Source organism: Zootoca vivipara, chromosome 5 (assembly GCF_963506605.1).
Source record: "Zootoca vivipara chromosome 5, rZooViv1.1, whole genome shotgun sequence".
NCBI classification, from domain to species: Eukaryota; Metazoa; Chordata; class Lepidosauria; order Squamata; family Lacertidae; genus Zootoca; species Zootoca vivipara.
The window spans coordinates 28,075,181-28,290,748 of record NC_083280.1 but is presented as its reverse complement, the minus strand read 5'-3'; the positions used below and the strand labels follow the sequence as shown (position 1 = coordinate 28,290,748).

At 41.8% G+C, this 215,568-nt stretch overlaps 5 protein-coding genes across 35 annotated transcripts; 3 read left to right on the top strand and 2 right to left on the bottom strand.

Moving 5' to 3' along the window:
- Positions 1 to 9,617: 9,617 nt before the first annotated feature.
- On the bottom strand, positions 9,618 to 86,188 carry TRIP12 (thyroid hormone receptor interactor 12). 9 transcript variants are annotated; one of them, XM_060274511.1, is made up of 43 exons: positions 85,715 to 86,188; positions 62,583 to 62,671; positions 58,445 to 58,591; positions 55,859 to 55,984; positions 54,024 to 54,832; positions 51,830 to 51,935; positions 50,670 to 50,806; positions 49,042 to 49,125; positions 47,496 to 47,591; positions 43,937 to 44,085; positions 42,815 to 42,850; positions 42,130 to 42,225; positions 40,595 to 40,687; positions 40,274 to 40,435; positions 39,866 to 39,934; positions 39,613 to 39,778; positions 36,999 to 37,116; positions 36,699 to 36,855; positions 36,028 to 36,181; positions 34,528 to 34,756; positions 33,758 to 33,876; positions 33,214 to 33,421; positions 32,831 to 32,931; positions 31,453 to 31,627; positions 30,515 to 30,656; positions 28,561 to 28,752; positions 27,927 to 28,078; positions 26,125 to 26,297; positions 24,768 to 24,841; positions 24,488 to 24,687; positions 22,802 to 22,929; positions 22,491 to 22,642; positions 21,461 to 21,603; positions 20,587 to 20,743; positions 19,055 to 19,153; positions 17,916 to 18,030; positions 17,391 to 17,545; positions 16,778 to 16,942; positions 15,394 to 15,558; positions 14,449 to 14,562; positions 13,482 to 13,576; positions 13,209 to 13,312; positions 9,618 to 12,104 (listed from the first exon to the last, which is right to left on the bottom strand). In XM_060274511.1, exons 3-43 carry the CDS (start codon positions 58,540 to 58,542, stop codon positions 11,908 to 11,910), a joined length of 6,210 nt encoding a protein of 2,069 aa, XP_060130494.1. In that variant the 5' UTR covers positions 58,543 to 58,591; positions 62,583 to 62,671; positions 85,715 to 86,188; the 3' UTR covers positions 9,618 to 11,907. The 9 variants fall into 9 exon arrangements, with proteins under 9 accessions (XP_060130494.1, XP_034989850.1, XP_060130495.1 ...); XM_035133959.2 differs by lacking the exon at positions 62,583 to 62,671; XM_060274512.1 differs by lacking the exon at positions 62,583 to 62,671 and having other exon boundaries at positions 26,125 to 26,282.
- An 8-nt stretch (positions 86,189 to 86,196) lies between these two features.
- On the top strand, positions 86,197 to 122,834 carry FBXO36 (F-box protein 36). Its single transcript, XM_035133972.2, has 4 exons — positions 86,197 to 86,480; positions 104,321 to 104,429; positions 119,264 to 119,436; positions 121,088 to 122,834. The coding sequence occupies exons 1-4, from the start codon at positions 86,385 to 86,387 to the stop codon at positions 121,277 to 121,279; spliced, it is 570 nt and encodes a 189-aa protein (XP_034989863.2). The 5' UTR covers positions 86,197 to 86,384; the 3' UTR covers positions 121,280 to 122,834.
- A 1,391-nt stretch (positions 122,835 to 124,225) lies between these two features.
- SLC16A14 (solute carrier family 16 member 14) lies at positions 124,226 to 141,206 on the bottom strand. 11 transcript variants are annotated; one of them, XM_035133755.2, is made up of 7 exons: positions 140,638 to 141,205; positions 140,206 to 140,298; positions 139,684 to 139,828; positions 135,669 to 135,945; positions 135,161 to 135,304; positions 129,467 to 130,462; positions 124,226 to 128,426 (listed from the first exon to the last, which is right to left on the bottom strand). In XM_035133755.2, exons 4-7 carry the CDS (start codon positions 135,928 to 135,930, stop codon positions 128,275 to 128,277), a joined length of 1,554 nt encoding a protein of 517 aa, XP_034989646.2. In that variant the 5' UTR covers positions 135,931 to 135,945; positions 139,684 to 139,828; positions 140,206 to 140,298; positions 140,638 to 141,205; the 3' UTR covers positions 124,226 to 128,274. The 11 variants fall into 11 exon arrangements, with proteins under 11 accessions (XP_034989646.2, XP_034989649.2, XP_034989650.2 ...); XM_035133758.2 differs by lacking the exon at positions 140,206 to 140,298 and having other exon boundaries at positions 140,617 to 141,205; XM_035133759.2 differs by lacking the exon at positions 140,206 to 140,298 and having other exon boundaries at positions 139,684 to 139,824; positions 140,617 to 141,205.
- Positions 141,207 to 151,577: 10,371 nt separating this feature from the next.
- Positions 151,578 to 163,801, top strand: LOC118094070 (uncharacterized). 4 transcript variants are annotated; one of them, XM_035134062.2, is made up of 4 exons: positions 151,578 to 152,384; positions 159,424 to 159,533; positions 160,122 to 160,392; positions 161,678 to 163,801. In XM_035134062.2, the coding sequence occupies exon 4, from the start codon at positions 161,701 to 161,703 to the stop codon at positions 162,688 to 162,690; it is 990 nt and encodes a 329-aa protein (XP_034989953.1). In that variant the 5' UTR covers positions 151,578 to 152,384; positions 159,424 to 159,533; positions 160,122 to 160,392; positions 161,678 to 161,700; the 3' UTR covers positions 162,691 to 163,801. The 4 variants fall into 4 exon arrangements, with proteins under 4 accessions (XP_034989953.1, XP_034989949.1, XP_034989947.1 ...); XM_035134058.2 differs by having other exon boundaries at positions 151,578 to 153,327; XM_035134056.2 differs by having other exon boundaries at positions 151,578 to 153,327; positions 159,424 to 159,563.
- An 11,904-nt stretch (positions 163,802 to 175,705) lies between these two features.
- Positions 175,706 to 208,986, top strand: ZBTB38 (zinc finger and BTB domain containing 38). 10 transcript variants are annotated; one of them, XM_060274504.1, is made up of 8 exons: positions 175,709 to 175,898; positions 176,549 to 176,640; positions 179,591 to 179,844; positions 182,792 to 182,859; positions 183,710 to 183,799; positions 190,314 to 190,368; positions 195,882 to 200,642; positions 201,220 to 208,986. In XM_060274504.1, the coding sequence occupies exon 8, from the start codon at positions 201,220 to 201,222 to the stop codon at positions 204,790 to 204,792; it is 3,573 nt and encodes a 1,190-aa protein (XP_060130487.1). In that variant the 5' UTR covers positions 175,709 to 175,898; positions 176,549 to 176,640; positions 179,591 to 179,844; positions 182,792 to 182,859; positions 183,710 to 183,799; positions 190,314 to 190,368; positions 195,882 to 200,642; the 3' UTR covers positions 204,793 to 208,986. The 10 variants fall into 10 exon arrangements, 9 of the variants coding, with proteins under 9 accessions (XP_060130487.1, XP_060130489.1, XP_060130488.1 ...); XM_060274506.1 differs by having other exon boundaries at positions 182,792 to 183,799; positions 195,882 to 198,217; positions 200,599 to 200,642; XM_060274505.1 differs by lacking the exon at positions 183,710 to 183,799.
- Positions 208,987 to 215,568: the final 6,582 nt, after the last annotated feature.

Sequence of the window (215,568 nt, the reverse complement as noted above, 5' to 3'; positions counted from 1 at the left end):
AAAATTAAGTTGATCCGCCCAGTCTCCCTCTGCAGCAGTGTCAGGCAGACTTCAGGCTTGCCTGATCTACTTTATTTTTTTAGTGGGAGATAAATGAACTCAACAAAACCCTCAGGGGAACAAATCCTCTATTTGTCATGAATTGCTATTATTGCACAGCCCTCAGCAGGCCAGTGTGATGCATTGCAGACTAAGAGTCCACATGAAACTATGCCAGGCATAGGCAAACTCCAGCTCTCCAGATGTTTAAGACTACAATTCCCATCATCCCTGACCACTGGTCCTGTTAGCTAGGGATAATGGGAATTGTAGTCCCAAACATCGGAGGGCCAGAGTTTGCCTATGCCTGAACTATGCCTTCACAACTATTACAGAGTTACTGGTTTAAAAAGGCATACTGAGAACAGTACACCAGTCATCTTCTCAAACTTTTTTATTGAGTCTCCTTGAAAGCTATATGGCAGCCGTAACCTTGAAACATGGTTACGTCTCCCTGCAAGGAAAGTATGTATTGAATTTCTGCCTGCATTGTTTATCAAGAAGTAAATATGATCTGAACATACCGCCAACCTGTAATATTACAGGTGAGCATCCATGGGCCATTTCGAGATGTGAAGGAGCACTTCACAGAGAGCCCATGTGATGTAGTGGTTAAAGTGTTGGACCTAGGACCTGGGTTGAAAACACTCCCTGGGTGACCTTGGACTATTGATCCACATAACAAACATGACAGGGTCATTGTGAAGATAAATTTGGGGAGAATAACCCTGTATGACACATGACCTCCTAGGAGAAAAAATGGGATGTAATATAGCTGTAACTTCCAGTCCCAGAAAACAATTTCAGCTGTGTCCCTTCACTTCCTATAATTGTTTCATCTTTCTTTGAAAGGCAGACACTAGAAGTTATCTAGTGAGTCTGGTTGTGGCTTGAATGCCTCAATTCTCTTAAGAAAAGGGGCTTTGAAAAAATGTTCTGCATCGCTTGAACAGCAACCTTATGCCCACTTACTAGCATGTAAGCCCCATTGGACTTAGTGGAACTTACTTCTGAGTAAACATGAATATAACTGCAATGCATGAAGTAACCATTCGGCTGTTTCACAAAGAAAACACACACACACACACACACACACACACACGTAACATGAATTAACATCTACCCTGGCTAGAATGTACAGTCAGTTTACAACTATCTGCTGTTTTCTGTCCTGCATTAACAGCATTCACAAACAATTCCTATCAGGCTAAGGTCTGGATTCAAAAGTTTGCATGATGAACCTCCTGCACAAGCACCAGGCCTTTTCAGCCCCAGCCCCATCCCACAACCAACAGAAATGTTGAATGTTGAGGAGGGCTCTGGGGGCAGAGTGGGATGGGGTAACTAGAGAGAGAGGCACAGAAATGTGAGTAGCCATAACACCTTGCTCAGCCGGCTTGGGAAGGGCGAAAGAGCCTCACCTCCCCACCCTCAGTCATGTCCAGCTGAGCAACAGCCTCTCCCAGGCAGGCCATAGCTTTAAGAACAGCAAAAGCCTCTGGGAAGAGAGAAGAGGACTCGAGGAGGCGGAATCTTTTAATAATTTCACAAGTTATGTGGTCTTGTTGCTCAATTCAATCTTCCCACTTTTTTAAAATGTGTTGTGGTATTTTATGGTATGAACTGTAAGTTTGCTGCTATTTTTATTGATTATAATTTCTGTTTAGTTATTATCTGCTGATATTCTGAGAGTTTAATAATTATATTCTAATGCATTATTGACTGTTATATTAACTCTCTTTTTTATTAGGACTTATCAAAAAAGGACTCACTGGACCTTCTCCCCATTCATGTGGGTGGAAGTGCCATTGGCTTCAACAGATCTTACACACAGTGTAAAAAGATGCACAGGACAAAGCCACATAAAGCACTCTTGGAATCACTTGTAACAAAGCCACGGCCAATCTGTCTCCTGGCAAGAAAGGCTATTGGCTTTCCAAGCTGCATCACATCCTATCAACAATACTGTTCTGATTGACAAGGTCACATGACAAAGAGGCAACGTACCTTTTCTGGATACTAAGATAAAATTATACATTGAGTGCTTTGTTTTTATTTCCCAGAGTTCTCATTACTTGAGCAAAAGATGCATACACACACAAACACACATTACCCTCACCTCAGGGAACAATTTGGCTGCATTTTCTGCTGTTGTTTTCATAGACCCGCAAACATTTTAAATCAGCACATAAAGCGGAAATAAGGAACCAGATGCAAGTGAGTGGTTTTGCATTCTTTTGCTGTAATCAGTTAATTTGTTAGCAACACACACAGCCCAATACTGGCAGCTATTAAGGAAAATAAACACTGAGGAAAACATGGCTTAATTGTTCTGATTGTGCTGGAGCAGTCCCTTTAATCATGTATCTTGTGCCTGACCAATATTATTGATAATTTTGATTTAGAAATGGCACTAACAGTAAAGCTGTCATATTTGCAGTGAGCACATTCTGCGATTCCCCAGGAGCCCAGAGTTATGCTTTGCTGTGCATATTTGGAATCCATATTTAAATCACAGAGTTCTCTCAAAAGAGTTCTGTATGCCTTGCACAACTCTTTATATCCCAGTGTGGAGTTATTATGGGAATCAATCTGTGACTAGGTATGCGCGTGTGCATGTTTCGTGAACAGGGAAATCCGGGGGATTTTGAAATATCTTTATTTGCTATTTATCCAAAACAGAATGATCTCCTCTAATTCTTTCAGCTACTTGGATACGGATAATCCTCAGATATAAGGTTGAGTAAGACTGTCAGTGATTCAAGCTGCACTAATAAGCTATTAGGCTAACGATACATTTCAAACCCAAGCAGGGGTAAATAAAGGAAAAAACTTGACTCTCTGTTGCATATAGGATGAATAATATGTTCACGGGTAATTGGCTAAAATATCATTTATGTATACACACTATTAAATAGATATTCTACTTAAGACTCAATCTTGCAAGTGGAAATTCAGTTAAATACTGCTGAGGATACGAAGTAAAAGGAAGGAACCATAGAAGCTATTGACAAGTTGGCATTTAATACATTTTACTTTATTTGTCACCTTATAGCAGGGATGGGGAACCTAAAACCTCCCAGTTGTTGCTGGGTTACAACTCCCATCATTGCTGACCTTGGGCCACGATGCCTGAGATTTATGGGAGCTGGAGTCCAACAATGGATGGATGGCCAGAGGCTCTCCATCCCTCCCTGGCCTAGAATGGTCTCTGATAAATGTTGACTTGCCCCCAAACAGGTGCCTGTGCACATGTGGAACTGTTGACTTTGTAAGATTTGTTTCACACTGTTCAGCAGGCAGCAGCTTAAACAAAACTTCTGTGTTCCTATAGTCAACTGAAGCTATCAACAGTTTCATGGTAATTTTTAATAGACCAAATAAAAGTTCACTAGTATGCATGAACACTTATACATCACAGTATTTATTTTCTGTCAAATGCTTAAAGTCTTCTCTTTCCACATTGCTTCCCCCCACTTTCTGTAGGAAAGATCCCAAATGTTCTCAGTTCACAGAAACAACAAAGCATTCTGTTCTGATAGACTTACAGTAATCATCTCAGACCCATAGCTGCCAAGTTTTCCCTTTTCTCACGAGGAAGCCTATTCAGCATAAGGGAATTTCCCTTAAAAAAGGGATAACTTGGCAGCTATGCTCAGACCTTATAGCCCCGTTTCCAGTAAAACACAGAATGACACATCCTTCACACACAAATGAGTGGTACGTTGTATGTGTGTTGAATGACAAACAAAGGGTTATAAATTCAGGCCTATAGTGTAGCAAAGTGGAACTAAGTGTCAGTAAGAGTTAACAAGCAGTCTGGGCCAAGTAGGAAACAATGGGTTGCACTTCGTGCTAATGGAACAACTTCCACTGCCCAACAGTTAAGTTCCACTGAACTCAATAGGATTTGCTTATGAGTAGACATGCAGAGGATTGCACTGTTCATCATGAACATGAAAGAGCTATCACCTTGTAAAGTGGATTTCATTGTTTAAAAATTGCTTTACAACTTTTGGGCTGTATCTGATGGTCTCTTGCAGCTAGAATTAGGGCTCTTGCAGTGTCAGGAGCAAGGCAGCAGTAAATCACACCGTGCAGTTGGAGTTAACTCTTTATTAGCAAAAACATGATCAGCACAGGAGTGTCAGGCCTAATGAGCACAGCAACTCATCTCTGCTAGGTCTTTCCCCCATTAAACAGTTGCTGAGACTGAAGGTTCCTGCCTCCACACAGCTGCCAGTGTGGTGTAGTGGTTAAGAGCGGTAGACTCGTAATCTGGTGAACCGGGTTCACTTCCCCGCTCCTCCACATGCAGCTGCTGGGTGACCTTGGGCTAGTCACACTTCTCTGAAGTCTCTCAGCCTCACTCACCTCACAGAGTGTTTGTTGTGGGGGAGGAAGGGAGAGGAGATTGTTAGCGGCTTTGAGAGTCCTTAGGGAAGTGATAAAGCGGGATATCAAATCCAAACTCTTCTTAAGTCCCTTCCTCTCTGGAGGGTTTCCCAAGCAATGAACTTCAACTGTGTGGTGCCCATCTCTCCTCTGCCCTCTTAATGCCTCTTCTTGTTCTGAGAGACCAGAGGGAAGAGGAGCTTGTCACAACAGGAGGGGTGGGGTGGACACCTGTGCCTCTTCACCAGCCCGACTCATCTCTGCCTTTTGATCTCCCTCATTACGCTTTCCTGCTTCAGCTTCTGCCTCTGATTTTGGACTTATCTCTGCCACAGCCCTGTTACCTCTTTGGCTTCAGACACCTCTACCTTTCTGTCTTATCTCTCTATGTTGTCTCACCACCATTCCCCTGGCTTTGAGCCTTCTTCCCCTGGGGGGCTCCCCAACTGGTTCCTCCCACCATTCCTCTGTGCCCAACCAGTCCATGACATGTACTAGCAGACAGATGAATTTTAATGTTGCACAACGGAGGAATCCACTGAAACATTTGTGCTCGTTGTGCAACAGATTGTAGGTTTCTGGTAACTCTTGCACACCAGATTTGTGCAATCTCTTACACAGTAAGGTTCTGCTGCTGTATTTTGCCAGTGAAACAAGATTACCACTGAGCATCTCTAATTTAGCACTATATTAGATACAACTGAGATTCCTGCATTGCAGGGGGTTGGACTAGATGGCCCTTGGGTCCCTTCCGACTCCAAGATTCTATGAACTTCTGAAATTAAAAAAATAGTGCTTTCCCTTCTGTGCTGCTATCATTCCATTTCAGAATTATTTTACAAACTAAGTGTCTCTCATGTTTCTGTCATGTAAGTTAGAAAAGACAGTACACTCTAAAATTAAAGGATTCGCTGAGAAGAAAGAGGCCTTAGAAATGTGGATCGTTGATTGAAGGAACACACAGCAGCTGTTCAGAAAGCCCACTGGCAATTAATAAAAGAACATGGACATATTATATAAAGCACCATTTCTCAATGTGTCCTCAAGGTCACCTCGATTCCAAAGCATTAGGGAAGAAAGGAAGTATTATGAGAAAGGCTGCAGTGCACAGTAATTAAAACCTCAAAAAAGTTTGAACACAGGAAGTAATGTTATGCAGCTTGCAAAATAAACAAATCTTCAATGGAAAAACAGCAGGACAACAGAAAACTGTTTTTCTTACCTATGAGGCCCATTCTCCTGGCTGTTACTGAGCACTGCTATACGATAAGAACTCACTTTCATTAGGATATGGGCAGCATCAAGATTTCCAAATCCTCTTCTTCAAACCACGTGGGCATTGACTGGCCCTAATACTTTCAGCTGCAGGTAGTTCTTGACGGTCTAACCCAGGCACCCCCAAACTGCGGCCCTCCAGATGTTTTGGCCTACAAATCCCATGATCCCTAGCTAACAGGACCGTGGTCGGGGAAGATGGGAATTGTAGTCCAAAACATCTGGAGGGCTGAAGTTTGGGGGTGTCTGGTAACCCATGGGTAGGCAAACTAAGGCCCGGGGGCCGGATCCGGCCCAATCGCCTTCTAAATTCGGCCCACGGACGGTCCGGGAATCAGCGTGTTTTTACATGCGTAGAATGTGTGCTTTTATTTAAAATGCATCTCTGGGTTATTTGTGGGGCATAGGAATTCGTTCCCTTCCCCCCCCCTCCAAAATATAGTCCAGCCCCCCACAAGGTCTGAGGGACAGTGTTGCTGACCCCTGGTCTAATCTGTGGGCCATGGGCTGCATATGCTCTAGATTTTTTTTCCAAAATATTAAAAATAAAGCAAAACATTTTGCTCCATGTTGGGCAAAAGATTCCTGCATTGCAGGAAGTTGGACTTAGATCAGTGTTTCTCAACCAGTGTGCCTCCAGATGTTTTGGGACTACAACTCCCATCATTCCTGACCACTGGTCTTGCTAGCTAGGGATGATGGGAGTTGTAGTCCCAAAACATCTGGAGGCACACTGGTTGAGAAACACTGACTTAGATGACCCTTGTGGTCCCTTCCAATTCTATGAATATATGATTGTTAAAAATGATGACTGCTGCAATTCTGTGATGACAAGAGGTTTATGTGACCCCCTCCAAATGTGTCCTCAAAAACAAATGTGTCCTCTTTAAGGTGCTGCTGGAAGGAATTTTTTAAAAAGGATGGTAACACCCACTTTAAACAATTCATCCATACTCATGTTGACATATGGACCCCAGGTGGTTGACCATGGATCAGGGCAGCCCTTGGCTGGAAAAAGGTTTGCCACCCCTGGAGTAATCAAAAGTGGGTAGCCTAGGAGATTTTTATGGATTTGTCCACTTTGATGTTTGAAAGGTGGTACAATGTAAACTACTTATGCTGCCGAAGACAAAAACAATGTGTCTAGATGCAAAACCAGGATGAGAATTCTTCCCTCTGCATGAACGAAGGGTTGCCTTTCCTTTGATAGCTTTTAATATTATCTTAAAATGCCCTAATTCTCAAAACAGGACCACACATTTAGGAACACCAACTCAACGATCTGGGATTCTTTTGGGGAAAGACCCAAGGAAGGAGAGGTCACAAATGACTAAAACAGTAGCTTAGATAAGACTATTTTCATGGTTAATGCTAAGGGACACACAGACAAGGATTATGTATGGAAGCTTAGTTTCAAGTACTTATTCAACACTGTTACATGTGTTTGACAAAAAGGGAAGGAGGAAATACTTATTGCTGCCACAAACTCAAAGGGCAGAAGCAACAGCTATTTGTTCAGTAAAAATGGATGAATGATTGCAGATACAAAAGTATATCCATACAGGAATGTTTATTTCAGCATAAGAACCCTACTATCTGATCAGATTAAAAGGTTGGTACAACCCAACTCTGGTTTTCGAAAGTTGGAAATGAGCTGTGTCTGGAAAACCTACAAACATGGCATCATGGAAGTTAATTTCCACCCCAGCCAAGATGTATTAATGAAGTTATGTCACATGAAGTAGGGATGATCTTCAGCTGTAGAAGTAGCATGAATCATGCAGCTGTATTATACAGAGATATACTGGACACAGTTCAGCTTTTGTAGAGAGCCAGTTCTTTAAAAAAGTAACAAACCTCTGTTCCTACCACTGCAGTTTCACAGATATGCTTTAAAGCAGGGGTCCCCAAACTAAGCAAACTAAGGCCTGGGGGCCGGGTGCAGCCCAATCACCTTCTAAATCCAGCCCTCTTACAGTCCAGGAATCAGCATGTTTTTACATGAGTAGAATGTGTCCTTTTATTTAAAATGCATCTCTGGGTTATTTGTGAGGCCTGCCTGGTGTTTTTACATGAGTAGAATGTGTGCTTTTATTTAAAATGTATCTCTGGGTTATTTGTGGGGTATAGGAATTTGTTAATTTTTTCCCCAAAATATAGTCTGCCCCCCCCCACAAGGTCTGAGGGACAGTGGACCGGCCTCCTGCTGAAAGTTTGCTGACCCCTGCTTTAAAGTGTACTGTCAAAGTCTGAAACTTTGCGGGGATTCGAACCGCCGATCTTCTGATCGGCAAGCCCTAGACTCGTGGTATAGACCACAGTGCCACCCATGTTCCGGGGTAGGCTAAAATTATTTAAAGTTCAGAATTAAAAAGTTAGATTGTTGCAGGAATAGGGCTGCTCCTGAAAGCATACACCCCAAGTGTCAAGAGGCCAGGGTGAAGAGATTTGTCTTCAGCAGACCCAGAAACCTGTACAGTGAAGTTGAATCTGGCAACTTCAGGGAGGGAATTCCATAAGTTGGAGGCTGCACAGATAAAGCCCTCTTCCAGGTTGCTGCCCCCAAAATCCTGATAACAGTAGAACTACCAAGCCCTTCCCTTCCATTATTATTATTGAATTTCTATACCATCCTTCATCCAGTGATCACAGGGCAGTTTACAATATAACACGAGATGCAGTGATAGGCACTACCAAACTCCATTCTGGGCACAGATTCAGGACAGATAAAAATAAGTACTTCTCAACATACATGGTCCGTTTCATTGGATGGCTTCCAGTTCTAGTATTATGTAGGAAGACAACTCTTGTCTTCTTTCAGTACTGTGTATAATTTTATGCATTTTTATCCTATCTACCCTTATCTCCCTTTCCCTTCCAAACTAGTCATCTCAAATGTTGCAGGCTATCCGCAAAAGGAGGTACCGTGACCAGAACTGTGCATCAGACTTCTATAAAGGTATGATGGGCAGCTATTACTGGCCATTTTATTTTTGACCTCTCCCAATGTTCCAACATTGTGTTGTCACTTTTATTGAGATACCCATCACAACCCCAAGATCCCTTTCCTGCTCACTAACTGCTAGCTCAGGCCCCATTTGAGTCTAAAAGTTAGGAATCTTGCCACATTGTACATCATTTTACACTTGCTTCCATTAAATTGAATTTGCCATTATACTGCCTATTTGCCTAGTTTGGAAATATCCTTTTGGAGCTCTTCATCAGCTATTTTTTGTTTTTACCACTCTAAATAACTTGGTATTATCATCAAACAGTGCTACTCCCTGCTCACCAGATCATTGATGAGCAGGTCACAGACCCAATACAGAACACTGGGGGACACAACTTCTTAGGTTATTCCATTTTGAGAACTGCCCATTCACTGCTTCCTCTTCTTTAACCAGAATTGTGTGTTGCAACATGTTAGTGCATCAACTGCAGTGTCACGCGAATGCTACCCACATTCCTCTTGGGGTTGGAAAGGGGCTTGTTTAACCTCTGGTTCTCTAGTAAAACTGTGTCACAAAATGATGCCTGTCTAAAGAGTGTGTCACCAACATGAAGAGTTTGGAAAGCTCTGCTTTCACCAGTTACCAATTCATAAATCTGCTTGATTTGCATACCGGTGGTAGTTATTGCTAAATTCATTTTGGTTAGGCAGAATTTCAGTTATTTCTTTAGATTACACACAGCTTTGCACACAAAGAGAACGCTGAAGTAGGAGTCAAGGAATCCATCTTCACTGAACTTCAGTAGTTGCTTTCGAGCACTACAGTTCCTCAATTAATCTAGTTTGAAAAGAGTATTTTATTCCTGGTAACAGTGATAACCTACAGAAAACTGGCAATATAGCAACCCATAAAAGACTGTTTCTGTAGCATTACTGATCTCTTCAAAGCGGTTATTGTCAATCCTTTTATTAACTGCAGAGATATGTCATTCAGGACACCAATCAGTGCCCCACATTATGCTCTGGGAAACCAGAGTTTGCAAGCATTTTCTACAAACATCCAGAATGCCAGAGTTAGGCTTCGTCATGAGCCATTCTGTTAGATACATGTGTTTGTTGCATCTAATACAATCTTTAGCTACCACCAGCCCCATATCTAAGTGTACAGACATGTTTTTCTCAAATGGCAGCCCCCCAAGCGACATGGACTTTCAGGCACTGGATCGCTAGTATAAACTATTTAAATTTAAGAACTACAAGTCAATGAAAGCCAGGTTCTGTAGGGAGACAACATGGGTAAAAAAATATCAATACAGATGATATTTTAATACAAAATATTTTTACATAAGTCAGTCTTTTTAAAATATAGAACCTTAAAAAAAAGAACAAGTTGCTATCAACACACTATAAACACGAGTCTTTTGTGCCAAGTTTTGATAGCGTTATCAGAACAGTTTTTAAATACCAGTCCATACTTTTTAACACTGCCTTTCGGTTTCTACGAAATGCTAGCCATGTTCTGCATGACCAATTTTTATGTCCACTGTGACGCACTTCCATTCAGTTCTAATCTGACAGACTGCTCAGAGTCTTTGCACAAGGATTTCACATTCAGCTTCCCATCACAGTTCAGTGGTGCACAGTATGGCCAGTCCCATTTAATTCTGTGAACATTAACTTAAAAGAGAATGACAGTTACATGTACTGAAGTACATTGTGTGGTTACAGGTTCTTCGTCTGAAAAGGAAACTTGCTGATGTTTCATAGATATTCTACCCTGATCATCCAACCAAATTAACAGCACTCAAGTGTTTTATTTTGATTTCTCAAAGTTGAATAAAGTAATCTCTGTCAGATTTTCATTTAAGAGATGAACTATACAGGATGTACATCTCGGGAATGTTTTGGAATAGTCTTGTTTTTGAACTCATATAAAAATAAAAGAATACCAGATCTTGCAAACTCTTGTTTTAATGGTAAATCATCCATGACAAGGTGGCTAGCTAGCCAAGGAGAATTAAGATGATTTACTTGCATTGGAATAATTTACACAATTGAACTTATGCATACAGTACAGAACTATGAACAAAAAGGTGAAGCAAACTTTATTTATATTCAGGTAAAAACATTAACCTGATGAAGTAAATTATTGCAGATTTGAGAAATCAGCACAGAAAACAATCGGAAAGAGCATTGCTTACATGTGTTTTATCTGTGTCAAAAGAAATGCTGAACTGTTTTGATCCACACCAGTGCTGGGGGGGGGGAGATGCTAGGAGAGGACTTAGGGTACGGAGGAGGACGTACAGGGGGGGGGGCTTAAATCAAGGGGAAAGGATTGAACAGGGAAGGAAAATACTAATTCGACTTTATAAAAAACTTTACATCAATTCAAAATGCTCTGGCCACACCATAAATATTGGCCAGACCAATCGGTTGTTGAGTTTTTCAACTACGCAAGAAAAATCAATTTCATCCTAGCCCACCAGTAGGAGGCTGTTGCCTAAATCACTGTGTGAATGGTTCTAGAGTATTTTCTGGTAAAGATTGTAGCCAATATATCCTACTACTACATTAAACTAAGCTATAAGAAAGATTCTACCTACTTACAAAGGCGGAATTATTGACAATATATTTAATAAAATTAAATTATTTCTTAATTTGAGAAAACATGGACCAGTAAAAGCCCATGTCCAAAATGTAACAATTGTTGCGAGTGGAGTACACAGAGAGCCATGTGGATTGCACATCAGACAATACATGAGGGAGGGAAATCAGGGACATGTGATGGTACACAGAACTAGTCTACTTAACTAGATGTGCCAATACATGTTTTTCAATTTCTGTACTTATGTACAAAGTTGTCTTTGGGAGGAAAAAACTGCAGACTTGGCTAGATGGATACACACAGCCCAGTATTAAACTGCACAGCAACATTTATTGTTCCAGCCTGAAAAAACATCCCTTTTTAAATTTCACACAGCAAAGCAAGTTAAACTTCACTCATCGATAAATGATAATTTAAAACAAGAACTTGCTAAAGAAACCTTGTCACAACAACTTTAGGGCCTGATCACTTTTAAGTCCATGGGGCCTTTAATGAGTATCAACCTAGTGTCTTTGTTTATAATCTGCAAGCCGTTTTCTACAAGGAGGCGTTACGTTTCCTCGACTCAGATGATACATTTAGAAAAGAATCATGATTCTCTTTTTGCTGTAACAGGCAGACATTGCATTTTTCATTGTGATCAGGAAAGATGGAATGACTGCTGCCCTTCTCTTGCAGCTATCAAGAGTTTTTCACGCATTATCTCAATACTTGAATAGTCTGGCAACTTGAGATAGTTTACACAAGTCATTACTGAGGGTAAGAAGTCATCTGGATTTTCTGTAGACTCAAATGTCTTGCGTACAATTGTAAGTGGAGGATTCAAACTCCGAAAGCCTAAGAAGAAAAAACAACGAAGTTCACGACAGATTTAATATTAAGAAAGTTTAAGAGCATTAAGCTATTGGTCTCAGAAAAAGACTGCATTCCTCGTGCTGCTTTCTGTATTACTTAGGTGGATTAACTCAGCCATGTGAAAACGGAATCCCTCGCCCCTGCAAAATCACCTGCTCACCCACTCTTCTAGCATTAAAAGGCTTATGGGCTCCAATGTGTGAAAAGGTTCTTATGTAGCCTGCCTCTGTAGCACTGCAATGTCAGTTGTGTATAAGGTACGCTCAGACAATATAAAGAATCCTGACTGTGGTCTTCATAGCTTTTCTTTCACAGAGCAATTATATGGAAGCTGCACACAGATGGCCTCTAACATTAAAGAGGAAGCAGATGTTTTAACAACAGAAAGGGACAGGCAGCAACCATGGTGGAGATCCAACCAAGTTTGCGTGTGCATCATTTCTGCTCCTCTCCCAGCAGCCAATAACTTTAGGCTCTAACGAAGCGAATGCCACAATTAGTCATATATCATACTGGTACAGTCATTCCATATGAAATTCTACCAGTGCGACAAATTGAGTCTTTGCCTAGAGACATAAGCAACTCATCCTAGATAAGAAGAACAAAATGTTAACACTCACCTTCATGTCTATTAGCAAAACACAGGGTTGCTTAGCTTTTATTATAGGTTTCTATGCACTGGGCTAAGTGAGGCTGCAATCCAATGCATACTGAACGGGGAGTTAAGTCCTATTGAACTCAGTAGGCTGTGTACAGGTGGAAATTGACTATCAATGACAATTTTGAAATCAGGGAAGGGAAACCAGTGGCACCGACAAAATGTTTTTGGACTCCAACTACCATCAGCCCTGGCCAGCACAGCCCACAGACAGAATGGTGGGAGTCGGAAGGTCGCAGGTTCCCCATCCCTCTTTAAATCAAAACCGTTGTATTTGTGCACAGTTCAAAAGGATAGACTTCTACTAGCTTATAGCACAACAGAGTTTTTACTTTGGAGCATTCAACATAGTAAATATGGTTTTCAACATATGAATATAGCTATTGCATTTGCACTTGTTTTTAGCCAATATTATAAAAAACACTCACCTCCTACTGGCAGTCTAGGGCTACCAGTCACAAATTGGAGAAATAATCTTTGCTGCTCACTATCAAAACTACTGAGAATTTCAAACAGGAACTTCACAGCACGACTAGAATTAAAAAAAAAAAGGGAAGGGAATAGAGATTGTTAAACAGAACATCCACTGAGGAATCAACAAGTGGCTATCTTAATAGAGCTACAACACAAAAAGCTGTTTGAGACATTCCACACATTAGATCACCGCCAACTAGCAACAAATTTTATTACTTTGCGATTACCTGTCATGTGTATAACCATGATCTGGCCTGCAACATTCCATCAATGTCTTTGCATCCCAAGTATCTGTTTTGCTACCACACAGAAGCTGATCCAGCTATAGAATGCCAGAGTGGAACCGAGGGGTGGGGGAGAGGGAGAGAGAGAGAAGAAAGAACATCAGTTTGTTGTTGAATTTTCACATGATTAATACAATTCCCTGCACACAGGCTAAAAGTACTACCACCTAATCAAACTTCAGAGATGAAGCTTCATGCCGATTCTGATTCTCTAACTCAGAATCCAAATTTTTGAAGGTGTCCTTCCTCTCCCCTCCTTTCAGTTCTTCCAAAACTTAAATTCAACTTTGTTTCAAACACAGTAATCTCAGCCAGATCTCTTTGGATAATTATTGAATTTTGAATATAAAATATTCAGGACCGAACTATGATATATAGAATTAAGTATTTTGTGATAGTTACAGTCCTTTTATGTACTTCTTTTCTACATACATTTGAGTATTTAAGTACACCATGCTAGAAAAGTTAGAAATGATTTGAATTTCATGACTACCACATTAAGTCTGGAAACAGTATACATTCGTACCTTGGTTTTCAAACAGCTTAGTTCTTAAACATTTTGGCTCCTGAACGCCACAAACCCGGAAGTGACTCTTCCGGTTTGCAAACTATTTTTGGAAGTCGAACATCCGATGGGGCTTCAGCGGCTTCTGATTGGCTGCAGGAGCTTCCTGCAGCCAATCAGAAGCAGCACTTTGGTTTCTGAACGTTTTGGAAGTTGAACAGACCTTTGGAACGGATTCCATTCAAATTCACAGGTACGACTGTATTCATGAGGGTGCTGAAAAATTTGTATTAAGAGACTCCTGGACCCTCCTACAAAACTCCAGCTCCTCACATGCACACCTTCAAAAGCAGAACAAGCAGGTCAGATGAACCAAGTTATTGCACCTGGCATAAGGGTACTAACCTCCTCAGGATAAAAGTACTGAAGGTGACTGAGGGGGAAGACCGATTCAAATCCGTCTCTGAAGGAGTCAAATTGTCTGGAAACGCCTTCATTTAGTGCCCAGAAGATAACCAGCTGCAAAAACACACAGAGAGAAACACACAACTGTAAAACTACAGCAATTTTAAATAATGTATTAGTATTAAGTAAGGTGATGACCTGGGGAGAGGAAACAAAAGTATAGCCATGTACCTAAATTGTAGCATGGAAAAAGAAAGAGAACTGTCCTTCAAATCAACAAAACCCTTTATTTTACAGTTACTGAAAATAGTAAAGTAAGAGGCCAGCAATGTTTTCAGGACTGGCTAGTCACTGAGAGAGCAAAGCTGGTCTAGTGAAAAGCAATAACAATAATTCTAATTGTGGCTAAGTTGGTACATTCATCTTACTGGGTGTCATATTAAAATTAAGCTTGTACTAGAGAGCTAGGTAGACAGCACTTCAACTATAGGTAGCTCTCTCAAAGAATGTATTAACTCATTGTACTAGCACACATATCTACACAGTTACTAGTTAGGGGGAAAAACTGCTAATTATTTGTGTCTGCATTTACACTGTTCAAATAGTCACATCTCTTGGGGAGCCCTGACCTGTTCAGAGCTATGGGACTTTGGTTACCAACTTCAACACAATGTGAATCAATACTTAGGGCAGGTATCCCCAAACTGCGGCCCTCCAGATGTTTTGGCCTACAACTTCCATGATCCCTAGCTAACAGGACCAGTGGTCAGGGATGATGGGAATTGTAGTCCAAAACATCTGGAGGACCAAAGTTTGGGGATGCCTGCCTTAGGGTAATGCATATAGACCAGTCATTGTTGTTTGCAGTTAATACTCTGGTAAAAAGGTGGGGGGGGAGGAAGACTTCTGGACCCAGCAGACCCTTCCAACATTCTTTTTACTTACTCTGAGATATTCTTCTAAATTGTGGATGGTGACAGGTATATCTTTCCCTCCTTTTTTCAGCTCTATGTTTGGAAAGCCTGGGAGGGTGAAGTCCAACCCTAGATCTTCTACTGAGCAGCCATTCATGGTCAGTGTTTCCAACGCATACTGTAGACTTTCTTTGGTCTAAAGATAAAATGTAAGTGACAACTTAAGAAATTTTAGGCATAGCCTTTTATAGTGTAATATTCATAAAGTGGCTAACATTCACATAACGCCACATGATCATGGAAGCCAGCAGAAGGGCTCCTGCTGGCACAACAGACCCTTCCCCCCATTGCATGCCCCTGCATCTCCCTGAAATCAGCTGGGGGAGGGGTGTCAGAAGAACCCCAGAACAGTGCATGGGGGAAGGAGAGGGGGGAGAATTTCATCAAGAAAGAAAAAAGGTGTGTTCTGATGGAACGATTGGATAAGCACAACACTGAATTAATTGCACTTTTATTAAAATTTGTTTACGTGGTATCAGCAGGCCCAAGTGCTTCAACACATGTAAAGTAAAAATCCAAGAAAATAAGATGTCATTAACATTCAACTTAGCCTTAGCTATGCATAGAGGTCACAAAACTACCAGGAAACTGACCAACAGCATTCACAGAATATAAGTATGGCCAAGTACAATAAAACATGCTGCACCCTTGTGCAAAGGCCATTTGAAACTTAGCACAGTTCTCCAAGACATTAAAGCTTGGGAATTGTGGTTTGTTAAAACCATATTTTTCAAGTAGAGTTTAAACTCTGCTTGTTCTCAACCAGTTCCTGAGGTCACGTGTCAGAGGTAACTATGGCTGGATATTTGAAAGCACTCTTTTCATTACTTGAAAGCACTTCTTTGCTTTTAAATACTCACACAAAAGAAAGGGGTGTGGCATGAATCCAAGATTTGTGAAGGCACGTTTATGTAAAACATTGATTATGTTGGATAAAATGTTAAATGCTAAACCACAATTTGAACTTATGAAAACAAGCTGCAGAGAGCCTCAGGTTTACATGCTCTCTGCTGAAGCCACAAGGAGAAACTTGGAAATGTCATCCAAACCCTGAACACGCTGTGGTTAATCTTAACTATGGTTAGCTGAAACAAGTCAGCTTCAAATGATACCTTATGAAGCTGGTTTGATTCAACTAACTGTAGTTTAGATTAACCATGTTACAATTTTGAATATAGAAGTAAACTATGAAAATACAGTACGGAAACCACTTCTTGCCAGTCTGCAATCTGTTTACCACTTAAGCCATGGCCAAGGCATCCATCAACTGGACTACTATTTGCCACAGTTCTAGCTACCAAGTAAAACAGACCGATGGATAAATTTGGCATCTTCTGTTCTATAATTATACCTACTTGCGATTTATCCTGTTCAAGTCTTTTCTTTTGCCGCACAATTTCTTCAAGATGGTATACTGATCTGGCTACTACAGGATCAATGTTAAACAAGTCATGAGATGTTAGCGACGTCTCCTGTCGCAGCATCCATTTGTAAAAAGGAAGGCCAAGGGGAAGGTCCACCTAGAAGGAAAAAACAGTTTCCCTTTATCTGAAAACAAAACTTAAAGAGACATGTAAACCTCTACGTACCCGCACGCCACCAAAGTAACAACTGAAAAAGGCTAAATTGCACTTTGCCTGCTATTAATCTAGTAAATGCCATTTGTATAAATGCCATGGATGATGTTTAAGTATTAAGTTTCCAATTACTCTGTTACTGCACTACAGGTACTTAACATACTTAAGCTGAAGACTACTTTAATACACAGGAGAGCCATTGCTATATGTAGCTAATCATTTGGGGATCATTAATATGTATTAGCTGTCTAAATTCAGAAGCTGCTACTTCCAACAGTATGTTTTTCACAACTAGAACCTTGAAGCCAGGCTTTTAGAATTGCAATTTCAGCTTGAAGGCTATATTGTATAGCAGAGGCTACTTTAAATTTAAAACCAGTTCCACTCTTACCAATCTAAAATCCATGATTGCTTTTGCCATCAGTTTTCCCAGAAAACGGAACTTCATTTTAACTTTAGCAATATGAGCAGGTTTAGCTGTTCTGCCAAAGGGAAGTGCAAACAGACCTTGAAGATTATGAATATATTTGGTCCCTTCTTGGCTTCCTGTTTAAAGAAAGGAACACAAACAGTAGAATTATACACAAGTCAAAATTTTTAAAATGTTGCTCAAACTAATGGTCTAGTTTTAAAACACTAACTCAAGCAGATGAAATGCATTTAGATATATAGTCAGCTTTCAACATAGGGTTACAACAACAACTCCAAAATAGAGCAAAAGGTTAGTAGTATGTCAAAGCAAGTATAATCCACATACTGTACAATATTTATGTTTCTGTTTAAAGTACAGTTTATGGATCTCCTTTCAATACTTTAAAGCTACACATAAAGGATACAATTTTATCTCCTGCAACAGTGCAGTATAAACTTGGAAAATTCCACCCTCTGAAAATATCAAGATTATCATTATAGTTACCTTTAGGATTAGCAAGAGTAACTTCTTCACCCCTCCACAAGCCCAAGTCTGCTCTCTGTAGTTCCTGAGATACAAGTGCATAAAACTCCAGTGTAGGTCCAAGACCAGTGCCAACCTTTTGAGAAAAGAATGGCAATTTAGAGATGTCTGTAAAAAAGGTCCAAACATGTTTTCTGCAACAAAAAATGCTAATTGCAGGAATGAAGGTAGAGGAGGAATTGTTAGCAGAAATGTGCAACAGAAGCTGCTTAATTATGTTAAACTCAGACTTTTTTTTAGACAAATTTGTACTGGAAAAAGCATTATCGTATCACAACTGAACACCTGATTTTGGTTTCAGAGTTGCATGCTACAACTATAGTATGATAGTACCAAGGTAGTGCTGGGATCTTGATTTGCTTCAAAAGAACCAAGGGCGAACTGCAAGTAATCCTTTCAGAAATCTTTTGGCACCATATTCTACCCTATCAAAGGCTAGTTTGTATACAGAAAACCTCATGCTTCTAACACTCTGAACAGAACCCTTTAAGGGTTTAGAGAGCCCTTACACTCAAGCCATATACCCCTAAACCAAAGAAATAAACCACAAATTGTTTCTCCAAACCTTGGTTTGCTTTTTAGCTGCTATGTAGCTTGACAAACATCTGAGGTGGCCTAATAAAATGTTGAACTCGCATGTTATACCAAACCATAGTTAAAACATGCTATGGTTCAACAACCCGGACAAAAATGTGACTAAGACCCCTGATTACCAAGCCTACACTGCAAGGGATTGGACCAGATGACCTTCAGGGTCTCTTTCAACTCTACAATTCTATGGCACCATCTTCAGGCCAATCTGCAGCAAAAACCAGGTTGAGGAAATGATCTGCAGCATGTGTCAGGTCCACAATGTACTGAGACAGCACCATAGTTGTCAAGGTGGCTATGGTGTTGTGAGCTTGCCATACTAACAGAAAGCAAAATATGATCTGTTAGCTGACTTCAGATGTTCAGAAAAACCACGACAAGCTATGCAAACCATGACTTAGACTCATGTACCAACGAGATCACTCTAGACTACTGTTGAACTTCCTTGTAACTGGAAAATAAACAATTACCAGTGCATGCGGGGACGGGCAGCTATAGTCATTACTTACTTCATTCTCATACTGGATTTCCAACATTGCTCTTGAACTGCCCAGATCCTGCATCACCGATTCAGCTTGTTTCAACAGTTCCTCTCTGTTCACAGTGCGCTGTGTGTCAACCAAAGGCAGGTATTATTTTTAGTCTTCACAAGCCAATTGTAGTATTGAAAGCAAAGATCACAGATAACAGCCCAAGTCAAAATGCCCTCTAAATTGTCTATTTAGAGAGCATTTTATGTAGTGTAGCACTTGCATTAGATACTGAAGTATTTCCCCAAAACTAGTAAAAATCCATTTCTCATTGCATTAATTACAGTTTGCATTAAATTGTGTTATTCTGTTGATGGAAGACTTTTTCATCCAGGTGGAGAGAGGTGTGTAGGGTTTTTTCTCATTTGTTTGTATTTGTTTGCTGTTGTTATTTAATTTCTATACTACTTTATATTTTTAAGAAAAAAACCTCAAAGCAGTTTACAACCTACATTAAAACATCAAATAAAACAATCCAGAATAAGGTCAAATATGAAGTATAAATTTAAAGCAACATAATCAACAGGAAACTAAAATGTTATCTTAAAGATTTCAAAATAAAACATTACAAAAGAAGATCAAGTACAGGATGCACATTTAACAAAAAAGGTTATCTTAAACATTTCAAAAGGAAACATTACGGAAGGAAGCCCAATATACAATGCACATTTAAAGCTGCCAATTCTGCCAATGGTGGTTTGGGGTGAGTGGCGGCTGCAGAAGCTCAGGCTTAATGACCTGGGGCTGCACTAAGAGACAACCCAAATGCAGTCCTCTGACCACCACCACCTCCCACATTGTTCCAAAGAGTCCTAGAGCGTATTTTGGGAGGGGGCACTACAGAAGGAATGGGGAATCAGTAAAAATCCCACCCCCATATTCATTGTCCTCACCTGACCAATTACACATTCATCCCACTCACAAGCCACCAAACTTCCTAACAGTAAAACAAACCCACAAGAGCACAAGCAAGACATAAGCTCTCTTCAAGCAAGGCAGCAAAATGAACTTCCACTGCAAGGGAAGGGTGACTCAAAGATTCCTTTGGAAAGCTGACATTTTCCTGCCTTCAAGCAACAGGATTGCTTGTTATTGTCCTAGTGCCCACTTGCCCAAGCCAAGTGCACCCTCCATAACTATTCCGCTGTATCTGATATTGGATCTCCCCACACCTTGTATCTGCAATTGTATTTGAAGAAAAAAATAATCATTCTTGAAGCAAGAATTCATTTCAGGTTAGAGATCAGAGGATTTAGGTGTTCTAGAATACATAAAAATTAGTAAGCGAGCACCATTTATAAACCATGACAACAATCATATTTACTGCCTCACAGTAGCTTTGAAAAGGCCTCACTGTGATCATTTGGAAGAACTGCAGACTTCCCCAACTTCTCCCTATAACTAATGTACAGTAATTCAGTTATAGAAAAGAAGCTTATACTAAACCTCTGACAGGGTTCAATGAGGGCATTTCTTTCCTGCCATGCCCCCACCCCCAATAATAAAGTTACCTTCTTCCTGTCCAGTCTTGGTGCCACTCTGCTATCCTGAGAATCGGACTGGTTGATTTCTGGATTGGTGTCCAGCAGTCTCTGCATGGCTCGATCTCGGTCAAAGGCAGTTACATAAAATAGCATTTGCCGTGTGTCAAATGGAAAGAAAAAAGGACTGTAAAAAGAGAGATGAGTTTTACACTGCAACTTTATTATTTGGAAGTTAAGCAAGGCTATATAGGAAAACAGTTATTTAAAACATTTTATTTATTTAAAAATATTTTACTTAAAATATTTATCTCTCTATATAAATTCAAGGCAGCTTACAATACCAATTAAAACAATGCATTATTTTTAAAAACCTTGAGAAAAAGCCTACAAAAAAGACCAGCTTGATAACAAGTTAGTCTATGTTTCCATGCTGGATGCAGAGGAAGAAGCCTCTTAAGGGGGGGGGGAGGGGAGACCTGCCATGTGGGCAGTACCTGGATCTTGTTAACATTCTTTACTTAGTCCTTGAAGTTTGTGATTATTATTTTTGGAACAAAGATAAAGGCCTTAAAGTTGGTTTCAACTAAGCCTTCCTCAAGCTTAAATAAACCATTGCACAGGGAAAAAGCATATGGCAACCTGACTCCACTCAAGAAATTTAGATATCTGAAATATATATTCATGTTTAAAACTTGATGCCTCTTCTTAAAAGCCCTATTTAAATGGTTGTTTTGTTGCAGGCCTTTAAACTTCAGAATTCCTCCTGACCTGCTCAATATGAAATTTCAAAGTTCTGCATCATCTCCCTCACTCCTTCATTCCTTTATAAACACTCTAGTGTTGGGAAGAGTCTGCTTAAAATCTCCACAGTACAATAATGGTTCATAGTCAAATTCCATACCATGATTTCCCAAGCTCTGTCAGCCATGTTGGTATGTTTCCTGTCATTATCACCAAAGGATCTTGAAGCTGTCTGTTTGCCTTTGCTGTGAGTTTACTGTTGATAAATTCTGATGTTGGAATAATCTCTTTACAGCTTGCATTCTACAATATCAAAAAGAAAGTTGCTTCTGTTTAGAAAAACTCATTCACTACCAAGACTGTTCATTTTTACAAAACATGGGAAAGCAGCGGCTGTGCCTTTAGCCTAACATGGGCTCCCTGCAAACCACACCTTGAAAGTCAAAAACTAGCCAAATGAACACATGCTCCCTCACTTTCTCCTCAACTTTGGATTACATTTCCCCGCTTTTCAGCATTAACCACGATGCACATGTAATCTGGTGTTGCCACATACCATGGTCAACCCAAACAATAGCTAAAGCCAGGAACTGAAACTGTGACTTGAAGTGTGTTTGCACACTAGGGTTACAAGAGAGGCACAGCTTGCTTTGTACTACAGTGGTACCTCGGGTTACAGACGCTTCAGCTTACAGACTCCACTAATCCAGAAATAGTACCTTGGGTTAAGAACTTCACTTCAGGATGAGAACGGAAATTGCGCGGCGGCAGCAGGAGGCCCCATTAGCTAAAGTGGTACCTCAGGTTAAGAACAGTTTCAGGTTAAGAATGGACCTGCAGAATGAATTAAGTTCTTAACCCGAGATGCCAATATATTGTGGAGACAGGTGACATTAACAGGACAATTGCTGGCTGTGCGATGGGTGGTAGTTTTAGCCTTGTGAGCCCTTTTCTGTTGAACCTGAACCTGGAGAGTTGCAATCTGTTTTGAGAAGCCAGAATGCTTGGCCAGCTAGCCTCACCTATCAAGAGCAATAACTATTTTATTTATATAAACAATTCATATACTGCTTACTACAAGAGTCTCTAAAGCTGTTTACAAAGATACAACACAGTCAGAAGTTCCTAAGCAGACAAATCTAACCAAAGATCAGAAAAAATTCAAACACAACAGCAACATGTGTACTCACATCATACAGGTAATACCAATAACGACTGATAGCATGTAAAACTCTCAGAAGAATAACAACATCTAATGAAGGATCTTCAAAAGTTATATTTTCCGGTGGCGAAGATATAAGATAAACTTCCAAAGGATTTGAGACCAAAGGACATACCCCATCTGAAAAAGGGACAGATTCTGTTATTCAGTGGAGAAATGTTTTCATATATTTGTACTTTCTTTATGTAATATTCAGCAACAGGATCTTAATTAAACTGTGCTTCAAATAAAACATTATGAAACCTTCCCTCTATGCTTGCAGGTGATCCAAATGCTTACCATGCCACAATTCATCATGCTTCTTTGCATTTCTAGGGGATGTTTTCGTAGGAGCAGTTTGTGCCCTTCCTCTTTTACCACCAACACAGTCTTTATTACTATCATCATCTTCTCGCACTGGCTTGTACCTAAAAAGAAGCATCATGTTATTGACTGACCCGATAATGAAATCTAGTACAGGAACAGTAATTTCCTCTGCGAAAAGAGCATGTCAATCCAATACTATATACCTATAAAATTAGAATTATTAGAAGTCTATCTTTTAGTGCCAGACTGAGGACCAATCTACTCATTACACAAGTGATTCATAATTGCTCTCCCAATATTTCCCCACATGGAAGTGCAGCTATGGAGGACTGTCAATTTACTTGGAGCAGCAGCAGAAGAGTTAACCATATCTCCTTCAAAACTGCTCCAAGCCCTATGGAAGTGGAGTATGTTCCTATATTCTCCACTGCCATGGGTGAGCAGCAGCGGGAGATAACAATTTTCATCAGCAAGCTGGCAAAGCGGGGAATGGGCAGGCCATAACAGGTACAATTAATTAAAGAAAACAACCTGAATATCAATCGCAGATCTCCTAAATATTGGGCTGCTTACCAGTAAATCATTGCGTGCTATGTGGACAAGCCTCAGAGCGCATGAGCAAAACACTGGGCTCACACACTCCACACTCCTACTCCCACACCTAAGGATGGCAACTTCTGCAAATATTACTTTCCATTTCAAAATAATCCTGGTTTAGCATTACATACAAACCAGGAATCCTGGTTTAAAATAGTGGTTAATTAAAAATGGGTTATAATCTGGTTTATCTTTGCCTTCTTAGCAGCTAGCCTTTGTTTGAAACTAGGAATGTTTGAAACTGCTTTGTACCGAACACCAAGTCAATATTCTTTTAAACTTGAAGTAAACTCAGAAGAAGGCCTCCTCCTCACCATAAAGGAAGGAGAAGGGGAAGGGGAAGAAGAGGAAGAGAAGGAGAAGGAGAAGGAGAAGGAGAAGGAGAAGGAGAAGGAGAAGGAGAAGGAGAAGGAGAAGGAGAAGGAGAAGGAGAAGGAGAAGGAGAAGGAGAAGGAGAAGGAGAAGGAGAAGGAGAAGAAGAAGAAGAAGAAGAAGAAGAAGAAGAAGAAGAAGAAGAAGAAGAAGAAGAAGAAGAAGAAGAAGAAGAGGAGGAGGAAGAAGAAGAAGAAAAGAAGAAGGGCCTAACGTTGTGGTTCAGGCTTGTCTGCATAGTGCTTCCATGGGTTAGCATTATGTGCAAATCATTGCTAAGTAAGTCTGGTTCATGCAATATTTTGGGCCTTGGGATTTTACCTCCCCTGCTCCCCTCAACCTATGGAGAAAAACAGAGAGATCCTATATTTACTTGATTACAAGCACTCTGCAACCAGATATCAGCACATGTAAAAAGAAAAATAGAGATAGCAAAAGTGGAACCTCTTTGGAATCTGCTGCTTGAACAGGATGTTTTACTTCACTTCACAGTAAAGCAATCCAGATTAATTTATGCTGACCATAATCTTACTGTCCTAACAGATTCTTACTTCATATTAATATAATGAAGAGTGAAAATGATATTTTACACAATTCTTCAATAAGCTTAACACATGAGGGCTACAAACACAAATATGCATCTGTAACTCAGTGACAACAGTGACTGTTCCCTTCTTCTGATTGACTTACCAAATGGTATGAGTCTTTGTCCATATGCCAGCTCTTCCTAAAGGGTTGCTTTCATCATCTGTCGATTCCCTTTCCTCTTCAGCTTGCAAACTGAACTGTCTAACTGCTTGATAAACTGTCATGTTATATGGCAGGAGATGATCTCCAATGTAGAACTGAAGCCTGTGCCTCACATTCCCTGAATTTAAGAACTGAGCAGCCTATGTGGAGGAAAGGATAGAAGTTAAAAATCAACCTTCCAACTGTGAACAAAGGAGATCAAAACTGAACAAAGCCTTACCAGAGATTCATCTATTTCCTCATCTGATCCATCATCATCACTATCTTCATCATCTTCTCTCACTCTGCCATAACCTAAAAAACGACCAACAATAGTGACTTTATTTCCAGACACAAATAAGTCACTATCTAAGAAACATTAAAAATGGATCACAACAGTACAGCTTGCCAATATGCAGCTTTAGCAGCATCCTATGTGCAGAACTGCAGAGTAACCAGACCTCTGCACTGAGGACATAAACTATGGAATTTGCTACCACAAGACACAATGGTCACCAACTCTGACAGTTTTATTAAAAGGGAATTAGAAGAATACATGGATAATTAGACTGGCAATAGCTTAGTCATGGCAGCAGCACACTATCTCTAGCATCAGAAGCATAATTCCTATGGACATCAGTTGCAGAGGAACAACTGAGGAGAACTATTGCTCTCATCCCTGCTTGTGGGCTTCCCAAAAGACATCTTGCTGGTTGCTGTGGAGTAGACTTGAGATGTGAACTAGATTAGACTGGGCTAGATTAGAGAAGTGAAGACCCTCCCTCTTTTATTCAAATAGAATTCGTATTTTGAAAACACTTTCAAAGAACTAACTTTGAGAAAAAATATACAGAAAGTTCCATTGCTGCTTGGTCTGCTACTGACCTTTGGCTTAGTTAGGAGATACGAGAAGCAATCTACTGTCCTTTTGACCTGGCCCCTCAAACAACAAAGATCAGCTGCTTCAAAATTTGCAATAATTATGATTGTTATGTAGCTTTATAAACTAGGGTAAAAGTCCACTTTTGAATAATCCACACCTATGTGCCATCTGTTTCTCCCTATTCTTGCCCCAGGGGAAATAATATAGATGTCTAGCATCTGTGGAAGCATGTTTGAGCAGTCCATGGTGACTGAGAATGAAGCATTTTGGTATTAGCTCTCCAAAATACTATCTTGTAAAGATCTTCCACTAGCAATAATAATTTTTAGCTAGTGGTATGAAACTTTTAACATGTGGGATCTTGAAGTTTCCCCAGGTTATTTAGTGATACCTATCTGCTATTTACATACAAGCAAACACAGCAATTCTGATGCAACAAGCGATAAAGTGAACCAGAGAGCCCATTTGGGCTGGGCAGATTGCTTTCTTGAATACACAAAAGGGGGGGGCATTTTAATTGGAGATTGACAGGCAGTCTCAATCAACCTGAAAATCTATACAATGATTATTGAACTATAATCAGGCAATAAAAAGGTTCAGAATTTCCTGTAAATTTACAAGCTGTACAATGAGGCCCTTTATGACACATACAGCAATAACTGACACACAAGACAACCACCATACTTTTACAGTGTATCATAAGGAAAAGAGGTACCTCTAACTACAAGATATCTTTCAATGGCTTGTACCAACGCCAGGGGATCTATCTTCACAGGTCCACCTTTCCACTGTTTCACATTAGCACAGTCTGGATGTCTTTGCAACTGGCATTTTAACTGATGGGTGTTGAAAAATTTTAAAGCTTGCGATCCTCTGTTAAGAGAAAAACTCAAGATAATTTATGAAAAACGTTGCTACAGTTATTCTATTTTCACTTGTGGACATTTAATACATTACAGCAATTAAAATAGTTTCTGCTTTGGCTTTACAATTAAATTATTAAAACTGCATGCATTTTTATTTGCCATCACCTATAAACTGAAACCTAATCAAAACCATTACAGAAGATGTGCCTCAGGCCGGTTTAAGCTGAGCAAGGTGGCAATCCTATGCACACTTATCTGGGATGTGTTCAGTGGGACTTACTTCTGAGTAAACATGCAGAGGATTGCACTTCAGGTGTTGATAAGAAAACAGTAATTAGATATTGGACTGTTATTTCAGTGTAACTTGCTCCTTTAGATGTTTATGTATATCAATTTGTAAGAGATTTAGATTCGTTTTTGTTTGCTTGTTCAGGTTATAGAACAGTTCTAGTTCTGCAGTGATTATATTCACAAAATTTTCTGTCACTATAGTGTGGAAACAGTCATCAAATATCTCCCAGTTCAACAAATCCAATGAGAAACAGAAAAAACAGGGTGATATCCCGCTAAGTCATACTCAGAACAGACCTGCGAAAATCAATTTACTTGTCCACTAATTTCAGTGGGTATTATACTAACAATGGATATCACCCACAGGATCTAACATTTTAATGAAACTGATACCCACAAACTTATTTAAAAATTAGCAGTTCTTGTAGTTATTGCTGTACATTTTTTACTTGCTAAACTACTGATAAAAACAGAAATGCATACAATAGCAAATATTACAACCACACATGCACACACAAAAGGTGTTGGCTGTATTGCTTAGACTAAAAGTACTTAATTCATTTAAGACATGGACAGCAAAAAGTGGTTATAAGGAACAAAAAAACACAGATTTGTTTGACTTGCACATGGATTTGGAATATGCCTTCAACTATTCTCTCATTCTAGAGTTTTGGTCAAATATCTGAAAGAGGTACTTCAATGTGTTTTCCTTATATCCAATATGGAATTTCATAAATCAGCTGAGCAAAAAGACTCATTTGGAAAACTAACCAAGGAAAGTGCTCATCTTGAAACCAGAAAAATCTTGAGTCTCTTTAACTACAGTACTTCTAAATCTGAACTCCCTATTCAAAAAGTATCCAATGGGAATACTGTTTCAATTATAGCTTTTGAATGGTGTGTAGGGAGCAATGAATTTAGCCGTAGTACTGTATTCTCCTGAAATGGATTAATATAGTTTTGGTCATACTAGTTGTATGCCATGTCCCCACTACCACTATTCAGCAAAGACGTGAGTCATACTCTCCCCTTCTAGTTCCAAACAAAATTTGGAAGCTGGAATTTTATATTAAAACGTTAAGAACAACCTTTACGGAAGTCCATTAAAGATGCTTATGCTAATGATGTTGAAGCTGTAAATATGGTTTTTAGGAGTTTGAAAATACCTACTCATTATTTTGAATTTAGCACTATCATTAGAAGCAAAGCACTGTTTTTCTACAGGTTTTTGAACTGCTATGACCATAAATGGTAAAATGGGCAGCAAACACAACACAATGGGCCACTTAGCCATGCATAATTCATGGTTCCAGGAACATTCTGGAAATGTGACAGGTTTTACCTGAGAATTAATCCTTACCTGCTCCCTGTTCCATTTCCGCTTGGAAAGTCATGGACTTTAACTGGAAATTGCTCCATCTGACTAAGACAGTTGTTCATTTTGTGGACCAAAGCCAACAAAGGTGCATTTTCTAATGGCTCTAATCTTCCAAGGGGTTCTTCTCCAGGAAGCTGAAATTAAAGTTTTGCTTAATTTTTTAATTTTTTTATAGTTTTTGCCAAGTGGTCACTGAGTAACTCTATGACCAAATACTGACAAAGCAGGCAGGCACAGGCAAATGCGAGCTTATATTCTACATGCTATGGGCAACCCAAACCCAATGATTATATTTCACCAGGAACATAGGCAAGCATTTGACTTCCACAAAACAAAATCCGCCTGTTTATCCAAAACTAAGGTTTAACCCAATTAAGAAAAAAAGTACATAAAAACACATGGCAGTCAATTTTTGTGTGTGAGATAAAATGTTATCTTCAAAGCATGTTTTAGCCATTTGCCTATCAAGTTCTCTCTGGGGCAAGAGGAAAGCCATATATGGCTACCTGTCAGTTATGTATTTTAATACCACCTCCCCTAGATTATTGACAGAGTAAATAATGAACGAAAGAATGAATGAAGTGACCCCTTTAATACTGGAGCTGTAAGTACTTACTGGAGAAGAGAAAAACACATGAAGGAACCTTTTCAATCTCACATCCCTGCTTACAGCATCTTTTTCACTCTTAGACGTCAAGTAAAGCAGCAGCTGTTTCATAAACCCACTATGCTGGATCTCAAATGAAGATACATCAGACTCAGAGACTATACTACGGATTTCTACAAGGCACTCAACTCCACCATCCACCTGAAATAAACAGTCTCTGTATGAGAATGAGGCTTAGTAATCCAGGAACTATTCCACAAATGGAACAAGAACCAGCATATTTAAAAATAAAAACTGAAATCCAGAGGAATACATATCCCAAGTTTTTTTACATATACTCTGCACTGCCTTACTTACTTTATACAACTTAAGTGAGCATGTGCAGAAAAGTTCATGCCAATACACCACTAAAAGGCAGCACATATGTAGCGGCCTTATGAGAACATAACAATTCAGCATATTAGACTGAAACTGGGTACCTAAGTAATGTCATCCAGGATGTTTTCCCCTCACAAAGCACTCCTGGAGAAGCTTCAATGGAAAATCTATTCAGAAATATTTTCTACAAGTTGGTTCAAGGTTTACTGAGCTAAGAATAAATGTGCCCACATGTTCACCCGTCCCTTCGTGTGCCAACTTCAGCACTTCTTTCATGGTTTATGTCACAATTTCCCCAATACTGTACGTTTATATCACAAAACTGTGGCTTGATACCTGCTTACCAAACAGGATATGATCCTCACTAAATGAGCGCCAAAGAACTTTTAAAACTAGTTGTTTGAAAATATTAGTTGTATGCCAATACCACCATGCAGGAACACTGACTATGTAGCTGTGTGAGAAAATTATGAAAGCAGGGCCTTTTAAAACAGTGAAATACTGACTCTGCACATAATGCTAAGCCAGGATTCCCCCCAAAAAACTTGAATTATGATATGATCAAGCAGTGAGCTACTGCATGAAGCCCACTCTGTCTTCTCTTCACATAAGCAGGCAGAACAAAAATCATGTTGTGATAGCTTAGCGTAATGTCTACATGCAGGATTCTATCTGTTGCTCCTAAACTTGTTGGGACGACAAATCATGGTTTGTTTGGGAGTCAAACCAACCAACCAGAATTCCACATTTGAGCATCATGCTGAACAATTCCTTCTTCATTTGTTGTAACTGCTGCACCTGAAGGGAGGAGAGAGCAAGCTGCATGCACTAGCACACTGCTTGATCATATTGTACAACTTGCTGGCTGCACATTAACCACCTTTTAAAATTCCATCAATCTTTAAGATTTAGGACATGATCCATCCTAAAAGCAGAGCTGGGCACACTTTTAAGAGTCCCCTTGCTCACTGCTCACATGCACATGGCAGCATGCTAGATCACCACCAGGAATTTACCACAGGGTAGCCGAAGTGGTGCCCTTCAGATGCTGCTCAACTCCCACCAGCCCCAGACAGCGTGGCTATACAGGATAATGGGAGTTGTAATCCACAGTATTAGATGTCCCAATCTATTATATCCTCTCCCCTCCCCACTACTTGGCCAAGTTACATAAACATGTATTAAGTCCTCTGTGTGTAAAACTGCATCTATCACTCACTCTAAGGATTGTGTCCAAATTTTCATATAGTTATAATGTTCAGGGAGCATTATTTGAAGATTACTGGCTTACTTCAGTTATGAAATTGTTTTTGTAACAAAAATGTAGTGGTTTTTATTGTATCATAAGGCACTGGACATCCATAAATTGGCAGTGACAACATACCAATATACCCTACAACATAGAAGAACTGCAAAATGGAAAAGTTAGTGACCCCAATGGCTTTTAAACAGACAGCTTCTGAAGCTTAGTACTTGAAGCTGGATGCAATAAGCACCGATGACCTCACTATTTTAATAAACTATTTGCTCTTCCTGTGAAAAGTTCTTCCTCTCATTCCAATACAGATTAAAAAGATATTCTAACCTGAAGGTTGAGTTGTTCAGTTGCAGTGCAAAGTCTCTGTAACACATTTAGTGCAGGGTTGCTTCCATCCATGTTCTCAGAGCTAAAATAACGCTCCACAAATTTGTGGGCTTGCTCTTTAATCCAACCCTTAATTTTCTCTCTACAAGAAATGTACAGTTTAATATATTGAACACTTAACATTGGCATACTAAGCACAACTGCCCTGCACAATTTGATTACATTTTCATAGTGCAAAGAAGTCTCGGAGGTAGGAAAAGCTGCAAGGCCAAAAATTTTGTTCCCACCACAAAAAACTCCCATTGCACTTCAATCCAGGTTTGTTAAATATAGACAGTTGCTTTATCCAGATCGCTCATGAGGATAAAGTCGTTGTCCCTGCAAACTCATCTCCCTCTGCCCTGCTTGTCGTATGATTTTAGGAATTTATCCTCTGCCTTCCATACATATACTTTTGCTCCCCATTATGTAAACTTCATTCTGGCACATTCTATCCCAGCTTGAAGTTCTTCATCATCCTCTCCTACCAAAATTTTCTATTAAAACCAAAACTAAGCTGCCACAGACAACACGGGTAATCTATATAAAACTTTTTTTGCACGTCATAGTAAACTATAGTTAACAGTTTACTGTGAACATGCTGATCTGGGTCACTTTGCTCCTCCCCACCAGCAAGCTGGAGAAACAAGTCATTATCCCTGGGCTTACTGTGGATATTTGATCTGTTGCCAAGAACAAACCTTGGTTACAAGATTGCAGTTTGATTAAAAACAAGCATTGGTTTGAACACAATGCTAAGCCAGGAATCATGGTCTGTTCTGCAGGAGAATGTGATCAATGTTCATAGTAAACCATTAACTCTGGTTTACCATGGCATGTGAACTGGGCCACTACAGGCTTCACTAAATTGAGTTTTGTGTAGTGAAGTATGGTTATACCTGTTATTGGATATTGTGTCCTTTGAGGCAGCTCTTGCCAGACCACTCACACCTGCTGTACGTGCTGGTTCAATGTTGTTGCTATTGGACTGTGTGCTTAATCTTCCCCAGGTTTTAGGATTCAAACTTGCCAAGAAGGAAGATTTAGGAGATTGAGTAGCTGTAGGGCTTTTAGCTTTTTGAAAAAGAGAATGGGAGAGTAAGTTTCAAGTTTAAGCTTTAAAAAGTCTTAAGCTTTACCAATTGGCATTCAAAGTCACCAACATTCAGAGTTCTGTCCCCTTTTAATGCATATCTTGTTTTCCTCCTAAGCAAAGCTATGAGATAAGCAATTACAGCTCCCAATTGTGGAATAAAATATTATCAGGTGCATCTTCAAAGTGATTTAAAGACACTTAAATGTTTACAGATCAAATGTGAACACATACATACATCAATTCTAAAGCTGTTATGTGCATCTATTTTATTATGTGTCCACCTACTGCTAAAAAGTCACCAGCACTGTGTACAATGGATTCATCTCAAATTTTAAAAAAGCTTAGAACTCTCCACCTTTCTTTTTACAGAAAGAATGGTCACAGCAGTAGCAGAAAAAGAACATTACACACAAAGACACAGCTAAAGGAAGCAAGTAAAATCAAGTAACAGAATTTCAGTGATAGCCAGGAGGTATCATCACCTAACTATAAAGGGGGGGGGTTTGCTAGGAGGGTGGGAATCAGCAGCAGCCTTAACTCTAAGCTTTGTATGGAGCAGATAGCTTCTGCATTTAATGAACACTTTGATTTCCAGAAACAAAAATTTACAGTGGTGCCTCGCTTAACGAACACCCTGCTTAACGAAATTTCCGCTTAACGAAAGGATTTTTCGAGCAGAGGTTGCCTCGCTAGACGAATTCGTTTTATGAAAAATTCGTTTAGCGAATCGCGGTTTCCCATAGCAATGCATTGAAATTCAATTAATGTGTTCCTATGGGCAAAAAAAAAATTCAAAAAAAATTCAATGCATTCCTATGGGATTCGCTAGACGAATTTTTCGTTATAAGAAAAGACCCGTGGAACGAATTAAATTCGTCTAGCGAGGCACCACTGTACTTCCATTTGCATATTTTAATAATCTAATCCAAAGCCACTTCAAACATTTGTGCCAAAACAAGAAGTTTCTGGTCAAAAATATATCAGTTCATTCAGTCACTCAAAATGTAATGTCATTGCTTTGATTTGGAAATATTTATTTTACAGGTCTGCCAACATCTAGACATTTAGGGCATATTCAGAACTAGAAAGCTTTCTTTTCTGAGGACTGTACAGCACTGCTTCTTAAGTAGCCACAATATTTGATTTACTATACCCGTTATGCAATTTCAACAGAAGCTTACCTTGATTGTCTACTTTGTCATCATCTCTGGGAGGTGAATACTTTGGCCGCCGGGGCCCACGTTTTGGCAATCTTTTTCTCTTCAGAACATCACTTAATCGGCTAGCAAATGTTAGAAAATGCACATGTCATACATACATCAGGCCAGATACATTACATTTGAACCAAACTGTAATGTATTTGAACCAACATGGATTTTAAATTATAGCTAATAATTTCAATTAATAAACTGGTATGTTAGCATTTTTCTTCCGATTTAGCAGATAGCTCAGATTATTTTAATGCATGTCCAAGAAAGCATTCTGATGTGGGACCTTAACTTATTTCTCAGCAATGCCATTCATTAGTAGCGCTTTGTTCACAGACCAAGTCAAACACACTCACCCCTGTGGACTCAGGTCCAGAGAGTCTTCCCTGCTGTGCTGTAAGCTTGGAGAGCCTAAGTCTGCGGCTGCATTGCTAGCAGCAGTGGCTGTTCCAGTGCTTATTGTTGTAGTAGCACCCAGCGTTCCTGAGCCATTAGTGCATGCTTTGGGGGGACTTGTCAGCAAAGCCTCCGATTCTGCAAGATTTTTCACCTGGTGCATCACACCTTTTTTTAAAAAAAAAGAGAAATATTCAGTGACAAAGAGACACATATTTTTCAAAACACATGATCAGGGGTGCCAACTTGAGTGAAATGGGGGGGGGGGATGTTAGCCCCGCCTTGCATAATCTATCACAAGACCTTGCACACGCACACCATTTGAATAGCAACACTCATTAACTTTTTTGGGGGGGCTGCCCACTCCAATATTTTATTGGGGAGGGGTGAAGGGTCCACGGTCCCTAGGAGTTGGCTCCTATCCACATATTTTTAACAATACAACATGATCCAGCCCATGTCTACACAAACTGCAAGGCACATGAATCTAACTTCTGCCATTACCTTCTCTTCTGAAGTAAACACTGAAAATATCAGGTAACTTTTGCATTAAGATCTCTGCCATTTGAAGGGCTCCAACTACTATCTTAAGGTCTTGACTTGACAGCATAGAGGCTATATGACTGCAAGAGAAAATTAAGACAAACAAAATTCAGCAAGATGAAAGCAGCTTCATTTACATTTTGAATACACAAATGAGGCCATTTTCAGTACTGGGCAGGTTGCTGAAAGTGGGAAGGAATGCTATATTCCTGGTACCGTGAGATCCATTTCACACATTGCATGGCAACATGCCTGACTTGTTGCTTTCACACAGACAACAATGATGTGCAACCAATCCTGGGGTTTAAGTTTTGTGTTTACAAATAGGTTTTTCTAATTATTTTTCTCATATCTACATTTTCTCCTTGGTCAACAAGCAATCCGGTCAATAGGCCATTTGAAGACCAACTGCCATATAATGAGCATCTTGGGATTTTGTCACCGTAAAAAAAAAAAAAAAAGCACATCCATTGCATATATGCAATTTAGAAAGCAGTTATAGTTAATGAACAATGGATATTCACTAATTAAAAAGGCAGTGCCTTTCATTTCTAAGAACACAATGGCAATCATAGCTAAACACAGAAGGCTCAAGTGGTAACCAGATATCTTAAGTGGCAGTTTGCATTTTGAGACTCTCGTTTAAGTCAAATGAACTGCTAGATTAAGAATCTGACTCATCACAATATCATTCAGAATAGGTTTTGCATCAAAGTGCGCATAACAATTACCTTGATACTGCATGATTTTTCAGCACATCCTTCAGAAGTTCAGCATCAGCAAAATAAATTATCCTAAGAATTGCTCTAAGGCACTTGTGTCTTACTGCAGGTCCAGCTGAAGAACTGTACACTTCATAGAGAACGCCAAATAAGGTTTTAATGAAAGATTTAGCCAGTTCTGGGTCTTCTTTCATTAACTGTGCTCGAGCATCATCCTTCTTTGATTCTGGATGTCCACCTACAGGAGAATAACTTGACCACTAAATATCAAGGAATGGCACGTTGTTTAAAGCAAATTTTATCCTGCCTAAACCCCTCAAGGTAACATACTAGCATAAAATTTGCACAAAAAAAAAAATGTACCAGGAAGTACTATTTATTTCATAAAGTTTATACACAGCACTTGGTTGTATATAAACCTCAAAGTGGTTTAGAAAAAGATGAAACAATACAATCAAGGGGAAAAAATCACTACCATGTTTTAAAACAGCTGGGTAGGCTTGTCTAAACAAGAAAGTTTTTAGCAGGCACTGAAAATAGTACAGAGAAGGAGCCTGCTTTGATCTCAATAGGCAAGGAGTTCTGAAGTGCACATGCTGCCACACCAAATGATCAAGTTCTTATAAATGCAGAACAGATATTATTTCGGACCTGTAGTAGTGCCAATTCCACAGATTGAAATGGTTGAGTGGGCACATGTAGGGCAAAGCCTTCTCGTAGGTAAACCAGTCCCAAGTTGTTAAGGGCATTATTATGACAACAGTAACAGCTTGAACTTGGCCCAACAAGCAAGTTGACAACCAGTACAGATCTCTAAGCAGAGGCGCTATGTTGACAAGGACTCACTCCTGTCAGCAGTCACGCTGCAGCATTCTGCGCTAACTGCAGCTTCCGGATCAAGCACAAGGGAAACCACACAAAGGGTGTATTGCATGAACACCAACCCACTGTGGGCTCCATTTTATTAGCATTCAAATTTCAGTTTATTGACCTATATCCAGCACCAGTCCAGCACTGGCATAGCCTGATTCAGATGCTATGTGGAGAGAAAGCTGGGTGTCATCCTCAAAATCCCCTGGTGACAGTTCCCTGCAGCTTCATATAGCAGGAGGGACAGTATAAATCCCACAAAGTGCAACAAAAATTGCCCATTGCTACTGTCTGATAGCAGGCTTGCGGGGAGAAGTGGAACCACTGCAAAACAGTACCTCCCACTAACAACCCACAAAGTCACTTCAAAGGAATACCATTATCGATGGTACTGAAAGGTGCAGAGAAATCAACAAGAATTAGAATTTAAATTCATTTACCTAATTTTCACACTCTAAAAGGGGCAGAGTGGAAATTGGGCCCACATTAAATTCTCATCAATACATATTAGAAAGCATGTGGCCCTAAATAGGATCGTGTTCCTTATGATAGGTATCTGAACGACACCAAACTTTATACAGGAGACATGCCTTAATTAGAAAAGCAAAATGTGGGAACTATTTTTAAAATAGTACTTACTAGTGTTGGTATTGGCTAGAGGGTTAGGTTTTCTCTGAATGGCACGTGCTGTTCCAGTATCCTCATTGATCTGCTGCATAGAATTAAAGTCAATTGTATAAACACGCCCCAGCGTAGACAGACTTATTTCATCTTCACCAACCTGATGAGCTGCCTGAAGACAAATATGTAAGTTTAAACTCTGTATGAGTTTTGAGTTTACATAAATGAAGATACCGTGTTCCCCACTGCTGAGGGATATAACGGGCACAAAATGAAAGTTTTGGTAACAGCCTCATATATGGGCCATGCCACAAGTAAGATTTTTTAAAATTATTTTTTGCCTGCTTTATGGTTTAATTGTCCTGATTTCATATTGCGAGCTACCCTAAGCACTTGCTTAAATTTATTTTTTGTGGACTACAAGTTTAAAATTAACATTCCAAAGTTTTTACCCAGTACTACACAGTATCAGCAAGGAAACCATTTTAATGGCTATATTCAGCTAAGTCAGACAATAATTTCCAAAATTTCATGAAACTGACTATACATAAGCTTCAAAATTAACCTAGCCTGAGATGATTTCCATTTCATAGCTGAAATTTTATTAATAATTGTTAACCAATGTATACATTTACAAGACTGAACAGTAAGCAATGTCTTTCCTTAAACAGGTATATGTGGGTTACTACCTCAATTATCCGGCTATCAATTCTGTTATAGGGATGCCAAAGACCTCTGTCATCTCGCCATTGCCATATTGCACCATCTGTGTTCTGTGCGTTTCCTTTCTTTAGCATAGTGTCAACAGCAAAAATTCCTTCTTTCGGTAAGCAAGGCATCAATTCACTGAAAAGAGCAAAAACAAACAAACAAAATTAACAGCAAATTTTTGTTTAATGCTAGACTTCATGACAGTGTATTACGAAATCGGATCTCAAGTAAAACCTGAAAGAAAAACTCACCAAAAAAAAGGAAGAAAAGAACCTTACCAAATAAGTGATGTAAGCTCGTACAGTTCTTGAGGGCTTCTTGGAACAAGGTCAATTTGTTCCTGACAACTTCCATTGGAGGCTCCACAAAGAAGAAAGTGAAGAGTTTCTGCAATATCTTTAAGCATAAACAATCAATCACAATGTTACTCTGCCATGTCTGTAGTAAGCATTAAAGAACACTCTCAGAATGGAGCAATTCAAAGAAGAGTGCACTTAGTGTATGTTTCTACTGCAAGAATTAAGTGTACACAGTAACAGTAACTGAAAGCAACCTCAAAACATACTGTACACATGATAATCTCTAAAGCATAAGCCTTCAAGTGTGTGTGCCTGGGGAGGTATATTTCACTCTGGGGGGAAATGGAAAAATCTTCTGACTTTTTATACCATAGGCTGATTCTGGCAACTTTACACAAAATAAAACCGATATTGGGTCATTATCAATGACTTTGGGGGTCACCAGGAGGCCAGGATCCCTAGTGAACATTATAAGTATTTGTTAGGGTGAGGGAAAGAGAAACCAGTGCATTAATTAGCACAAAGGAATTGATTGGCTGTAATTGGAGCCTACAGCTCATTCCCTCTCCCCACCCCACTGTTGACTAGGATTGCAAATAGTATAGAAAATATAGTTCTGTGCAGTGTGAAATCTGTCGGATCTACTGTCAAGATAGAGTTGCATCTAAATTAGTATGAGATGGGGCAGGGGGGGAGACCGTACCTGCCCATCTTTGGGCAGTATAGTTAGTGCTGCTAACCATGAAGGAGGTTGGCATTGTGCAAATGCACCAACAGAAGCAGCTCTACCAGTGTGTTCTCACAGCAGCAACCTCCCTCCTGCTTTGCCCCTCCTATTCTCCATTCAGGTAAGCAACCGCAACTCTGCTGCTAGGAAGTCATGTAAGTGCCACCTCCTGACTACGCCATCTGCTGCTGATCTGCGCCAGAGCTCCACATTTCTCTAAGCATGCTTCTTTGTCTCTATGTGCTCGTTTTACCCTTTTCATATGGTGAAGACACACACTCTCTCTCTCTCATATCTAAGTGATGCATCTCAGTTTACTGTGTCAAGAGTACACCAAGGATAGTCACAAGCATCAGGTTTGGAAAGCAACATGTAATTTAACTAAATGACAAGTTAAGAGACAAAATTCTGAAATTCTGGTTCAGCTATCTTGTTTAAGCCTTCAACTACAAATGTATGTTGTCACGTTGCAGACTTGAAAACATGTTTTCTTACTAAAAGGTTAGAGCTGAAATGAAAATCTGAGAAATATTTGCTGCACAAGCAGAACAGAAGCTGCTCATTGCAGTATCCCACTATCACTATTAATCTATTTTTTTAAAAAATCTAGTGGCTTGCTATCTTTTGAGTTTTGTAGAATTACTAGAAAAATATACACCCAGTGGATATATACATCCAGTGGCAGTTGCTAGCCAAGGGAAAAGCTTCAATCAATTTTGTGTTCTCAATTAACCTCACTCAGCATTCATGTCTAGGTTTTTGCAATGAAACAGCTTTGGTTGCCCTATGGAATGACATTTTCTTGGAGAGAAATGGAGAGTGTGCTCTACCGGTACCTCTCTTTTAAATCGGAACCAGTGAAGGTCCTGTGTGAGTGCCTGGAGGTGGTTGGAGGATGGATGGTGGCTAATGGATTGAGGCTGAATTCTGACAAGACAGAAGTACTGTTCCTGGGGGACAGGGGGTGGGCTGGTGTGGAGGACTCCCTGGTCCTGAATGGGGTAACTGTGCCCCTGAAGGGCCAGGTGTGCAGCCTGGGAGTCATTTTGGACTCACAGCTGTCCATGGAGGCGCAAGTCAATTCTGTGTCCAGGGCAGCAGTCTACCAGTTCCATCTGGTACGCAGGCTGAGACCCTACCTGCCCATGGACTGTCTCGCCAGAGTGGTGCATGCTCTTGTTATCTCCCACTTGGACTACTGCAATGCACTCTAAGCACTTTGAAGGTGACCCAGAAACTACAACTAATCCAGAATGTGGCAGCTAGACTGGTGACTTGGTGACTGGGGGCGGCTGCCAAGACCATATAACACCGGTCCTGAAAGACCTACATTGGCTCCCAGTACGTTTCTGGGCACAATTCAAAGTGTTGGTGCTGACCTTTAGAGCCCTAAACGGCCTCGGTCCAGTATACCTGAAGGAGCGTCTCCACCCCCATCGTTCTGCCTGGACACCGAGGTCCAGCGTCGAGAGCCTTCTGGCGGTTCCCTCACTGCAAGAAGCAAAACTACAGGGAACCAGGCAGAGGGGCCTTCTCGGTAGTGGTGCCCGCCTGGTGGAATGCCCTCCCATCAGATGTCAAAGAGATAAACAACTACCTGACATTTAGAAGACATCTGAAAGCAGCCCTATTTAGGGAAGTTTTTAATGTGTGACATTTTAATGTATTTTTAATCTTTGTTGGAAGCTGCCCAGAGTGGCTGGGGAAACCCAGCCAGATGGGCGGGGTAACAACAACAACAACAACAACAATTTTAATGAAGCAGCAGCAAGCATTTAACTATTTGCTATCATTTCACTTGCCAGTCCTACGGACATTGTAACATCTGGTAAACCGGCCACCAAAAGAGCATACACATGCACTTACTTTGCTTCATAAGTTGAACTGCTAGTGTAGGACAGTTGGAGCACATAAGGGAAAACATGCGCACCACCATGATGAACATCCCTGAGCTCAGAATTGGAGGAGTCACTACTAGGAGCTGCTGAATATTTGTGAGCAAATCCTTAGAGGCAACTTGCTGGAGGAGATTCTTCAAAGGAAAGAAAGAGTGTTTTAAGTATCATTTGGTAAAAACCATTTTGCAACATTATGCTGGAGACAAAAAAATAGATGCTACCTCCTCGTGTTGGAAGTTGTCCACTAGGCGTGCAAAACAGAGGCAAGTGCTTTCTACTGACTTTTTGTCCTAAGAAATTGAAAACAAGTATTACATTTCAATATACAAGATTTGGCATACAGGTACATCAAGAATTACAATCCTGGAATTGTCCTATTACAGTGTTCGGCAGAGTTAACTGAGAAAGCATAAAAAGGACCTAGTCAAACTAATACACAACCAAGAATCACAACCCAAAAACTGGGACAAACTACTTAATTTTGGCTATGGAAATATATTGATATTATCTCCTTTAGGGGGCTGCACTACCATTAAGGTCTGGTGAAATTTCTCCACAGCACATGTAGATCAATCTAAGATTCACATATCAGAACACTTAGAAGATAGCTGACCCAGACAGTTTCTGACCTGGTGGGTTAGTCTTTGTGTAAGCAATGGCAGAGAATCTGCAACAAAGTGAAACTCATCAGGAGTGATGCTCTGGCAGCAGTTGGCAGCAATAGCTAGTGCATTCCTCTGGGCATTTATGCTGAAAAATTCCAGATACAGCAGACAGTCTGCTAAGCCTCCCTATAATACAAAACACACAAAACCAGTTCAGGCAAAGAAAGGACTTTAGATCATCAGGAGAGATACAGAAGTTTCTTGGAGCAAGTGCTCTTTGAGAAAGAAAACTGGTAACAGTCAAGATTAAAAATAGCCCTTTTTTACATCAGAAGAAATACTTACTGCCTGCAGAATAGCTTTACTATGTCTGCGTGATAACATCTCCAAGGCAGTGAGTGCCTGCTCTGCCACATCAATACACTGAATAACTTGCAGCTAGAACAAATAAAAGCAATTTATTTAGTTTTTAAACAAGATTAGAAATTGATCTATGCTGTCAATCATTTTCCAGTGTTCAAATTTTGAACTGTATTTTAATAGTTTCCATTACCTTTAAACATGCACACTTTATAATATAACTTTATATTCACTCAAAAGCTTATTATATAACAGTAATTAAATTGCTCTTCAGTTATGTACCCTATACTATATATATTTATTTTATACAACATTAGTGTCCTTCATTCTGATTCCTTACTTAATCACATGGAAAGAAAATGGGATTGTCCAGCATTTGTGTACAGTATTATACAAACCATTTCCAAATTGTAAAATTTTCCCCACACTACTACTACAACCTATCATCATCATCATCATCAAATCTGATTTAACTCAACCACAGCACTGAAATTTACAGTGTTCTCCTTGAATCCTCCAGAACAGACTGAACAGAAAATTCAGGATTACTGGAATTGGCCGAGTCTTTAAGTTTACACTTTGCCAAATGCATTTGACTACTCAAATGAACGTTCTGTAAAATCAGCCATAACTTCTGGCTTCGATGTATTCAGCTTACAGGGCTGTGGGTGGGAGAGAAGCAAACACTTTATCCAGGCCCGTTAGTCCAGGCTTGCAAGCCTGTTACCAAGAAGAAACCTATGTTCTCTATACAGTGTCCAGATATTGCTAGAGCCAACCAGAAACATGAACAGAAGCAACATCCTAAACAGTGAGGTGCTTCTGGCCTAGGCCCCCTAGAAGAGTGAGTGAGTGTGTGTGTGTGGACTTTGTTCTAAGTGACAATGTACCACGCTACATTACATGCTCTGTCAAGAACTACAAGTCCCAGTTCTTTAAGTTTCTGCTGTCAAATTATATGCAAAGGCAAGAGCTGCCAGAAGGGTGTGGCAGCCAACCAGCAACTGGGACAGGGAAGAGAACAAGTCCCATAATCATGGACTTTAGAGACCCCAGGGACAGGAGACACCAGTGCTGCCAATAGGATTTACAGGCCCCAGAACATGCATAAACAATATAAAGCTAGGCCTCTCATCTCTAGAATGGTTTTAGAACTGGCACTAGATTCCAGGGACAGGGAACGATATCTGAAGGTTATGCATCACTCATGTATAACATATATACATACCTGCTATGCTATCATGTTTGTTCATAAATACAATCAGACGGCTAGAAATGTAAGGGAACTAAAAGCAGCTAAAAAGAAACAAGTAAATCCTCCTTTTTTCAGGTTTTGGAGATCCATCTTAAAACTTCATACCAGGTCGAGAAAAATTACTCTTTGTACTACTTCATAAGACATTGTTGTTGTTGTTTAGTCGTTTAGTCGTGCCCGACTCTTCGTGACCCCATGGACCATAGCACATAAGACATTATGTTACAACAAATGTTAAGTTTATAAAGTTAGTGAACAGTATTACCTTTTCCAAAAAAACAGGAATTGCATCTACTACAACAGCAGATGATCTGGGAAGTGCTTCCATCATATAGGTTAAGGCTCGACAAGCATGATTCATCTATTAAAAGATATAAGAACATAAGAGCCCTGCTAGAACAGTCCGAAACCTATCTAGTCTAGAATTTTGTTTCCCACCATGGCCAACCAGATGCGTATAAGAAGCCTACAAAAGTAGAGCATAAAGGTAATAGGTCTTCCCTACTGTTGTTCCCTCTCCTGCCCACCTAGCAGTTCGAAAGCACGTCAAAGTGCAAGTAGATAAATAGGTACCGCTTCGTGCACTGCTCTGGTTCACCAGAAGCGGCTTAGTCATGCTAGCCACATGACCCGGAAGCTGTCTGCAGACAAACTCCGGCTCCCTTGGCCTATAGAGCGAGATGAGCGCCGCAACCCCAGAGTTGTTCGTGACTGGACCTAACAGTCAGGGGTACCTTTACCTTACTGTTGTTCCCTAGGAAGTGGTTATCACGAGACATTCTGCCTCTTATACTAGACATAGCATATAGCCACCATGACCAGCAGCCATTGATAATGATAGGGGACCAGTCTAACAATGCTATACTGCTATCTAGAATGTGCAAACTAGCAAAGCCTGCTTTGAGATTTACCTGAAGCTGCATTTAACAAAGTGTGCATGAAATACTTACAATGTCAAAATTGTGCTCCATCTGCAGCAATGTTATCTGCAAACAATACGAAAGGATGAGTCAGCTTGCAAGAACAATTTCTCTAAATTCTAGTAATTTATAGGTGTGTTGAATCTTGTGTTTTTAACTTTGTTGTTTTTTAGCTTCTTTTTAACTTTTTATGCTTTTATTGTATGCTTTTATTTTTACTGCAGTAAACCACTTTGATTCATTTTTGCTATGCTGTATTGTGGAAAATAAATATTTTTATAAACTGTTAAAAACAATTAGCTGCTGGATTTTGAGATGTCATTTTGAGCATTCATGTTGGTTGGAAGTTTTCTACTATGTGTGCAAAACATAGGCAAGTTTATGCAGCAAATAAATTCCAAGTTATGTTGATGGCTCACTGCAACAATTTAGTGTTGCATCTCTTTCTAAAAAATTAATAAAGTGTCACTGCTAGCCAAATTTTATTCTCAAGCCTGGATTAATGCAGTATTCCTCTACAAGTGATCAAGGAATGACAGTGTCAGTGAAAGCATGACATATGAACGTGTATTATGATATTGCTCTGACAAAATGTTCCAGCTTCTAGTGCCGATACAATGGTCTCTCCCAATTTGCACTTACAATCATCTTATGACAGGCATAGGCAAACTCTGGCCCTCCAGATGTTTGGGACTACAATTCCCATGATCCCTAGCTAACAGGACCAGTGGTCAGGGATGATGGGAATTGTAGTTCCAAACATCTGGAGGGCCGGAGGTTGCCTATGCCTGCCTTATACGATAGGTTAGGCTGAGAGAGACTTGCCCAAGGCCACCCACTCAGCTTCATGCCTGAGCAAAAATTTGAACCCATGTCTATCCAGTTCAAATCCAAACCCCTACCCGCTACACTGGATCTCAAAATGGTTACACAAGATGCACATTTATTCCCTAGTTGTTTGAAACACAATCAGTAATTTGCTGTTTCTTTTAAAAAAAAAGTCACTTTTTGGCAAGGCCATTGGTGAAACATACTGCTCTAAAACATTTAGAGAGAATGCAATTATTGAAGCATTTACGGTACTTCGTCATGAAAACACAGTGGATAATGCACATTACATGTTCAAATGGATGAGTGAAGACTGGTCCTTACCAGAGCTGGCACAACACTTTTGACTGGAAATCCTCCCAAAGTTTCTTCATTCCCCATGACCAACAACTGACACATTTCAATCACAGACTGTAATTGCTGGCTTTCATCAGTAGCCTGGAGCCCCTGTAGAAGTTGCTGAGCTTTAGAACCTAGAAAAATTGGGGATTTTAAAAGCTTAAATCTTCCACTTCCATAATATATTATCATAGTTGATTAAGAGAGAGAAGGCATTTTCATTAGCTGCCTATCATAAATATGAATGCAGGGAGCCAGTAATGCTGCATTTATATGCATCTTTGTTGATATTCAAATGTTATTCGATTACAGCTACCAAATAAACCAACAGTATGTGCTTTAAGCTACCGAAATGCACTATAATATTCAACAGATATTGCAAACTGAATCCATCCTGATAAGATAGGAAGAGAAATAGAAACACAATTTAAATACATTTTTTTAGCTAACAGAGTTCTCAACCTGATCAAACCCTGGTAGATCTATGGGCACATAGTTCTGAATCACTATTCAAAAGGAAGTTCCAAATTTACACACAGTTAAGACACACACAGTACAGCCTCTTCTCACTCCTGCTAATACTGCACTTGTAGCTTTCTGTACTTCAGGCTTTCTAGTGATGAACTGGTGCCAAAAGACAGATGTCTCCCTGGAGGACATTAAGCTGAATTGTATATTGTCTTCCTATGCAAAGTATGGTTGCCCAACTGTAGAGAATTAGGCTGTTATGCTGAACTGTAGTGTCATTATACTGGAATAATTACACTGGCAAAACTTTGAGAGGATCCCAATTCTGTTTTAAACATTCAAAAACTTTTCTTCTTCATGGTACACCCTGCACAGTGAAGTACCAACAACAAAAAACCTTTAGTCAAAATATGCAGTTTTAATCAATCATGAGAGATTAGAGACCAATGTGTTTCTGAACAGCATCTCACCAGGCAAAGTTTCACAATGTCAAAAGACTGGGTGTACATCTAAGTCTAGATAGGTCATAGGCTAGTGCTTCTGTTAACATATGCATCATTTACTTAAAATACAAAGCTACTACTGATGAAACTTCTAAGAGTAGATACATCTTCCTAATTTAGGAAAGCTTAGAAAATTTAAACCACCTTGCTCAATGGACTGAATCACTGTAGGAATATTTGATTACCTATGCAGAGGCTGTGGTTGGACAATGTTGGTTTATTAAATGGGGATTTACCACTGCACTGTGAACCACTATTAAACCAGAAAGCCTCTAATTAACCATCAAGTACAATAAAAATAGTGAAAAACACATTTAAACTTTAGGATTCCTGCAAAAGCAATTATTTGAGAGAACAACCAGATAAGCATAAAAAAACAACATACTAAAGCAGGCATCCCCAAACTGCGGCCCTCCAGATGTTCTGGCCTACAACTCCCATGATCCCTAGCTAACAGGACCAGTGGTCAGGGATGATGGGAATTGTAGTCCAAAACATCTGGAGGGCCGAAGTTTGGGGATGCCTGTACTAAAGGTTGAAGATGGGTACTTTTCATTCCCAGCTGTCAGGGCTGACCTTACTACAGGACAGATGGGGACAACTGTTTCTAGCATTGCAGGCCCTCCTGTGGGTCCATGTGGTTGTTCAGACTTCCTGCACTTCTTAGAAGGGGCCATGGTCCAACCAAATAGGAAGTGACTCTTGGACACTGTCAAACATGGTACCCCCTAGTCAACAATAGCCAGTGTATATAGAAAAGAAATTGCGAATGTGCATCTATGTCTCCAATCACCCACCCACAACTCCAGGAGAGAGTTTCCTAGAAGACAGTACTGAATTAGGTACATCCCAATGATTCTTTCTGACACAAGAAAGTGTCAAGCATGGCACTCCAATGCCAATAATAGCCAAAGTGCTAATTTCTCCTCCCATTCTAAAATAGTCGGGATTCTCTCTCCTTTCCAATGCTTTCCAATTAGGAGAAATTAGTAGAATTTATGAATCTCTCAAAAATGACAGCAGCAATTAGGAATACCCCCCAGACAAATTTGTAAAAAAGAATGGAAGTATGTTGAGGATTTTTTGGAAAAAAGAAGGAATGAATATAGATTTGGTGATTTGCTTAGACTGAAAGATATAAAGGGAAAATTGGAGAACATGTGTAAAAATTAACTGAGGTAAAGCAAGATAAAAGAAATTATGTAAAGAAAAACGGTATTCAAACAACAGGAAGTAATTTTCTTCCTTTTCTTTTCTTTTCTTTTTCCCTTTTCTTTCTCCCTCTTTTCTGCCTTACTATCCTTTCACCATGATATAGAATTGATATATTATTAATGTATATTTAATATAAAATTGATTATCTGAAATATTCGCCGCATAATATCCCTTATGTAGGTTTTTTTTTCTCCCTTTCTTTTCCCCCCTTCTTTTTAATTTCAACTATTTGATAAGTTTGATGCTTATTTTCTGACTATATTTCCATAGTCTGTCTATTTTTGTATCATTTATCCATTTATCTGTTTATAGTTTTATGTAATCTTTTTAAAGAATTGAAATAAAGTTCCTTTTTAAAATAATAATAATAGCCAAAGTGCTTAGAAATTAAGAACTGGGAATATACACCCCAAGCTCTGAGCCACCACGAATCATATACCTTAAAAAAGCCTTGTACAATCAAAGACAAGCTTCCATATAAGATGGCACACAACTGGCATCCAATCCAGAGAAATAATTGTGTGCAATACACCATCCCATGCCAATTATAGCCAATGTATGCAGAATGAACAAAGTATCAGGTGTGTGTGTCTGTGTGTCACAATAGGTTTTCAGCCACTCTAAATCATACGACACCACAGCATTGTGTCCACCTCAGTGCTTAGTTTGAGCACAAGACACGGTCAAGCATGGTGCCCCCATGCAAATAGCAGCCAAAATGTTAGCCAAAAGCTAATTTGGAGATGGGGCACGGAGTGTGTCCATTGGACCCCTCGTAAGCAGTGATTATTACTTTTCAATCCAACTACTTGGGATTATAAAACATTATTTGGCAAGAATGTTAAAGTTCAACCTTGTTTTTACTGCACTAAAGTTTCCCTTTTGTCCAAATCATAAAATGATGCTCACCACATATGGAACAAGTCAGAATCCTAAGTCACATTGTGAAGCTGGAAAAGGATTAATGGTTGAATCATGGTGAAAGGGCTGTGCATGTAGGCAAAAACCCCAGATTTAACTCGGCTTAAGAGACAGAAAAAGGATCATCCAAACCATGTGATTCAAGTGTAGAAAGCAGTAGTTGTTTAAACAGGTTGCTTTAAATATGTTTCCTGTCTGCTGCAACAAATATAATTCAAGTGATTAAGAAGAAATCCACAAATGTGGAGGTTTGACAAAAGCAAATTAATAGGAGGTTGTGTTTTTTTTACTTGTTAATAAAAGTTACAATACAAGATCCAAGTATTCTGAGAATTTAGTCTTAGATGTAGTCCTTCAAGAAGCTATGAGGCTGAGGTGGGACAAACTTCCCAAGAGTAGTAATTCCAGAAACTTCCTGGATGAAGCAGCTTACTTACTAGCTCCACTTCCAATTGTCCGATGAAAAAGTTGCGACATTCGAGGACCAAGAGGACCAAACAGATGTGGAGGAAGACCTCTAGCTTCCAACAGAGCTAGAGACAAAAATATACATATAACTTATTTGTATGAAACTCATGCACAGCACCAGAATATATAATTCACATCACAGACTTTCATTGTTGTAGGACAGATTATTCTGGGGGACCCAGGTGGCGCTGTGGTTAAATCACTGAGCCTAGGGCTTGCTGATCAGAAGGTCGGCGGTTCGAATCCCTGTGACGGGGTGAGCTCCCGTTGCTTGGTCCCAGCTCCTGCCAACCTAGCAGTTCGAAAGCATGTCAAAATGCAAGTAGATAAATAGGAACCGCTACAGCGGGAAGGTAAACGGCGTTTCCATGTGCTGCTCTGGTTTGCCAGAAGCAGCTTTGTCATGCTGGCCACATGACCTGGAAGCTGTATGCCGGCTCCCTTGGCCAATAATGCGAGATGAGCGCGCAACCCCAGAGTCGGTCACAACTGGAGCTAATGGTCAGGGGTCCCTTTACCTTTACCTTTAGGACAGATTATTAATATGATTAAACCCTATACCATAACAATAACGAGCCAATTCTAATCAAGATCTGAGTGCAGTGGTTTTTTTTGGGTGTTCTTGTTTACTTTTGCAGAACTCAAATCTTATAGCAATTTTCATTTGAATGTCTCAACTATTTTAACTCATTTTCTCTGTGAAGAATTTTAATGTTATGGGCCAAGCTAGAACTGCTAACTTAGAAGCAATATTTTACATTCATTTATCTAGTCAACGGCCCCAAGCCTTGAAAGCAGTACAAGTTTAAAATAATTACTAGCATACATCCCACTTGGACACCTACCTAAAACAAGGAAAACTTAGAAAACCTATTCTTTATTCTGATTGAAAATGAAAGTTCCAATACCTATTAATGGTACTACTTAGGACAGCTAAAGGTATCTATTAAGGACAAAAAGCAATTGAATCCTCTTTGCTCTTCTAAAAAATAATAATAAGAGCAAGGACTGCCAACTACCTCCTAGAAGATAAGGAAGCCAGCCTTTAGAGGACGCAATGCTAGACCAAACAAAAAGATAAAACGTTTTCTAATCACCATAAAAGTCATTCCTTCCAATAATGAAACTTTGACTTTACAGTGTATGACGGCAAATGCAGTTCCAGAAATCAGAATGGGCAAAATCCAGTGATAAGCAGACCCATTGTAATCTCTGTACATTTATTTCAATCAATCTATTCTAACTTAGTTCTATCTACTCCAAAGAACAATTTAGCTGGATATCACCCAATGCCATTTCCAACCTTCTCACATAAAAAGTTTTAATTTTTATTTTAACCATGAAGATTTCACTTAAGTGATATGCCATCAATAATCAGCAACTGGAGTAGAAAGAGTGGGAAAATACATTACAAGTCCTGGAAAATTAATGCTGACTGATCTATATTTCCTCCCAAAGAATATAAAAGTGCAGCATTAAAAATCCTTAACATAACATAAGCCTCTTAGTTTGTACCTTGCAATCTCCCCATCTCAGAATCATCCGATTCACTTTCACCAGAGGTAGTCATGCCCACAGCCCCAGCAACAGAACTAGAAGCTACAGGAGGGGGAAAAAATAGTGGCACTATATTAATAAGTCACACAGTATACATACTTGTTAACTCTTCCTGAAATCCTCCTTCCAAAGTAGTCAAAGAAAACCTTTAATGACTCCAGTAGGAATAGGAATGGGCATACAAAAAAAGCAGGTTTATTTTTAGTCTTGACCCACATAGTATGGAATGACTGCACTTGAACACACAAGGTCAGTTTAAGCTTTCAGCCATGCAATATGGTTGAAACTTTGGGGCTTCTTTTTCTTTAGTAAATAAGCAATTTAAAACAGAGGGCAATGGCATTATACCATATAAAATAATAACAGTTCAAACATTTTTGCTTAAACAGAAAACTGACAGGAACATTCAGAATTAGGAGTTATAATTAGAACTTGGTGTGCTTCGCACCCTGCAACAAGGCTGTCAAGCAGATATGCACTAACAAGTTTGTAGGGTTAGACTAGTGTAGTACTGTAGCTTTGTAGCTTTCACAAAACCACAGAGGTGAAAAAGGCAGAGGAAACACTTCCCACAGACTTGTAGAACAGAAAAACATTTGTTCAGGGTAATACTAGTTTGCTTGCTTGCAAGGTAAGTTGCTAACAGCAAAAATCTATGCATGTTTACTCAGAACTAAATTCCATAGATTTCAGTGGGATTTACTCCCTACAAAGGGTGCTTATGTCTGCAGCTGTAACAATGAAAGTGCAGGGTATTAAGATGCTTCTATTACCTGTTAATAGAAGTATAAACAAAACTAAGCAAATTAAAACTAACGTGCAAAAACAGCCAGTGAGCAAATGGCTTTACTTATATTCAGCAGCGCAGTCAGTAGATCTATGATCCTATCAAGCACCTGGTATATTGGACAGGAGCCAAGGCAAATGAATGCTCACTCCTTTTTAACCACAGTAGAGGTATCAGGAGTCACATACACACACCCTGCCCTCATTGCCCCTTGACAAATATATTTAAAGGAAAACATCAACATTAACATTAAACCACAGTTAATACTAGCTAGGATTCCTGTTTTAACAAGAATATCAGCCAAACTTGAAACCTCAGTAAGAGACTACATATTTTTAGAAGGTGAGATCTAAATGCATCGTCAACTGACTTGAATAGAAACATAGGTATCACTAAGTGTAATTGGTGCAAGAAAAAACAGAAATGCAGTCCCATCCACAGGGTCTTAAGAGGAAAGTGTTGGCAGAGTATGCTTTGAAGCTAAAGAACTACTTTAGGTACATGGTTTGGGAATGTTAAATGGGTCCTCTTTGAACAAGCCTCTTTGCTATATTATAAAGTCTCAAATGGAGTATAACAGATCACAAAGCAGAAACATTTCAAGTAACTCAAGTCCAAAGACCCTTTGAGCATTTTCTCCTTTTTTAAATCAGGCCAAAACAGAGCACCAAATAAAGCACGTAACCTCAGATACTTAAGTGTACTAGTATTGACATTTCTAGGCAGAGCAAATACAAACAATTTCTGGACAATAACTGCTTTTTCTGTGCCAGTGTTGAGTGACACTAGTTAACCATACCTGCTGCTCCTTGTGGAGCCTCATCAGCTCGTGCAGCTGAAGAATTAACTCCATCCTGGTTGTTATCAGGATCAGCCATTTTCTCCTGTCGGCGAGCTTCAGCTGCTCCTCTTTTGCCCAGGCCAGAGCCTCGCCGACTGAAAACAGAGTTATCATCAGAAGCCATCCAGATTACCCTATGTGGTCTACAGTACTGGTACTATCAGCACTCAAAATTAAACCATGCAGACATGGAGTCATAACAGAACAGTTAAAACTATATGCAAAATGTTTTAAAGGGGAAGTTCAAACAGTCACATCTGCAGATGAAGCAGATGAGAGGCATGTTGAGAAGAGATGCACTATCAACATTATCACATCCATGCTTCACTGACGTCAATAACTACTTGTTCAGATATGCCTACAAAGAAATTTCCTTCTATTTTCCTAATTTCTATAGAAAACAGAATTTCTGTATTGTTCAAAAGAGCTGATGAATAATAACACATCTTCAAGACCTCACAATAGGCTAGTTAACAGCACTGTAATTAGATTATCTGAACTGGGCTGTAGTTCTCTTGTAACAAGTTAGGTTATTTTGTAGTGTCTATTTCAGCGCTGAGAAATTGGGCCGATGTATTAAATTATCCTGTCTCTTGGGTGGTTTATTGCATATTATCCTGTAGTCATCACGACACAAATATAGGTTGTCAATAAGAATGTGCTTTCTAAACCCTTCAGGGAGATTCCCTCAAACACGAATTCATCTTCACAATATTTTATTATTATTTATTATTTATACCCCGCCCATCTGGCCGGGTTTCCCCCACCACTCTGGGCGGCTTCCAACAAGTACTAAAATACATTAAAATATCACAGATTAAAAACTTCCCTAAATAGGGCTGCCTTTAGGTGTTTTCTAAATGTCAGGTAGTTGTTTATCTCCTTGACCTCCGATGGGAGGCGTTCCACAGGGTGGGCGCCACTACCGAAAAGGCCCTCTGCCTGGTTCCCTGTAGCTTTGCTTCGCGCAGTGAGGGAACCGCCAGAAGGCCCTCGGCGCTGGATCTCAGTATCCGGGCTAAACGATGGTGGTGGAGACGCTCCTTCAGGTATACAGGACCGAGGCCGTTTCTGTATCTTAACATACAGTACATGTAATTTTTAAAGTTCAAAAATACCTGGTACTAGCACAGGAGCCCGTGGTCTTTTGCCGTGTGCTCCGCCTTAAACTGGGGAGCTCCGCAGGTGGTGATTCACTGCGCTTTTTTGTTGATTTTCTTAAGCCTTAAGAGAGAAAAAGACAGCTGAAACAAAGACAATACTCGTTTCTTTACAAAGACTGCTTCAGAGAATGAAATGAAGCTGCACATTCTTCCTCCTCTTGACCAAATAATGGATTCAAGGGAAAACACAAATTGTATTTATTCTCTATCAGATACAATGCCTCCTGTGTTGCATGTATTTATGTGGTTAACAACAACATCACATTATATGCAATAACCTTGCCCGGCTATACTAATAAAAAGATGGGGGAAAGGTCCACATTGTACGGTGGTGGACTTGTATTCCAATATTTGAACTGGGACCATAAAATACATAAAAAATTTCAAGGTTTTCTTCCACCCTTAATTGCAAAACCTTATTAAAGAAAGAAAGCTGATTGAAACATGCATCAGAATCCATTTGAAGTCTCTGGGCTAATTTGCATGTCAGAGTAAACCACGGCTTACCACAAACAGTTTGTTGGAGCGTACTGAAGAATTTTCTACCTTTACTCTGTTTGGCTTAGTGTTACATGTGAACCAGTCTTTGCTGCCTGAGTCTCCCCAAAATCAATCACAAGCAGTAAGCCAAGGTTACCAGAACTAAGCCAAGTCAGAACTTGTTCGTATTATTAGCTGAAGGACGGGTGTTCAAAGAGTATGCATGGATGCAAAAATCTCAAATGTGGATTTCCATCCAATCAAGCTCAGCAACTGCACCTGAACAAGTTCATTTCTCCTTAAAGCTAGGGTAGTCTTAACAGGGCAGTCACTTAAAAAAAATCATATAAAATAATGGGAAATGTGAGACAAAATCCTTGTTAGTCCTGTGAAGGAAGTATAAGCAACATTGTGAAAGATCCACTTGTAGAAGGCCAAAGTCCTAGATTTCATTATATTAATTTCATTAATTATATTGGCACTGTGGATCACACACATATTACGGTACTTCTTGGAGAAGTTTGACTGAGCTAGTGGTCACCAGGGCTTTTTATCCCAATTCTACACTCAAGCTCAGTCTTATGCAATGAATGTAACTGTACTTCGGACTTGCCCTCCTCTGTGAGCAATCACAACCAGAAATCATACAGATGGAAGAGAGATTTCAGCATCTAGAATGACATACATATATGTGTCTGCTCTCATTTTATGGAATTCTTGTGTTTAACACTGGTTTAGCCACTCTGGTCAGATCCCAACAAAAAAATAGTAAAAACACAATACGTCAAACGCTAAAATCTTCCGTGCTGTCTTCAGGGCTGCCCTGAGATTGCTTGTAAGGAAGAGGCAAGTTAGAAATATTTTAAATAAATTTTAAAATTAAAAGGGCACCATGACCCCTCTTTATTTAAGAAATTAAGTACTATGCATAAATTTTTGTATCGCTTTCCTCTGAATCAATGAACAGAGTGATGTCCTTGGTCTACATCTCAAGAGGACCTCAAGGCCTCACAAGGCACAATCTGAACTAAAGCTAGAAATACAGGCATTGCCACTGGGGTCATTTCAAGTGCTGTGCATTTTTCCTTAAGCTTCTTTTGAAGGAAACTAGCAGTTGCATATTTCAAAGTTGTATTTAGGAGTACCAGTTTGTGAAATAACTTTGAACACAGATTTCAAGCAGTACTCTGGGGTGAATTTCCATTTTAGAGGGAAGTTGAACCTACAGAAGAGCTATGAAATGTGACTGACCAGTAAATTTTTATTTTTAAAATATTTCAGGGTCCATTTTAAAAAGCATACCCAATTTTAAGTTATTGTACAATAAGACAAGCAACTTGGAATAGAGACTAAGGACCAGTTCCTATTTTGGATTAACTCTTTGCATCCAGAAAACTAGCATGCTAAACAGGTTAGGTTGAACCCTCTCTTCTTCAACATGGAGTTGTCCCCCTATGGGGAAGTATTCAAATATACACCTCTGCATCTATAGCTGAAGTATTACAATAGCTTCTCCTTGGCTATAACAGTTGTATGGACTTCCCCTCCTCACGGTTCTCACCTGCAAATTACTTTTTATACTATTTAATGCAAATCCTGAACAATAAACATGTTACATAAGGTGGTCAAATTTCAAGCCCTCACATAAGTAAAAACATTTTCAACTCACTTGCTAGTTTAGCCTGCAATCCTGAAGGCCCGGGTTTTGATGCCTCTGGCTTAGAAGAGCCTGGCAGAGTCAGTTTTGTTTTAGGCAGGCTAACCTTGGGGCTGAAACGAGCAGCCCAATCAAACTTTGAAGAGCCACTTATTTTATTCTGTTCTTTATCACGGCTACTTCTCCGTGGGCTGGGGCTGGAGGCAGATCTGGAACGCCTGGCCTTAGTCTGGTCTTTCCCCTGTTTTACTCTGGCACCCTGAGGAACAGCAGAAGAGGCAGAAGCAACAACAGAAGAAGAGGAGGATGTGGAAGCTGAAGAGGAGGAATCAGTGATGGTGCTACACCCAGCTTTGGCTGAGCTCGCTGATTTTGAAGCCAGCTTGGTGGGTTTTGCTGGTCTCTCTTCACTGCCAGTCGATTCAGCTGGTGGACGACTCTTTACAATGGATGAGGTCTCTGTCCTTTTCCGTTTCTGGCTTCGGGAGCCACTGGCAGCTCCACCCTTTCTGGTATGAGCCTTGCTTGTGGATGGCAATTGTGAAGACTTTGACTCCTGCTCTTGATGCAAGTGTCTTTTCTTCGACTTAGTCTGTGGCTTGTTAGTTTCCAAATCTGAGGAAGAATCAGCGTGCTGAAGTGCCTTGGGTTTTTTGGCAGGGCTAGGAGAATTTGTCTGGTTGTAATCTGGGCTAGCACTGCGTTTCACTCCTCGAGGACTGTCCTTTTTAGGCACCTGCCCTGGTTTTTGCCGCTCCAAAGTATTGTCTGTGTCCAGAGCCTCTTGTTGTGGAATTATAATAGCAGATGAGGTACAGCCTCTGTTGAGGGGGAAAAAACCAGTATCATCAGTGTCATCATCATCATCATCTACAGTCACCCAGCTATTTAATTTGTGGTATTCCAAGGAAAGGAAATTATAATTAGTTACTTTTTTTTACTATCTAAAGAGGAAAAAATCAACATTAAACTTTTAATTCTGATTTTAGTAAGCAACTTTGAGTGAAGCAGTAGTGCTGAAAGTTTTACAGAAACCTGTATTGTCAACATGTGTCTCTCTAACATACTAAACAATTAATACCGAAAAGTGACCACTTCAGTACAGTGGTACCTCTACTTACGAATTTAATGCGTTCCGAACACACATTTGTAAGTCGAAAAAAATTGTATGTCGAATCCCATAGAAATGCATTGGGAGAAAAAAATTGTATGTCAAAGCAACCCTATCTAAAAATTCGTAAGTAGAAAAAATCCTATCTAAACCGCATCCAAGATGGCGGACGGAGCTCTATTTGTAAGTAGAAAAATTCGTAAGTAGAGTTATTTGTAAGTAGAGGTACCACTGTATTACGTTCTTTTTTTTTCTTTTTCCATTTTAGAAATTTCACCAAAAAAGTAACGGATATTCAAAAATGCAGTATAGCTGGGTAAAGTATCCAGGCTGCAGTTCAAGAAATAACACATACAGTACTGTATAACAAACTGGGGTAATCAAATGAAGTGGAGGTGGTTCAGGGTAGACAAAAGGAAGTACTTCTTTACATAGCACATAGCATCCATAAATAAATTTGTTATTGCTTACAACAGATACAACAATTACAATGTTACATATCAATCAAGTGAGCAAAGTTAATTTTGCTGAAAAACAGGTTAGGTCACAGACTTCTGTCACGGAACACTAATGCTTCTAGTCTGAGTGCCTAAGACATAATACAATAGTTTTTTCACAAAGATGTTGGCTTAGCCAGACCGAGATAAATATTTAGATATTTTCTAGTAACAAGCAATGAAGATTACAATATATACTGTTGAAGATATATTTGTAAATTCAGAAAAATAAAAGTTACCTTTTAGAAACTTGTCCCTTGGACTGTTCAGAAGTAGTATTGGGCTGCACTTTGGGTGCCTTTGATACTGATTTTCTACTTTCAGAAGGGCTATGTGCCTTATGTTTTGCCTGCCCTAAATGTGACCTGTCAGCAAATAATTAAGAACAGAAAGCTATCAGGAAAACTGGCATACAAACACAAATGTATACATGGAGTATATTTGCAATAAAGTTTTCCATTAAGCTTATACAAAGATGTTCTAGGGGGGAAAGTTAGGTATATCAAGACATCAATTCTCTCAAATGAAATTATATCTCAAATTGGTATTCTTTGATATTTCCTGTCCTTTTCAGTCTTTCAATCATTGACATTAAGCAGAGATTTGGAATAATGAACCTATTTGGAAGTTTGGAGTTTCCTATATTCATTTGCATTTCCTCTTACTAGCAATATGCATTCGGGCAACTAAGAAATGCTCCAAATTTCTCAGCTTTCCCTCTACACAAATGATAAACATTTGCACAATGATTCTGTAGTTGATAAATCCTGCAGCTCCATAAAATTATTTGTAACTTGCGCAATTATTCACCAGATATACATTTGGCATTTTTATTCACCAAAATAAAATAGATGTCAATGGAATGAACAACTATCTGACGTTTAGAAGACATCTGAAGGCAGCCCTGTTTAGGGAAGTTTTTTAATGACTGATGTTTTAATGTATTTTTAATCTCCTGTTGCAAGCTGCCCAGAGTGGCTGGGGAAACCCAGCCAGATGGGCGGGGTATTATTATTATTATTATTATTATTATTATCATCAATTTAGCATATAGTGTTATAATTAGAAAAAGAGGACTACAAATATCTCCACTTCCTTATTGTTAACACTCGTAACTCATTATCATTCAACAGTAATAGGCACTACTGGACTTTTACTTCCAGGTAGAAAGTTCTTTTTTACAAAAAGCTTTTAAAAAAGCAAAGAAGTAGCTATGGGTGGATGTGTTTTGGCAGCGGTGGGGGTTGCTATCTTAGAATTGACACAATAATCAGAAGGAAGAGTCAGCACTAGGCAATGCCATCTATGAATAAAGAAATGCTTGTGGTTGGCAACAGTTTACCATTACCCTTTGAAATAGGGGGTGTGGGGGGAAAGAAGGGAAAGAAGAATCACTGTTCCTGGGTTATACAGAAATTAGAAATAAGTGAAGAGAAGGTAAAGCACAAGCTGCCACATGCACTACTGACGTAATGCTGAGGGAGATGTGCCCAGGCACGGTTAAGTAATATGATCAGCCACCAGAGTCCATCTCCTTCTTAATTATGCAGACCAAGTGCTTGATCTATGCTGGCCACCTGAGAGTTCAGTTACTCAATATTTCTAAAGTTAATAGCATTTGAATTAAATATCTGAAAATTAAGCTGCATCTGTTTAAACATAAATCTAGTCAGTCATACCACATCCTGTCAAGTCAGATTCACCAACTTCTGTGTGGAGAATACAGTAATTATTATAAAGATGCTGTTGTATCTCTGGATTTAGAGTAATTTATTTAAAATTTATTATGCATCCCTAAATGTCAAAATATGTTTCTAAATGGTTTACAAAGCATAAAAACCAGTTAAACTATTGAAAGATAAATATCCAGATCAAGAATCCAAGGACATACCTGCGTAAACAAGTGCTTCAAAAGCCAGTGGAAAGCTTCATATAGATGACACTGCCCCCAGTATTTTGGTTGGAAGTACATTCCATAAAACCAGTGCTACCACTGAGAAATCCTATATCCGTGTTACTACAACGCAGCAATGATTAGGCCATGGAAGTCTAACCAGGTTCCATTTGTTTATCTTAATGATGCTACTGGGCAGTGAAGGGGAATTTGGTCTTTCAAGACATTAAAGACTTCAATTTACTTAGTTTAAAAAACCGTCAACTTCGGTTTTGAAGCTGGCCATATTTATTGTCCAACCATGACCCCTGGTTTCAGACATGAGAGGAAGCCATGATCAGCTTTAACTGAAATTAAAACTTCCAAAGTCCTGCTCCTGGACACATAGAAGGAAAGGAGAGGTCACTACAGTGCTGCTAATGCAGCCGTTTGACTTTACCCCTGGAGGCACACTCCATTGTCCTTGAAGACAGATGGATGCCAGCAACGATATGCATATGTTATGTCTGCTGCATCAAGGTAAAGTCATGCTGAGAGGCTGGTGCATAAATCAACACTCAGCTGTAAAATTGTTTTTATACTCTTGCTGCAAGATAAAGCCAAATGTACAATAGGCCATTTTAGTCTCTGGTCCAAAGAAATTTGTACTAAAAACATGAACCAAAAGATTGTATGTGAGCGTCAGTCCATAGAACCTAAATCTGCTTAAACCCTATGAACTAGGCATTCTAGTTCAACGCTTAGAAGGAGGTTGTGCATTTTATATTTATATTCACAATTTTAGCTGTTAAGACCAAAGAAGACATTTCAGAGATACTAATAAATGCAAGGGAAGTACAGTTATCTGGCCTAAATAAAGAAAAAGATTTATTGGGTCCCCCCCAACTGTTAAACCTCTGATGATCAGAAGCTTATAGATAAGGAGTCATACCTTCCTCCTACTGCGTCGTCTTGTGGTTGGGCCCCGACAGTGTTCCTTTGTGAACGTCGCAGTGAGCCCCCTGGACTGTTACTAGGCCGGTTGGACATTGGCACCTCTCTCCTGAAGGGACATACCCTTTCTAGACACTACCATTCACTGAAAGACAAAAAAAGTGCCCCAATGAGAATATCTGGCCTCTGTTGCAATGTTTACATCTTATGATAAAGGTTACTTAATACTCCCAATATTTTAGAGAAAACAGAATTATATACCAATGAACATTTCAAACAATGACCAAATATCACTTATTAAAGCCTCTAAAGCATTGCTTGCTAGGATACATTAGCAGATAGAAAGAAAAAGAGAACACATTCAGTGATTTAAAAAAAAATAATCACAGATTTTAACCAAATCAGAAAGGGCTTATGTACACAATCCCTTAGCCATCACCAGGTTGCAGAAGCATAGTATTCTCTTTCTTAGAAAAAACCCAGCTTCAACCACCATTGATGCCAACTACAGTCATTACTAGACAGTTGGAACTAGTTTCAAATCCTGGCTAAAACCCTAGTTAGTGTCAAGAATAGCTGGTTCCAATATAAGCCTTAATCAGTAATAGGCTGATTAATTCATGCAGAAAAATGAGAGTTGTTGAGTAATCCTTCATAGTTAAGGGAATGGGAGAATTGTGAGAGCATCACATATACAGTGGTACCTCGACTTACGAATGATTCGACTTACGAATGTTTCAAGTTAGGAACAGAGTTCCGCCCGCCATTTTGGATGCAGTTTTTCGACTTATGAATTATTTTCCCCATTGGCTGCGACTTACAAATTTTTCGACTTACGAAGGTCCGTTTGGAACGGATTAAATTCGTAAGTCGAGGTACCACTGTATCAGTTCTTACATGTGTTGCTCTCCAATGCACAAACATCACTACTTTAATTTTGTGACAGTTCCTTCAACAAGATTCCTCAACAAATGCTTGTATAAACCAGCACAGATTGCTGCTTCTTTTTAAAGACACCTCAGACTGAAATATTAGTTTCTGGTAATTATTTCTATACTACCTTCATCCCAAAGCAGTTTACATTATAAAAACTAAAAATACATAACATAGAAGCAAACAAAAGCAATACCACTAGTCTCCACCCCCCCACCCCTGGGTTTAAAAGGCCATAGATGAATATGCCACTCTTAGCCAGGGAGAAGCTTGAAAAGGGCTAATCTGCAAGGAAGGAAGACCTTACCAAAGGCATGATTTCAACATGCACTGTCAATAAATAGCATTTAAAATTGTCCAATGTTTAAAGATAAATAATGACTTTGGAACTGTTATAGCAACTACATTGTGGCACTGCGTTTTAAGGGTACATGAAGAGCAAAAATACATACGATGGCTGTGAGGCTTGAAAACATATAATATTACTTTGGTAATAACCTCAGAAGTAAAGCTCCACACTGCTATGCCAATGTCCTTGGTGATAAAAACCTAACATTTGCACCATTTCCAAGTACAGCAGCTATTCCCAGAAGTGTGTTGACCATGACATTTTATACTTAAACCATTCACAGTATTTCAGCCTCCACCCATTCTTTAGACTTAGCATGGAAACAATTCTCTAGAAAACAGGCAGGAAAATACAACCTTTTGCTTATGCTGCAGTCGTTTACACACTCAGAAGTAGCCCCAATTGAATTCAGTGGAAATTACTTCCAGGTAAGCAATCTTGCTGAGAATATACCTTCCATCAGCCCCAGCTGACATGGCCAATTGCCAGGAATGGCCTTTTTTGTAATCCAACATTTAGAGGGCCACAGATTTGCCACCCCAAAATACAAGATCATAGTGCTTTACAATAATTTCACGGAAGCACAGAGACAGAGCAGAGGATCCTGCCAGCTTGGTTTCAACAGTACAGGAGGGCAGATGAATAAGATGAATGGGGGCAATTGCTATTCTACATATACAGTACAGGCTTTGTTTCAGTTGCTAATGAGAGGTGAGTGTGTTAAATGTGAGATAGTTTTCGAAAGACAAGGTACTGTATTGCCAAAAGTTCTGGAAGAGAAGACAAAATTATCAATTCAGTGTCGCAGGCCCAAGCCTTTGAATTCACTCCCAACCATTCTACAGGCACCATCCTTGCTGAACTTCAGGTGCATGACAAGGACTTCCTTATTCCAGTACACAATTTGTAGTACATGGGTTTATGCTCAGTTTTATATAAAACCATGCTTCATTTACTGATTTCAAAAATATTTGTACTTATAAAAGCACAAACTTCCACAGATATGACACAGTAAGGCGAACTATGGCTTATGGGAACATGCAAATGTGTGGGCTTTCAGAAAAAGGCTTAAGGCAGCATGGTGTAGTGGTTAAGAGCGGTGGACTCGTAATCTGGTGAACCGGGTTCGCATCCCCACTCCTCCACATGCAGCTGCTGGGGGACCTTGGGCTAGTCACACTTCCCTGAAGTCTCTCAGCCTCACTCACCTCACAGAACTAGTTACAGGTAGGTAGCAGTGTTGGTCTGACGTAGACAAAAAAAAATAAAATAAAATTCTTCCAGTAGCACCTTAGAGACCAACTAAGTTTGTCATACGCTTCAGGTTACAAACTCCAGAAATAGTACCTCAGGTTAAGAACTTTGCTTCAGGATGAGAACAGAAACCATGCTCCGGCAGCAGCAGGAGGCCCCATTAGCTAAAGTGGTGCTTCAGGTTAAGAACAGTTTCAGGTTAAGAACGGACCTCCAGAACGAATTCAGTTCTTAACCAGAGGTACCACTGTATTATATCCGTCAATTTGGCCAATTCTAAATATTCACATAATTTACATAACCATTTCCTCTTTGGTCAGTACCTGGTTACCCTTCCATGATTTGCGCCGCAGATGTCGCGTACAGGAAGAATTTAATAATTTCTCAAGAAATATCATTATTCAACATTCCCAAAAGGTATGTTTCTGGTATTTTGCTATGTGAAGTTCTTAGTAACTTTATTTCTTCATGGATCATGTCCCAGAGCTTTCTGATCTCTGGACATGTCCACCACATATGGTAGAAGGTTCCAATCTGCTTTGTGCATCTCCAACGCATATTACTAAGTGATTTGTTCATTTTAGCCAATCTCTCCGGTGTTAAATACCACCTATGGCACATTTTCAAGTAGTTTTCTCTTATTAAATAACATGCTGTAAAATTAATATTTTTTGTCCAGTTTTTTCTACTCTTTATATTCAATTACATAACCTAAGTCGTGCTCCCATCTTATTATGGCCTTTCCCTTTTCCTCTTTTTCTATTTAAGCATTCTGTAACAGCTTGTACATTTTGAAGAGTGTCTTTGGGTTGTTCTGTAAAACCTCATTCTCTAAGATCGATGCTTTATTATCAAACCCTTTTAACATCTTATCTTTTTCAAAGGTCGTCCTAAGCTGGTAATATTCTAGCCAATTTACCCCTAGTTGTTTGAGTTCTTCAAACCTTTTCAGTTTGGGATAATAATTTATCTCATCCACCAAATCTCTGTAAGTTGGCCAGTTATTGTTCATGTTATTCTTATGAATGGCAGTTGACTCTATGGGTGATATCCACCAAGGAGTTTTTTTTATAACTTTGGATTTATTCCTCTCCCATACTTCAAATAAGGCCTTTCTCACTGGGTGGTTCGTGAAGCCTTTATGTGCTTTTATTTTATCATGGCATAAGTAGCCATGCCACCCGAAAACCTTGTCCCAGCCCTCTAAATCCAAGACTTCAGTATTCCTAAGCAACATCCAGTCTTTCAACCAAGTCCAGCATGTGTCCTCAAAGTACATTCTGATGCCTGGGACCGCAAACCCTCCTCTTTCTCTGGGTTCCGTCAACAATTTAAATTTCATTCTTGCTTTTTTGCCCTGCCAAATAAAATTGGCCAGGTCCCTCTGCCAATCTTTAAAACAATAATTATTGGGATTATCTGAAGGAGAAAGAGGATTTTGGGAGTTTGGCCTATCATGCTATGCAAGCAATACCAATATATTGGTTTGTAATATGGAATACCACGATTCTTACTTAACCCTTTACTGCAGTTTCATGTAATTTCACCTTTCAGTTCACAACTACAAGGTTAGCTTTAAGATTTATTCCTCTTAACTCACCTTTTAGTATTTTTCTAATGTTTAGTAAATGCCAGTTTTGCTGATGAATCAGATTGTGTCATTTCTTTACAGTCAGTTATATACAGACTCTGTGCAAAGACAAAACTATTTCAGCTCTGAAGTTTAAATAATAGGGAGGAAGTTAACCATGTGTGTGTATGAGAGAGAGAGAGAGAGAGAGAGAGACAGAGAGAGAGAGAGAGAGAGAGAGAGAGAGAGAGAGAGAGAGAGAGAGAGAGAGAGACAGAGACCTCGTGGCTAGGTGTTACAACTCATCAATATTTAGCATCATTATTACAAATATAGGAGCATTCTGAGCCAAAACAGCTGTTATATCAATACTAGTCCTCAGCAACAGATTTAAATATTGTGAGATACAACAGCAAAGTATAGGGTGTAACAAGTTTGAACAGAAGTTAGTGCCTTATTTTAAGAATGTTCTGTCCAAAACACTCCAACAGTTATCTGAATGATTTGTGCTTATTTATCCTCTCTTACAGGAGCAAGATGCCATCTGAACAAGATTCTTCTTCCTTTCTTCCAGTTTCTTTCACGTTTCCTCAGTTCAACCCTATTTTGAGTACACCATACTCACGTCAGTTTGGTCACATTTCATTAAGTGTAGCAGTAATGCAGTTCAAGTATTTAACGTGTACACAAAAGGTTCTGTTTCGTTCGTTCATAAGCTTGCCAAATATTATAAAACATGTATGGATTTGGGGTGGTTTGACACAGAAGCTTTATTGTACTAAATAGGTTCCGCTTAAGCCTTCTTTTGTAGAGCTCTTAATATTTTTGGATAGGACAGAACTATAGGATCCATCCGTCACCTGGCATGAATGCTTAAGGCATTAAAATGTATACAAATCCATTCACATTTGTCCCAAATTTTCAGTATAATGGCAAGAGAACCAACCAAAAATGAATTTTTAAAATTCATACCGTGTTTCTCACAAAATAAGACGGGCCTAAAAAATAAGACATGGCAGGCTTTTCATGGGTTGATTAAATATAAGACATACCCCAAAAATAAGCCGTAGTGGGGGGGCAGGTCTGGCAAGGAAAGGAAGGCGTTTAAACACCTTCGGAAGAGCCAGCAAGAAGCAACAGCTTTGGCGCTTGGCGTGTGCCCACAGCCACCTCCGCAGCCGCTGGGATCACTGTCGCTGCAGCCACGCTCCTGGGCGCTCTTGGCGCTTCCCCTGCGGCCGCCTCACTGTGTTTTGCGGAGGCGGGGCCGAGGGACTCAGCGCGAGCGGGCAGAGCAGAAGGAGGGCGGCGGAGATGGAGCGGCCGTGAAGTGAGGGAAAGCGCGCACGCGCCTACCCACCCTCGCCATCCCGGTCAGGCGGTGGCGGCTGTAGTCAGGCGGCCATGGAGACTGTGCAGCTGCGCCACCCGCGCCGGTGAGAAGCCAGAGGGGAAGAGATGCGCGGTGATGGTCAGGGTGGGAGGAGGCGACCTGGGTGCATGTAGGTTACGGAGGCTCTCACCAGGCTCTTTGCGCTGCGCTGCCCGAAGCGGCTCCCGTGCAGCCGCCTCTTGCCAAGCCCTCCGCCGCCACTTCTCTCACAGCCGCCTCCGCGGCTGCTTCCTGCTCTGCCAACGTGGCTGTGCTCCTTGGATCACGGCGTTTCTTCTGCTCCCCAGCAGCACGCAAATGGGAGGGCAGCCTTGCTGTTTTTATTTTCTGCTCCCCGGGTCTCGCGCGGCGCGTGCTGCCAACTCTCACCCGGTCCCGCTGGGTTGGGGCTCGGCGCAGCGCACTGTTGCCGGCTCCCACTTAAAAAAATAAGACATCCCCCGAAAATAAGCCACCGTGGGGTTTTTTAAGGAAAAAATAAATATAAGACGTGTCTTATAATATGAGAAACACGGTAAATAAATGTGGTGGACCTAAATCCAGATTTGTCTGTTCAGTTGAAAAGACACATGGAATCTATGCAACTGACCTTACTCTTCCACATTACAAGTACCCAACTGGCAACCAATACCACCCACACAGAATGATGGAGTTAGGTGGAACCTTAGAAATCATCTAGTCCAACCCCTACAAAATATTTTCAGTTGCATGAACTCCATGTGTCTGTTCCAGTGAACAAATGCATTTGGGATTTTGCTCCACTTCTCTGTCACCAACATAGATCCTGCTACAAGTTAGCAATGAAGCTTGAACCAAACACAATATAGCACATCACAATACACCATACAGTACATACACGTATATTGCCTAAATAAAGTTTCCTGGCATTTTGTGTTTCCGTGAACATGGAAAGCCTTTAACAAAACATGTTAAACTCACAGTGGAGGTTTTTTTTTTGTTAATTTGTACTTGCTTTATAATCTGAACTTTCTAAAAAGGTCTGAACCATTCTTAAAAAGAGAACCATGTTTAGGCCACAAGCTATTTAATTATAATGTGAGCACCTATTATTGTCTTAGCTAGGTAAACTGACTTCAGTTTTAAAAGTTACTGCCAAGTCCTGCAGAATCGCTATTTGAAACTCAAGCTAGATTTCTGCTCTTATACAATGTCTACCTGTTTAATTTGTTTAATTTATTGTGTTTGCATGGTTTGTGCATATGCAACTCATTAGATACACAATGCTAGTTCGAATGTTTTTTGTCAGTGCCAAGAACACAGTCATCTTTTAGTCCCCTGCAGTACAGAAGCCTTTTGCAAACACTACTATTAATTTAATGTCTCTATGGAATAACAGCCAGAAACTTGATTTTTAGAAGAATCTGAAATGCTAGTTATTACATTCTGCAACTGTTACTGGATTCCAAGCATGCTGAAACAAAAAAAATGTAGATGAGTACATATCTTAACATAAGGAAAGGAGGAATTTCAACAATTTTGGGTACTGTACTTTTATACTCTACTGCAAGGGTGAAATTGTGACTATCTTTCTAACCAGTAATTTTCTTTTTTCATAGCTCTGGCTACCAACACTTTAATGATTTATGTCCCATCAAAACTAACAAGTAGTTCATAACCTGGGAATTCACAAACTTCATTTCTCACCATCAATTTCTAGTACAGCTCCTGCGGGAGGCAGATCTAAGTCACTTCTGCAAAGCAGGAAACATTATCATGCCTTCTTTCGTTCATGAATAAGTATGATACTGCAATTAAAACTCAACAGTACATGCAATACTTATGAACATATGCACATGTCTGATATCTCAACTAAGGTTTTTTGAGGCAAAAGGCAGAAATGACAAGGTCTATTTTTGGACAAGAACTGCTTGTCAAGATTAACGTGGATTCCCACATGACCAACTTGTCAAGATCACATGATGTTACACCCTTTAATAAAATATATATTTCTAGGTAAGTATACCTAAGGTCAGGCTACACAACTCAGTTTGACTAGAAACATTTTCTGGTCTTTGGGAGGAAGGAAAAGCACCTATTTATTTGAAGTTACTTCAAGATTGAAATACTAGTAACTCCCCCCACTTCATTATCTTCCATCTATTCAGGATCCTTTATAAACAAACAGCAGCAATCCTTATTCTATTGCTTCTAAACAATCCAAGTGCCACATCAACCTTAGAGGGCAAATTAAAAAAATTAAGGGTTTGAGAATAATTTGATTTTTAAATGGCTTAATAAAATAATGCATGTTAAAAAATAGAGTTAGAAAAAAGTGGGCTATTGGACTTTGTGGACTTATTTGCAAGGCTACATTGCCACCCTGTAATTTCACACTATGTCACCATTTGCCTACTTAATTCTTAATTTACCGGTATCTCATTTAAAGTGTTCAAACTGTTTCCTATATTCTATTTCAGCTATTTTTAATAATATTTACAACTACAAAGTTCTGCTCACACAGTACACTAAACCAAACTACTGTATGGCTTACCATGAATGAGCAAGCATACTGGGGCACATTTAGAAAACGGCAGCCACTTTGCTCCCCCACATAGTTCAGCTGCTATTGTGCTGCTGGGAGCTAAGCCATGTTCGGCTTAGAGTTACAAAGCAAAGCAAACACGATTGCTTGTTCATAGTTTGGGCTTAGAATTACATATGAACCAGGACAACAGGTCAGATAGCCGAGCTGAAAGAATTATGACTTGCCTAAGGCACCCACTGAATTTTCGGGGAAAGTCAGTTTGCAGCAGAAGAGATTTGCATCAGGGATGCTACAGTTGATCAATCCTATGCTTCGTTACTATGCTAAGCAAGTTGTAGTTTTTGTTTTAATTCTGATTTCAGTTACAGAAATTATAACAGAGGCCAGAGTTACCAAAACATGAGGCAAGAGAAGAAAGGGGGGGGACTGGAAGTGTAGTAAACAAATGATCAACTGCTGAGATCAGAAGTACAGTACAAATTAAAAATTCCTTAGAAATATACTTTGGAGGTAATATAAGTTAGCAATATGGGCAGTTAACTGTAGACCTCTCTATTTTAGCAGAAAGGACACCTCAGAGTTCCCCTTCCTATGAGCAATATTAGTACTCGTTATCTAAGGCACTACCTACCATGCTGAAGGTAAATCATCTACCCATATTAAAACAGCAATTCAATTTTACATACTTTAGGTGTCAGTTCCATTGAGTTCAGTTTGACTCCCTTCTGAGTCAATTGTGCATGAAAGCACAAGATAGAACCAGGACCCAAATTATTAGACAGGACACTAATTTATTTCAATTAAAAATATGAATCAAGGGAAGATTGTACAAAGAGTTGAAAAAAAGAATAATGTTGCTAAAATCCATTTTTATCTTATAGTTTCATTTTCACATCAGGTAACTCCAGAGGAAGAAAGATTTTGGGCCAGATTCAACTGAACAGTTGCTCTGGCAGGGCCAACTCAACAAGTCCCGCTAACACAATGGGGCTTTCCACCACTCTCCTCCGCACCTCCTCCTGCCAAAACAGTTCGGTTCTGTTTTAGTTAGATGAAAATTACTGCAGCTTTCAGTTAATTGAACAGAGAAACACAGAGTAGAATCTCTAGGTATTTATTCTCTAAGAAATTAAGGAAGAAACTGCTTCTTTTACAGTATTAGTAAAATAACATATGTGCTCAGAACAACAAAATATTTCTAAATATAATTGTGTTATTCTATTACTATATCCAATATGTCACTTCTTCCGAGACATATGTAACTACCCCACTTTTTTATTTTTGACTTGTATTTGTTGTTGTTGTTTAGTCGTGTCCGACTCTTCATGATCCCATGGATCAGCACATGACAGGCCCTCCTGTCTTCTACTGCCTCCCACAGATTGGTCAGACTCATGTTGGCAGCTTAGAGAACACTGTCCAACCATCTCGTCCTCTGTTGTCCCCTTCTCCTTGTGCCCTCAGTCTTTCCCAACATCAGGGTCTTTTCCAGGGAGTCTTCTCTTCTCATGAGGTGGCCAAAGTATTGGAGCCTCAGCTTCAGGATCTGTCCTTCCAGCGAGCACTCAGGAAGGACAGATCCTGAAGCTGAGGCTCCAATACCTTGGCCACCTCATCATGAATGTTAACATTTATGCAATTTATGCATTTTTGAGGCAGCCAAGATTTAATCAGCTGGCTAGTTGTTTTTAAAAAGCAAACAAACCAAAAAATGCCCCCATTAATGAGTCAGATTAAACTTTTGCCCTTACTGCCGACAGCAGCGTTCATGACATCATGCCAGTGCTCGTGTTTGTCATGGATCCAATTCAGACGCCAAAAGCTCAGTTGGTAAGGCATGAGACTCTCAGGGACGTGGGTGTCAAGCCCCATGTTGGGCAAAAGATTCCAGCGTTGCAGGGGGCTGGGCCAGATAATCTTCGTGGTCCCTTCCAACTCTACAGTTCTATGATTCAATCTATGTGCACTTCATACCAGTGCTAACCCTTTCTCCCTATTCTATAAGCCACCACTCAAGCTCACCACTGAAGGATAAGAAAAAGGGCTGCCTTTGTTCACTACAGATCACATAAACAATGAGATTATTCAGGATTTTGAGATAAAGCATGCCCAAGCTCACTGAAAGCAATATTCAAATGTATATAAATACATGCTTCTACATATCAATTCAGTCTGGACACACCATCAATTGTGGCTTCAATATATAATCAGCTCTGATAATTCACATTAACATTTTGATTGTACAATATTTACTCATGTTCTTTTTCGAATTAGGATGTTCATGGTAAAAGGTAAAGGTAAAGGGACCCCTGACCATTAGGTCCAGTCGTGACCGACTCTGGGGTTGCGCGCTCATCTCGCATTATTGGCCAAGGGAGCCGGCGTATAGCTTCCAGGTCATGTGGCCAGCATGACAAAGCTGCTTCTGGCGAACCAGAGCAGCACATGGAAACGCCGTTTACCTTCCCGCTGTAGCGGTTCCTATTTATCTACTTGCATTTTGACATGCTTTCGAACTGCTAGGTTGGCAGGAGCTGGGACCAAGCAACGGGAGCTCACCCCGTCACAGGGATTCAAACCGCTGACCTTCTGATCAGCAAGCCCTAGGCTTAGTGGTTTAACCACAGCGCCACCTGGGTCCCTTAGGATGTTCAGGTAGTAGGATATATAAGATTTTTTTGTGATGAGCATTTATCTGCTTTTGAGTTTCCTTTTCCTGTTTTAGAGGGTTGGGGGGGGGGTTGGGGGTAGCCTAGTTGGCATCTTCTGGTCTCCTCAAAGCCTAAGGTTGGGATCCCATCTATGCAAGATGGGATTCTGTAGAAAGACAAACTGCTAAAGTGGCCAAACAAGTTTCTTTGTTAAGTTAATAGTTCCAGCTATGTGTTAAGTATTTCTCTGCATGACTTAAGAATTCAGCTGACTGGTTGCCACAGAAACTACTAACTGATGCTAGTAGCTGATGCTAGTTTAGGAGGAAAACTGGGCTGGAAAGAGACTCAGAGGCTTGACCTGGTCTGTGTTCTGAATCCAAAGTTACAGCTTGCAGGGCAGGGGGATGATGAGAGATCCAATAGGGTAGCAGTATTATTTGTGTGTAAATAAAAATTATCACACAAAAACCACACAGAATGTCCTTCATCTAAGCCCGAGATGTACGCTGGCACTCTTGAAATGTATCACTACTTAGACTGGCATGTGCACAACATACCTATCTCATTATTTATACCCCAGTCCATAACTACATTTGATTAAACTTTCCCTTATTACAGTAAATGGAAACAACAGACATTAATCAATAGCTGCTTCAATAGACAGAGACTTGAACAGTCCATGATCATCTAGTAAGTATCGTGTCTATACATGTGTTCATATACATTCATCCCCTTCCTGTTAGTAAATTGGAGTAGCATCGGAACTACTATAAAGTCAAAAGACATAATCAAAGGAAATTTTTCATTTGTAAAACTGAAGTTTTATGAAACAAAACATGCTCAGAAAAGAGAGTTTCAAAAGAATGAACCAACAGTGGTAATTTTTCCACTTGTTATGTAGTGAACTTCCCTTCTGTTGGAATCAGCAAGGGATACCCACACGACCTGAAGGTGTTGCTGTGCAATGCCAGGTCAATGATCCATAAGACCACTGCTATCCATGACTTGATCGTGGATGGAGGACCTGACCTGGCATGTGTAACAGAGACTTGGTTGCATAAAGCAGATGGGCCTGTTCTTGCTGCTGCTTGTCCACCAGGTTTCTCTTACGCACAGCAACCCAGGCCTTGTGGGCGGGGAGGGGGGGTTGCAGTGATTTTTAGGAAGTCATTAGTTTATACCAGGCGTCCTATTGGGAAGACCCAGTTCTCTGAGTGCATTTTCTGGAAGTTGGGCAATAGGGGCAGTACAGGATTCCTTCTGGTGTACCGACCTCCCCGCTGCACCAAGGATTCCCTACCCGAGCTGCTTCAGGTTGTGGCGGATGTTCTCCTGGAGACACCTAGTTTGGTTGTCCTAGGGGATTTTAACATCCATGCTGACACAACCTTACAAGGGGCCGCCCGGGACTTCGTGGAAAGCATGGCCTCCATGGGGCTGTCCCTGAATAAGTCTGGCCCAACCCATAGCCGCGGACATGCCTTGGACCTGGTGTTCACCTCTATGGATGTTTAGTGATCTGACATTAAGCAACAGCAAAACTAAAGAAGTGCCATGGTCAGATCACTACCTGGTGCAACTGGACTTCTCTGCGACCCTTTCCCTCTGCAGGGAGGGGGGACCAATTCTGATGCCCCGCCCCGCCAACCTAATGGATCCAAATGGTTTCCAGAGAGTGGTAGGGGATGCTTTATCCCATGTTGATGACCTTTCAGCCGATTCCCTGGTGGCCCGCTGGAATGTGGAGTTAACCACATAGCTGCCAAGTTATCCCTTTTTTTAAGGGAAATTCCCTTATGCTGAATAGGTTTCCTCATGAGAAAAGGGAAAACTTGGCAGCTATGTAACCAGGGGTATTGACTGTTTGGCTCCGAAGCACCCTCTCTGATTGCATGGAGCCCGGACAGCCCCATGGTTCTCCACGGATCTGAGGGCAATGAAACAATCGCTGAGACGGCTAGAGCGCCGGTGGCGGATAACTCATTCTGAAGCTGACCGGACACGGGTTAGAGCTCAATGTCGAGCCTACCAAGAGGCGGTAGCGACGGCGAAGAAGACTTTCTTCACCGCCTCTATTGCATCTGCGGAGAACAGCAGCAGGAGACTCTTTCAGATGGTTCGCAATTTAGCAGAACCACCTGCTCCATCGGGGCCCAGTACGGGCCACATGATCTCCTGCAATGATTTTGCAGTTTTTTGCAGATAAAGTCGCTCAGATTCGGGAAGAGGTAGACTCCACCGTGGGAGCAGGGCCAGGGCAGGGGAGTGCTAGAGTCCTGTCTAGTCAAGTTGTGTGGGATCAATTCCAATCTGTTACCTCCGAGGATGTGGACAGGCTGCTTGGACGAGTGAAACCAACCACCTGTCTCTTTGATCCTTGCCCATTGTGGCTTGTAAAAGCTAGCTAGGAAGGGCTAGGCGATGGGCTTCGCGGGTTGGTGAATGCTTCTCTCTGTGAGGGAGCCTTCCCAGACCCGCTGAAAGAGGCAGTTATTAAACCGCTTCTTTAAAAAACCGTCTTTAGATGCGGCCAATATGGCCAACTATCGCCCAGTCTCAAATCTTTCATTCCCAGGCAAGGTGATTGAGCGAGTGGTTGCTGAACAACTCCAAGCACGCCTGAAAGAAGCGGACCATTTGGATTCCTTCCAGTCGGGATTCAGGCCTCATCATGGGACTGAAACTGCCTTGGTCGCACTGGTCGATGATCTCCGGAGGGCTAGGGACAAAGGTGAGAGCTATTTCTTAGTTCTGTTGGATCTCTCCATCGACCATAACATCCTTCTGGACCGTCTAGAGGGCTTGGGAGCTGGGGGCACTGTAATACAGTGTTTCCGCTCCTTCCTCCTGGGCCGTGTTCAGAAAGTGGTGGTGGGGGATGAGTGTTCAGACCCCTGGGCTCACTTGTGGGGTGTCTCAGGGTTCTGTCCTCTCCCCCATGCTTTTTAACATCTACATGCAGCTGCTGGGAGAGATCATCAGGGGGTTTGGGCTGGGTGTCCATCAGTATGCGGATGACACCCAGCTCTACCTCTGGCGGACTGTCTCGCCAGAGTGGTGCATGCTCTAGTTATCTCTCGCTTGGACTACTGCAATGCACTCTATGTGGGGCTACCTTTGAAGGTGACCCGGAAACTACAACTAACCAAGAATGCGGCAGCTAGACTGGTGACTGGGAGCGGCCGCCAAGACCACATAACACCGGTCCTGAAAGACCTACATTGGCTCCCAGTACGTTTCCGAGCACAATTCAAAGTGTTGGTGCTGACCTTTAAAGCCCTAAACGGCCTCGGTCCAGTATACCTGAAGGAGCGTCTCCACCCCCATCGTTCTGTCTGGACACTGAGGTCCACCGCCGAGGGCCTTCTGGCGGTTCCCTCGCTACGAGAAGCCAAGTTACAGGAAACCAGGCAGAGGGCCTTCTCGGTAGTGGTGCCCGTCCAGTGGAACGCCCTCCCACCAGAGGTCAAAGAGAACAACAATTACCAGACCTTTAGAAGGCATCCCAAGGCAGCCCTGTTTAGGGAAGCTTTTAATGTTTGATGAATTTCTGTATTTTAGTGTTTTGTTGGAAGCCGCCCAGAGTGGCTGGGGGAACCCAGCCAGATGGGCGGAGTATAAATAATAAATTATTGTTATTATTATTATTCTCTTCCCAATCAATGCTCTTGGCCGAGTTGGGTTATGAGAAGAGACACAATTGGAAGGTATTTAGTCTGCCACATCCCTAGAGGGAAGAAACATGGTCAGTGACTAAAGCAGCAACCTGCCCCTACTGACTCCTAGAGCTGGAGTAAGAGGCTTCTTTTGCCCCTTATCAACTGTATTTGAGATCACAACCAGTTTACTTTAACCAGTGTTTTTTTTTCTAGAAATTTTTAAGGGGTACTCTCATATTCCTACTCATATTGAAATACTGCCCCTCAATGAGGCCAAACTTAGATTCACAAAATGTTTAGGGGTATGCATACCGCTGCATCCCCCCCCCCCAGAAAAAAAACACTGACTGCCACATAAAACTTACTGACAACAGCAGCCAGTGCTGTCTTCATAGTCTGTGTAAGTACTGTTTTTTAAGAAGAGTGTTGCTAATTAATTTTCTTAAACACGACTAACAAACTGCCTGCCATTATAACAGGAAGGATGTGTTGAAGGACAGTCTGTATATTGCAGAAACATCATAGGAAGGGAAGTTGCAAAGCTTCTGTTCCCAACAGTGCCGTCCTACCTTCCATGGATGGCAGCCAACCCCATTGGCAGGTATGTGGGCTGGCCAATTAACCCATTTGAGCACATCATTTGTCCTACAGAATTCTGTAGCAGATACTAAGAACCATGGCACCCTATCTGCATTACCCTTCATGGGCTCCACTGCTTGGAGAGAAGCTGGTGCTGTGAAAAGTTAATCTTATTTTATTATTTGTCTTGTTAGTTTATAAGCCTGCCCTGTTCCTACTGCTGCCATACTGCCGAGGAACAAGTCAGAGTCTGACTTGTGAGGATGCTTGAACCAAAGTTCATGATTTGTTCCTCTCCAAACAAGCCATTGGTAACCAAGGCTTGCTCTTGGGCGAAACAAACCATGAACCTGGAGCAATATGACAAGTCCTACTGTAGTTTGATTTGTCTGCAGTGCAGCAGCAGCAAGAGTGAGAAAGGAGTGCAGCATTAACTTTTCAGCAGTAGGCAGCAATACACTCCTACATGTTAATGTGAAACTGACATTTATGGTTTAAATTTTACATGCATACTTGACCATTTTCAACAGGAAGTCTGGCTGGCACACCACCTCTTTCTTCCTCTAACCTGCTGTTATGTCATTATTAAAATGTAGACTGTGACACCACTCAATTTATTGGTCAAATATTAAATTGAGGATTAAAAAAAAATCATTTTCTAAGTGGTAGTCTACTTTATTATATCTTATCTTCCAGTATCAATAACAGGAATGAGGGCCTATCCTGCTGTTAGACACAGTCCCAAACTAATATAAGCACATACTCCCTCTACCCCAGAACTCTCTAAAGAAAATAGCTGCTCTCCATTATGTCACACAGCCTATCCAACATATCCAACTGTTATCTCTGTTCACAAGCACTCAATTGCAAGCAGGATGCACCTGCACTTTTCACAATGACACAGGCATAGAATTGGCAGCTGGTTAGGATTTTACATTAGGTTGGTCACTGCATTGGTAGAATGAACATGCGTACAGTATAAGACTTTATACTAAGAAAGTGAAAGCACAAAGTCTGCATGTCTATACAGCTCTGCCCTTTAAAGATATTGCATCACAATACTTGGAGAAGGGGGGAAAATGGTGGATTGCTCAGTTCTGATGCGGACAATAGTCTGAATGATTCAGGTCACTTTGCACAGGAATTCACAAAGATCTAATTCCTAAAGGATTCCATGCTAATATTGACCTTCTGCTCATGAAAGCCGTCAAAGTGAGATGAAGCTAAGTTGAATAAGTTGGCTCTTCTACATATATACACCAAGGTTGATCTGCCAACATTCTAAGACTGAAATCAGAAAAACTTGTCTTGGTAACCAGCCTCAACGAGTAATATCTATACACACAAACAAACAAACACAAACATACTTTAGGCCAAGATTGGGCATATGTGATCAAACATCAGCTTCTGCTACCTTCATAAAGCAGTACGGTTCAACAATTGATAATATTCCTAAAGTCAACATGACTTTAAGGATACATGTTATAACACTGCATTTGTTTTTAACTATTATGTAATTGAAATTCCAGGACCACTGACTATTAGAAGCAGCTTCATTTTTTGCAGCCTGATGATGCTACCAAGGTGTTTGTGAACATGCATTCAACTATTTCCCCCTCTCAACCCTTGTCCATCATGGCTAATCAAAGCCTGCGTGGGTTCAGGGTGTGGTGAATGTGTCTTTGTATAAGAGGGGTGTGCCTGGCACCTGGAAGGAGGTAGCTGTGTGGCCACTATTAAACCTCACCTTGGACCTGATGGCATTTAACAGCTGAGTTATTACAGTACTGAGCCATTTAAGACTTCATAAGTCAAAACCAGCACTTTAAATTGGGCCCAGAAACTAATTGGCAGTCCGTGCAGTTAGATCAAGATTGGCATTATATGCTCAAACCACCTTGAACTGGATGGTTGTTTCTTGGCTCTTGAACTCTGGGGAGCCACAGAGCACCATGTAGTCTCTACTGCTATTTAATATCCATGCTAAGCCTTTGGTTGCCACAATTACCAGTAGGAAATATGGAGCAAGGTTTCAACAATACACTGATAATACCCATCTCTATGTCTCTGCAGCAAATGAATCTGGAATGCAGCAAATGAATCTGGCATGGTTAAGAAGGCCCTGGACTGATGTCTGTATGCAGTGTTAGCTCGGATGAAACCTAATAAACTGAGTCTCAATCCTGGCAAGATGGAGGCTCCATTGGTGAGTGGTTCCCAGGTCTGGGAAGTCAATATGTTGCCCACCTGAAGGAGGACGTGCAAGTGTCCTCAGTGCCTAGGACTGCCTTTTATCAGTTTCAGCAGGTAAGACTATTATGGCCATTCCTGGATTGGGACACCGTGAGCCCTATTAACCTCAAGGCTGGATTACTGTAACATGCTGAGGTTGGTCCAGAAAACTGCTGCTAGTTGCAGAACATGGTGACTAGGATTCTTGTGGTGGCAAACAACCATCAGCATCATGCTTGGGAGATTTGGTTTTTTTACAGGCTGTCAGTCTGCTAGTGGTCCAAATTCCATGTTTAGGTACTAACATATAAGGTCACATGAAGTTCAGGACCAGGTTACTTGAGAAGACTGACTTTTATGTACCCAGTAGGTTACACTGCATTCTGTAGGACTGTTTATCATCCAAGTCCCAAATATATCAGAAGACCACTTCATAGTGGCCAGAGCAGGGCTTTCAGTGTGGCTGCCCCTGTTCTGTGGAACAGCATTCTTGTCAGGATAAGACATCGACGCCCATTATCAGTACTTTCCAGAATCAACTGAATACCTTCTTGTTTTGACAAGCTTTTCCAACTGGATGAAAAGTTCTCTGCCTTAGGTTTAAAAACAAGACAAAATTATCACCCCTCTTCAGTTATTTCTGTACTGTTTTAAAAACTATTTCAGCTGTGTTTATGATATTTCTGAATCACTCTAACACATATGTAAGAGGTGATTCACAAATTAAAAAATAATAATAGGTAACAAATCTCACGTTTAATGGATAAGCAGCACATCTCTCTAACTAAAATAATCTTGTTAGCAAATACCTTAAGAGAAATTCCTTTGGCATGGCTTGGTTTGCACATAATGCTAAGATTTCTTTGGGCAGTCTACACCGGTGTGCAGGCTCCCAGAGAGGAGATTACCGGTATATTGTTCCTCTTCTAGTCCTACTGTACCCACTGGGAGCCAAGTCACCCAAATTCAACCTATGTCTCACCCCTGACAACCCACAAGCTGTAATCCAGGGATCAACAACCTTTTTCAGACGTGGGCCGGTCCATCATCCTTCAGACCACATGGTGGGCCAGACTATTGGGGGGGGGGAATGAATTCCTATGCCCCACAAATAACCCAGAGATGCATTTTAAATAAAAGCACACATTCTACTCATATAAAAACAAGCTGGTTCCCGGACCGTCTGCGGGCTGAATTGAGGTGGTGATTGGGCCGCATCCGGCCCATGGGCCTTACCCCTGCCTACCCCTGCTGTAATCCAAGGTTTGTTCAAATACACAGTCAGTGTTTTCAGTCCTATATTCCTAGACCAAAACACACATTTATTTCTCTACCTCAAGGATTCCCAAACTGTGGTCCCTGGACCACTAGTTGTACACATGTTTCATGAAGGTGGTCTGTAGTATATATACATTAAATATTCAAATTGATTTTAATTGTGGCTTTTGTTCTTGATTGTATTAGAATTCAAATTGGAATGCAATAAAATACAATCAGAGGGGGGGAAAGAACCACAAAAATAAAATTAAAAATCATACAGCACAGTGCATTACAACTTCTACAATGGACGGAAAAATCATTAGGTGGTCCACTAACACCCTGAGCAATTTTCAAGTGGCCATGAGAAAAAAGTTTCGGAATAACTGCTCTACTTTATTTCCCAACTTCTGAATACTTAACATCTGCAGCTCTCAGAGGGCATTGTACCACAGTTCTACTTTGCACATACTGAAGCAAATATGCTAAAGTTGAACAAGCTGACCTATTCCAGTATTTACCTCACGTCTGTATTCCTTCCAATCAAGTCCCCTTCTGCTCAGCAAAGCTGCTTAATCTAGATTCAGCAGTGATAAGATCTATGATTGGCAGATACACCATGTCTCAAGATTGGATGGGAGAGAAACCTTGGACTTTGTAAGCACAGTTAGAGCACCAAACTTCATCTGACACCAATGCTACAGAGTATATGGTAGCCATGCCATATATAGCATTTCAAATATTTGAAGCCAAAGTCATTTAGGGCTAGAAACACTAACACAAGTACTTTGAATGGGACCCAGAAACAAACTGGCAACCAACACAGCTGTATTAAAGCAGGCATTAGATTAGCTGCACATTTGTTGCCGTTTAAATTTCCAAATAGTCTTCAAGGGCAATCTCATGAAGAGCAAATGGCAATAATTCAATCTGGATGTTACCACAGCATAGAATATGGTGGCCAGGTCATCCCTGCCCAAGAGGCTAGTGAACCAGCCAGAGCTAGAAAAAGACAGCACTGGATCCATGAACATTCCCAAGCTAAAGGACAGCAACCCTGTTCAGAACTTGCTATCTCCCCAGCTCCCAGACTCCCAAACTGAACCACATGTGAAAGGCTCGATATTACAGTATTTAATACAAAAGTAAATGCAATGGAGGTCCAAGGATTCACACCAGCCCCAAGAAGCTAGCCTTGCTGTACTGATAGAAATAGCCAATAATAAGCCTGGTTCATCTCAACATAATGTCCAAAAACAGTATCACCCAGAAAGCCAGCAGTTGGGTGGACAGTGCACTTTTAGAGCCTTTAGCTGATCTCTGGTCTTGGTCTAATACATGAGACAAGTTAAGCAAGATACACCTTTCAAGAACCAAGATATACCTGTTTCTCCAAAAATAAGACAAAGTCTTATATTTATTTTTCCTCAAAAAAAAACACTATGGCTTATTTTCAGGGGATGTCTTATTTTTACCCTCCTCCTCCTCCTGCCGTGGCCGGCATTGCTGCTGCGCCTATCACTATGTCTTATTTTCAGGGTATGGCTTATATTCCTTGAATGCTTAAAAATCCTGCTATGGCTTATTTTATGGCTACGTCTTATTTTCGGAGAAACAGGGTATGTGCATCACCATCAGTCTCATAATCATTTACTGGAATCCTATCAATAGCTCATCTGATTCTATCGGAGTTAAAAGGTACATATACAGTTGTGCTCCTCATATCTCATCCAGAATTATATATAATTAAAGTTGTACTACCATTTCAGGTTGCTTGGGTTCAGAGGCCCAGCTACCTTGGTTTGTGTCCATAGCTGTATTTTTTTCCACTACATTTTCTCCTGACCATCACAACTGCAAGCTTCCCACTGCTCCTTACCCAGCTTCCACTCCCACTCTAACCTGTAGCACAGGGGTTGTCAACCTGGTCCCTACCACCCACTAGTGGGTGTTTCAGGATTCTAGGTGGGCGGTAGGGGGTTCTACGGCGGTAGGGGGTTCTTCTGAATCCTCCTTCCATCGAGCACTGGTGGGCGGTAAGGAAATATTACCATCAAGAAAGAGGCATTAGTGGGCGGTAGGTATAAAAAGGTTGACTACCCCTGCTGTAGCACATCCCTTTGAACCAATAACTACCAGGTGATTGAGCAGGCAAACAGAAAGATTGACAAAATCTACAGCCATTAGGGCATAAACTTAACAATAAACTTCTTATCCTAGATACACCCCTGTTTAATGTTGGAGTGCCACTTCATATCCCAGGATGTTTGCTACTTTGTAGCTGGAGGTGCTTGGAGTTCAAGCAACCCCACACCAGAAAAGCTGAAGACCAAATACAGTGGAACCTCGAGCTGCGGACGTAATCCGTGACAGAGGCACAGCGGTGTGTCTGTGCATGCATGTGATGTGATTTGGTGCTTCTGCGCATAGGGCAATTTAGTGCTTCTGCGCAAGCAGCAAAACCCGGAAGTAACCCTTTCTGGTACTTCCGGGTTTCCCGCAGTACGCAACCTGAAAACGCGTAACCCGAAGCGTCTGTAACCCGAGGTACCACTGTATTAGTTAAACTTGATTTATACTTTGTTTTATTCACCAAGACAGTACACTAGGTTAACTGAAAACTAGCTATGAGCCCAGCAGATGAAGAAATAAATATTGATTAGAAATGCACACCTTTTTTTCCAAACTATATACACAACAGCTCCAGTAAACAACCTAGGGCCTCAATGTATTGGTATTATCAAGTCTAAATGGGTTCTAAAACTTCAGCAGGTGCAAAATTCAATGGCCAAATTGCTTACCAGTTTGAGAATATACAGTGGTACCTCTACTTACGAATGGAGCTCCATCCGCCATCTTGGATGCGGTTTAGATAGGATTTTTTTCTACTTACGAATTTTTAGATAGGGTTGCTTCTACTTACGAATTTTTTCTCCCAATGGTTTCCTATGGGATTTGACTTACAATTTTTTTTGACTTACAAATGTGCGTTCAGAGCGCATTAAATTTGTAAGTAGAGGTACCACTGTAATGCCAATCCTGGGCCCAATTCAAAATGCCCAACAGGGCTCAGGACCACAATACCTTAAGAACCACCTCTCCCTATATGAACTGACCTGGACACTGCTTGTCATCCGAGACTCTTCCCTATGTTCCTCCTCTCTGAGAGGTTCAGAGGGTGAAAACAAGAGGACAGGCCTTTTCTGTGGTGGCTCCCCATCTGTGGATTCCCTCCCCAGAGAGGCTCACCTGGCACTGTCATTACATATCTTTAGGCACCAGGCAAAAACATTCCTCTTTACCCAGGCCTTCAGCCATTAAATAATCTATGGATTGTTCAAGGTGGGGTGTGTGTGTAATGATGATTATTTTTATTACTGTGCTGTCTATGATTATACTTTATGTTTTTATTATTATGCTCTGTAAAATATGTTTTTAATGTTGTCCATCAACCTTTGATCAAGGGCAATATATAAACTGAATAAATAATTATTATTACTAAAGTAAACATTCCTAGGCAGACCAAACAGTAGATGTAACAGTACTGTTGGAGTAGAAAAGGCCAACTAGGTGATACAAGGAAGCTCAGGGAAACTCACGTTCAGCCAAACGGAAGACTAGCTCCAAATACCTCTGCCAAGCAGTTTGCCTTTTGCAGCAAAAACAAAAGTCTTATGGCACCTTAAAACAAGAACAAAAATCATTAAACCTTAATTATTGGAGTCGACTTCATAAGAAGTGCTTTCAGTAGAACTTCCAGCAACAGAAATTCTGCAAGTGAAGAACTTACTGAGCCCCAATTAAAATATATGCCAGATGATTTATTTTCAGGAGCTATTCTGTTCTCCAGATCCTTGCTCAGGGGCTCAAACAATCCAACCACTTACAGATGATCAGAATAAGTGGCATTAAGAGAGGCATGCAAGTTCTGAAACAGGTTAACTGACTGCCTATTTACTCATTGTCAAATATTCCAAGCATGCCACTGGGTAGATGCCAGCCTACCATTTTTATTTAATTACAGAATCATTTATCAGCAAGAGGAAAAACAGGTTGTCCCTTCCTCTGCAGTAGCCAGGGGGCTAATTCTAGTATTAGTTACCCATTTATAGCTGCAGTCATCTCCGAATAAAAGTAGGCAGTGAAAAAAGTCTTTGCCTTGTTATGTAGAGTGTTACACTAGATAAGGAAAACTCTGGTTCTAATTCCCATTCATTCATGATCACTTCAACATTAGACCACTCCTACTCAGCCTAACCTACTTCCCAGGGTTGTGGCGAGGGTAATGGAGGAGATACTGTACACCACCCTGAGGTTCTTGGGAAAGAGGTGCATAAACACAGAATAAAAACGATGGCGATTTTTGAAAGCTAGTCATAGGATCACAAAACAACTTTACTCTTATTCTATTGAACCTGCTGATTATCTTTTTTGTTGTCATAATATTAAAGGATCGACAATATTGACAGTGTTTTTGATTGGACAGGTATTGAATCCTAATTGGCATCATTTTGTATTAATGGCCTCACAGGTATGCAGCATATACTTAATTAGCAGGAAGTCAGTGATTAAGTGACTGAGGAATCAAATAGCAGCTAATTGTCCAGCAACAGTTCTTCATTATTTCTTGCCTACTATGGAAAGGCAATCTTAACATATATAAGGAATTCTCATTCAAGTGGAAAGCTCAGTAAAAATTATGAGCTTAATGAGCCATGATTAGAAGTTGGTAGGGCTAACTAAGGATTGGATCAGGCATCCCCAAACTGCGGCCCTCCAGATGTTTTGGCCTACAACTCCCATGATCCCTAGCTAATAGGACCAGTGGTTGGGGAAGATGGTAATTGTAGTCCAAAACATCTGGAGGACTGAAGTTTGGGGATGCCTGGACTAGATAATGCTGCTCTGGAATTCAGATCCAACTCACAGGCACCAGCCTGTTTTCCTTTGCACAGAGCATTAATTCTAAGCCAGGTTAACTTCTTCTAGAAATGTGGTATTTGAGGTTTACACTTTATTCACATTTAGAGGTCCTTGCATCCAGCGCAGGTGGCGCTGTGGGTTAAACCACAGAGCCTAGGGCTTGCCGATCAGAAGGTCGGCGGTTCCAATCCCCGCAACGGGGTGAGCTCCCATTGCTCGGTCCCAGCTCCTGCTCACCTAGCAAGTTCGAAAGCACGTCAAAGTGCAAGTAGATAAATAGGTACCACTACAACGGAAAGGTAAACGGCGTTTCTGTCTGCTGTTCTAGTTTGCCAGAAGCGGCTTTGTCGTGCTGGCCACATGACCTGGAAGCTGTACGCCGGCTCTCTCAGCCAATAACGCGAGATGAGCGCCACAACCCCCGAGTCGGTCACAACTGGACCTAATGGTCAGGGGTCCCTTTACCTTGCATCCAGGCTTATCTGAGCCTATTGAATTATTAATTCCACATCACTTGCAGGCAACTCAGCTACTCACTTGAATGTCAATAATGACCAATATGTAAAATAAGTCCAAATTATGTTAACTGGAGACATTGGTTTTTATAGCAATTTTAAGTGCCATACCTTTTTCCAATGAATTCTTTAGCATGGAAAGGGCATAAGGAATTCTGTGTGATATCCCAACCCCCACAAACAGAATCATTGTACCAGAGTTTTGTAGGGGGATGAAATAGTTATGAAACTTGTTCAGGTGTGTGGAATAGGGATCCTTTTATTCTCATAACTCAATTGTTGCCTGCCCTACAACATTTTAAATAGTTTCAGAGTTCCTGCTCTACCACAGCTGTCCCGATATATTCAACAGTTCCTGAAGGTTAGATATCTTGAAATTTGCCAATTCTAATTTAAAACAGCTTCTTCTAAGCTAAAGAAACCAAATTTATGAAAATTGTCTTTTTAAAAATGTCTTTGATATTTAACAGCTTTATCAGAAGTTATCAATTTCAGGGTGTCTTTTTATATCAATTACAGGTGCGTGCAAGTCATTTGGGCCTTTTTACAACCTCCTCCTGGCTCTATGTTACAATCTGGTTTTTGTTAGATGTAGCTCCCAACCAGTCCAAAGCATAGGGTAGATAAATATTCATTCTGAATTGAACTATTGTTTAGTTCCTGGGTGCCAGCATCACTTACACACCAAGGTAACAAGACCCTCAGGAGTATCAGAGCTGCAAATCTATAGCAGATAACATTGACCCCATTGATTAGATTCCACATTATTAAAATTGTTTAAATGAACAACATAACTTTGGTACACTTCCCATGTTTTTCACACCACCCCATATCTACCTAACTTCTTATTTAATATTATCTTTCTCTTGTATTATCTTGTAATACAACCCCAGGGCCTTGATCTTCTACAGCTTCCTTCACAGGCTTTCATATCTCTTACAGAAGAAAGGATGTAACTCCTAGCAATCAATATAAAGTGGCATCAAACACAGCCTTCTATCTGGTGGCCACTCTTACTTTGTATAGTATTTAACTGTATGCATGTGTGCAATACAAATATAAAGTCAGGGGTACCTGAAAGAAAGGCATAAAAAAACCTATCAAAACATTGAAACAGAAGCAACACAACACCTGATGATACATAAGTGATGGTGCTGGAGATTAGTTTATATTCATGCATCACCTTTTATCTTATAGACCACTTCCAATGCATCAGGTTTCTTAAATTTTAAAGAAAGGCAAGCAGTAATTTAAAAGCTACACTTACAAGATTCTGGGGGACTGAATTATAACTGTGGACAAATCTTTAAATTTAAAAGAGCTTTATTTTATATCAGTATTTTTAAACAGTCTCAAAGTTACCGTATTGGTTGCCTTTCTTCAGAATAAGTTGAAAGCAATAAAAGCAATAAAAACCATCCCACCCACCCCCAAAATGGCAATATTTCTGTTAACATTTATGTACACACGTTTTGAAGAAAACTTCATTTTGGGTTGCTATGAAATGTTTCTCCTTTTCACTGAAAAGAATCTTTCCCCATTTTCCTTGAATTCCCCCCTTTATTATTATTATTATGGACAGGCCTAACAGTACCAAGGGAGTCAATATTTCCATTAAGTCACAGTTAGGGAAATCACTGTGTTTTAAAAAAAATGGGATCTTGCCTTAAATCTGTATCAAATCAATCCTCCTGCTGATGAAAAGGGTTATGAAAACAACTAGTACTTACAGTAAGAAAATCCACAGCAGAACTATTAGATCTTGGTTGCAGTATGAAAACAATCCTGAAATCCAGCTAAACTAATTCTAGAAACATTTCTCAAATGCATGGCAGGCACTGAATCCATTTAGACCAATGCCAAGATCTCATTTCTTTCGTCTGTGTAAATGCGACATTGTCAGGCCTAGTATGTAGGCCTCTGATACAGGCAGGACCTTTGTTCCATACATCGTTGTTTTTCCCTAAAGTCTCCGATAAAACTTTCCACTCACCCCGCCCTAATGTTTCCTTGTTCCTAATCTAAACTTTTTCGAATTCCTGATGCCTTTAAAAACCCTACTGCGAAGAACACCCCACCCCGACAGGACTGGCCATTAGGAGGAACAATAAAAGTTGTACAGCAGGCAGCTGGGCCTGTACGGCTGGCAAAAGCCCCGGTATCAGTTTGAATGCTAGCACGGTAGTAGTCGGCAGATACGCAAAAGCGAGGCGTGGAGGAGGAGAGAGGGAGGGGGGTGGGAAAGAATGTAAATAACCAAATACGACGCGTTATGCAAACAAGCCTCACGCTAGTTTCTTCTCGAAGGCGTCAGGAACACAAACTACGGTAAAATTATAGGGGCGAAAGGAATCTGCTCCGGTAATGGGACCAAGTGCCGAAAGGGACTGGGTAAACAAACACCCTTTTCCGCTTAGCAGAGTACGATTTCCCCCTTCCCCAGCCCCCAAAGCCAGGCCAATATGGAGTCAGCAGATCATTTAGCATTTCTTTTTTTATTGTCGACGCCGACGCCGCCGTTGGGCTAAAAGGGGGCTGCTTTCCGCCCTCTGCTACGACTAATTCAGTGGGACCCAGCAGCTCACTTCAAGAAAACAAAATTAAAAGGGGCCCCTGTGGAGGACAGGGGCTAGCAAAGAGGTTTGGGGGAGTTTGCGAAGCGGGGCCGAATACAAACCGGGCGCAGTGTCAACACTGACATTGTCCTTTTGTATTTAATCACACACAAGCCAGAACGCCAATCTTAACCGTGGCGGGGGGGGGAGGCGGGGGGAGGTTTAAAGGTAGGCCCGCAAAGAGAAGAACGGCTGCGATATGGGGCATCCTGCGCTCCTGTGAACCCAGGCATAAAAGGTGGGGTCCAGATTCATCCCATTAACAGAGAGCCGCTTACACGGGAGCGTGGAAGGCGAAGAAAAGAAGGGAAGGGCTGAATCACGATAAAGCTTCAGGCAGCCGTTTGGCCATTTTGTCAGCTCCCATTTCTGCCACCCTGGCTTCTCCTCTTCACTATTCCTTTTCTTAAGAACGGGGCGAGGGGGTGGGGGAGAAAGAAGCCAGCCTTTTACGTTCAGTATTTCCTCCTCCTCCGCCCCCCGCCCCAACACCTTGTATATTAGGTGCATATTAGGAGACCTCTTTATGGCGAGGACTTCCTGAAACCCTATTCAAGGCCTCAAGCCACCACCACACACACATACCACTAACCTTCCCCTTTCTTTCTTTCTCTCTCACCCGCCCCCGTCGGGTCCGGGACTACCTCACCACCAATCTCCCCCTGTCATGTTCTAACCCAACGCCGCCTCCCTCCCACCCCACATTCCCCGACTCCGGCCCCCCGGCGAAGAACGGGCGGAGGGGAGGGGGGAGGCCGAAGAGTCGCTTTCCCTCCCACAGAAACCCCAACGTTAAAAAACAGGCCTCGTCCGCCTCGACCCACAGTACCTAGTTTATCCCGACGCGGCCTCTGCAAAAGCGCTCTGTGGCTCCGGCTCCTTTTCTGTCCTGCCCGGCGCCTCTTCCCTTCAATTATCAGCTGAAGCCGCAGCACCGATCAGTGCGCCGTCTGCCTCCGCACCGTACCCCCCCCCTCCAGCGGCGTAGGGGGAGGCCGGGGACTACTTTACCCCCAAAGGGGCCCGGGGGCCCCCGTTCTCCCCCCCCCACTCGCCAGCAGCGGGTGTTCTCCTCCTGCCCGCCTTGGCGCTCCCTGCCGCGGGGCCGGCAGCCCCCCCCTCCTCCTCCCACACGTCAAGGATCGGCGGCGGTTCTATCCTTGCCGTCCCCCTCCGCTCGTCTCAGACGTTCCTTGGCTGAAAAAGAGGTATCCCTCCGCTGGGGTCGTCACCCCCGGGGTGCGCGCAAGCGTTTATCCCCCACAGGGTCAGCGAAGCCGCTGGCGGCGGCGGCCTCCCCGTTGGCGGTTTCGCCCCGATTTAGAGACCTCCCCCCCCCCTTTCTTTCCCGTACGTTCGCGGGTAGTGTAAGACCCGCCGACTTCCAGCACGGAGGAGCTTGCCCGTCTCCTTTAAGAGGGGAGGCTGGGCTTCCCGTGACCTCTCCGTGTGCCCGCCCCTTCCTGGTTGCCATAGCGATTGGCCGCTGGCGTCCCAAAATGGCGTCGCTCCTCACAGACACTTTGTTCGAGGCGCGAGGGCAGGCCCCGGCGCCCAGCAAAGACTTCTACCAGCTCCTTGTCACCAAGAAGGAGGTGAGTGAATTACCTCCCCTCTCAGGGGGTCCTCCACAGATTTCTCCTCCTCCTCCTTCTTCGCTGTTGTGAGCGGCGGCGGCCTGACTTGATAGTGAAAAAAGTAATGGAGGTTCCTCAGTTGAATTTAGGGCTATTCATTACTTCTTCCTAGGACTGAACAGGTGCATCCTAGAAAAGTGCAGAGAAAATTCTCCGGGCGCTCGACTTGCTTCTCATTCAGGAAAGGAAATGGGGTCCACTAGAACTTAAGCAAAACATTTCACTGATAATTAAATGCCAAACCTCCCTACTAGAACATTCCTGGGTTCATTCTCTAAATCTCCGATTTGGTAGTCCTGTCCCCTAATCCTAGATGCTGCCTTTATTTAAGGCACATTGTACCTGGTTAAATGCACACCTTTCTGTATGTGTGTCCCCATTTTGAGCTTTTTCATTTACAGGGGATCCTATAGTCCCAGGCATCTCCCATAGAGGTGGGTTTTCCAACAGGAGTTATATTGGGTGAATTCTAAATACAGTACTGTAGACGAAAATTATAATTTCTATTTACAGGTAGGTAGCCGTGTTGGTCTGAGTCGAAGCAAAATAAAAAAATTCCTTCAGTAGCACCTTAAAGACCAACTAAGTTTATATTTTGGTATGAGCTTTCGTGTGCATGCACACTTCTTCAGATACGTGTATCTGAAGAAGTGTGCATGCACACGAAAGCTCATACCAAAATATAAACTTAGTTGGTCTTTAAGGTGCTACTGAAGGAATTTTTTTATAATTTCTATGTTACACATCCTGCTCCATCAATGACAGGGATGGGGAGCCTTGGGCCCAAGGGCCAAATGTAGCCCTCCACAACTCTGGCCCTCAGTGCTCTCCTCAGGCAACACATTCTCAGCCCCTCGTTAGACCACTTTGCACCATCTTTGAGTCTTTCATTTCTGCTTGGATGGAGAATAGAGAGGGATGCAATTGTGAAAAAACCTACCCTATAAGATACAGTGACAAATTTCACATTTATTGCTTACTTTTGCCTCTGATCATGATTTTGACTGTGTGTGTGTTTGTGTTTCAAACATTCCTCAATTCTTTCACCTGAAAAATATAAGGCAATTGGACTCCAACATGTTGCAGGGCTGTGTATACTTGGCAAATTCCCAGATTGCATTTCTGCACCAAATACCCGAAGGTGCTCTACATTCTGCAACATTTGCGAATACTTTTTCCAACATCAAATCCTAATAGTGTTACTTACTCAGTAATTCAGTAAAATGTTGTCACGATGCTATTATAGCGAACAATATTACCTTTGAAATTCGGATCCTTTCTCTTTTTGGAACTTTCGTGCACAATCCAAGCATCTTTTGCTCATTCCCAGGTGGGTTTGACCCACAGTTTAAGAAGTAAGGTTTAATCCAGTGGTGGCGAACCTATAACACGCGTGTCAGCACTGACACACATAGCCATTTCCGGTGACATGCGGCCACATGCCAAGACCTCATTTCCGGCCGGCAGCGGAATGCCGCAGGTGACGCATCTCTGTGGGCCTTGTGGACTTCCGGCGAGGCAAGATGGCGGGCAGCACGGAGCCGCGGAGCTCCTGAAAGTGACCAGCACTGACAGAGCTGACGGACAGGCTTCCAAGCCACCGAAACCGCCACTGCCCGGACACTGGGGGCCACCAGTGCAGCAACCGGGGAGCTGCCAGACCCCACCCCCACCCCACGAACCTGACAGACGGCCTTGAGGCACTCCGGAGCCCGGAGGAGGAAAAAGGAAGCCCCGGACTCGCTTCCGCTGCCACTGCAGAAAAGAGGGAGAAAAGAAGGAAAAATAAGGCAGGGGTCCGCTCGCTCCGTTGCCGTCCCCATCGCCCCTGCCTCAAGGGAGAGGAGGGGGCCCTTGGAGGAGGGAGAAGAACCCCGACCTCGGTGCTGCCACCGCCGCCACCTCGCCACCATCCCGGGAAGAGAGAAGAGACACCCAATTAAGCTGAAACCCCTTCTCTGTTGCCCCGCCACCACGCAAGCATAGCCGAGTGAGGGGAGAGGTGGGCTGGAGAGGGCCACGAGGAGGCACAGGCCCAACCAGAGCCCACCTCCCCAGTGGCAGACCCATTGGAGGAAGGCCTGAGCTCAGAGTCCCATTGGGAAAGACCTCTGGGTTTTGTCTTATTTTTTCCCCTTTTTAATATTTTTTTTTAAAAAAAACTTTATTTTTTTCCACCCCTTTTCATTTTTTTTAAGGGGAAACAAATATACATTGTTGTTATTTAAACTATAAATATTGTGAAATTATGGTTTTTTTCTCGAAGTGACACACCACCCGAGTTATGCTTCATTTTTTGGCCAATTTTGACACACCAAGCTCAAAAGGTTGCCCATCACTGGTTTAATCTCTAGTCAAAGTAATATCTCTCCTCCAGAGGGAGTGTTATGGCAAGTTACAATATTTTGATTTTAGGCTCTCAGCATTTGTGAGAGAGCTGTATGCAGAAATCCTATACCTGGTACTGCAAAATTATTTTTAGTGGGTGTATATGTAAATCAAAGTGGCCGTCTGTTCAGGGGGAGACAGTATCTCATATACAGATCCTGAAGGATAATGTTTCTCATTGCCCTTCTTTGACCTGATACTGCTGTAACATCACTCTAGAATCCAAAGAATTGAGAATACTGTCACTACTGTATGCTTTTAATATAGTGGTTTACCTACTAGTGCTGTTTTTCATGTTGTTGTTTTCTGTAATATAACTGACACATCTCCTAACTGCTTTGATTCCACGGGATCCAGAATCATGAAGGTTCTGTCTCTAGTTGGTGACCTGTTCTGGCAGCTCAGAAGGGGAAATTGAGCTTGATTTAGCTTTTCTCCTTTATCCCTTAAGTTGCTTTTCTGCCACGTTGATCTCTCTGGCACAGTGACCGTTACAGCTGCATCAAAGCAACTGCTTCTGCGGAAGCATTAAGTGAGCGAAACTTTCAGTGTTAAGAAGCCATGTGAATTCCTGGAACAACTTCCTCAAAAATTAAAAGTTTCTGGAAGTACGGAAGGGGAAGCAAAGAACAACATTTTGATTTTTCTTACTGTAAACTCTCAACAATTTCAGAGAAGAAATACATTTCCACTCTGTGAATGTGAGATACAGTATATCCCCAAACTGATGCATATACGTAATATACAGGGATTGAGATTCTCCTTCAGTTACACCAAATCTGGTGCCTGCATACAATTTGCGACCTTTCTGTTTAGGAAAGAACTTTCCTGAGGGTGCATAGAAAAGGAAGAGTACCCAGTTAACATTCCAGCTGCAGGTTATTGTAATGTAATAAAAAGATTCTAAATGTAGAATACAGTATAACTTCTTTGTTTAGATTATGAAAAGAAGTGGAAATCAGTAAGACCAATATTCTAGTCATAGATATACAACCTAAATAACTGTAAAATAAATGTTTTTCGGTTAGTTGTGAGGGAAAGAATCTTTTAGGAGTTTCTCTCCCCCATAACAGCAGGATGAAATAAAGAATGATGATAATCATGATGATGATGTTGATAAATAAAGTGCTATCTATGTGTATTGCACTTTGCAAAGTATGACAGAACCTCGTCCCAGGAGATTTACAATCTATAAAGCAATGCAAGCAAGACAACAAAGGAAGGAGAATTTTTTCATTTGAGAATTAATCTTCATGTGAGGGGGGATATTCTCTGGATTTTATCTCTATAGTCAAATAATTGCCAAACCCTGGTTGCATGTTGGCATTTCTTTTTAAAATTTATTGGAGATGGGGTGGTGAAGGGAGACTAACAGCAGATCATATGAGGGTACACAGAAGGACATAATGACCAGCAATCCAGAAACACTAATAAAAGCAAGGTAACAGTTGAACTTCTAAGATTTGGGTGGGTTTTTTTAAAAAAAAAGTTTAATGGGCAGTAGTGAGTCATGAATCAAAGAGACTAGGTGGGTAAAAGATGGAAGTTGTTAATGCAAGGAAGTTGTTCCAGATGGTAAAGTTAAAAGAGTAGGATCATTATGGGTTAGATAAGAAAGAGACAAAGAAATCTGGCATTTAAGCTTCTTAAGCAGTGGACTCGTTATAAGATAGGATTGATAACAATAGAAATGTAACTAGTGAATATTCTGAATGTGTAATTAATATTACATCTGTCATCAACTTGATTTGACCAGGCTGGTTAATTACTGTAATGTAAAATTATCTAAGACAAATGCATTAATTTCTATGGAACACCTTATTTCTTTCCATAAAGGTCCAAGTTGTATTTTCCTATATATTTTAATGAGTCTATTTTTCTAGAAAAATAAGTGTCAGAGCTGAACATGAACTCCTCATTTGTTCCCTTAGAATGGCAGTTGTGCCTACCTGAGAGGTGCCAGAACTGAGCTCCAGTGAGCTCTGGCTGGGGGGGGGGAGCCCTGATTTTAACATAAATACTTGTGTATAAGATTTCATTTCAAGTCATTACTCTTACAGAAAAAAAGCACTTCATAAGTTCCACTGATAAAAACAGCTACCGTAGTTTTAACAGTTTGGTTGCAAATAAGTGAATTTGTTCACCTGCTGCTTTCTTTTATTGTTCCTTTGTCTTCCCTTCAGACTAGATTTCACTGTGGTTGTACATGGACAAGCTAGAGATAAAATGGTGGGAGGGGCAAAATAGATTAATGATCTTTGAGAGATCTACAGGGCTACTTCTGAGGGAAAATTTTCATCTAGAGAATAGATGAGCTTATACTTTGTAGCAAAATTCTGAAGTGCTCAAAAACCTGGTTATCTACATCAGTGTTTCTCAACCTTTTTTGGGCCACGGCACACTTGTTTCGTGAAAAAAATCACGAGGCACACCACCATTAAAAAAGTTTAAAAAATTAACTCTGTGCCGCCCTATATTATAATTATGACTGTAAGAAACACTTGCCAAATATTGCTTTCCGGCGGGTTAGTGTTGTGTATTGGCGGCCGCCAGGCTCGTTTGCACTGAGCTTTGGGAAAGAGGAGGAGAAATATTGCTTTCTGGCGGGTTAGTGTTTATTATTGGCGGCCGCCAGGCACGTGACAATGCAAATCACCCTTCTCATCGCCGCACGTCGCGGCACACCAGCCAGCGTCTCGCGGCACACTAGTGTGCCGCGGAACAGTGGTTGAGAAACGCTGATCTACATCATTAATTTTGTTCAGAACTTTTTTCCCCATTTGCAAAAAAATTTATTTTTATGATAGCTCAAGCATTCAGACCTAGTTAACCAAAGTGTTTCTAAACGGCCCACTTCTTCCAACAGAAAACTATACCATTGAAGCTATTTCTTTTAATCTATCCAGACTCAAATGTCCTTGAAAAGTGCAGGCAGATGAGTGATTCATGGACACTTCCCAAAACATTCTTAAGAAAGACTCTAAATGGAGATACAACTTTGAGAATAACTGTGTAGTTTAGTATTATATCAAGAAGTGTACGAACAGTAGGTATTTTATAAGAATGCAGACAGCTGGAAAGATTAGATTAAACCAAAAATGGGTAAGATAAAATTGCAGGAAAAGGCACTGCTGTTAATGTGGGAGGTGTGGACATGAAACCGTTTCAGAGAGGATTAATGATATGACAGGAATGTAGGCATCTGTGTCTCCTTCCCCCCACCCTCCAGAGTTTTTTTTTTCTCTACAGCAAGGATGAGAGTTACAGCTGATTTTAAGTATACAGTATTAACAACACTGAAATCCACAAGTTCTATCATCTGAACACCTACCGTAGTTTTCGCAGAGTTTGCATTCATATCTACCTCCTCCATTAAATTAATCATTTTAACAGTATGTATTGTGCTTGGCCTTCTTTTCCACAATCTACATTAGATTTCATTGGGGCCAGCCCACTACTTGCTCAGGAGCAGGGCCAGATTTAGGTTTGATGAGGCCCTAAGCTACTGAAGGTAATGGGGCCCGTTTTTTGTCCAGCTGTCCTTTGTCAACAACAAATTGGCACTGTTTTTTGTGTTGAATATATGCTATATGGTAATTTATGGACCTGATAGATATCTAAAGCCATTTGCAAATAACAAAATATGTATTTTATCAATGTAATTGATATAGAAATGAGCAAACAAGTGATATTTTAGGGAGCAGGCTAGCAAGTGGGGCCCATTACTTGCATCATAGGAGCCTACACAACACAAAACACTGTTGCTGTATGTAAGTTTTATTTTATTTGTTTTTCATCTTATATTTTGGAAATGTACATCCAGATTTTTAAATTTTGTACATCTTTAAATTTTTTGGGGGTCCCCAAGAGAGTGGGGCCCTAAGCTATAGCTTGTTTAGCTTATATGTAAATCACTGCTCAGAAGTAATGCTTTCACTTATTGGAGGGTTTTTTTTAAAAAAAAAAAGTTGCTTCAGTAGAACTTGCTATTTAGTACATTTATATCCTTCCTTTCTTGCATCCCAGAAGTTAAAATGTGTTACATGGGATTCCTAGGTGGTTTACTATCCCAGCATTGTCCTGGTTAGCTTCAACAAGGTGGCTTCATCACATGCATTGTAATCTGTTAATTCTATTGTGGGAAGGATAGATAAATGTAAGCATATATGAAGACCTATGTCTTATAGACTAGGGTTTTCTACACTCCAGATGTTGGACTATAACTCTCATCAGCCCCAGCCAGCTTTCCCAGTGGTCAGGGATCATGGGATTTGGAGTCTACTAACACCTGGAGTTTCCCCACCCTGCTACGGATATTCACAATGATGTAGCGCATTCACCCTACTCCTTAAAAAAGAATGGGCATAAGCCCTCCAAAGTTGTGCATTTCAAAGTTTTGTTTATTTCAGTAGAATAAATACCTGTGCCATTGACGTCCACATGACAGAGGTGCTAACTTTGGAGGATTAATCCTACTATATCTTATATATAACAGGTTTACAAATAATAAAGGGATAGCTCATATTTTGGATGTGGCTCATAGATAACAACATTCACAGAGCTTATGATGTGCCAAAACTCGTACACTGTTCATCTTAAATACTGCATAAGCCCAGCCCTGTCTCCCTAAGTCTTAAAAACTAGATCAAAATTTCATAAGAGTTTCCCTTCCCTTCTTACAAAAGTTTATGAGCTAGCCTCATATGACTTATTCTAATAACTTTGGGTACCCAAATATTTTAATTAAAGTCAATTGCAATAAAAAAATCAAAGAAAAAACAAAAATGGGGGCGGGCAATACAAGAAGGAAAAAACATTGTCTGCTCACATTAACAATACATTTATACATCAATAAATCCATCTTAGTTTACACGTAGAGATCAACATAGGCCTTCCAAATGTCAGCTATTTATTTTAGTGAAGTTGGTGTTTATAGAAAGTATACTTCTATAGTTTCTCTAGATTGAAAATGGCATTGGTCCTTTTTTTTAATCAGCCATCCGGAGAGCTACTAGGTTAGCAATTTTATAAATTGCCCATGCTTGGGGTATTCATAGAAAATGAGACTTGCCAATCTTTCATATGTGTTAACTGATATGCCTCGTAGTACAGACTACATTTTAAAATTAATCATCTATGTGGCCATCTGCTGCTATTCAGGTCCTTCAGAATGTATAATTGTACAGGAAAAGACATTAAATCAGGCATCCCCAAACTTGGCCCTCCAGCTGTTTTGGGACTACAAATCCCATCATCCCTAGCTAACAGGACCAGTGGTCAGGGATGATGGGGATTGTAGTCCCAAAACAGCTGGAGGGCCAGGTTTGGGGACACCTGCATTAAATTATAATAAAGTTACTATGCTACTGTTCTTTACTGTTATGATTAATGGTAATTGAAGTATTTTCTAACCCTTTATGTCATGGTACCAATTCTCAGCTTACAGTAAAGATTTTAGTAGAAGACTGCTGAGAGTTCCAGATTTTTAGTACCTGCTTTAACCAACCTCCACCTCAGGGCAACCTAAGGATTCTGGATGCTGAATATAAATTATTATTCTTCAGATTGTGTGCCAAATCAGCCTATCCCAGCCTGTGGTTTTGCCACACCTATTACTGTTTTCCTTTAGCAAAGCTGTTCTGAATTCTCTGCTAATATGCATGTACTAGGACATACTGTTCAGGATTACATATGCACCTTTAATGACAGACAGATTTACCCAATAGTTCCATTAGGAAACACAGGAATGGCACATTATTTTTCTGAGCAGTCACAGGTAAGCAGTGCTTTCAGATTTGTTCACACATGCACATACATCCTGGCTGTCTCTCTTCCACTGAACCCTTTCACCTCACTAGGGAACCTCTATGCCATGAACTGGCAAGATGACAACGAGAAGGGAGAGGTGAAAGAGGATCTCTGTGAGGAGTGTAGCCAGGACACACCGGGGCATGCAGGGAATGGGGAAGGAAGTACTCACAGGGTTACAGAGGATGGTGAGGGAATGAGGGTCAGTGCGCCGGAACCAGAGCAGCAAGACCCATCACCAGAGCCGGGGGGGGGGCTGTCTCCATTAACATGGTGGGCTCTGAGAGGTAGGGAGCAGTGGAAGGGGCACTCAAGAAGGCTGAGGCAGGCAAGTCCCCACAGCCGAGCTCCCGAGCTAGCCAGGTGCGGCTCGGTAGCTCTGGGAGGAGGTGTGTGATTCCTCAGATGGAGTAGGCTTGGAATGGGTGAGGGCCATATGCCTCATCAAGCCCAGATGCTGCAATCAGCATGCCAAGTTCCAAAGGGTAGCAGAGCTGAAGTGCTGTGTCTGCTCAACTGCCCATGTTGATGGACCTTGGCTTGAATGCTCCTGGACCTCTACGGGACTGCACTTCAGGTTTGACTCTGGACCATATCCTGACTGCTGGACTTGAGACTACTGCAGGCATAGGCAAACTCCAGCCCTCCAGATGTTTTGGAACTACAATTCCCATCATCCCTAGCTAACAGGACCAGTGGTCAGGGATGGTGGGAATTGTAGTCTCAAAACATCTGAAGGGCTGGAGTTTGCCTATGCCTGGACTACTGCAACCCTGCCCAGCTACAGCTGTGGTTGTGCCATGAACTTTAAGATGATGGTAGGCACTCTGTGCAACAAGACCACCTGTGCTTCAAGTTAAAAAAAAATCCTTCCAGTAGCACCTTACAGACCAACTAAGTTTGTCATTGGTATGAGCTTCCATGTGCATGCACACTTCTTCAGATACACTGAAACAGAAGTCACCAGACCCTTATATGTAGTAAGAGGGTGGGGAGGGGTATTACTCAGAAGGGTGGTGGGAATGGGTGATTGGTTGATAGGTATGGTAAACCTGTTGACGACTGCAATTGGTCTTACAGGAAAAAGCAAGGGGTAAGATGGCTAAAAATAACTTTATCATGTATAATGAGATAAGGATTCAATGTCTCTATTCAGACCAGCTCTCTTCACGGTTTTAAGTCTGGTTGTTGTTGTTTAGTCGTTTCCGACTCTTCGTGACCCCATGGAAGTTTGGTAATAAGTTGCAATTCAGCAACTTCTCTTTCCAGTCTAGTTCTGAAATTCTAGGGTCTGGTGACTTCTGTTCCAGTGTATCTGAAGAAGTGTGCATGCACACGAAAGCTCATACCAATGACAAACTTAGTTGGTCTGTAAGGTGCTACTGGAAGGAATTATTATCGACTATGGCACACCAACACGGCTACCTACCTGTTACTGTGCCTCATGTGACAGCAGTGAATCCAGAACCCCCAATCAACAAACCCAGGTATTCAGAGGAAGTGTAATTCAATTTTGAAATGACCCCGCAGGAATTCATACTGGAGAATCCATGGAGCAGTCAGGTCCCACCTGGAGTTAGCCATCCAAATAGGAACAGCACCACTGCAATGCAGTGCCCCCAAACCTGACTCAGAACAATACCATGATTGATGATATCAAAATCCACTGAGAGATCTAATAAGAATCAACAGTCACACCTGTCCCATTTCTCTCCCCTGGCACAGGATGATACTTTATGAGCAAGGCATTTCCCACACTGAAATCAGGCCTGAATCTCAATTGAAATGGATCTAGAAAATCTGTCTCCTCCAAAACAACCTGGATCTGGTTGGTACCCAGCCACTCAAGTAGCAAATGTCCCCTTTCTGGGCAAGGTTCTTGTATAAAGTTATTAAGAACTTCAAGGTCTAGGGAAAGTTTCTTCAGCAGTGGTCTTGCAACCACCTCCTTCAGGCAGCCTGGTGTATGGGAAATCCATCTGGAAGACAAAATGTATATCAAAGAGTTAGTGATGATGATGTTGATGATGATGATGATGATGATTAATTGAATTTATATACCGCCCTATACCAGGAGGTCTCATGATTCTGACATGGTTACCCTTCCTGCCTCTGTTCCTTCCCCCTCCCTCGCAGCCGTTAGTTTTTGAAGGTGTGAGAACAGTCTTTGATGTCCTAATCAGTTGGGAGCAGGTGAAGCCCCACACACAGCTGCCTTAATCAATCTGGGAGGATAGTGCTGGAAACCTTCTTTGATGTTGGAAATTATTAAAGTGATTCTTGAAGCATTAATCACCTTCTTGGCCCATTCAGCTGCCCCCTTTCTAGCAGATTCTAGCAGGTGCAAGAGTCCAAAACACAAGTGGTTGCACAAAGCTAGCCAAATACCTTGTCTATATCCTCAGGATGCAGCAACTGAAACTCATCCAATGGCATTGGACAAGAAAGCACTTTTCTTCAGCAGGATCATCTGCTGAGCCCAAATCCTTGAGAGGATAGAAGTAGTTTTATTCTCAAAATGCTTAGCAAGCATGTCACAGCAAATTCACCTTCCTAGGATCAGTAGGCAATCATAAGCCTTCATGTAGTTCATATAGTTCCTCTCAGTGCTTTTTCTCTAAAAACTGTTTACTCTCACTTTCCTACTCATATTGAAATACTGCCCCTCAATGAGGCCAAACATAGATTCACAAAATGTTTAGGGGTATGCATACACCCAGGGGGGGGAAGCACTGGTTCCACTAGTGTGGGAACGATATATCTGCTGCCTGGCATAATTAATGTAAAGGTTTGTTTTGACCAAGTTTCCACCATATCCAATATTTTAATATTTTGTGTGTGTATGCCAATTTAAAATTTGTCAGACAAATGCGTCAAGGTTCATGAATTGCAATCTGTTCTGTAGTTAGCTCCTTTGTGCTCATTTTTTCTTGTGCATAGTGAGTCACCTAATAAATGAACAACTAACTTAAACACACTGCATATTAGCAGATTTCACATATATGGGGTATTGTATGTCTGATTTAACCAAATGTTTGTATAATTTCCTTTATATATGCAGTTATAGAACTAATAATTCACTCAGTGTGCTGAAAATAGTGAATGGGTTTTTTAAATAACATAACTGATCCCCTTTGATAGTGAATTGTAACTAAACTGGTATATTTCCTATTATTTAGAATCATAGAATTGTAGAATTGAAAAGGACCCTAAGGATCATACAGACCACCACACCAGAAGGAAAGAGAGACAGAAAGTGAAACCCAAGCTCCTTCTGGCCTGTTATTATAGGACACTGACCTTGAGAGAAAGAGATAACAGAACCAGTTTAAACCAGCTGTTCAGCTTCTCTGAGGGAATAACCCAAACATCAGGAACCTTCTGCTTGTTTCCAGGCAGAATAGAAGCTTTCTTCTCAGCTAAAAACTTCTAGCTTGCACCACCTTGTATTACACAAGAACCTTATTGAGTAAATTAGAATAGGAAAGATCTTTACACTTTAAACCAATATTTTCTGTACTAAAAAATGCAGACTTGACAAACCCTGGCACCTTATTCCAAAGTATTATTCTGTCTACACTGCTACTTATTTTTTGAACTTAATGGATACTGCTAACAAGTTTTGATAAATTAATGTAGGATGGCACCAGTAAATGCAAATGACCATAGATAAACATTTTTGAATAGAGAAAGCTTCCTTCTCTGTAGATGTATCTAATCTACCCTACACTAATAATACTGGGGGAACATCACAATTCTGTAGGCACCTGCCCCATACTATTCTAAGCATCTTGTTTCAGGTTGATACAAAGTACTTTTGTTTTTATTGTAATTATTTGTAAGTTTTAAACAGATTTTATGAACACATAACATTTTAATTCTCTTAATGTTTAATTGTTTATAATTATTATTTTTCCTATGTTTTAAGCGATTGTTTTTATATGTAAGCCACCTTGAGCCCCATCAGGGGAAAATGTGGGATATAAATATATACTAATAATACTTCACAATTTCCCTTCTTTCTCAGTTTTCTAGGGCATGGTTATCTAAGTGACTTCTGTTGTTGTTTTTTCTTCTTGAATATGTAGTTGTTCCTCAGGACAGCAGTAGTACTGTAGTTGTTGGGCCATCTTGTCATAGCTGCCAAGTTTTCCCTTTTCTCGCGAGGAAGCCTATTCAGCATAAGGGAAAAGGGATAACTTGGCAGCTATGCATCTAGTGGGTGGGCAGGGGGAATGAGCACAGCAGAGAAGGCATCATTGCCTCTGCTGCATATGAATTAACATATTAAACAGTGCAACAATTATTGTCCGCTTCTTTTGTATATACAGCAGTTGTTTTGTTTACTGCAATATTTACACACACTTAGATTTTTTTTTGCAAAAGTGTAGTGTGTTTATTTTTTATTTATTTCATAAAATTTATATGCTGCTTGATTGCAGGAAAAAAAACTCAAAGCGGTGTTAAGACTCAGGTTTTTTTTGCAAATTGTCACAGTGCTCTGAGGACCACTTTTGTTCTGTATTTTCCATACTCTCTGGTGCACAAAGTCATTTTTGCACTACAAAGCTGTATGTGTTAACAAGCAGTGTGTTAATCCTTTACTTGGGAATGGGGATCAGAACAAAAAACTTGGTAGAAAATAGTTGCAAACTGCTCTAGAAATGTGTGAGGTGTTGTTGATGTCATTGGCATTAGCCAATAGTAGCCCCAAACAGCTGTTTGCATATATACTGAATGTTCCTTTCTATGAAGAGGAACTGGGGCTTTCCAGCTTCACCTTGAGGCAAGGTGAAAATCTGAAAAACCAGTTTAACCAAAGCATACAGTGGGACAGAAGAATGTACATTTGTATTGCAAATAACAATGGCAGCATAAAACTACCCCATCATTTTGATGGAAATGCTGTCTGCCTTTATCCCAAGATAATTAGAATCTTTATTGGAGACGTTAGTCCAGTTAGCCCTGCTCCCAAAAACCGGGTGAGGGGCAGTTGGAAATATGGCCTTTTCTATTGTGATGTCTGATTTATGGAATACTTGAAAGAGGGGTGCTTTTGGAATAGTCTCTTTATATCTAGATGACAAGTTGGAACAGTTTTGCTTTTACAGTTGTGCTGTTGCTTTTTTTTTATTCAGCATGTGATATTTGCTTTTATTGTAATTATTTCTTCTTTCCTTGTAAGTAGTTGTGAGGGCCATTAAGATGCAAAGAAAGAATGTAAATCAGTTGTAACTTGATTTGTTATGAGAAACCCCTTCACATAAGATACATGGAAATTATTTCAGTGATTTTAAATGGCATTATTTCTAACAACAATCTGAGCATAGTATCCAAAAAAGTATTGTAGGAATACATACTTTCTCTTATTATTCTGTTAATCTACTCTTATTATTATTTTTCTTGCAAATCAAAATGATGTGGCTCATTTCAATATCTAGGTTCCCAAACAGCCTGTCATTTTTCTGCTAATTAGTTAGTAACTGTATAAAAAGTATTGCATGTTCTTGATTTCAGTTTTTGATATAATTGCTTCATTTATCATGTGCTCCTTAGACAGATCCTTGTAACTAATTAAATGCAAACATTTGACCAAATGACATGCCAACTTCTGGTGTTAACTGATGGCGTTCTACTGTAGTTAAATATGCAAATAAATTATTTTTAACATGTCAGTCAAGCTTTTTTGTATTCTATCTGCACTGAAATAACACTTTTTAATAAACTTTTCAGATTGCTTGAAAAAGCCTGAATGTTACACAGTGAATCCAATGCATGCTTACTGAGAAGTAAGTCATTAGCATCCTTACAAGTACAATCTTAATTGCCCTAATAAAATCAGTCCTAGTTATAGGATATACATAATTCTCACAATCCGAAGGCCATACAATCACTCTTGGAAGCATCATGCTGCTTACGTTGTCTACCAGTGTGACTTCTAGATCCAAAAAGAGTAATAGTCACTAGAACAATAAATGATTAGGGGCAGACTAAAAAAATGTATTTGTCCTACCGTAAAAAGTGTATGCTTTTGAACAGGATTGAACAGCTATAGATAAAAATACATTTCCATTTTCCATTTTGGTTTTCCCATTCCCTTGGAGATTTTCCCCAGTGTAAGGAAAGACAAAACAAAACAAAGAACACTACAAATGATATGCCCCTGGGTAAGCTCCAAACACCTATTATGGCTCCTTGAGGGAAGACAGATTGTTGCTTTGAATAAAGATGGAAGCCTCTCCACACTTTAATGGTGATTTCATTTTCTGAACAATTGTTTTTCCTCATAGACCTGAAATGTGAGCCATCTTTTTGATTACTCACATTAAACTGTAATTGGATCGTGTTTCTCAAGAATGCACTTTGTCTCACAGAAAGTCACTGAGAAGACCTAAAACTAGGTAGATTTTAAAAGATTAATTCCGAAGGAAAAGCTGCATGCCGGAGATTCAAATATTATAAAACAGATATGTTGAATATATGGTGGAGTTATCCGAGCATACAGAAATTTTGGGCATGGATATTAATAAAGACTAAAGATGTAATGAATGCGGAAATACTATTATACCCTGTTAGAGGGTTGCATGAAAGGAAAAAGTTCAGAAGAAATTGAATTATTTTATTATTTATTGACAGCAGCAAAGGTTTTGTGGCGTTCAGTATTTGAAGAGAAATGCAGTACCTGGAATAATGGATGGGGAAATAAAGTGCTGGATATTGATTAAATCTGTGAAACAAATTTACTGGATAAAAAAAACTAGGGAGGGATGAAAACAGTCCAAAATGAATTGTTCTGAGATTTAAAAATATATATGGTAAGGGAAATCCTGTTTAAGAGAAGATGCGGATTTGATAGCACTAAGAGTTAACTTTTAAGAAGGACCAAAAGATAACAAAACCATATAAAGAGTTACAGAAGAACTATTAGAAAGAATGCTATTTTGAATATTGCATCTGCAAAAAAGGTGGTGTTATGATTAATATTTTCCTTTGATTATATTCATAAGTTTTGATGATAATAATAATAAGGTTAATAAAATTCAGCAAAAAAACAAAACAATGCATTTACTTTTTATGTGGGTGGAATGCTCTGACCATATTTTGTATGACGTGTTTCAAACTACAGGTAGGTAGCCGTGTTGGTCTGCCGTAGTTGAAACAAAATAAAAAAACTCCTTCCAGTAGCACCTTAGAGACCAAGTAAGTTTGTCATTGGTAAACATGCACACGAAAGCTCATACCAATGACAAACTTAGTTGGTCTCTAAGGTGTTACTGGAAGGAATTTTTTTATTGTATTTCAAACTGATATTCTGCTTTTGTGCCGGCATGTTCAGCATTCCTCAGACCAGGCCAGCAAGGCTAGTAGCTGTTGCTGGCACCTGCCAGCAACCTGATCGATTTAACCCCTTATTCATACTCAATTAGAAATTGTCCATTCTTCCTGACAGCTGTGTACACTGATAGTAATCCCAACTGTTGGAGGTGGCAGGTTTCCCAGCCTATGAGTCATAAAGATGTGTCCCTACAACTCCTGTTTCTATCAGGAACCTGTGCTGTCACTTTCCAACATCAGACTCTACTTCCACATATCAAGGAAAACCTGAGCAGAAGTGGAGAATGCATGGTATTGAAACACAAACTGTTCTAGAGTTGCAGCTGCCTACCATATGGCAAGCAAGACTACCACCCCTGATGTGGCTAGAGGTGCTGATGTTTCCTTTACTACCACATTCCACCATCCAACCAAGCAAGGGCCGGGATACCAGGACACATGACAATATGCCGCTGCTTGACCGCTAGACCCTGCACTACAGTCCCCACATGGCATTACACAGACCTATGCCAAAACATCACAAGCCAATTTAGTAATCCAAAGGGGAGGGGATCTTTTTCAGTAAGTCCCATAATAAGCATCTAATTAGTCATCTCTGTCGTATCACCTGAGAGTAACAATTTACAAATCTTATCAAGTGGACTCTGGCATATAAAAGCATATGGTGAGCCGTAAAATTGTTGGCTCTTAAGGTACCACCAGACCCCTCTGTATTTTTCATTATGGCTATTGAGAAGGAAATAAACAATGCCCTTTGGGCATTCCTAGCTTATCCTACAGGAAAATTAATTGATGCATAAGTGCTGGTATCCCAGGAACTAATTTTGTTGCATTAATGAGTGAGCCATTCCGTCCCCCAAAAAATACAATTTAACTGAAAAAGTAAACATCCCCGTGTTTACATATTATGGGAGGTATGCAATTTATTATTATAGGTTTGTTTCTGCAGTGAAAGTTCCTTTGATAATAGCAATAGAAAGAAAAAGAAAAAGAAAAAGCTGTAAATACATGCTGACCCACTAGTAAATTGATTTACATTCTCTTAAAATGCTTTTGTGGTTCTAATTTTTACCAAAGAGGTGCATATGTGGGTGAAGGACAAGCAATATTCTATTTCTCCATCATGATCCTTTTCATAAGTTAGCTTACGGTTACACTTCTAGAATTACCTACTGGCCCCCCATGTAGCTGAGGAATAGATAGAAAGCTTGATAACCTTTTTCCACAATAAGGATGTTCTAAATATGGGAACAGTGCCACAATTTTTGGCATTGTAACTGATGGTGTCCTGATTTGAGGATGCTTTCTCCTAGATTACTCAGTCTGCACAAACTTCATTGTTAGCAATAGATGAAGATATCTTTAGTCCCCTGGGTTTGTAATAATTGTTTTCTGCTTCTTTCTCGTGTTAGCTGCTGTCTTTTTTACTTTTGTCGTCACTGGAGTAAATTTCGATTTCTTTCTTCTTTTTTGTTCATTTTTTAGTTGTTTGCTAGAAGTTCCAGTTCAAGCAAACTTTTCCGGGCAGACGTTACACTAAAAATAGAAAAATGATAGTAGAAAACATAAAATATATCTAAGAAAACAGCAATGAGATCTGAAACAGCAGGTGGCAGAGCAGCACAAAAATCACCACAGAAGATTAATGATAAAACGCCTGAGAAAAGATTTGGATGCATTTGGTTAGATTAGCCTCTCTATCACTAAAATAGTAATTTGCCTCATTGCCGTTCACTATAACTGGCAGCTGACAGATCAGGAAGAGACACCTGCAGATGATTTCAGCACACAGGTAGGCTCATATCCAGAAAAGTGATTTGTCAAGTACCCTTGTCCTAAATGGTGAAGAGCTTCAAGGTAAACACAAGCAATTTGAATTAGGTTCTGAAACATACCGGGAGCAAATACAGGCATTCTAGCACTGGCATGATGTGTCCCCAATACTTTGTTCCCATTACTGTAGTGCAAAAGACAGCTGTGAGCATGTTTACTGCAATTTCTGAACCATTTTCAAGGGCAACCTTGTGGCTTTAAAATGATCTCATCTAGAGGTTAGCAGAGCATTGATGACTTGAGGCTATGGTATCTCTGTCCAGCAAGATTCATAATTGGTGCAAGATTTTTTTTTCCCCCACGGAGGCCACTTATTTTATTTATTATAATACCATTATATACTGTGATTTCACACAAAAAAAAACAAAGCAGTTGCACAACAATAAAAACCAAAAGAAACGCAGGCTAAGACTTCTCAAAATTCTCCTTTATAGGTCATTTTCAGGTGGTGGAAAATTTCTCTTCGGAGTGAATTTCGTGAAGCAAGACCTGGAGAACTTAAAGAAAGTCATGAGGACTTCCTGGATAACCCTTCTCTCCAAAGTAAGATACTAAAAGTATAGCTTTATACTTTATACTCTTTCTATAAGTGTGGGGCGCAATTCTCCAAAATCTTCCAGTCCGGCACAGTCCTTACTCCTGAACACGGCATGGCAATAAGGATTTGATGAGTTGTTCTCCAGTACTGGAAACAGCCAGAAACTCATCAAACAAGGTAGCTATGCTTGACAGAGACATATTTTTCTTCCACCATAGCTTTGTATTGCCTTTTCTTGCACATAAGCCCAGGCAGGCACATAATCCAATGCAACTGAGAAATAGAATCCGGATGCATCGCCCGTATCCATACCTACCACAACAGGGAGGCCAATCAGGAGTGATAAAAACACTAAGAAGAGCTGGGAAACATTCCCTGTCGCACCCATGTTCCCCCATCATTGTTGATCCGATGATCCTGAACTAAAGGCTTAGCGGGGTAACAGCCTTTACTAAAGAAAGCCAAATATAAAGTATACAATCAAAGCAACATAATTAACAGGAAACAAAAATATTATCTTAAACATTTCAATAGAAGTCAGTACTATAAGAAGTCAAATATAAAATGCACGTTTAAAACTGCACAATTAACAAGAAAATAGCATATTGCATTGAACAAACCTGCTGTTGCTGCTACCAATGGTGGATGGCAGTTTATGGTGGACGGTGGTTGTGGAAACTCAGGCTCAGTGACCTGGGCCTGTACACTAAAAGACAGCCAAGATGGCATCTGCTCTCTTAAGCAGCCTCAGCTTTTGTAGCTAGAGTCAGTGAGGGCCCCACCCTCTTAGACCAGGTGGGAGAAGGCTTGCAAGGCAGGGAGCAGGTCTTCCAGGACTCACAGCCAAGATGGTCTCCTGGTCCCAAGCTGAATAGGGTTTGCACGCCAATACAAACACCTTGAATGGGCAGCCAGTACAATTCTGTCAATAGGAGCATACCATGGTGGCAATATTCTGCCCCAGTGAGCAGATGAGCTGCCACATTCTTCAGTAGTAGCTTCCAGATTAAGCTCACATAGAGCACTTTGCAGTCATCCAATCCAGTTGTTACAAGTGTGTGGATGGCAGTGATCAAGCTACCCCCATCCAGAATTAGCCATTGATTAGCTTACCAGCTAAAGTTGGTAAAAAGCAGTCCTAGCAATTGATGTCACCCAGACCTCTAGTGACAGAGATAGATCCAAAATTTAAAAAATCCTTCCAGTAGCACCTTAGAGACCAACTAAGTTTGTCATTGGTATGAGCTTTCGTGTGCATGCACACTTAAGCTCATACCAATGACAAACTTAGTTGGTCTCTAAGGTGCTACTGGAAGGAATGTTTTTATTTTGTTTCGACTACGGCACACCAACACGGCTACCTACCTATAACTAGAGATAGATCCAGTAACACACATATGCTACAAGCCTGTTCTTTCATATGCGAAGGAGGGTGGGGCAGCAAACTAAAAACCACACAAGACAAGCTGTCATTTGAGCATATGTGAGCCAAATCCTGACTTGTTCAGCAAATGATGGCTTGGTGTTACCGGTACTTAGGAACCAGACCAGTTTGTATACTGCATTTGAATGTTATGTGTCTTCAAATTAGCACTATACTTTTGGTTTAGGAAAGTGAGTTTAGTGTTGTTTTTAATTTTACATTTTTAACCCTCAGTGTAAAAATTACTGATAAAACTGGTAATCGCTACTAAGGGAGTTAACTGTGTATTGCAACCCTGCATTATATTCAAAATCATATCAGATTTACCCTTCCACTGTAATGAATTATTTTGGAATAATTCTACCACATGTATGGCGAGTCTGCACATAGAACTTCAGCTGTTTTTACGCCAAGGTCATCAGACAGTGACCTCCGAATACCATCTCCATCAGAAGTGAGGCTTACATCTACAAGGGAGAGGGTATTTTTGGTAGTTACAGACTGCCCTCCCTGGGAAGATATACCTGGCACCAACTTGTTTATTCTTTTAGTATCAGGAAAACAATGATTATTTCAGGCATTTTAAAACATTTGTATTGACTTTAAATTATTTCGCTATTAATTGCACTTTATTCCTGCCATTTGCTTTTCATTTTTGTAAACTGCGTTGCAGTCATTGGTAAAGGTGAACATATAAATGTTTTAGATAACTATAGTACCGGTAAATATCTGACAACTATTGAAGTAATTGGGATAGATAGATCATTATGGACCAACTTTGGGAGCATTTGAGCCATAGAGAATAATTATTCGGGTAGCAACTATAGCACTAGAGAGCGTGCTTTGCATGCAAAAGATTCCTGGTTTAAATCCTGGCATCTTCAGCTGAAAGGATCAGGTAGCAGGGCTAAAAAGGGCCTCTTATGTGAGCCCTTGGCTTTCTGCTGCTGATTGGAATAGACAGTGCTGTGTTGAAGACCGTCTGGTTCAGTGTAAGGCAGCTTCATAATCCACTCCCCTGTGTCCTGTGCTTATGGGTAGTCTTGCTTGATGTGTATTAAGTCATGAGCAGGCAACAGAAACACACTGGTGGGGGAGGAAGGAGTATTTTAGAGCCTAATGGGGTAAGACCCCACTCCCAAAGCAATCAGCTTTCAGGCACTGTGGAAGTACAGTATTGCTTGCCAATTGATGAAGTTAAAGGCAGTAGAACAGTCCAAGGCAGGCACAGGTCACCAACCAGAAGTAGGAAGTGTAGGCCAGGGCAGGTTCCAAAGCCAGCAATGACGGCTCCAAAAAGACAGAGGCAGGTGGCATCATCCTGTACAGCAAGGCGGGAGTTTGAGTTTTGGAAGGGAGCAGAAGAGAGCAGGGACTTGGTTTGGTTTCCGCAATCTGTAGCACAATTAAAAAAGGTAAAGGGACCCCTGACCATTAGGTCCAGTTGTGACTGACTCCAGGGTTGCGGCGCTCATCTTGCATTATTGGCCGAGGGAGCTGGTGTACAGCTTCCAGGTCATGTGGCCAGCATGACAAACCAGAGCAGCACACGGAAACGCTGTTTACCTTCCCACTGTATCGGTACCTATTTATCTACTTGCACTTTGACATGCTTTCGAACTGCTAGGTTGGCAGGAGTTGGGACTGAGCAACGGGAGCTCACTCCGTCACGGGGATTCGAACCACCGACCTTCTGATCAGCAAGCCCTAGGCTCTGTGGTTTAACCCACAGCGCAACTATCCTGTGACAAATCAGGTCTTAGCTTGAAAATATATATCTTGCAACCGCAAATAATAAGGCATGCTTTTTCTGTGTTGTCAGTGGCATCGTAACGGGGAGGTGGGGGAGTGGGCGGTGCTTCCCGGGTGCCATGTCTGGGGGGGTGACAAGAAGACACCCCGCAGGGGCTCACGGCGGCGGCACAAGCCGCCATCACACCGCTACAGCTGCATATGGAGGATCCTTCGTTCGCGGCTACAGCTTCGAGCAGAGGATCCCAGTGCCTGCGGCAAACCGCTATGTACAATGCATGTGCGGTGTAGCACACATGCACTGTACACAACGATGCCGCACATGCGCTGTACATAGCTCGAGCACCATACGGGCGGCGGTGGGATCTCTCCGTCGCCACTACAGCCACATGTAGAGGATCCTCCATTCGCAGCGGCGGCGGAGGGATCCCGGCACCGTTCGTACGGCGTTGGAACGGCGGCAGCAGCAAACCGCTATGTACCGTGCATGTGTGCCCTACATAGCAACACCCCGCCCTAGGTATCACAACGCCTTCGTTCGCCCCTGTGTGTTGCCTCCTTGCAGTAATGAACTACAGGCAGAGAATCGTAACAGAAATTCAGTCCGGACAAATTTTAGGGAGAAATGATCATAGATGGCATAGAGGCTTCTGTGGGGATCAATCTGGAGTCAACTGCCAAAAGATTTCTCCAGCAGAACTGAGACATGTATGATGAGTTCAGAAAATGGATTGGGATATGAATATATAGGCAGCAGGAGTAGTAGTTCAGGAAATAGACTAGACTGGAAAGAGCAGGAGGCACAAGGCAACAGGGAGTAGTGAAGTCGGATGGTTTTTCTGGAGCCAGTCTGACAGGAGGCTTCTTCAGAAAATACCGTTCCTTGCAAGCAGTGCCTTAGGGAGCAATCGTATGCTCAAGAAGCTGGCAGAAATCAATCTGGTGTAAACTCCTTTCAGGAGCAAGACTATGGCCAGGTGAGCCAGCCATAGCCTGTCAGAAGGAAAATAAGATTACAGAGTTGACTTAAACTACCCTTTTAGTTTGACTTAAACTACCCTTTTTCTCAAGTCACATGACTGAGCTGACAGTTAGGATCCAGCTTAAGTCCCCCCGCCTCCTGCCCAGTCCTGCCCCTGCCACTCCTTGGAACACCCCTTCTTTTGGGGACTTACACTGGCCTTGGCTCAGCTGGCTGAGCCCCAGCTGATCCAAGATGGGCAAGTTATAATGGCATATTTTTGACTGAACCCAACTGTGGTGGGAAGCTCCCAGCTCAGCCAGAAATCCACTGCATCCCATCAGATCATGCCATAGAATTACCTCTTTGTCCATGTTGTACAGTTGACAGAAGGCCAAGGCCATGAATTAAGGTTCTGTATAAAAAATTAACCAGCCCTGCTTTTTTCTATTTCTTTTGAATCTCTCCCAGCTTAGGAAGCTTAATGTCTAAATATCTGCGAAAACTGAGAAGGGAATTTATGGATTTGTGAACAAGGTTAAAAGGTAAAGGGACCCCTGACCATTAGGTCCACTTGTGGACGACTCTGGGGTTGCAGCACTCATCTCGCTTTACTGGCCGAGGGAGCCGGCGTACAGCTTCTGGGTCATGAGGCCAGCATGACTAAGCCGCTTCTGGCGAACCAGAGCAGCGCACGAAAATGCTGGTACCCATTTATCTATTTGCACTTTGATGTGCTTTCGAACTGCTAAGTTGGCATGACAGGGTTAATAAATGGAGCTAGAGATAGTATTTACATGAGCTGTTGATAGATGAAGATTTTATTCCAACTCTGTGGCACAAAGTACTGAAAATGCAGCATTCCATAACCATTTAGCTAATTTTATCTCTAGTTTTTAAAGTTATTAATTAACATTTGACTTGCCTCTCAGTAGTTGGTATACATGATATAGTTTTTATGTGTCTTATAATGCAAGAAGACGTTCCCAAATACGTTGTTGTAAAATGTTTGTTCCTCAAGGAAAGATAAAATAAAATAAATTAATTTTGTCAGTAAAACATTAAGCCAGTCATTATCCTACGTAGGTACTTCCAGCTGTTAGTAGAAAGCTTATGATACAAACCATTTTAAATAATCAGGAACTGATAATGGTTTTTAAATGCTCATAATAGCATTTAAACATCACACAGAGAGAAGCAACCAAGTTCAGCAGCAGTCATGCACTTGCCAATTTATGCCTGGTTTCAGGGCATTGTCATGCTATTTAATTTGATTTTGCATTTGATAATCTGCCTACAAGCCTTGGGAAATTCGTGATTCTCTACACGTCAGCATTCTAGTAACATTTAGGCAGCTGGGTGTTTTGTTTGTGGTTTAAATTTGATATACTGGTGTGTTTTCAGTGAGTAAGCTCAAAAAAATATTTTAAAAGGGGTGTATCCTTCTTCCTCAGCAGAAGGAGTCCTTCCATCAGAAGGGAACCTTTAAATTCAATACTTAAAAATACAAAAAGGAACACAGCCTGACAAATTGCTATTCACCCAGGTACCTTATGATGGCAGCTTTAAGATAGCAACCAGATGATTAAACTATTTATAATCAAGATAACCTTGGAAAGATTAATCATATGAACAAATTTTGTACCGTAGAGTGCAATCCTATGCATAAGAAAGATATGCTACTGGTGGATTAAACTCTGTGAGTTGCACTGTATCCTTGAATCCCAAACTGGGCTGGATCACTGAATGGATATTATCTTAGCTGGATTCAAGCCATGGGCTTTTCCATCCAATGGGAGGCTTTTGGCTCCATGGGAGGCTTTTTCCCCAAAAATAATTGCTGCACTGAGGAGGGAGGAGCTTAATGGTGTGACTGTGAGGGTGTGGGTAAATTGTGGGTATATGTGTGTGTACATGTGAATTTGTGTGCATGACACCCCCAGAGGCCTACCGTCCTGCCTCTGCCAGCAGCAGCTTCCGGCAAGATCTCACACACTCTGTCAGTTCTCTGCAGGATCTCATGAGATCTCACCATAACCCACTGCTGCCACTTTGCAGGTGCTGCCACACAACCCAGGTAAAGGAGACTTCATTGGGGCAGCAGCTTTCTGCTTCACCTCTAGCAGCGAAACAGGGTCCACCAAACATGGTTTATGGTACCTCTGTACCAGTGTTGGCAATGAGAAAATTGGCCTTCAGTCTAAAAAAGATTCAGTTTCTGTGTATTATATTGTATAATAATAATAATGCCCCCCTGCTGGCAAGGACAGTACAAAACAGGAAAAGGTGGTGGGTAAGAGAGAAAGAGGGACGCCACACTCATTTTTTATTTTAGTCCTGCCCAATATGGACTTTGATTCTGCCTACCACTGGCTCTGCCCCCAGTTCTTGCTGGCATCCTGCTCCCAACAGATTACCCCAAGAAAGGTGGCTCTCAGCCAAAAAAGGGTCCCTCACCTTTGATCTAATTGATCACTAGCTCTTGACAAAGACACCCAGATACCCCTGCAAAGCCCACTATATGATGATACTTAGAGTTTATATCTTTTTATCATGATTATCGGAAAATCTGATTAACTGAGCATGATGTTTCATGGCTAATAGCTGTTTGTAGTATTTGTCTGCCTGTTTTTACAGATGCCTATGCAGGTAGCTCTCCTGTGACAGCTTTCTTTTGAAAGTCCTGAATTTGTTGCCAGTAATTGCACTGGTAACTATGACTTGTGAACAGAGGACAGCATCTAAAGATTTCATTTATTAGTTAGTGCCAACAAATGAAATTCAGACCCTTCCATCTCTTTGTCCTTGCTGCCATCTATTATTGTATCAATAAGCAAGAAAGCTATCATTTTTGCACAATTGTAGCTGTACACAGTAGCAAGTATGATTTGGATCCAGTTTCTTAGATTCCAGGACACAATTGAAAACGTGCCTTTCACATACAAAGATGAACATAGATTGCCTTTGTGAGATAATGTTTGTGAAGCACTTGGAGACTATACAGTGGATTAATAATGCCAAGTAGTATTTTAATTGTTTTATTACATATTACAGTAATAATTCTTATACATTATAAGTTTACAGTGTCATCTAGTTATCCAAAACTAGTGTTGAATATGAATACAGTTGCATACTCATCTGGTAACCACTTGCAATAATCTGTTCTGTAATACAGCCAGTCAGGATTTCAATGCACTTGCCCTGAAATACAGTCTTTCACTCTAGGAATTTACAGAAAGCATATTGCCAGTCTAACTGAGGAAGACCAGAATGTGTGGGTAATGGATATTAAACTGTCTTATCCATTCTTTTCAACTACTGTATAAAATTGATGCCAGGTTGAGTTGTGCAGCTTCACTTATTAGCAAACTTGAACTGTGAGATTTAAATGAATAAAATACACTAATATATGTATTTAAATTCTCATGTAAGTTCAGCAGCTCAAATCATTCCAGTGGCCTACCATGCAACGATGATTTGAAGGGTTGCACCTAAACCACAGAGCCTAGGGCTTGCTGATCAGAAGGTCGGCGGTTCGAATCCCTGTGACGGGGTGAGTTCCTGTTGCTCGGTCCCAGCTCCTGCCAACATAGCAGTTCGAAAGCACGTCAAAGTGCAAGTAGATAAATAGGGACCATTACAGCGGGAAGGTAAACGGCGTTCGCCAGAAGCGGCTTTGTCATGCTGGCCACATGACCTGGAAGCTCGGCCAATAATGCGAGATGAGCACGCAACCCCAGAGTCGGTCACAACTGGACCTAATGGTCAGGGGTCCCTTTACCTTTACCTTTACCACACTGAAACATTCCCATTTGTTTTTTTTTTTTTTCCCATATAATTTTTTATTAATTTTATATACAATAACAAATCACCTAAAAAGGAAGAAAAAGCAATACCATACCCAGAAGGAAAAGTAATCCACAGGTATCCCTTTACAGCTTACATCCCTCAAATAAAGTTATCATCTTATACAAATCGTCAACCTGGGTTTATATCTCAAATTGCAATATTTTCTTTCCTGATCCACATTTCCTTCTTCACCCCGTCTTCCCCCATTTGACTTCCCCCTCTCTCTCTTATGGTTTTATTTCCATCCGATTATTTTCGTCCCTATATGCTTTACCAGATACCCTTATCCATTTTATTCTTGGCTGTATATTTACGTCCTGGTTACATACCCTCTTGTTGCATTTTGTAATGGCCATTTACCGATTTTTTTTTTCCTTCCCCATTTTGTTTTCTCCTTGGTCTTACTTTTGCTAAATCTTACAGTAGTCTTTCCTATAAATTATAAATTTTTCCCATTCTTTTTGAAACTTTTGTTGTTTTTGGTCTCTAATTCTCCCCGTTAACCTCGCTAGCTCTGAGTATTCTATCAACTTCTCTCTCCAGTCTTCTATTGTTGGCACCTCCATTGTTCTCCATTTTTGCGCTAGAATAACCCTTGCGGCCATGGTGGCGTACATGAAAAGTTTGTGATCTCCTTTCTTTATGCTTCTGCTTAAAATTCCTAGTAGCATTTCTTCAGGTCTTTTTGGGAACGTGTATCTTAACAGTCTTTTAAGTTCATTGTATATTTGTTCCCAATAGATTTTTACCTTTTCACAAAGCCACCACATGTGGTAATAGTCTCCTTCTTTGATGTTACACTTCCAACATTTTTTATTACTAGACTTATTAATTTTTGCAAGTTTGACCGGCGTAAGATGCCATCTAAACATCATTTTCATGATGTTTTCTTTTAAAAGAGTGCAAGCTGTAAATTTAATTTGGTACTTCCAAAGGTTTTGCCACTGATCAATACTGATATTATGACCTAGGTCTAATGCCCATTTAATCATGCACTCTTTAGTAGCTTCATCTTTCGTATTCCAGTCTAGAAGGAGGTCATACATCTTAGTTAACAATTTTTCTTTACCTTCCAGTATTTCTAGTTGAAATTTAGATTTTTTACTCTCGAAACCGTGGTTCTTATTGTCTTTTTTGAACAAATCATATATCTGGTGATATTGTAGCCAGCCTATACCCTTTTCTTTCAATTGTTCATAAGATAGGATTTTCCATCCCTCTTCAGTTTCTATAAGGAGATCTTCATAACAAAGCCAGTTTGTTTCCATGTTCGTTTTTTTGATTGTTAAAATTTCTGTTGGCGACAGCCACCTTGGGGTTCTCCTTTCTATTAGGCTTTTAATTCTGTTCCAAACTTCATACAGTGGCCTCCTAAACACATGTGATAGGAAGCCTCTGTGCGATTTTACTTTTTCATGCCAAAGGTAGCTGTGCCATGTAAACCTGTTGTTGAAACCTTCAAGGTCCAAGAGATCGGGATCACTTAAAGTTGCCCATTCTTTTAGCCATATCATGCATGAAGCCTCATAGTAAATCTTAAGGTCTGGCAATGAGAACCCCCCCCTCTCTTTTCTATCTGTTAAGATCTTATACTTTATTCGTGGGGGTTTCCCCTGCCATATGTACCTAGAGATTTCCTTCCTCCATTCCTCAAAGATGCTGACACCTTTTACTACCGGAATCATTTGAAATAAAAATAAAAGCCTTGGTAATATATTCATTTTCACTGTGGCGATCCTACCCCACAGTGACAGGTATAGTTTTTTCCATGTTTCTAGGTCTTTTTTGATATCACTCCAAGTTTTTATATAATTGTCGTTAAACAGATTTATATTTCTTTCCGATAACCATATTCCTAGGTATTTTACTTTTTTCACTATTTCAATACCATAATTCCTTTGCAGATCTTCTCTTTCCTTCTTCATCAGATTTTTAACTATCATTTTGGTTTTATTTTTATTTAGTCTAAATCCTGCTACTGCTCCAAATGCGCCCATTTCCTTCATTAATTCTGCTAGACCAACGTCGGGATCTTCCAGGATTATCACCAGGTCGTCGGCGAAGGCCTTCTGCTTGTATTCTCTCTTTCCAATCTTTATCCCACTTATCCCCTTGTTCTCTCTTATTTTATCCAACAATACTTCTAAAACTAAGATGAATAACAAAGGGGATAAGGGGCACCCTTGCCTTGTTCCTTTCCTGATGTTTATCTCCTCTGATAATGTATTATTTATTATCAGTTTGGCCCTCTGCTTGGTGTATATTGCTTCAATGCTTTGTCTAAATTCCCTTCCCATGTCTCTTTTTTCTAATATCTTTTTCATAAACTCCCAGGATATATTGTCAAACGCCTTTTCGGCGTCGACAAATATCAAAGCTGCCTTTTTATCAATTCTTAACTCCAGGTATTCAATAATATCTACCACTGTTCTCACGTTGTTTTTCATTTGGCGGCCTGGTAAAAATCCTGTCTGGTCTTTGTGTATAAGTTCGGATAGCACTTTTTTAAGTCTAGTTCCCAGGATATCGGCGAATAGTTTGTAATCTGAATTCAGAAGAGAAATCGGCCTATAATTTCTGACATCCATCAATTCTGAATTTTCTTTCGGAATTAGGGTAATATAGGCCTCTTCCCAGGAATTTGGAATCTTTCCTTTTAACATAATTTCATTCATTAATTTAGTCAAGATAGGCGTCACCTCATCTTTCAGTTCTTTGTAATACTTGGCCGTCAGCCCATCTGGGCCTGGCGCCTTTCCTATTTTCATTTTTTTTATTCCCTCCTGTACTTCTTCTTCTGTTATATAGGCATTTAATAAGTTAGTTTGCTCTTCTGTTATTCTCCTTAATCTGCAATTTTCTAAATAGCTGTCTATTTCTTCTCCTTTTTCCTTCCCCTTCTGGTATAATTCCTTATAAAATTTTTGGAATGCATTCCTTATACTTTTAGGGTTTCCTGTCACCTTACCATCTTTTTGTATTTGACTAATATAGTTTTGTCTTTGTCTTTTTTTCAGTTGCCAGGCTAGAAGTTTGCCACACTTATTTGCGTGTTCAAAATTCTTTTGTTTAATCCATTTTAATTTCCATTCCACTTCTTGACTAAGCAGAGTGGAAAATTGGGCCCGCAACATCTTTATTTTTTGTTTTATATCTTTATTCCCTGGGTTCAAACTCAGTTGTCTTTCATTTTCTAGCAAGTCTTTTGTTATTTGATCTTTCTTCTTTTCTCTTTCCCTTTTTTTTATACTATTTTGTTTTATTAGGAAACCCCTCATAAAAGCTTTCCCTGCATCCCAGACCCAGTTAAGTTCTGATCCCTCTTTTAGATTAAATTTAAGGTATTCCTTGAATGCTTCCCGGGCTTTATCAACAATTCTTTGGTCCTGAAACAGGCCTTCATTCATTTTCCACCGAAAGGGGGAAGGTTGCTCATCTGACATTTCTAGATATACTGGATTATGATCTGAAAGTGTCCTGGGTGGAATATCTATTTTCAAAATTTTAGTGCTTAGTTCTCTCGATAGCCAAATGTAGTCTATTCTTCCCGCACTTTGATTGGGTTCGGAAAAGAACGTATATTGATTAGATGTGGGATTTTTATGTCTCCAGCCATCGATCAGGTCCAGCCTTTCCACCATTTTAAGAAAAGAACTTGGTAATTTACCATCCTTACTCACTTTTTTCCTTTTCGTTCTATCTAGTAGTGGGTCCACCACCCCATTGAAATCTCCCATTAGGAGCATTTTTTCCTCTATATACTCTAGTAACCTTTTCTCTAATTTTTTATAAAATATTGCTTTCCTCTGATTTGGAGCATATATTCCCACTACCAGAATCTTTTCCCCCTGTACCATGATTCGGGCTGCTATTACTCTCCCCTCTTCATCCTTAAAAGCCAATTCCGGTTTAAATTTCTCTTTGATATATAATACCACACCTCTCTTTTTCTTTTCGCTTAAAGATGTAAATTCCCTTCCTAATTTTTTATTCACCAGGACCCTTTCGTGTTTTTTTGAAATGTGTGTCTCCTGTAAGCATATTAGATCTAATTTTTCTTTTGTCAGGACATATTCGAATTTGTTTCTTTTACTTTTATTATTTAGTCCATTCACGTTCCAAGATTTAATTTTCAATACCATGGTTTATTCCTTTAAATAGATTTTTATTAAGTTTATGAAAATACCGGTTTTGGTCCTATGACTGTTCCTCTTTATCAATATCTACGTCTGAATTTCTTTCTTCTTCATCAATGCTTTTCTCTTCTCTTTCCCCTAACATGTCTTCTTCATTATCGTTTTCCTCCCCTCCTATTGCCCCTTCTTCACTACTTTTCTCCATTCCTAAGGCCTGTCCGTACTTTCTTCTGAACTTTCCTATATCGTTCTGGTTTTTGACCGTAGTTCTTATGCCTTTATAATAGAAGGTGAGTCCAACCGGGTTTTCCCATCTAAAACCAATATCATTTCTCCTTAATACTTCAATGAACTCTCGGAATTTTTCTCTTTTGCGTAACAGTCTAGTAGGCACTTCTTTAAATATGGTTATTTCCCTCCCATCGATTGCCAGTTTACTTATAAAGCTTTGTCTAAGGATTTCATTCCTTAGAAACATCGAATTAAATATTACCAAGCAGTCCCCCGGGAGTTTTCTCGCCTTTGCCTTCACTGACTTGACTTTGATTCTAAATGCATTTAGAATTGCCCCTTCTATCTCCTCTTTGGTGCGTCCCAACCAGTTCGCTATTCCATTTGAAAGTTTTTCCTTTATATTCTCATCTTGCTCCTCAGGAAGGCCTCTAAATTTCAAATTTTGCTGCCTCTGTCTAAGTTCCATAAGAGCCATATTATCTAACATTTCTTCTTTTTCCTTCTTTAGTTTAGCTATCTCCTCCCTTAAACCCTCAGTTTCTTTCTTTATCTCTTTCACCTCTTTCTGCACTCTTTTAGTGTTTTCCTCCAAGCCTTTAGTTTTCCCCGCTACCTCTTTAATTTCTTGAGTCAATTCTCCCACCACCTTCTCAAATTTTAGATCTATTGAAGCCTGTATATCACCCAATTTTTTTTCAATATTCTGTTCACTTTGCTTAATTTCTTTTTTGATTTCATTTAAGAGTCCCTCCCAGTCTTTACCTTCTTTACCTTCCTCCTGCCTGGAGGGGCGTCTATCAGATGGCGTTGCCATTGATTTTGCTCCTCTTTTCTCCCCCATTTTACCAACAATCCACCCCTCCCCTAACACTCCACTAGTTTTAACCTTTCCTTTCCGCCGAGGTCCCTTATTTGTTTAAATTTCCCCCCCGTGGGAGGGGATAGAGAAGATACAGAAAAAAAGACACAACCCCCCCAAAAAAGGAGAAAAGAAACTCCCTACCCTCCCTACCCTCCCACCTTCCCCAAAGTCTCAGTGGGACGTTGTTACTGTTTTATTTACAGAGTTGTTATCTTTCTTCTTCTTTCTTCTTCTCCTTCTTCTTCCGTTGTAACAATAGAGGTTCACTGCTGGTAGGTTCTTTACAGTCTATTAAGGTTCAATAATCGTGGTAAAGCTCAGTAGTTCCGTATTAGTTCTGTCCTTCTGGGATAATATTGACTCAGAAGCACTTATCTCAGAGGTTCACACCCCAATTAAGGGTAGAGAGTCCACTTAGCCTCCAATAATCCTGGGGTAGGGTAATCCTCATGTAACACAAAAGATAGCAGATTTATGTCTCACAGTACTTAGAGAGAGAACAGCTTTATGTCGCTGGGTATCTCCTTCAATAGTACACTAGAGAAAAGAGAGGGTACGGCACGAAGTCACTGCACTAGAGACTCACACATCCGAGAAATTAGCGTGCTGTGGTTCCACCGTGCCCCAACAAAAAAGGTATCAGATATATTCCATTATAAGATAGGCCATATATAATTTCCTTCCCCATATATCTCAAGTCAATCTAGCTAATAAGCTAGTTTGCGCAAACGGGGAGAGTTCTCCTAAAATAAGCTCTTCTCCGTCTAGGCGAATCCAAGAACGCAAACCAAAGAGTAGTTTTACCTTTCCTCTCCCTTCTCAGGAGGGGGGGGGAGGCGGGTCTTTAGATCTCTATCACAAAAGCGAAGCGCCGTCCATTTAACCCCCTCAACCGATAGAATGTTTCTTCTTGCTGTGGTTAGATATAGTCGGCGTTTTCCTGCAACCTTGTAGCGGGCGCCATATTTAACTCCAAGCTGAGAGAGAGGTTCCGATAAGTCTTCCTAAGCCTTCTAGCGCTCAGCAAACATCCCGGCTTGTAAATCTGCTTACCGAGATATCTGCCAAGACTGCTTTTATAAGTCTTGGAGATAAGCTGCTTGCCACGGGAGCCTGAGGCTGCGTGGGGCGTGGTAGGCGATGTACTCCCTCGCACCCGCCACTCAATCCCCCCCCGAGGCCACTAATTCGGGCCCCGAAAGGGAGGAGAGCGGCTTTGGGCGCCGCTGAGTACCTGCGACTTCAAGGTAAGTCCCCCTTGAATCTCGGGTCCGTTAGCCTTACAGAAACCCGGTAAATTCCACGCCTCAACCGGAGCGACCACAGAGCGGTCGCTGCGCGCTCCCTTCTGTGTCCGCAGCTCACCGGAAACATTCCCATTTGGTGTTTACTATTAATCTCCGATAGTAGTTTCATTCAGTTTTTCAAGGTTGGAACTAACAACTTCAAATGTATTCTTTCCATACTGAAAATCGGTGGGTTTTATGATGTGTGGTTTAATACATACTTCCTAACCTTTACAGTTTCTATGGTAAAACATATTATATTTAGTATTACATTTAGAAGAATAACTGATTCTTTGGAACATAGTATAAATCTTTATTTTTGTTTTTTAACAACAGTTCAAATAGCCATCGTGTTTGGAGGAGATACTCTGGATCATATCTTCAACATGTGCCGGGGGAATTTTGATTTCCTAGCGCGACTTCCTGATCCATTGCTTTTGTACATCATTTCCTATTTGGATCTTGAAGATATTGCCAGACTTTCTCAAGTATCTCACAGATTTGAAACGGTAAATAAAGAAAAAGAAATATTTGAAATGTGTTCACTTGCAGTTTAGCTTCAACAAAGGCGAGTGCCTTTAGTTAGTGTCTGTCTAATGATTGTTCAGTCAAGTAAATCTATACCGGATGAATTACCAAAAAGTACCAAGGAGTGCTTAGGAACCGCTACAGCGGGAAGGTAAACGGCGTTTCCATGTGCTGCTCTGGTTTGCCAGAAGCAACCTGGAAGCTATACGCCGGCTCCCTCGGCCAATAATGCGAGATGAGCGCGCAACCCCAGAGTCGGTCACGACTGGACCTAATGGTCAGGGGTCCCTTTACCTTTACCAAGGAGTGCTAGTTATTGCAAGAGCATGGAAAGAAACATTTTGAGGGACTGGGGATATAGATTCTCTGGGCTCCTAGGGTGAAAAAGCTAACTCATTATGTGGTCAGCTTTATTGAACTGAGTTCATGCAGGAAAGTGCTTTGCTATATTCTTTATCTTAATACAGGTAGGTAGCCGTGTTGGTCTGATGCAGTCGAAATGAATTTAAAAATTGTCCAGTAGAACCTTAGAGACCAACTAAGTTTGTTCTGGGTATAAGCTTTCGTGTGCATGCACACTTCTTCAGATACATGCACACAAAAGCTTATACTCGGAACAAATTAGTTGGTGCTACTGGCCAATTTTATTTTATTTTTACTTTATCTTAATATTTATGCTTGACCCTTTTCTAGACACCTGTTCCTCCACCCTTCCTGCATTAGACCTCTGTGCCTTGAACATCCACCTCTTGAAGACAAACTTCATTGTATCTCTAGCTGTCATAAGATTTTGTTATCCTGCTAGATGAGATGTAATACATAATCGGAAATTCATTGCCTCCCTCAGTTATTTCTCTCAGCACGTGACAATTTCATGAAAACGATTGCACTCTGGTTTTAAATGCTTGCACATGACTGATTTAAACAAAACACCACCAGAGGGAGCTAATGCCTAATGCAGAAGAGAAATTCAAACAAGGGCATAGTTTTCTTGTATCATTTGGCAGCCATATAATCTTTCAACAGATTAATTACCTGATGTATGCATGTTCAAATAAGAAAGCATTGGGCAGCCCAAAGTATCTGGGATTCTGTATTTCATTATGCAATCTGAAAGCATTGCAGCAGATTTGTGGTGAGGGACATGATGACAGAGTAGTTCTTTCTGTAGATTATTTTAATATATCCTATATCATTTACAAAGTGCAATTCCAATCCATAATTTGGTTAAATGAAAAAGCATAAACAAAACTGAAGCATAGACAAAGGTGATTCAGTCCACCTGTGGTGGCAGAACAGCAAAGAAAAAAATATGCATTGAGTAAAGTAGCAGATTATTCCCATGCAATAATGTTTTAAAATGCAAGGGCATTATAGCTTGAAAGAATCTGTAGGTTGTTTAATCCAAAGTAGGAAACACTACATACTGTAATTAACAACACTATAGAAAGTTAAGGTAGTGCAATATGCAGTCATTCATTTCTTTGGAAAATCTCCCATTATTACTGGAAATCAAGCAGCCAGCAGTAATTCAAATATTTGTTATCCTTCAAATAACTGTACAGTATTTTTAAAATGACACCTGGCTAATGTTTAAGGCTAATGATACCTTTTTGTTTCTTTTGCAAATAGTTATGCAACTCTGATAAACTATGGGAAATGATTGTAGGAAATTTATCGGGCAGAATTACTCCAGAAATGAGATCCCTGGCACAAGAGGTGGGCTGGAAGCAATTCTTCTTCACTAACAAGATTCAACTGCAGCTCCAACTCAGAAGAAGACGACAGATGAAATCTGACTCAACAGATAGCCTGTCAGATTAAAGGAGTGCTTTTCCTAGCTGGTGGTAACAACTCTAATGTGTGTATTTGTTCCATAAATGTATTGCTTGAAATGTATTTTCTGGAAGAAGAAAAAAAATTCAGTTGCAGGTATACAATTAATGTGGGTCCTGCCTTGATGAACACTCATTATGAAGGTGTGCAAGAACAACTTTTTGGTTTCGTTATTTCATTTATTTTCATTGGGTAAAAAACTTCGTAAGTTTTGTTCATTTACAGTACATTTGTTTTCATTACTCCTGTTTTTGCATTGTCTTTATTTTGCTTTTTCTTAGGGGTTGGTTATGGAAACCACTTTGTAGCCTGCAATTTATTTTTCCAGAAAGACCTAGGCATAGTGTTAACCCAGGGAATTTGATGGTGGTAAGGGTAAGATAATATTAACTGCCACAAAAATGGACCCCCCGCGCCTGGGTGCAATTTTCCTTTAATAATGCATTGAAATGGCACAACATCCAGGGTATTCTGGGGAAATAAAATGGCTGCTGCCAGGAAGAAGCTGCTGAAAGCAAATGATGTTTCCTGTAGCCGCAGCTTAATTCACAAAGAAACAATTCCCTTTCATTTTGTAAAATATGAAACATCTATACATAGTTTGAGGGACCTCATTAACTAAAATATAATGTTCTTTTTTATATTAAAAAAAGGTTGAATACTGTGTAAATATTTCTGAAGGCTTTTTTAATAGCCAAATGTTAAGCCCACTTTTTAACAAACAAAAGCATAAAGAACTGCATGGTCTGGAACAATGGTACTGCTCTCCCAATTTCCACCCTAAAACAGGAATATCCACTTGCAAGTCCAGAAAAGTATTATTTGCTCTAACCATGGCTACAGCTTTCAAGCTACCACTAATGTTTACAAAGGACTTGCAATGTTCTTACTTGGTGTTGTAATACTTTTAAGATTGTCCTAATATTCAACTGAAAACAAGATTAATATGATTTGGTGACTTTCTTCATCTTATATCTACCCTCTGCTCCAGTGTTTATGATACAGTTCAAAATGATATATAGTACATTTTCTGTTTTGTCATATTTTATAAAATGTGCTACTCAAAATTTAGGCCCTACAAGTATTTCACCTCCAGTTTGGCAGAAAAATAAAAATTAACTTTTTTTCAATAATGTTCAGATTTGCTTATGTCCTTAAACATAATTTGCTTAGGGTATACTTAATGACTTGGTTTCCTTGATTTTAGAAACAGTTGAACATTACGTATTAGAGTCTAAATCTTGTCTTAAATTATCCATAAGGGTTTTTTACAGTACATTTTAAAATACTGTGAAAATATTAAGTATTATAGTAACTTAGTCCAAATTGTGTCTTGAATGAACAATATTTTTAAATAAAGAACACTTACAGTCCAAATTGTGTCTTGAATGAACAATATTTTTAAATAAATGTATAATGTGAAAACATTTTCCTGTGCTTAGTGCTGTTCTGAAACAACCGATTTTTTTCCTGAACTGTGTTTTAATTTGGACTCTGCTGTTACATCAGAGGGATGCGGGTGGCGCTGTGGTCTAAACTACAGAGCCTAGGGCTTGCCAATTGGAAGGTCGGCGGTTCAAATCCCCACGACGGGGTGAGCCCCCGCTGTTCAGTCCCAGCTCCTGCCCACCTAGCAGTTCAAAAGCACAAAAAGTGCAAGTAGATAAATAGGTACTGCTCTGGCGGGAAGGTAAAGGGCGTTTCCGTGCACTGCTCTGGTTCACCAAAAGCGGCTTAGTCATGCTGTCCACATGACCCGGAAGCTGTCTGTGGACAAATGCTGGCTCCCTCGGCCTGTAGAGCGAGATGAGTACACAACCCCAGAGTCGTCTGCGAATGGACCCAATGGTCAGGGGTATCTTTACCTTTAATGTTACATCACAGATTTTCATTATTGCTTGACATAAACTGAAGGGTTCTCATGTAATTCAAGTATTATCATAAGTATGTATGCATAAACCTTTGAGATTGAAGCCTAAAGGGTGCAACTCTCCCCTAGTGCCAGCGAAGGCAGCCAAGCTCTGGTAAATGCCACTTACTTAAGAGCCCAGGCCCATCGCCTAGTTGTTGTGCTGGTTCCACTGAAACTACCGCAGCCAGTCTGGCCAGTCAAAACACTTCCAGCACCTTTTCCTTCTGAAAATGAGGGACAAGCCTTGCTAGTGACTGCTGCAACCAGTGGCTAATGAACGATGCAACTGACTTCCATTTCTAGACATGTCTGAGATTTACTAATATTCAGCTGCTGGTGTCAGAGATTTTTTTAAAAAAGGCTAGAGTTACAGACCATAGTGATCCTTCTTCAGTCCTTAATCACACTTCTGGTCTAAAGTTGAACGAGTTGTCCATTCTTGTTTCTAATGGTCTAATCTCTATAGTTGTCCCTAGTAGGGTGATTGTGCCGCTGCACGATTGCGAGCCAGTGTGCTGTAGTAGTTAAGAGCAGTGGACTCATAATCTGGTGGACCAGGTTTGCGTCCCCGCTCCTCCTTATACAGCTGCTGGGTGACCTTGGGCTAGTCACGTCACACTTCCCTGAAGTCTCTCAGCCTCACTCACCTCACATGTTTGTTGTGGGGAGGAAGGGAAAGGAGATTTGTTAGCCACTTTGAGACTCCTTAAGGGGAGTGAAAGGCAGGGTATCAAGTCAAAACTCCTACTCCTCCTCTTCTCCTTCTTTTGCAGCGCTGTGGGGTTGAGGATTGTGCTGCAAGTTACTAAAAAGTTTCATTATCATATAAATGTATATGACACAGAAGATACAACATTTTAGTAAGTATGGAAAAATGCTACTAACAGTAATGTGAACAAATAGAAAAATGAATTACAGTTTAAAGCAATAAACATCTGCATTTCATAAAATCAAATTTGTGTGAAGTCTCCATAAAATTACCGGTAGCATTCCAACAACAAAAGCTGTCATTGAAGTACATATTATCATTATTTCCCCTTTACTGCATTTTCTTAAGATCCCAGTGTTGCACTTACATATTTAAACAATAATTTGATTTACGCACAAAAAATAAGCACCCTTAATAAACTAGTTGAGAGATAGGAGCTCTCAAAACAGAGTAAATGATTGCAGTCACCAAACATTAGGCTGCTTCATTAACCCTCTTCACCACATCCAACATTAACCCTCTTCACCACATCCAAAGGAACATGTTCTGCAGGAGTTTCATGTAGAGGCCCATAAACATGTATCCTGAATGGTGCAATCCTAATAAAATCTCCCCTTCAGTTGTTTCAAGCACTACTACACGTTCCACATAATATCTGTACTGCATTGTTTAGTGTGACGGCACCTGCACTTTGGAACTCCCCGCCTATTGCAATAAAGCACCTGGCTTTGCTAGACTTTTTTCAGGCACCTGCTAAAAGCATTCTTCTTTAGGCAAGCATACCTAGATGGCTTGGGTTAGGATGCATCAGCCTCCCACCAGTGGAGAGTGCCCCTAATGGGGGTGGCTCTGCTGCAGTGGAATACCCACCTCCAGCCTAGTAGGCAGTAAGTTACCATCAGCAATGGCCAGCAGAAAGCTCCAAAAGTAGGGCATTATGGTGCCAGATCCACTCCCTCCCCCCCCCCAAAGGCTGGATCCAAAAGCCAATGGAGAAATAGCTGCTCAGTTCCTCTAACCCCACTTTATGATTGCTGTGGTTTGTGTTCTCTTTCTTCTTTTTGAAAGGGAAGAATAGTGCAAATTCCATCTCCATTTGGAGTGCCAATGCTATACCTTACCCTAGGTAGGTCAGTGGTTCGCAGAGAGGCCTGGTAAAGCAGGGAGGCAATATTCCAAAGAGGGGCTGAATTCTGAAGCAATTGGCAGCTTCTGCTCTCACCAGTCAGGACCTGGGTGAATTAAATGTCCCCTGGCAGAAGATGATGACTGGTGTGCATCATTGTCTGGGTGCAATTTTGAAAGAAGAGTTCAGAACGCTGCTTTCTTCTGATGTTGTTTTGCTGTGCATGACTTTATGAGGAAAACAGATGTTCTGTTCCTCTTCTAATGCCAGGTTTTCTGTACATATAGCAAGATCCCTATATAGGGAAAGGTATACATGTGTACTCCATTCTGAAGGAAATCAGCCCCGAGTGCTCACTGGAAGGACAGATCGTGAAGCTGAGGCTCCAATACTTTGGCCACCTCATGAGAAGAGAAGACTCCCTGGAAGAGACCCTGATGTTGGGAAAGATGGAGGGCACAAGGAGAAGGGGACGGCAGAGGACGAGATGGTTGGACAGTGTTCTCGAAGCTACGAACATGAGTCTGACCAAACTGCGGGAGGCAGTGGAAGACAGGAGTGCCTGGCGTGCTATGGTCCATGGGGTCACGAAGAGTCGGGCACGGCTAAACGGCTAAACAACAACAAATACATGTGTACAAGGATCTCTATTGTTTACGTAAGGAACAGCCCGAGTGTGACTGGCGCAGGGATGTGAACAGCAGAGGGTAAATTCTGGAGAAATGACCCGAGTTCAAAAAGTTGGAGAAACACTGCTTTAGATAAAAGCACTTCCTCTGCTACCACGTGGAGGCGATCACTAACTGGGTAAATGTGTGAACCAGCCATTTCTATACTGCCCCACCATGTTCTCAGCATTTTAAAAAATGTAATGCACTTAAAAGTTTTTGTTGTGCTACCAAAAACAAAAACCCGTACAACACACTTTGAAAAAGCCATATTCAGGTTTACAATGTACTACATATATTTTGTTCTCTGTATATATAATCGAACATTCTGTATTATATTCTAAGGAGTTGCTTCTCAGACAAAATATATACCCTTGATAAATTTCATCCCTGAGAAAGTGGCTCCTTGAGGTTACACAATAAAATTAAAAACAGTACAGTAAATTACACAAACAATAAGGCAGCCAGGGATTTCTGTATGCATTTGGAAACATTTTTCCCCTCTGAGGAAATGTTAAACTGCAACATTTTGGGAGGCAGTAAAGTGAACACTAAACATTCTTTCTAGCTGACATACAACCCGAGATTGTCTTTGGCAAAAATCACAGGGAGATAAGATGGTTCTCCACAGTAGTGGAAGGCAGTACACCAAAGGCTAAATGCTTTCTAAGCCACTTCAGGAGAGGCAACTTGCAGTGGGGAAGCAGCAGAGATTTGGGATGTTTAACCCCTTTTCCTTTTTTCATTTTGCTTCAACAGTCCCTGCAACTCTAAAGTCATGTACTGCAAGATAAACACCATCTGGAATCCTAGAAAAGTATCTTAGGGAAAGAAGTTCCAGCTCTAAAGCAGTCAGCCTGAAAAGAATTAATCATCCACTTCTCCACCCAAAAAAACAAAACCCTGCACTAAAGCTGCTGTGCCTAATTTTTTTTTGGCATGTTTGCATTTTGATGTGCAACATAGTCCTTACTATATTTTACAATTAGAAACACTTCCACATCTAAATTATTTCGTTATTACAATCCAATCCTGCTTTTGAGGCATAATGCAGCAGGGGAAACAATCATACACTGGACTTCCAAGAGCTATGACAATGATAGACTCCTTAGCACTAATTTTGGGAACTAGCTTTGTCCCTTAGTTGCAGAGCTTCAGAAGCTGTTTCCCATGCACAAACAGGGGCAGCTTGCTGAATGGCAGGGGGCACTACACAAGAAGGGTAGGGAGGGAGATAGAGATGGTGAAGAGTGCCACAATCCTTAGTGCTGCATTTTGCAGAGGCCATGATTGGTGCCCTTAACATCAGCTGGCTGTATGTTCCAGCCTTGCTTGTTTAGTCTCAGAGGCATGTGACATAGCAATTACACGGGGGGTGGGGTGGGGAGATCTGACATATGAGGTATGGCATGCTCTGGCTGTGCTAATTTCACCAAAGCCAGTGAAGGCGATTCTGAACTGCTCCTATCAAGTCTTGTGAAATTAAATAAACAATCATTATTTCCCACCTATTCTGCTATCCTAAACTGATAATACTGCTGCAAGAAAAATTGGAATTGAACTCTGCAGAGGCGGCGGCACCACAGTACCTCTGCAAATAAGACTAATAGTTGAACTAGGATCCACAGACACTGTCAGGTCAATTGACTGACAAGCTACCTTTTGGCTAAATATGTAAACATGAAATCAGCAGCCATGAATCTTCAGCCTCACTACCGATCCTTTAATCCTAAGAACCATGACGTAGCTCCCCACTAGGAACCACTTAAATCTTTGAGCTTTTGTTGCCATTGTTCCTTCTTTCCCATGTTGCTGTCTCAAGGTTATTTAAGCTAGCGCAAATAGAATAAATTGCTCCGTGGTCTGCAGACACAAATCATTTATCCCATAATAAAAATAATAACCACAACATTTTCATTATCTTGAGTCCTTAAAACAAGAGTTGGGAACATACTGCCCTTCAAATATTGCTGAACTACAACTCCCATCAGCCCTGACCACTGGCCAATCTGGCTGGGGTTCATGGGCAGTGGAGTCTAACATCATCCAGAGGGCCAAAGGTTCCCCATCCCTGCCTTAAAAGAAGAAACTCATTAATTTGTGTAGTAACATGTCACAGATTGGTATCTGGTTGATGTTCAACAACTAATTTATCAACAGTTGGAATAACCAATAGAGATGATTCTCATATGTGTGATTTCTAATGGGGCTAATTATTTTTTCTCTCTTTTTCCTGTTAGTGTAAATAAGGAGTAACTGCATGTCTGCTGAATTGTGCTTGTGTCAAACCTCTGTGAATAACAAAAGGAAGAACTTATTTTCAACTACTGATCAAGCTGCACCATTGTGTCAGTAGGATGTTCAGCTTTTGAAAAGGTGCCAGTAAAACTACCAGCTGTAGTCTTGTTTCCACCAGTCCATTGATAGTGGCAGTGTGAACTTTATTTACTGTCCAAATATGGTGACTTTCAGTCCAGTTGGTCTCATTAGATGTGCTGTTTGGTAGCATTTCTGGAAAACCAAATGATGAAATGACGTTCTGTTTAAAAAAGCACACAGTACATTGTGCTATACTTTACCACCTTCTGTGTTTTTTGCCGGTGGTGGCTTTATCTTTCCAATACAAGGCTGTATGAGCAAAGTGAGGATTCCCACCATGTAAAGCAAGCCACATATGTAGAAAGAAAAGTCATATTTTTGTGTCAGGTCATAAATCCAACCTGGAAAACAAGAGCAATGCAGTTATCTATAGGATATGATCAATAAATCAGTGAAGAATAGAGAACATTATTTATTCTAATCATAGCATAGTTGTTGGTATCATACTATGCTCAGTCTCTTTCCCCACCTCCACTTGTCTTTCATCCATCTTAACTTCAATAGAAACCATTCTGCACTGCATTGTATGGCTTTGTGATTGCTATGCCTTACACTAACTGGTATCTGATTTACTCTCATCTGCATCTGCACAAAACTCTCCCAAGAAAAAATATATGCTATAAGCCAGAGGGTCTGGTAGAGTCAGCCAACAAAGGGTCAGAGGTAGTGGCTGGTAGCCAATGAGATTAGACATCTGTGAGAAAGCAGATGTTGGTGATGTTCCATCTTCAAATTTGCCCTGTGAACATTGTGTTATCTTGTCAAACAACTTCTACAACACTAGGAGCTCCTTTATTTAAAATCAAGAATGTACCAAGGTATATTTTTTGACTAGGAATGTGACCCATAAATGGCGTGGAATGGGTGAGAATGAATGGTAATTGTACATGAAATGATTCACCGTATATTCCGGCGTATAAGACGACTGGGCGTTTAAGACCCCCAACCTTTCCAGTTAAAATATAGAGTTTGGGATATACTCACCATATAAGAAATACGACCCGGCGTATAAGACGACCGCCAACTTTTGAGAAGATTTTCCTGGGTTAAAAAGTAGTCTTATACGCAGGAATATACAATAATTACTTTATTTAGTGTTTTTATATCCCACCTTTTCCTCCAAGGGACCCAAGGTGGCACACATGGTCCCCCCCCCATTTAATGCCCACAACAACCCTGTGAAGTAGGTTAGGCTGAGAGGCAGTAACTGGCCAAAAGTCACCCAGCGGGCTTCATGGTCAAGTGAGGATTTGAACTCATGTTTCCCAGATCCTAGTCCAACACTCTTAACTACTACAACACCCTGGCTCTCACTATGAACTCTAGGGGCTACAAAGCATGCATGGACTATAAAGTTCGACAAACAAAACTTTGCATTTACCTGCAAAAGGTGGTCCCAGGAGTGCTGAAATCCCATTAGCACAAATGATGATTCCATAGGCATTTGCGAGGTGCTTAATCCCAACTAAATCTTCAGTAACAACAGGCATGAGTGAAAAATATCCACTGGAAAATCCTATTAGGGCACAGACCACAGCGAGCCCAGCATATGTGTGCATTAGTGGTAAAATGAAAATGCAGAAGACAAGAGTGAAGTTGGCTGCCATGAAGACATTCCAAGCACTTACGCAGGGTGAATCAGAAATGATGCCAAGGACGACCTTACCAAGAATGTGGACAATGGCAATAATTGAGGTCAAAGGGAATACATCGTTCTGTGTAGATAGGCCATATTGCTTCACTATTTCTGGAAGATGGATAAAAGGGATAACAAAAGTGCTGTATGCAAATAAGGCCCAAAACACAAAGGCTGCAAACTTTCTGTTGGTGAAGAGGGATGCAGCACCAAAGTAACTAGAATACCAGGTCCAAAAGCCTTTCTGGATTGTAAGAGTCAGCTGACTCACCGTCTTCAGCACACAAAGAGCATAGATATTCTTCCAGTGTCTGGTTACATCTTTGTTTTCCAACTCTGAAAAAATGTCAGACTTTTCCTCCTTGCCTTGCCCTTCCTTTGCCTCTTTCCCCTCCTCCTGTAAGATGCCATTAGATGCCAGTGTTTCTGCAGAGCAAGAGAGAGCTTTTGCATGGCTCTTGCTAACGTTTTCCTCTCTGCTTTTTTCAGTGGCTTCCTCCTTGTAATAAACTGGTCTCATGAGCGCTCCACAAACACACAGGTTCAGACAGACCGCGCCCTGGATGAACATTGCGTTCCTCCAGCCGAACTCCATACAAAGGTATTTCAGCAGAACTGTCATCAGGAAAGCACCGAAGCCCGTCCCAGTTGTGCTGAGTCCCTGGGCAAGTGCTCTTCTCTTCTCAAAGTATTCTCCTACCATGACCACAGCAGGCAGGTATACCATCCCACTCCCAACACCTGAAAAAAAGAGATTCCTGAATCAGCTGGAGAACTTTCATTGCAGTCATAACACATGCAGGCAAACTGGCACAAGGCCCAAACGTTATTATCCAGTATGGCTTCACCTAAAGGTTAAGGATAGGCTTCCACAAGCATCCTAGTGATGCAGCACTAAAACTGCTAGCACATTTGCACAGCTAAGCAGCTTCCAGTATGGTTTTAAATGATGAGAAATGATGAGAAATGATGACAAGGTGTGACTGGATGCTGCTACAGGAATCAGACACGGGCCTATGCTGTGGCAGTATTTTGTAAAGCTTTTATGTGTTGTAGAAATGTGTCGTGATAAAGACTGGGAATAACAAATCACACTCAGTCAGCTGATTCTGAGCACCACAAACTAAAGTTTAAATCAGCCTACTGAGGCTTAGCTGTGTATCCCAGAGCTGATACTGTAGTAGTATAAGCCATGAATTCCTGAGACCTGTAAGATCAGACCTAAATATAGTCACCTGGGCTTAATAAACTAATTATCTCCATCACTAGAAAGACCGTGCATAATCTCAAACTCAAGTCGTATCAACCTCCGAAGCCAGAATGACTCTTCAACTAACACCAAAGCCTGATTCCAGAAATAGTATTATGCATGCTGGAATGGGATCTATCCTCAGTGTTTCAGGTAAAAGCCACAGATTTATTAAGACACATGGTTTCCCCTAAAAGTAGAAGCTACCTCACATGCAGGACTAATAACTAGGGATTGAGTTTGTGGCTTCCATTCCACAACCACCACAGCCATATACTTTAAAGGTTTATTTACTGTATTTAAAACTGTTCCTTTTCTGAGATAAGAGCTGAAACTGCTCCGAGTTCTACTTTCGCTGATGCTCAAACAATTCTTAGTAAGTTAATTGGTTTAAATGGGTGTCCCAGAAAAGACAATCTGCTCTTATGTCAACACTGTGGCATCATCTGTGAAAAGTAGAAAATATTTGCAGACTAATGGACCATATACTTTCTGCCTGTCTCTAAGCACCTAATGTGCTTATGTTGTCAGTTTACAAGAAGTTTATTCCTAAGGTTTCCTCTTCACCTGCCACCGGCCCCTCATTCCAGGCTGAAAATGAATATGGAATTTCTCCTCTTATTCTAATGGGGTCTGCTATGGCCTTAGAAAGAGAGAAGACTAATATTTATTCTACTGAACAGGATAACCCTCCCAGGAGACAGAAGAAAAGTCCAGCTCAGCTTCCGTATGCCATTAAATGGTGTCATAATGTTTTGTTTTCTCTTATCATTGTATTTTAATGCTGCAGGGGGTGTCATTTGGATTTTCCCACTTTAGATGCCCAAATCTCTTGTGATGATTAACAGCTTTGTGGGGTTTCAAGCTCAAAATCATTTTTTTCATCTACACACAACAAAGTTTACTGTTCCCTTTTTTGCCCTTCTAATTATACTCTCATAGTCAGACAGTTGAGTGCAGAAGGCTGCCTGCCCACTTCCATAAAGGGATAGCAACCATCTACCATTTTATCTGCCTTAACGCAATGAGCATAGGCCAGTTGAATGCCTATCTAAATTAATTTAATGTAAAGCTTTGTCAAATGCCACATGTGATAATTATAAACCTCTACCATGTATCATATTGTTAATTTTCCTTCTGAATTAAAAAAAAACCCAAGTCAGAACCTTTCCTTGGAAGGCAGTTGTCCCAACCTGCTGATCAATTTGGTTGCCCATTTTTGCACCTTCTTCAGCTCTAAAACATCCCCTTTTTTTGGTTGTAGCAGCCAGAACAGTACACAGTATTCCATGTCTGGTAGCTTACTCGGTAGTAAGCCTCATCGAGATCATAAGCCTTCTACCTATGGCACACACTCAAATATATTTCTTTAAGCAACTTTCTTTTGAGTTCCTGCCAAGTTTTATATGCCAAGTGAGTTTATCACTTGGGGTCCTTTCCAACTCTAACATTCTATGATCCTATGAAACACCTGAACTGGCCCGGGACACTCTGTTTAACCAGCTGTCATGCCACCTTCAGAGGAAAGGTTATTTAAAGATTATCAATACCAAAACCATAAATCCACTCTGAGAAAATCAAATCAAATATGATTAAGATGCAGTGTCCCAAATCAACCCCAGTGAATATTGCTCATAAGGATCAGCAATGAGACGTTGTCCTCAAATGACACAATGCCTTAGGTGACCCCAATATCTATCTAGTTCCTTTAGACCAGGGACTCCCAAACCTTTCCCCCCATGGACCACTTGGAAATTGCCAAGGGTTTTGAGTTGACACTTAATGATTTTTCTGCCTGTTGTAGCAATTGTAACGTGCTGTTCTAGGTGCTATTTCTTATCACATCACTAGCCACCTTCTATCCTGGTCCATCCCACTCACCCTGTGCGCAGATCGCTGGGGTCATAGAGCAATGGAGCAGCAACTAGGATGCTTGGGTGAAGGACGATATACAAATTTAATAAGTACAGTGGTACCTCGGTTTAAGTACACAATTGGTTCCGGAAGTCTGTACTTAACCTGAAGCGAATTTTCCCATTGAAAGTAATGGAAAGTAGATTAATCCGTTCCAGACAGTCCGCGGAGTACTTAAACTGAAGCATACTTAACCTGAAGTGAACTTTCCCATTGCAAGTAATGGAAAGTGGATTAATCCGTTTCAGACGGTCCATGGAGTACTTAAACTGAAGCATACTTAACCTGAAGCGAACTTTCCCATTGAAAGTAATGGAAAGTGTATTAATCCGTTCCAGACAGTCTGTGGAGTACTTAAACTGAAGCGTACTTAACCTGAACTTTCCCATTGAAAGTAATGGAAAGTGGATTAATCCATTCCAGACAGGTCCGTGGAGTACTTAACCTGAAGCGTACTTAACCTGAAGCGAACTTTCCCATTGAAAGTAATGGAAAGTGGATTAATCCATTCCAGACGGTCCGCGGAGTACTTAAACTGAAGCGAACTTTCCCATTGAAAGTAACGAAACGTGGATTAATCCGTTCCAGACAGGTCCGCAGAGTACTCAACCTGAAGCGTACTTAACCCGAAGTATGAGTGTAATTGGTTCCGGAAGTCCGTACTTAACCTGAAGCGTACTTAACCTGAAGCAAACTTGCCCATTGAAAGTAATGGAAAGTGGATTAATCCATTCCAGACGGGTTCGCGGAGTACTTAAACTGAAAGTACTCAAACCAAAGCGTACTTAAACCGAGGTATGACTGTAATAATAACAATAATAATAATTGTGCCTGCCATTCACAGCCGCTGCTTCCACCATTCTTCCCAGACGTGTCGTGCCATGGACCACCTGAGTAAAGCTTGCGGAGCAGTGGTAGTCTGCAGACCAGTTTGGGAACCCCTGCTTTAGAGTAATGCACTAAGCTTTGTACATTCATTCCAATGCTTCTGAAAGGAACACCAAGCGTTTTATGTTCCACAGTGTATTCTTCATATGGCATTTTGCACACGAAATAACTGGTGTTATGTTTCCAGTAAAGGGATTTTGTCAAATGCTCAACACATTTGCACATCATGGCAAACCGTAATCCATGACTTACTGTGCATGAGCAAATCATGCTCTTTTAGTGTGCAAAGAAAACAAACCATGATCCCCGGCTTAGTATTGTGTCCAAACCAGCACTCAAGCAAACCACAGTTGGTAAGCCAAGAATATTGGTTGATCTTTGTGGCTAGGATGAAACAAATCATGATCCCTGTTTCAGACACAATGCTCAGCTAGGGGTTGTTGTTTTTCCCCTCTGCGCACTAGTAGGTAGTAGTAGAGAAGATAGATGTGGGAGTGATTTGCTCATGCACAATAACAGATGGTTGATATAGCTTACTGTGACATGCAAATACAGCCGTTCAGTTATACTGGTATTATTTAACTATTAATATTAGTGCTGTCTTGCCTGCATTGTTGAAATGCTTGCATCACACCTTCAAATTACCATTGTACTTTTAGTTTGGAACAAAGGGGAACATTGGAATCTTAAAGCATGTCCAAGAGCTATGGGTAAACTGCATGTTTTATTGTTATATGTTATTGTAATTGCGTCTTCTGCTTTTAAATATTTTGCAAACCACCCTGGAAATGTTTTATATGGAGGCATATAAACAAACAAACAAACTTGCCATTTCACATCAGCAGCCACAAGTGCAACTTGGCCATCTGCCCAAGAAGTGTGATATGGGCGTATGATTTGGTGTGAAGCAAAATATAGACATTAAATATTTAGGTTGGTTGTGGCTTTCCAGCTAATCTGAAACACCATGCATCACCTGAATTAAGGTATCTATGCAGGTGGTCTGAAGTGCTTATGTAGATGTTGCAGACGTGTCACCTCCAACATGCGAGGTATCTTCTCATGCGCACTGTTTTGTGTTGTTGTTTAGTCGTTTAGTCGTGTCCGACTCTTCGTGACCCCATGGACCAGAGCACGCCAGGCACTCCTGTCTTGCACTGTTTTGTGTGCACAAATCTAACCCTCCTCCATTGACATGCACGAAGAAACATCTACAGGCTGAGGAACTTGATGTTTGTGGTGGAGTTACTGTGCTCAGAAGGAATTGTAGGTCAGGGTGACTGCCTCTTTGCAAACTGAGGCTTATTTTAGCATTCTGTGTTCTTACAGATCAGTTATTACTACAATTAATATCCGAATGCATATTAAAAAAAATAAAGCATGCTTACCAGCTGTAACTCCAAATGTTATAAACAGGTAATGTACATTTGAGGCATAGGAGCTCAGTATCCAACCTACAGCAGTCAAGATCCCTCCAGCTATTGCTGTCTTCCGGCAACCGCAGGTGTTAATGAACAAACCAATAAAAGGACCTGTGCCAAAACATGAAGAATGGATTGTTTTCCTAAAGCTTTGTTTATTCTCTTCATGGGTATAACCACACTGAAACCACTTGATTCTTACCAGCAATAAGATCAGTAAATATTAGGCCACCTGTTCAAAACTGTTAAGTGCTAAACATCGGTTCTCAAAGATCTAGGCTCTTATTTCTAATCAATATATGAAATTGAGACAATATGACTCATGACAGGCAGATTATAGAAAAATGGAAACAGGCAAACAGTATCATATTTTATACGGGGCTGATGCTAAATATTTTGATCCATAAATGTATCTATCTCTGCAGGAACTGATCTTGGGCATATCCCTTTCTTCTAGAATGGCTTATGAACCTACCTACAATCAGGGTTATACCCATACTGAGGGAGCTGACCCACGCTGTCAGGCCTCGACTTTGGCTGAATTCGTCAAGCCATTCCATGTTGAGAACACCAAGGGCCATTTGTGATCCCATGATGAGTATGTGCACCAGGAAAGAAGAAAAGACAATCATCCAAGCCCATCCACCATCAACATCTGGATTTGCCATAAGCTTCTTCTTCCTGTCTTTGGAATCCTCTTCAAAATCATAGCCAACATCTTCACGACTGGCGTACATTTTCCACTGAGTATCCTAAAACAAACATAATGTTTTCACAGGCTCAGGGTTGTTTTATTTTAGTTTCTTTGGTGTTTTATTCATCAACTCAAATGAAACTGGTTTGTTGGCAGCTCGGCCGCCATTTTGCACCCTCCACAACACCCTGGAACTTCATGAGAGTGGAAAAGGCAGCCACTGCCAAAACCACACACAAAAAATGGCCTCCATTTTTCTAGAGGGAGGATGAGAAAAAGAAAAATCTTGGGGAAATGTACTCTTGAGAAATTTCAGCTCCTCTCAAAGTCAGCTGTAGGCAGCCAAAGTGATATGAATTGGAAGCAGATTTCCAACACCCAGCCATAGCTGTAGGATTTAAAATACTTAACCGTGCCCTTGTAGGGACAGATATTTTGGCCACAAAATGTTTTCACACTGTTACCCGCAATGTATCTTTATCTTTGGATAGCTGCACTGCAAACACACCCAGAAAAAGGAAATGTTGTTTGTCAAAACTGTGCACACGCCATCAGCTGCCCAGAACTAGGATAGGACACTGGCCCTCACCTCACTGCTGACTCAGAGCAGCCTTGACCCAGCCTTGTCTCTTCCATTCACTCACAGATTACTCCACACAACTAAGTGTCATGCAACAAGCCGGCTGCCAGAAAGCCGCAGACTATCCTTAGAGCAGCAATGCCAAACATCAGTGACTGCTGTTTGCTCTTAATCAAGCAAGACCAGCAAGTCCGAAATGCTACACTGACATAATAACTGGGATTCCAGTTATTTGCTCTTCTAGTGTAAAAAGTTCTTTCCATAATTGATACTGTCTTCTTAATAACCCTGTTAGTCGTCTTTGCTCTGGGAACAATGTTATTTCCTCCCACCAATTTTGTCCAAAATACCTTTTTCCTAGTGGGGTTAAGAGCAATTCGGAGGCTTGCAATTTTCAGTAGAAAAACAGCACAAGGTAAAAAGGAGGTTCTATCCCCCTCCCCACACACTTCGTCCTTCCTTGTTGGTGTTCCACCTCAAATTGAAGCACCTGCAGCTTCGATGTATAAAGGAATAACACAACTACACTTAATGTATAGTTCATTCCTTACTAAAATCACAACAGGAATGTGCCAGTTTTGCAGATGGGGAGATTGAAGTAAAGTGATGATGAGCCCAAAATTTTATTAGCTGCAACTCTGTTAAGATTATTTACATTTTAGGGCCCAACTCACTAACAGTGTGATTTAATGCATGTTTATTGAGAAGTCCCACAGTTCAGTTAGACCAGGGCAGTCCAACTTTTTGTATCAAGTGGGCGGCAAGAGCATTTTGACATGGAATCTGCGGGCCACACACTTGGTTGCAGAGGGCCACCAAAAAAGAACCTGAGGGCCGCATGGGGCCCTCGGGCCATGCGTAGGACCACCCTGAGTTAGACCTACTCTCAGACTTACTGCATAGGAAGGTCTCCTACTGCCATTTAAATTTTTTGTTATGTTCCTTCTTAGATATGAGGTTCATTCAGTGGGTCATCTTGGTCAAATCCCTATGTTGCATCCTAATCTGATTTGCAGGATTGTTGTGTGGATAAGTTGGAGGAGGGTATGTGTGGCATCCTGAGCTCCGGGGAGGAAGGGTGAAATAAAAATGTATTTAACCAGCAAATAAACAAACAGCAGTTCTTGGTTTAGCTAGATACCCATTGAGCATAAAATGCTTAGAATGTCTGTAAATCTGGGCCCTTTGAAAGCTGTAATGTTCCACATATTCAATACATGGTGCTTTGAAGAAAAAATAAGCAGTTTAAAGGATTTTCCTAAGGCTACACAAGAGGGCTGTGTCAGAGGCAAACTGGCCAGAGCTCTACAGGCCACTACCGTCCCCTTTTTTTGTCACATGAATGATATTGATTATTCCAGCTCCCCACCCTCACCCCTCCCCGATGATCCTGCATCCAGTATCCTCCATGCAGCATTCTGCTTTGCTCTTGATGGTTTAAGTTTAAAACATAATTGCAGTGTGTGACCAGCACACTTTTTAAACAGCACAACAAAGCAAAATATCTAGGGCTTTTTCCAACACACACACACACACACACACACACACACACATATGGGAGACTTAAGTAACAAAGACATAATTGATGTGGTAGTTCCTAGTTACTGCCAAATCAATAGCAAAAGAAAGTAGAAGTGTTTCTATCAACTCTGGGCTGCTGAATATTGGTACGTGTGTAACTCAGTACTCAGGAGCATTGTGTTCCGCGATTTTTCCTATCTCTTAAAACATAACTAATTTCCTGTGCCAAAGGCATTTCTGGTATGGACAGAAATGAGCAATCTGCTCATAGGCTGTTAATATTTTGCAGACCTGCTTTGCTGTACAGTATGTTTATGCAGGAGTAGGCGCAGTAGAAGCCCCACTCCTACCATCTTCTACATAGGAATAAGCCATTTCAAACCATTATCCTCAGGAGAATGCTGAACTGTGTCTCTTCCCTCTACTTCTTTCACTCTGCTTCTCACATGGGCATAGCTAATATGTGGGTCATAGATCATGTATAAAATGGTCCTGCTGTACACCTTCCTACTAAATCCAATGTATCAGATACATGATCACCATGGGGTTTGTTTCATTTAAACTACTACGATAAAACTTCATTTTATAAAATCTGGTGACAGGTCAGCATGAATGAAGACTGGACTGTGGTCCTCAGCATGCTTTCTTGGAAGTAGGTTTTTGCTTTATATAGGGAAATTATTTAGGAACAGGCTGGATTCTCTCTCCATCCCACCTACAAAAGTCCTGCTTAACAGATAGCTTGGTTCTCAACCCATCTATTTTTGCCTTGCCCAAGCACGTGTACTCAGAAGGAAATCCCACTGCTTTCAAGGGGTTCTGCTCTCCAGTCATGCAATCCTATGCATATCTACTAATTGAGTTCAAGTGGACTGACTCCCAGTTACATGTGTATGTGCTAAACACATTTATTAAGAAAAAAACCACATTGAACCCTCTGGGATGTTTTGTGTAAATGTGGATACAGGACCAGTGTAAATGTGTAAATGTGGATACAGGATATGTGCCACCTGAGTTAGCTGCCTTAAATGATAAAGTACTGCATGTCCTCCAACATTCAGAGGTAGAAATAGGGTTACTTATGCCAAGTTACGTTTAAAGTTGTAGTTTTATATTGCAGTGTCGTTGATGTTATGACATACTGTATATTCCTGCGTATAAGACTACTTATTAACCCAGGAAAATCTTTTCAAAAGTCGGGGGTCATCTTACACGCCAGGTCGTATTTCTTATACGGCTAGTATATCCCAAACTCTATACTTTAACTGGAAAAGTTGGGGGTCGTCTTATATGCCCAGTCGTCTTATATGCCGGAATATACGGTATATAAATCTTCTCCAGAGCACTTAGCCCCAAAAAGAGGCATATAAAATTTCAAAATAAATACTTGGCAAACGCCTCTTCACTCCAAGGCTACGCACCACTGAAGTCTCTTGTCTGCAAGAGGCATAGCTGCCAAGTTATCCCTTTTTTAAAGGGATTTTCCCTTATGCTGAATAGGCTTCCTCGCGAGAAAAGGGAAAACTTGGCAGCTATGGCAAGAGGTACTCCTGTGTTCATTTACTTGGCAACAAACAGCCTGTCTCGTAACAGATTATCATGCTTAATATCTCAAAATAAACCACAGGCTGCAGCATGCGAAATGGCAGGTTGTGTCCTGCATGGTGCCTTATTAAGGCACCTAAACCTGCTTACCTGGGAGAAAGTCCCACGAAACTCGATGGATCTTACATCTGAGTAGACAGGTTTAGGACTGCAGAGTTAATGATCAGGTTGTACACTTCCATGGCATGCAGCCCCCTCAGCCTAATTTCGAAAGCTCTTTGCAAGTTAAGGCTATCTGGCGGAACCAGGCATGGAGAGGGAGAGGGAGAGAGAGAAATGGGGTGTCACAAACAGAGGGGGAAATGGTGGGGCTGAGAGGCAAGGAGCGGCCCCTCCCACTTTCTGCCCTAGCCACGCCCACAGCGCTAGCTTCGCCGCTGCCCTCCAAAAACCATGCGCCCCCGACCCCGAACACAAGGATTGTGGCCCTCGACAGAAAAAAAAAATGTTCCGCAACCAGGCGGAGAAGGGCAGTGCTAAATGATAAAAAAAGGGATGTGAAAATCCTCCCCTGGTTTCCACCTCAGACACAATAAGAACACGTTTTGGGGGGCAGTATTTTACCAAGAAGCGTAAGGCCAGGGGGTAGGAATAAATTATTCCTATTCCTACCGGTAGTAAATGGCTTCATGGTAGTCAATGGCTCGTTCATGTTGCGGCTCTCGCTTCTGGTGTCTTCCTCAGTGGCTCCCCGCGAGCAGAAACCTGGCAGGAGTTGTGGGGAGCGGGCCGCGTAAAAAGCGCGAAATAAGAAGCCCCGCGCAGAGCAGGGAAGGACAGCGGCGGAGGAACCGCGCGCGGCGGGGCCAAAAGGCGACTGGCCGCGAGTTACCTCACGGCGGCTGCTGGAGAAGCGGGAAACCTTCATGCCGGGAGCAGACGAAGCTTGGCGGCCGCTGCGTGCGGAGCCTGCCTGCCGCGTCGGGCGGCATGCATGAAACCTCCCCGCTTGCCCGAGGCCGCCTAGGCTCCGATGCCCAGCCTCGAGGGCAGGCCTGGCTGCCGGCACACCCACCCACTCACCCCGGAGGGAGCCGCTCTTACTCCCGGGCGCCTCTCGAACGCGGCGGATCCGCTGCTGCTTCCCGCGGAGTCCCCGGGACTGCTGCAGTCTGGAGTGGCATCTTCAGCAATGCGCCCGCCCGGCGCTCTCCTCACCCGTGCTGGGGGAGGGACGGACGGAGGGAAGCGGGGTCGGGATTGGGTGGGGGCTTAATTCCCCCGCCGGCCTCGACCCCCGATCGTTGCCCTTTTGTCCCCAGGGCACCTCGCCTCGGCTTGATCGTCCTGCTCTTCTTCCTCCACCAACTCCCTGCACCGCCGGCGGCCCATCTCTGGCCGCTTGCAAGTCGGCGCACTCTTCCCATGTGTGCGAGGCACCGGCTAATTCTGGTTTTGCGCAAGGGAGGTTTGGAAAGCCCTTGGCGGGCTGCCGGAGCCTCTGGTGATCGCTGGGAGAAGTTTGGCGGGGAGCTGGAGCTGGAGTCAGGCAGCAACTGCTGCGCACCCGGGCTTAGGGCAGGAAAAGCCCCTCTCCAGCCCAGCGAGCCATCGGGGAGAAGAGCGCGAAAGAAGGAGCGAACGGTTTGTTGTTGTTGTTGTTCTTAGACAGGCCTCTTCCGCGTGTGGAAACCCTGAGGACAAAAAAAACAGCCCCAGGGAAGATCGAGAGATTTACACTCCTGTTTACGAAAGGCTTTTGGCTTCCAGTTCCATAAATGTTCTCACCACTTACCCCTGGCCTTTCCCCACGCCCACATAGCAGCTCATACCCCTGGCGTCTTTTCTAAGTACAGTAACACACCAGGGACTAGTTTAGAATCATAGAATCATAGAGTTGGAAGAGACTACAAGGGCCATCCAGTCCAACCCCCTGCCAAGCAAGAAACACCATCAAAGCATTCTTGACACATGCCTGTCAAGCCTCTGCTTAAAGACCTCCAAAGAAGGAGACTCCACCACACTCCTTGGTAGCAAATTCCACTGCCGAACAGCTCTTACTGTCAGGAAGTTCTTCCTAATGTTTAGGTGGAATCTTCTTTCTTGAAGTTTGAATCCATTGCTCCGTGTCCGCTTCTCTGGAGCAGCAGAAAACAATCTTCCTCCCTCCTCCATATGACATCCTTTCATATATTTGAACATGGCTATCATATCACCCCTTAACCTTCTCTTCTCCAGGCTAAACATACCCAGCTCCCTAAGCCGTTTCTCATAAGGCATAGTTTCCAGGGCTTTGACCATTTTGGTTGCCCTCCTGTGGACACGTTCCAGCTTGTCAGTATCCTTCTTGAACTGTGGTGCCCAGAACTGGACACAGTACTCCAGGTGAGGTCTGACCAGAGCAGAATACAGTGGTACTATTACTTCCCTAGATCTAGATGCTATACTCCTATTGATGCAGCCCAGAATTGCATTGGCTTTTTTAGCTGCTGCATCACACTGCTGACTCATGTCAAGTTTGTGGTCTACCAAGACTCCTAGATCCTTTTCACATGTACTGCTCTCAAGCCAGTTTCTTAGTTTTCAGATGAGGACAGCCTTGAAATCGTGAAACGCTGCCGAATTTTGTCCTGTATCATAGAATCATAGTAGTGGTGGGCGGGACCTCATGGGTCATCTAATCCAACCCCCTGCAATGCAGGAATCTAAAGTATCCACGGCAGATGGCCATCCACCCTCTGCTTAAAAACCTCCAAGGATGGAGAGTCCACCACCTTCTGAAGGAGTAAGGCCACACTAGTATGCATGCTTACCTGGGAGTAAGCCCCTTGGAACTCATGCCCATGCATAGGATAGCGGCCTGTTAACAAGATCTGTTCTGGCATACCCTTTCATGGACTAGATCAGGCATGAGGAAACCTCGGCCACTCTGGGCCTAATGTGAGTGGCCCACCAGTTCCATGAGCCAGACCCTAACAATCTCCCCACCAAGAAGCTGGGATGGACCAATTTTCACCCCCATCCTAGTGCAATAGGTGGGGATATTTAGCTCTCCCTACCCAGCATAACACAAACAGGAAGTAAAGCAGCACTTCCCTGCTCCCCACCTGATCCACATTGATCCAGTGTGACATGTATATGGAAGGGTGAGTTAGACCCCCTCCTCTGCCCAATATGTCAAGATGAGGATGAAAGTCTCCCCTCCGAGCTGAGTTTACACACAGATCTCTGCTTCTGTCCGTGTTCAGTTTATCTCTATGTGTGTGCTAATTTTTTGTGAGTAGTTTTATAATGATGTGGTGTGATGTGTTTTAAGTGTGTGAATGTGTTTTAATTTTTCCACTTCTATAGCAGCTATTTGAGGGAGGAGAGTGTTATTATTTTTTTTGTAGGATTGTGCTGCTTGAGTAAAAGGCTTTAAAAAAAAAACCTTCCACTCTCCAGATTCTGATTAGCTCCTTCTCCTATTTAAAATAGACTCTCAATGGTGTTAAGCTTCAGACACTGCAGGTGTTCTTTCAAGTGTGTTGTGTATGACAACGTTCCCCAAACCTAGATCTCCAGCTGTTTTTCGGACTACAATTCCCATCATCCCTGATCTTGCTAGCTAGGAATGGTAGGAGTTGTAGTTCAAAAACAGTTGGAGACCCAAGTTTGGGAAACACTGGTGTATGACAATGCCTCCCTGTGTGTGTGTGTGTGTGTGTGTGTGTGTGTGTGTGTGTGATACCTGTCAAGTTTTCCCTTTTCTCGCGAGGAAGCCTATTCAGCATAAGGGAATTTCCCTTTAAAAAGGGAAAACTTGACAGCTATGGGGTGTGTGTGTGTGTGAGTGTTAAAAACACACTGAAATTAGTAAGTTGAAAAGTTAAATTTATTATATTTATTTAATATATTTCTTTCCTGCCCTTTACAATAAGGCCCCAAAGCGGGTTGCATACAATAAAGTATGCAATCATAAAACAAAACAGTGTAAACCATAAAGCATGAAAACTGTAAAATATTTTAAAAAACAGTTCATTATATAAAACAATTAAAAATTCCACATTTAGAAACAACACAAACATTAGAAAACAATTCCAAATATAAGAACAATTTTTTAAAAAATGTTCCAGTACAGATTCAGACTATGTCTTGAGATAATTTCCTGTAGCATCCTAATTTTTCTATCTGGTCAAAGGGGACAATCTCCTCCCCCCACTCATCTTGTCACCCCAAAGAGGACCCCAGAGCTACAGAACAAAAGCACCAATCAATATGTGAATTTTCCAAATTCTACAGTTATTGCATTAAGGAGAATCAAATTCCTGTCCTAAGAAAGGGTCCAGTGATAACAATGACAAAAGGATCCCCTGTAAATGTCAAGTGAAGGAATATGGTTAGGTTATTTGAACATCAAAAGCAAGGAAATACAAGGTAGAACATTAGGATGAATATCTTGAACATGAAAAGCAAAGGAAGCACAAAACAGAGTGTTTCCTGCCTTCTGTGGTCAGTTTGGTACTTTTCACTGGAACCTGAGACAGTAAAAGGATAGGGATCTCTTTCAGCAGGACATATGAATCACTTCCTATGAAGTATCTTGACATGATTTTACAAGGCAATTCCAAGTATAAAAAGATTTTATAATAAATTCAGATACCAACTGGTTTAAAAAAACAAACACACAACTACATCTTCATTGGACGTGTTTAGGGTTTTACCTAACCCACACATGGCAGTTTAATACAGTATTACCAGTAGAGAGAACAAGTGGGACTTGTAATAAAGCATTGCCTGACAAGCCAGCTGTGCCCTTTTATGGCATACTCCATTTCATCCACTTTGGGTTTTTCTCTCAACACACATTCCACATTCTGTGGCCACAAAGCATTTTCAGCGTTCACTGGAGTGTTTGCTTGTTTTTAAATTGTACTTGTGCAAACCTTGGAACTTCTATTGTTGATCTTTTCCTCGTGCGCATCGGTGGGGCTCTTTCAGCACAGATTGGCACTGGGAGAATGAGTTTTGTAGTTATTTAACCATTATCATTTAACAAAACGAAAACACTTCAGTGAATACGACCGACAAAGCCTCTAGAGCTGTGCTTGTTTCACCTAAACCTGTTCTGCCTCTCCTGGGTGGTTTTTATTCTGCTGTTAGACATCTCAAAACACTGTAAACCAAGGTATTAATGGAGCTAATCTTAAGTGAAATGCTGCTCCAAAAACAGAATATTTTGAGAACTTTGGAGTTCTGTACACATGGCAGTGTTGTAGTTGTGACCAATCTTCTGCATAGGGAGCTACAAAATCCAGTGTTTGATTCACTTACTCTAAAAGCTACTACTCATCAGAGGCGGGTTTTGGGCAGTGCGCGCAGCCAAAGCTTCGGGAAGGAGGTGTGAGGGTGCTCTTACAGGGTCCTAGAGTCCTCCTGTCTCCTTCCCAAAGCTGAGCAAGCTCTTCCAGCTTTTGCAAGGAGGCTCTTAAGACCATGCCAGAGCCTCACACCTCCCCCGTCAAAGGAGGGCATAAAATGGCCTCACGCTGGGCAGCATATTACAGCAACCCTGTGAGGTAACTCACTGTTATTCTAATTTTAGGTGGGTAGTTGAAAGAGAGTGACTTGCCAATGCTTCATTCAGTTATTACTTGGCCCAAAGGGAAAACTATGGGACAGGCCTTGATATTAGGAAATCCCTTGCCTGCTTCTTCCTTGTTCTGCCCACCACCGAAGCGGAAGATTCTGCTTTCAAATAAATGTGGCATTTGTTGGTATGTGGGGTCCCTCATCAATCTTCCTATCTATCGGAAGGCATTTACCACTTGATTGTAACAAAATCTCTAAGCAGTTTGCAAGAGCTGTTAAAATTAAATAGGAAACCTACAGCCCAGGGATAATTAGGCCTGCCAGGTCTCCCCATTCGGCCCACAACACCATTTCAGCCAAGACACAATGGCGCTCACAGGCTTTGCATTGGTCATCCCTGGTTTAAATGGAAGACAATATGATACCCTCAAACTCAAGGCATGTGAATCTGTTGATTGCGGCTTCTCTCAGTTTCTCATTCTTCTAATCTTAAACTCAGCTCTCCAGATTTCCACATCAGTCTCCAGATTATTATTATTTTAAGTTCTCATTTTAGTGCAAATTTATCTTAATGTACACATTTTTGCGAAGATTTCCCTTAACACATTTTTTCGGAAAGCAGTTTTCCTTAATGTTGCTATGATCTTGTCGGTGCCAGACCACTATAAATTCCTGGATCTAGTAAGTGTTAGAATTTAAACAAGGCTTGGGGTGTTAAACTGGGTGCCAGACACCCTAGTCCCAGTAAATGTTAAAAGCTAATCAAGCCAGGCTAGCTTCCTGTGTTCAGGAAATCACCTAGGTGATGGGCCATTAAGAGAACAAAGGAAAGGTGATGAGCCATTAAGAAAGCAAGTGAGTGGAGGCTCTGTGTGAGACAGCAAATGGGTGGCGGCCATGAGGCGGAATTCCCAGATGACGCGCACAGAGTCTCCTTCATTATAGAGCATTTGACTGGGGCCGCCCGCGAATGGGTCAGACCGCTAATCGCGCAAAAAAATGATTGCATGAAGAACGTAAAACTATTTCTAGAAGCTTTAAAAATAATGTACGCTAGTGACAGTGAAATGGAAGCCACAAAAGAGGAACTTCATAACTTGACACAAGGGAAATTGACAGTCAGAAAGTACTGGGCGAGATTCACCATGCTGGTGCACAAACTGGGGTGGGATCTGCACAGTGATCCAGTGAAATCAGCTTTCTATCTGGGCTTGCACCCAGACGTTAAGGATGAGCTTGCGAGAGGTCCGAAACCGCGGACTATGGATGAGTTGAGCAAAGCAGCGCTAGCGGTGGGGGTGAGACAGGAATCCAGATGGAACGACAAACAAACAACGCGCGCCGTAAAACCTTGGTTCCCACGCTCCCAGGACAGACCTCATCACCAAACCCCACCCCAGGGCCCACCCCAAGCCCCGCCCAGACCAAGCCCAGAGCCGGAACCGATGGAGATCGGAGGAGCGCGCGCGGGGGCTTTTCAAACCCTGGCGCCACAGAAACGCAAGGAGGGGAGGGGAGGAAACTGCTTTTTGTGCCACTCCCCCAGTCACCTCGTCAAGAATTGCCCGCATCGCAGGGACTGGCAGGGAAGGGCGGGAACTGTTATGCCCGCCCCCACAGACTCAACGCAACAGCAGGGAAACGAGACAGCCTGGCTGCAGGAGACAAGGGGCAGCAGCCAGGCACAATCGACGGAAGCCAGCCCCCTCCCACCCTCCCTTCCACGGAGGGGCAGCGCCAGCCCACACACCCCAGAGCAGGGGTGGTTCTAGAAGTGACTCTGACACTCCCTAATGGATATCCCCTGACAGTCTTAGCTTTAATCGACTCGGGGGCTTCGGCGAACTTCTTTTCGAGAAACTTTGCAGAAGCGCACCAGATCCAACTTCTGCAGCTGGATTTTCCCCTGCACGTTGTAACGGATTGACACAGTTTTGAAATATTTATTCCTACCTGGCTGGAAAAGAGTTAATCCACCTCCAGCCTGACTGACATAACATTCTGATGGGGGCGGGACTGTTCCCAGTTTAAAAGGAGAGAGGAGCGGTTTGGTCAGTTAGGTGGTTGGCAGTTGACAGTTGGGAGTTAGGGAGTTGGTAGAGGGTAGAGTGTTAAAGAGGGATGCAGGAGCTGTATGAAGAAAACTGTGTTAAATAAAAAAAGAAGATATGTGCTTTTAAGAACCAAAGAAACTCATGTTTATAAGTTAAATAATAAAGTTAAATGTGCTTAAACGTTCACTGACTCGGCAGTGTCTCGGTACCTTCAGAGGTGTGACAAAGAGGGGAGAACAAAGCTTTCCTGGGGAAGAGGAAACTGTTTGCTGTTTCTCCTGTCATACAAAGGGCTGGTTAGCGAAGCCGAAGGAGCCATTGACGGCAGGGAGTTGCTGGGAGGGGCCATCACCCACCAGACCCCCCCCCATGAGAATGACGGTGGGATGACACTCAGAGACACTGGCATTCAACGTCACCACCATCTTGGACCCCCCCCATCGTCTTGGGCATGAGCTGGCTGGCACGCCATGACCCCTCCATCAGTTGGCACCAGAGATGCATCACGTTTGGATCGGACTTTTGTCTGGAACATTGCATGCAGCGCCAACCAGGGGAGGGGCCACCGATAGCCACGGTGGCCACCATGCACGTTAAGGGGGGAGAGGCGATTCCCAAACAGTATTGGGACCTGCAGGAGGTCTTTAGCGAAGCAGAGTCCGACCACCTGCCCCCGCACAGGTCCTTTGACTGTCAGATCAACCTGGTGCCAGGGGCCACACTACCCCCAGCCAAGCTGTACTCCATGTCAGATCAGGAACTAGAGGATCTGCGGGCCTTCATCAACAAGAACCTCAAGCGGGGGTTCATCAGAGAAAGCAAGGCAGCAGCCCGGTCTTCTGGGTGGACAAGAAAGACACGCAACAGCGCCGCCTGGTGGTGGATTTCAGACGGCTCAACAGCATGACGGAACCGGTGGCTTTCCCAATGCCCAGAGTGGACGATCTGCTGACAGCGGCACGCAGGGGCAAGATCTTCACCAAGCTTGACCTGCGGGGGGCGTACAACTTGATCAGGATCAGGGAAGGCGATGAGTGGAAGACCACAATGTTCACACCGCTGGGCTCTTTTGAATATCTGGTGATGCCCTTCGGTTTGCAAGGGGGCTCAGCATGCTTCCAGGCCTTCATGCACCACGTCCTGGGGTCCCTCCTCTTCAAGAACTGCTTGGTCTTCCTAGATGACATCCTTATTTACTCCAATGACCCCCAGCAGCATGTGAAGGATGTCCGGGAGGTGTTGCAGCGCCTGAAGGAGCACCACCTGTATGTGAAGCTGGAGAAGTGCAAGTTTCACACCAAGGAGGTGGACTTCCTGGGCTACAAGCTGTCAGACAAGGGGCTAGCGATGGACAAGGACAAGGTGCAGACCATCCTGGACTGGCACAGCCCCAGGACGCGCAAAGATGCCCAACGCCTACTAGGCTTCGCCAACTTCTACAGGAAGTTCATCAAGAACTTCTCGCGTGTTACGGCTCCCATCACGGATTGCCTGAGGGGCAAGCAGACGTTCAGGTGGACACCAGAGGCGCAAGCAGCGTTCGAGGACCTCAAGAGGGTGTTCGCCTCAGACCAGAACCTGTTCCACGTGGTACAGCACGCGCCCCTACGCGTCAAGACAGACGCTTCGGACCGAGCGGTGGGCGCGATCTTACTGCAATTGGATGCCAACAGAGAGTGGAGACCCTGTGCCTTTTTCTCCAGAAAGCTGACACAGCCAGAGCGCAACTACACGGTGTTTGACAAAGAGCTTTTGGCGATCCATTCTGCGTTCCAGCACTGGAGACACTTCCTGGTGGGCGCCAAGCACCCCATTCAGGTGTGCACGGACCACAAGAACCTGGAGTTCTGGAGAACGGCCAGGGTGCTCAACCAGCGGCAGATACGGTGGGCAGAGTTCTTCTCGCACTTCAACTTCTCCATCCACTACATACCGGGGGAGCAGAATGTCAGGGCGGATGCCCTCTCCCGCAAACCAGAGTACATGGAGGAGGAGTTGCCACCAGCACCCCGACATGTGTTTCCCCCGTCGGCATGGTCCTGCGGAGCAGCAGTGGTGAGCGAGGCAGAACTCACAGCACTGACGGCAGCAGATGAGTTTGCCACCCGCATCTTCAGAGAGCTGCGAGGGGGGAGGGAGCAAGCAAAAGACTTTGAGGAAAGGAGGGGACTGCTTTTTTACAGGGGAGCGCTGTACCTGCCCACCAACCAGCTCAGAGGTAAGGTCCTCAAGCAGATGCACGACAACCCAACGGCAGGTCATTTTGGAAGGGACAAGACCACTCACTTAGTCATGAGACACTTCTGGTGTTCAGGACTATGTAAGGGGCTGTGACATCTGCCAGCGAGCAAAGGTGGTCAGAGCAGCACCGGCAGGGTTGCTGGAGCCATTAGCCACACCGCACAGGCCATGGGAAGTAGTGTCCATGGACTTCATCACCGACCTGCCTTCGTCCAGGGGCAAGACCGCAGTGTTGGTGGTGGTGGACCTTATGTCCAAAATGTGCCATTTTATACCGTGTGCCAGGGCAGTCTCGGCAGAAGAGACAGCCAAACTGTTTGTTGACCACATATTCAGACTGCATGGATTACCCTTAAGGGTTATTTCGGATCGAGGCCGCCAATTTGTTTCCAGGTTCTGGCGGCGGCTCATGAACCTCCTGCAGGTGGAGGTCAGCTTGTCGACGGCCCGGCACCCGCAGGCCAATGGACAGGCGGAGAGGGTCAACGCCATTTTGCAGCAGTACCTGAGATGCTACGTCAGCCAGAGGCAAACAGACTGGGTGGATCGCCTGCCACTGGCAGAATTTGCCTACAACAATGCGGTGCACGTCTCCACAGGGGTGTCGCCCTTTAAGGCCAACTACGGGCGCGACCTCAGATCTTTCCCAGAGAGGGAGAGGGAGGAGGAGGAGGAGGGCCCACAGGCAGAGGATTGGGCAGAGGAACTGGAGACGGTGCACCAGCAGCTCAGAGAACACTTGGAGAGGGCCAAGGATGCGTACAAGAAGGGGGCAGATCGCCACAGGCGACCGGGGGAGGTCATCAGGGTGGGGGACAAGGTCTGGTTGTCCTCGGAGGGCCTTCCCACAAGAGGGCGGTGCAAAAAGCTGGCACCCAGAAGGTTGGGCCCCTTCACGGTCACGCAACAGGTCAACCCGGTTGCCTTCAGGCTGGCACTGCCAGAAGACATGAGGGTGCACCCAGTCTTTCATAGATCGCTGCTGTCGCCGTACAGGGAAAGCAGCAGGCTCTGAGGCAGCGAACAGACCCCCGAGGGAGGGGAGAGGGGAGGCAGGGAGCAACTCAATGAAGCCACGACCATCCTTGATTCACTGAGAGGGGGGGGGGGCCTGGAGTACCTCATGGCATGGGAGGATGCCCCGCCGTCCCAGAATGAATGGGTCCCAGCCACTCAGATACAGGAGGAATTCTTGGTGGAAGAATTCCACGCCCTCTTCCCACACAGGCCCAAGCCCTGGCACATGGAAAGGGAGGGAGAGGGAGAGGGGGAACAGGTGGCAGAGAGCAGTTCACCGTGGAGATGGGAAGCGGAGTTTGAGGACCCGGAGGAAGAGGTATGGGCGTCTCCGAGGTCCACCCTGTCAGAGGAAGAGGCGGACTGGCAGCGTATTTTTACCCCCACCAGCTCCGATGCCACGGACTTTTTGGGATTTCAGTCCTCTCAGGCGGAAGGAGGGAGCTCGCGGGATTGGGGGGAGGTGTTCACACCAACCGGCTCGGACAGCACAGAGTTTTTAGGCTTTCAGTCGTCACCGACACCCTTGGAGCCCCTCGGGAGGGGAGAAGGAGGGCTTGGGAGGGGGGTGGATGTGAGGGACAGGGGACATCGCGAAGTCCCTCCCCTCCTGAATTCCAGCCCATCCCCGAGCGCAGGGGAAAGCAGGGAGAGTTCCGACTCAAGTGGGGAAGCAGGAAGTGGTGTCCGAGGCTCAGGCAGGGTAGCGGAGCCATCGTCCCAGGTGGGACAGGAAGAGGGAAGCAAGGGGGGCAGACCTATTCCCCCAACTCCGGAATTGAGCAGAAAACGTAGGGGGAAGAGGCTGGGTCTTCCCAAGTTGTTATGTTGGAGAAAAACGCGCCAAACGCCATTCGGAGGTTCTGACTCAAGCGGATAAGATGTGTCTCTGTAAATAGTACTGCCTTTAGCACTGTAAATACGCAGCACCAATAAAAAGATAAAATGCAGAGCCGTGTGGAGTCGTTACTCTGAAGTAGCCCACCCAGGCCACTGTGACACCCTCCATCGTAGGCTTGGGTTGTATTTATGTTTAATTAAAACATATATCACAAAGATATCACAGTCTCTACTATGCCTCGTTCCCCAAAGGAAACACAAACCATGGGTGAATGCTTGGAACACCTAGAATCTGGCACTACTCAGAGATTGGAGTGATGTGCAACACTATAATGTATTTTGTAAGTGATTATCACTAATATGTGCATTCTTATGCACACTTTACCTTAATGTGCATTTTTACAGACATTACACACATTTTTACAGACATTACTTGACTGGAGACGTGCACAGCAAAATTCAGAGAAGTGTGGATTTAGTAAGGCGGGATTTCAAAGGCAAAATTGATGTGGTGGTGGTGAATTTCCTAAAGGTGGCACTTAGTCCTGGATTTTAGGCAAGTCAATAGAAAAATCGCCTTTTTTGGTTTTTGGTCCTGGCTTTTACTTTTTGAAATATGGCAACCCTACCCGATCCCTACTGCAAACCAATCAGATAAAGAGGCAATAGGGACTGGAGAAGAGGGCTGGAAAGACTTGGAGGAGGAGCGCAGAGAAGACTGTGACGCAGCAACGGATGGCATTTGCACTCGATGGCATCACTGTTCCAGCAGACATTGGGTAAATGTGCAACGTGTTAATTGTACATATCAATGCATTTTATCTTTCGTAGCGTTTTCTATTGTAAAAGATTGAAAGGAAGTCAACAGGAAAGGCTGCGTTTTCCTTTATTCTTGATTAGCATGAATACAGAATCCCAGAGGGGGCAGTACTGCTGTCGCTTCTTAATTTCCCTGGTCTCCCAGAGCATCAGTACTACTTGAGAGAGGCAGAACAGGCCAGCTGTTAAGAATGGGGGCAGTAAAGATACTCTGTTTGCCCAAGGATTAATCTTTTTGATAAAGAAATGGAGAGAGGGAAGCTCTAATGCAGGTGGAAAGCAGAGAGAGCTGTCTTCTCCCTTCCTACGGTGAGTGTCCTACCAGTGCCTACCAGTCAGATGAAGTGCAGGTGGTAAGTAGAAAAATCCATTTACTGCTCAAGCAGTTATGAACTCCTGCCTAAATATTTCTAGGTCTATTGAGGAAACTGAAGAGACAGTACAGGTTATGCCTGAAACAGCCGCTTCTGCATGTTTGAGCAAGGTGTAAATAGTTTTCTTAAAAACAAGACATTTTAATATTGTGTGGGTTCCTTTTTAAAAAAAGGAAAAGGTTGTGCAAGGTCTATTTTTACTAGGAAACAAGAACATTATCAATGCAAAATAAACCCAGTAGGGCCCAGCCTACCTCTGAGTATTTATGTGTAGGATTGTGCTGTTTTGTCTATTGCAAAAAAGAAACAGGGAAAAAAATAATGCATCTGGTTAAGTAGACTAATATCATAAGCTTGTTCATCTTTGTAGTGGCACAAGAATCTTCACAGTGCTGGATTTGCACACAAGCTAAGTAAGCGATAGTTTAAGGTCTCAGTTTAAGAGGGGCCTTTAAATAGAAAAAAAATATTACAAGAAAAATATTGAAAGAGTTTTAAATTCAATGTCATGTGCAGAACACACCCGGTGCATGGTGTATTGCTTCTCCAATTTGCTAAGTTACGTGTGTAATTGCTCGTTTCTTCCAGTAACCTTAAAAGTTTTCATGTATGCCAAGTAAGAAGTCATATTATATTTTTCATTTAAAGGTATTTTGTATGCAAATGGACATGTTTTAGTTAGGTTTTTAATTGTCAGTTGCATCTTTGCCCAGGTACCGGTATACATGCAAATATAAAAGTTTATTATTTCTATTTACATTGTCCTATAACTGCGGGAGGCAGTGCAAGACAGGAGTGCCTGGCGTGCTATGGTCCATGGGGTCACGAAGAGTCGGACACGACTAAACGACTAAACAACAACAATCTATTAGAATACGGTAATTCAAATTTTTGCAGCCTGATAAATGGGACAGTTTAGGACTTTCATCTGCAGCCATGCGGTGGGAAATTAGATGTTTCATTCAGCTCAAATCTTGTTCGTGTCTAATCCTTATACATGAGCAATCACATAATTTATCCATGAATTTGTTGGCTGAACTGATCTTAAACCATAGCTGTTCCTTAGAGCGACTGAAGCCATTCCTAAGAGCAGTCTAGGGCCTTTCAGGGCTTTTAAAAAGATTTTTTTGTTGTTCATATGTCTGTTTTTAATTTTCCATTTCTTTCTGTAGTTCTATGTGATAAGTCAGAAAACTGTCATGCTGAACCCACTTTAGAGCAGGGGTGACCACAGACCACACCCAGCTTGCTAACCTACAGGAAGTGGTGCATCAGCCCTGCAGCTTTGCTTTCCAATCTGATCAGGAGCTAAAGGGCTCTGCCAACTCTTTAGAGTTTGCAATCAGCAGTTGCTTCTGTTCCTTCCAATAGTATCATTTGTACATTTTAGAGATGCTGAAAGTTTGCTCTTGAGCCCTACTGTTTGCGTTTGTTTTCATCAGGTTGATGCATCTGCCAAAAATCAGAGCTGCTTTTTTTTTTAAGGGGCTCTATCTCTTACCTGTTAATTATGATTCATGTGCTTTAGGTATGTCAGAAGCATTTTAGATATCTCAACATTCTTTTAGGCACGTCATAAGAACATTGGAAGAGTGTGCTGGATCAGGCCAATGCCCTCCCTCAAATCATAGAATCATAGAGTTGGAATAGACCACAAGGGCCATCCAGTCCAACCCCCTGCCAAGCAGAAAACACCATCAAAGCATTCTTGACATATGCCTGTCAAGCCTCTGCTTAAAGACCTCCAAAGAAGGAGACTCCACCACACTCCTTGGTAGCAAATTCCACTGCCGAACAGCTCTTACTGTCAGGAAGTTCTTCCTAATGTTTAGGTGGAATCTTCTTTCTTGTAGTTTGAATCCATGCATGTGGGAAACCTGCAAGGAGGACCTGCAAGCACAAGGGCACTCTCACCTCATGCAGTTTCCAGCAGCTGGTACTCAGAACCATGGAGGCAGAGCATTGCCAATCCTTGCAAGTTTATCACAAAATAGTTTATTAAATTAGGACTTTGATGAAAAATACATCAAACTGTCAATGGATACCTCTGCAGATAATAGGACGATACCTAAGTGCTCTGCAGATAATAGGACGATACCTAAAGGCTGCTGGACAAAGAAACAAATAACGACTGATCCCCCAGTTTTTATAAAATCCATCAGTTACTCACACCTGTCTCCAGGAGGAACATACCAGTTTGTATAACAGTAATCCTGAAGCTTGATTTGAGGCAGTGTACTGTACACTAAAGGCTGCTGGACAAAGAAACAAATAACGACTGATCCCCCAGTCACGAAATTAAAAGACGCCTGCTTCTTGGGAGAAAAGCAATGACAAACCTAGACAGCATCTTAAAAAGCAGAGACATCACCTTGCCGACAAAGGTCCGTATAGTTAAAGCTATGGTTTTCCCAGTAGTGATGTATGGAAGTGAGAGCTGGACCATAAAGAAGGCTGATCGCCGAAGAATTGATGCTTTTGAATTATGGTGCTGGAGGAGACTCTTGAGAGTCCCATGGACTGCGAGAAGATCAAACCTATCCATTCTTAAGGAAATCAGCCCTGAGTGCTCCCTGGAAGGACAGATTGTGAAGCTGAGGCTCCAATACTTTGGCCACCTCATGAGAAGAGAAGAATCCTTGGAAAAGACCCTGATGTTGGGAAAGATTGAGGGCACTAGGAGAAGGGGACGACAGAGGACAAGATGGTTGGACAGTGTTCTCGAAGCTACGAACATGAGTTTGACCAAACTGCGGGAGGCAGTGCAAGACAGGAGTGCCTGGCGTGCTATGGTCCATGGGGTCACGAAGAGTCGGACACGACTAAACAACTAAACAACAACAACAACTGTACACTAAGAAAAATGCCCACATATTTCAGTTTTGGTGGCATTTTGTAGTGAACTCCATTTTGCAATAGATCTCCAAATTAACAGTGTGATCCCCCCCTTTAATACAAACTAAACCCATATTTCATCTCTATAGTTGTCTGAATTTGTGTTATTCAGATTTGATTTTTGTAATGTCAAATAAATGCAAGATTCAGCTTTTATTTTTAAAATCTCTGGTGGTGGTGTGTGTTTTCCCACATCCATGTTACTACTGTTTTGTGCACACACCAGTTCTGTTAATTTTAAAAAGGACCCGTAACTGAGTTGTCATCTTTACCAGAAGCATACCGTTCTTTAGGAAGTGCTCAGAGTCAGACATTGCAACCTCTTTAAAAGTACTGAAGTTGATGCAAGTTGAAATTTTTACAAATCCACAGAAAAAGAGCAACTGGACTGAAGCTGACCTCTATATCATCTTTAGAAAAGAAGAAGAAGAAAGTTGCCGGTCATAGCTGCCAAGTTTCCCCTTTTCTCGCGAGGAAGCCTATTCAGCATAAGGGAAAATCCCTTTAAAAAAGGGATAACTTGGCAGCTATGTTGCCGGTATGTGGACTGATCTAAAACTCTGATCCTGTGCGTACTTACTTGAGAAAATAATCTTTCAACAGAGAAGTTTGTAAAAAACAAAACAAAATCCACAGCAATCATGGCTGGAAATAGAAGGTTGAGTTAAGATTCCAGGACAAACACAGCTCTCAATTCTAAACATGCAGAAGCAGATGATCGTACTTATTACTTGAAAGTAAATCCCATCGTGATTGAATCCAAATTAAGCATGCAGAGGATTGTAGTCATCGCCTGGTTCTTTGCAGACAGTAATGCTGGCAGAAGAAGCCAAGTTAGGCCACAGGCTTTAAGCTGATGCTTTCTCCCTCTAGGACAAAGGTTAAGGGCTAGGACAGGCAGGCTCAAGACACCAGAAATTCCTTATGTTCAATATTATCATAAAGTGGACTTTGCACTGCAAGGCAGCGCACTACCAGCAATCCACAATCTTGCCCTTTGCCTCAGTCAATGATTTGTCTTGATCTGGTGCTTATTAAGGTTCTGGGACATGTTCTCAATTCACAGGGCAGGCCAGCCATTTCAGAAACAATATAGGTTTACATGCTGCTTCCAGCACTGCAGGGACGCTTTAATTTCTGCAGTCTAGCCTGCCTTTGTGGGCGAGCTGGCTCCGCATATATTTTTGTCTCCAGGAACACCCGGCAGTCTGGCTAGCAGAACTGCTGCCTTGCAAGCTAGGGCCTGCTATTGCCAAGATTAAGTGCCCGATAGGAACCAGGAAATGTACATTCAATGGAGGAGGTCTTGGCTTCCACTATATTAAGCTTTCAGGTGGAGTCACCAGTAGTTACATCCCACTGACCTCTTCCAGTCATTTGCCCTCCATCCGATCATATGAAAGGTGGAGCAGGACCTCTGCAGTGGGGATCCTGGCTCTCCATCCAAGGACTCCCAACTCTGCACAATCAGGGTTCAGGATTGTTCAGGGAAGCTATGCCCATACAGTCAGGCTTCATTCCTCAGACCTGCTTTATCCCCAGGGTGGTGTGGGTGGCAGGGACATTTATGCAACCCCCTCATTTGCCTCCCCCTTGCAAGTGAGGAGCCTCCCCCTTGCATAGGAGCACAGCCCTTGCCCTTGCAGCCACGTGAGACCTGGGACCTGTACGGTAGCTGAAGCCTCATCTATATGCATGCAACAGGTATGAGGTGTGCTATTTTGGACTGCATCTGAGGTGTGCCATTTTGAATGCGCCACATCAGGGGTAGGCAAACTAAGGCCCGGGGGCCGGATGCGGCCCAATCGCCTTCTCAATCCGGCCCACGGATGGTCCGGGAATCAGCGTGTTTTTACATGAGTAGAATGTGCCCTTTTATTTAAAATGCATCCCTGGGTTATTTGTGGGGCACAGGAATTCATTCATTTCCCCCCCCAAAATATAGTCCACCCTCCACAAGTTCTGAGGGACAGTGGACTGGCCCACGGCTGAAAAAGGTTGCTGACCCCTGCTCCACAGTGTGTTGTTCTTGTGGTTGGTTGTGGGGTTTTTTAAAGGCCTCCCTGCAAACAGAAAAGTAGCACACCAGGGAGAAAGTTTCTGATCCCCACCTCTTTGCCTGTTGTGCTGCTTTTCTACTTTCGGGGAGTTTTGTACATAGCTGTCAAGTTTTCCCTTTTCTCGTGAGGAAGCCTATTCAGCATAAGGGAAATTCCCTTTAAAAAAGGGAGAACTTGACAGCTATGGTTTTGTAACATAAGTAAGCATTCAAAAAGGGGATTGCCACCTGCAGTCTGCGGCATGTTTGAATCGGGTCTGGTGACCACAGCTATCTTTTGTCTTGAATCTAAGCAGATGCTTGTTGCAACCAAAATAAGGTGCATAACAAATGAACTTCATGTTTTTTTAAAAAGAATAGTATAAAGTGAGAAATATTGGGCATGTTAACCACCTTTTTAAACCACTTCAGCCTGGTTAGTGCTGTAATTTGCCTAGCAACAAGTTGCCCTTTGCTGCCCCCTAGTGGATGATGAAAATCAGGACGTGCTGTCAAAACATGTTTGTAGGTTATTCTTTGAAAGAGGAGGGCTCAGCTAGGGTGCAAATTCCATTTACGAATTAACATTCATAGAATTGTCAGGGATGGGGAATCCTTAGCATAAGCTATTGCATCTTTCTGCCATAATGAGAAAAATAATGGAACTTCTTATTCATCGCTACCTGTCGTATTAATAGTGGCAGTTCCTACAACAAAAGCTTAGTTCTCTTTTGACCAGGCAAGAGCTTGACAGATGTTGGGAGAAACTAATTGCATGGTGCTGAGACAATGCTCTCCAGTCCCCTCCAGCCTTTGACATTGATAGGTGGAAAGCTACTAATTGCAAATCTTACTCCTTATCAACGGGAACAGCAGGTTGCTGCAGAATTCATGAAAATTGCTTTGAACCGTGAAGGAGTAATTTCTTTAACTCCTTCAGACCAAGAGTAGGTTAAATATAAAGAAGCTGGAAGTATATACGGTAGGCCAAAACTATGATGTGAATAAGGGCTGTCTTCTTCCGTGAGACTGAGCCTTGAAAAGCTTTTTGTGGTGGACCAGAAATTCAATAGGGTAAGGATTTTCTATCCCCACCTCCTAGCAGACTCCCAATAATGAAAATGCAAAGAGGATGAAAGTGTCACCTATTCAACTTCTGCCTTGTTTTCCTTTAATTCTGCTGGTAAAATCATAGGAGCACTGTTATTAAAAGGGGGGGAGAAGAAACTGGATAACTGAATATGGAACACATTTCAGATGTGGAATTATTATTATTATTATTATTATTATTATTATTATTATTATTATTTGCCCTTCACCTGAAGATCACAGGGTGGTTTACAATATAAAAACACAAAAATATGTACCATAATAACAAACAAAAACAAAAGTTCCCTCCCCCCCTGGTTTAAAAGGCCATAGATGGTTTAATTAGCCAAATGCCTAGGAGAAGAGGAATGTTTCTGCCTGATGCCTAAAGATATGGAAGGAAGGTGCCAGGGGAGCCTCCCTGGGGAGAGCATTCCATAAGCAGGGAGTCACCACAGAAAAGTCCCATTCTTATATTGTCACCCTGTGGACCTCTTGTGGGGAAGGCACATGTAGAAGGACCTCAGATGGTGATCACAAAGTCAAGGTCATTTCATATAGGAAGAGGCGGTCCTTGAGGTATTGCAGCCCTGAGCCATTTAAGGCTTTATAGGTCAAAAGTGGCACATTGAATTGGGCCTGGAAACTAATTGGCAGCCAGTGCAGTTGGGCCAAAATTGGTATTATATGCTCAAATTGTCTTGCCCCTGTGAGCAACCTGGCCACTGAATTCTGCACCACCTGAAGTTTCCAAACTGTCTTCAGAGGCAGATTTCAGTCTTCAGAGGTTAGATTAGCATGTTGCAATAATATGACCTAGAGGTGACCAGAGCAAAGACAACAGAAGCTGATGGAAGACACTCCATGCCTCCAAGGCTGCCTGAGCCTCAAGCAACAACAAAGGATCCAGAAGTACAAAGGGGTTCACATCTTGGGTGTACTTTGATTTTAGCCTCCCTCCACGCCAGGGAATAAGGAGTGTGTGAAGCTCTACATCATGAACAAGAGGGCGATGAAGGTTTACATTGGGATCTGCTGCCCCTGTGGATCCTGCTGCCTGAGGTACCGTAGTCGCCTCGCCTTGCCTAATGGGTGAGCCGGCCCTGATTGTGAAATATGCATGGTTTTGGCAGTGTCTTCTTTTCTGACATAGGATCAATAACATAAAACCCACCTAAATTCACAGGTAGGGAAAGACCATGAGCCAATGGTGGGAAATATGTAGAAAATCATGGGTTCAGTCTCCAGCAACTCGAGGGAGGGCTGGGAAAGATCCCTCACAGGAACCCTGGGGAGATACTGTGCACCAGCAGCTGGAAAAATCAGTGGCCTGGCTCAGTATAAGGCAGTCTCTTGTGTCCACATAGCTCAGAATCTAAAGTAATTCTCGTGTTTTATTTTATGAACACATCATCAACTTGCATTCAATTAATATTCCATGAACTTTGTGCATTTTGGGGTTGAGGTAGACGATGTAGGCATTTATCCAGGCAATAAATAGATATTTAGAGACTGGTCTTGCTAAGAAAATGCAAAATAGCTGGTGGAAGATGTGAGAAAGTTTTCTTTGGGGTTTTTTGTTTTATTTCCTCCCTCTAGTTTCACAATTAATAATCTAAGAGTTAGTTTTCCTTCTTCTTTTCATTTCAGTAAGATGCAGTGGAACAAAAAGAAGCAGTGTGAGCTAGCTCTAAATTTTCAGTGCATTTCCAGATCAGTGTAAACTATTGAAATTGGCGTTCTGTTAAAAGCACCGTTTTAAAGATCGGCTAAACATCTAAACTAGGATTAAACATCAAGGGCCATGAAGAGTCTGCGTTTTGAAGACATCATCATGCTTAGATGAATGTGGTACTGTAGCTTGAGAAGTCATAATCTTCAAATTTAGAATCTACTCATGGGAGAGGGAGAACATGAAAAGGTAAGATATGGGAGAAATGAAGTTAAATAAGTGATGTATTCCAGCTCTTGGGATTTATAAATTTGCTGTGGTATAGAACTGTTTTCTAACCTCTGTCATGACATTGCTTCAACTCAATTTAATTTAGCATGATGAACACTCATACACTACTAGTTGTTGTTTTAATTGTGCTATTCTCACTGTTTTCTAGTAGAAGAGAAGCAGATGTGCTATTTGGGGGATTTGGTATACCTACCTCCTAGTTTCAGATTACATGCTATTAATCAGGGTAATAGAGAGCATTGCCAGACAGCTCTCCATTTCTCACGCTGACTATTGTTATAAACCAGGGATGGACAGAAGGTAATGCAGGATCTCTGGGTGATTTGCTGGAGATGGGCAAGCCAATCAGGATGAACGTTCATTGTCGTATAACCTCCCCGCAAACCAATTGGAACAAATGCGCAATAAATACCAGTTTAAAAGATTCAGTTGTTCAGTGGAAACAGAAAGTATGGACATTTGGCCCTTTCTGAAAAATTAACTAAGGAAGTCAACTGATGAACTTCGTGGCTCAGAGATATTTTTCTTTTAAAATCCTCTTAAAAGTTCATCACATTTTAGGGCAAATTTCTCCTCATAAACACATTTTAAATATACAGTTTTGACTAATGTACACATTTTTGCAAGCTGTTCCACCCCCCACCCCCCATAGCCTCATTTTTAGGCAAACTTCCCCTAATACTGTATATGCCATTTTGTAAACAGGGTTTGGTTGGAGAATGGCACTGCAAAATTTGGATAAGTGCAAATTTCAAAAGATTAGTTCCTTCAGAAAGTGTGGACTGGAAAAATTCAGCATCAAATGCATCCTGAATAAAATTTCTCCAGCATCCCTAGTGCTGAGTTGGGTTTTGAACCCTGGTCTTCTAGATTCTACTCCAGCAATGTAACCAACGACACCACAGTGGCTCAAAGCTCCAGTGCATATAGATCAGGCATCCCCAAACTTCAGCCCTCCAGATGTTTTGGACTACAATTCCCATCATCCCTGACCACTGGTCCTGTTAGCTAGGGATCATGGGAGTTGTAGGCCAAAACATCTGGAGGGCCGCAGTTTGGGGATGCCTGATATAGATTATGATCCTGTTCATGTAAATAGTAATAATAGTATAAATAGTATAAATGTTGTTGTTGTTATTTATACCCCACCCATCTGGCTGGGTTTCCCCATCAGACTGCATAAAAATAGCTGGAAATATATTGTTATAATACTGTTATAAATGTATCGCTTGTTTATTTCCAGGGCAAGAACTACACTTGGCTATTATGAATGTGTCCACAACTGAAACTCAAGCAAACAAATCAGATTTAATACAAACGCTAGTGGTTGTAAAAGGAGGCCTTTATTTGGCTAACTTCATATTCATAACTGCATTGACTATATTAATAATCAAGACTGTGAGACAGAACTCTAAAATGGTGAAGGAAGTGAGATACTTCCTCCTGTGCCATCATCTTCTCTGTTGCTCTTTATTCTGTTGTTCTGGCATGGTGTCCAACGCGATACAAAAATTTAAAGTGCAACAATTCTGGATCTGGATCACCTTTGGAGTACAAACAGCAATTACAGAAACAGTGCTGGTAACGCTGGCTTTGATGGCAATTAACACTTGCTTAGCAGTTTGCTGGCCTTTGAGATACCTGGCCTTTGTACACTTGGTGAAACGCAAAGCTATAGCTTGTGTTTGGATTGGAACAATCCTCAAATCTGCATGCTTGATCATCGTGGAACGTTCAGCAGGAGATCCGAGGGACATATATGAAGCAGAGCTCTCTTGCCCAACTATCCTGGGTGGTGATTTTGCCAAAATTACCGGAATTCTTCTCATTTTGCTTCTTGCAGCCGTCATGGTAGCTGCTTATTTTCTCCTATGGAGAGAAGGAAAGCTCAGCGGTCATTTTAACTGTTCAAATAAGGCGGCCAGAAAAACAGTCATTATTCACGGTGTACAAATGAGCTTACATATTCTTCCACCCTTAATCTTCACAGCCATTGGAAAAGGATCGGAACACGTTCAGATAAAATTTGGAGCTTTTGTTGTTTTCTTATTTGCACAAAGCTTCAGCCCTGTGGTTTATGGGCTGCGGAACAAAGAACTTCTGGACAAGATATGTATGAGACGAGAAAGAAATCAATACAGTAACTTCTTAGTAAAGTACAATAACTACCCACCGCAACTTCAGGTGGTAGAAGGTTCAGCAAATGGATGGGCCACTTCTCAGTGTAGTGCAGAAGCACTTTCAAGTCAGCATTAAAAGATAGAGAGGTAAAGAGACCCCTGACCATTAGGTCCAGTCGCGGACAACTCTGGGGTTGCGGTGTTCATCTCGCTTTACTGGCCGAGGGAGCCGGCGTACAGCTTCCGGGTTATGTGGCCAGCATGACTAAGCTGCTTCTGGCGAACCGGAGCAGCACACGGAAACACCGTTTACCTTCCCGCCGGAGCTGTACCTATTTATTTACTTGCACTTCGTGGTTTCAAACTGTTAGCCTTCATTAAACCATATCACACATCAAGGAATAATTCAACTCACATAACTGAATATACCAACCTATTATTTTTAAAACCAGATTTTCAGCCGCAAAGTTGGAAGCCTTGGGTGCTATATCTTTGCTTTAAAGTTTAAAGGGTAACTAGTGGAAAAGACACAGCACAAGCAAAGGAAACCATGGAAAAGGGAGAGGGTAAGGCACTGCCAGACAGGCTACTAGAAATGGTACACTCTAGAATCTCTAGTACAGTCATACCTGGGAAGTCAAACGGAATATGTTCCGGAAGTCCGTTTGACTTCCAAAACATTCAGAAACCAAAGTGTGGCTTCTTGATTGGCTGCAGGAAGCTCCTGCAGCCAATTGGAAGCAGCAGAAGCCCTGTCGGATGCTTGGCTTCCAAAAGAACGTTTGAAAACCGGAACACACTCTCTGAGGTTTGTGGAAGGAGGAGAGGATGCACTAGGAGACACTTCCCCATCATCCATGTTCATGAAAATTTCAGCAGTTCAGCATAGGAACAAATTTCAGAAACATCAAGCCAGGTTTCTTGCAGCTAGGGAGCTTTCAAAGGATGCAACTAGCACAGCGTTTTTCAACCGCTGTTCCGCGGCACACTAGTGTGCTGCGAGACGCTGGCTGGTGTGCCGCGACGAGAAGGGCGATTTGTTGCCTGGTCACGTGCCGCGACGAGAAGGCGGCCGCCATTAGGGGGCGCTGACCCGCCGGAAAGGAAGCCGGCCGGCTCACGACACGGGGCGAGGGGCGGCTGCACCGGGCGCAAAATCTGGGAGGGCGCGCTCCGACGTTCGCACTCGCTTCCAGTCTAGTCCCGCGAGTGGCGAGCGCAGCACAGCGCTCCTTGGCCGGCCAGGCTAGAGCGTGAGAAGGCAGAGAGCAGGCCCGTTCCTCCCTGCGCACCCCAACCGCCGCCAGAGGGCCATGGCCGGCGCCGCCTCCACTCTGCGCCCGCTCGGCCTGATCTCAGGCCGCCTCTCCTGCCCGCCTCGCGCCTCGCTTACTGCGTGGTCCCTTCCAACTCTAAAACTCATATAATTTAGAGTTGGAAGGGACCATGCAGTAAGCGAGGCGCGAGGCGGGCAGGAGAGGCGGCCCGGGATCAGGCCGAGCGGGCGTGGAGCAGAGGCGGCGTTGGCCATGGCCCTCTGGCGGCAGTTGGGGTGCGCAGGGCAGGGAGGAACGGGCCTTCGCTGCGCCCGAAAAGTGGTGCCTCTGAGGGGAGGGAGGTCTGGCGGGGGGAGAGAAACACCCGGGATGCGCCTCTTTCCTCTTGAGGGGAGGGGTCTCCTGTGAGCCCCGCGTGGCACCCTCGTTCCCTCTTGGGTCGCGGAGTCGGGGGCCCTGCGAGGCTCCCCTCGACCCGAGGGCTTTTCATTCTGCCTTTTAGCAGCGCTGTAAGTGGCCCTGAGGCCTTTGGGCATGAAGGGCGTTTCGGGCACTTGACCAATGGCAGCAACGACCCTAATGCCGGAGTCTCCTTCCCCCCATGTCCCCCCCTAACGCCTGAGAATGTTTGTACTGTGTGGCAAGGAAAAAAAATTTAAAAGCGCCACGCAGGCTTAAAGTCAACAAAGGGCATTAACAAATGGCCTATATATAAAGAGAATTACTTTATATATAGTCAATATAGGCACAGAGTTAATTTTTTAAACTTTTTTAATGGTGGTGTGCCTCGTGATTTTTTTCATGGAACAAGTGTGCCTTTGCCCAAAAAAGGTTGAAAAACACTGAACTAGCATATACTACAGCTTCCCCCACCTGTATGACTTTTGACAGATTTTCTATGCTCTGTGCATTTATTTTGTATTTCATACATATTAATTAAACATGATAAACTATGAGTGTTATTCAGAGGCTTGCTTTGGTGCTAGTATGATTCAGATGTGTGAAACATTCTTAAAAATGTTTTAGGGCCTAGTTAAAAATGGGATGCAGCTAGTTTTGCCCCAGCCTGATGATCACTGACTTGTGATAATGCGGAAATAGGTTTTTCACTGGTGTTGTGAAAGGCACTCCATGCTGAAATACAACAGGTCCCTTCTTTACTGGCATTCCGCTCGATTTTGAAGACACCCCTGTTTGCATAGGCAGTCCCTGATTTCTTCACCTCAGTCTCCTGTTTTAATTGCAGCAATGTTTTAATGAGATTGTTCTATTGTGCATGTTTTAATTGTAGATCTTTATATTTTAATAGGACTGTTTCATTGTGTATTTTAATCATGGGTTTTGATACCATAAAGTTTGTGTAACTGGTTTTTACATTTTGCGAGGTCATTTTGCATTCTGCAAGAGGGTTTCTCCTTCAATGGCCAAAAACATCAGAAGCCCACTCCATAGTAACTCAGAGCAGTCTTTCAGTGTGGCTGCCCTTCACCATCCTTACTTTCCAGAAACAATTTAAGACCTGTTTTTTTCAACAAGCTTTACCAGCTACACGAAAAAATCTCGTCTTAGATACAGTAATTTTGTAGTGTTTCAAAGTCTATATTTAGTAGTTTTTTAACTACTTTTTGTTATTTTTATTGCATATTTGTAAATTGCCTTGAGACACATGAGAAAGGAAATAAATAAAATAACAATAATGGTAACAATGATAATATGGTTTGTTTCTTATTTAGCCCACAGTCCAACAACCTAATGGTGCTCTCCTGGGGTTAAACTCCCACTTTGATATACAAATGCTGTTCTTTTTTAAAAAATCTAGTGTGGCCATTAGTTTTTCAGCTTGGGACAACTGATTCTGTCACAGGTACGCAGGTATCATTGCCTCTGTGTGATCCCATTTCCCTCGCATAAAAATGTGACAATACGAAGTCTGTTGTTAGGCTAGCACAGGCTTTCTCAACCTTGGCCCTCCAGATGTTTTGAGACTACAATTCCCAGCATCCCTGACCACTGGTCCTGCTAGCCAGGGATGATGGGAGTTGTAGGCCAAAAACATCTGGAGGGCCAAGGTTGAGAAAGCCTGGGCTAGCAGACCTCCATTCTTGATAATCTTCATGACCTTATATCAAAGAAAACCATGTGCTTTTTACATGGTTGAAACATTCCAAGTCATAAATTCGGAGCAATATTTTTTTAAAAAAAAAAAAAAAAAAAAAAAACCTGCACATTCCTTTTGCAATGGGTGCTCGGTCCATGAACCATACCATTTCATGTGATTTCAATAATGTGCATAAAAGCAGAGTTCGGCTAGGAACATGTCACGTTTCTTATGTAAATGTGAATATATAAAGCAGCCCCATACGGGGGTCTGACTGTCCACCTACTTTGCTCTGTCTACAGTGACTGGAAGCTGCTCTCCAGGGTTTCTGCAGTGTGGTGGGCCGATGCTCGGGACGGGGGACAGGACAGGGGAGCATTGAGGGCTGGGCTGCACAGGTGCACCAGGGAAGCCAATCCACCGCCGCTGCTTGCAGACTCCATCAGCTTTGCCCTTGCCACTACCCTGCACCAAACCACCACCCAGGTAGGCTGCAATGATACCAGGGACAGGACAGCAACTCCTCACTGCACTGGCTGCTCCTGGGTTTCGGACAGGAGACTTTCTCCCTACCTGGAGATACCAGGAATTGAAACTTTGGACTTCCTGCATGCAAAGCTTGTTCCTCTACCACTGAGCAATAGCATACCCTCCAATGTTCCTCAGATGAAAATAGGGACATTTCTCACTCCCTCACAACTGAGCCTCCTCGACCCCCAACATTTTTGCCTCTCCTAAGCAGAGCCTTTCTGTAATTATGGCTAAGGAAAAAAGGAACAGTCTGCCCTGAGTGACACCAGCCATTATGTTTAATGTGTCACTTTGGGGGGTGGGGGGGTGGGGAATCGTTTATGTGTTCATTTCCTAGGCCTCGGCTTCTGACACTGGGATGACTCAGCAGAGCTATGCAGGGCCTTTGGTATCTATGAGGCACCACCTCAGAGAATTATGTTAGCTGTGATTGCAACTGGAGCAGAGAAGAAAGAAAGAGGTAGCATGGGAACCAGTGGAAATCAAATTGATGAGGGAAAGTAATGAAGGCCGGGGCAGATTAGAGTAAAATTATGCTTTACATCTGACACATTTGTCACAGAGCTGTAATAAACATGAAGCGTTTAGCCATTGTTCTGATAGCAGTTTAGAAATAAAAGCAGGATGCATAAACTGGAGAGACGGAACTGTTGTCTGGAAAATTTTATTATGACTCTCTTCAAAAAGGAAGCAAAGTTAAGCCACTCCTTGAATGTAGTAAGGAAGGACAAGGCTATGAAAACTTGATCCTAGAATTACATCCAAAAGATGTCATAATATTCAGACACAGCAGAGTTTTCCAGTTTTCCTGCACTCAGGTTTATTTCTATATCAGGTAGTGTGCTGAAGAACTCCTTGCAACTGCCAAGGCATTTGATAAATTTCACAACTTGTTCTATGCACATTGCAGACACTCCAAGTGCCCCTATTTTCCAAGGACGTCTCTGATTTAGAGAATAATAATAATAATCTTTTATTTATACCCCGCCCATCTGGCCAGGTTCCCCCAGCCACTCTGGGCGGCTTCCAACAAAATATTAAAATACAGAAATCCATCAGGCATTAAAAGCTTCCTTAAACAGGGCTGCCTTAAGATGCTTTCTAAAGGTCTGGTAATTCTTGCTCTCTTTGACCTCTGGTGGGAGGGCATTCCACAGGGTGGGTGCCACTACCGAGAAGGCCCTCTGCCTGGTTCCCTGTAACTTGGCTTCTCGTAGCAAGGGAACCGCCAGAAGGCCCTCGGTGCTGGATCTCAGTGTCCGGGTATAGAAGTCTTCTTGGTTTCTGATTTGATCCCGGAATGTCCCGCTTTTCCTTAGGATGTACTGTACCTATTTTCATTGGAGGGTATGGAGTTATCTGACCCTCGAGCCATCTGAAGGCAATCCTGTATAGGGAAGTTTTGTTAATGTTTAATGTTTTATTATTATTATTATTATATATGTTGGAAGCTGCCCAGAGTGGCTGGGGCAACCTAGTAAGATGTGTGAGGTATAAATAGTAAAATTATCATTATGGAACGGAACGCCTCTGTTTTCATAAGATAAATGTTGGAGAGTATGACATTGGACCAAAATGTGATATGCACTTTAAGAAAATAAGATGCGCCTTGTAGCATAATAATAATTAATAAAATAAATAAATCCCAGAAGATCTCAGGGACCAGGTCATCTTCTCCGAACAAGCTTTTCATTTTAGAATTTCACTGACAAACCCACAAAAGAACAAGGTCAAAAAAATAGCGACAGCATTATCCTCCATACCTGTGCATTAAGTATATATCCTCTGCTAAGAACCACACAACTTTTATGTAATTACACATGACTCGTGAAGTATAGTATTTACCTTACCTGCTCGGCCTCATTTAGCAGCTACTGCAGCTTTTAATGAGTGAATGTAGGTAAACGGTTCATACAGAATTTGTTGCAACCCATACACAAACCATCCTCTACTCCTCCAAATTGGCCAATTTTTTTAAAAAAGAAACACAAAACAATTAAGTAAAAAATTGAGATATTTATTATAGAAAGAGACTCTCTGTTGCTTGCTCTCCCATTCTCTGCCTCTCCCTGTTATGGACCAAATAAACAATAAGCTCCTCACAGGAGGAAACACTCCAGAGTTGCTTCTCTGGCCATCAGGGTAACGGTGTCATGGGCCAGGAGTCAGCTTCGCCTGCTGAACAGCAGCCTGAAGGGTGATAAGGCAGAGGGACCCCACCTGCAGCTGATCAGCCTTCACAAGAGAAGGCACTGATGAGAACCAGCTGGCTCTGGCCTTCTTAAACAGAGCTCTCAGCAGCAGTCAGAAGCTGGAAATGTCTGTTGTTCTTGGCCTCACTTTGCTGCTTCCTGCTGGACCCTTGACTCTACATCATCTGGACTGGACCCTTAGCTTTGTGACCATGTGGATTCCCTGACCTCTGGGCTGTTGGACTTCACATGTGGATTCTGCTCTCAGGCAAGGGTTCCTTGGAGACTCCTAGCTCCTGATTCTTGGCAACAGAACTCCAACAGGCTACGGCAAAATGGCTCTGAGCACACTCGGAACCAATGTATGGATGGTTCTGATACAAGTAACTGTGTTGTTTTGTTTTGTTTTCTACTGGCCTTCTGATTCCAAACAAAATTTCTGTATATTTCAGAAAGGCAAAACTCTTCAAAACACAAGCCTACAAATTTAGGAACTGCTTTTTTTCTTCCCAGTCACCAAGATCGACCAACTGGTTGCAAATGGTGAACACAGCATTTGCTCTGAGACTTCTTAAAGAGGCAACAAACTGTTCCCGTGACTGCCACACAGGGCTGTTTTCGAAGCATCCCAGTCTCCTCCCATCACAGCTGTCAAGTTCTCCCCCTTTTTTAAGGGAAATTCCCTTATGCTGAATAGGCTTCCTCGTGAGAAAAGGGAAAACTTGACAGCTATGCCTCCCATATCTGCTACAGCAGCTGTAGGCCTCCTAGCAAGTGATGGAGGAAGATCTCTACTACTATGGCTGATTTTTGGGCAGCCCCATCAGTTCCAGTACATGGTTTTTCTGCTCAGAGGCACATGGCAGGGAGCCCTTTGCCAACAGCTATGCTTTTGGATTAGGATTGACTGGGTGGCACTGAGAGCTGATTGGCCAGAGACTAGGAGATTGACAGAATGCTTCGGTAAGTTCAAGGACGTATAAAATAGGTGTGAGGCAAGAAAGGGTGTGTGGCTGTGAGATTCTGATCATCAAGAAAGGCCTGTCATTCTGAAAATCACATATATACTGTAGTGCAAAAGGAGTTCACTTCTCAGTAAAGTCCTGCTGCAAATTTTTGTGGTTTCAGAGCTAGCACCATGTTTGAGCAGTGCAGGGATCCTGGAAACTGGCTAAAAATCATTGAGGTTGAAGAATATTTGCTGTGCAGGTTTTATTTCTGCAATACAGGCTGCAGACACACAAAAATAGCTGGCATATTTCACTAGTGAAACCCACCTGCTAAACTCAAATAGTAAGGAAGCCAAGCAGAAGTTTTAAAAGTGCAAATTCAAATTATAATAGCCCTAAGCATAAAACAGTACAGTATCCCTGTACAAATGGGGTTGGCCAGGGTGGTGGGAAAGGAATAAGAGAATTGGGTGGTTACACATGCACAGAGAACAGCACCCAGAGGAACCTCTAGAGCAGGGGTCAGCAAACTTTTTCAGCAGGGGGCCGGTCCACTGTCCCTCAGACCTTGTGGGGGGCCAGACTATATTTTGGGGGAAAAAATGCACGAATTCCTATGCCCCACAAATAACCCAGAGATGCATTTTAAATAAAAGGACACATTCTACTCTTGTAAAAACATGCTGATTCCCGGACCATCCGTGGGCCAGATTTAGAAGGCGATTGGGCCGCATCCGGCCCCCGGGCCTTAGTTTGGGGACCCTGCTCTAGAGAGAAGGTTTGTGGGTTTTGTATCTGGGAAACATGGTAGGTTTGCCTGAAGCAATTTGTTGCCATTCTATTGACTAGACTGTGAGCAATTCTGAACAGGTTAGTGTTGATATCATTATGAGAACCCTCCTAATATGGAGCTTTTAAATAAAGGAGGACAAGTACAGGGAAATTTTAATTAAAGGGTACGAAAGCTGAACAGGTGTGGTACAACCAAAACACCCGCAAGCTGGGGTGACGTCAGTGCTTCACCCACATTCCTCCCTTAGAGGAGCTAAATGGTCATTTTTAAACATGGTGGGTTAGAGATAAAAAATAATAATAAATAATAATAAATTTTTATTTATACCCCGCAGCTTCTCAGTCAAATCCGGGCTCAGGGCGGCTGACACAGTAAAATTACAATAAGACATAAAAGAAAAAGCAATCAATTAAAGTACAGGTTAAGATGCAACTTAAGTTTAATTTTTTAAAAATTCAGCCTCGTTTTAAAATAGCCCAAATCAAAACCATAGAGAGGAAAAATAGGGGTCAGACTGAGTCCAACCCAAAGGCCAGGCAGAACAGCTCCGTCTTGCAGGCCCTGCAGAAAGATGTCAAATCCCGCAGGGCCCTGGTTTCCTGTGAGAGAGCGTTCCACCATGTCGGGGCCAGTACTGAAAAGGCCCTGGCCCTGGTTGAGGCCAATCTAACCACCTTATGGCTCGGGATCGCCAGAATGTTGTTATTTGTGGACTTTAAGGTCCTCGGCGGGGCATACCAGGAGAGGCGGTCCCGTAGGTACGAGGGTCCTAGGCTGCATAGGGCTTTAAAGGTCAAAACCAGCACCTTAAATCTGATCCTGTACTCCACCGGGAGCCAGTGCAGCTGGTAAAGCACTGGATTAATGTGGTCCCGCGGCAGGGACCCCGTAAGGAGCCTCGCCGCTGCATTCTGCACCCGCTGGAGTTTCTGGGTCAGCTTCAAGGGCAGCCCCGCGTAGAGCAAGTTACAATAACCAAGCCTGAAGGTGACCGTCGCATGGATCACTGTGGCCAGATCAGGGCAAGAAAGGTAAGGGACCAACTGCTTGATACGGCGGAGATGGAAAAATGCCGCCTTAGCTGTGGCTGCAACCTGCGCCTCCATGGAAAGTGAGGCGTCAAAGGTTACACCCAAACTCTTGACAGAAGGCGCTGGCACTAATTGAGCCCCTGCAAGAGATGGGAGTTGGCCCCCCAACCCCATGCCGTCCTGACCCAGCCAGAGGACCTCTGTCTTCCAAGGATTTAGCTCCCCCCCAGCTTCCAAGCACCTGGTCAGTGTGTCCAGGGCCAAGGCAGGGCAGCCGTCCATCAACAGATAAATCTGGGTGTCATCAGCATATTGATGACAACCCAGCCCAAAACTCTGGACAATCTGGGCAAGGGGACACATAAAGATATTTAAAAGCATCGGGGATAGTATTGCGCCCTGCGGGACTCCTCACACCAAGGAGTGCCGTGGCGACAGCTCCCTCCCTAGCGCCACCCTCTGTCCCTGACCTGAGATAAAGGACACAGCCATTGTCGTGAGATGGACAAAGGGTGAGATGGACATTAGGTGGTCCCACTAATACATTAATAGAATGCCTTTTCAACCTTTCTGACTTCTCTTTGTATTTCAAAAACTAATGAAATACAATTCAAAGCAAAACAATGCATTATACACCTGCAAACTCTTCCACGTTAGGATGTACCTGGTCTGCAGTCTGACCCCCTGTTCCCTAGGTTTCTTCTCTTTCTTAATTTTATACCCCACCTTTCCTTTCAATGGTGCCATGACAATGATGTTGGAGAGTCCATTCCACCTTTAGTTTAAGACAAGGGATTGTTGCGTGTCAGATGTCTGTTTACATTGCAGCACAGATTGCTGGGTCCCGTGAGCGGAACTTCTGCTCTGTGTATTGCTTTTGTTTTGAGTCTCTCTCTGATTTATGTAAAATAAATCTGTAGTTTTAGTATGTATCCACAGCCTCAGCCTCTTCTGTTGTGCAGTTTACTCTGCTACGTACAGTGTGCTCAAGGCAGCAAGCTTGAGTCGCTGATTTATGTTGGAGCCAGAGGTCGAATCTCCGCAGTGTGAAGGCTGAGAGGGAGACGATCCAGTTGGGGCCTAGCCAGCTGGCCTTTCAACCTCTGGATGCCGACAAAAAAAGGCCCAATTCCTATATTGTGTAGAACCGACCTCCTGAGAAGATGTTATGTGCAGGAGCCCTCATCTGCAGGGCACACTGATGGACTGGCTGTAGAAGAGGTGAGACAGTCTTTCTGGTGAGATGGTATTTCAGCTGTCTAGATCTACCTTTCCCTCATGCATTAAAACAGGGGTAGGAAACTTTTTTCAGCCTGAAGGGCACATTCCCTTGTGGGGAACTCTCTGGGGACCACATGCCTGTGGTGGGAGGGGCCACAGCCAAAAGTGGGTGGAGCAATGGCTGTACAGTGGTACCTCGGTTAACCGGAAGCGAACTTAACCTGAAGCGAACTTTCCCATTGAAAGTAATGGAAAGTGGATTAATCCGTCCTAGACGGTCCGTGGAGTACTTAAACTGAAAATACTCAAACCGAGGCGTACTTAAACCGAGGTATGACTGTAATGCATATCTTTCTACAGTCAGCTACGTTCCAACCATGCAGAAATAAGTTTTCTATATGATTTCACATCTACATCTTCAGCAAGAGCCATTCACGGTTCAATGGCATATTCCAAACAGGTAAAGACACTGGAGGGCTGCATTTGGCCTCAGGGCGTGAGATTCGCCACATGTACATTCAAAGCAAGATCATCTGGACAGGTGCTGTTAGCAGTTCCCCAGTGTTAAAGATAAAGGTAAAGGGACCCCTGACCATTAAGTCCAGTCGTGACCGACTCTGGGGTTGCGCGCTCATCTCGCATTATTGGCCGAGGGAGCCGGCGTATAGCTTCCAGGTCATGTGGCTAGCATGACAAAGCCGCTTCTGGCAAACCAGAACAGCACATGGAAACGCCGTTTACCTTCCCGCTGTAGCGGTTCCTATTTATCTACTTGCATTTTGACGTGCTTTTGAACTGCTAGGTTGGCAGGAGCTGGGACCGAGCAACAGGAGCTCACCCCGTCACAGGGATTCGAACCGCCGACCTTCTGATCAGCAAGCCCTAGGCTCAGTGGTTTAACCCACAGTGCCACCTGGGTCCCTGGGTCCCCAATGTTACAGAGGCCCAACTGGCCTCTGCTAGAAGGACAGATGCACACCCTACCATGAAAGCACACACTTGCACCCCAAAATTTCCCCTCTTAGTACAACAATTCCGAGCATCCTTTGACAAACTGTACTTCCCAGGATGCTTTGAGGCAAGTAATGTGCTTTAAATGGATGTGCTTTTGTCCTGTGCTACGGAACACCCTTCCAGCAGGGATTTGGTAGGCATTGTATTGAACCAGAAGCTCTGCAAACGCCATCTTGGTAGTCAAGATAACCCCACCATAATTGTAGCTATGAGCTCATATATGTTTACATTCACTTGCTTTGATATAAGCTAATTGGCATGCTTTGGTGTTATCCTTATCTGTGGGCTTCGGGTGCTGGGCTCTGAGCCCAGAAAGGGGAAATATCTGTAAGATATTTGCCACCTATGCCCTCATCTAGTCAAGCAAAGTGATGGGAAGTCCTGGCCAAAGTGACGTATACTGTTTTGCGTATAAAGAACATATGAATGTTTGCTTGGGTGCAGACAAGCCATCTCTGTGCTGTGATGTCCATCCCGCTTCTGCAAAGGCTGGGAGACCAGACAGGTTGCTTTGCTGTAAGTCTGCACCTTTATTTTATAAAGCAGTAGAACTGATCACTCTGGCCTTCTTGATATCCTTTCATATCCCTGCACCCAACCACTCCCACAAGCCCTCCTTTGGGCCTACGGTTCAGAACAGGCACCCTCCCTTTTTACTTTCAGGCGTCCCTTGAAAACGTTTTTATGCAGACAAGCCATGTAACTGTTTACAATTTTACCAGCCAGTCATTTCAATATTTTTGAACTGTTTTTATGGTGCCTTACATTTTAGTCTATATACTGATGTACACACCCATGTTATATTGTATTAATGGGCAGTATATATGGTTTTATCCCATAAAGAAATAAATGTGCTCATTAGGGGCTTGCAGAGCCACACGGCTTAGGCCAGGGTTCCCCAAACTAAGGCCTGGGGGCCGGATGCGGCCCAATCACCTTCTAAATCCGGCCCGCAGACGGTCCGGGAATCATGTTTTTACATGAGTAGAATGTGTCCTTTTATTTAAAATGCATTTCTGGGTTATTTGTGCCCACCCTGTAGCCCACCCCACAAGACATAATACATACATCACAAAAGGAGGCAGTCTGCAGCAGAAATCCTGTCTACCAGGATACCTGATAATGGTCACTGATTGCTTTACCTGGGCAGCTTGGCCATTCTTTTGTGATGGTAAATACTTCAGTTCCTGAAGCCAGGTCACAGGCTCACCCTATTCATGCACACAAATATGCCCTTTAAGACAGGATTTGTAAGGAAAAAGACAATGGGAAGGCTTTCCCCATTCCCCCCCTTACGGCAGAGGAATATTTGGGGTCACTGGGAGAGTAAAAATGGCTTCAGGGTTGCTCTCCTGTACTATTTCAGACATGTTTATATAGTTATGTATGTGTTTGCCTTGTACATTTACGAACATTTATATTTGACACCTTAGAATTCTTATTACACTGTGGAATGGAGCATGAGAGGCGGGGGGGGGGGAGCGCTGAATTTTAGCATCACACAGAGTGGCACTGAGGTTTGAGAGCCCAAAGTCCGCCACTGCTGTGGCAACACAATGATCAGGATGTGTGTTGGGGTGCCCTATCAGCTGGTACCATTAAGCAGTTTCAAAGCTGTTCCCTCCTGCTGGGATCTCAAGCATAAGGCCCTCAGCCCACAGAAATCCACGCTGTTCTATAATTTTGAGGGCCAAGGAGGCATGAGGGGGTAAACTGGCATACTTACTCATATGTAAACCCACAGCTGAAATGGCCCCAGCTTGTCATTCACACTACTTCACGTGCCAAAGCAATCTTGCAGCAAGTCCTAACATTTCCCCTCTGCTCCCAGAGTGTGTTTTCCATGTGTGAGGTTTATCTGAGGAAGTGAAACACTTGCAGTGAGTGGTGCGTGTTATGTAGCCAGCGGATGTTCCTAAAATGAACAACATTCATAAAATGAAGGCGGAATTGGGCGGGGGGGGGAATTATGGGCGAGATTCCAGAGCGACTATTTCTTAAATAATCTGGCCCTCCAGCTCATCTGGGCTTTTTACATGCTTCCTGTAGAAACTGCAAGTCCTCTGTTTGAACACCAGGAGGCTCAGAAACACTGCACAGCAGCGATGAGAGGAGGCTGCGAGCAGAGTTTGTGCACCGGATGCAGAACTCAGAATGACGGCCCACAGTCGCCCTGCCTGTTACTCTTGCTTCTGCAGGACAGGTCAGCGTGGGAAGAGCTGTCCTGTGCCGAAACGGTTTGCTCAAGCTCATAATAAATACTAGGCTTTCTAAAAAGTTGATTGTACAGGGTGTATGTGTACTATTGTACAGGATACACATTCAGAGGAAATAGGGAGCAGGCATTGTATGTATGAGATACGGGAGAAATGATGTAAATTATGTGGGGATGATTCAGTTGTGAGTGCTGCAAAGCCCCCACCCCCCGCCGCCGCCGCCCACCTCCCTTTTTGGTTCATTCTTTCCGGGTCTGTGTGAGGGTGGGCCTGGACTGACCTTAGGATTTGTTGCTGGGCGGCAATGTTTCGTTTCTGATAAGCTGTGCTTCTTGGGGTTTTATTTTGCTGCTGTTTGAATGCGCATAGGCTGGAGGAAGGTCTGGTCCCGTCCCCCGCCCCCCCCCCCGCCACACACACACACACACACACACACCCCTGTACACACATTAATTGAGCATGCAAAGAGCATTAAAAAGGAACAGCTCTTGCATTGCTCAACAGATGGAACAGATTTCAAAGTGCAAACTACTTCTGCTAGCCCAAGAGATGGATTTGTTCTTGGCGGTGTTGTTGGTAATGTTGCTGGAAGACCTACAGTATATGAAAGTATATATGTGTCAAAGAATTGGAAATCTTCAAGTGTGAATTTCAGTTCTGTCTTTTAAAAGGTAATTTAAGCTGCCAAGTATCGTTTTGAACAAGATGCTGCTGGGGCCTTCCGTCTGTGACTTGTGTTCTGAAAACCCACGCATCTTGACAGGTGCGTTGAATGTCTTTTCTGTAGCTGTCAAACCTCCAGGCCTGCCGCACGAGTTTCAGTACATCTGTTCTACTCGCGGCAGCATATTCTATGTGGCAGAACCTCCCAAGAAGCGCGAGGTTTATTTTAATGAGTATGTTAATACCTAGGAGAAATCAGGCTGGATTATAATATTTTATTAGATTGCTTTGAAAAGGCAAATCAAAGGAGAAGGCGGCAAAAAGCTGGAAAGCTACCACCTCACCTTTCTGTCTAGGGTGCAAGCAACTGGGGGTGTGATGGTTAGGCCCAGACTTAACATTGTTTTCACCCTTGCAGAAAGTGGCAGCATGAGAAGAAGGTGCTGTACTTATTTTGCCCAAGGATGCATCTTCCTAAAATATGTTAGCTATGTATGGTTCTTCTTCATTCCTGCATTGAACAATATAGAAACAAGAAGGTGGGCTACGCTGAGAAGTCTCACCCCTAGTGTTGCACACTCCTTACCTGACATTCGCTCATACAGCATGAACATCTGTAGTCATGGGTCTTTGTGCTTATGTACATGTGGAGGCTTCCTTGGAACCCTGAACAATCAGGTTATATTTAATTCCTGAGGGATGGTTCAGTTGGTGGGGCATGAAACTCTTAATGTCAGGGTTGTGGGTTCGAGACCCATGTTGGGCAAAAAAAACCCCTGCATTGCAGGGGGTTGGACTTGATGATCCTACTGATCCCTTCCAACTCTACTATTCTGTGATTCTAGGGGATGCCTTCATGTGTGTAACTAAATGTGTGAAGACCCCCTTGCTTCAGATACTTGTGTTGTGTGCACAGATGTCGAGCGAAGAGTTTGCAGGGTATTCTGCATGCCCTATCTCCTCCTCAATTGTTCAGCAATGGAGCCAAGAATACCTGAATAAGGCTAATGGCTTAAATCCTAAACAAGCTTCTACCAGCAGGAATTTTACCAACGTGGAGTTCTGGTCACAGAATTCTACCAGTGGAAAAGGGTGTGTGATTTTGTCAGTCTCCCCTATAGCCCTTTCCCCCCTCAAAAATCAGAAAGTTTGTTTGTTCAAATATAGTTGGACTGGGAGGCTTTTCGAGAGATGGAAAGTGATGGAAATATGCAATGGTAAGGGCTGGGTAACACTTGCTTTGATGCAACGTCATCTAGCATAAGGGACCCGGGTGGTGCTGTAGGTTAAACCACTGAGCCTAGGGCTTGCCAATCAGAAGGTTGGCGGTTCGAATCCCCGCAACGGGGTGAGCTCCCATTGCTCGGTCCCAGCTCCTGCCAACCTAGCAGCTCGAAAGCATGTTAAAGTGCAAGTAGTGCAAAGTGCAAGTAGATAAATGGGTACCGCTACAGCAGGAAGGTAAACGGCGTTTCCGAGCGCTGCTCTGGTTCGCCAGAAGCGGCTTTGTCATGCTGGCCACATGACCTGGAAGCTGTATGCCTTTACCATCTAGCACAGGCACCCCCAAACTGCGGCCTCCAGATGTTTTGGCCTACAACTCCCATGATCCCTAGCTAACAGGACCAGTGGTCGGGGAAGATGGGAATTGTAGTCCAAAACATCTGGAGGGCCGAAGTTTGGGGATGCCTGATCTAGCTTGAACAGAACATCTGGAAGCGCCCATGGATTTTGAAGATGTTCCATCAACCCTCAGTCTCATTCACTTCATTGCCAGTACTGTACTGAGATATAAGTGGCTACTGGTTTTTTTCCTCTGTAAAGCATTGCAAATCTGGTGTTGCTTCTGAGGAAATCAGTGAGCCTGCAGATGGTAAACATCTCTTTGGTAGTGTCCTTCATCTTCCGGTAAGGTTGCCTAAGGTGTGCAACAAAACTTAGAAATTTAATACCCTTTCATGAGACAAATGGGTCAAAAGTAGGACAGACGGTTCCTACAATTGGGAGAGAGTCTGGTTTGTGGCCTATGTAGGGGTGTGGAAGTGGAGCCTGGTGTGTTGGTGCCAGTGACAGCTCACTTCTAGGGCAGGGGCTGGTTTTGGCAGTGTTGTGTTCTCTGACCTCAGTCCTCCCTTGAACTTTGAGGAGGACGATGATCAGGAGAAGGTGCCCCTCAGAGAGTTGACATTTCACACTGCAGGACCTTCAAGTCAGAAGATAAGTTGACTTGCCAAACTCACCAGGTTTCTACTGCATTCCCCATCACCCCCACACAATAGGAGCCAACTTCTGCATAATCAGAAGTTCTGTTCCTCAAACTTGGGTCCCCAGCTGTTTTTGGACTATAGTTCCCATCATCCCTAGATAGCAAGACCAGTGGTCAGGGATGATGGGAGTTGTAGTCCAACAACATCCACGGACCCAAGTTTGAGAAACCCTGCTTTAAAAACACAGCCCCCTCGTCGCTCGCCACCAACGGCAGGACCAAACCAGCCAGCTTTGGAAAGGCACTTGTACTTTGCTGAGGCAAGAGCTCTCAATTTAGGTGGGCCTCACCAGAGTGTTCTGTCCAGGGTCCTGACAGGCTTTGCCTTGTGGGATGTGGCCCTTCCTAGCTGAATGTGATCTGCCATTACCAAGAAATGCTTCTGCTGATGTCAGCTTTCCCCGTCAGCCTCAAACCAGGACCAGACAAAGAAAGGCATCTTCTTTGCTCTTTTAGCATGCTTGACATATTCTTTCTATAAACTGCTTTATTTAAAATCAAGTGGCATATATGAAATAAAAATAAATGTTTTGTGTAAATAAACTTTTAAAAATAATAATACCACCATGTTAATTTTATGTGCTGTATAGCAAAAAAAAAAAAGAAGAAGAAGAACTGAAATATTTGATTAGGAAGCAGATTTGATAATGCATAATGTCATGGGCTCTGGGATGTGGGGAGGAGCACCTCAAATCCCATAGCATCCATATTCCCAGCAATGACCACAAACGACACAGGATGGACCCGTAAAACAGTACATGTTTTATTTCCCCTCTGTTTACAGCACTAATGAAAATAGTACTCGGTATGCAATGAATCAACAGAAGTGTAAACTAGGGGCATGATCCCCTTCTTGGCTTCCAGAATCAATCAACAATAGCCCTTTGATACAAGACTTATGTCTTACCAGTCTGGCCTTTGGATATGTCTTGTCCAGGATTCTTTCATCACCCCTGCCTGCCTGAGTTGATTGGAAAGGAGTCACGGCTACAGCGTGCACCTTGAGAACTACAGCTGTTGCCTCTAGTTATCCCCTAGGTAAGTACGGGTGCTTGGCTCCCTGCAAATCTCTCTGTCCCTCTTTTCCTTTCTCCTATACAGCCTCATTCCCATAGTGCTCTCCACCCCCCCTCCGCTCCTCAGAAAAAACTCTGAGTTGATTAGACTGAGAGATAACAATCAGCCCAAAGTCATCTAGTGAGCTTCATGGCTAAGTGCAGATTTGAACCCAGAGCTCCCCAGCCCTAGTCCAAAACGCTAAACACTACACAATGCTTTCCATCCCTCCCTCCCTCTTCACTAATTCATCCCCATTAATTACTGGGTTTTTTTTTTTAAAAAAAATGATTTTCGTACTGTATGGGGATATGGATATGAGGATTGTTAACGATGAATTCTCGCACTTAAGAATTCTTGCACAGGTCTGGTACAGAACAATATCAGATGTTTCGTACGGGCCTTGATCACCTGGAAACTGACTGAATTGTCCTTGCCATTACACACAATAGTACAAGAGGGCTTTTCATTAAAATAAAAAAGGGCGGAAAGAGACCTTCCAAATGAAAACCTGTATTGTAATTATACATAGCCTGTGAATATGTGAATTCTGCTGCTGCTACGAGCAGACAATAGCGTAAAACCGTACATTAGCATAGCCATATGCCAGCCATTATTTTTCTTCTCTAGATGCAAAATCTGCCCTTGCATATAGTCCCTAGTTTTGAAATGTTAGCTGAGTATATTGCAATAAGCCTGTCAAGGGGAAAGAACACAGTTTGTAATAGCCTATTTGTGTCACGTGTGTTCGTGAGCCCGGCCTCTGTTGTCTCTGGGTTGCTTCTGCTGCTGCTTGAGTGATGTCATACATTTGAGAAGCACATTTTTTAAAATGCCAGCTTTTAGGTCTTTTGAATCTCAGGCAATGAACCCAACAACACAATGTACAAAATGTGTATTAAAAAAAAAGTCGTCTTAAGGGGGATTTTTTTAAAAAGGCAGAGAAATTTATTCCTCTAGTAAAAGAGTCATAAACAACAGGAGTGATGTTTTGAGAAGGTGGGACCATTTTGACTGGAATTTATATGAAATATTTATTTGCATGGCAGCCTTTAGTTATTTAAGTGGCAATTGTTCGTAATTGACAATATAGATTGCAAGCAATGACCTCTCGTTGACTAGCTCATGAATAATGTCTTGAGGATGCGGCTGCATTTATTGTTAAGCATTTCTTTTGGGATTACAGAAATATGTACCCAAACTATGTTTGCCTATTGAATTAATCTCCCATAAATAGTGTAGATGCATCAGGAGCTAATGTAGCATTAAACAGATCTATAACATTCAAGGAGAATTTCCTAGTAAGGTCAGAAATATATTCAGCTGTTTTTCCAGATTTCAGCAGCTCTCAATTTTGTGCGTCACATGGAGGAGAGGGAGAGGATGTAGTTAAGACCTGCTTAAAAGAAAAGTGGCATTGTCCTTATATAGCCAGGCAGGTATGTTTCAGATGTTTGTTTTTCCTTTTAACTAACACTTCAGCCTTAAGGGACTGCAGCATTGGCCGTAGCCAGCTGTTCTATTCCTCCCTAATTTCCCCCCTTGGGGAGATGCTGGCATTGAATACGAAGCAGAAGACCCTCTCACATTCTAGGCACTGGAAAATAAAAAAAAGTGAACCAATCCACCTTTTTATTCTTTCTCTCCTTCCATCTTACATATTTAATGCAGTTTAAGCCTCCCTTGTTTCAAAATTCTCTATTTCATTTCATTAAAAACAGCAACAACTAATTCTCACAGACTCGGTCTAGAATAATACCAGTCTTCTTTATGCAGCGAAACGTGTTATTGATCTTAACAACAAAACTCAAGAACCAAGACCAAAAGCATCAATGCCTGTTTAGAGGTGTTGCAGTATAGTGTTTTGGTGAATTTAATTCAATGTTGTTGCTTTAAAAGCTAATTTGGATTTGCAGAATTAAAATTTGGACCGTTAAGATGTGCCTGTGTTAACCTCCATGATGCCAGGAATCAGGATGTCACAGATGCCGCAGCTAAGAAAAACCTCTGAGGATAAAAACAAAAAACCCTCTCCTGACAATAACAAAAAATGAAAGGTGTAAGCACCACATCCTCTTCATCTTAACATAAGATGTGCATATACAGGGCACTGCATTTTATTTAGAATTGGTACTGTACTTGCATTCTGATTAGGCACTCCTTGTTTCATTTCCTGCCTTTGGTGCTGAGTATGTATGTATATTACTTAAGCCATCTTAGCATTATTTAGGTCACTAGATTTAAGAGCAGTCTCCATAGTCTTTCACTGCCTGATGTGTAGAGCGATGCAGGGTTGCAGCAAAACATTTTCTAATAGGCACTCATCTTATGAGCTCTTAAGGATGGGAGCATTTTGTAACGTAATCTGTACAGCAAAATAGCTTCCGTTTATGCCTTGCAGATATATTTAGCTCTAACCTTGCTTGTGGTTAAGCAGGCAGCAACATAGATGCAGACAGCTGATTCTGCAGCCAGACCCTCTGCGCGCTTGCGATTTTGTCAATACGCTCAGCTTTTCGATAATCCGGTGCAGAATGAGAGTTTAAGCAATGATGATTTCGTCTGTTACATGCTTGGCAATTATGTGCTTAACAACAACAAAAAGCAAATTACACGGGTTAAGAAAAAGACAGCAATAGGGATACATATCTAGGACCTAATACGTACTATATGAAATCTTCTTCCGTCCATAAGATATTTCTGCAGATATTCTTTCCATCCCTCCCTCCAGCGAGTGAAAGGAATCTTCTGCTTTTCTCGGTAGATGGAGACAGCCACTCTGCAGACAGGTTTTTTTGGGGGCTACAGAATCTGAAATACTTGAGATTGTATCATTGAAGAACATGGAGCTTCACTGAGCAGTGCAGAGTAACGATTCGTCTTGCATCATCAGTTGATGACATTTTTTTCTTTGTTCCCTCCCACCCAGTTGCTCTAAGATTCAGCAGCCGATTTGCAATATCCCTTAAACAACACTAATCAGATACTGCATTTAAGGTGAGCGGTTCCTTGCCTCCTGTTTAACCAGATCTGTGCTGCTGTAGCGTGTGCATCATGCTGCTGCTGCAAGCCTAAAATGGCAGGCAGGATTAATGTTGCTTGTGCTGTCTGCATGCTGTGGATACAGAATTCATTATGCCATGCCTAGTATTTCTAATGGGAGTATGTAAATGGTCTGTGTGCCATATCATGTCGTAGTGAAGACTTGGGCTTCCTGATGGGCATAACTATTTAAGCAGCCACCTTTAGCATTCAATTTCATTTTCAGTGTAGTGGGCTGTTAGTTTACCGTCGCATTCTAAACCAGCATTAGCTCTATTTCTTTTTTAATTTGGTTTTTTTTTTTAAGCAAACTCTGCTTCCAGGTGGGGTCAGTCTTATTCCTCTTGCCTTTACTGCTATTTAAATAATGGATGTTGTATTGTTAATTAATGGCAATATCAAATTTAAAGCCCTTGGAAGTGACATATTTATTATGCAGGCACGTCCAATCTATTTTTAACTCTTACGCAGTCTGCGTGTGTTGTGCAGTGGGCTTTGGCTGCTGAGTTTTTCCTTTTCAACAGGGATAGCACTAGGCTGATTTTCAACAAATGTGACAAGTGGCCTTTGCAGTGGTCAGCTTTGAACCCTCAAAAGGGAAGAGGGGGGGTGAGCAGGAAGCCCTTTGCTGCAGCTTATTAAAAAAAAAAAAACCACCACCCACCACCTTGGATGAGGGCATCTCCTCCCTCCCTGACAGACGGACACACTTCTGTCCTTCCCATTGATAAGTTCAGCTATCTTGATCACAGTCCATTCAAGCAAGCTGCTTTTTTAAAAGAGCTATTTATTTTATTTTTTTGAGACATCTAAGATTTCAGCGTCTCTCCCTCACTTTGTATACAAATGGCTGGGTGCAATGCCGTGCTAAGACTTCATTAAGACATATACACAGGTAGGTGGAGATTTGCATGCTTTTACCTATTCTCGTTCCATGATGCAAGGAAATGAAATATAACCGAGATCTATTAAACCAGTTTATTTCCCCCCCAGAAAGGATCTGGTTCTAAATGTTGTGACTTTGCATGGGTTTCCTTATTTTAAAGCATATATCTATTTTGAAATTAGAAATATCACGTCTATTAGATAATCGGGGCGTGGCACCGCTTCTGCAGCAAAAGCATTTTTTAAAAGCTTATCGTCCTAGAGGATTTTGATCCCAGTTATGAACATGATTAAGCTGTTTGCTAAGATACAAAACTGTAAGTTGTGGACAGAGCTATGAAATTTTTAAAAAAATATTTTAATTTTGCCTTAGGAAGCGGTCTGTCAACATTTGCTATTAACATTTGTCTTATCATTTATTTTATAAATATTGCGGAAATAAAGTAAGGACGTATTTCATTATAGTCTTTATTTTCTTTTAAGATGTTGGCTATGTCAAAAGAAACACCTAAAGATGTCCTTTTCACCTGGAACTCAATATTAATTGTTGAGTTTGGCTTATTTCAAAGGGTTAACAAATTAACACCACCCATGTATAGATATGCTAACCTGTGAGTTAATTTTCAAATTATCATGGTGTGACACTGGATATATTTCGGGACATAGGTACTTCATTTTAACATTGGGCCAAAACCTGTTTCCTTGGCAACCAAATCCTGTTAAAGGATGCAGTAGCAGAGATGCAAAGACAGTTATTATTGTTTCATTCCACAATGCAAACTTATGCTCTCATATTGCATTTCTGGGTGGCTATAATGCATTAAATGATGGGAGGTTTGCATGTAACAGAATCCTTTCTCACATCTTGAATTGACTGTTTCAAGCAATGCAACTGTCTTTCTCACAAAAACAACCACACAATATGAAGTAGTTCATCTAGTGAGACACACGCAGGACATGTATGTGTTCTTAAAATAGTTAATTCCATCTCAGTATTGCACGAACACGGCTGAAATTGTAAGCAGCTGAAAATTGTGATTATGTTTAAGTCTATTTTCTCCATTGTTACATTCAGCAGTAATTAGAGACTTTATAGTAGACAGAACCTAAAAGAATCAATCAGTTTAACCAACGTTGTGAGATGACAAAGAAGGAGAGGGGATGATTTAATATGTGATTTACTGTAACACTAATGCAAGTTCAAATTTGTAATATTTCATGAAAAGCAGCTCACGTATAACAGGAGCTGTAAAAACCAAACCTAGGATAAAAGGTATTGTTAATCGTTGCTGCACATTTAATATAGCCTCTTGAAAACATGGATTCTTTCCTTCAAACTGAAGCACATCTCACTGCAAAGCTATTTTTCTGCATGGTAGCCATTTTCTTTTCATGTCCTTGACTTCGATACTACTAAAGCTGATGTATCGATCACGATCAACAACAACAGATTCACTAGGTTAATAGAAATACTAAAAGTATAATTCTATTGGACGTTTATATTACTGCAAATAGCAAAGCAATCTTAAAGGTACAATGCTAATTTTCTCTTCTTTCTGAAGATTACCAATTCACTAAAGAAAAACATAGTACATCTATTCTAGAGGATGGCTGATAACAGCTGATTTAGAACGACATAATAGAACATTAAATCCAAAATAACGATATTTGATAAATTTACTAAAGCTAGATTTTCCCATTCTGTTTTTATTAAGTTGCTTCTAAAACAAATTCATCTGAACGATATTTTTCAATACAGGGTTCATGATTTCATTATCTGTAAGTGATTAATTTTGATTACTTAATTTGGGGGATAACTTTTACACACCAGTTCTTTGATGCTTGCATTTACATAATTTATTTCATGCATGGACTTTTAAAAAGTGATTTACTGGCAAGCATACTATTATTATATGTCCATTTAGTTTAAGCTTTTGCGCAGGAGAGGATGTGAATGATGGTTTACAAAGTATTGCTCTTGAAATTCCCTTTTGCTTCAATCTAATATGTTTCAGGATAGTGGTTTTTGATTCCTCTGTTGCATCAAAGGAGTATTTTCTCTCTCGTTCTCACTCACTCTGACTCACTCACTTTCTGAAGACTAAATTCACGCTGCCTTTTTGAGGAAAATAATCAGAAGTTTTCGGCCAGCAATCCCTATGCCAAAAGAGTTGGGTTAATTTATTTGCATGGCAGTGGTGGTGCCTTGTGTTTTGTTTAATGATAAAAGTGCTCCCTAGTTTGAATATTTAGCATGAATGCTGACTGGCTGTTACAGTGAGGAAAATGCTGTCTTTTGCTATGATATTTGGAACATACACCAACACATACCCAAAAGACTTACCAGCCATCCTTTCCTCCATTTCAGCCATTTTGGCACACAAAAATGAACAACGCTGCATGGGCCGTAGGAATGCATTATTTTCCTCTAAATGGCCATGGGGAGTACATTGGATTTCTAAATAGCCACGGGAATGTATTGCAGCAATTGTGGATTGGCTGTTTACACAGTGGTCTTTAGGGACCAACCTCAAATGGCTAAACAGAAAAGCAATGCCCTTCCAAAATGGCCGCTGAAATATTGAGATGACTGTGGGAGACTGAACAACCATCTGTATGAAACATCAGATAGACCCTGGTCAGTCCCAGGTCTATACAAGGATCTCCACAAAGACCGTGTGGAGCTTGCAGTCCTTGAACAGTAGACTTCCCATGTCTATCTATGGGTGACAGCTTACAGCTATCTCCCTTTCTTCTATAATCAGTAAGGTACTAAGAATTCATATAGCACTTGGGTGTCACATGTGTTATCTTTTTTTTTTTAAGAATATTTTTATTAATTGTTTTATAACATAAAGAACACAAAATATCAAAAACATAAAAAATACAAAAATACATCAATACAAACAAAACAAAACAAAAACATATCATCTTCAATCCATTTTTTGAAATCATTGTCTTTTTGGCTTCCCCAATTCCCCACTAACTGATTTTCTTTTTAAACACATCTGTAGCAGTTTCTATTTCATCTTTTTTACTTTCATCATATACTCCCTTTAATTCTTCTTATACTCATCTTTCTACTATATACCAATTTTTCCACATTTTAAGTTCCTCTTTTCTCCCTATTGCCTTAACTTCTGTATTTCTCTAGATATTCAAACTTTCTAATTTCAGAAATAATTCCCTAAATATATCTTAAATTTCCTCCAATCTTTTTCAACTCTATCACTTGTTTGATCTCGGAGTCTTCCTGTCAGTTCTGCCAATTCCATAAAGTCCAGCATTTTCATTTGCCATTCCTGTAAAGAAGGCAATTCCTCTTTTTTCCAATATTTTGCAATTAAAATCCTCGCAGCTGTGGTGGCATACATAAACAAATTAACATCGTTTTTGGGGATTTCATCCCCCACTATTCCAAGTAAAAAGGCCTCCGGTTTTTTCAAAAATGTATTTTTGTATATCTTTTTCATTTCATTATAAATCATTTCCCAGAAGCCTTTTACCTTAGGGCATGTCCACCACATATGATAAAATGAGCCAACATCCTCTTTACATTTCCAGCATTTGTTATCACTTTTGTGGTACATTTTCGCTAACTTGACCGGCGTCAAGTACCATCTGTACATCATTTTCATTATATTCTCCTTCAACACAGTACATGCCGTAAACTTCATGCCCTTCTTCCACAATTTTTCCCAATCCGACATCATTACATTATGACCCAAATCGTCACATGTGTTATCTTAGTAGTCCATGCCCAGCATTGTTTTCCAGCAGTAGAGATTTCAGGTGGGTAGTGGGAAGGCTGAGGTTGAGAGAGATGTCTTGCATGAAGTCATTAGATCAGCTTGCAGTCCTTGAACAGTAGACTTCCCATGTCTATCTATGGGTGACAGCCAACTGGGTTCATCTATGAGTGGAATGGACTTGCCGAACTTTACAGTCTTCCTCTCTGCAGCTTCCCATATGCTCAGGAGGGTTGGGGACCCTCTGGAGGAAGTTGGGGTGATGGTGCTGCAATGGGGAGGAGAGGAAGGGGAAGTGATCTTGCCTGATGTTAGATCATCTTACCCATATAGCTATAGTGGGTTGTTTGCAATCCAGCAAAGTGCTTCATAGTTCTCAAAACATAAACAATGCAAATAAGTGTTCTTCCAAATGGCTTTTGAAATGAAGTGGAATGGGCTGCTGCTGATGGTGATGATGATGATGATGATTGGTATATTGTGAAATCTGTATCTTGTATACCATATCCCTCACCTCCATAAAAATCCACAGAGTTTCTCACAGCAGTACATTCAGGATTGCTTCAGCTCCTGCTAAATTCCCTGTAGGCTTTGGCGCCTGGCATGTCAATAAAATGTTCCAATGCATTCTTATGTATTTGTAAAGGTGTTTCCTGCAGGTGTTTTTTTCCAGTATCTCCACCCTCAATGCACTTCAAAAGCCATTCAGATCTCTAATATACTCTCCAATGTTTGGTTAAATGCCTTTAAATATAGTAATATCAACCCTAAGTCAGGTTTCAGGAAAAGGACGTGGTTTTGTCTGGTTCAGCTCCTGCCATACATGCCTTATTTTGGATTGAATAAATTGCTGAGGGGAAGCGAAATTTGGATGGGAGTGGATCATAGAATCATTTTGAGTTCAGTGGGAAAACATGAGACTGTGATACTATAGGAAAGAGTAAAGCACAGGGAGCCATGCATATGAAACGACAGGGAAGGAACTCATGTTTGGGCAACGGAAAAGAAGCAGAGGGCAGGAAAATGAATGATGTGTCTACTTTCTGGAAGGTTGGGAAAAGGACGTTTGGTAATGGTTGACTCCAAGTCGAAAACTACAGAGGCAGGATGTGTGTAAGAAAGGATATAAACAATGTACAATTGAAGATCATGTTTGCCTAGGTTCTATAGCTGTTCTCTGCAGGTCTGGAAAATCCTGTTCATGTATAATTCTGTCTCTAAAATTTTTTGCGTGTTCCTGTCTCTCCTGCTCTCATGAAAACAAGACCACAGTGGATGCATATATTCAAGATCAAATTATGTTGTCTATTTATTGCATTGCTAAAAAGATAAGAAGAAATGTATCACCTTAAGGGGGGCATTTTAAAATGGGTGTGTGTGCATTTATCTGCATAGATAGAAATTTAGAAAGAATAACAATTTAAATTTGATTTTTGCTTGGTTTCTAGCTCTGTTTTAATGATGATGCACTTCATGGAAATTTGTGTGTGTTTTATTTGTTTGTGAATTTTAACTTTTATTTGTGCACCACTTGGAGAGCTCTAAATAAGAAATAGAAATGCATATCTCCACAATGGGGGAAACTAGATGGCCTGTGTCTGCTGTCCAGGTCCTATCTGCTGGTGGATAACTTCTAGATTTCTGCTATATCCCTTCTTACTGTTTCATAAACAGGATTTTAGACTTGACAGCCTTTCATATAGAGTCCTATCCTTCACCTGGACCACTGTCCCCTGGCAGCTCTTCAAATAGAGGACTGTCCTCTGCAAAATAGGGCACACAACCACCCATGTATCTAAATGAACATACACTCTCTTTTTTTAACACGCCCCGTTTTTTGGTGATACATTTCTTCTTCCTTTCTTTAGCAATGCATTAAGCAAACGTTCATGCTGGAATTACTTGCCACTTCCAAAAATTATTTTGTCACAAATACAGACCATATGGTTTCAAATGGGGGGTGGGGGTGGGGGTGGTTAGTCTGGGTCTCACTACCCTTCCTGCAACCTGGGAACCACCAGCATGCAAAGCAGATGCTTTATTACTGAGACACGACCCTTCACAGCCACAGCCCTTCCCCGTCCATCATAACCATTGATTGACTAATCTGCATAAATTTCTATGTGAGAAAAACCAAATCCCTCTAAACAAATGCATGCCACTGCTATTTTTAGTTATTTAAATTTTAATCCTGTGCTTCTCCAAAGGGGCCCAGGCAACATGTTGAAGATGCATGGAAGCACATGCCTCATAGGATGGCACCCTATTGCCTCTTTGGCACCAACCCTTGCCTTTTTAACGCTTCTCCTCCTGACTGAGCTCCGCAGCAGATGGCAATAACACACAAGGTTTTTGCTCTCCCAGCAATTAACTTGCTGCAGGAAATTTACTTGCCACAGGCAAATTCCATACTAGGAATCACTAGGAAAGACATTGAAAATGAAACTTCCGCTGTCATAGTGCAAATCATAATACAAACGTATTATGGAGCATGTAAACATGAGGACTGCTGCAACTTGTTCTCTTAGCAAGAAGCTCTGGTTTTCTATTATGCCTGAGTCTGGATCTGTATTGACTTCCAGTATTTTATTTTATCTTTGTATGAAATTTAGGTTGCTGACATTGACCTATAAAGTCTGGGCTGTTAGGCTGCAATCCTGTACCCACTTTCCGGGAGTAAGGAGTACTGAGCATAAACATGCATAGGATTGTGCTGTTAATGTGTCATCCTGATTCAAGTTCTGATTTGGGCAATTCCATCCTTTTTTCACCTAGATTTCTTCTTCAGGCCCCAGCCCTATGTTGCCGGCTGTTTCGGATACAGTTGTTGGTAAGTGAGATAACGTTGCCACGTGACCAATTTATATCCGCTTGACTTTGACTACTCAACTAGACAGCGATAGGAAATGGGCATATGTATTGGTCTGAAGCAAATCCTTGTTGGAGTACTTTTCTACTTGATTACTACAGCAATTTTTTTTTTTATGAAGTAGATTTAAAGCAGCAACATAAAAAGAACATTCAAAAAGATGTGGGGGAAATGTATGTTTCAGAAAATAGCCTTTAAGTCTCTAATTACTGTATAGAAAATACTGTTCTACTAGACAGCTTGGCCCAGTGTGTAAATAAAGGGAGCAACTAACCTTGTTGCTGTAGTAAAACAGCACCATTTTTAGATTAATCTATGATTGCTATATTATCATGACCCTATAGCAAGATATATCATTGAAGGTATGGTGGGGCAGCTATAGATTGGCGACAAATCCCAGGGAGACTTGCCTGGCACCTTCTTTATGTACAGTATCTTTAGGCGCCAGGCAAAAAGATTCTTCTTCTCCCACACCTTTGGCTAATTAAACTATCTATGTTACAGGTAGGTAGCCGTGTTGGTCTGGATCGAAGTAAAATAAAAAAAATAAAAAAAATTCCTTCAGTAGCACCTTAAAGACCAACTAAGTTTTTATTTTGGTATGAGCTTTCGTGTGCATGCACACTTCTTCAGATACAGTGAAATGGAAGTTTCCAGGCACTTATGTAGAGAAGGGGTGGGGAGGGGTGGGGATGGGGAGGGGGGATCACTCAGAAGGGTGAGTGATCACCCTTCTGAGTGATCCCCCCTCCCCATCCCCACCCCTCCCCACCCCTTCTCTACATAAGTGCCTGGAAACTTCCATTTCACTGTATCTGAAGAAGTGTGCATGCACACGAAAGCTCATACCAAAATAAAAACTTAGTTGGTCTTTAAGGTGCTACTGAAGGAATTTTTTTTATTAAACTATCTATGGTGTGTTAGTCAGATGCACGGGGTATTATTATTATTATTATTATTACTGTTTTGTTTAAATAAATAAATAAAATAGTCCAGTAGCACCTTAGAGACCAACTAAGTTTGTTCTAGCTATTAGCTTTTGTGTGCATGCACACTGCTTCAGATACAAGAAATCTTATACCCAGAACAAACTTAGTTGGTCTCTAAGGTGCTACTGGACTATTTTTTTATTTATTTTGACTGTGTCAGACCAACACGGCTACCTAACTGTTTTGTTTGTTACTATGTCATGATTTCTTTTGTGTTCTTTTGTTGTAAACTGCCCTGTGATCCTTGTACAAAGAGTGGTATAGAATTTTAATAAATAATAAGAAGAAATAAATGAATTTTGCTTAGGCAGTGGCCCTAAGCAGCTACTCAAGCTTTTATCCAGGATTAATGTGTGCCGTCACCCATTCCCTGGCAACCACATCGCAATAAGGGGGAAATGAACAAAGCTGCAGAGGTGCGCTGGTGCATGCGCACTCCTACAACATGGGCTCGTAATAATTAATGCATGATTAGGGGAGGGGAAATTGCTCAGAGCTGCGCTTAGGAAGAGAGTACCTGGGAGAGAATTTTACATTCTCAAAGGATTGGTACTGCCGTTATTGAAGAAAACAGATCTACAGAAGCTCGCTCAAGGCCCCAATCATGGAAAGAGTTGAATTCCCAAATCTCTCATCGTTCACATCCCTGAACACATTGCTACCTAAACCTGCCACTTATGAAGCTCTGTCAGGATAGTTTTCTATATACCTTAGGGATATCAGTGGACATCAGGGTGCTGCTATCTCACACCTGTTTCTATCTTGATACGATAGAGCAGGGGTAGGGAGCCTGCAGGCCACAGGCTCAATTAAACCCGGTATGGATCCCAGTTTGGCCTGCAGGTTGTTTTCTCAAACCACTTTCAGCTACGCTGGATTGTTCCATGTCAACTTCTCCCCATAAGCTACAGCGACCCACCTGCCCCAGAAGCTGGCATAGCAGCTTTGCCCACCCTGTGAGCTTGTTTCAGTCACAATAAAACATGGTCTAGTGTGACTTCTTATAATGTTGGGTTGTGGCTCTTACTTGGTGCTTTTGTGTGAAGCTTACCAGATGAGGCAACAGCTAAACACAAGAAAAGGTACAGCAAAAGAGAATGGGCACCTCTCTAGTGCTGGTCCACAACCTCATAGCAGTAGTTACTGTCAGCTGGAAAAATCACACTGCAGAGATGGAAATAATATTGAAACCTATTCAGCAGAAACAGCAAATGGTGTTTTCAACCGTGGAACCACAGACTAAAACCATGTGGATTAATTTGTTTGCCTTGCACATGGCTATATGCAGCTGTTTTAACTTCCTTCTCCATAATGCAGAATGGGGGGGGGGAATGGACGGACACATAAAATCTTGTTTATATTTGAGCCTGCTTAACTTTTACTTGCTTAACTTTTACTTGCTGCAAACCACTCTGTGCCCTTCAGTGTGTAAATTTAATAAATTAAGAAATAAAATAAATAAGTTTAAAAAAATTCCATTGCTCAGTGTTAAACATAAAAACCATTGATTAGGGGAACTATCTCACTTTTATGTAATTTTACAAGCAACAATTTCTTACTATAATCAGCAGACTCAGAAGGAAAAGAACATTGAAAATTGCATAGCTGTAACAAACCAAGAGCCCATCAAGACCAGCTTTTTGCCTCCAGCTGTGGCCGGCAAGATGCTTTGGGCAGCTCACACGGTCAACCCTACCATTAGGCAAAGTGAGGTGGTAGATACTGGGCTGGGTGATATGGCAGCAGCCACCCTAATTCTCATGAGCTGGTGGTGATTCTGCTCGCTTGTTCTGGCTTCTTCACCTGTCTGGCTGTGTCACCTTCTTCCAGTGGCTGTGAGGCAACCAGTACAAGCTCCACGCACCCAGCAGCCATTGCGCGTGTGAATGTGTGGCTCTGCTCATATTGCACATGCTGGCGCTGCTGCTGCTGCTGCTGCTGCACTGCAGCATTTGCCAACTGCCTAGTGGAGCAGTTAGCAAGCAGCAATGAAGTGTTGGAGGGCAGATCTGTGTGTGCAGCCTGTCCTGTGCCTCCTAAACTGCCCCCAGTGGAAGATGCTGTCCTGTCACCAGTTTTGAAGTAACTGGCAGTCTGGTCAACATTTATATGTGGAATGGAGGGGGGCACCTACTGGTCCAGCAAGAATGTCTTGCGCTGGCCCACTGTGCTCATGGCCTGCTGCGTGACCCAAGCAATCAGAAAAATCAGCATGCTTCTCAAAAGAATACCCATGCAGTCAGCCACTCCTTCATTGCCTTGAATAAGTTTGATTCTTATGCATTTGATGTGCATTTGTAGTGTGAAGCTTTGGTTGCTCTTGGTTATTCTCACATGAAGCTGCACAGCACAGGTCTACTTCTGTCTGATCCTTTAAGTCAGGCATCCCCAAACTTCGGCCCTCCAGATGTTTTGGACTACAATTCCCATGATCCCTGACCACTGGTCCTGTTAACTAGGGATCATGGGAGTTGTAGGCCAAAACATCTGGAGGGCCGAAGTTTGGGGATGCCTGCTTTAAGTGGATGCTGAACATAGGACCTTCTGCATGTGCTCTACCACTAACAGAGCCAGCCCTCCTATTAGCTAGAGTCAGGTGACTGCCTCAGGCAGCAGCAGCTAGAGTGTTGCGGAGGGTGGCAGTTCTCAAGCAATCCCATCTGTTGGATGACAGAGCTATGTGTGTCACATGGTCTGTCCAGCACCCCCTAAGCTAGCTTGAGGTCCTCAGGTGTGGTGGAGGATTCAGCCCAAAGGTCACATTCCCTTCAGGGGAATCTCCTGGAGGTCACATGCCAGTGGTGGGTGGGGCCAGAGGCAAGGAGGGTGCAAAGGAGGATGGGTGAGGGGTGCGTCCTGGGTGGAGTGTGTGTGGTTCAGGGGTACGTATAGCTTGGTGAGAGTCCCCAGAACCATTTGACCCACATTTCTCACCCCTGCTTTAGGAAGTACGCCATACTGTATACTACAGTTAATGCATAACTGTAAGACTGCCGAAGGTATATTGAATCAGTCAACATTCAGAATGTTTTTTAGCTCCTTAATTCCCTTAATTGTTCTGAGTTTTTGTAAGAGATGTCTATTTCAAACTACAAACCAACTTCGTGATCAACTCAAATACTTTGGGCCACTAAACACGACTTTTTCTCTATAATTAACAGAGAGAAACACAATTTAGGGTTCTTTTTAAAAAGTTCTTATTTTTTTAAAAATACCTTTATTTCGTATTTTATAGTTACAAACGAGATCATAAAGCATAAACCATAAATCATAAATTATATATCAAAGTTACATAACAAATCATAAAACATAAATCAATAAGATAGGAGAAAAATAAGAGAAAAAAAAAGGAAAAAAAGGAGAAAAAAAGAGAATATAGCATATATATATACTCCCATGCATATGTAATATGTATGCATACACATGTACATATACATACCAGGTAAAAAAAACAACACATACATAAACATAAAAATATAATACAGATTTAAAAAAAAAGAGAGAGAGAAAAAGAAAAAGAAAAGAAAAACAGTTCCTATTGTTTGAACATCGCTTCCCTTTGGCAAAGATGACAGCAGCAATTAGAGATATCCCGATACAGAAAAGTAAAGCAGAATGGAAATATGTTGAAGAGTATTTAAAAAAAGAAAAGATAAATACAAGTTTGGTGATATGCTTTGAGTAAAATACATATAGGAGGAGTAATAAATAGATAATAAATGGAGGAAATGTCAATTTGGTAGATAATGTGGGGGTAGAGATAAAGCAGGACAAGGAAGAACTGATAAAGGGAACTGATAAATTAAAAAGTTCTTATTTTGTGCATGTGCATGCTTGCAGTGTCTCTTGACAACTGTAGTGCAGGCGGCAGCAGAACAAGTCCCAGGGACCTAGCTCTGATTCAGCTGAGAGGGGAAAGAGCTTTGATGTAGTGCAAAGCTTGCAATTGCAGCTCCGTCCTTTGCAAGAAGAGCTGCTGCAAGAAGACAGAAGTAGAGGAGGAAATGACTCAGCAGAAAAGTAGACCTGCATTCTTTTGAAACCACAATTTAGGGGCGGCCACCGAAAAAGCACCCCCCTGGGCCACCATTCCCTGCACTTCTGAGGATATCGGAAATGAGGTTAGGCTGAGACATAGTGACTGATTCACAGTCACCTAGTTTAGCTTAATGCCTGAGAAAATATTTGAACCTGAGTCTCCCTGGCCGAATCCTAGTAAGTGATTAAAGTAATCAAGTTCTGAGCATGTGCCAACAGCGACTGCAGGCCTCGGCAGCTTGAGCTGATGAATGCTGACCATTCAGGCACAAAGGCAGGACAGCAGCTCAAAATATGTATCATTTGTGGAGTATTTCAGGAAATAGTGGCACCCGTGCCCTTGATTTGGAGCCCGTCATTTGTAAACTCAATATGCATCACTGACATTTTAATTGTAGCACCATTTCAATTATATTGCATTTTGTAATGTACATATTTCTTTTACAGATATTATATCTGTCTTCGGGAGCGCTTCATTTTCTTTGCAGCATCATTTGCGGGCATGCAAATTACATTTTGTGTGTGTGTATAGGTATGTATAGATGTTTATTTTTTATTTATTTACAGTGGTACCTCAGGTTAAGAATTTAATTCATTCCCGGAGGTCCATTCTTAACCTGAAACCATTCTTAACCTGGGGTACCATTTTAGCTATTGGGGCCTCCCGCTGCCGCCGCTGCGCAATTTCTGTTCTCATTCTGAAGCAAAGTTCTTAACCCGAGGTACTATTTCTGGGTTAGCGGAGTCTGTAACCTGAAGCGTCTGTAACCCGAGGTGCCACTAATTTATTTATTTCATTATATACCACCTTTTCTCCCAGAGAGCTCAAGGTGTTGCACATGGTTCTCCTCCCCATTTTATTCTTACAACAACCCTGTGAGGTAGGTTCGGCTGAGAGGCAGTGATTGGCCCAAGGTCACCCAGTCAGCTTCATGGCTGAGTGGGGATTTGAACCCTGGTCTCCCAGGTCATAGTTCATAATTCACTCTCTCTTTCTGTGTGTGTGTGTGTGTGTAAATTCTCTCTGTTTGTGTATCAGAATAATTAAGCCAGTAAATGTTTAGCCAATATCCTTTTTTAAGTGCAAGAAAACAAACTTAGGACATGATCCAGTCAAAAAGCTCTTTTGAATCACATGGATTTCAGCAGAAGAGATTAAGCATGTGCTTGAAAACAAGGGACTTCAAAGTGTTTAACTGGATCATGCCCCAAATAGCAGCAAATACCTTTCGAAGCAAACACATGCAGGCAGCAAACAAATACATTTCAAATTGTAAGACAAAACCCTACTTTTCCAAGACCTTGCTTGTGTTATTCTTAGCTTAAAGGTAAAGGTAAAGGGACCCCTGACCATTAGGTCCAGTCGTGACCGACTCTGGGGTTGCGCGCTCATCTCGCATTATTGGCCGAGGGAGCCGGCGTATAGCTTCCAGGTCATGTGGCCAGCATGACAAAGCCGCTTCTGGCAAACCAGAGCAGCACATGGAAACGCCGTTTACCTTCCCGCTGTAGCGGTTCCTATTTATCTACTTGCATTTTGACGTGCTTTCGAACTGCTAGGTTGGCAGGAGCTGGGACCAAGCAACGGGAGCTCACTCCGTCACAGGGATTCGAACCGCCGACCTTCTGATCAGCAAGCCCTAGGCTCAGTGGTTTAACCACAGCGCCACCTGGGTCCCTATTCTTAGCTTGGCTATGTTCTTTTGTATGTACATTAAATACCCAGTGGTGTTAATTGTGGTTTGGGTTCTTTCAGGGCTGTATTATTAGAGAAATATAAACAGATCAAAAGCCAGTCTCTTTTAGGGATCTAGACTGGTGCTCAATCCTTGTGCCCTGTTGCAGAAGAAGTGAGATGTGATATACCATTGTCTCCCGCAATTTCTAAAGCTGTTTCAAATTTAAAGAGATAACAACGATGTCGCAGCCAGTTGCAGAACAACAGATGTTATATAGTTACTGACGTGCAGCCCCATGATTGTTGTCATGACGTGTGCAATATGCTAATCACTACACTTTGATTTGCTACTATACTGTCAACCCACATGCCCACAACAAACATGGCTACCATGACTTCTCCTTTCAATCTAGGACTATTTTTTCCAATTAAAACAAAAACAAAAAGATCATTTTAGCCTTATTAAATGCAGAATGGGATATTGATAATGATTTGAGGATAATTTTGGAAAATAGCTGTATTGAAACAGACATACAGCCTTGGTTCTAAATTATTGCTTGACAGCAATTATCCATAAACAGGAGACATCATGTTAAAGAAATGTGAAGATGATTTCTAGTTGCACAACAAATTCAGTAAATAAAAGATGCTGTTGCTAAGGGTAAAATTAAAAGTGTTGTTTATTAATCATAAGCCGATAATAGCTAACAGCTTATTTATGAATAGCTCATTCACATTATTGAAATTACGTCAGGAATTTTTCTTTCCACTAGTTTGCTGCAATTCTTCTTTGTACCTAGCTCCATCTTGTGGTTATGTATGTTATGAGACACAAACAGAAGATATGCTGAATAATTGGCGAGTGGGGTGGGTGGGATTTCATATAGAGTTTCATGGAACTGAGGAGAATTCAAAACATACATCCTTCTAGGGGTTAGGTTGCAATGGAAGTCTGCTCAACACATTTTGGTCAGAAGTATGTTACAACCTTCTCCAGATCTGAAGGAGGGGAAAGCTATTTTTCTGAAATGTTGAACGTACAGCTGGTTCTTGTGTCAACAACAGCTACAACAAAAATGATTACTGCTTTCAGTTCAAGTTACAGGTAGGTAGCCGTGTTGGTCTGACGTAGTCGAAACAAAAAATAAAATAAATTCCTTCCAGTAGCACCTTAGAGACCAACTAAGTTTGTCATAGGTATGCTTTCAGTTCAGTTATTACTACAGCATCTATGGCTCATAATCAGTGTACAGAGTGGTTTTAAAAGTAGCATAAGCAATGGAGGGCTCCATGTTTTTTAGTTGGGTTTCTCTCTGGGAAAATCCTTATTTAGTTGTCATGTAGAGGACTGGTAAATAGCACCCCAGGAGATGACCCCATAATCTCAGCTGTGAAATAAATAGCATTACTTCGTCCCTGTCCATCCCTGCTCCACTACATCATTCTCCTCCTCCTAATTCAATTGGGTTCCCAACATGTTTACATGGCACCTGTTATTTTCCTCTAATTAGAAATCTGCCTTGTTCTGCATTCTCAAGGCACCAGTAGCTTACTACTTAGAAACAGTTCTGCCATATTTCCTGCTGCATCGTCCACAGGAGTGAGTGGGCAGGAGATCAGCCCAGTAATGTTTTGTCAATATGAACATCCGGAGGAAAAGTTGACAACATGTATTTCTGGACTTGAAAAATAACCCCTATCAATAGCTTCAGTTGTGAAATCTACTTTAGACATCAGAAGCTTGTGCTTCTAATTCCGTATCACATGAGCAAAGCTGACGTAATCTCAGACCTTGTCTAAAGGAAGAACAGTTGCTAATACAGTGTTATCTGTAGGGTTGTGGCTGCTTGCCTGAAGCAGGAGTCCTGTCAGTACTTTTTATGTTCTAGATCTTTTCTTGTACTCCCAGCTCCATAATTATGTAAGTTTCCATATATGGGACCCACCAGAGCTATGTTAACTAATGCAAATTTCAGGTCAGTAACTTTCTGATTACTGTGAACTAACATTTCCTTTTCTGTGTTAATATTTGAGATCTATGGATACAAAAGAGGAGGAACAACTTCTGAGTTATGCACCTTGTAAACTTTACTTGCAAAATGCTTTGAAATTTGTCCATTTGCAGTTCTGATAAGACTGTATTTCACTGTTCCTCTTAAGCTATATATGTGTTGGGGGGTACCACTGATTTTACTGCTGACCTTTGCCAAATGCATTTTAAAATAGTTTTATATTTTATAGCTAGCATCTTAATATAGTTTTATAAACAACATATAACAATGCTTTATATGTAGTGCCAAAAATTTAACCCCTGACCACAGCTGGACCCCTGTGGTTACTGGAAGGAAAGGTACAGTGATGAAATTAATTCATTCCGCGAGTCGCTTCGTATTGCGAAAATTTCATATTGCGAAGTGCAGTTTCCCATAGGAAACAAACACAAAAAATTTGAAAAAAGGTTGTCTTGTGAAGCACGGAAAAATTTGTCTTGCGAGTCACCAAAAAAAGCGCAAACCCCTTTCGTCTTGCGAGTTTTTCACTGCGCGAGGCATCACTGTACTTTTTCATGTGCTTGCCTCCCCTCCCCAATGCACTTTGCTTCTTTTGTGCCTCCTTCCATCCTGCCCCCTGCCCGGTGTTGTCATTGTACAGTGATCATGAAATCATAAAATTGTATAGTTGGAAGCAACCATGAGGGTAATCTAGTACAATCCCCTGCAATGCAGACGTTCTGCTCGCCCCGCCATCAATATCTGTACTGGATCTGAAATTTTTATATATGTAAATTGTTTTAACCGTTTTCATATATGTAATTGTTTTTATATACGCAACTGTTTATGTTTTATTGCATTGCTGAAATTGCTTTGAAATGCTTCACATAAAGTGATTCATAAATGAAATCACTACAGGTGTCCCCCCCCCCACTTACGCAGGGGCTACGTTCCAAGCCCCTGTGCACATAAGTGAAATCACTTGAAGTGGGGAGCACCTTCTAAGCACCCTTCAGATACCCCTTCTACTGTTCTCTCTTCAATCAATACCAAAAAATACTGCATCCAAAATTATCCATAACTAGAACTGAAGCTCTGGGGCTAGCCGGAGACTGGAGGATGCATTGAAAGGTGGCAGCAGCAGCAGCTGTTGGGCAGGGAGGCTTAGCAGCATAAACAAAACCCTGCTACACCTCTGGTCTCTTGACTTGGGGGATTCTTTCGCCCTCACTTATATCCTCTTCAGGCTCTGGGGAGGTTTTCCTCAGGAGCCACAAGGATTCTGCAGCTCTCCTCCACCATTTCCAGGTCTGATTTATTTATTTACTGGTGCCATGTGTATACATGGTTGTGTGTGAGTTGATTGCACATAAATAGGGGGGGGGGCACACCTGTAATAATGATATAAAAAATACTGTGCACAGTATCCATTAGGGGGAGCTTCAAATCCATTTATTCCCCTTTTAAATTTATTTGCCTTCACCTTCATTTTTAGATTGCTCTATCGGGTTGTCAAAGACTACTTTAAGCTGGTTACAGGTAGGTAGCCGTGTTGGTCTGGGTCGAAGTAAAATAAAAAAATTCCTTCAGTAGCACCTTAAAGACCAACTAAGTTTTTATTTTGGTATGAGCTTTCGTGTGCATGCACACTTCTTCATGCACACGAAAGCTCATACCAAAATAAAAACTTAGTTGGTCTTTAAGGTGCTACTGAAGGAACTACTTTAAGCTATTAGGGACTCTGCCTGCCCCTTTGAAGAGATATTGGAGGGGGTTAGTAAATTAAGAATGAAAGAAGCATTTCCTCTCCAATCCTCCCCGTAGAAGTGTCTTTAAAGAATAAAAAATTTAAAAAAAAAATTCTGCAGAACTGAGGAGTCATGTGAGTATGCAGAAACTCTTGTTCTGTCAACATTTTCACTGATCTGCTGGTTAGCATATACAACCACCAAGTTCTTTATTAGAGAAAATGATTTTATTATCCTTACAGATTGAATAGTGCAATAGTCTTTTGAAAGAGCAATGTTGTCAGATAAAGCAGTGAGATGTCACTGAACAGCACATGACATTGCTTTTTGATGCAGTTAACTTTTTTGTCTCTTTTTATTTTATACAGATGACCATCATGTCCCACTTAAAGGATCTCAAAGACAACTTCCACAGTGACACAGTCCTTTCCATCCTAAATGAACAACGCAATCGGGGTGTTTTATGTGATGTTACTATAATTGTGGAAGACACCAAATTTAAAGCCCACAGCAATGTCCTGGCTGCGTCAAGCCTTTATTTCAAAAATATATTTTTGAGTCGTGCTGCATGTCTTTCTGGACATGTACTAGAGCTAAACGACCTCAAGGCTGAAGTGTTCACAGAAATACTCAATTATATCTACAGTTCCACTGTAGTTGTTAAAAAGCAGGAGACTGTCCTAGACCTTGCAGCTGCAGGGAAAAAACTGGGGATATCTTTTCTAGAAGATCTTACGGGAAAAGGGCCTTCAAATTCTCCTTGCCCATACTCATTTTGCAATAGTGAAAAGGGCAAAGTAAAAGAAGAAAAAAGACAAGACGATTCAGCTATCACAAACGGACCAAGAATCACAAATGCATACTCAATTTTTGAGACAGAAAATAGTCATAATTTGTTTTCTCCTCTTGATCTGAGAGCAAGTTTTAAAAAAATCCCAGAAGCAAATAAAGCACCCAGCACTGGTCAGGATAGGAATGGGGCTTGCAAAGATGTGGAGCCAGCCAGCACATTAGCGGAACATTCCTATGCTGTAACTACAGGTTTTGATTCTTTTCAACGAAATTCCTTTTATAACAGTGAAAATAGCGCAGCTTGTAAAATGGGTGAAGAAGAACCTGAAACTGTCCAGTCAATGCCTCTAGCTGAATCCGTAATTCAAACGTATAGTATGCCAAAGGCTGCTTATAACTCCCATGACAGTGAAGTACCTACAGCAAAGGGATCAAACCACAAAGGAACCAGTGTGGAAGGTCACCACAAAGCAGTAAATGAACACACAATTTCTTTTGATAAATCCCACCCAAATACTGTCCTCCCTTTGAAGGAAGATGAAAATAAACCAGATCACATTTCTGGATCAGTAGTCACAGTCATTCCACATGTCTATAACTGTTCCACCAAACCACTTAATGATGGGACCCAGTTCTGCACTCATCTTCAACTTCACCTACAGCCCCAAGAACCTTTAGTCTGCAGGTACTGCAGCAAACAGTTTGAAAGTGCTACCGGACTAGAGACACATGAGCAAGTATGCAGGGAATTGGGCAGCTTGTGTGCTCCAAGTGAAAATGAGCAGAGTTGTTTAGATAATTTTGCAACTTCTAATGGAAAAACTGGCACCTCATATGTGAACCTAGAGCCTGCAATGGCAGAAAACAATCTTCCCGATTATTCGGTCACAAACTCTGCAATGCCAGAAACGGACCACTTTGTTAACGTCGTTGATGGACAAATACTTTATACTTGCAATGTCTGCAAACGGACCTATGTCACCTTGTCTAGCCTCCGAAGACATTCAAATGTTCATTCGTGGAGAAGAACTTACCCCTGCCATTACTGCAACAAAGTATTTGCATTGGCAGAATACCGTACCAGACACGAAATCTGGCACACAGGAGAAAGGCGATACCAGTGTATCTTCTGCCTTGAGACCTTTATGACGTATTACATACTCAAAAACCACCAGAAAGCTTTCCATGCCATTGACCATCGGCTTGGAGTTAATAAGAAAACGGCTAATGGCGGCTTGAAGCCAAGTGTATATCCTTACAAACTTTATAGGCTTTTGCCGATGAAATGCAAAAGAGCACCGTATAAAAGTTATGGAAACTCACCATATGAAAGTGTGCAAGCAAATGTGCAAGATAATGAAGTACCTTCTAGTACCTGCATCGTTCAGAATACTGTCACTTCTGAATTGAATTTTTCAAACACAAGTGTCTCCTTGGAAACATCTTCAGGGACAGCACCTCTGAACCCTCCAAATAGTTCTTCCTGGGAATCTGGTGCATCAGAAACAGACCTTAAAAATAATACTTATACTACAGAAATGTCATTGCCTTTCACAGAACTTAACTCTGGTCCTCAGGAATCTGATCCCTCTCTTCAAACGTTTATTAGTAGCAATGCCAATGAAAATCCAACCTCTGTTATTAACTACAATAATTCAGCATCCCCTGTAATAGTGCACCAGGGCAGAGTTTCATCCGTAATAATGCACAGTAACTCTGTCAATGCAATAGGAAGCAGCACTATAGCAACCCCAGATATTATGGCCTGCCAAGGGGCAAGAAATGACCACATACATGGGTCAGATGATATCAAAAGCAATGCTAGGACAAGAAGCAATAAGGAAAAGAAAAAAGTACCACTGTATGACAAAGAAGAGACATTGGAGGAATCAAAGTATATGACAAATACAGAAGTCTCTGACAGACCCACTGGTATCTTTGAACCTTCGAGTAAGACTGAAACCTACATTGCAAAACCTGCATTGCCAGGAACATCTGCCGATAGCAATGTGGCTCCTCTGTGTCAAATAACAGTTAAAATTGGGAACGAAGCCATTGTGAAAAGACAAATTTTGGGGTCAAAATTGTTTTACAAAAAAGGAAGGAGACCTAAATATGAATCCAGAGAAGATCATGCCACTCAGGTTGCAGAACGAGAAAAGAGAGAGAGAAGTACGCCTCGAGTTTGTCGACCAGACTACATTGAACTCAATGAAATCTGTGATGATGTAAGCGACCATGACTCCAATGATAAACCGTGGCGCCCATATTACAATTACAAACCAAAAAAGAAATCTAAACAACTAAGGAAAATGAGAAAGGCAAAATGGAGAGAGAAGTACAAAAGCAGAAATTTCTACAGAGAAAGTGAAAAGCCATGCGTCACAAGTTATGCACTTAGGAACATTCCTGAAGAAAAGGTCCCTAATCAGGAGGAGGATGGCGGAATGCCGAGTCTTCACTGTGAACTCTGTAAAAAAGAGAGCTCTTCTACTGAAGGAGCCAAGGAGCATTTACACTGGGAGAGAACTACTGGGTCCTATATTTGTGAGCTATGCCAAAAAGGGTTCCAGAGCCCATCTGCTCTAAGGATGCATATGCGATGTCATACAGGAGAGAAGCCCTACACTTGCAAAACATGTGGGAAGAGCTTTTCAGTAGCAGGAAACTTGCAGAAGCATGAATACACCCACTCAAATGTCAAGGAGTTTGTCTGTCAGTACTGCAACAAGGCATTCACTCTAAATGAAACACTCAAAATACATGAGCGAATCCACACAGGTGAAAAGCGCTACCACTGTCAGTTTTGCTTCCAGAGCTTCTTGTACCTTTCTACCAAAAAGAATCATGAGCAAAAGCATAAACGTGAGCATAACGGGAAGGGATATGCCTGTTTTCAGTGCCCAAAAGTTTGCAAGACAGCTGCAGCCCTTGGAATGCACCAGAAGAAACATTTGTTCAAAAGCTCCAAGCAAGAGGATAGAAAAGATTATCCATTTCATGAAAGCACTAAACCATTTGCAAGTCAACACTTCATTGACTCAGATGGGCAGGAAACAGCTAAACCTTTACTAAGTCAAAATGCAATTGATGCAGATGGGCGTGAGGAAACTAGCATTCAGAATGATACATCAGATGTTGGACTTTGAGTAAGAAAAACACACAACAGGCAAAGAAAACATAAAGAGGAGACACCAGAAGTACGAGTACTTAAATTAATAGATGATAATAATAATAATAATAATAATAATAATAATAATAATAGTCTAGACTTATGGAAGTTCTAAAACTTGAGGTATTGCATTTAAATATATTTAATATGTTATATTACATGAAAAAATGTGCCAGAAAAAGCTAAAATGAGAATGTTATAGAAGTAGACATTTATGTCTCATAGAAGAAACAAATATGCCTAATTTAAACATGTTAGTATATTTTAAGTGATTTCCCATTGAGGTGGATTATGACTAGTTTATTAAGAGTCTGAACCATTCATTCATTCATTCTCATACATGTGAGGATGGATTATAATAAATCACTATGTTACTAAGAGTGTACTGCAAGTGTGTCCCAGGCTTGTTATATATTAGTGCTATAGGTGGATAGCTTGATGACCTATTGTGATCACACAGCTGGAGAAGCCAGACAGTCCACAGGGCTGAAACCTCTTCCCTCCCTCCCACTCTCATCCTTGACCAGGCGTGTATACAACAGCAGTCAGTCCATAACTTTCATGTGAAAATCCATGCACATCTCCCATATACAGCTATTCCTTTTTCCCCCAATGACCTGGCAAAAGCCCTGCAACAAAATGTTTTCCTGCTTAGAGTTCAATCAGATATCCTCCTCTAAGATACCATATTCCATTTCTGCTACCACCCAGTTTTTTGTGTCATAATTGTCATTTAACATTCCATGGCCACTGAGTTCACTCAATTCCTCAACTGGCTGTTTTGGTTTCCCCCTCTAATTCTGCTTTGTTTTGTACTTCTGCAAACCTTTGAGCTCCCCTATCCATGCTGATACCTCCCTTTTGGCATGGATGGGGCCAAATAGGCTACTAAAGGATCTGCATTTGCCTCAGAACTTTAGAAACAGAGGGAACAAGTCTTGGAAGATTCTTCAGCAGACAATTAACATCCATCCTATTAAGAAAATATTTGGTCTTTTCCATTAGTTATGCACTTTTATTTAATTTGATCAGGCTCGATGGCACTGCATATTAGGTAATATGAAGGGGAGGCTAAGCTGTCTTGAGAATAGTGGAAATGTCTTGTTTGGGGAAGATGGGTTGTGTTTTCCTCACAATCACTGGTAAGGCCTCTAGGGCTACAAATTAATAATAGGGTTGATAGGGAAATAAATAAAAAGGGGCCGAGGTCTCAAGAGAAATATTCAGGAAGACAATAATTTTATGAAATATATTATGTCAGGAAAAAGAACAACAGACCTTTAAGAAAACAATCCTATGGTGGTGGAGAGATTCTGTGGTAGAGCCACATCTGAAGCCCAGCCAGCTAGCTATGACCATGCTGGGGCTCGCAATGTTTATTCTCTCTTTTATTATTCCATTTTTAATTGCTATTCCCCCCCCCCATTGATGCTAATGGAGGGAAATTGCTATGTCAGCACTAGGGCTGGTGTAGTTTTGGGTCCTTTTCAAGGACATGCCAGGGAAATGAGGGGGCTTAGGACCTCCACAGCCTCTGCAAACATATCTTTATCATCATCAAATTTATTACCCATCCTTCACTAGCAGGTTACAACAATTTAAAATTAAAAAGTTAAAACAGATTGCAATCACAGGAATAGGATGGGGCTAGAAAACACATGTCTCAGGTGCCACAGGCTATGGCAGGCATGGCCAAACTGGGCCCTCCAGCTGTTTTGGGACTACAACTCCCATCATCCCTAGCTAACAGGACCAGTGGCCAGGGATGATGGGAATTGTAGTCCCAAAACATCTGGAGGGCCACGTTTGGCCATGCCTCGGCTACGGTAAAGAGGTACCCTTGACACACCCCTGAAACATTCTGTTTTCCCCTACACTCTTCCCCCCCCACACACACACTGCTGACAGGTCATCCACACCCTTAGCATTTTGCCTACGCATATGGGTGGCCTTTAGGAGCATAAGTACCACCTGCTAACAGGCAACTCTGAAAGCAGAGTGGCACTTACTCAGCTTCCAACAACCCCTCCACTAGCTTCTGGCCTTCTTTAGGATTGTCCTGTAGGGATACAAAAAGGGAAATAAATACATTTCAGATTCTCAAGACAGTAGAAGCTCACAGAGCTGTAAGCAACTACGGGGTCCTTTGTTGTTGTCGTTTAGTCGTGTTCGACTCTTCGTGACCCCATGGACAAGAGCATGCCACGCACTCCTGTCTTTACTTTTACCTTTAAACATTAACACTACCGTAGTGCTAAGGGGTTCCCCACAGCTATATGTACCCCATACTGTCCCGAAATCTCTGGAGGGTTGGAGGGAAACCTAGAACAGATTTAGGGGTGTGCGCGGTGGAGGAAATAGGAGATGGTTCCATTGCACAAGGAAAACTCCTTGTGCAATAGCACAATCTGCTTCGCGATACAACCTTATAGTCTACATTTCATAGAACAGGAATGGTCTAAAAGAATATCCATTATACCACACCTGACACTGACCTTGTATATTAGTATTTAGATTCTCAGCTCCACCCAGCATAGAGAGCTACTAATGCACTTGCCTGCTTGTTTTAGGAGACAATGCACAGGAAGTAACTATTTCACACAACTGAAACCAGTATTGAAGGAAGTTAATTGTGCCCTGGGTTGTTCTACAGCTGCTTTGGTTTGAGACAGTTACAATTGGGAAATATGATTTTCATGAGGTATTTCAAATAAGTAAATTATGACATTTTCTCAAATGACATGTATGCGAATGATTCTAAACCAAAGCCAATAATGTGTAATATTTATATATAGCGATAATTTTATAATTTTCTATAATTGTGCAAATAATATGGGAAATAATAGCTTCTGTTATGTTTGAGGGCTTTGTATATTTTGATAAAACACAATAACTTTGTAATTCTGTATGTTCTCTACAATTTATAGAAAAGCAGTTTTAAGATGGCAGCATTGTGTTTATAATTATTGGAATTATGTAAAAATAATGAGTAAAGTATTACTAACAAACTAGAATTAAAACAAGGTAGGAATGATGTTACATATTGTTAAGGACAGTGGTTTGCTACATAATGGTATCTGTATTTTTGTTTAAAAAACTATTAAAATCTGGTGTTCAGAACTATGAGAAGAATCCAGTTTATTTTTTGCAAGATTAATGCTGATGATAATAGGTTTCTTTCATTAAACTAACCTGTATTTATTGTGTGTGTGTCTTCTCCCCCCTCCCCCAATAATAATTTTAACCTTCTTTGCATAATATACTTAGCCAGTTATCCTCAAACTGGTCAATCTGAAGGAACTGCAATCAAGCTAGTGATTTATTATGGAGAAAGTGATTTGAAAGTGCCTTATTTCCTTATTAATTTGTATATGCTAATTGAATATGAAAACTGAATATGAAAAAATATGATAAAACAATCTTTTAATTCCAAATATTTGGAAAAAAATTAATGCTAACCAAATGGTGACTACTGAATATGCATAAGAAGATTCATTTAGTCATTTGGATGACTGTGTAAGGACAGTGCTACTGTATCTGAGGCAAAGCGTTAGAATGAGGGTAGGATGTCTGATAAATATGGGTGGGTGGAACATAAGGTGGTTTTAATGGGAAATGTTTAGAGTAAGTTTAGGGTTGGAGTGCAGATAGCCAGGTAGACAGCCAAATCCAGCCTCCAGGAACATTCTGTCTGGTCTCCTCCAGCAAAGCTTCTGATCCCAAGAAATTCCAAATAAATATTACTCATTTCCCCTGAAGTGCAAATCTTGGCAAAGGGGTCTTTAAATTGCTCTCCAGTAGTGTGAACAGCAAAGGGGTGCTGGAAACTGTAGCTCTGTGATAAATAAACTCTTGTTCCCAGGATTCTTTGGGGGAAGCAAGCTCGTCCCTCCAGATGTTTTGGGACTACAATTCCCATCAGCCCTGACCACTGGTCCTGTTAGCTAGGGATGATGGGAGTTGTAGTCCCAGAACATCTGGCGGGCCGAGTTTGCCTAAACCTGGCTTAAATGATATAAAAGTGCTTTTAATATATGGTGTGGAGCTCGCCTTTGGCAGAGCCCTCTATTACATAAGCCAGTCACACACAGAACAAGAGAAAGATCAATGTCAGCAGCTGAGGTACGTCAAGAAGGGTTCTGAGAAAGCTTTTGTGGCTGTTCATACTGAGAGAAAGGAAGTTAAAACACACACATTTCCTGTGCCTCTACTCCTGTGCTAGAGCCAGTATATCTCAGCCAAAATGTGACCCTGTTAAAAATTAGGGGTTTAGATTAACCCCTACTAATTGGGTTTAAGAGAGTCACACCTACATCCACCCAACCCTGCTACAATGATGCGTATGAACCTTACCTTGGAAAACACTACCAGTTTTGCATGGGAGCACCACACATAGTGGGCATAATGTTTGAAATCTAATGTCTATTAGTCTCTGTACCAGGCAGATGGCATCGAAATGGAGACATTGAGAGTGGCATCACTACTGCTTTCCTGCCATATAAATAGAGACCAACGATGAACTCCTGGGACCCCTAAACATGGCTGATTGCTGACCTCGGGGCCAGCAGCATTGCCCATCAAATGCTCTCATCACAAATGCCAGAAATAAGGTTACAGCCAAGGCTTGCCTTACTGAACAAATAAAGCAGAGATGAGGAACTTGTGGTCCTCCAGATGTTGAACTCCAACTTCCATCTACTCCAGCCATCCGGAGGTTCCCAATTCCTGGAATAAAGGAAGGGTAGATAAATAGATGGACATAGGTTAAGGGAAGGTGAAATATTTTTAAATAAACTTATCATCATCATCATTTTATTTGTATGCTGCCTTTCCACAGTTAAAACAATGCTCAAGGTGGCTTACAGTATGAAAAGATTTACATACAGTAATTTCTAATATAGCAAAGTCATCTACATAACCAAACTGAACAATTTCCACATAAAAATAAAGATACAAAAAGTTAATATCAGTAACAACAGCAAAAACTCCCAACCAAACACCCCAGTCCTTGCTAGGCAGCAGCCGCAGTTACAGCCCTTATGAGGCCTGTCAGACCCCGCCCAGGACCAGAAAATGTGTGTGTGATAAGGGCTTCAGGTCCAAATCAATCCTGCAGTGGAAGGAGTATAGATGGCTCCTGGCAAAGAGTATACCCAGTTGAGGTCTGCATGCCTGGTTTGAATAGTGCCCCAAAGAACTTAGATGTTAGTATCAGCAATTATTAGAATCATAGAATCATAGAATCATTTTTTTTTTTTAGCAATTATTACCTTCAGGGGAAAGGGCTTTTGCCAGTTGCATGCACATTCACACACCAAAATAGGCAAACATTGTTTAGCTCAGGAAAGATTGGTAGAAATGTTAAAAACAATGTTGACTTCAACAGCAGTGAACACAAAAGTATTTAAGAGTGCAGCGCAGGAGTGCCAGCTTGGCCCTGTGACCATGGGTGCCCAGGGCCATGGGTGCCATGTAGCATGCATGGCCCTGACACCAAAATTTGTGGGTGCCCACGCCTTCATAGGGAATATTGTGGATGCTCGAACACCCAGGGCCCCAGGGAGTTGGTACCTATGGTGCAGCCCTATAGCAGTGTTTCTCAACCAGTGTGCCTCCAGATGTTTTGGGACTACAACTCCCATCATCCCTAGCTAGCAAGACCAGTGGTCAGGAATGATGGGAGTTGTAGTCCCAAAACATCTGGAGGCACACTGGTTGAGAAACACTGCCCTATAGTACTCGTTTCCTAAGGCAGGAGAAGCTAACTTGCAGCCTGTGTTTGACCTCACCCCACCAAAAACCCACAAAGCAATTTTGTGGCTGTGTTGGACATGTTATTGTTTTCTAGCAGCAGGTGGTGCTATTGAGTCCCATAAGGATGCTGGTGAGAGCAGAAAGGTTCCAGCTCTCCACCATCTCCTTCAAAGCCAACTGGGGCACGCATGGATTGAATGTGTTGTAGCTGCACACCTGAAACCACATTGTCCTCATTCTCAGCATCAATAATTGAAACTGACTTCGCAAAACCAACACAATGGTGCGTTAGACATCATACGCCTCTGCAGGAACTTTGGGGAGGGAGGTCTGGGGCAAAGTAAAATACTGAAAAGACACAGCATATTTCTCACCAAAAACTGAGAATGCATGCCAGAGGAGGCTAAAGTTGTTTAAGTCTATTTTGACCCTTGACCATTATTTAAGCATGCAGCAGTTTTAAGAATCCTTTGCAGGGCAATTTAAGCCATATCTAATCAGAGAAAGAAGTCCTATGGGGTTTACTCCCAGGTAAGTGGACTGAAGATTGCAGCTGGAGAGGTGAATATTTCCATGATCGGGAAGCACTATTCTATCCTCCCTTCCCCTGAAAAATAAAAAAGGAGGAAAAAATAGTTGCCAGTTGACATTAATAAGAATTTTTCACCAATCCTCATTTAGACCTGAGGATTAATATAGGAAGGTAAATGGCATTTCCGTGCGCTGCTCTGGTTTCGCCAGAAGTGGCTTAGTCATGCTTGCCACATGACCTGGAAAAACTGTCTGTGGACAAACGTCGGCTCCCTCAGTCAGTAAAGCAAGATGAGCGCAGCAAACCCAGTCATTCACAACTGGACTTAACCTTTACTTTGATATGTCCTAACAGCCTGAAATAATATTAGTGTACCTTAAACTAGGGATGGACAAACAAATTTATTTCTGATCTGTGCCAGTTTTTCATGTGTTCATTCATAAGTTTGTTCTACTCTGTATCTGCATCAATCTGCATGTTTTAAAAACCCACACAAAAATTCAATATCTTTTCCCCATAGAATATGGAAATACTGGATTTTGTACCTATTTTATTTTAAACAATTTTGAATACAGATGTTGGTATTGTTTTCTTTAGCCGAGAACTATATTGCAAATTCAAATTAGTGCAAAAACTGGAGGAAAGCTACATATGATCTATATGGTAGTACAGGATAACCAAAGACAACTATTAAGCATCCCCACCTTAAACATGATTTGTAAACGTGTGACAAGTCTTCCTGCTTATCTCTGCAGAGGAACAATGATTTTTTAAAGAAAACGTTCCATTGAGTACAAATGTGGCAATCAGATTCCCTCTGTTCTCTTGAAAGCTAGAAGCTTATTTTTAAAGACATCTGACATTTTGAAGAACAGGACAGATACTGCAGAGGAGGAGCAGTACATGGTGTCATAGGATAGCAGCTGTTTCTGATCTTCTGACAGTTGGCTAATTAATAAACTACAACTAAAAATTGCTCAGTAAGAAAAATGGTTGCAGAGATCATTTAGTGGCAGTTGTACTAATGCAGTAAGATCATCTTGTGCTGAATTTAAATGGCATAAATGGATGGTCCTCAGCCTATTCGCTCAAATGATGCTTCACCTTTCTACATACAAAGCTCATAAATTATGGCCTATTTTCTTCTGTTACCAGAGATGGGAGCGGGCATGAGAGATTGGGGGAGAAGGAGGCAGATCTGCAGCTGCTTACTAGGGCAATGCATGTATAGTGGGGTGGCAAGAATGGTGCAGCATGCCACAATGGCAGAGTCAATCCAAAAATCCCCACTGGTGCAATCATGAAGTTCTGGCCTATGCACTAAGCAGCAACACTGCTGCCTAGAGGGGAGCAGCATGGCACCACCTTAAAGAAAGGAAACTGAATCAGGCTGGTCAGTATAGATCACAGAGAAACAAGAGGATGGATGTGAACCTGAAAGATTCAGGACCAGCTACAAGCTGATGTTTAAGAGAGATAAATAATAAGTGAGTGATTTAATAATAGTTAAAGACCATTTTAAGTTTCATTAATTCTGATATTATGTATTTATTGTGTTTATATACCACCGTTCATTATATTAGACTCCAGGGCACGGCACAACATAAAATCTATTCAATAAACATAAAAGAATGATAACATCCTATGAAGCTCATAAAAAGGTAAAGGTAAAGGACCCCTGACAGTTAAGTCCAGTTGCGAACGACTCTGGAGTTGCGGCGCTCATCTCGCTTTACTGGCTGAGGGAGCTGATGTTTGTCCACAGACAGTTTTTCTGGGTTATGTGACCAGCATGACTAAGCCGCTTCTGGCGAAACCAGAGCAGCATACAGAAACACCATTTAACTTCCCACTGGAGCAGTACCTATTTATATACTTGCACTTTGATGTGCTTTCAAACTGCTACATTGGCAGGAGCTGGGACCAAGCAACAGCTCACCCCATCGCGGGGATTCAAACCACTGATCTTCCAATCGGCAAGCCCTAGACTCAGTGGTTTAGACCACAGCGTCACCCACGTCCCATGAAGCTCATAGGCCACACAAATCTGGAAGCTGGAACTTGATAGTTCTCTTCTTGCTTAAGAGAGGCACCCACAGGAAACGTCTGCCTCCACCCAGACACAATTAATTACAGTGCCACCTAGTAACTAAATGATATAATGACACTATCCACACAGATCAAATGAGCAGATTACCGTGTTTCCCCCTTTTTAAGACACCGTCTTATTCTTTTTTTTACTCAAAAAACCCCACGGTGTCTTATTTTCAGGGGATGTCTTGTACCTTAAGGCCTCCTCGGAGGGGCCAGGCAGCTGGCTCGGGGTGCTGCTGGGCGCTCTGTGCGGTGCTGCTGCAGCAGCCGGTTCCAAGCACCAAGGCAGCAGGCCGGTTCCGGTTCCGGTGGCGAGGTGGCAGGCAAAAAAAAGGAAGAAGAAGAGGCCAGGCTGCTCCGCTCCCTCCAGCGCTGCAGGGTGCTCCGAGCGATCGGCGCTGCGGAGCGCTCTGCTGTGCAGCTGCCGTTTCCGGTGGCGGGGCGGCAGGAAAAAAAAGAGGCCAAGCCACTGCGCTCTGCCCGGCGCTGCGGAGCGCTCTGCTCTGCAGCCGTCGGTTCCGGTGGTGGGGCGGCAGGCTGCCTCGGGCAGGCAAAAAAAAGAGAGGCCAGGCTGCTGGCGCGGGCACTCCAGGCGCTCGCTGCTGCAGCAGCAGCCGGTTCCAGGCCCCTCTGGCTGGCTGGGTCCCACTGGCTGGCTGGGGCGCTCGACGGTCTCGTTCTACATGGCATGGAGGTATGCCTTATTTTCGGGGGGTGTCTTATGTTTCACTAATGCTAAAAAATGCTGCCATGGCTTACTTTCTGACTACGTATTAAAAAAGGGGAAACACGGTAAAACTGATTTGCTCTTATTGGATCAGTTGAAATACCTGGGAAATAAAAAAAATGTTTCAGAAATAAACAATAGCAATGTTGGTAACTGGCAGACCTCTTTGGGAAGGTCTGCATCAGCACTGGAATTGTTTTGAGATGTTTTACTTGTTTTAGCATTTCTGTTTTTGTCACCCTGGGCTCCTGTGGGAGGAAGGATAGAATATAAATTTAATTATTAATATTTTTTAAAAAAATTATTTAACCAGAGCAGGCCTCATCCCACACAAAGCATTACTGTATATGCATAGGAAAGATATGTAGAGGTTTTGTAAAGATACAGCAAGGAATAATACAATAAATTATAAATTTAGTATGAGAGCAGCTTTGCCTGGATCTCCCTTTGTGATGTTATGCAGATGTACTAATAATGACCTGCTAAGGCTGCAGTCGTTGCTATACTTACCTGGAAGTAAACCTCACCAACATGAGTTATACTCAGTTCTGGGTAGATGTGCATAGAATTGCACTATAAATGTTGTTTCACCTATTATTCTTAATCACTTTCATGAATAACATATGACACAGTCTTTTAATCCAAGCCGTGTTTCATCCTTTTTACATAATATAGATAACCATCTGGTTTTTCCCCTTGCAGACAGCTCCTCTGATTCAGAATTAAACTGTGATCACTGTGACTTTTCCTTCTCTTGTAGGAACCAATCCTTCAGGATACTGTCATCTTGCAAAGGAAATTACTGTCATAGAGATACTCATCTCCTAAACAGTAAATAATAAGGTAACTGGATGCCTAAAATAAATAATGGGCTGGAATCTGGAAGAGGTTTAAGAAACCAAAGCTCAGTTCAAACAAGTTGAGAGTACTGTGGGAGGGTGATTCACCTATGGCATTGGTGTTCAACTAATTCTGGATGGGGCAGCACTCTCTCTTAAGGATCAAGTTTATGGCTTCAGTATATTTCTAGATGCAGATCTGTGTATAGAGACTGAGGTATTGTCTACGGCATGAAGTATCTTTACCATCTTTGGAATGCTTGCCAACTTTGCACCATTCTGGAAGAAGGTGGTCTAGTCATAGTCACTCCTGCTTTGCTAACTAATTCAGACTTCACCATTGCATTGTGTTGTATAGGGGCTGTCCTTGAAAAATGTTCAGGAACTTAACGGGCAAGACTTTTGACTGCTTTACGTTGTGATTATATGTCATCAATACTGAAAGAGTGTCTTTGGCTCCATTTGTTTCTATGGGCAATTCAATGTGTTGGTTTTTACCTTTAAGGCTGATCCACCAAGCTAAAGGCTTAGGAACCCGCCCATTAAGATCAGCAAGTGAACTCTTCCCCACTGTCAGGTGGGTGACTACCAAAACCTAAGCAATGGAACGACCATCCTTTCCCATCTTTTAATCAACCATATGGCTTTAATATACCTTTATGATTGGTTTATTTTATTCCCTGCCACCCTTTTGCTTTACACTGTATTTTTTGGTGCTTGTTTGTTTTTTAAAACTGTAAGTCATCTTGTGTCCGACTCTTCGTGACCCCATGGACCATAGCACGCCAGGCACTCCTGTCTTGCACT

Bases quoted from the DNA above. Each gene is read 5' to 3' on its own strand.
- FBXO36 (XM_035133972.2), top strand. From the start codon at position 86,385: ATGGCGTCGCTCCTCACAGACACTTTGTTCGAGGCGCGAGGGCAGGCC. The intron at 86,481-104,320 runs GTGAGTGAATTA...TCTCCTTTATAG, and splicing joins TCCTTGTCACCAAGAAGGAG to GTCATTTTCAGGTGGTGGAA. The intron at 119,437-121,087 runs GTAAATAAAGAA...TTTTGCAAATAG, and splicing joins TATCTCACAGATTTGAAACG to TTATGCAACTCTGATAAACT.
- SLC16A14 (XM_035133758.2), bottom strand. From the start codon at position 135,930: ATGTACGCCAGTCGTGAAGATGTTGGCTATGATTTTGAAGAGGATTCC. The intron at 135,305-135,668 runs GTAGGTTCATAA...GTTTTGGCACAG, and splicing joins GGGTATAACCCTGATTGTAG to GTCCTTTTATTGGTTTGTTC. The intron at 128,427-129,466 runs GTAAATGCAAAG...CTTGTTTTCCAG, and splicing joins CCTGGGACCACCTTTTGCAG to GTTGGATTTATGACCTGACA.
- TRIP12 (XM_060274511.1), bottom strand. From the start codon at position 58,542: ATGTCCAACCGGCCTAGTAACAGTCCAGGGGGCTCACTGCGACGTTCA. The intron at 44,086-47,495 runs GTAAGTAAGCTG...CAATTTTTCTAG, and splicing joins GACAATTGGAAGTGGAGCTA to GTTCTAAAGCTCAGCAACTT. The intron at 37,117-39,612 runs GTAAGTGCATGT...TTATGCTTAAAG, and splicing joins AGTTCAACTTATGAAGCAAA to ATATTGCAGAAACTCTTCAC.
- ZBTB38 (XM_035133440.2), top strand. From the start codon at position 190,237: ATGCATAGGATTGTGCTGTTAATGTGTCATCCTGATTCAAGTTCTGAT. The intron at 190,369-195,881 runs GTAAGTGAGATA...TTTCTTTTACAG, and splicing joins TGTTTCGGATACAGTTGTTG to ATATTATATCTGTCTTCGGG. The intron at 200,643-201,219 runs GTAGGTAGCCGT...TATTTTATACAG, and splicing joins CTACTTTAAGCTGGTTACAG to ATGACCATCATGTCCCACTT.
- LOC118094070 (XM_035134062.2), top strand. From the start codon at position 161,701: ATGAATGTGTCCACAACTGAAACTCAAGCAAACAAATCAGATTTAATA.